The following is a 223,918-nucleotide window of genomic DNA, read 5'->3' as shown; positions in this document are numbered from 1 at the left end:
CAAACCGTAAGATAAGAAGCTAAAAGCTTCACTTGCTCAGTCCTGTGACAGATTGAACCCTCGTGCTAGTGTGACTGACAGCAAGTCTTTTTGGTTTGGTTTAATCCAGACTTCTAGGCTGTGTGTTGCTTTGTTTATATTCATACATCATATTAATTACTCCTCATGGTTCGTTAAAATGCACACACTGTTCGCTATTCAGGGAGATCAAACTCTGCACAGAACTTTTGTAGTACAAAAAGGTTAAACAAGGCAACCTGATTAATATTTATAAGACTGTATTTCACATCCTCAAAGTAATTTCCTTCGAATCATTGCTTTTTCTGCTGAGGTGTCAGATCCAAACTGGACCAAAGACAACTGCCCTTTTGCATATGAATACATTTTCTCATGTATACGTTATTCATCGTGCTGACTCGGACATTTTCTTCTTCTCTACTTACCTTCATGATTCAGAATGGTTGGTGCTGACCGTTAACACTTTTTGAACACCGTATGTTGATATTTTTGGCTAAACTTCAAGTTGTATGCATATTTTAAATTTTTTAAAAATTATGAAAGTAAGAAATAGAGCAGAAGTAAATTGAGAAAAGTTTAACAATATTTTTGTGTATTGTATTTGAAACCATTTAATCTAATGTAATTTGAGAAGGCACACAACATATGCGGTACCTTTTCAGAATTATTGGCACCCTTCAGCAAAATGATTATATAAAATGAGTATTACTCACAATAATTCACATGCCTGTGTGTAACTGCTACTAACACTGTACATGGGTCTTTTATCTGTAGGCGTAATGGGTTTACCCTCCAGGTTCATTAGGATCTCAGAGTTGCCACTCTACCCTTCTTATTTTATGTGTAGCACAAAATTATTTTGTCTGCAGCACATATGGATTATGTAAAATATGGCCATCATATGACCAAAGAAATTCAACGACGTTCACCTTTCCTATCTCTCTACATACAGTTACAGTAATATTTACCTCATGTGTCATCAGAACTCCTGCACTGAACGTCATCAGCCACATGGAGGCATCCGAGGAGTGTTGAGCAAATCATGGAAGCGGTAAAGACAGAAGTGCAGTGTGGAAGTGTGGAAGAGATCAAGGAATAACATAAATCTTATTCTCTTCATTACACTTCTATGAATGTCCCATTTAAGTAGACCTCTGTAACAGGAGGAGAGGCGGGGAAGGTGTAGGAGGTAAGGGTGTGAAGTCAGTGTGTATGTGTGTATCATAGCTAAAGTCCATAGCAGGGGTCAAAACCCTGACAGTCAGAGACATAGCCATAATCAAAACCAGGAAACACTAAACACAAAACAGGAAGTGGGAATACAAGGCTTGGAGCACCAGCCACTTGGACTTTCTTTTGTTACAGCATGGGTTAAACTGACCTGAGAATAATCTGTCATATAAATATGCTTAAAACAAAAAACAGCAACAACAAAAAAAAACATTTTATTTAATTGTCAGTGACAGGCTGGTGTGACGGGATGAGGCTAAGCGGAATTACTGTTACCATTTTCCTAAACAATACATTGAGAGGTGTTTTATTCCTCTTACACCAGAGCAATTTGCTATTATATTTTTATTTATTAAAGAATGACACTGTACGTTGTATCCATTTATAGTTACAGTAAATGTTTTAGAATGTCCATAAAACATTCCTGTTATCACTTACATTATAGCAGCTCTAAACTTTATCTGTCTTTTATAGGTTTAAAAAAAAAAACAGCTTGTCATGTTACAAAAAAAAAAAAAAACCACTTCACGTTACAGCTTTACCTCTGATAAAAATGTTCCTGAAAGAAAATGTTAAATGATAACTTATTCCAACAAGCAAATTCATGTAAACCTTGCAGCCAGAGCTGATTATGACCAATCAGAATCAAGCATTCAATGGCAATGTGGTATAAGGCATATGATTTATTATATTTAGAGAAATGTTCATCACAAATGATATCATGGAATTTATTTTCCTGAAAATGCTAGCAACGTTTTAATAGAATCATAGTATTAAAACCTAACTATGAAAATGTTTTAATTATTTATATAATGTTCACAAATTAGGGTGAGATATCGTCAGGGATTTTCATGGAATATAGCTATGGTTCACAAGTCAAACAAGTACAGCCTCTTTGTTCTGTGATCCATCCAGAGCCACTCTTTTAAAATCATGGCTTTAATGTTGCTTGAGTGCTAGGAACATGAATGACTGAGGGAAAAACCATGGCCAATTCACACAGAAAGTGTTTCTGATGTGACATTAATAGTCTGAATGAATCATGTCGCATGGAAAAGATATGCATCCATGTTAAGCACTTACAGTAATCACAGAATGATGGATGCTCTGGAAGATTGTAAAATGCTGTGGTTGGTTATCACCTATTCTGTCTTCACTGAGCCTGTTAGAATGCAAAGAGTGTGATCCTGCAGGCTGATTAAATTGTTTATTATATAATGACAGCTATAGCCAGTACAAACCCTCACCATATGTAAGGATTACTCCATATGAACTGCTTTACTCTTCTTATACCACAACATGTCATGTTTTTAAACTGTTTTTTAGTTACATGTAATGTTGTGGAACATACGTGAAACAAGTTATCCTGTTATCACTTAAGATAGCGTAGCTGGTTCAAGCTGTTAGGAAGGCTATGGTAACCACTCTATACAACTGTGGTGAACAGAAGAGCATCTCAGAAATGCACAACACATCAAACCTTGAGTTAGATGGGCTAGAACAAGAAAGATCCATATCCTGTCAGCCAAGAACAGGGATCTGGGACTAAACTGGGCACTGAAACTGGACAGCTGAAGACTGGATAAACGTCACCTGGTCTTTTTCCAATCTTCAACTGTCCAGATTTCTGTTCTACCAGAATGTGAGGAGAATTTTGCCAAATGTTATGACAAGAAGTGCTCTGAAATGAAAAATCACTTACCCTACCTCTTAATATCTATACACACCTCTCTTTGTGATGGATATGGATGGCATATGAATCTGTCTATTTGTCTATACATCCAACTTGTGTGACAAATATAGACGTCACCTTGATCTTTTTTTATAAGATCTGTAAATGGATGTTGTATTGGCATCTATAAAAAAATCAATACAAAAATATTTCCCAGAACAGAGAAACTGTATATGCCTGTTTTTCCATGTCAGTGTCTCAGATGCTATGATGCTATACAGTAGGTTTTACAAAACCTTGAGTCAGTAAATTAAGCTTGATGTCAAAAAAAACATTAGTTAAGAAGTTCAGATACAGATTTTACACTTGCAAATTCATAACTATTCTCACAACACAAGGAGTATGAACAGATGCAAAGATTAGGGTTTAGGGGGTGACGTTACCCTTCATTACATTTTCTTGTAAGTTTCTGATGATATCGGGTTGAAATAACAATGTAAAAAGATGCATGTTAGCATATGTCATAGCTTTTAGCTTTAATTAGAGGATGCAGGTAACGCCGATTCATTGATGATAATAATAATAATAATAATAATAATAATAATATGGTTTAGTACTGATAGAGATGTGTAATGAGTGAACTCTTTTGTCCTCTGCTCTGGTGATATTTTCTTACCACCATTGTTTAATTAGCTCTTATCTCTCATCATATAGTATATAATTACTTTTTTCACTAATTATATTTATTCAAAGCCTAATAGAGCAGACAAGCTCGTTCTTGATCTGTACAGATTCCTCTTTTTAAATTTTTTTCTAATGAGGGAGTTTTATTCTTTCAACTTATCTTTTATTACAAAAATCACCTCCGTTAACTCACTACATCCACTAAAGTCACTCCAGGAGGAGTTAAATTTTATACTTCAGTAAACTCTTTGCAGTTATTATGACAGTTACTGAGCTCTCTCCTTTGAGTGTCATGGTTTAAATGCCATGATTAAGAAGATATTGAAATCTATGACTGTCAGTGTTATTATTCTCCTGCTGTAATGACTTTACAGCTGGCTGGTTTAATAAATGGCTGTGTTTATCCTATCACCATAATAACACTGAGACATGTGCCTTTATTAAGTTATGATATATTGCACAGTTGTGAACATTTCAAAACATTATCTCTACCACTGTGCTTTACTGGGGAGAAGTTTACATAGAAGGACAGCAGGACAGTCAGCTTGTTAGCTTGTTCTTAGCTACAGTTGTTTAAGAAAGAAGCAGGATTTATGCAATATTGTGATGACATTGTAAATCTTTAAAAATAGGTTTCATAAATAGTCACTCATATATCTTCAGTTTAATCCTGCTTTATCCTGGTCAGGGTCATTTTGGATCCTTAGCCTATCCCGGGAACACTGGGTGAGAAGCAGGAAGACACCCTGGATGGAACGCTAGTGCATTACACTGCATCACACACACATTCACACCGAAGGGTAATAATTTACACTGCAAAAAAATTGACATCCTAACAAGTGAAAATATCTTGAATATAGTAGAACTGTATAATAGAAATCTAGTATTTCCTATTATTCAATTCAATTCAATTTTATTTTTTATTTAACAATGGACATTGTCACAAAGCAGCTTTACAGAAATAAATGGATTCATAAAAAATATATATTGTAAATATGTGAATTTATCCCTAAGATTATAATAAACCCAATATAAGATTATTTCTAGACTTTTCTACTGTTTTCAAGCTTTAAATTTTCTTATTCTATTGGCAGATCATTTTTCTTCTTTCTAGAAATAAATGCTTAAAATTAGCAAAATTATCTACCAATAGAACAAGATTATTTCAAGCTTGAAATCAGTGAAATATGTTTAAAAATAGGTGTAATAATATTGTAATAGGTTTGCTCTAATCTTATAATAGGAGAAACTAGATCAATTTTACTATATTCAAGATATTTTTACTTGGTAAGATGTCATTTTTTGCAGTATACAGCAGCCAAGCCATCTAATGGCATGTTTTGGGAGGGAGAAAACCTGAGAACCCAGAGAAACACGTGAGAGGCACGTGAGAACATGCACATAAACTCTGCACAGACAGTAACCTGAGCTGAGGATTGAACCAGAGACCCTGAAACTACGAGGCAGTAACTCTACAGCATGTTGTGTGCTAAAAAATTGCATAACATGGTGATAAAATAAAGAATGTAATTTACATTAACAAGAAATTTAGCTTGTTAGGCTTTACAGATATCCCAAATAACAAAAATGGTGTATGTTAAAGATACGAATAGTAAACAAATGAAAATCACATTAGTCGAAATGTTCTGGTCATTCAGCAACTCTCTTTCTGATTATGATATAAATATTATTTGCCTTTATAACTTCCTCTAACATCTTTTGTATCCTCTTAATAAACTCAAAACAAAAGACCAAACTTTTTCTTTTAATTTTATTTATATGGTATTGCATTAGATGTGTCAGAAAACATTGATTTATTTTTTTAACTTCTTGGAATTAATTTCATTTGTAGACAAACAGTAAAATAGAGGAACAAAACTTCCTTTTGTTCCATTTAAAAACCACAAGGAGTACTTTTGCACTTCACTGTATAATAATGTTGTATCCATACAAGCATAATTGGATCCATCTAAAAAGAATTTATTCTGTGAACAAAAGGATTCACCTGGTCTTTATGTTTGCAGCTAGCACTACTCTTTCAAGAGGCTCTAAGATTGATCCATATGTACGTTTCTATAAGCATAATCCACTGTGTGATTCACAATTTCAACCTTTTCCAAACAAAACAATATTTGCCTTTGTTATTAATCCCTTAAAATCACAGTTAATCATCATAAAGCACATTATTCTGTAAGTGCTGTGAAACTAAAAGGAAAGCTGTGTGCTTAAACGCCCACCTGTTTAGAGGTGTTGATGAAGAGGAGGACAGGGGAAGTGTAGTGTATGTGAAAGATGATTGGTTATTTGCAGAGGAGCTGGCGATGGGGGTCAAGCACACACTCCATGTCAAACATGAAAGCAATTTTTGATCCACAAAAAAAAAAACATGGATGAAACTGAAAAAAAAAACAGCAGTTTTTTTTTTTCTGTGTATGTTTGATAATGATTTCATGCCATGTTCCCCTTTATTATCTTCATTATTATGTGTGATTGTATTACAATGACTGGTTTTGCATAAGTGACCTTTACAAATTCTAATGAAAATCCATTCATTGGATGAAGATCAACAGTGTGCTAAATAGGGATGGCCGGTATAAATGGTTAGACATTAGCCGTCCCATTTAATATGATGAAAACACATTGAAAGCATCTGCAGCAGATAAATCTAATGAATTCATTCTCATAAAAACAAAAAATACAGAAAACACTCAATTGTTTCAGCAACTTTGGCCACAGCACTAATACTAATTACAGATTGTCTGATTATGCGTTTGATATGCAAATACTCTACAGCGGTGAAAATGTAGCCTGTATGAGCTTGTGTTTCTATAAACAGAGTTTCATTTACAACAGAACAGCTCAAAACAATGAACAATTCAACCTCCCTTCAAGGTGTACTCCAGAAAAAGGCCTAAACTTCACACTACACAGCATCACCATATTGTCCTACTGTGTTTCACACAATGATCCCAACACACCATTAAAATCTCATTCACTGTGTTCTTCTGAGGTGGAGAGAAACAAATAGAATAAATGATAGAGAATGTTTTTTTTTCCGTATTTGATTACCTTCTCAATAAGCCTGCAGTGGTGTAAGATTGATAATGGTGCTCTGTCTCTCTTTAATACATCATGAAGCCTGGAATAAAATGTCATGTTTGGAGTTGATGGTCTCAGGCTGTGTTGTAATATCCTTATCCAATCTATAGTACTGTTTAGCACTGGAGTTCTATCAAAACACCATCATCTGCAAAGAACTGTCATGAATTGAAACCAAGAATCTGGATTAAATTTAAGTGTCTAATGGATTTAGTAGAATTCCACTCATTCACTTTAGTATTATCATCCAGTCAGCCAATCATGTGGCATCAGTGCAATTCATAAAGTCATGCAGATTACAGGTCAAGAGCTTCAGGTAATGTTCACATCCAACATCAGAATGGGGGAAAATGAGATCTTGATGTGAATTTGACACGATTGTGGCATGATTGTTGTTATTTCAAACACACCACATATCCAGTGAGCAGCAGTTCTGCAGGCAAGAACAACAAGAACCACCTTGTTGTTAAGAGAGGTCTGAGGAGAATAGCCAGAGCTGACAGGAAGACTACAGCAACTCAATTTCAACTAAAACAACAAACACTTTTTACAGCTGTGGTGAGTTGAAAAGCATCTCTACAAACAGGAATCTGAGGCTACAGTGGACAAATCTGCAGCCATGATGTGATGCAGTCATGTCAACCAGAATCTCAAAGGAATGTTTCCAACACTTTGAGGAATCAATGTCATGAATAATTGAGGCTGTTTTGAGAGCACAGGAAAATCCTACCCACTATTAGTATGCTGTTCAATAATATCTCACTGGTGAGTATTTAAGGATTTATCTAACATTCTTTAGTTTAAAAAATGTCCATGCCACTGAATACACTGAGTACATATGTACTGTATGTGAGAAACATGACATTTCAGGCAGAAGTCCTTCCTCAGCTGTACATTATAGAAAACCAAGAGGAGATTGGTTGATTGTTTTGTTGAACACCTTCATACCTTCACACCTTCATCAGCATGAAGGATTTCTCCTTTCCAGTGGTAAGACACTTCAAGAGCAATGAACATAATGCTAATGACATCTTTGTTTATGTTGCTGTTGTTGCTATGGGAGTAAATGATGTGAGGACACCTAAGGACAAAAAAAAGGGAAATAGGCACAAGCAACAAAAATCTGTGAAGCAAAAGGTGCTTTCAGATTCAAAGAATGGAAATAAAATGAAATTAAATGAAAAGTTTCTATATGTAAAATTATTCAGTATAAATGGTATTTGCTTTGGCCACAATTTGCATTTCACCCTTTAACAGGCAGCTCAACCACACAGTATATAGTGATCATAAATTCATCTCCAACCTCTCCCTTTAAGATTTCCCTCAGGATTTATTTCCTATATTCAACAAAAAGAAAAAGCGAAAAACTAGTCAAGCTGAATAAACTGAGTGGCTATGGATTAAACGTGAGCTTTCTACTAAAATATGTAGAATAAAGTTTCCAACCATGTGTGATATATTTATATTGTTGTATTTGTTTGTGTTTATGGAAGGTGATAGTCTTATAGAAGTATTTCATTGTGTGCCTGTTTACATTATCTGTTCCTTAGTACATCGTTGTATGGTTTTATAAGGAAATATGCTACTAGGTTGAAGAAGCATCTTGAGCTTGTCGTAGTTCTTTTAAACAAATACTTGCTTGTTTCCTCAAGTCATAGCAGTCTCAATTATCTTTTCGTTTTTTAAATTAAAAAAGCTGTTTATTACTTAATATTCACTTTTCTTTGAAAAACATACAAACTCCATGTAACATTTAGGATTAGAGTGATGGGGTTGAGTTTTTGGGGTTTTTTTTTAAATACACAAAATATAATTAACTAGTATCCATGCTAACAGCATAAAGACACTTTAATGAAGGGGTCATGAAGGGCTGTTGTGACTGCAGGCTTTCATTACAACCAAGCAGGAGTCACACCTGATTCCACTTCTTTTATCAGTTCATCTTAGTCTCCTATCAACTATCCAATTAACTACCTCCTCTTTGGTGGAATGAAAGCCTGCAGCCACGCCATTGCAGATAAGATTGAGGACCCCTGCGCTAATGGGTTACATTTTTTTAAATTAATGGTTTAGTTTAAAGTTTAGCTTCAGGAAGCACCAGGCCTCTCTCTCTTTCTCTGGCATTCTACCTTGCAATGAAAAACAAGTGTGTATAAATAATCTTCTCATTAACCACACACAGGTGTATACACTCACTCATTACCCCATTCTCTGCAACTCTTCCTCCCAATCACAGATGCTGCTTCATAATGTCTTCACTGCCACTAAATATAATTAATATTTCTCTACCATAACAGGTGTTTTTTTTTTTTTTTTACAACAGAACAAATATAATTTATATTATTAAATATATATTAACTTTAAGTCATTACACGTTAAACAATCCACTTTTTTTGCATTTTAGTTACTAATACTAATTCGTCCAAACCATTCAAGTTAAGTTTTGATTTTTTATGTTTGAGGGCCTAAATAAAGAAAATATCTGTGGTTCTTTGTTCTGTGCTGTCATGTTTATTAAATATAATGTTTAATTTGTCTATAAAGTGTTAAAGGCTTCTAATACTGCGAAATACATGTAACAACTTAAAGTGGGAAATTATGTCTGAAATAACAAATTCAGACAGTGAGAAGTGGTGGATTTTGGGATTTTGTGTCCCCCAGCCTCCAAAACCCAGAACTAACCAGAGTTAATGGTGTAATGTACTACTGTATTAAAATGATTAAAATGACAAATGCTCTATAGCAAACAATACAAGAGAATAAATGATAGATATTATACCACAGCATTGCTGAATTCACTATTCTGATTGGCTGGAAGGTGTTGATTAATTTTCTATAACAGCAGTTGCAAATCATTGGTTTATATTAATGCACTCATTCTAATTCATTATCATTTCTATAGTAACAACTTACACAGGGACTTGTATGATGAACACTGCACATAAATGGATTACAAAATGCACAATTTTTAATATGGTGAAGTTTTCTGTGAGGAGACGTTTATTTGGCATTTACTGAAGGAGTCTCCAGTGTCAGCGCTTTATAACAGTCTGAGGGAAAGCTGTAACATTACCAAGCTGTAAGTTTACCGACACTGGAAAGTCTTCAGGACAGAGAATTATATACTTTGCAGTTTCTCCATTTTTTTATTTGTTTAATTAACTTCAAGAGATAAAAAAAGATGAAAAAAGAAAACAACTGCTTGTAGCTACTATATAAGTGATAACAGAAACTAACTTGTTTCACGGATGTTCCACAATATTAAGAGTAACTATAAATGGATAAAAATATGGTATATTTCTTTAATTAATAAAAAATAAATTGCCAGAATTGGAAAATTACTCTGATATACTGTATGGGGAGTAAAATTTCAGGAGATTCAGTTATAGAAAAATAATCTTTAGGGTTGTTATGTCATCACACAACCCTGTCATTGATTATTTTCCTATAACAGCACACCCTGTAGTGTTTTATTCCTTACACATGGATGGTGGCTGTTCTAGAAAGCATTGAGTGGTTTATAATTTATGATTTTGATAGGCGTTTGTGATTAGGGAAATGTCCATGGACACAAACTCCAAAGAACTTCAGGCTTCCTCATACACTCTTGGAAAAAAATGGGATCCACAAGGTTTCTTTGGAACCCTCTGTAAAAGGGAAATACTCTATTCCTGGGTTCTACTTAGTAACTTTGAGGGCTTTTTGAACCCTTTAAAGTTCTAGATTGAACCTTTTTTTTTCTAGGAGTATGTAAATGTTATGATAGCAGACCCAAAATCAGATCGCTCTCCAGTGAAAGATAGTGATGCTTTCTTTTGTTTGTTGCCTGCAGCTTTAAAGAGAAATACAAATGTGTTTGTGCACAAACACTACAAACACATTATGTAAGAAATCTTCCTCATAATTTCAGCTTGGGCAGAAAAACAATTCCTTAAAGCCAAGATAAATGTCATAATTTTTTTCTTTTTTTTTTTTCCTGATCATGTTTTTTTGTGTGCACAGAATGGTCAAAATACAAAAACTGTCACTGCCATTGCCATTGCAAAGATTTATTGGAAAATATGAGTTTTTGGCCGAAACGTTTATTGCATCACAATATACAAATGAAAGGCCATGCAACACCAGAATACCAGGGGAAGATGGTGGGGTGTGTGGATGGGGACATTTCACAAAATCTGAATTTCCGCTAAAATTTTCACCAAATCTATATAAAATTTGTTGCTCCAAAGATGTTTGGGGTCATTTTTTCAATTAATATAAGATCATTTCACTTTTTTCTTTTAACCAAATATAATTCTCTGTCCTGAAGACTTTCCAGTGTCGGTAAACTTACAGCTTGGTAATGTTACAGCTTTCCCTCAGACTGTTATAAAGCGCTGACACTGGAGACTCCTTCAGTAAATGCCAAATAAACGTCTCCTCACCGAAAACTTCACCATATTAAAAATTGTGCATTTTGTAATCCATTTATGTGCAGTGTTCATCATACAAGTCCCTGTGTAAGTTGTTTCTATAGAAATGATAATGAATTAGAATGAGTGCATTAATATAAACCAATGATTTGCAACTGCTGTTAGAGAAAATTAATCAACACCTTCCAGCCAATCAGAATAGTGAATTCAGCAATGCTGTGGTATAATATCTATCATTTATTCTCTTGTATTGTTTGCTATAGAGCATTTGTCATTTTAATCATTTTAATACAGTAGTACATTACACCATTAACTCTGGTTAGTTCTGGGTTTTGGAGGCTGGGGGACACAAAATCCCAAAATCCACCACTTCTCACTGTCTGAATTTGTTATTTCAGACATAATTTCCCCTTGACAACTATTTAATACCAATGTTATGAGAATGTATGATGAGAGTAAGAAACTTTGACCTAGCATTCAGTGCATATGATGTATAACAAATGCTACCTACGTAAATACTTCCAAAAACTGCACCCATAATTACATGCTGAACATAATTACTGGTGTTTAAACTAACTATACTTACCAAAGCAAATACGTAGAGAATGTAGGAAATGACTCATTGTTTCTTTTAATACCTAGCAATTATCCTGGGATATAAAAAGACACAGAAGATGGGTAGTTATAATACGAATAATGTAAAAAGTGTAAAGAACAGATAGAATTTTTAATGGAGTACTGTAAAATGTCTTCCACATTCAGAGACCTATTTTGCCAAACTTTATTTTTAGTATTGTTGATGTGTTGAGTACTGGTAATTTTGGCTGTTAGCATATTGTGATCTCTAGAAAATCCCAATAGATTTTGTAAACAGAGAGAATTTCAGTCAGTCCGTGTTTTCATTCTTTCCCAGAAACTTGGTCTTTTTGTATACGAGCATCTTCCGTAGACAATTATGCAAAAACGGTAGCATACAAAAATTTTGTGCCTTATAGGCAATGAAAATCCCAAATCTCAAGGAAATCAGTGCAATCCCGTTGTCCTGTGAGACAAACCAAGATGGAGCTGGACATATTGCCTTCTCATAGTTGAACAAACTTATCCTGCATCGCCACAGTCCACTGTGATCACACCTATACTCATTATTTTCCTGTTTTTATACCTGGCTCGGTCAATATGGAGAAGATCCTCTGCCAGACAGAAAAGTAATCACAAACGTGAAATGGAATAAACCCGAAAATATTGCTTTGAGTTTGTGACATGAAGAGAAGATGCCACAGTGAAAACAACCTTCATTTCTCTTCTTCAATTGCTCTTGCATCGCTTTATCATCAGTTAAACCAATCAGCAGGAGATTGCTTTTTTAAGGATTAAACTGACTTCATATCAGAAGTGAATGTAATTTCTCATTGCATTACATTTCACTTTCATCAGTGCGTTGTAGTCATGCCACACTGAAATGCAATCACTGTCCAATCACAGCCCTGAGCTGTATTTTTATTTCTCAGGCTGTAAACAGAAGACCTGAAAGAGTGATATGGAGTTCCTGTTCCATTTAAACTAACATCTTTTTTAGTGACTAGATTATTAAACCCTTAATCATCAAGCTTTTCAGTATTACTTCTAAAAATACTTACAGCTCACAGCAGGAGTTATCTAATTTCAGTACTCCATATCATCTGTGCTGACAGTCATGATCAGTTCTGATCAAGATACTAACCTTGATTCCTGAAACTAGATTCTAGAAAGGCCAAAGGCTTAAAATCTTGGTTTAAACCCTGTTTTACTCTACAAGCTTTAAACCCAGAGGGCATCCCATATTATGAGCTGATTACCAGTTGAGTCCATGGAAACCAAATGTCTACTTGTTTAGTTTCCATAGCAACTAAACTCAAAATAACTCAAGGTAATCAATAACTGCATCATTTTTGTAAAGCCAATATTATTTTTAAAAAAAACAGTATAATTATCTAATATTATGCTGCTGGTGTAACATTAGAGATGACTAAGAGTGTGTGTACTGGGAAAAAAGATGGGTAATTCAGTAGAATTTAAACGTGCTGTGATGAATTTGCACAGTTTCGAGCTTTTTTTGTTCTTGTGCTGTCATCTCTCCTACTGTGCAGACAGGATAATCTGAATATAACTCATGGTACTTTTATATGTAAATAAAGTAAGGAATAAAAAACTTGCTGTTATTGGGGGGAAAAAAATCAACTTTGGATGATAACCGTAACTGTTTTACACTGGACTACATCATACCACACCACAGCGTTGACTGTTTCCCTAAAATAACATGTGGTGAAGGGTTTTATTCCTTTAATACCCCAGCGATTGCCAGTGAATAAAATTTTTAATTAAATAACATGTTGTTGCTTGTTTTAACCATTTATAGTTACATTTAAAATTAAGGAAAGTTCTAATTAGTAGTATTTAGTAGTAAATATAGCATCTATAATCAGTTTCTCCCACATGAGCTTCTCTTTTTCAGAAGCTATCTCTTGAAGTTAATAAGACAAAAAAATGCAGCTTGTTCCAGAGAGCTGTTTCTGAATCCCCCATCCTGAAGACTTTCCAGTGTCGGAAAACTTAAAGTTACAGCTTTAAGTCTGTTACAAAGCACTGACACTGGAGACTCCTTCCATAAACGTTACATAAACATATCCTCACAAAAACTTCCCATCAACAATTGCACACTTTTTTAAAACCTGTTAATGTTGAGCATCCACCCCAAGTTGTTACTATAGTAACGATAATATATTACAATGAGTGCATTAATATACGTCTACCTTGCAGCTGGAACTGCTACTATAGAAAATTATTCAACGCCTTCTGAGCAACAATCAAGAATTCAACAAGTATATAGGTTAATATAAGACGCAAGTAGCCTTCTTGTAAACAAAAATACTTTAGATGTGTAACTTTTGGGAGCACATCCGCCTAGTTTGTGCCCGTTTGTCTTTGTTATTCTTTGGATTATCTTTGGATTTTCCTTCTCTTTTTTTCTCTCCTTCATCCTTTGCAGTCCACAGGAGTAATAATTCATGTCCCTTATGAGATCCCATTTTTCTCCACCACATGCTGTGTGTGTTCATGCATAGATAATCATGACAGACATGAAGGCTGCAGAAATGCAACGTACTATACAATAAAAAAAAAAAAAAACATTCACTGTGGAGGAATCTATTTTTGATAGTAAGGACTTTATGATAGAATATTTTTTGTTTTTATTTCTGAACCTGTATATGTCGGGTGATATCACAGTTTGTGTTAACAATCCCTGTGAATCCCTATGAATCCCTGTGAAAACCCTCTCAGGGCTCTTTAGGAGCATCTCATAATAAACCATGAAAGCACATATTGCTTTCATTCTTCTGTTCCTGGGAGCCTCATTCCTGGAAATATCCTCCTGTGTGGAAATATATCTCATTTCCAGCTGTAAATAAAGGTCAAAAACTCCCAGCATGCTCAGAACAACAAACCTTACAACATGAATGCTGTGGCAAAGGAGATAAATACAGTACAATGGCATTGTTTTCTTAGCATCAGAGCGCAGGTTTGGCCATTATACAGTGCTCCTGGTGCAAAACTGGCTTAAGGGCAAGCATAACCATGCTAGCAGCGCTAAGCCCTGTCTTTCAAAGATCAATAAAGACATCAATAAAATGCTTATTTTTTTGACATCTTCATTATTATTTGCTTTTTAAAAATATCTTAAAGCGGATTGCTTTTGGTGTGAGAAAAAAAGTAAGGCTTGCGCATAAAAGGTAACACAAAATTGAAGCAAACAGACAGCACTATTTAATTTATGGCTAGTACAGTCATATGTGAGTTTTCTGCCTTGGCTTTTATTTTATTTTCTTGACTGTTGATATAGATATGATGACCTATATGGCTCAGTAGCTTGGGTAACCAATTAAATAATCTAACTAGTTGGACGTGGGTAAATCTGACCTAGCCTGCTAGCTATCTAGTTAGATCAAAGCATAGGACGCCATTTGTTAAAAGGTATAACATTTGTTAACCAGCTAAATCAGATGTACCTAGCTTAGAGTAGTTTTGTATTAAAGGTACTAAAGTAAATATAGAGTATAGAGTTAAATTTGAGTTTGCAGCCTCTTTATAAACAAAAGGAAATGGAGAAATTGCATTAACATGGCTAACAGTAGCTAGCTAACTAGCAGTGCTAGCAGGTTCAAGGTAAAATACCTAGCTAGCTAACAGTGACAATTTAGATCAAGCCTGCAGTGTTATGTTGTATCGTCTTGTGAGTGAAAATTAAATGATGCTAAAGTAAAAATAAAAAAAAAAAAGTGCACCAGCTAGTCTGCTTTAATTGAAAGTTGATAATTTACACACTGTTCTGTAACCTGTTTCTGATAAATGGTGGGCATTTTGTGATTAATACAGTTGACAGCTTTGTTATGATTTATGTCAAGTGGTCCAATATACGATCCTGGTCATAAGAAAAAATCTTTAAATATTGATTAACATTTATATTCCAAATCAATTGGCGCAAGTGCCCAAGTATAGTATTTTGTCAGGCAGTACCCCAGATAGAATAATATGAATCCCAGGGTTTGTGTATCGGTGTTCAATATATGGGGTGTGCATGATTTTTTTAATCTGTATGTGTTATGACAAATGATCTACAGTTACAGAAAACTGGTGAAGATCCCCTCACATCCCAACAGTGCCCATAAAATGTCTGAGGAGGGAAACCCATTTGGTCTTTGTGGCACCTCAGGCTCTATAAACAGGATTCAAAACAAATGATGTAGACCACCAACATCCATCCAATCAGGACATGGAGGCACCTTTAATTGTCTGTCAATCATGTTGCCTGTCAGTTCAGAAAGCTCCTTCTCTTGTAGAGGGCACATGTTTCAGGGACATGGATACTGCACGGGAATCTCACCATCACTCATGTAAAATGTAGCATCCTTCACAACAACCTGTGTGCATATTTCAGATAAATAACTTAAAACATGCATAAAACCTCTTAGAAAAAGCACTAGTATCATTAAAGTACTTCAAAATCTGATCACTTCTGCATTCATCTATGAATCAATTCACCATCACATGTCATTATTCAACAAATCACATGTTCTACAGGAAGCTGCGTCATTTGAATTTCCTGAAGATCATGGGAAGAAGAAAAGAATTTTCTCTCATTCTTTTTTCTTTATTTTTAATGATACTGTGATATTGACTGACAAGCTCAGCGTGAAGTTACGGGAAATAAGTATTCTGACACTTTTTTAAAATTTATTTTATATACTTTCAGTGCATATGTCCACTTTATGTGCATAATCCACTTCCAGTGCATATGTCCACAAATTTACACACATAAAGTCTTTTGCCTTTGTATTTGTAATAAACAAAAGAAAGGATGCATTCATATGCATAATCAAAGATATGTTTTAAAAAAAAGAAATAAAGAGGGATAACTTTGTTACATAAAAATAAATCAAGTTCTATATATAAATGCTGCCAAAAAATGTTCTTGGGCAAATTGCACTTGGTGTCATTATAAAAGACGTTGCCATTGGTTTCACGCAACAAGTAGCAATCATGGTGATGGTGAAGGAGCTTCCTAAAGTTCTCAGAGACAAAATTATTAAACACTTGAATGGACAAAGCTGCAGAGCCATAGCGAAGACCAAACATCCCTGTCAGTACAACTGGTTTGATAATATGTAGGTGGAAAGTTCAGCTACTTCAAAACATCCCTGGACATGTGTGCCATGCAAGATTTCACAACTCAGATTAGCAATAAGGAAGGTAAGAGAGAAGCCAGTAGTCACTCAAAAAGAGTTGCAGGAAGACCTGAAAGCAGCAGGAACAGCAGCTACACAGAGAAAAAAAAAAAATCTGAATCTAGGGAGAAAATGGATGTTTCAACAAGACAATGACTCCAAACACACATTCAAAATAAATCATGAAGACCTTGCGTGGCCTGGTCAATCTCCTGACTTGAATCCTATTTTAAAATATCATCACATCCATCAGTGGGATCATCGTAACCTTGAGGAACTGAAGACAAATTGCCAAGAGGAATGGGTCAAAATTGAACATCCAGGTTGCAAAAAGCTAATTACTTCTCTTCTCTTCTCTAATTATGTCTCTAAGCAGTAACTGCAAACAGCGGCTTTGCAACAAAAGTATTAATGTTGGGAATTTGTGGTGGCCGATGATTTTTTTTTCCCTATTCATTTCATTTTTTTAAACATATCTTTGTTTATGTTTATCAATACATATTTTTTCTCTTCAGATTTTTTGAGGCCAAAGTCAAAAGGCGTTTTACATTACATTTACATTATGTGTGTAAATTTTAAGTAGACGTACACACTGGAGGTAGAGTGTATTACACAAGAAAAACAAAAGTGTCTGAATATGTATTTCCTCTCACTGTAAACCATTTGAATGTCCCTAATGTCCTCGTGTCATTAGCATGGATGCTAGTTAGTCATTTGTGTATTTGCTAATTCTGTGTTAAAGAACTCTGTTGCTCATGTAAGAGCAAAATGCAGGTTGTCAGCAAAAACAATGAGATTGTTGCATAAGATATTGTTGGATTCATTTTTGAAAAATAATTCAAAATAAATTAGTGGTTAGCATGTTTGATTCACACTTCTGGGGTTGGGGGTTCGATTCCTGCCTAAGCCCTGTGTGTGCGGCACTTGCGTGTTCTCCCCGTGCTTCAGGGGTTTCCTCCGAGTACTCCGGTTTCCTCCCCCAGTCCAAAGACATGCGCTGTAGGCTGACTGGCATCTCTAAATCATCCATAGTGTGTGAATGTGTGTGCGATTGTGCCCTGTGATGGGTTGGCACCCTGTCCAGGGTGTCTCCTGCCTTGTGCCCCGAGTCCCTGGGATAGGCTTCAGGCTCCCTGTGAAGAATAAGTGGTACAGAAAATGAATGAATGAATGAATGAATGAATGGATGGATGGATGGATGGATAATTTTTAAGAGTAACGTGGGTTAAATGGCATCACAATCATAGAATCTCCTATAATCATATGAATATATGTGCACTGCATGTGTGAATGTATTTTGTACACAGATACACAAAAAAGCAGACAGTCTTTCTCTCTGATGCGTGAAGGAGGGAGGAGGAGAGTAAGCACATGGGGAGAGAGCGTGTGGGAGTGTGTGTGTGTGTGTGTGTGTGTGTGTGTGTGTGTGAGGTTGTTGCTGGAGTAAGACTCGAACTGAAAGCATACGGTGAGGCAAGAAGCACAGGGAGGAGAAAAGTGGAATGCTCCATCCTTAAACGAGGATATTAGACATTCACCCAGACAAGGAATCCCCGCGTGGAGAGAAAGGGAGAAGCAGAAGACTGTAGGAGAAAGAAGAAAAGGACAGACAGGACTGGAGAAAGGAGAGAAAAGGGAGAGGTGGATAAGAGTGAAGGGAAGAGTTGATGGTACGGCAAAGTGATGCCTCAGTGTAGTCTGTTCCTTTCTGACACAACTTAGCACTCAAGGTAACAGCGTCTCTTTGCACATTTCATCTGTTTGCACATCAGTGTGGTGTGTGTGTGTGTATTTATGTTTGTGCTTGATAGCTGCCTGTTAATTTTTGCTGTTGCTGCATGATCAGTGTGGGCTTGTTTTTGAAAGTGAGTATGAATGTGTATGTGTGTGTGTATATTAGAGAGAGAGAGAGAGAGAGAGAGAGAGAGAGAGAGAGAGAGAGAGAGAGAGAGAGAGAGAGAGAGAGAGAGAGAGAGAGAGAGAGAGAGAACCTAACAGTGAGGACAGCATCATCAGACAGCAGAAAGTTTAATGATCCATTGCAGGATAAACATCATTGCCGAGATCATGAGATCAATTCCACGCTGTGTATTTAACCAGCTGCAGGTGATATTATGGTAATCGAGTGCCGGTGCTCACGAGTGCTTCATGTCTCTGCTGATCTGCTCGTGTCTCCAGGCTGCATTGCTGGATGTAGGTTTAAACAAGAGACTTAGGTAGAAATGTGGTCTGGATTTTTTTTTTTTTCAGACAAACAAAATCAGCAAACTATTTTCTAAAGGCATGAGATAATTCAGTCATTTAATACACCAAAGTGCTACTGAATTCAGGAATTTTCTTCCTCAGAAGGTGTGATGTTCAGTATGTGAGGTTCTCTGTGAAAGTGTCATAACTCACAGCACTCCCATATGTTTTTGTAAAAACTGAGGATATGAAACCTGTGTTGCACAAGATCTCACAATCATCTTAGAAATGCCTTGAAACCTTATGCAATATATTCGCATTCAATTTCTTCAGAAGTCAGATGTCTGGTATTGTGCAATAAATCACCACAGCGCTGTTGAATTGTTAATGAATTTTCTACAACAGTGGCCCTAACATTAATTCTGTTTGCAAAGCAAATCGCAGGTTTATATTAAAGAGCTCATTATTACATTATAGTTTCTTACAATAAACTAAGGCTAATAATAAAATGGGTTAAAAAACAGGTCATTTAACAATTAATGATGTATATGTATTGATACAGTATGTTGAAGTGTATTTTTTTTTTTTTTTTAAGAGATGTTTATGTAGCATTTTTGGAAGGAGTCTCCAGTGTTGGTGCTTTGTAAACAGTCAGAGGTAAAACTGTAACTTTAGGTTTTTCAACATGGGAAACTCTTCAGGATAGAGGAAGAGAAGAGAAAAAAGAGATGCTGGTGAGGGAACAACTGTTATAGCAGTTATAACATAAGCGATAACAGGAATTCACTTGTTTCTTGGACGTTATGCAACATTAAATGTAACTAGAAATGGATAAAAAGTACAATATGTCATTCTTTAATAAATAAAAAAATATACTTGTCAGCAAATAGCTGTGGTATAAGAGAAATAGAAACTATGGTAATGATGACTCCAATTCATGTTGGGCTGTATCACATGTTGATTATTTTCATATAATCTCTGTCTCTGTACATCTACATGCTTTATTCTGTCTTCTGTCTCTATCTGTTAGTAAGAGTTCCTTAAAAAGCAGGAAGAATATGAATGAACTCTCATTAATACTGAATCTCTAATATACAGGTCAGCTAAAACATCTCGTCCTTTGATTCAGAACAAAACACTCATGCCATGAGAACACATCAAGTATCGACTCATTTGGGGAATATTAGCTAGATTGTTTGAGCTTCCATAGAATTCGAAAACTAGCAGAACAGAGTGCTAATAAATGGCCCATTTTGTCTTAAAATCCCAGTGAAGAATGTTACTGAATTGATTCATCTTTTATAACCTCATTCATAACTCCACACCTGTCCACAGAAATAGATTTGTAAACATTTCCATCCGCTTCTTTAACGGAAATCACCAGAAGTAATGTGTTTTCTGGAATATTCCCTTGTTGCCATGCTTATTTAACCTGTCTCCTAGGTGCACCTTATAGATTACACTTCTCCATCTATAGAGATAACTGTTCAGTGGTGAAATTGTAGTGGAGGACGTATATACTCTGCTTGCCTGAAAAAATGATTGAGAGGTGTGCTGATGTGTTGACACACAGTTCCAGCATCATCGACAGCTGAACATTTCTGCTCCAGAGTTGTTAATGTATGTCCAAAGCAACTATGTTAAATTTGTAGAGACTGTAAAAAGTGATTGGATTTATTCCAAATGAAGTAAAAGCAAAGCTATGATCACTAAACACACCACTTATCCCAGATTTTACCATTTGTAATTTGGCTTGTGCAAATTTGTACTTGAGACTGTATTCATTTGTCAAATATAATGTTGATCTCGAAGGATTTCATTTTTATATGCTAGATCAACTGAGTCTAATCTTAGGATAGTTTACGTTCACATTGTTTATATCGTTTATTGGAGAACGCAAATTGGATTGGATAATAAAATACACAGAGAAGACAAACTAGGTCATAAAAAATACAACAATCTCTTCTAGCTAGCTCATTCCCACCGGCCTCAAATCTGCACAAGGCGCTAAGCAGATCATGTACATTTAAACCACAACCTTGTGCAAACCAAATGCTTAGAAGTCTTGTATCTTTTATAATTAACTAGTTAATGTTTGTTCACTAAGTAAAAGACAAGGCAGGTGCAAAACCATGATATAACTCTCTTGTTTGCTACACACAGTCACTCTCAATGTGAAACATATTGAGAGACACGATCCAGACTCATGTAATATTCATACTGGCAATGTGAGAACAGAACCGAGACCTTCTCCAATGACTTTTCGTTGTGGTTGTAAACATGATGTGCTACATCAAAAACTTCAGGAGAGGATAAGAACTCCTCAGACACCCCCACACTGGGAATTCATATACTCATTTGTTTCCCTTAGTGTGTATTAATGTAGTTAACTCGCTAATGTCCATAAGGTATTACATTATGTTACTACCTTTAAGCCTAGATTATTAGGTTTGTGTTAAACGAGAACATGGGACTGGGTAACACATCAGAGCTTTTACTTGCCCAGTGGTCTAGCGAATGAATTTATCACTTGTCCACCCTTGGAAGCGAGAGGCTTTGCTCTTTCACCTAATACATAGCAACTGTGACAGTTCTCATAAACCTACGTTTACACTAGCATGTCACAAGTGACCATTTATATTGAGATTTTTTTCAATTCTATGCATTAGGTATGACATAAGAAAGCGACAAATCCAAACAATTAGATTGAATGATTCCTCAGACTGATCATGTGGTGCATGCAGTCTGACATTTCTATTTATTTAGTTCCATTTTACAGTTTGATGCATACTTATAACCATGGTTTCATCTTAGTCTGTCTTATACAGTATGACATCTATATAAATGTATATAGAGACATCTGGAAGAATAATAAAGCTTGGGAGAAAGCAGAGATTATTGGTGCTTCTGGTGGGTGTATATAGCTAGTAGAGTTAGCTTGCTTTGCTAATCTGACAACAAAACTAGTACAAAAACGAACTAACTAAATATATATGTATATATATGTATATATATATATACATAAACATGTAACGTGAACGTAGAGTTAGATTTCTATAACAAAGAAGATAATTACAAATACTTTGTCACATGTCTCAGATCACATGATACCATAATAAATAATATGGCAGTACACCAGTGGTGTTAGTTTTTAGACATGCTATTCAGTGTGTACTTTATCATGGGATTTTAGACCAACCTTGAATTTTCCTTGAATGTGCATTGACCTGCTACTTGCAACAGTTAGATTAATCCGTAGAGATATAGCTTCTGACCCCCAAATCTCCAAATCCCACATCTAAGAGCATTAACCTGGGCCTAGATCAGATTGAGATCTAGATCTAGGTTGAGAATGTCTAGGTTCAGATGATCAGACATTGGTGATGATGATCACAATATCAGATCTAATCTATAATCGCCAAATGCCATGGCTTTGGCTTACACACATTTGGCTTACACACAGCTTTTCCTTACACACATGGTTTCATTAGCTACTGTGTTTAAATCCAAAAGAAATTGATGAAAAAAATTAATCTAATCATACAACTTTTCCGTTCACATTTTAATAGTGGAAAGAATGCACACTGATTCTGCGAAACTGCTCATTACTCGACCAACAAGGTAAAGTCAGCTCGGTTAAATTGACTCTGTTCAAAGACGTTATCGTATTTTCATTCTGACCCTTTATGTCTTCTCATTAGAGACACACAAAGCTTTTTGGGCTTTGAGAAATAATCCCAGTGGTGCTGCCATTAGTGGCCTAGTCATTAGTGTGGCTTACGTAAGTGTGAATTTCTGACACTGTTGGGATCAGTCTTTCCATGCTGTGTTTTTTTACTCAGTATTTAATAATATCAAAGCAGGAAAACAAAACTAATTTTTTTGGTGCGTGTTTGTCACTGCATCCAAGTCAACATGAATCTATGAATCTATGTTGCCATCCATTTATAATTTCTTCTACAATTATATCGAGCTGTAATTTATTCCAGCCAGTAAATGGTGATGAGGTCTGATTGCTGGCTTTGATGCATTTCTAGTGAGAGGGAAATGAATTTTGCTCTGAGTAACTGTCCAGTTACTGAGTGGATTGTTGACATTTCTAATCTCAATGTACAGACTCGATGCCAGATGTCCAGACTGAATAAACGAAACAGATACCAATTGAATAAATGATCTGTAAATGGAGAAGTCAATGGGATGTTGAAACAGGAAATTGCCAGAAATTGTGCATGTAATCACAATCAGGCTGTTAGAGAGTATTTCTTAACATGGGTCAGCTACATTGAAAATTATATAATGAACATTAAAAAACATCAACTGGAATAAAACAATCTTGTCATATTGCCAAACAATTATAACATACTGTTGCAACTTTAACCCTATCGTCAAGTTACAAGTTACTCAGATCGTTTGTAGTTTGTTTCTCGTGGGTGTGTAGCAGCCGATACTGTTTCTGTGCACATTTTAAGCCTGTGTTTTTAGCTCCAATGAGAAACAGTAGTAGTTATATACAGAACATAGCTTATAAAGCTAGAAAGTTAAGACAAATATAAATAATGCTTTAATCAGTGTGAAAATTGGATGTTTGATTTGAGTTGCGTGTTAGGCTTCGTACTAGCTTTGTTTTCAGATTAGCAAAGGGAGCTAACTGTGCTAGCTGTGTACACTCACCAGCAATGACAACAATCTCTGTGAATTCCTTTCAAGCTTTATTTTTTTTGTAGTGTTTCTATAGATATTTAATAAGAAGTCATATATGACAAGATACGATGAAATCACGGTTATTAGCTTTTCTTACATTTTGTGTGTTAAACAGTAAATGGGAACTAACTGTAGGTAGGAACTAGTTGTGTGTGGGGAAAACTCACATGTCTTATCGTATCACACACTATAGGATTGGTCTGAGGAATCATTCAAACCAGTTGTTGCATACAATTTATCAATCTAATGGTTGCTCGTGTTATGCATGTTACGCAAGTATGTAAAAAATGAAGGTTTATCCATCACGTTGTTGTTTGCTAGTGTGAACCTAAGCTAATCCTACTGAATGTCAGAGTTTGAAATGTCACCCTTTCTGAAGAACTACATACTGAAGAACAGTTCGTAATGTGGGTTGTGTTCCGTCATTCGACTGAAACCTATAAAAGTTATTGTTAGACACTCTAACAATAGAGATAACACAGGCTCAGAGATGACTATTTTAAACCCCTGAAGGGAGAAAATATTGACTTGGCACATTTGAGTGGAAGGTGAAGATATTTTCCTCTCAACTTCTGCTAGCTATTGCTATATTTGGCATCTGTCATAATCATTGTATACCAAAGCCACAGGTATCGCACACACTTGATGAGAAGGGACTTGTATTTTCACTGAGCTTTTCCTCTCTGTGATATGTGCTTATGTAGCCAGAGGGTTGAGGATGAGTGGCATCAGGTGTTCCTCCTTATTGAGAACTAGGTCTGGCTAGTGAATAAATGCTGTCCTTCACCAAGTGGGTTAGAACAGGCCAACATTACAGTGGCATGTACGAGTAAAAGACACTAACAAATCAAAAACACAACAGCAGACTGCAAAACACAACAGCAAAACTAAAAACAACAGCAAAACTAAGAGCACAACAGCAAATCAAAAGCATAACAGCAAATCCAGAAACACAACAGCAAAACTAAACACAACAGCAAAACCAGAAACACAACAGCAAACCAGAAACACAACAGAAAACCAGAAACAACAGCAAAACTAAACACATAAACCAGAAACATAACAGCAAAACTGAACACACAACAGCAAACCAGAAACACAACAGCAAACCAGAAACACAGCAGCAAAGCTAAACACAACAGCTTAACCAGAAACACAACAGCAAAACTAAACACAACAGCAAAACCAGAAACACAACAAAACTAAACACACAATAGCAAAACTGAACACACAACAGCAAACCAGAAACACAACAGCAAAGCTAAACACATAACAGCAAACCAGAAACACAACAGCAAAGCTAAACACATAACAGCAAACCAGAAACACAACAGCAAAGCTAAACACATAACAGCAAACCAGAAACACAACAGCAAAGCTAAACACATAACAGCAAAACTAAACACGCAACAGCAAAACTAAACACATAACAGCAAAACCAGAAACACAACAGCAAAGCAAACACACAACAAAAAATAAAAACACAAACCAAAACATCAACTTTACACAGCATTAAAATGAGAATTACTCCACATTAAAATAACATAAGTAACCTAATCATATGCCATGTCCAGTCAGCAGTGAGAATGTGATGATGAATTTTCCATTTTGGGGTTATGTAGCATGTCTTTCTGGATTTGCTGTTGTATTTTTGGTTTCGTTGTTGTGTTTTCTGATTTGCTGTTGAGTTTTTGATTAGTTAACATGTTTTGTACTTATGGGTCACTGTACACAAAACATGTGTTGGTATCTGATATAAGATTTGGCATTTCAGCTTCCCGGAAAGCATCAATATACTGGAACTTTCGATTAGTGATATTGGTGATTGGTCTCACGCTAGCTAAATATCCTGTAATTATGCTATTTGTCTTTGACGTTTAACTCTACCATGTTTATTTGTCTTGTTTTAATGTCAGTGCTAATTGGATATATGATGTAATATTTACCAGCACAACAGAAAGTGACATAGGATACTGTGTATTATCACTTTGACATTTTATTTATTTTTTCTTTTTATTTTATCTCTTCTTTCTCTGTCCATACTTTGTTTGGCAGGATTTCCCTCCTTTGTTCCCTCTCCATCTATCTGATACATAGTGAAGAGGCTCTATATCTCTTTCCTCATCTCATTGTTTCTCTCTCCCACTGCTTTTCCATTTCTTTCTCTCGCTCTCAGATATAGCCTCTTCCTTCCAGGTTAAGTGTATAATCTGACCCCTTCATGCCTTTCTGAGCACATGATAGAATGAGCATGCCAGGCAATTTCAGCTGGTCTCTGATCCATGTTTACCTGCTAACTGAAGACAGATTGATTACCTTTATTTATTCTCCCTCAAACCCGGTAATCTGTACTGGAACTGGTAATTGCCAGCTAGTGTCATATGTTATGTGAGAAAACTCATTTCATGATAGCCTGGGTACACACACACAGTCTGTCATTCATCTTCTGCAGCTGGCACCCTGTGAGTTCGAGTTAATAGAAATCCTTTGCATGACCGTATGAGCTACTTTAGTAATATAGTTGCATTAAGTGTTTCTAATCCTTATTTAACAACTCTTGATATTTGCATGAAGTGCAGCTGCACAGCTGTTCCTACTTCATGACTCAGTGTCTACAGCTACAGAATTTGTACTCTAAATTTCATTTACTAGATTACTTTTTTGTTAAAGAGAAAAGCTCATTAGTCTGCGTACCTGTGAAGGGGTGTAAGAGGAGTGAATGCAATCACTGCAATTGTTCTTACTCAAAAGCAGTGGATCTTAGTTCCAGGAGGTGGATCTTTGCTGAATAAAATAGGTCTAACTTGAATGCAGTGGATCAAACTCAAATGTAAAGGATGTTAGTCAAACGAAGCAGGGCTACATTGCATGCAATGGATCAAAATCAAATGCAATGGACCTCATTTAAAAATAAGTCTAACTCAAATTCAGTGACTCACTAAATGAATCAGTGATTCAGTGATTCAGTAAATGAACTTGTATAAAATTAGATCTAACTCAAATGCACAGGGTGTATGTGTAAAAACTTGGGTTTAACTCAGTTCACTGGGTTACTTGAATGCAGCTCAGGTGTAGTGGAAGTAACTCAAATACTGTAAATCTAACTGAAATATAGGAAGTCTGACTCAAAGTAACTTGAATGACATGAGTCAAACTTAAATGCCATAGGTCTAACTCAAATGCAGTGGATCAAATTAAAATGGAATGAGTCTAACACAAATGCAACAAATCTTACTTAAAATAAATGAACATGACTCAACCTAACTCAAATGCACAGGGCCTGATTTGTATGGAATTGGGTTTAACTCAATTCAGTCATTTTCATGTAACTTGAATCTCAAATAAAGTAACTGGAGCTCAGATGAAGTGGAAGTAACTGAAATACAGCAAGTCTAACTCAAATGTGGTGAATCTTACTTAAGAGAAATGAATACTTCCTGTATAAAATATACATCTAACTCAAATGCACAGGGCCTGATTTGTATGGAATTGGGTTTAACTCAATTCAGTCATTTTCATGTAACTTGAATCTCAAATAAAGTAACTTGAGCTCAGATGATGTGGAAGTAACTGAAATACAGCAAGTCTAACTCAAATGTGGTGAATCTTACATAAGAGAAATGAATACTACCTGTATAAAATATACATCTAACTCAAATGGATTTGTATGAAATTGGGTTTAGCTCAATTCAGAGGGTTTGATTAAAATTGTCATGTAATGAAATGGCTGTAACTCAAATGCTGTGAAAGTAACTCAGAATCAGTAGGTCTAACCGAAATTTGAAACGTTCAAACTTGAATGAAATGAGCCAAATTTAAACACAATAATAACGTAAAATGACAGGATCTACTGGTGTAACTCTAATGTAGTAAATGTAACTCATCAGTTAGTGCTCCATCTTACATTTGTGGGCAACTGAAACTTGGAGTTCAAACTTGCCGTAGCGTGCCATACAAAATGGAGTATGCTAAACATAGATATGTGTGTAATGTCTGCAAGTGTTATTTTGCTTGTGAAATCACTAGTGGCAAGTATTCAGTCATCGCTGGTTATTCTGATGAATAATGGCACGGTTTGGTCTGTCAGCTGCTCTGTAGGTCCTGCCGGCTTTTGGCCACAGCAGAGGCCAAGTGCCACAACATATGTGTCCTCTACCAGGGTCCTCTACTTTGCCAAGCCAGGGTGTGTACTGAGATCTGCATTTGCCAGGCATGATGTGTCACTGCCACGTGTGCTCTGAATAGTGATAAAGATCTGTGAGTGAGCATGCCAATATGTGACTCTGTGTGTTGGCCATTTTGTCAGTTTTGGTTCTGCGAAGAAATTTATCAATAGTGGGAATTGTTAGAAGTTGGTCGTGTCATTGGATGGTGCAGGCAATTTATTGTTCTCCGAAGTCCTGTCCAGAAGACTGGGAGAGCATGAAGTTCTTTTTAATTTGTTTGTTTGGTTGGTTGTGCTAAGTGTTATGTGTGATAAGAGGCAAAAATATGGAACTCACGGAGAAACAACACAAATGAATGCACAATTACAACGGATGAAAGTTTACAATGAAACAATGAAACAGGAAAGTTAAAATAGACAAACTAATCAAAAGGAAACACAGAACAGCTGAACACATTAAGGTAACAAACCAGTGACAAGACAGGAGCAGAGACAGGACTGAAACCAAAACATGGCACATGGCCATACATAAATAAAAGAACACGGAAAACAAAAAAGCAAGTTATTTGGTTGTGGAAACCGTGACTTGCATTGAGGGGGAATTCATTATTCCAAGTTGAGATTATGTCAGTGATGCAGATTTCTCTGCGTATACTCAGAAGCTACTAACTTCTCACTGTCCAGTCTCTGTGAACTCATTGTCCTGTCTCGCGTCCCTTGTATACATTGTGTCCCAGGCTTGAACAAAAGAAAGTGGGACATTCTCAGTAGAATTTCAATTCTCTTTGGCTTTTTAATAATAGATTTTTTTTTGTCTTCTCCCTTTGTGTTCTCTCTCACCCTGATGTTCAAAGAATTCTTGTCCATTTATTCAAACATTTCAGCAAGCTCTCTCTTCACTGTCATTTTTCAGTTCTAAAACATTCCACTCATGCCTGTGCAGCTGTGATCGCATGCTGTGTGATAATACGCTGGATTCCTCATGCATTGGGATTTTCTCCCATGATCAAATATGTGCTCATTTTCATTGCTGATATCAGCTTTAGCGTGCTATTTGCTTCGGATAATTGAGGAATAAAACACAACAGTGTGTGCTGTTTTAAAATAATAATCAAGCCAGGGTGACGAATTGCAGTTACTGTTACCACCCTGAAGTTGATTATTTCCCTAGAACAGCATGTCCCAATGTGTTTTATTCCTCTTGCCACCAATTACATTAAACAATTAAACAAAGACACATCATACTTTTTTTTAATCCATTTTATTCCTCTTTCCTCTTACTTTTATGGATGTGCCTTTGATGTCCATGGGATCTAATGATCCCCGCTGTAGCTGTATCATGAATCACAGATATGCCTGTGTAAAGAGACTGCATATGTAATAAGATGTTTTTAGGCGTGTCTGCGTGATTTCTATCCCTCCATCACAGTGGCACTTCGCATCTCCATTTTTTGGGCTCTGCCACCTTTTTGGAGGATGTTTGACACTGTTCATGTTACTACATACTTAATAAAGTAATGAGGTCCCCTAAAGAGGGAGGACACAAACTAAACAGGAAGTACAACAGACATAAGACACAAAAATACAAAAATAAAGTGAAATAAAATGAAAAGAAACACAAATAGAGTAATAATGATAACACTGGGAAAGTAATAGTTCTATTAATAGTATGTGTGTGTGTGTGTGTGTGTGTGTGTTTGTGTGTGTGTGGGTTGTTCTTGTTATAACAGTAAAGGTTAGAGGGTCACTGATATAAGACTCCGCCTTAAGTTAGATCGATGTAAGTCGAATGAAAGGTCTGTATCTCATTTTTTCAATCTTTCATGTTCTTGACTTCTGACATCTGAGGTTTCTTTCATATTGCTGAGACAGAATTGATTAAATCAACCTGAACAACAGCCTCACGATGCTCATTGATCTCTCAGCATACTTGATCCTCCACCTACACTATGTTTATCCTTTTAGATGATCACAACCCAGATGGGTTTATTTACCGATTTTAAAATAACAACAAAAGGAATAATGATTTTTTTAATACCACAGTGCTGTTGAATTCTTCAATCTGATTGCTCAGAAAGTGTTTCTGTAACAGCAGCTCTGACAGTAGTGCTGACTGGATTTCAAATCACAGGTCTATATTAACACACATGTTCTAGTACGTTATCATTTCTATAGAAACAACTTGTTCCACATAATCCAAGGCTAATAAGAAATGAATTTTTAAAAGTCTTGTTATTTAACAACCAAAAAGCAGAAGGAGATGTTTACTGAACGTTTATGGAAGGAGTCTGTGGTGTCAAAACATAACGCTGAGTAAATTTTCCACCACTGGACAATCTTCAGGACAGAGGACTTTACGCTTTGTGGTTTCTTTAACATGACAAGCTGAGTTTATTTCTTTTTGGCTTATTAACTGCAGGAAAGAGAAAAAAAGAGAGGCTGGTGAGACAACTGTTTATAGCTGCTGTAACATAAACGATAGCATGAACTAACTTGGCGCACAGACATCCAATACACAACATTAAATGTAACTATAAATGGATAAAAAGTATAATGAATAAGTCGTAATAAATTAAAATTGTAATCAATGGCAATCAATGGTAATCACTGTGGTATGAGGGGAATAAAATGTTTCAGGACATGCTGTTATTGGAAAACAATCAACTTTGGAGTGGTAACAATAACTTTGTTTCATGCCGGGCCTCATCACACTACTCCATTTTATTCCTTATACATTAATTGGGATATGTATACACATCATTAATAACCATTAATAAAAAAAATATGTATAATAAATAAATAATTTCCCAGCAGTTACAGAATCAAATCGAAAATGAAGTTGCACTAAATTGAAATAGTTCCACATTAGAGTCTGATATGTAATGTTATTGAGTGAGTAAACTGCATAATCTAAGGCATAAACTGGAATTATCTGAATATAAACAGAATTAGACCAGCAAATCAAATTGGGGCTCTATAAATAGAACACCATTTATTATATTAATTTGGTCACGGTGTGTGCACTGAATACTGATTAGCTCTATAATAAACTGGCTGCATGTTTTCTGAGGTTTTACCAATATTAGTGCAAGCCACAGCCTGGAGGAGATTAGTGTTAGTGGAAGCCTGCGGAGTTTCTCTTCTGTTCTTTTGCTCAGAAATAAGTCAGAGTTGCTCCCCTGTGGTCCATTAATAAAGCATTAAGTATTTGCGAAATTTCTGCATTAAGATGTTTTCCATACCTCCTGCACATTGTTTTCCTGTCATTCAAGCACTTCCTGTAATAAAGACTAAGAACAGCGTGAGGTTTGATGAGCCACTGGTTTATGCATTAGGAGACTGCTGAGTAAAATACTAAAATCAGTTTGTTTGTTTTTTAAATCAATAAAACATTCATTTTGTGTGTTTGAGAATGCTAGCTGCAAGGGATCATTCGGTATAATGGCTGTGTTGGTATCAATGTTCATTTTGTCAAACAGGTTTTAGTTTTAGTCTTTTGTCAAAACCAGGTTTTAGTCATTCTTAGTCATCTGGTTAATTAGTTTTAGTGGATGAAAAACTAAAAAATAAAAAGTTTTAGTCAACAAAATACTAAATAATTTCCTTGAGTAGGCATTATTTAGAGTTATAGCTTCAACTACTTTATTCAAGTTTAATTAGAGTAGAAGTATGAAAGTACAAGAAAGATTCACAAAAGAAAAAGACATCTTCCTCATTTTTTCTAGTTACTTATGCTAGCTAAAGGAACAAAGGAACATGGGAAAACATTAGCTAACGCCAACTAACAGTTTATTCCTAGTCTCTCGTTAGTCAAATGTTAGCTAGCTAGATAATAACTCTGACACAAACTAGCTAAATGCTAATAGCTTGTTTGATAAATACAAAGTGTATATAGCAGTACATACTGTAGACTCTCTGAAGCTGTGTAATGCTAAAAATCCACATGATAGTTGTAAAGAAATGTAGTGATGTTTTAAAGTGTAGAGAGTAGAAAGTAAAGATTTTTCTTTGGAAATGTAGTAAGGAAAGGTTAATTCCCACTTCTGGATGCAGGTACAACCTATGAGCAGCAGACATCAACAAAGCAGAGTGGGGAGAACCTGGAGAAAACAGGAAGTAAACAGGAAACAAGATTATAACGATTTGCTCCATTCAGAATCAGAAGAAGAAGCAGAGAAGCGGTGTGAAAAAGCATTCTCTCGGAAATGATTTGTGCTATTTTCTCTCATTTTGCTCAGATGCAGAGGTGTCTCAGGCTGTATCAGGATGTATTACCCCACTGACTTAAATACAGACCTGCCAAACTCATCAAAGAATAATCAGTATTTCCGGGAAGGGGTAAACATAAAAACACAGCTAACAGTAGAAAGAAAGAAAGAAAGAAAGAAGGAAAGAAAGAACAAAAGAGCAATATTTTTTCATACATTTTTCTGATTTATTGGTCACTGAAACCAAAAGCATGTTTACTTCTTATCAACAAATAAAGACAGACGTTCAGTCTTTCAGACACTGATTAAGTCAGTCCTTTTACAAATTGGTTGTCTAATGTCCCTTGTAGAAACCATGAAATGCGTCCATATGGTGGATTTTTTCACTGTTAATCTGCTGCTCAAACTGCTTGAACGCATCTGAGGACCGTTGCCTATTAATGATCTCAAACTAATTAACCTGAATTTTCCATTTAGCTTGACAGAAAGTGAGTCCATGGCATCAGTGCATCTTTCAAGAAGACATGCAAACTACATGAAAGGTTGCAGGTCTGGAGCTACTCATTTCGGCTAGCAGATTACTAATGTGAGATTGGGGTGGGATGGGGGGGTGTGGTCAGGATGGGGGATCTGGGCGGAGCTTCCAGAGGCATCAGTTAGTATCTACGCAACTGTCAGTCATTCTAGATTTATTTGTCAACCGTCTCATCTGTCATTTTTATCAGGAGGCAAAAAGAAAAAAAAGAAGACGGATCTATTAGCGTAAGTTTGAGTACCAACTTCTTCCTTTCTCCTGCACATAATGCATGAAAGTTCTCAGGTCTGGAAATACTCACTTCCTTTAACTCGATGTAGTGCGTGATATATATACCGGCTTAGATAAATCAAATAATCCGTGGGGCTTTTAAAGAAGCCATGTGGTGTTGTCAATTATGTCATCTCAGTTTACACAATATGTTCTATTAGGGTAATCTAATCTAACTAATCGAATGCTTGTTTGCTAATTATATGGTGCAACTGTCATGTCATGGAATATCACAATTTTATGAGGTTTCAGATCATTAAATTGTGCCAGTAAGCAGATGGTTTCATGTCTTGGGGGGAACAAAGAAAAACAAAACAAGCAAAACAATCAGGGTTGCTTTGTTCACACTGTATGAGATCCCAATAAAATCTTAAATTCAGACTGTGTGAAAACATGTTCTCCATGTCTGAGTATACAAAGAAATCCTCTAACGATAGACCTGTTCTGCTTATATCATCAATCTTCTGGTTATTCAACCTGAACTTGAGGTAATAAGGATATTTTTCTGTCCATTAGTGTTGCACTGAAGTTCGATATATGTAACTGTCTGAGTTTCGCCTCATTCTATACCATCCTCCTATTCGTGGCTTTTAAACGAGGACCACAGCAGTGCTCACACTTTGTGATTTTAATTAAAAGTTTTGCACACTGCCAGAACTAGTCAGCTGTCTTTGGTCACAATGGCACTAAATTGGCCGTCGGAGAGCACGTCACTTTATGTATCGGCCAACTCATGAAGAATTCTTTTACAATGTGAGTTTTTGTCTGTGACAGCAAAATTGGGCCAAAAATAGTACAGTGTAAAGCCGGCTTTACACCAGGAAAGTACGCAAATCATAGTATAAGAACAGGAGCAGGATAAAAAGGACCATCTCAACAAAAACAATACCAAATGTTTCACATATGGGTGTTAATTCCTGTTTAATATGTACATATTGGAAATGTTTTAGATGGGTTCAGTTTGACTCCACTGAATCCAAGATGCTTTTCAAATGTGGCTGGGTGCTGCTGTTTACCTGAACAAAGACTTTCACCTTTTCCTTTTTTGCTTTACAGTTTGGAAAATGGTTCTATTTTTGGTTGGCTCGGACTTTGTTAAAGTTGTCAAAGCCAGGGTTTTTTGTTATCTTCAGATAGATGACAGAGCTATTTTCCAAAGAGTGTGAAATTTCCACGTGCACCCTCATTCTCTGGACTATTTGTGTAGTGTGCTTGAGGTCACAGTCATCACCTCCATCCTCAGAAGGGACTTCGCACTCTGCAATTAGAGCATGAGAAAACAGCGCCTGGTTTCTCTAAAGCTCTGTGGCACGAATGTACACTGACCTGCCTGAGATTTCAACCTGATTTTCACATCCAGAAATGTTCCAGACCCATCAAATGAACACAGTGTGCTGGATCTAGTTACACACACGGGGCTGCGGTCGTTATGGCAGCAAGTCTCCAAGGCAGGGCATCCCTCTTTTTTTAGCTATTTGACAGTGAATCCCCAGTCAGATGATAGATGCGAGGGGGTAGGTAATGCCTGGAGAACCCATGCCGTTGTAAATTAGCTCCCTGTGGCACAGAACTGTGATTGAATATGACGAATGCTATGAGCAATGAGAAATTGCGCAATGATGGCATCAGATAAGTAGTGTTGCTGGATATCCAGTAGTGCTAGTGATTGCTCTGAGCACTTCAAAAGGAAGAATCAGAAAATTATCTTCCTCTGATATGTGACATTTGATGAATATCAGAAAAATATGTGTATGTGGTGTTAATATAGCAGTCTCCACTAGTGTCAATTCTGTTCTGCAGCTATGTCTAAGAAGCTCTAATTTCTTAAATCAGTCTCACAGTCATCACCCCAGCAACAGTCTACGTAAGCACTGGTTTCTATCTTTACTCGGTTTGTTAATCTCTCCTGAGACTGAGCAGGTGAGTTTATAAAGGCGTGCAATTACTCCACAGAGTGCTGACACTAAATCTATTGATGAGCCCCTGCTCACACACTGAAAAAAGCTCTATCCGAACTAAATGTGTGCTGGCCTGGGAAAATCATTCACATGGTAAAAATACTTTCCTTTTGCATGCACTTCAATCAGAAGTCATTTAAAGTCTGGTTACACCTAAAAGTCTCCTAAAAAGGAGAAAATTGCACATAAAGATTTCATTCCAACTTCAATAAAGGATGTTGAGGCATGGATTGTCTACAAGCAACAAATATATAATAGAGATGTAACCAAATATGAATGTATTATTCATTCATTAACAGATAAATTGTTCTGAACAGATACCGAAACAAAGAAGATGCACACTATTGTTTTATTGGGTTTTTTTTTAGAAAGCTTGCCAGGTTCACAGGGCATCTGTTTAAAAATAGATTTGTGTGTCGGAACTGAGCAAGGGGTCAGATGTGAAACTCGCAGGAAAAAGAGCATGTTCGCGGATCCTACATGAACATACAGTACAGTGTTCATTCATTCATCCATAGTAACTGCATGGTCAGGATTGGTGTGGTTTATATTAGGCTACTAGGTTGTTTATATTTTGGGAAACAGAACCAAGTAAATTGTTAGAAAATATCACAGCACAGCCATGTATGAAAAAAAATAGTATGCAGGATTAAAAAAAAAAAAAAAAAAAAAAAACAGTCCCGCACACATCTCTAGATCGATTATGATCATCTTGATTATGTACTGGAGTGATGTAGCTGAGGTTGAGGAACTGCCAGAGCCAGAATTCACACCCCGTGTGTTTCTAGGGGCATAGTGGTACGCTTTATATTTAAATAAATAAAATGAAAAGGGTTTAGCCCATGTCTATGTTGAGTTTAAATCCAAATACAGGTACAGATATGAATATTTGGAGCACTAAAAATATACAGACACAGATAGTTGCATTGCTTTACACTCCTCCTGTATATTTATTTAATTTGCATTTAACATGTAATAAACAATGCATTTAACATGTAATAAACAAAATATATAAATAAGAATTATGATCACTCCCTTTATAAGTTTATGATGGAGTAACTAATGTACCCTCACTGCACATCTTTAAACGAGTGTTAATTTGCATACCATTGATCCCCCCATGGTGTCCTCGTTATTTTATTGTTTGATGTCTTTGCTTTGTTAGATTAAGTCTTATTTGTTAAAGAAGGATTCTTTTGTGTATGTCTGTGCCGGTATGTGTTATACTGGAACGTTGTATACCGGAACTTTTGTGGCTAACCACCAGCCCTTTGTTTGTGTTGTATGTGTGTTTGTCAGTAAAAGAGCAAGTGTGTTGTTTTAACGATGCTTTGTGGACAATCTTCTACCTTGTTGATGCCAGAATAAGTATAATCCAAATCACTCTTTCTAGACTCTTCTCCATTTGACAAACATGAGTCTCATCATTGCGCTTGACTTGACTTGACGACTTGACTCTTCACACTTACGTTGCTGCTGATATAAATAATCAACACTTCACTGAATTTAGTTCTGTTGGCCAAATTTCCCATCCATGCATCCTCCATAAAGTGTATCCTACAGAGGATAGCAGGGGAGAAGTTGAGGCACAAGGCCAGGGTGCCAACCCTTCACAGGGCACAATCTCACACACACATTCACACACTACGGATAATTCGGAAATGCCAGTCAGCCTACAACGCATGTCTTTGGACTAGGTAAGAAACCAGACCACCTGGAGGAAACTCGTGAAGCACAGGGAGAACCTGCGAGCTCCATGCACACAGGGTGGAGGTCGGATTCGAACCCCCTACCCTGGAGGTGCGAGTCACTGAGCCACTGAGCCCCCTGTCAGATTTCCCTTTTTTCTAAAAAAAGAAAAAAATCATTCAAACTTTACATCGTCTGCTTCATCTCTACAGTATCAGTGACAGTGTGTGTCCATCACAGATCATTTGACAGATAGTATTAAACAGTATTTTGACTGTTTATAAAAATGAATTTATTTACGTCTGTTTCACTATGGCACATAACCAACATCTTGATCAAAGTGTGACATTCACTGTGAAACACACTTAGCTAGCAAACTAGCTATTAATGCATCTTCGGGCAAATTTTAGGCAGATGTGACTATTTTTACAGCCTTGTTTGTTAAACTGGCTCCTTATATACCCAAGCGATCAAGGAGTGAAAGCTTAGTTTGGAAAGTAAATAAAAACTTGCCATTCATGTTTATAAAAACATAATAAAAACATGGCATTTATTTCGTAAAATAAATTTATAGTTTCTGTCAAAAAACACGATTTTGTTCAAAACCAGGGTTTTTTTTTTGGCAATTTTGGCTGTTTGCCAGAATTCACCGGCATCCAGCAGGTTTTCCCAGATTGCTATACATATTGTTTATTACGTTCTTGTCTTCACACACTGGAAAGTTTTACACTTTCTTGATAACAGCTACACCTGAGAGACTTCCAAAAAGCAGTCATGCAGTAATGCTTTACTTTGCAATGTGGCTGGACTTGTTTCCTGAGAAATTGTGCAACGAACACTCTCAACCTGCTCAGCTTGATAAAAGGAGATTGAAAAATAAATAAATAAATAAATAAATAAATAAATAAATAAATAAAGCAGCTATTATAAAAAAAATAGCCAGTTCAGGAGTCCAGCGTTATATGATACATTGAAGTAGAATAGAAACAGAATGTATTTTGAGCTGGCTGTTTTCTGCAGGTGCATGCTCTAAATTTCAGGTACTATATTTAGAGAACCTGAAGCGTCTTATTGACCCAGTGAAGCAGAGAAGAGGGATTTTTATAAGATTCCTGTTTGAATGGATTATTATGAATTAGTAATAGCTTTTGAATCTGCATTGAGCAGCTCTCAATTCACAGTCATAAATCATTTCTCCACCACAATCGATCATAGGAGGAAGGTGGTGCAAGAGGAAAAGCAGAGGAAAAAGATTTAGCACAATTTTTAGATCTCTTCATTAGGCAAGGTATAATGGATAAGAATAATACCTCCAAAATTAGTGGGAATTAGTTTGTTTTAATTTAATGTATTGGTAGAAAAGCAGCTAATATTTTAATCCAGAGCTTTTGGAGGACTTGTTTGGGCTTTTTCTTTTTCTTTGACAAACCCATACACTATCCAGTGTAGCTAAAATTATTCTGGGATTAAGAAAGTGTATTTCTAGATGATGTGAATTGGGACGTGTTGAAGATCTGAGACCTAAGTACCATGAAGGTGGAATTCTGCCTTTTAAAAACCAGTCCCAAAAGAAGTCAAGGTGAACATTTTCTTTATAAATCCTGCGAATTCATTCTAAACTACCATGTCCTCTAACAGACTAATGCAAAAGTCTCTGTTTCTCAGTGGAAAGATGAAAAATGCCCTTGGCTTTCTAGCTGCTTCATCATTTTTGGTAGGCATCCAAGCTGTGGAAGACTACTGGTCATTCTGACATGTTGAATGTCCTAAACTGTCATCCTCTGTCCCAGTGCTTAGTAATGAGGACGGAAAGTGCTTTTACTGAGTAATTATTCAGAATGAGGGCTCTGTAATGGATTGGCATTCCCACCATCTGTGCATACAACCTCTAAGTAATGATAGCTGTAATGATGGTCCTGATATTTTTGGCAGTGTGAGTATGCTGGTAGTTGTAATTTAATTGTGTAGCAGAAGGGGTGTTTCTAAAAAAAAAAAAAGAAAAAAAGAAAAATATATGGTGGTGCAGTGGATTTGACACCAATGGGGGTAAATACTTACACACTCACTTTTATTATTTTCTTTATAAATAATTTTGCTAATATATTATCATATATAATATATTATAATATATATAATTAAATATATTGTGGGTTATTTTGTGTTGATTCCTGATATATGTTATCGCAATTCCAGTCCATTTCAGTCACGGGTTGCAACAATACAAAATGTGGAAAATGTCAAGGGGTGAATACTTATGCAACACACTGTACATCGCGCACTACAGGACAGCAGCAAAGAGAAAGAGAACAAACCTGCCAGTCAAAACTAGCACAGTTTCGGGCTCTTTCAAAGCTCCTCTTTTGTTTTCATTTTTTTTTCCTCATCATTTATTTCTCACTTTTCTACCGTTGTTGAAACTCATTTTGTTCTTTTATCTCAACCAACTCTCTCCTTCCCACAACACTGAATATATTAATCATAAAACTGTTTAATTTAAATGTTAGATGCCGTGACAAAAGAATAGAAATTCAAATGAGTGATTTCACACTGCCTTAACAATTGCTACCGTGCTGTAGTTACACATCCATGGCATCTTTTAAAGAGAGAAACAATCATAGATTTAGATTTTATTTCTGCTATTTTATTTGATTTTAGTTTTATCATAAAATTCCACCAATCATAAAGATTATACAACAGCCCCTCATTCCAACAATCTTCCTGTGAGCATCAGACAGTAAGTTAATGCCTTTTACAGTCTCAGTGACCTTCAGCTCCTTGAAGTTTTTCCTCACATGGCGAGGCAGCACATCATTCAGCACTTTAATTCAGTGAATCGATATCGAGTCACAGCCAGAGTGAGAGTAGCCTCACCTCCACGAAGACACTCAAACGAGGGACTAGCGCTGGTCAGTCTGTAGTTCCCCACTTTATAATCTCCAGATGGTTTGTAATTTCAGCTGCCTTACAGCAAAGATATGTATAAGATACAGTCATAAGTCTTCACCCCCTTGATCTTTTCCACATTTTGTAGTGTTACACTATGCAACTGAAATGGACTTAATTGGGATTATATGTCATGAATCTACACAAAATAGTTCATAATATAGAAGTGGGGGAAATAAATAAATAAATAAATAAATAAAAGATGTGGTTTCATAATTATTCATTCAAACCCCTGAATTAGTTCCCATCAGAAGTAACATAATTAGCTGAATGAAGTTTATGTGCATGCCATTAAAGTATCACATGATCTCACTTTTCAGTATGATAAATGAAAGCATTCAAAACCAATTCGGTTATAATGTAAAGCTTTTCTGATTGAGAATCCATTCATCAGCTTCGAAAATACATGAGCACTGTGCAAGCTGTCACCCATTGGCTGGACATGAAACTTTGTTTGGCTCGCTAGATACTATCAACTGGCACTATAATACACATTTTGTAAGGCCATCAGACACATGGAATAGATTAAAAGGGTCAAATTGGTTTTTCTCCGACTTTTATGGCTGTTTGGTTCGTCACACAGATTGCAGTTTGTCTGGCTTTATTGGTTTATCTATGTTCTCCTCCCCAGCACTGCTTGTGAATTGGACTCGAGGAGGAGAACAAAGAGAATACACCGTCTGAAAGCAATCTGTTAAATCTGTTGTCATTAAGGTGCATTTTCTCAGCGTTACAGACACAAACTTCATTTTTGCCAGCAATCATTTGATACAAGATGCCCTGGAGCGAAGCTTGAAATCTGTTCTTGTTTATTTGTTTACTGAGAATGCAGCTCATTTTGATATAAATTATTAAAACAACCATCAGGATAGCGAGTTTTATAGCCCTTTCTATGGAAGCCATTTTCTATGATGCTATGGGATACAATTCTCCTTCCTTTACTCAAAAACTTATTCTGCAAGTTCATTGCTTAATTTAATGTGCATTTTACATGTACACATTCACTCAAAACTGTTCACCCCTATGAAATATTTGGAATATTCCACAAGTCAACATGTTCAGCATGATCCAAATTTCCTGAAGATCATGGGAAGAAGAAAAATAAATTCCCTCATTCTTTTTTTTTTAATGATATTGCAATATTGACTGATGAGATGACTTTGAAAGTTTGAAAGTACTTTGAAAGTACAATTATATATTAAAAGTAATTTATTAACTAAAAATGCCATTAGAATGTCATTAGCATGAATAACCATATTTTGTGTATTTGCTAATTCTATGCTAAAACACTCAACCCTGTTACTTATTTCTAAAATCTGCCTAAAATCTGAGATCTTTTTACCTGAGAGTTTTGAATAGATGTTTTTAAAGAGATTTAAATGTATGTTTTCTTATTTGAATGCATGTAGACTGACTACAAAGAAACTTTGTATGCTTTACTGAGGATCATGTGATTATGACCTCCCTTTTCAAGTGACCATTTGTATTCTGAAAAAAAGCAGAAATTGAACTTTGTTATAGTAAAAGTTCAATAGTTTAATTTCAGTTATGTGGCCTGTGTGTGATGGCCTTAAAGGAAACTCCTCCCTGAACGACATGAATATTAATCTTTATCATTAACACATGCTCTTCAGTGGTGGCCAAGATTGATTTGCTAATGAAATTCTGAGTTAACGTTTTGAGTTTAAACCTCTTTCATCAGCATGTTGGTCTATTTTTATTTTGGTTAACAGTTTCATATAATGAAGTTGGACTACTTGCTGATAGTGGTGCAGTGAGATTTAGCCCTCGCTTCATCTCTACCATAAAGAAAGTGATGCAGCAGCGCTTTAGTCGTTTATTCTGTCCAGCTCTCTCACTTTCTTATCTGTAACACTCTGCTCAAACAGATTAGCTTCCAAAAGTTCAACTTTCATGCTAATAACTCAATGCAGTTTCATCATATAGCTGCATTGCATTCTGGGAATTTGAGTCCAAAGGTTGCACCAACATCTCCATTGGATTTCACTGATATAATTTTGAATGTCGCTGGAAAATGGGATGCAAGAAAGGAAACTCTTGCTTGTTTGTTTTAGGAGCTAATAAAGGAAAGTGCTCATTATCTGTAATGTTTGAGTTTGTTGACATTTTTTCTGCTATTAAATGGCGTTTAGGGCAGTGGTGGCTCAGTGGTTAAGGCTCTTGGTTACTGATCAGAAGGTCGGAGGCACGAGCCCCAGCACCGCCAAGCCACCACTGTTGGGCCCTTGCGCAAGGCCCTTAACCCTCTCTGCTCCAGGGGCGCCGTATCATGACGGACTTCCTAACAAGCTGGGATATGGGGAAAAAACAATTACCGTGAATTACATTACTGTGCTGTAATGTATATGTGACAAATAAAGGTTTCTTCTTCTTCTGCACTGTAACTGCACGACACTGCAATAACAATGTCCCCCTGTGACATCAGTGTGGAACTGCTAAGGTCTCACGGCAATAATAAAAATACAGCACCAACTAACAACCTGGCACCAGAATCAATAAAAACGTCATAAAAAATGTAATATAAGCATATTTAATGTGCTTGAGGAAGGAGTTTTCCTTTAAGACTGCAATATCTCTTCTTCACTCAGCCTGCTGAGATGTGCTCTGTGTATCAGGCTGCACTTGTGGACTTCCGACGGGTGTGAATCTCAGCCTGAGCATCATCTTACTGTCTCTGAAAAAAAAAAAACTCTGATTTTCTGTCTGATTGCTTTAAGTTTGGACTGCCTAATAGTCATGTTCTCTCGATTTCCACTGCTGGTGATTAGTTTCAGTGGAGTATCCATGAGAGTTTCCTGAGATTCTGAAGCACGTAAGACTGTGATTGCCTTCGTCTTTTCATCTCTGAGACCATTTAGTAGACCATTTAGTTCTAGTCAGTCTTTATCTCTCTGCTGTTCTGGCACTCATTCAGCAGCCTGCAGGGGCCGCAGGAGATCAAGAAGTGTTCTGGTTGTAAGGGAGATCATGTACAGGGTCAGAGGTGGCAACATTGCTAACACAAAAATTCCAGCAGGCAGAGAGAAAAAAACTATTTTACTGCAAAAACACGGAGGGGTCCGCTACATGCTATCGGCATAGGTGATAAAAACATGTATTGTTTAAATACATCGTAAGCACTTTCATTATTGAAAAACCTTTCCATATTTTTCATAGTAACCTTTTTAGATTTCTTCAGCTTCAGATCTAGCCAGATCACATAATGGGTGTAGTTTTAGAGAGAATGTCAAGGTAACATTAGCTAGCTAAGGTGTTTGTTTTTTTTCCGCAAAAGTTAAAAAAAAATAAATAAATAGCTAGTCAAACGTGTACTTAATAATTAGATTTTTTTTTCTCATCCAAAAGACCACTGTCCTGCCTTCTTGTTTTCTATAGGCTCTCAAGACTGAGATTTCTGAATTCACAGGTCAAAGTTCACCTAGATCAACTTGTGTAAAAATAGAAAAAGAACCACTATTGGAAACAAATGCATTCATGTACTATGTCCTTTCCCTTTCAGTGAATTTGTATGTATTTTGTATTTTATTTACATTCACTATGTTTATGACCAAAAATTTATCTCCCTAATGAGGGATCAGATATCGTAAATGCTATGGCTGTATACATCTATAGATGTCGGATGATAGTGTGTTCAGTTCTGCAGTTTAGTTCTGTTTTGTCTAATAACGGTTAAAAACATTCTTCACCTTCCTCTCTCCATCACTTCTGAAATTCTTTCTTTATTATTTCAGAAGTCTGTCTTCACTGCTCACCTTCTTCCTCCCTCCCTTGTCTCTCATTAGTTTTCTTTGCCTTTGCTTTTCATTATAGTTTTTTCCAAACTCATCAGTCTGTCAGTTCTCCTGGAGGTTTTTCCCAGTCACGCTGCTTAGTAGTGTGTAGGAGCTTTAGGCTGTAACGAGTTATACACAAAATAAGTCTGGGTGACAAAGCGATTCAAAACAAATGGGACAAGCTCATATGAACAAGCTGCTAGGATGAAGTGCACTGCAAACTATGACATCAAGTGGAAATACCTTGAATATAGTCAAATTTAACTAGTATTTCCTAATGTAAGATTACAATAAACCAAATATAAGATTAATAAACCTATTTCTGGACATTATTACTCATTTTAAGTGTAGTTTTCTTATTCTACTGGTAGATAATTTTGCTTCTTTTTAGAAATAAATGCTTAAAATTAGTAAAATTATCTGCCAATAAAACAAGACTATTTCAAACTTAGTAAGTACAAGTGGATTGAAATAGGTTTATATTTAGTTTATTGTAATCATATAATAACAGGAAATACTAGATACATTTGACTATATTCAAGATATTTTCACTTGCTAAGACGACATTTTTTTTTTTTGCAGTGTGTTCGGTGATCACTTCCTGTCTCTCAATTCTTAACTGAGGACACTGACTTGTCCTCACACTTACTGTTCATTTTATTCCTCATTCATGTCATTTACTTCTGAATTGTTGTTTTTCCACTGATATTCTTTATGATTGCATTGAATCACGGACCTTCTTCCAGTTTGGCTGTGTGCCATTTGAACGAGCTGTGAATGTGCTACTACAGTTAATATGAATCAAGCGTTAGCAAACAGATAAGCAGAGCCTGGATTACTCCCATATGGTCCAATCAGCTCATGTGTACACAGTATCACACTTTGCCTGTTTCCATGCGTGAATCCCAGAGGTGGCGCCACACCTTCAAAAGTGGCGGGGTGAGATTTGTGCATTATGTGTGTGCTAATGATGGCCTCATGAACATTATGTACAACAGGTTACATGGATATCAGTGTTTTTCATAGGCTTCAAACATGCTACTGAATCTCCTAGACTCAAAATGTAAATCAGGTCACTTTCTACACTCATTAAAAAGAAATCTCAAATTACAACTTCCATTATTGGACTCTTTTGCCATAATATTCTCTCTCCCTTCAAAATAAAATGTAATACTCTGACACTCATATACAGTCTATATTTTGAGCCATTGAGACTTTCTGTCTTAATAATAAACACGTTATAGATGTGATGGTACATTTTTAACAGAGAAAATTGTTTATATGTGAAGGTTTCGGTAAGGAGATTTAACATTTATTTAACATTTATGAAAGGAGTCTCCAGTGTCAGAGGAAAAGCTGTAAGTTGATGTTTTCTGCCATGGGAATGTCTAAGGATGGATAATGACTGATTATAGTTCCATAACATTAAACGTAACTGTAAAATGGATTGTGTGTGTGTGTGTGTGTGTGTGTGTGTGTGTGTGTGCTCTTAGATAAATAAAGATTGTAACTGTTGCCAACATGCCGTTGTATAAGAGGGATAAAACACTTCAGTTATTGGAAAATAATCAACTATGTATATATATATATATATATATATATATATATATATATATATATATATATATATATATATATATATAATCTTAGACTTTTAGTGACAAAAGCTATACTTTTGCTGAATGAATATCTTAAGCTGGGTTTAAAATGAACTCTACACAAACCATATCTGTCCAGATTAGCAAGAGTTTGGTCTGTAGTCGTTTTATGACTAAATGAATTTATGAATAAAAAAAACACATCCATTGACAATTGAACCATAGACTTTTGAATTCTAGATCCTGATTGGTCAGAAGATGTTGTTTAACTTCCTATAACAGCAGCTCTGACAGTACTTGCGGCTGCAAGGCAAATCACAGGTTTATATTAATGCACATATTCTAATACGTTATTGTCTCTATAGTAACAGCTCCTTCACAGGGGACTTGTATGGCAGATGCTCTAGATCATCTCAAACTAATAATAAACTAACCTTAAAAGGAACAAGTGAAGATTTTGTAATATAACATTTATGGAAGGAGTCTCCAGTGTCAGCTGTTTATAAAAGTCAGAGGTAAAGCTGTAACTTTTTGTCATGGCCAAGTTTAATGACGAGGATGCTGCTCTTTATTGTTTCTCTGCTAAATATTTTGTCTCAGTAACTAACTTGTTTCATGGATCTTACCCAACATTAAATGTAACTATAAATGGATAAAAAGTATGACGTCATTCTTGAATAAATACAAAATCGTAATTGCAAATTGCTGTGATATAAGATGAATAAAGCACTTTGTATGGTTTGTTTTTGTTCCATTTCTAAACCTTTGCTAGCATCAGTAAAGAGAACCTTGAAGTAGCAAGAAATAATAGAATCAAATTTTAGGATATTTCCGTTCACTTTCTAGCCTAAAACCCACAAAATTTCAAATTCACAAAAATTATTGATCTGTAGCAGCTCTCTCTGCAGCAAGCATGAATAAATAAAAATTTAAAATGAATACTTGCTTATCAGGAATCCAGTAAAGGATTAGTCATTTCTGTTATAAGAATGGTGTGTATCCTCCACTGGATTGTTTTCTCGTTGTTCATTTTGAAATAAATGTCAGTAAGCTTTGAATTTGTCATTTCGACGCCAGTGAAATGGGCTTCAGTTAGCAACAATGGCATTCATGAATAAAATATTGCCTTTAAGAATGTTTAGAAAAATGTCGAAACCCCAGTACTGTTTCTGGAGGATGGAGGATTTGTGTTTTGCTCGGCTGGATGTGTATTTATTCGCTGTGTGTGTGTGTGTGTGTGTGTGTGTGTGTGAACGAGTTGCAGTCAGGGTACATGTGATAGACACCCCAGTTTATGGGGATTCTTAAGACTGTTAATTACAGAGATTTCCTGAACTCAGTGTGTTAATGATCAGGGATATGATAATGAGGAGCTCAGGGTGCAGTGCAACTCAATTCCACTGCAGTTACACTACTATCAGTGCTGATAATTAGGAAGTGTGTGTGTGTGTGTGTGTGTGTGTGTGTATGTGTGTGTGTGTGTGGGTAAGAGTAAAATATACCTCTCTGTTACACCTGCTAAAAAGAGACACTGAGGAATGTTGGAGGAACTTTCATCAGTTTAGTTCTTCATACTGATAATAATTACCCTGCTGTCTCTCTCTCTCTCTCTCTCTCTCTCTCTCTCTCTCTGTCTCTCTCTCTGTCTCTGTTTTCCTTCTCTTCTTCTTTCCATGTCTATCCCTCCCTATCCTTACTGTCTGTCTCTTTCTCTCTCACTATGTCTCTCTATCACTCTCTTTCTTCCTCAATATTTCTCTGTCTTCATCTCTCTCTGTCGTTTACTCTGTATCTCCATCTCTGTCTCCCAGTCTGTCTCTCTTCCTCCGTCACTCTCTCTCTACCTTCCTCCATAATTGTCACTTTGTGGCTCTCTGTCACTGTCCCTTTCACTTCCTCCATTATCCGGTCTCTCTCTCCCTCCTTCACTCCATCTCTGACCCTTGGTCACTCTCTCTGTCTCCTTCTCAGGTTGTCTCTCTTCCTTCATCACTCGCTGTCCCTCTGTCCCACTCTCCCTTTTTCTCTGTCTCTCTCCTTTTTTCACTCTCACTCTCTCACTCTCTGCCTCATACTGTTTATCTCTCCCTCCATCACTCTGTCTCTCTCTCTTTCGCTCTGTGTCTTTCTCTGTCTCTCTCTTCCTCACTCTCTCCCTCCTTCACTCCTATCTCTCCTTCTCTTCTCTCTTTCTCTCTTTTACTCTGTCTCTCTCTCCATTACTCTGTCCTCCTCTCACTCTTTCCCTCTGTCACTCCCTCTGTCTCTCTTTTCCTTAGTCTGTCTCTCTCTTCCTCACTTTCTCTCCCTCTGTCATTCTGTGTCTCTCTCTCCATCACTCTGTCCCCCTCACTCTCTTTCCCTCAGTGACTCTCCCTATCTCTCTTCCTCACTCTTTCTCCCTCCTTCTCTTCTATCTCTCTCTCTTCTGTCTATCCGTCTTTGTTTTGCTCTTTCCTTGTCTCTCTTGCTCTTTTTGCTCTTTTACCAGGTGTTATTTCTATTTATTTTCAGTCTTACAGTACACAGTACACTCTCTCTCTCTCTCTCTCTCTCTCTCTCTCTCTCTCTGTTTTTCTCTCTGACTTCATCCTCCTTCGTATTAGATCCCAGCTGGTAAGATGAAGATCGCACGAGGTCGTATTATCAGCTTTTTTAAAAATATGTCATCTGTCATTAAGCTGAGCTGAACCTGCCATCGACTCCACTTTCAAACCAAAATAAACTAAGTGGAGCTGTTACCTTGGAAACTCACAATTCAAACACACACACACACACACATACGTCTGTGTAATTATTAATTCCAGCGTGACACCCCAAAAATGCAGAGTGTGAAAGAGTCCATTTAGAGTTTCTTTAGATGAGTTTCTGACTTCAGCCTCTGTGTGTGTGTGTGTGTGTGTGTGCATGTAACACATGCTATAATTACTCAGCTGTACTGTAAGAGTCAGATCTGCTTCTGTTCTTGCTCTAACAGTTGTGTGATTATGCATGCTCCACAGCTCCTACTACAGAAACTTCTTTCACTAAACTGCTATTTATACTTGGGGACTGGAAGAAGCATTCAGCTGCATAATATCACCGCACGATATCATTTGCATGAAAGTGAGACGAGAGAGGGTGGAATAAATCACTATTCAGTCGATGTGCTGTTTAGTCAGGCGCTTACCAGGCTAAACAAAATCAATTTTTCAAGCATGCACTTTATTTCCAGTGAATTGTGAACCAGTCGGTGAATGATCCCAATCAGTGTGTCTGATCCCAACCCTTACTGGGGAATTAAGTTTATATGCATTAAAAAAGTAGATACAGGCAGCAGAGCTTAACCATAAGTTCATCGTTTTCTGGTGTGAGTAAGATATAAAAAGCTAAAGTTGTGACTGATATGACATCTCTCTGAAATGCACACACTCCGTTTTCACCCGAATGACTCATTTAATAAAGCTACACAAGCTGAAAGTGAGCTGAAGAGAACACAAAATTAAAAAATATAACCAATAATTAAAAAAAAAAAGAAGCTAAATTTTCTCAGAAAACACTCTGTAACATCCCAGACCACCCCCCAGCCCACAAACACACACAAGTGCATGCACACACACACTTCTCGGAGCTTCCCACTCTTCCAACTCATCGTCTTTCTGCCTTCCTGACCAAGTGGGTAGGCCACTTCAGCATCTCTCCAGCTCATAAATCCCACACAGACTCTCTCAAGAGCTCAGACATGTAAGTAGGTGGACTGGAGACTCTAAATGGCCCCTAGGTGTGAAGGAGTGTGTTAATGTGTGTGTGTGTGTATGATGTCTTGTGATGGACTGGCTGTGTTCCAGCCTTGTTGGCAGTGTTCCCAGTGGCTCTGGATCTACAACGATCCTGACCAGGTTAAAGCACTTACTGAAGATGAATGAATGAATAGATCAATAACGTTTTATTGGTAAGACGTAGCAGTGTTGTTAATAAACACATTTAAGTAGGAATATGAAAGACCTTTCATTAAGGGGGACAGAGATGGTGCAGAAAAAAATAACTGAAATGTAATAACAATAATAATAATTATTATTACACTGTTTCTTTCTGTTTTTTCTCTCTTTTTTTCATTTAGTAACTCAGCTCAGATATACCCCGGAAATATCTCAGAACTACAACTGTTCTGCAAGAAATAGTGGTTTTAAAATGAAAATGGAAAAAAAAAACATGGTAATTGTGGCATGTGCAAAAGTTTGGACACCCTACTAAGGCAGTACTCAGTAGCACCCTCTTTTTGTGTCCAGCTAAGAGACTCTTTAATCATTTTTTTTAATTAATCAAATATAAAGTAATTGTGCATTAATATTTGCAGAAAAGTGTTTTTTTTTTTTTTTTTAAATAGTTTGCTGCAGAAGTTGTGTTTACTTCTTTTCACTTCAAAAATCAATGAACTATATAATTTGGGCAGGGGTGCCTAAACTTTTGCTGACAGCTGAATGAAGTAAAAACATTACATAAAAGCATGTTCTAGGCCTTTCTTAAGCAGAGTCTATTGGGGTTTTTTTTTTTTTTTTTTATAGACTTTCGATAAACTGCACACAGCAAAAGTATTGGTTAATTGAAATTAACCAATTTAATTTTAATATAAATGATTAAAATAATGCCAAAACACACATTTTCACTTGGCATGCTTGTATTTAAAAAATTAGATTGTGTTTTAAAAATCTAGAGCATTACAAGGAACATATTTGTGACATTTTATCATTTTTGTAAGCTCAATGTACACTATAATATTGTAATAATTTTATTTTCAGGCTATATCTACATCATAATGATATGATAAGATATCTTAAAAATTAGTAAAAATATATTTAATACATGCAAATGCAACTCTTTTTTAATTTATACTCATTTGCAGCCTAAAATTTTGTTCTCACTTGCTTATTTCAAGCATTTATTTCTAGAATAAAAGATGTTTTTCTAATGTGAATTTGTAAATATGTCTAGAAGTTGGCTTAATGGTCTGATATTTGTTGTGTAATAATCTCATAATGATAAATATTAGAATTTCAGATCATTAGAATTTTAGTTTTCCTTCATAATAGAAATTTCTTCACTTGATAAGAAATCATTTTTGAGTGCGATATACTGTATAGGTTTGCTTTTGATCCACAGTGTGTTTTTTTCTCATTAGTCAGCTTCATTTAGCTCTGACTTTGTCACCACAGGCTGTGACTAGACTAGAATTTGTGACATAAAACTTTTTGATTGCAGGTTTCACTGACTTTAATGGCAGCTCTAGCCCTTCAGTCAATAGCAGTTTGTCACAATCTAGAGGGCGGCCATCTTATTGCTCAAGCCCACACAGCAGAAAATTCAGTTTAGACTGCACAGACAACCGTGGACTTCTATCTGAATTTAGCAGCTGAAGTGCACCATAGTGTCTTCTAAACACACACACACACACACACACACACACACACAAAATGTTTAATATTCATCAATTGCCCTTTTTATTTATCTAATTGTGAGCTAATCAGCCATTTCTGAACCAAATTGATGAATTTACATAAACAGATTAGTGGAATTGTTTTCGAAATGTGCGCCTTGTTCTTCGTGAAAGCTCGTAGTGTACATCAATAAAAACTGCATGTTGTGTTACCTAATGTGTAATCCTGCATCTTTAGCACACTCACTTGTATCTATTGACGAGTTTCTATTAATTGATGCTCTACGGAATGTTAAATGTTTGGGATTTATTTTTTTTTTTAAACCAAACAAAGTGATTACTACTTTTCCAGAACTTTCTCCAGGAAAAGCTCATTGGTCTTCATGACGCTGCTTCTTTAGGTGTCTGTTCTTGTGCTGGTCTGAACAACAAAACTAAATATTGTGATATTTAGATGCCATGAATATCAAGAACATGTCTGTGTTATACATGTATACTGTATTTTTGCCATATTGCTGATGGCATGTTGGCGTTGATTTACTTATTTCACTTTTTTGTGATGGTACGCTACAGAGACATACACTGATTCACTACTACACTACTACTTTGTGTATAAGGAACAGTAATGATCAGGGTAAAGACATGGGTTTAGCTCCTATTAAAAATGTTAGAAATGCATTTATTTACACTGTATGGATTTTTAAAAGTGTTTTTAGACCAATATTAATCATATAATTTCAGAAAGTATCTTAGATATTGTCATGGAATGAATCCAGGTAGTTTCTTTGATTTCAGGCTTTTGCTGATGTGTTTCTGGCCCTGAAATTAGCTCCGCCCCCCAGTTGGAACCTGCCCAATATTTTATGAAACATAACAGAACGCTGCTTTTCACAGAAGGGACAGGACTAGTTGGGAAAGAATGAGAAAGATTATCAGCAACTGCAGTTCACCCTGAGGACTCAAAAAAATGACAAATGGCTCCTTTAACCAAAATGATTTTTAACAAATTAGAGTTTACAATGCTTTATCTTTTTATTCTAAGTATTAGAAAGACATTCAGACTACAGAAATGTCTGGAAACTGTTATTTATGGAGTCAGTCTGTGCACTGAGCAGTGCTGAGACCACTGACTGTAATGTTGTTAAAGTTTTAGACAGAATTGAAGTACAGTTCAGAGAGGTGTGAGTAGGAGTCTGACAGCGCAGGCAGCTAAATGACTGTAATCTGGACACCTGCATGCTCACTCAAAGCCTCTTACTGATTCATAGGTAATTTAAATGGGAAAGTTCAAGATTGGTATTTCAACATGTTGCGTGTTGGCTGGATAAAAAAGAAACGTCAAAAGCTCATTAAAAGCTCAGACTTGTGGACAATCGTTCAGAAATCCAGCGATCTGATGTTTTTTGATCTCACACACTTCCTTTAGCTAAAAGTAGTGTATGTTTCATTATAAATGATAAATCTGAATAGCAAATGTGTTAGCAGCTTTACTTGCATGTGTGTGTTATTCAAAGAAGAGTAATAAGACTCAAGTCCTCTGTTTACTTAAATTTCTTGCACTTAAATAAATAGAGAAGGTGACAACAGAAAGAGAGATGTTTCATTCCATTTCCTGTGTGTAAGTTCATCAAAATGACAGTAAAAATGTGGTATTGCTTGCAAATGAAGCAAATTTTAACAGTCTTATATTGTATATTGTATGGTATTATTTATCTAGATCATTTTAGTGGGAAAAGCTGCACACCTTCAGTAGCTTTAAATGTTGCTAAGCATCATCATGCAGACTTTTGCCAAAAAAAAAGGCCCTTAAATGTGGCATGAAGCATTGATTTTAACATATCGATCTTACAGACTCTTCCACCTAAAGCCATTTTTGGACTCTGCATTTCAACATAAAGATTATAATTTGTCACACTCTACGAGATTATCGCTATAATCTCATTTATATAGCTTGTGCAATAATATGTTCCCTGTGTCAGATTATAAAATGAAGATCCTCTAACGATCGACCTGTGTTTAAAGAAAATGACTACGTTCTGCTGACATCATCAGTTGGGCGTGATCCAGGCTCGTGCACAAAATAGAGTAAACGCAAACATTTTTCAATGTGAGCTTGAAGTAATAAAGATTCTGTCCATTAGCATGTTTTGTTTATGTTTCACCATCATCGTTACTGTATTTGTAGCCGTCCTGTGAGTTAGGTGTCATCCTATGCCGTCCTCCTATTGGTGGCTTTTAGTCGAGCATCATAGCAGCACTCACACTCTGAGATTTTAATCAAAAAATTCCTGATACTCGCAGAACTCTGTTGTTGACTGTCTTTGGTCGCAATCTCAACTCACGACCAAAGAATTCTGTTACAATCAGCAAAATCAGGCCAAAAAAACTGTACAATATAAAAGCAGTTTGAATGAATTTTACCAAGTGTTTCCAGAAGTTTATTAACAAACCCCACAAACTACAACCCTGTTTATGTTCATCCTGTTTTACATGTATAACCAGGATTTCAGATTTCTGAACTGATCTGACACACCTGGTTTGACTCATGAAGGTGCTGGACCTGTTTGGACTGTATTATTAATCACCAGTCGCAACTGAAGTGCTCTATAGAAATAGATTCATGCGAAGACGGCCTGCACTTGGGCTCTAGACAGGTTAAAATGTAGATAATAGATACGTTATTTCTTCAAATGCTTTGTTTTTCAAAGGCTGTGCCACTGTGTGAGATGAGCTAATGAAGTCTGTGGAGCTAACTGATCTAACCAAGGTTGTTGCACTGAACAGGTGAGCTATTGAAGAGTTTAACGCTAATTGAGGAAGCTGAGCGGAGGCTATGTCGAATCTGAGCAAGTTGAGCAAACTGAGGTTATGGGCCTAACAGAGTAAGAGGATTAAAAAAATGATATAAATGTAAAAATTTTGCAGTTGTTTTATATTTCTTTGTTTTTGGTTGTTGTTGGTGTAGCTGGTGCCCGTTACTTCAGCATTTTCCCCTTTAATCTCACCTTGTTATTATTGGTGAGGTTTTCTGTTAGGAGTTGTTTATTAGCATTCCTGGAAGGAGTCTCCAGCACTTTGTAAACAACTATTTATAGCCGTGATAACGTACGTGATAACAGGAAATATCTTGTCCTGGGATGTTCTACAACATCAGATGTAACTACAGTATAAACAGCTAAAAAGGATGCGTCATTCATTAATAAATTAAAAACTATAATTGATGTCAAATTGCACTGGGATAAAAAGTGTTATAACACTGCAGACCTGTGTATTTTATTCCTTAAATAACAGGTTGCATAAATTCTTATTCTTATCTATTTCAAATAAAATTTCTGCAAGCTTTAAGGACAGAATTCTCATGTGCACCTCTTCCAGGCCGCACGAATATTTCTCTTCATCATCATATCTTATTAATGACGTAAACCTCGTCTCCTGTGTCCTCTGTGCTCCTCCATATCTGGATTTCTTTTCATTTCTGTCTGTATACCAGTTGAATAGCTTAGTATGTGTGTGTAATGGAGCAAAGCTGGTATGCTTGTGATTTGTGTGTTATGCTTGTGTATATGTAGTGGTGTGTGTTTGTGTACCAGGCAGGATGCCATGACTGAGAGAAAGAGGACCACACAGATTCTTTTAGCTTAAGGACATGCTCTGAGGACATGCAGCAGTTACATCCTGTGTCAACATCACACTATGTGGAGTGGTTTACAAAGTATTCATTACCATCAGCTTCTCTTAAACCTCAGCTGTGGAAGCATTAATCACTTAGTACTGGACAGTATTTTTAGAATCACAAATACTTAGATTTCTCATTCTTAGATTTCTGCTTTAGCTTATGGTCGGCTTTGTACTTGAGCTACCAGACTGAGAACATGAAATAGTGTGAGTATGTACTGTTTGATTCGGGGTTGTCTGATCTGCCTGAAAAAGCCTGAAACACAAAACCCATCCCTATACGAAAACTTCAAATCTGCCCTTCTAAACTATATACATTTTAAAACGCAACATCATGACTATCATTCGGATCTTATTTCAGGAAGCAGGAATACACTCGCCAAGTCTATCTGGGGAATACCCTCATGCAGGCAATCCTACACACAATCATTCACACTTATGGACAGTTTAGCCTCGCCAATCCACCTATGGATGATATTGGGAGGTAGGAGGAACCCAGAGAACCCAAACAAAATCCACATGTGGAGAACATGAGAAGCTCAGACAGTAACTTGAGCTCAGGACTGAACTGGGGACCCTGGAGTTAATAGGCGGCAACATGCCAACATGCCGCCCCAGTTATTTCACCAAGGTTCTAAACTTTTTTTTATTATTGCAGATGTCATCATAAATAAAAAAATTGGGACGAAAATGAATAAACCAATTCACTGACACAACATAATACACAACTTAAGGTTGAGAATGGGATCAAGAAGTATGTGTGTTAGAGGAAAGCTGAGAGGTTTAGGTGTGAATTCAGCACTTTCATGGCAACGTGGATCCATGCTGAGCTTGGGTTTGGTTTTGAATTTAGATATTGAATTTGGATATAAGTAAATAATATTATTTTTAATGTAGATTTTATTATGCATGCAAAACACGGACAAATTCCATTGCACTGATTCAAATTAATTTGTGGTCATTCTTACTATTACTACTGGAATTGGGGTTAGTTTAAAGAGTCTGGCATACACAATATATTAGTTATTTATGCTTACTATCAATATAATATTCATAAATGCATGTAGCATATAACAGGCCTTACATTCTATAACAGCCATTAGTGTACAGTATTTAATCAGCCATATTTCAAACAACAGGTTAATATCAGTATTGGGTGCCTATATGTGTATCCTTTAGCATTTCTTTGGATATTTCCTATCCAGAAATATTTTAACTAATAATAGCACATAAAAAATGCACTTTCTGTTGAATACACTAGGTGAATTCCCTCATGATAAAAAAGAAAATTGCCTAATTAACCTGAGTTTCATTCATCATGTCCTTGATCACCCCCGTTGGGGAACTTTAATTAATGCACAAGGTCATTTTCCATCTCGAAGTGCTTAAGACTTGGTCCCTCGAATAAAGGAAGCTGGCCAGTAGGTACAGTGGATCAGTAATCGGTATTCAACCTGCAGATTCACGAGGCCTGGTGCTAATGATCTAATAAATCTTTATACACAGCTTCCACTGTACTACATACACACACTAGCAGTAGTGTAGCAATAGGGTCAGTTTTGTTCTGATATATGTAAATCTACATCTACACATATTCTTCTATAAAGTAATAATTCTGTACTTGAGGAATTAGATACTAGATTTGAATGAAGCCTGGCTCTGAATTCATTTTTATTCAAGTTACACTTTGGCTAAAAGTTTGTGGACACCTGACCATCACATCAATATGTGCTTGTTGAAAATCCCATTCCAGATTTAGTGCCCTTATGCTGTTATAATACGCTCCACTCTTCTGGGAAGGTTTTCCACTAGATTTTGGAGCGTGGCTGTGGGGATTTGTGTAGTATTCACTGTATGTGTACACACACACGCACACACACACACACACATATGTATATATATATATATATATATATACACACACATATAGGTCTGTACTAATGACCTATGGACTGATACTTGTTGTTTCAAGTATCACACATATAATACATTTATTTATAAAGCACTTTACATTTTAAAGAAAATCTCAAAGTGCTACAAACAACAGCAATTAAAACCAGCTGCCAACTGAGATTAGCACAGAAATTTAAACTATATTAAAACACTTTTTAAAAAGGTTTGTTTACATATGCATTAAGCACAGAATAAAACACTTGTGGGCATGCTGATGCGGACTGACAAGAAGCAGAGCTACTTGTACCACACTGAAGTTGATTATTTTCCTTTAACAGAATGTCCTGAAGTGTTTAAGTCCTCTTACCATACAGCCGTTTGCAAAACAATTCCAATTTTTTATTTATCATAGAAAATCTGCCATACATTTTATCCAATTATAGTTACCTTTAATGTTGTAGAACGTCCGAGAAACAAGTTAGTTTTGTTATCACTTACATTATAGCAGCTATAAACAGTAGTTCCCTCACTGACACAGCTTAACTGCATCTCGTTGGCTTTGCCCTTGTACTGTAAAACTGAATCGAATCAAGTTACGAGAAACTGGAACGCGCAAACCAGAGATTTCTGAAGGCTTTTCTGTGTCTGAAGTTACTGACTGTTACAGAGCCTTCATACCTGAATACATACAATTTACTCCTTTTTCACTCGAGGGGGTAACCTGATTTTAAAACGCTAGAACTTTACTTGTGAAACGCTAGAACTTTATTTGCACCACTGTCACTAGGTTCACTTTAAACAGAACTGTGTCCTGGTCGGTGCTGTACTGGGACTTACTATGCTCATCGTCTGTCCCAGTAGTCACTGTACTGTCTTGTACTGTTTTGTACTGTTTTGTGCTGTCTGTACATTTTGTGCTGTCTGTACATACTTTATTGTATAATTTATGTAGTCCCTTGTAGTTCTGTGTTGTTCTGTGTTTCTTATGTAGCACCTTGGTCCTGGAGAAACGTTGTTTCGTTTCACTATGTACTTGAATATGGCTAAAATGACAATAAACTCCACTTGACTTGACTTGTGATTGAGACACATGCAGAAGAGAAACATATTTCAATTCAGGAAAACGTGTAGTTTCCAGAAGTGTGTATATATATGAAAATATCAGAATGTAATCGTGTGAACATAGGAGACTTCTTCCACTGGATTTGCATCACAGCCCTCAGCAGGCAGAACGTTAACGGCCGGAAGCAGCTGCGCTGTTTTGGTCAGCACGCGCTCCTATCCGATTGGACGCGATGCGGTGGTCTGCTCTCTCGCGCTGACACTGATTGGATGCAACGGCACTGTTTGCTTTTGACTCCTCCTTCAAGGCGCTCTGATTGGTCCGACGGGGTGCGCGTGCAAGCTTACGAGTCAGCGATTGGTCGGGTGCCGCGTCACTCAAAAAAAAACAAAAAACCGAAAGGACACTCCGAATAAACGGGCGCATAAATCTTTAAATGGCATACTAAAAAGTATGTAATGTAGTACGCAAACATTTTAGGAGTCTCACTGAAAACTAAGTGCTACTAAACTACTTAGTATGTACTAGTACTATTAATAGTGCGCTATACAACTGAAATAGCATACTAGCGTACTAAGTAGGGATCTATTTCATGCATACTATGTTGATATACTAGTTAGTATGGTAGTGCGGATTTAGACAGATCGGCATGTACGATGCTGCTTCGCAAAGCCGGGGCTTAAAATGACGCAGTGGAAACAGCAAAGTTAAAGCAGTGTGTTTAATGACAGCATGTCGGAGGCTTTATTTCAGGCTAGACTACTCTGTTGTGTTGGTTTAATCGCTTGTTTCAGAGCTCAGAGCTGGGATTTCCATGCACACTCTGAGAGCGAGGGTGTGACGTCACGGGGTTTATTGTAAATACATGCAGCGAGTTTGACTCGGCCAGCAGAAAGCCTGGACTCTGCAGCAGGTAAACACTTCAGCATGGTTTCATCTGTATTTCTGCCTTTTAGTGATGGCTTTAAAGGTCTTCAGACATCATCAGATGATTTTTATTATTTTTTTTTCTTTCATCAGCTGTGCTTTCAGCTTGTGCTCTAGTTTCTTATCTCTGGCTTCAGGCAAGACTACAGGTGAATAGAGCCACTTTTATTACACTATTAAATTTAATTAATTTAATTATAAAAAAATATATCACAATCAAGCTTTGCTTAGTTGATTGCTGATATATTTTTATATATATATATATATTTTTTTGACTGGAACTTTACTCAAATATTTAAAATTTTTTTATAAATTTGTTTATGCAAACAAAGGCTAATTAAATATGCATATATTTGTATACATTTGTAATGCAACCAAAAATCTAATATGATGTTGATGTTGTTAGAATTAAAATATTTATTTCAATGTGAAGACACTTTTAAGAGGAAATATTTTTATTAACGGAAATGGAAAATTGGTTGGAAAATTATTCCTTTATTGTTTAATCAAGAAAAGTCTACACACTATTATGTTAAAATATTTTATGACAGTTTTTATTTTCAGTTTAAAATGGAAAATAGACTCCACCATCTTGGAAATTACTACGTAATATCCTTCTAATTAGGGATAGGAATAGGAATGAGCATGAAAAATGTCATGAGTGCAGTCCTGAAACTGAGATTATTCTTCCGAATATAGAAAAAAAAATAGGATTTTAAGGAGAACAGTTTAAATACAGTTGTTTCCAGTCTAGTAAGTGTGGTATATGAGGTTTATAAAGGACAATGACATGTAGATCGTAATGAATTTTTGTCATAATGACGTGTAGATCGTAATGACGTGTAGATCATAATGACGTGTAGATCTTAATGACGTGTAGATCATAATGACGTGTAGATCGTAATGACTTTTTGTCATAATGACGTGTAGATCGTAATGACGTGTAGATCGTAATGACGTGTAGATCTTAATGACGTGTAGATCATAATGACGTGTAGATCGTAATGACTTTTTGTCATAATGACGTGTAGATCTTAATGACGTGTAGATCATAATGACGTGTAGATCATAATGACGTGTAGATCATAATGACATGTAGATCATAATGACGTGTAGATCATAATGACGTGTAGATCTTAATGACGTGTAGATCATAATGACGTGTAGATCATAATGACAAGCTTATCAGGCATACATGACATGGAGTGACTGCGAAGTGGGCGGAGCTTAAGCATTCTTCGAAGTTGCTAAGTTTTAGATAGTACAGTTCTCATGAGTGGAAAAAAACAGTGAAATAAAAACATTTTTCTTCTCATATGTACAGAAGATGTTATAAATTTCATAAACTGTAAAAAGTGCTCCATTTCTACCTGTATTGTCTTGCCTTTCTTTTCGTTTCTATACGTAAGTATGGCGGACGCTCCACATGTTCAGATTTTAACAAGCGTGTAATTATTAATATGGTGAACTTTCTGGAAGGAGATGTTTATTTAGCATTTATGGAAGGAGTCTCCAGTATCAGCGTTTTGTAACAGTCAGACGTAAAGTTGTAACTATGTTTTTCGACACGGACATGCGCTTTGCGGTCTCTCTGTAACACGATAAACTGCATTTTTGTCGTCTTATTAACTTTAAGAGAGAGAAAAAAGAGAAGCTGGGGTGGGAATGACTGTTTATAGCTGCTATAACGTAAGTGAGAAGAGGAACTAACTTGTTTCAAGGAATGTTTCACAACATAACTAAATGAAACGTAACTATAAAAGGATAAAAAGTATGATGTCATCAAAAGTATGATATATGACTCCTTTAATTCCTCTCTGCGGCGTGTGATCATCATCTCAATGCTACATAATGTTCCTCTTCATCTTGTTGACTTGTAAAAGTTTTCAGGTTGTTTAGTGCCTGGAGTGTAATGCTGTGTGTTGTGGTTGTTTAAGGGTGTCAGTACAATTTCACTCGTATTTTCTTAGCCCACATACACAGCCAAACACACACACACACACACACACACACATCCACACACACACACACACACACACACACACACTTTCACAAATACACATATACATAAACACAGATTTTCCACTGGATCCACACTGTTGGTTTTGTAACTTGAGCTACTGGGAGACACGAGGTCTCTCCTTGAGTTGACATCTGTCACTGTGTGTGTGTGTGTGTGTGTGCACGCACATGTGTTTGCACATGTGGATAAACAGGTGTTCAACAGCCTAGAGAGACACTGTCCTTTTACTTAACGCAAAAACTGACCTCCGTGACGAAGACTGTGGAACACATTGGCTCAGTAGATGTTACATTAGATGTTATGAAAGCTTATAATGTGTTATAACACAGTGCTGTTGATTAATTTTCTACAGCAGCACAGCTTGGACAGTAGTGCTGGCTGTACATTTTACGTTTTAATATGTTATCATTTTTATAGTAACAACTTACACAGCGACTTGTACAACAGACGCTTCACATGAATGGATTAAAAAATGTATGTAATCCTTGATATGATTTTACGAATTTTAAGTTTGCAACGTGGTACATTCTTCAGAACAGAGAAGTTTCCAGAGTCTCATAAACATGGCAGAATTTCTGCCTTATAAAGTTCAAGGGACAGAAAAAAAGATCTGGTTAATAACTGTTTGGAGCTGCTATAAGTGATAACAGGAACTAACTTCTTTCATGGATGTTCCACAACGTTAAATGTAACTATAAATGGATAAAAAAATATGACATGTCATTTTTTAATGAATACAAAATTGTAATTGTTGTCAATGTGCTGCGGTATAAGAGGAATAAAACGCTTCAGGTTATGCCGTTATTGGAAAATAACCAACTCTGGATTGGTAATAGTAACTCTGCTTTGCATCTGGCCCAGTTGTTGATTATTTCCCTATAATAGCATGCTCCTGAGAGTTCATTACGAGAAAGTTGTTATAAGTCTGAAGCGATCCACTAATTAGTCAAAAATCATCACACTGGAGCTCACTCACAAATCTATTATTATTAAAATGTAAACTAAAGTGGGCAAACCTTCAGACACGTTTTCTAGAGCGCTTGAGTGTGTGGGAATCGTACCATGTCAAGCCCACAGGAAGTGTTTGTGGGTGGCCTGTCTGTTACTCTGACACCAAAGTAGACTGCTTTATGCCTTGATTTTCACACAGCGCACTGTTTTGAAAAACCGCAGAAGATTACCAAAGTGTCTTAGGGTGTTGTTTTTCTGAGCTGGCGTATTAGTCAGGACTTTATCTCAACCAACCTGTATTAATCTCTTTCAGTTTGGCTTCTGTAATCTGATTAGGAGTGTGTTTTGGTGGCAGCGAGAGCATCCGAGTTGTGATGAATAAAAATAGTCTTGTGCATCTGCATGATCTGAACAAAATGCTGTGTTACAGTTAGAGATCGGCGCACGATGCGATTAGGGGAGGATGATGGGACAGAAATATCATATCAGGATATTCGAAGACATTTCTACGATCCACAATATGTATCGTGGTATACTGTATATGTAGGTTTGCTAAAAAACTGCCAGTTAAACAGCAGTGTTAATGTAACACTGGAAAGAAAAATAATTTAACACTGGAAAGAAGGTTATAATTGAACAATTTTTAAAAAATTCAATCAGCAGAAAACTTATTTTAAAAAGAAATTTACAAAAAATATATCGAGATACTCACAATATATCAGAAAAATGTATTGTGACAATATTTATCACCACATTATATCGTCCTATCTCCCAGCCCTAGATGTGATTGCTGTATACCTTGTGATACATTTCAACACACTGATGAAGTCTTACTTTGATTACTGTGTATCTCTTTTTTTTTCTTTTAACAAAATTAGTTTCTATTTGTTGCATCTTGTGATGACTGTGATTCATTGAAACGCTGACAGAAACTCATCTTGTGCTAGATTACCCAATAAAACATTTAGCAATCAGTTATAGAGAGTTTGTCTACATATTTCAGGTTTTGGAGATATTCAAGTATTGCGATAATGATTAACAAATGTTAGCATGTTCAGCTTTACTGTAAGGGTTTGTCAGGAAGAATGGCATGCAGGAAGATCCGAGGAAGAAAAAGACCTGCTTTATCTGTGATAGAAAGCATATGGCAAAGAAGACTAGGATATAAATGTGTGGCGGTCTGGGAAAGCCCATCGGATGTACGTCGTGGCGGCTGAATTCTGGCGAGCAATAATGACCAAGATAGATACATGGGCAGACAGATAGATAGATAGATAGATAGATAGACAGACAGACAGACAGTTTTTCTACCTATAACATACTTCAACAGTTCCTCTTTAAGGAGAAAGTTTAACAAACATGGCTGTGAAAAGGCCAGTCAGGTTCAAAAACATGTTTTAAATGCTAGCTAGTTTGCTAGCTAAGAGCGCTTTCCTCATGCGCTGAATGTCACGCTTTGATCAAGTTGTTGTTTTATGTGCTGTAGTGAACTGATGTGTTTAGATTTAGATTGTAAACAGAATAAACACCAGCCGACAAATTATCCCTGATGCACACATGGCATCGCTGATACTGTAAAGATGCTGTGGATGAAGTTGTAATGTTTGAGTGCCAACAGAACTAAACTCACTGAATGACTCAGTGATTATTTCCACGCCGACATCCGTGTGAACAGAGATCAGTCGAGTCTAAAGAGATACGATGCTTGTGGTTATCAAATGCTGTGACTAACTTTTACCTCAGAGGAAGAGACTGATGTAGATGATACTGATAATCAGACTGACTACACATTTTCCGTTGTAATCTTTGATAAACTGAGTGGTTGTTTTTCTTATGAAATCAATAAACCGGAGTTGATTTCAGACAGGCAATGTGTTGGCGTCGTTCAGTGGAATTGGAATGAAATCTTGAAATGCGGTTTTATTAGCATCTTTGGAGGAAATCAGATTTTAAAATGCTTAGGTCTTTCTTCTGGTTGAGCTACCTACCAAAGAGACACACATTTCACTTTAAAGCCTGCAGTTTCCAGAACTATATATAGTTGCAAAGTCAATATTTCACTATGTGAAGGGTCTTCCTAGGCCACCACACACATACACTCACAAGCCTGAAGACAAGCCTTCACTAATCCACAGTACAGAACACAAAAAAAAAGGATGGATGACAGTGATGGATGAGTAGAGCTGGATCTAAAACGATCTCGCAGATGGAGGCTAATTGTATGTTAAGGATGTGGGTTTATGACTGTAATTGGGATGAAGTGATTGTAGCTATTAGCTGTGCTTAGTGGAGATTGTAGGTCTCGATGAGGGCCACAGGAGGGTTCATGATTCATCAACTTCCTATTCTTCAGAGGTCCACTTTCTGCAAATTTTGGTGAAATTTCTTTTCTGCGTATGTGTGTGTGTGTGTGTGTGTGTATACCATGGCAGTCTCATGATATCAGTTTCATAAGAATTTGCATGACTCATTTCATATGAAGTGTTCTAGATAGTCAGGAATAGGGAAAAGGGGCGGGGTTAGAGGTTGAATTCATTTATTCAATCCAGCAAAATAATTAACTGATTCTATGCTATTACTGCTGCACTATGCCAAAAGATTTTGTTATAATGTTACAATTTCACTGATTTTCCTTGTTAAATATTAATCTTTACAAAAACGTTTCATTAAAAATCTCTGAACTTTGCTAGCAAATACTTAAATACTCAAATACTCAAAATCATATCTTTGTTGTTGTTGTCTAACTTCTAACCCCGCCCCTTACCCTTTTACCCTATATGCACATTCTTACGAATATTTTGAAGAAGAAGAATCAGAAGCTGATAAATCATCAGCTTTCCTGTGTCCCTCCTCTAGACCTACAATCTCTGCTTGCACAACTAATATTGTGAAGTAACAATAAAAGTTTTTGTTAGCAATGTTCAGAAATTAAGAAATAAGATAAGAATAAAAATAAAGAAAAAATAAATATAATAAAGCTAAAAATAAAAAATGTTTGGATCCAAATATTCTAAGATTATTTGAATAGTATATATACAATAATCTGATGTCCTTTAGACTTTAGAACTGAAACTTTGCCATCTAAAAAATGTATTTAATTATATTTTATGTTAACCATCTTATTGTCGCACCTACTACTGCTGTTTCTAGAGCTTCACTGAGCTTAAAAATGAAAATAAAAATTAAAATCGCTCATACATTTTGCCTTCATCCTCAGTTTTTTATTGTATTTTGCTGTACATATTGTGATATCATCTATTTTTGTTTATTTTTTTTGTCTTTATATATCTTTAATTTATCTTTTTTCTTCTTATGTTATTATTTTAATGTTTAGAAAAAAGTTTTTAAAAACTTAGTAAAAGTTACCTCAAAAATATAACCAAAGACTAAAAAATATGTACATTAAGGTGTTGAAATAAATAAAATAAGGTGTTGGAATTGAAAAAAATTGTCTGATTTAGTTAAATTGTAGATACCTGACATATTTTCCTGAGAAATTATCAGATTATTTTTGCCACTTTTTTATTTTTAGTACTGTAGGTATGAGACACAAGGACTAAGAAAAAAATATTGGACACAAAATGACCTGATATCAGTTTAGGCAATTGTCAGATAGAAAAATTGTCATGAATTTCTTTTTTTTTTTTCTTCCCTTTACAGACAGAGGTCAGAGAATAAACATTAATCTTTTAAAGTGGCAGCTTACTACACAGTTATTCTTCATAAAGCATATTATTCAGCGACAACTATAAATTATTCAGTAGTTATGAGAGTGAAGAATGTAAGGCTGAGTCTCTGCCTGGAGTTTAGGGGAGTTTAACGTGTGCAGTTTCATTTGCAGCAATTTCTGCTCTCGACAGTATCAGGACAGGACAGTTCAGTAGAGTTCCAGCACTTTCTGAGTATATTGGAGTAATATCTGTCCTGTCATGCTTGTCAATGTTTCTGTACTGGTAATGTCTCAGCCCATTTCTCCTCAAAGCTCTGTATCCAGACAGTGTTATTTACAGCCTCGTGTGTGACGTGGTTAGTGGTTTAGATTAGGATATTGTTGTCTGGATGTAGTGAAAGTGACTTTATTCATCCGCCCGTCTGACTCCACGGGGAGTTTCCGCTGCCTCTGAAACAAAGCTGACCTGAATAGAGGAGGAGATGAAACAGCGGCGTGTCAGACGTGCATGTTCCTCGAACGGCTGCGGAAAAGAGATTTTACTCGACTGAACGCTGTTCAACTCTCTTCGGTAACAAACTCGATTCATTCATGTCTGTTTATTTTAAAAGTCTTTGAGTCTAATAAAGCTTTTTTTTTCCTGTGTATGTCCAGGAAAGATATGTCACTGAAGACATAAGCAACATAATCCAGGCAGGGGAAGTGAAAAGTCATAACCTTTAACACATGGAAACACTCGACAATAACGTCACATGATAAACTCTGGTTTTGAGCACTAAATCCATAAAGTTGTGTTGATGTTTAGTTGGTCAGCTAAACAAAGTGTACATTGTGCATTTATTTGCCGCAGTGTAATCTTAACTAATTCATAAATTCTTTAGCTAGTCAAGTCATAGCTCCAATGATGTCCAATTAACTAGGCTATAAAGCTTAATATAATTTCAGTAGAAACTATGACAAGCTAATTATGTGCGTTTATACAGAGTGAGTACTCGAATCCCTCGGAGAGGCGTCTCCTGATGAATGAATGTCTCTGGTGATGAAGCATTGGGTTCGTGTCCTCGACAAAATTGCAGGAAGACCTTAACATTTCAGCTGTGATCTGTTATGATCCGTTGCTTGATTTAGTGTTTAAATGTAAGGCAATGTGTGTATTGTGCAAGCTCAGTTTATTCACTGTTTCCCCTCATCTCTGAAAAGATCTCATGTCTGTGAGAATAATATATATATATATATATATATATCCAGCAAAGTCACTGCACCTGAAAAGACCAAAGTATGGAGAGAAATTATGGAGGTACATTTGGTGTCGTCCATCCAGCGTAATATAAGTGAGGTCAGAAGAAAAGGGTTTGACACAAAAACTGAGTTAAAAAAAATGTATAACTGCTGATTGACGGAGTTTCTCTGCTACCTGGGGAGGCCAAACCATGATAAAGCTGACCAGATGCCATGGCACAATCACACACACTCACACACCCATTCACACACTACAGACAATTTGGAAATGCCAGTCAGCCTACAACGCATGTCTCTGGACGGGGGAGGAAACCGGAGTACCCAGGGGAAAACCCCTGAAACATGGGGAGAACATGCAAACTCCGTGCACACAAGGCGGAGGCGGGATTTAAATCCCCAGCCCCGGAGGTGCGAGGCAACAGTGCTAACCACTAAGCCACTGCGCCCCACACGTGTTAACTCTTCCAGTAATATCAATTTTGGCATTTGCATCACCATCTGCACAGGCCAGCACACCCTCCAATACGGCGGCATTTTTATTGTTCTTAATTGAACAACTTGCTTTATTTGTCTTAAAATGGATTTGGGTCGACTTGCTGTCTTTTTTTTTTCACATATATACACACACGCGCACACACACACACATATATATATAATTTTAAAAAAGATTTTGTGTGTGTATTTGAAATAAATAAGCGATTTAAATTTGACAGCCTAATTCATATATTAAAATGCAGCAGTTAATTGCAAAGATTCAAAGTTGATCAGTTAGTCTTCTTATGTGTAAATCCACACACACTCAGGAGTAGGATACGAACGTTTTCCCAAATTCATGAGATTTTCATGAATACCAGTTTTTTTGATGATTTATGCATAAATCCGTTAGTATCCAGCTTGATAAATGAGGCCCAGTGTCTCTGGTGATGTAGCATCATGTTTGCCTCCTCGACAAAATGGCAGAAAGACCTTAACATTTCAGCTGCAATCTGTGATGATGTGTTGTGGCAGAATATTTTTACATGTAAAATATTTTTATTTCAGTCTGGCTAGCATGTTCCTTTTCGCCTGATGAAGTGTTTAAAAAGCGAGGCGATTGTGTATTGTGCTAGCTCGGTTTATTCACTGTTTCCCTTCATATTCCTGATACTGGAAAGATTGTCTAGCAGTCGTACAAGCTAATTAATATGACTAGTTCCTAAAATTAAATCCTACCATCAGCCAGACCGCTTGGAGTGTGCTGCGTTTGAACAAACATATCCAATGGGAAGGTTTCTTTTTGTGAAAGTAAGAAGTAGAGTTCTTTTTTCTCTGGTTGTTGGATGAGTGAAGTGGGAAACAGATCACTGGGAGTCTGAACCTGATTGTCCAGCGGGCAGCTGTAATGAAAAACTGATGGTCTGGATACATATTCTGCTTGTTGTGGTCACCTGGGCTTCAGTACGGTGTTGTTGCTGTGAATTACTGTAAATAACATTTGCTATTTTTACACTTTCTGTGGCTTTCAGTGTGTCTGGTTTGACCTATTTTTCGTACCTACCACTTCTAGCTACCTAGTAGAAACCTTTGGCTTTACAAGTACATGACAGGCTTCATTTAATCACAGAACAGAAAAAAGTCACTCACTTTTCTAAATAGATCAGTGATTTTACAGGATAAACTTTTTTTTTTTGGTGTATATACATGTTGGTCTGGGAAAACCAGTTGGATATCACGCTGGCTGAATTCTGGCAAACATACCGATTGTTTTTGGCAAACAAAATTGTTTTTTTCCTGCCAGTAGTGTAGGTTAACACCTCTGCTTTATGAAACCATAAATATATTTCCTCAAAATGATGTAGAAGTGTTGATGTAAAACTGTCTAGGCATTCTGCAGAGATCATGTTAGATAGATAAGGAAGTAGTGCAGCAAACATGTTTACATCTGTGAACGAAGGTGGTTAGACATAGTTTGCATAATGATACTTATTTATTTATTTATTTGTGTGTGTTATTTATTAAATCTGAAATGAAATGCAAATGAGTTCAATATAAACGTATAGCAGTTGCCTTTAGACAATCAGTGTGTTCAATGGAGTCTGAATTAAATCATTAACTGCAATTATCTCCTTCGTTACTTCTGATGGAGATAGATTCTGGAAAGTGTGTAGTTTTCAGAAGTCCATATAGAAGAAAATGTCAACATTTCACCAGGTGAAGGGTTTTCCCAGGCCATCACACATTTTTCATTCCGTGGTGTCAAAACATCCTTATGTGAACTGAAAAAAAAGGACACATTTCATTAGAGCAGTGTTTCTTAATCCTGGTCCATGCTAACAACTCACGCGGTTTAACCTTTATTTGTGTTTAGGTGTGTTAATTACCTGATGAGCTGAAGTACCAGAAGAGAAAACACCAATAGCAGGATTGAGAAACATTACATTAGAGTGTAGCAAATCCATGTTCCACTTTTTCCCCAGTGTGATTAAAATCAGAGCAATCCAGCAGCACTGCTATTGGCAGGACGATGATGTAGTTCCTCCTGTTCCACTTACAGTGTGCAGAATGAATGCAAATCTGCACTTCCACGTCTCATCGAGTGTGCTGCCAAATTACACACTCAAACATATTTATTCATTCACATCCACGTTTATTGACACTCATCTGAGAGAAGCGTTTATCCGAAGCGAGGCAGACTGCACTCCAAGCAGAGATGAGCAGTTGATAGTTAAGGGTCTTGTTTAGGTTTTAAACTTTCCTGATTTAAACTTTCAGGTCACTAGAAGTGTCTACACAATTTCATATTACAAATGATACAAAATGATATGAAATTACAGGATACAAAACGACAAGCTGGATTAAACAGCCTGGTTATTTTAAGTTATGTAAATATGAATACAAAATTATATGAGTAGAGAAAGTTACTACATAAAGTTCTCGGAAGCACAGGTCGGAATAACTGCACTCGTACCTGAGCAAGAGAAAGAGCCAAAATCTGCAGAAGAACAGTGTCAAGTTCTCCAAGATGCTTGGAGCAACCTTTCATCTTTTTCCTTATTAAACTGCATGACTATATTCCTGAGAAAATTAATGCAGTTGTATAATATTTGTTTACATTTTGCTGCTCGTTATAGTGATATCTGCATATTTACAATATGTACATTTATTTTAGTATTTGCATGTTATAAATTTGTTTATGCCTCCGCCACTGAGTGGTAGAGGCATTATGTTTTCGGGCTGTCCGTCCATCCATCCATCCGAGATACGCTTTAGTGCGATATCTCAAGAGCGAGTGGTTGAATGTTTGTAGGATTTATATGGAATTATCACTGTAACCAGCACATCAAGGTCACAGCAAGGCCAAATGTCTAACATTGTTTTTCTGAAATTTTCATCCATATCTGGGAACGCATATCAGATCAGTTTATTTTGGGATACAGAAATACACAGATTCTGTTTTAGATTTTTAGATTCCGTATGATGTATGAGGTGAACTGCATTGCTCAAATTATTATTATTATATTATTATTATTATAATACATATCTATATGTCAATAAAAATGTATATTTACTGTAGTAGCCTTATTTAATTTCTGCAGCTTATTTCACTTTTTAATTCATTACATTATGTTTTATTCCTATTTAAAATAGAAGAATATTAATATAATTAATCTAAAGTACTCCAAACACCTAATCTCCAACCCACAGACAACTGCAAAAGTAGCCTAACCTTTTCTGTAAAAAAATGAGGACCTGGCAACCCACTCACATTTCTAAATGGATCAGTGATTTTGCTGGGTAAAAAACTTTTTTATTTAAAAATTTTTTTTTTGGTGTTTATGTATGTTGGGCTGGGAAAACCAGTTGGAAGCTGACTGGTTGGAGATAGTCCTTTCTGCAGAACCCAAAGTCCAGGGGGTGGAGCTGAACCTGATCCAGTTCCTCCTATAACCCCTAACCGCTAATGCACAAGACACTCTACAACACAAACAACACACTAATCCAGCCTGAAACACACTGAGTTGTCTTCACCCCCTGGATTTTGGTTCGACTTCGCCCATGTAGGAGGAGCTGGATCAGGTCTGACTCCACCCTCTGGACCTCGTTGTACTTGCTCAGAGTAATTTAGGTGTTAGTAAAGTTGCATTACATCCTGATTGGCTGATTGCCTGATGCAGGCCAAGTGGAAAAAACATTCGTAGATTGTATGTACAAATGTATGCAGGTGGTTTAAAAACCTGCCACATGATACATAAATGATAAAGTTCTCAATTCAGCTGATTCCACAGATAAGTGAAAGACGAGCATGTTTGTGCATTCCAGATGTATTTGTGAACCATTTTTTAAATTTCTGAAATACAGTATATTTGTGCATCTCATTTTATTTAATTGTGGACCTCATTTTATTTTTGTGGCCTTCGTGTTATTTAGTTTCAGGTTATGCATCCGAATTACCTCCATAGTATTCTGTGCCATCTAAATTACAACATTGCCCCATTACAATTCTAATAAGTCTAAAATAAGTTAATATTAATGTTATACTTTTTTAATTTTCTTGCACTTGTGAAATCTCATTTTGTCTTTAACCCAGGTATTTACAGGGGAAACCCCTCAGTAGGCCGTACACAGATCAATCCAATATTAGAGATTTTTTTTCTTCCAGTTACCATGGGCAGCCCATTCAGATAGTCAGATCACTGTTTAAATATTATATGATGTTTGATGAATCAACATCGTTGTCAAATCTGGAGGCCAGAGGTGCAGCTGTTTGGCTTTAGACTCTCTGGATGATCCCGACTGATTTGTTTACACTGTCGGCCTTGTGTTTGCTCAGGCTGCGTGTTTGGGGTTTCCCCATTCACTATTGGTGCGCTGGCTCAATGTTCTCCTGCTGCTGGATAAAGATATAAATGACTTACTATCGAGCTACAGTGTGACTACATTTCCTTTTCCATTTATTTACTTTGCAGATGTTTTTATTCAAATACAACTGAGGCAGAATTTAATCCGAGCATCTAGCTGTTTGAGGACAGAACAACTATACAATTGCTGAGGAAAGACGTTTTCACCAGTTGACCAGGAGAAAGAATGGTTATCGGAACAACAGAATAAAAAGTAGCTATGCACAGTATTTCGAGATTGGGTTATATGTATGTTCACCATTCATAACCAATAGGCTAAACAAAGCAAAACAAAACTGCTGGTACAGATGACAGACTTTACACACCACCTACTCCCAGCCAATTGGGTGACTGCCAATGAGTACATATTTCTGTAAAACCTGCAAACTGGACATTGTATAAAGTATTATTACTGAAAAACAAGCAAAAAATAAAGAATAAACAAGAAAGCTAACAGTGAACAACCAAAATTTGATGATGCAGATGATTCCTGATCTCAAGAGCACAGTAAATTTATTGTATTTATGTATTTATTTTGAAGTCCAAGACCCACGGTATAATTATGAGGTTTTTTTGTTGTTGTTGTTTTGTATAGTCCTGTTTGGTTTGGAGCCTTTACAGTGAGATTTAAAAAAAAAAAAAAAAAAAAAAAAGGGCACTAATGTGCATTTTACAATAGCACCACAGTTTTTACCTCTGTGCATGTTAGCTTATTTTAATACATTTACATTTACAGCAGTTGGCAGATGTTTTGTAGCTTCCATCAGAATGACGAACATTGCTATGGATCCAGAATATCACTGTGGTGAAATGATTTCTAACATCCTCTACCATGAAAGAGAATCTTAGAGCAGTGTGTTCAGAGTGAGTTGGTGGTAGTGTAAGCTGAGAACAGTGAGATTCAGTTCACAGGCCAGGCCAGCACAGCTAAAGTATGAATGTGAAGTGTGTGTGTGTGTGTGCTTTTTTCTTTGTGGTTATATACGTGAATGTGTGAATTTGCAAGTGTCCTCTTGTCTGTGTGTTAGTGTGAATGCATGTTTGATAATGCCTTTATATTAGTGATGGGCATTTTGAGTCATTTCGTAGTCATAAAATAAGTGGCCAGACATGGTCTAGGTTAGAAATGATTTGCTTTACTTAATAGCACTGATTTATTAGCAAAAATAAATAAATAAAAATTATGGCTAAGTGGGAAAGAAACTAGGCAGCGGAATAAATTTGAATGAATTCCATTACTAATGAGCCTCTGGTTTTTTTTTTTACATCTTCAGACAAATTAAACATTAGCAGTAACACTACACTATGCTTTTTTATTGCATAAACTGACAGAAGCTGAAAATTGTGCTGGTTTCAGTTAGACTGATTCCTGAATGACTTCCTATACAATATATACTCACTATATGCTCACTACATGTAGCATAGCATATTGTCATTGCAGAACCTATGTAGTACAATACAGACCCAGTAGAACACTATTTATTAGGCTTGCATAAACATAAACAAGCTAGTATGTCTTAAGAGACAGTGGCATTCCATGGAGCCACTTCAGTATTTTAAGGGGAAACAAGATTAAGGCCTGTTTTTATGTTGCTTTGTGTCAGGTCAAAGAAAGCAATTTGTGAATTTAGGGTAGTAATGACTAATCAATTAGGTGTGGCATAACAATACATAACCATTAGCTGACTACTTTGTGCCCATCACTACTTTATACACCTCCTTATCCATAATTGTTCAGCTGTTGGTGTCTTGGATACCTGGCAAACCCTATCACTTTACTCTAACCTGTAGGCAGGGACAGCTGCTTGGGCCAGAAATTTAAGAAGAGGAGCATTGAGAAGAAAAGCCTCAGGGATTTACCCAAAGACACACACACACAAATAACACACCACTTAACCTTGCACCCATGTCATTTGGCTGACTCCTCTAGAGGGACAAGCATCAGACATACACACCACCAACACAAAGTCTGTATACCATGTACCCGGTGATGAGGTAACTCAGGTTAAATGCCACTCAAGGACTTAACCTACACTTAAGGACACCAGAAGTTCAGTCTTGTCCTTCTCAAGTCACCACGTGGCCTGGAATTTGAGTCCATCACTGCAGAGTTTCTGGAGGGTGCAAGAGCGGAAGCTAGGATCTCTATGTTATGTTATTGGGATTCCTGAGCGAGTGTGAATGTCTCCGACTCAGTCACTGACATTCAGGGAGGCCTGGAGTACTATTACACGGTCAGCTAGTGCTTATGCATGTTTTATCTGCTGTGAGGTGAAACAAGAGTCCTGCTGTGTCACCTGATACATTTGCTCCATTGCTCGAGCCCTGACAGCAAGCCTCCTGTGGCTCGCACGCACTATCCGTCCGTTCATCTATCTATCAAGTCCTCCATCAAAAAAGGGACAATTCTGGGACAAATCAAAAGACTTAAGGTGATATGTGACTCTTGATCAATTGCCACCTTCAGCAGAGGTTACAGTCAAGGGATCATCTTAGAGAGAGGAGAACTTTGGTAGGAGCTGTGCTGATAAGATGGTGAGGATTTCATAGTGTCTAGCAGCAACAACGGGATCAATCAACAGGGAGTCATCTAGATACACATTTTGTTGGAATCAACCAGCTTGGCAGAGACACTTCTCTGAAAAGGATCATCTGGATCTACAATAACGCTTGTGTTCCTTTGTTACCCAGCCAGCTTATTAGCAAGTATACCATCAGTAGCAACTCTGACGTCAACACCATTGTTGAGCATGACAGACACTCTGCGGCCACCATCTCTCCGGGTGCAGGTCCCAAGGGATGATCCCAGCTCAGCTTGGTCCAGCTCCTCCACGCCCACCTTGAGGCGGCGCCGACTGAAGATGCGGCGAACAAAGAAGGCTCCAAGTGAGTGCCTGGAGAATGGATCCCTGAGGCATTCAGGCTCTCGCTTAGCCTCCAAGGAGTATCTACAACTTCCCGCCATTGAGATCACGCCATCCAGTGATGAGGACGCTCCATGGTCCAACTGTTCCACGCCCAGCGCCTCGCCACGACGCAAACGCTTTCTGATACGCAAGTGGCTGAAGGTGCGAGAGAAGAAGGAGCCAGACAACGAAAGCAGGTTGGTCTTAGAGTGACATCCTAGTGGACATACAAGCTCTATTTTTCAACCTTTCTTCTTTGAGTAAAGTGAATACTGGTGTCATTTTATCAGTACTTCCCTTGATCTCTTAAAATTCTAATAAAATTAATTATATTAAAAAAGTTAAATATTGCTTAAACTGTCATATGGTATGCTTCCGTACAAAAAGTTTATGTGAATTTCCAAAGGTTGGATAACATGTTACAATCATGCTTACAAATGTTCAAAATATATATACTACCATGACACCCTATTTTGACATTCAGTATGGTATACAGTTCGGGGCGTAGCTTGGGAATATGTATGTACTTCCTCATCATTTATTCAGAGATCATATTGCAATTACTCTATTATTTAATGGTGCATCAACTTTTCCTCATTAACTGCTTCATCCAAGCGTAAAGTCTTTTATGACATGCAGACAGTTTTATGTTAAAATTTTTGGTGAGCCAGTTTAGGTCCTCAAGAGTAATTTCATAACTGGCACAATAAAAAAGTAGTAGGAAATGCCACCATAGTGATTTCAGATAGTGGACTGTATGAATCTGTTTGCTGAGAAAGCTGGCTTAATGCATTAAAATGGCCATAATGCGTAGCGATGCCACCTCACAGCTACAGGGTCCCTGACTCATTCCTCAGATTGGGTTGCTGTCTATATGGGGATATGTCCAGGTTCTTTGGTTTCCTCCCAAAAGCGTGATAGTGGGTGAAATGACTATGCTGAATTTGCCCCTTGCTATTAATGATTGTGTGAATGTGCATTGTAATGGACTGACATCCCAACCAGGTTGTATTCCCACCTCACACCCAGTGTTTAATTGCATTTATTTGGGCTCCATGATGTTTCAGTTAGTGTGAACAGCTACAGATCCTACAATCAGTGATCCTACAATCACTTGCAGTGGGACTCTAATATGAAACCAGATTAGCAGATGAAGAGATCAGTTGAATGCTGAGTTTTGAATGTAGGAAAACGTAGGAAGTTGAATTTGAAGGTAGGTCTATTTTCTTGGAAACCCCTTGGGAAAACTGTACATGTATTCCTCAGTTTGATGAATGAATGAGACAGAATCTTGTTTTTTATCATAGTGGCAGAGTAGCTGAACACTCAGAGGAGTGCTCAAGTGCTAACTGCCCTCTTTTGCATACATGAGCTCACAGATGCTCACAATTGGCTAGTGTGGCTTTCACTGAGAAAATCTGCAGTTATAAAAGTGTAGAAGTAACTATTGGCAATACATAAACGTTAGAAACATGGGCGGCATGGTGGTACTGTGGGTAGCACTGTTGCCTCAGAGCTTCAAGGTCACTGGTTCAATCAAGGTCACTGGTTACTTTCTTCGTGGAGTTTGGGTTTTCTCCGGATTCTGTGGTTTCCTCCCACCTTCCAAAAACATGCTAGTAGTTGGATTGGTGACCTTAAATGGCACCTAGGTGTGAATGAGTATGTGAATGTCTATGCTCCTGTTGCCATGTATTCCCTTGCTCCTGGGAGATGCTCTGGATCCACCATCATCCTGATCAGGAAAGGATGAAAAAAATTACAAAGTTAAGGGTAGAGTTAGCTTTCTTACCTTTTATTACAACTTCATTAATATGGTATTGAACAAAAGTCATAATTTGTTCAAATTTATCAGGGTCTTCACTCTTAGAACAAAAGGCTAAATCTTTGACCTCAAATGGTTCTTCATATTTTTCCTGTCTAGGAGAACTCATTGAAGGATCCCTACACCTGAGTTTGCCAGAGATGTTCATAGTAGAACAATTTTAGAGAACTATATAAAAAGAACCCTCAGGTAAACCATTTTTTGACAAAGATATCGGTCCTGCCTGTTGTTGATAAATGCCAGTGGTGACGTTTTTCAAAGCGAGTAGGTAGTCAGTTGAGTCATCAGTGTCCCAATGTGTAGTGAGCCAGGGTCCTTACCAGTGCCCGAACTAGTGTAAACGATATACTGATTCACGCCCTAGGGAGCTAGGGAGCTGATTGAGATGCGCCCATTGTCATTAGATCTTAGTCACGTCTTGGTTTGATCATAGCTCCACCCTATCACCAGTAGGTCTTTAGTTACCCCGACTTTTCATTAGTAATCCCAGATGTTCTTTGTTTAACTGCGTGTATAAATAGCCCTTGTCTGCCCTATTCCTTTGTGTGGTTTTGCTCATAAGTTGTTGGATCTCAGGTTTTCTGCTTGTTAGTCTGTTTCCCATGTTTTTGTTTTGTTTTGTTTTGTTTTGTTTATACCACACCTCTTATACCACAGCAATTTTCCAATTTTTTTTATTTAAAAATGACATGTCGTACCTTTTATCTGTTGGTCAGTTTTGGGCAAAGAACAACAATACAACACAACAATTATTCCAAATGTATCTTTTTCCAGAGTTATACCAGGATTGTGTTAACTCATCTTCGGTCTCGGCCAAATCTTTATCTGGAGCAGGAAAGCTGACCCTTTACTCACCCCATCCTCTCGTATTTCTTGTTCCTGATGGTTAAAATTTAAAGCCTGTGTTTCGTCCATCCCCATGAAGCATGACTTCAGGTTACGGATGACTGGAGAGTCATGACTCCGTGACTGTAGTGTACATATACAAAGTCAGCAAAGAGTGTTCACCTCGAGCCCTGAGGAAGCATGTGTCAGCCACAATATACAGTAAGTGTTTTGTAGAGTGCGAGGCATTTAACCAGGTTACAGTTTAACTCCTGTAGGCATCTGGTACAGAGCTCTGTCCCAGTGGCTCAGTGCTAATAAACACTTAGCCACGATTAGAGGTTAGTAACGGGAATCTTGAATTAGGAACTTTACAGTATTCAGAAGAACTCTTCACTCTTCAAATCCTCCATTATGCTGTATAATGTGGGTGTCATACACAAAGGTGTGTCGGGAGATATTTATGAGTGAATAAAATATTTAAGATTTGAATTTGAATTTAAAATGTCATTGTATAAGGTCATGGAAAGTTTGCATGGCCATGAACTTTCCATAACTGCATACATAAATGTGCACATGCAAATTGTATAATACAGGATAATAGTTTGTTACGGATTCCCCCTTTGCCTCATGGTTGCCATAGCGACTAGCGTCATGTGTTCACGTTTCTGTTATGATCCTGTCTCCGCCCCCTTCTTGTCATTGGTGTATTACCTGATGGTGTGCACCTGTTTCGTATTAGTTCATGATTAGTTTGCCTATTTATACCCTGTCATGTCTGCGAGACTTTGCAATGTCTTATCGTCCGATTCTTTGGTTCCATGTCTTAGTTCTGTGTACTTCCTGCTTTTAATCTCTGCTTGTTTATTTGTTTTAAAATTATGGATTGCCCTATGTTGAGCCTGTCTACCCTTGTTTTGTCTCTATCTTACTATTTTTACTGGAATATAGTAAGATAGAGACAAAACAAGGGTAGACAGGCTCAACATAGGGCCTATGGGGCCTAACTCTGAGTTTCTGCACTTGTGTCCTGCCTCCATGAGCCACATGTTTATTATTGCACATTTAGGCTATATACTATATCAGTTGCTATTAACCTGTTGTATATTGATTATGGAAGGAATAAATCATGACAGGGTGTGCTGTTACAGGAAAATAATTAACAACAGGTGTGGTGTGGTGTGGTGTGGCCCAGCGTCAAGCCGAGTTACTGTTACCACCACAAAGCTGATTATTTTCCAATAATAGCAAGTCCTGAAGTGTTTTCTTGCTCTTATGCCACAGCAATTTGCCAACTGTTGCATGTAATTATTAAAGAACAACATATCATACTTTTTATTTATTTATAGTTACATTTAATGTTGTGGAACATCCTCAGAACAAATTAGTTCCTGTTATCATTTGCATTATAACAGCTATAAACAGTAACTCCCTCACCAGCCTTTTTCTCTCTTTCTCTTTATGTTCTCTCTCTCTCTTTCTTTTTCTCTTTCTGTTACTTTAGAAATGACAACGTATTCAAACAAGCATATTAGAGAAAATTAATCAACACCTTCTGATCAGTCAGAATCTGCAGTAGAGAAAAATGATGTATAAATGTTGTTAATATTATATAAACTTGGTCAGATTCATTTCAGATAGATAATACATGTCTTATTCTACACACATGCACTCTACTGTTTTTCTTTTCGGGTTCTGCAGGGTCTCCAGTGAGCTATCACTCATAAGGCGTGTGTGTGCGTGCGTGTGTGTGTAAGTGTGAAGGTCTGACTGATTGATTGCAAGACAACAGCTGGTTTACATAACAGGCCAGTGAGCTCTATTAATCTCTCCTGTCAATTATTGATGAGATGGAGCAAGAGATATTAATCAGAGAGAGAAAAAAAAGAGAAGGGGGGGGGGGGGGGGGGGGGGGGACTATTTTTGCTTATGTCAGAGTGATGTAACGAAAGCACACTTTTTAAGTCCCAGTGATTTATTAAATATTAATAACATACCCTCTGACAACTGGGTCATAAATCATTTATGTTGAGTTCCACACGTATGGTGACTTCTTATATCCAGCATTTATACAGTGCACTCCAGAAGTATTGGCACCCTCCATGGAAATTGGTTGTATAAAATAAACACAAAATATTGAAAATTTCAGCAAAACAATATTTAAAAAAATCTAAATTGTTCTCATCAGAACTATGTTTTCCAAGTTTGCATTATCAATGCAAACAAATTGTGATTCTTGAAAAATATAAATTTAATTTGTTCCCAAGGAACTGTATTGTTCACCTTCATCCATGTACTGTTTCCCTGAGGTATGAATATAAGGTTGCACACATGTAAAATCTTTTTGTCGTCTATAATCAAAGACATTTTCAAAGCAAATGAGACATTTGTTCAGCTCACCTCAACAGCCCGTTTGTATGAAGGGTGCCAATAATTCTGGAGCACTGTGTATAAGTGCTGGATATAAAAACTCACCACAAGGGTATTGATTATTTCTCTAGTGGTATCATTAATACCTTCTTATTCAAGTTTAAAGTCTCTGGTATCATACTGTTGCACTAAATTTAGATACTGCATTATGTGCACTTTGTTTTATAGGAGTATATATATATATTATGGCTGATTCGTAGTGTGTGGTATGTGGATAAGGAGCAGGACTGTCTCTTATCTCTGGAACCTGCAGTGTCTGCTCAAATAGGTTACACTTCTACTCGCACTGCCATCGTCCCAGACGCTCAGGAGTCTGCCTCTCTTTGATAAGAGAGAGTTGTTAGGCTATTTTTGAGATCAGGGAGAGGTTTGTCTGTCAGTGCTGTGGTGTACTAGATCCAGTCTTGTGAATATTCTCGATACAGACACCCTTGTTGCAGCTTGAGTGGTGTTATACTGTGGCATAGTTCAAGAAAGATACTGGCAGATTTGTCCTAGCCATTCTGAAAGCTAATCTGCAGATTATTGTATATCTAAATAGACATCACTAAATTTAAAGGTGCTGTTGAATGGTTAATGATTTGTGTGGGTTTATGGTGATCAAACTCAGATCGTTCTTTTAGTGATTAACAGCTTTTGGACTGAAACTGCAGTGTATAAGCAGATTTAAGGACACACTGAGGAGGGTCGGACCATGTACTGAAGTTTACAGATGGAAATGGAATCTAGTCCAAGTCTAGAGCTGGTGAAGGAGCCAATTCAAGGTTCAAGGTTTATTGTCATTGTCAAGGACAAAGAAATTGTAAATTGCGATTATACAGATCGTCTCCAGTCATCATGTGATCAGATATCTTGCTGGTGAAAATGTGCTTGCGTGTATGGATGAGCCAATCCAGTACTGAGAACCCTGGATACACTGGCCTAAAATGGTGGATTGGTATTGAATCAGAGCTGACATGTTTTCCAATTCAATCCAATCCACTGATGTATGGATGAAGGCAGATTTATAGCTCAGCAGTGCATTGCGTGAGGCCTAAAAGCACCTTTTTTTGGAAGACACAACATTTGGAAGAACATTTTACCACACTTCCTCAACATATATATATATATATATATATATATATATATATATATATATATATGTATATATATATATATAAATAAGTATATATATATATATATATATATATATATATATATATATATATATATATATATATATATACTATATATATGTGTATGTATGTATGTGTGTATGTGTGTGTATATATATATATATATATATATATATATATATATATATATATTATAATCAATTATAAATGATTTATGATTGTTGACCTCGATTTATTTGGATCATCCAATCATTACACCCCTGCCCAATACCATCCCTACTCCATCCCTCATTTTATAAATTATTTCCATATTCTTCAAAAATGTGTGCCAGTATTTAAAGTGATTTGTTTCTCATTACTGTGCAAAATGTATTTGACAATATTTTTGTAGTACCTTCACAAAGTTTTATTAAATTTTAATTCAGGTGAGACTGAAATATATCCATGCACTCTATAGATTATGGGCACTCACTATATACTATGGCAAATATATTGTAATTTGTGTTTCTAGTGTGAAATCATGTATGTGATGTCATAAACATAAGTCTTTATATTAACATTAATGTTATTACTGTCCTCTGGGAATACTGCAAAGTAAAAATGTTAATGCAATACCAAGTCCACTCCTTCGTTTAGTCTTCTGTTGTGTCTGATGCATAATTAACACAAGTTTCTTAAACCTGAATGGCCAGTCAGGTCAAACTGCTAAGGGTTAAAGCCTCTGTCGCCTCAACATCCTGGAAAAAAAACAAGTGTGACATTAAAGAAGCCTAAACTATGAATAATTCACCGTCTTCACACTGTGTCGACTCTCTGACTGTTTTGTTGCGCAGAGCCTTGTATATACACTCACACTCTTTCTCTCACTTGCACCATCCATACTAAATCACTTTCAGATAAACAGATGGAGAAATGCAGGGATACAACATTCGCTCAGAAATTCTTATACAGTTGTGTTCTTGCAAAGCTCAGACCTCCGCACCGTCATGTTAGCATTCATGAGTATTAATGATCTTCGACATCAGTGGGAAGTCCTTAAAGTTGCACCTGCCAAAACCTGAGCTTTGCTAAGCCATTGCTAGACTGTTGTGTTGGAAATTGTGTACGTTTAAAGAAATTGATTGCCATGCCACTAATTTCAGCTGCTTGAAGACCTGAGAATCAGTGACACCCCAAATTCTCAACCACAGACTTTCCTGAGCAGAAATATGTTTCCTTTTTGCATGTATCTTCAGTTCTAGCATTCTAAATAAGGGAGAAAATCGCATTTAAACATTTAATTTAAATTCCACTGAAAGATACCTCACCTTCTTCTACATTTATAACCTAAATTACTGCAAAAACAACACTACTGCTGTAATGTTAAAGGATTATAAGTTAATAATGGCAGATATCACTCTGATTATCAGCATCATCTACATCACTCTCTGTGTCAACAGCTGAAGAAAAGTCACTCACGACGTTTAAACGCAAGCCTCATCGTCGTCTCTTCGCTCGACTGATCACTGTTCACGCTAACATCGACGAGGAAATAATCGCTGATTCATTCCCTCACTTCTGTCCTGTTGGCTGAAGTCGTTGTTATTAATGTTTTTTATTAGGATATTATAAGTCTTTGTCTGCTGTCATCTGTACAGAGAGAGAGTGTGTGTTGGCACTTTTCTTTGTTTTGATGATGACGTGACAGCACAGGAGCATCGCAGACATTTTGACTAAATCGATGTCTGTTCTAATAACTTGATCTAGTAGTAGTGTAGTATTGGAATTTATTTTGAATCAACATTCACTGTGAGAGGAAATCACACTTAGCGTAGAATGTAACTTAATTAAAAACATTTCCACACTTTCTCGGTAAAATATATTTATGTTTTCTTCAAGTAGAGATGTCAGTGAATGTTGTAGGTCCTATTTTTTGTCATTTTTGGCTGTTTGCTAGAATTCAGTGCAACATCTGGTGGGTTTTCCCAGACCACCACATCCATATACAAGAGATCTCATTACATAGAAGTCATGTTTCACCAACTTTCCCTTTTGATGTGAATCCGGAATAATGGTGATAATCCAAGCACAGCTGATAAAGTGTCTTATAGAGGAAGAGGCTTTGAGCATAAGATCTTTGTGTAATTTTTGTGTGAGCCTAATCACCTGTTCTTTATTGCATGATTTCTGTAATCTCAGTAATAAACAGTAAGTAATAAACTCATACTGACTCAAATGACGTCCTCACACGTTGTTGTTTTAACAGTCGGTTATTGGCAGGTTGTGCTAGAGTGACAGCTGGGGAGCTTATTATTATTCAGTGGATCGTAAGTTTAGGAAATATGAACACAACTTCAGCATGTAGTGTGCATTGTAATGTTATTGAGCAATCCACAATCACTTGTCCCTTTAAGTGCAATGTGTTTCTATTTTAAATTTACATTTGTAAATATGGACTGCAATTTTATCACCGCTATTTAACAGAAATGTTTAGATAAAAATGAGAGTACATAGATTAATGATGCTATTTGAATCATATGAATATTCATGAAATGATTCTGGGTGAGACAGACTTCCATCCATACAAGCAAAAGAGAACAGTCCTTTTCTCCCCAATTAAATTAATATGAACCAATCGACATGTGAATCTGGAATGATTGACAGTTGTGTAGGTGTTTTGAACTCACTGATGTTAACTGACCCCTCTGCAAACCCCGCCCTCTTACCCCCCTTTCACATTAATAATCTTCTGGCTGGTGCTCTTGTCTCGACTTAAATTTTTTAAAAATTCAGGCAAATTGTGACCAAATAACAATAATAATAATAATAACAATAATAATAATAATAAAATGATTAAATAGGCCAATGACAAAGTGGCATATGTAAGCCTTTACAAATGTCATTATATTTTACTTTTATATTTTATTTGATATTATATTTTACTTTAATATATACTAGTTATAATTGACTTTTATAACTATAGTACTTATATACTTATATAGTAGTTAGACATATTTTACTTATAAATTAGTGTAGTCGTATACTAAATACTTCTGTAGTTATACTAATATTTTTGACTGTATATTGATGAAAAATGACAGATATTAATTAATTTTTTTTTTTTTGAGAAATACGTGACCATTTTCAGTATTTTTTTTTTTTCTAAAGAGTGTCCAGCTTTGTGGACATTTGAAATACAACCTGAACTCGGATGCTGAGTAATACATGTAGGAGTGTGACAGCGCCCTCTGGTGACCAATTAATGTGACACACACCCACACACACACACACACACACACACACACACAGGACACAACTTTTTTTCCTGCAAACATCTGCCCTTCCTCTTATTTGCATTGATGAAATGAGATATGAATGATCTAATGTTGTTAACATGTTTAAGCTGCATAACTGAAGGTGCACATTATTACCACTGTTAAAAATTGATCATCATGGTGATAATATGATTGACAGGTGTGTGTTTCTCTGTCACAGCAGTCAGCCGAGCAGCCAGCAGAGCAGCCATGATGACGACTCCTCTCGCTTCCTGACTCCGTTTATGCGCAGGTAGAGGTAAACCTTCTGCCTGAGTGTGTGTGTGTGAGAGTGTGTGTGCGAGAGAGCCTACGAGAAAGTGAAAGAAAGAGAAAGAAACAGATTGAGAAAACTTTCAATGAAAGTGTTTTAGTAGTCAGAGCTGTTGTTCAATAAATTTTTGCTGGACTGTCTTTCTTATACAGCTCTGCTGTGTACATGAAAGACGTTATAACATTTTAACTGTACATATAGTGTACAGGATGGCGGCCATGACGGTGGTCATTTTAAGACGAGATGTGAACAGAGCATCATTAGGCTGCTCAAGTATGTTTGCCTGAATAGTTATAGCTGTGAAATTGCTACCATTTTGAAGGAAAGATGCTGGTCAGGGGTATTTCAGCTCTGACCTGCCCTCTAGTGGACATCCATATTAATATGAAGAAGTGCAGGTAAGTGTGTGAGCAGTGTTGCTCGTATAGGGATGTCTTTATCCTATAATTTCCATTATCAGTACAATATCATTAGTATGAGAGCCATTTTAGTGTCTGAGTTATGAGACACTTCAGAAGCATGATGGCTGGGTGCTTTAAATCAAGTTATGTCTTTATGTTATATTTACTAGGAATGTGCATTTTTGGTCATTTTGTCATCTTGAGCTCTAGTCAGAGGAAATGAGTAAGTTCTCTAATAACCATAGGTGGTGGAATGATTTATTCTGCCCTCAATAAAAGTTTAATGATTTTCCTCCTCAATAAAACCTAATGGTGTTCAGTCGTTGGCAGATAGACGTGTTGTCTGGTTAGCGTCTCGGTGATGGAACACTGTAATTCGCAGTTGCAGTAACAACGCCATTCTTATGTTAACCAGCATTTTATGTAAAATGGCTTCACTGGGATCACATGAACTGAGTATATTTTGCTGGGCTAATAAACATTGTTTGACTGTACAGACTAGTAGCATATGTTTATACTAATCCGCTGGTCAATGCAGACTTTTGTGTAAGGAATAAAACACTTAGAGTGTGCTGTTGTAAGAAAATAATCAGCGGTAGAGTGGTGTGATGCGGCCTGATGTGAAACTGAGTTACTGTTACCACCCTGAAGTTGAACCTTTTAGTATAACAGCACATCCTGATGAGTTTTATTCATATTAGAGCAGAATAATTTCGCAGCAAATATTCATTAAAGAATGCCATGTTGTATTTATATTCAATATAATATTGTGGAGCATCTGCAAAACGAGTTTCTGTTATCATTTACATTATACCAGCTATAAACAGGCTCCCTACTGAAGTTAATAAGGGAAAAAAAACATATTTGTCATGTTACCAGGGGAAAAAAAAAATCAGAAGCACAAAGTTCTTTGTCGTGAAGAATTTCAGTATTTCAGTAACAATGGAGACTCCTTCTAAATAAGATAAAGAAATATCTCATCTCTTAGACCTTTTACTTCATTAAATATCAACAGGGTTCTTGATAAGATAATGATAATGATACTGGAGACTCCTTCCAAACATGCTAAATAAATGTCTCCTAACCGAAAACATCACCTTATTCTGCTCTTTGAGTCCCTGTGAAAGAACAAGTGCTAATATGTTATACTTTCTATAGTAATGACTTTCATGTGAATAATAATAATATTATAATAATGTCTCTTCAACATATGTATCAATGATTATACCTTTCTCTTCATTAAATAACAACATGTTTTTTAATCTGTTTAACATTGAGCTTAGATAATGAACTGACACTGGAGACTCCTTACAAAAATGCTAAATAAACATCTAACAGAAAGCTTCACCATATCAACAGTCTATTAGAACAAGTGCTTTAATAAAACCTGTGATTTGAATTAAAGCAAATTATTAAATTAGAGCTGCTGTTGTAGATGAACACCTTCTGACCAATCAGAATCACGAATTCAACAGCACCGTGGTGTAAATTTACTTATGTCATGCTGAGAAAGCACAGAAATGAAGCTGACACGTGTCACATGTGTAATACGTTATAAATGAAATAAATGAACATTGATTTATGAACACATTGGTTATATCGTAATACTCCTGCATTTGTGTGCAAGGTGTACGTCGTGGCAGTTTTACACGATTAGATGCAGTGTCTCAGGCCAGTTTCAGCACCGATACAGATACTGAGTGTCGCCTCTGGACGTTCCTATACTCGTGTAGTAGCTGTGTGCACAAAATAAAGTCAACTCCGTGGTAGTGGATGGTGTTTTCCCAGGCAACTTTCCTTCCAGCTTTTCAGCTCCAGAGCTTTAGGCTAACCCGCACCCTGAGTGAACTTGTACTGGGGCTGAGTGTGCTTTTACAGTGGAAAGCTGCCATTAACCTGCAGTTTAGTTTAAAAATAAACTGTTTCTCTGTGTGGAAAACCTACAATTATGGTTGAACATTTAACTCAGCTTCTTGTGACTAATGTAAGACCTGATGTGCCTTAGTTTGAAACAATTTGACCACAACATCTGTTTTAGGTTAGGAATAAAAGACGATGGGACATGATCTTATAGGGAAAAAAATCAGCAGTGGGGTGGTGTGTTGATTATTGTTCCTACAACACTTAACGTAGTGTTTCATTACTCTTATAGCACGGCAATTTGTCGGTTTTTATTTTTTTTTAATATCTTCCAGAACGACATGGATACTTTGTGACCGTTTACAGTTACATTTAATGTTGTGGATTTAATGTCTGTGAAGTTAGTTCCTGTTATGATCTGTTATAAGATATAAACAGTTACTTCCTCACCAGTATCACTTTTTTCTTTCTCATTATAACATAGAATACTCTACAGGAGTTTTAGGTACGGTGTTCTGGAGGTTTATTTTCTTAAAACACAATCCAAAATCCAATAAAAACAGATTATCCACCAGGGCAATCAGAACAAGGGGTACAACTAAAGAGTAATCAGGAATCAGGAAACAACGCCAGCATCATACACAAGAAACACTGATCAGAATACAACGACTCAGAAAATCCGCAGCAGTATCATCAGCGAGACCTCGCGCTGTGACCATGGAGGAATGACTGGACACGGAAATTATAACTTGTAATTTTCAACCTAGGAAAAGAAACCCAAGAAAATGTTCCCTCAACTCGGAATTCCAACACAGGAACTCGGGACGGTCTCCTCAACCCTGAGTTCAGCAAGTGACATCAATTCAACATGGCTGCTCACAGAAATAACGCTAAACAAAGTAGCACCTTGTATCTGTAAATGAGTTATACTGTATATACAAGTGTTTGCTTTAGATCAAGTAACATACAGATCTGTATATTCAGTTATATACGGTTCACTGTTTTAAGGAGGAAAATATACATTTCTCATATCTCATATCATATTTGAGCATTTTGCTGGCCAGCTTGAACAAGCTGTACATAGAGAACATAGAGTGTCTATTTTTTCCTAATTTGTAGTTTCAATGCACAGAGGTCGAAAATGACATAATTTTGAGTTCAGACTCCATACTTCCAATGCAAGTCGAAAAAGGAAATGGCTAGCAAGCAGGAAGTGTGTGTGTGTGTGTGTGTGTGTGTGTGTGCGCGCATGTGTGTAGCAGCTCAAACCTCAGGGGAGGGAGACCTCTGCTGATGTGGAGGTGTCATGACGTGAGTTGGTGTTACACTCATAAAGCTAAGACAAAAATAATTCAGCTTGTCCTGTTACTGAAACCTCAAATTCCTTCCATCCTGAGGATTTTCCCGAAAATTTACAGCGTCACCACTGACTGTTACAAAGCACTGGCACTGAAGACTCCTTTCCATAAAAGCTAAATTAAATAAACATCTCCTCACAGAAAATCCCACCATATAAACAATTACACACACTTTTTATTTACACTTTATATATTTTTTTTGCAGCTGAAATGATTGTCAGAGCTGCTGTTATAGAAAATGAATCACCTTTTCACCAAAGAATGAATTAGTCACTAAACCATTAACAGAATCTGCTTCACCTCTATTCAGATGCTGATCTATTCATTTGGGAGAAAATAGCTTTTTTTGTCAGCGTAAAATGGCTGATGTATTTCTCTGGCTTCTTTTTTTTTTTATTTATTTTTTTTTATCATAGGACTGACAGTGGATCAGACAAGTTCAGGTAAGGCTTAGATACAAACCTTATGTCATATCACTCAGTGCATCATGGAGCAGTTTGTGTGTGTACATCATGGTGTAGTGTTCAGTCTTGGCTCACATGTTTACCAGCACCATCACGTGATCATTCTGTGTTTGTCTCTGGTAAAGTATCTGAAAGCCTGCAGCACTTTTGTGAAGTCGATCCCTCAATGCAGTTGCAATGTCATGTGGAATGTCATTGTTTGGCTTTGGACCATAGTGAGTGAGGACAGATAAATCAGTGTGTTCAGGCTGGACAGTGAGCTGAACTTCAAAAGAACTCTGCAGAAGCTGTTAAAGAAATAAAGGTGGAGGTGAGTTTGGTGTTGCATGATGATGATAATGATGATGATGATGGAGTGACTGTATGGATGGTTTGTGTTTTTTGTTATTAAAGAGGTCAAGTCAAGTGAGTTTTATTGCCATTCTACCTTATAACTGGAACAAAATGTTGTATCAGGACAACAGAATGATACTGTATGGACAAGGGTATGTGAATAATAAATTCATTATCAAGACCACCGGGAAAGTAAAAAAAGCTCAAGTGTGCTGCCCAGTCACATGTTTCATTGACTGTAAATGTAACTGACGAGGCTAAAAACTGATGATATAACAGCGTATGGTGAGCTAGTTAGCTAGTTAAGTGCATTAATACTGAATCTCAACTGATTAATCTCAACTGAACATCACCGCATCCTCTTTACAATTTCTGGACATCTCCGTATTCAATTTCTGCTGCTACAAATATTTATTATATACTGTATATAATCTTTATACGCCGTGGCTACCTGGCTGCTACTCTTTATGTATACATTTACAGCAACTTATATTGTTACTCTTTTGCATTACTGTCATCTGATTCACTTTCTACTAGACCTGTGTACTAGTCAGTGCTGCACTGTAACTTACTGTGCCATTGTCTTGTTTTGGTAGTTTTGTACTGTCTTGTGCTGTCACATGTTTGCACTGTACACTTTATGTAAATATATGTAGTCTTCTGTAGTTCTGTGTTTGTTTTATGTAGCACCTTGGTCCTGGAGGAACGTTGTTTCATTTCACTGTGTACTAACTAGCTGTATATGGTTGAAATGACAATAAAGCCACTTGACTTGACTTGACTAATACAGACTAAGAGAAATGAATCAGGATATAATCACGTAGCACATCATGACAAAAATGCAAGACTCAACAAGTGGTCAGCCAACGTTTCGTAAAAGATATCATTAGAGTGTTGTACTTTATTTTCTCTTCATACATTTAACTATGAGGTGACTGTTTGTAGTACATATACGGTATAATATATATGATATAATATATGATGGCATTCCATTCTCGTTAACTAATCCGCCTAGTAAAAATCGTTCTTGTAATAAGCAGTGTGTGCTATAGTTACAGCATCGAGGTGAAGTACTTATTTACTTAAACATGGCTACTAGGGGTGTAACGATACACAAATTTCAAATATGATACAATATGATGCGGTGCTGTCTCAATATGATACATTTTTGTAAGCCACTTCTTTTTCAGAAGGAGTGTGGGCCGGATTATGTTTAGATGTTTATTACACCTCACGTACTACAAGCAGTATTTTATGATGAATACCTTTTGAGATCCTTGTATTGAAAAAAAATTATACAATATGCCATATCGTTCCAGCGCTAATAGCTATTTATCGGAAGAAAATGTTTGTTTTGCGAAAATGACTAAGCAGTAGGGTTTTTTTTCTTTTTTTTTTTTAATGGTTGTTGAACCTACTCGTTGCTGGACAGTTATGAAAAACAGCATGGACATGAAATCCGCTGCTCCCAGGTGCCTACTGGTTTGTTTAGTCTGGATGGATTATATGGCATGGCTGAGAAAGAGCTAAAAATGTCTGTGCGCTACACTAACAAGCAATTTAAATGGAAAAGCTGTCCTAGTAGCAGAAGGATGGAGACAGATGTAACAGCGAGATTGTGAAACATGTAGCAGCATCATAATACAGTCCATGAGATAGATTCTGATTTTAAAATTAGATGTCTGAGTTGTGTTTGAGGTTAGTGAAAATTAGGAAGAGTGTTTGATACGATCTTGTTATTAATGATGCATAAAATTATTTTATTCTGTAATGTTTTATGAATGGTGTGGCTTTGTGAAATGTACTCTAAAGCATCAGGGTGTAGGACATCAGAAGTGTTGTGGAGTTCTGTAATCACCAGAGTGCAGATTTGTGGCTTTGTGGTTGAAAATGAGCACATGAGGTTGGGTTTAAGCCACTCTGCTGGAGCTCTGCTTTATGCACCTTTTGTTCAGTAAAAGCGTGTGGGCTGTGGGGTGTAGCGTGATTCAGACCTGTTGCTTCACTCAAAATCTGAATCATTCCAACTACTATAATTTCCAAACCAGGCTACATTTAGAAGTCTAGTTTATGAATTTTTAAACATTTTTAAATCGAATACATGACAATGTGGGAATATACTGCCAGTAAAACTTTTCAACAAATTAGATTGAACAGTTTTTTTTAGGCTGGATGTCAACTTATGGCTGAAATTTTGTTCTAAGAGAAATTGAGAGTTTAGTATTATGCAGTTGTATCCGGATTGAGAATGAATTCGGATTGAGATAGAAACTTAATACTATAAGTAGGAATGGGAGATAATATTGATATCATGATAAATTATATGCTTTTTCTGAGATACTGTGGATTTTGAGATGTCTTTTTTTTTATCATTTTTAAGATTATTTTTAAAGGTAATGCAGTGTTGTTGTTTTTTTTAATATTTAGAATCACACTTAATAACAGAAATGGAAATGCACAAACAGGCATGATCATAGCAAATGTTTTTAAAGTATTAATTATTATAAATTATACCCCAGTGTGGTTGAATTCATGGATTTGATTGGTCAGGAGGTGTGTTTGTTATTTTTGTATAACAACACGGCTCGGAGCGTAGATCTGCCTGTAGCATGAACAATAAGTTTGTAATAATTTGCTCGTTCTAACACATCATTGTTACTATAGAAACAGCTGATATACAGGGAATCATCTGGAAGACGCTCCACATAATCTAAGAGTAATACTAAGCAGATTTAAAAAAAAATTAAAAAAATAGAACTGTTGATATGGTGAAGTTTTTTGTTAGTAGACATTTATTTAAAATTTATGGAAGGAGGTTTGGGTGTCAGCGCTTTTTAATAGTCATGGTGCTTTGTAAAGTTTCCCGGAATTGTCAGAGGAGTTTATGCTTTTTGAGAGAGAGAGAGAGAGAGGGAGAGAGAAAGAGAGGTGAACTGGTGAGGTAACACTTGTTTATCACTGCGATAATGTAGGTAATAACAGGAACTAACTTGTCTCACGAATATTCCAGATCATTAAATCTGACTGTAAACCATTAAAATGTGCGACGTTGTTCATTAATAAATTAAACATTGTAGTCGTTGGCAAATGGCTGTTTTTTTAGGCAGAATGTCACACTCCAGACCAGACGGTTATACAAAAATAATACAATCTGCTTTGCGTCGTGCTGAATTACACCACCCTGGATTATTTTTGTATAACCGCATGGTCTGCCATGTTATTCCTTACTTATTTTATTCCTCTGACTTAAAGTTTTGAAGAGATTTATTTATTTGTTTGTTTATTTATTATTCTGAAATGAAATTGCATCTGTCACAATGATTTCTGAGCAACTTCTGCTCCTGAAGTTTGCATTTTTATTGACTCAGTGTGTCACACCTCCACTGTGTCATGTACCAAACTTCACCTACGCTAATACAGTAATAAATTTATAATTGTAACAATAGAAAAATATATATAATTGTAATAATAAAATTGTCAACGCACATTTTCAGTGTGTTTGTTTTCATTAACAGCTGATAGCAGTGAGTGACCTGTCAGTAGGCGCATCTCCATTACATAATCGTTACTGTAAACAAAGAGCTGTGTGTGTGTGTATGTGCGCATTAACATATATATGTCCCTCATAACCATAGTCATTAGGTAATACATACATGCTCCTAATAAACTGGTGTGTGAATTCAAACTAATCTGTGACTTAAGTTTTAATTGCTCAGTGTGTGTGTGTGTGTGTGTGTGTGTGTGTGTGTGTGTGCATGCATTAGCATATATGTCCCTCATAACATTAGTCATTAGGTAATACATACATGCTCCTAATAAACTGGTGTGTGAATTCAAACTAATCTGTGACTTAAGTTTTAATTGCTCTGTGTGTGTGTGTGTGTGTGTGTGTGTGTGTGTGTGTGCATGCATTAGAATATATGTCCCTCATAACCTTAGTCATTAGGTAATACATACATGCTCCTAATAAACTGGTGTGTGAATTCAAACTAATCTGTGACTTAAGTTTTAATTGCTCTGTGTGTGTGTGTGTGTGTGTGTGTATTTGTGTGTGGGTATGTTTTGGGTGACTCCTTGTCACCATGGGAACAGATGTCCCTGCATGTGTCCTTGGAACAGTTAAAAGATTGCTTTAACTCTGATAATAATCGCTCGTCTCCGTGGTAACTAATCAGCCAATCAGAGAGAAGTAATGTGACTCAAACTGTATGTGATGTGAAGCCATTTACAGTAATTTATCAACTTTTATCTGTGAACATGACACAGCCAGACCTTGTGAAGACGTAGGTCTGAACTTGTTTTTTCTTATGCAGTTTTTAATGTGACCTTTCGGAGACATCATTAGCTGGTGTATAAAAAGTTTAGGTGTAGGTGTAGGCATGACGTGGCATTATTTGGCTACAGTATTACACAAGTCCTAGATAAACAGCAGAACTAGCAGCATGCATATAAAACCTGGCACTTGATGAAATTAAATGTTTACTACATAAAAATCTATTATAAAGAGAAATAAACAGTAATAAACTAAACAAAGTTAATATTTGGCAACTCGTGAGAACCCTTTGTTTTTAAAAAAAAAAAAAAAAAAGGATCAGTAGTTTCAGGTACACTTTTACAGTTTTACTGTTTAAGGGAATTTTTGCTGAGAATCTTGGAGAATATGCAACAGTGCTTCGAGCGTCTCTGTCTGTCCCACTTGCTTCTGTTTTTGTTTTAACCCCTGACATTCAGCATTCATTATAATGCAGAAGTACTACATATACACTTTTTGGCCAAAAGAATGTGGACACCTGACCATCATACCCCTATGTGCTTGTTGAAAATCCCATTCCAGATTTGGTTTCCCCCTTTAGTGTTATAGTAAGCTCCACTCTTCTGGGAAGGCTTTCCACTGGATTTTGGAGCGTGGCTGTGGGGATTTGTGTTCATTCAGCTACAAGAGCATTAGTGAGATCAGGCGCTGATGTTGGGTGAGGAGGTCTGGGGTTCAGTCGGTGTTCCAGTTCATCCCAAAGGTGTTCAGTGGGGTTGAGGTCAGGGCTCTGTGCAGGACACTCGAGTTCTTCCACTCCAACCTTCACACACACACCATGTCTTCATGGAGCTCGCTTTGTGCACAGCAGCATTGTCATGTTGGAACAGGTTTGGGCCTCTTAGTTCCAGTGAAAGAAAATTGCAATGCTACAACATACAAAGCCAATTTAGTGCTTTTTATCTTTTCAACTTTTTACAGTTTGGGAAAGAACTACATATGAGTGTGTTGTTCAGGTTTCCACATACTGTTGGCTATATAGTGTATATTTCTAATATTATTTTAAAACAAGTCAAGAAATGTACAGTCCACTTGTGTTTCCAGAAATTAAAGTTTTGAATTCTAACAATGTCACAGATATCTTTATAGAATGACTGCTTGTTACAAATGAACTGCATACACACACAAATTGTTTTCTGTGCATGATCAGCACCCACTAGTGCTCTACGGTGTGTTTGTTCAAAACATCAGTTTCATGAGTTCAACCTGGAAAAACCACGATATAAAGACCACAGTGCTGTTGAATTCTCAAATCTGATTGGTCAGAAGGTATTGATTAATGGCTGCAAGGCAAATCACAAGTTTATATTAATGCACTTGTTCTAATACATTATCGTTTCTATAGTAACAGCTTGCATGGGACTTGTATGGCAGACACCCCATATAATCTAAGACAAATTTTAAAAAAAGTGTTGTTATATAAGAAAGCAAAATATATCATTATTGATATGGAGATAATAAGGAGATGTTTATTTAACATTTATGGAAGGAGTCTCCAGTGTCAGCACTTTGTAAGAGGAAAGTATAGAGAAGAGTTTGCATTTTGGGGTTTAACTATAAGATGACATCCTTGATATTTTTTAAACTTTATTTTATTAACTTCAAATAAAAGAGAACCAAACAGAGGCTGTTTACAGCTGTTTTAATGTAAGCTGTTTTGTGAATATTCCACAACATTAAATGTAACTGTATATGGATAAAAAATTATGTCATTCTTTAATTAATAAAAATTATAATCCTTGGCAGATTGCTTTGGTAATAGAGTTATAAAACATTTCTGGATATGCAGTTATAAGCAAGTAATTAACTTTGGAGTGGTAACAGTAACTCGGCTTCATCACACCACCCCATTGTTGATTATTTTCCATGTCCTGTCATTGTTAATTTCTTACTTATTTTTACCCAAGAATCTTACAGTGAGCCAAATTTATCAGCCAGAGGAACTGTACTCTATATAATCCATCAAATATACAATGCTGTTTAGTATTAGACCGTCTCATCTTTCACCAGCCTTGTCCTCCTACTCAGTTTACTCTCTCTCTCTCCATTTTTCTTTCTTTCTCTCTCTCATTTTCTCTGTTTGTGTTAAATGTTAGATCTATTTTTGGAAAGCCTGCAACAAAACAGGACCCTAGCTGAGTTTTTAATGAGAGCCATGCTGATGTGAACACATGCTCCATCCTCACTTATGGGCCCCAGTGTGTGTGTGTGTGTGTGTGTGTGTGTGTGTGTGTGTGTGTGCGTGTGTGTGTGTCACTTTCTTTGTGTATATTCCTGTAGCTCTAAGAGCAAGTCTGACACATTATTCTCTGTCTCGTTAAGCACTAAGCACTAACTGCACTTTATTTTACTTTGTAATTAGCTTTTGTTTTGTTTTGTTTTTTTTTTTTGTTTTTTTTTTCCTCTTTTTTGCTGGTGCCAGATGCTGAAATGTCACACAGCTGTTGCTGAAGGGCAGAGAGAGTGATCATGTTTAGCCTTCATGTTGAATGCACTGACCACATCATCTTGTGACCTTGGTATTATAAGGTTCTATTTGAGGCATCAAAAACAAAGTTTTGACATTCCAGCTAGCAAAACTCTGGTAACTATGGTTACAAGGTACTGTAATCTGTTTACAGCTCTTCAAAATCTGCACTTTACAGTTACTTCAAATTTATTATTGTATAAAAAGTATCAGTGCTTTGAAAAAATTAGTAGGTTTTCCGACATGGGAGAGTGTTTCAGGACTTTCCGGCTTCTCAGTAAACTGACTTGCTGGTTGTCCGTGCGTCCATTCCAGATCTCAAGAACGAGTGTTCAAACATTTGTAGGATTTTTTATAGAATTATCATTTTAACCAGCAGATGAACTGATTCAATTTTCAAATTGATCCAAATACAGTCAAGGTCACAGTAAGGTCAAAGGTCTGAAAAGGCTGGACTTGTTGATGGCACAGGCATCCCTGTTGATGCTGTTGGTGTTGGAGAACTATTTGTTTGTCCTATTAACTTCAATAGAAAGAAAGAAAGGCTGGTGAGGGAACAGCTGTTTATAGATGCTATAAGTTAATGATAACTAACTTGTTTCCAAGATATTCCACAACATTTAATGTAACTATAAAGAAACAAAAAAAGTATGATGTTTCATCCTTTAATAAATTAAATTTAATAAATTAGCAAATCACTGTACTATGAGAGGAACAAAAACACTTTGGCACATGCCGTTATTGGAAAATAATCTTTGGAGTGGTAAAAGTAACTCTGCCAACCAGTGCATTATTAACAACATTTTATATACAGTAAACTACATGTTAGAAATATAGCACCAAAAATAAAGTATTCCCTAGTGATGAAGTTGAAGTTCTTTCTTCATTTCTGACCAAGAATGAGTTCATAAACTTCTTTCTTTCTTTCTTTCTTTCTTTCTTTCTTTTTCTTTCTTTCTCTCCTATTCATCATGCTTTGACGCAAAATCAAGTTGAGTGCTTTTTTTTGTTGCAGCTGTGTATACAACACTCACAGGAGTGAGGATTTTCAATATGGGTTAGAGATCACTGGCTATTCATATATTTATGTAGGTGTGTATGCGTGTGTTTGTTCGTGTACATCAACCCGTTAACTGAACGGCAATGTCGATTATTTTGTAGCTGCGATCAACCTACGGTTGACTGTACTGTGGTAGATGACTCATGTACGTATAGTTGACTCATTGGTTGTTTTATCAGTGCACTTACCATATAGGGCACTTTATGCATGTATAATTACTGACTGTACTCATCTTTTATTTTGCTCTGTGTTGCTTCCCATGGAAGGGACCACTGTAGGACCACCGTTGACCTCTGGGTGTTTCTTCCACTCATCTCATAGATATAGATATTTATGAGTGTTTTTTTTTGTTTGTTTTTTTTTTTGTTTTTTTGAGGACATGATGGAGTTGTCAATATCCATGACTCTCAAATTGGGGTCTGTGAATCATAGCTATGGCCCAGTGATTTTTAAAAATTTTGTTAAAGCAGCAAAAAAATGTTTCCCGTGCCACTAGCTGCCACACAACTCCAAAGCTTAATAGATCCACCCTCAGGCTTAACAGTTGGCAAGGTGTTCTTTTCATCAAATGCTTCTCTTTTTTCTCCAAAACATACCTTTGGTGATTGTGGCCAAAGAGTTAAATAGCACTCATTTCCAAAATGCCTCTTTCTTATCTAGATATTGTTTTGCATACTTCAGACATTGACTTTTTTGATGATGTTGCAGGTAAGGTTTCCTTCTGATGACTCTTCCATGCAGTACAGGCAACTCTGCAGAGCATTCCTGGATTAACTAAACCTTCCTGCAGATCCTTAGTGTCATTTAGGGATTTTGCTTTGCCTTTCTGCCCAGCATACAGGCAGTTCTATCTGAGAGTTTTCTTGGTCTTCCAGATCGTGCCTTGATATTCACAGTTCCCCTTAACTGCCATTTCATAATGACATTTCAGAAAGTGGAAACTGCGAGCTGGAAGTGCTTTGATATCTTTTTATAGCCTTCCCCTGGTTTCTATAATTAATTCATAATGCTCTGGAATTGTCATCAGATCACAATTCCTAATGACAATTCTCGACCTGAGTAACGAGTCTTAATGAGTCAGTTAAGGCCTAACAAGCTCTGGAAGGGTGTTTGAACTTTTATATTTTATATTTTTATATTTCTTTAAATCAATGAAATATAAAGTAACTGTGCGTTCACATTTGCAGAAAAAGATATCTTCTTAAATAGTTAAAATTAGCTGCAGCTATTGTGTTTACTACAGTATAATATGTGATTTGGACAGGGGTGCCTAAACTTTTGCATACAACTGTATATGAGCAGGGCAGAAAGGAGCTGTCCATTCAGCACCACACACTCTCCTGCTCTATTCACACTACAGACAGGACGCTGAAGAACACTTCTTGTTTTGACCAGTAGATGTACTTCGTGTTACTGGCATAAGTTGTGTTAATGCTGAAATGGTATTCAAGATTATTTTTTCCCAATATTAACATTTATATGATTATTTATCCAACTTAGAGTAAGTGTGTTTTATAGCCCTTAATTAGATACATTTATCATTTTAAATCAACAGCCCAGAGCCTTTTCTTACACGTTGTTCATTAAATGTGTATACTTCTTTAACTGTGTACCTCTCTGACCCACAAAAAAGAGATCTTTTAAAATTTGAATATAAACAGTTTGGTTTTAGTTGAGTACAAAAGTTTTTATTCCAATAGGGCAAAATGAAGAAGCATAAGAAGTGTAATTTGTAGTAACAGGACTTTGTTCCTGCCTTGTGCCCACTGTTCCAAGATAGAACCCTGTCCAAGATAAAGCAGTTTCAGGGCCAGAAAATTGCAACCAGTTAAGATGCAGGAACTACTGAAGTAGCGATACAGGTATTACCTGAACACTTTCAGATAAAGCCACAGTAAGAAGAATAAAATCTTCATGAGTAATATTCACCTGGTGGAAAAAACGATTCACAGAAGGGGAAAGGACGTGTGAGATAAAAGGTGCATGTTTGCTCCAAGTAGCAGTTATTTTCCTTCACGCTATCTTTATCTATGAGAATTTTGACCTGTAAATTCACAAGCCACCGTTTCATGAGCCAGTAGAAGGTAAAAAAATTAAGTAGCGTTAACACCATAGTTTTGTGCCTCTAAAACTAGGTCTGAGATTCGCCCCTTCGAGATTCTCAATCATTATTGCGATATCTCAAGAGCAAGTGGTTGAATGTTTGTAGAATGTATGTGGAATTATTACTGTAAGCAGCAAATGAACTGATTAGATTTTTAAATTAATCCAAACATGATCAAGGTCAAAGCAAGGTCAAATGTCTGAAATAGCTCTTTGTTTATGACTTTTCTCTTTTCTCGAGATTCTCAATCATTATTGCAATATCTCAAGAGCAAGTGGTTGAATGTTTGTAGAATGTATGTGGAATTATCATTGGTTTGAAGATGTTCTTTTATTATCATGAATAACAAAGAGGGTCAAATATTGTATATTAAGATATTAACATAATATTAAAGTAATATAAAGTAACCTAAACATTCTCAAAATAAAGTTTAAGCGTATACTTTGCCTTTTTACCTGGTGTTTGCATCTTCTTGATGCTCTCAGCTGTAGTTTTTGTTTTAACACCTTGGAAGTAGAATAGATTCTATAGAGCTACATACAATAGAGGGTGAAAATTTTTTGCTCTTGATTGTAAGCTGACCATCATCCAGTTGATGTTGATGTTTTATGTAACTGCTGCTTTAATCATAAAAACTGTCCTGTGCTCATCCCAGAACTCACAGATTATCCTCATAAGATTCCGTCTCAGGAAGTTTTTCCTCACCACGGTCGCCTCTGGCTTGCTAATTAGGGCTCTAGATATATATCTGGATTTCTGTGAAGCTCTCTATCGTTAAAAATTGTATACAAATAAATTAGGATTGATCTGAATTTTATTTACCACATCAAAGATCATGATCAGAGTTAAAATATATTAAGTCGTGGAGTGATTGCTAATAAACATATAGGCATCAAAAAGACATTTGGTACACAGTTATACAGTTATATAGTTATACAGTATATATGGGCTGAGATTATAAAAAGAGCGATGTAAAGCCTGTTATTATCCATATTTATCCAGTGTTTGTATCTCAGAGTGACACGAGACTGCACAGGCATCTTCACTGAGTTGGTCTATAATTTACAGCCTCTAAAATACCGGTTGTCTCTTTCTGTCTTTTCCCCGTCTGAGCTCTCTCACCTTCACAGTCGTGTGCTTTCCCAGGATCCTGAGTGTTGTTGTGGTTTCTGCAGCTGTCTCTGCTCCGTGGTGGCCATGTCAATGAGTGTATCTTGTGCGTGTGTGTGTGTGTGTGTGTGTGGTGTTTATGGAACTTCTCAGCACAGGCTGTTTTCTGCAGGTCATATGAGGCGTTTGGTCGTGCTGCGTGTCAGCTCGAGCTGCTTGTTCCCACTGTTTAATCCCTCTACATCAGCGTAGTTAAGAAACAGCACAGAATGCCCACTTTCACAATACAGCTCTGGCAGCTCTTGGGAGTTTTTATGTAAGCCAAGCTCTGAGACGGAAGTGCGGAAATAACAACCCTTGTTTTGCATTTCAAACTTTTTTTTTTTACAGGGTTTAATTTAGGGTTTCAGAATGATCTAACAAATCCCAGGCAGTATTTGTTTAAAAGTGTTTTTTCTTTAGCTCTTACTGAGATGCTCACAGTTTATTAGAGAGCCATAAAAAGAAAGGAAAAAGAAGGAAATTTGAAAAGTGAAGTTTGGTAGTTTGCAAGTAAATCTAGATTTGTAATAATGACTTAATGTCAAATGTTTTGCTTAGAAGAATTATTTTGTAATTTGCAAATATTGGTATGGTTAGTTTCATTATTGAGGTCATTCAATAGGACAGACATTCACAGGACTGGTGCGCTGTAATTAGCTTACCTTTGTGGCACAAGTACTTGCACTAAAAACATCACAAAAAATGCATGTCTCATGCCAACCTACATGAATAAAAAATTCTACACAATGGCATGTTTGTACACAGCGGCATGTTTCTACACAACAGCATGTTTCTGCACAATAGCATGTTTCTACACAATGGGACATTTCTTCACAACAGCAGATTTCTACACAACAGCATGTTTCTACACAGCGGCATGTTTCTACACAACAGCATGTTTCTACACAACAGCAGGTTTCTACACATCAGGATTATTCTACACACTGGCATGCCATGTATCCAAAACCACTGTTTTTCACTGGATTTAACTTTTTTTAATAGTGTAGTAACTCTTCGATGAACTGGCATCCCATCCAGGTTTTATTCCTGCCTTGTGCCCACTGTTCCCAGATAGAACCAGATATGTCTAAGATAAAGCAGTTTCAGGGCCAGAAAATTGCAACCAGTTAAGGAACTATGCAGGAACTATTGAAGTAGCGATACAGGCATTACCTGAACACTTTCAGATAAAGCCACAGTAAGAAGAATAAAATCATCATGAGTAATATTCACCTGGTGGAAAAGCCAATTCACAGAAGGGGAAAGGACGTGTGAGATAAAAGGTGCACGTTTGCTCCATGTAGCAGTTATTTTCCTTCACGCTATCTTTATCTATGAGAATTTTGACCTGTAAATTCACGAGCAACCGTTTCATGAGCCAGTAGAAGGTAAAAAAATTATTAAGTAGCGTTAACACCATAGTTTTGTGCCTCTAAAACTAGGTCTGAGATTCGCCCCTTCGAGATTCTCAATCATTATTGCGATATCTCAGGAGCAAGTGGTTGAATGTTTGTAGAATGTATGTGGAATTATTACTGTAAGCAGCAAATGAACTGATTAGATTTTTAAATTAATCCAAACATGATCAAGGTCACAGCAAGGTCAAATGTCTGAAATAGCTCTTTGTTTATGACTTTTCTCTATAATAGGAATAACCATTAATATAATCTGATTACTGAATCAAACACAGTGATGAGATGAAAGGAAAATGACCTCCACTTAAAGTCTATAATGAGCATGTTTACTGAGTGTGTGTGTGTGTGTGTGTGTGTGTGTATTAAAAGATTAGCAGAGAGCTGATTGAGGCTGACAGGAGGGAGTGACAACAGTTCACCATAATCCCTCAACACACCATCGCTTCTGTCCTGCACTGTGAAGACTTGAGAAAGAAAACCAAACCACCACAAGAGAATAAACACTCAGATAACTAAACATCAATCCAACTTACAGCAGAGAGAGCGGAGATCACGGCATGAGCATGCTCAGTAGGTGCTTTTGGCTCAGCAAGTCCGCTTTTCAGCTGCAGTGAGAGCAGAGAGAGAGATAACGACAGAGGGAGGGAGGGAGAGAGGGAATTAAACCCACTGACAGAGCAGGAGAGAGAGAGAGAGAGAGGGGGATAAATGTACTGATTGTGTGAACATTGTGAAATACACAGACATTACAGCTCGCTTCGTTTTTCTTCCATTTTATCTTGTGCTCGTTTTATGTCCGCACTCTTGCTCTCGCACACGCTGTTAGTTAAAGCACTACCTGATAGCATCGAGGGACCATCTGGCGCAGTAGGGAGCCTGTTAGCGTCAGCATCAGAGCTTGAAGCAGCTCTCGAATGGGACAGCACAGCAGGACGCAATCTTTCCTCTCCGGCTGCTCACTGCTGACATGCAGCCTGACGAGAGGCAGCCGCTCGCCAGCATGTCCAGGACCACACGTTCTGCGCCGCACTCATGAGAGGCTTCAAACTCGCCTGGTAAGAACACATGTGCTTGGGGTGAATTTTTAATCTAACAACCTGTCAGTTGTATCCTTATTGAGGTCAGTGTATGGATTGGAATAGGTGAAGCTAATGGACTGGAAGCAGTTTTTTCTAGGTGTGTGTGTGTGTGTGTGTACCCTATCTTGTAAAATGAAAGTCAGATATTTGATTGTTGTGAATAGACACACTTGACTATGGCTTTAGTCCAAATCAGCAAAAAAGTTCTGGTTCTGATGATGCTGGAGACATTATTTCCATTTCCAATGTCTATTAAATACATCTTGCTGTGAAAGTAGGCTGTTCTTAGCCACATTTAGTAAGTAGGTTCTGTAGCAAAGGCTAGAAATCTGGCAGTTTGCCAAGCCGAAGCTAGTCACGAGACCTTATAATTGTGATTTTCGGCCTTTTTTTGGATCTAAGCTGACAACTGCAATTATGTTGTCCATTATCTCGCTTAACACTGATGTAAATGACAGAAGTCTGGCCCCAGACCACGTCCTATTGGCTTGTGCATGTCATAGTGTGTTCTATCAAAATTTAATTCTGGGGAACTTTTTAACATAAAAAAAAAATTTCAAATGTAGCACGTGTCGAACACAACACACTGTTCTCACTAGTCCATTTTCAGATCCTTAGCTTATGGGTTATGGAGCATCTCATGTCTTTCACACACTCATTAACAAATCTTTGGATACAACAAATCTGACTGACTGTCGCACTTCCGTGAAGCGGAAAACAAGCTTTCAAACATCTCAAAGTTGTTTGGAGCAACATGTAGTCAATTAAAAGTTATTAAAATTGCTGTTTGAAGCAGTTAGGAGTAAGTACATGAGATAACCTTGTGTATTTGTCAACAGGCTATCTGCCTTCGTAGTCAAATTACATCATTCGGTAAAAGGAGGTGGTTCTTGGTGACATTTTTCTCCCCAATTTAGTCATCTGCCAATTCCCACCCACAAGCCAGATCTCCCCAATCAATTGACAGCTAACAACTGGGGAGGGTGAAGGCTAACGTTCTTCTTTCAAGACATGTGAAACCAGCCAATCGCATCTTTGGCTTGCAGTCATGGATGGACCATTGCAAGTCCATTGCTGCATTTTTGACCCCTAGGCTACTAAAATGAAAGCCACCTAAGAAAAAATGCAGCAAGGTGAAGTTAAAATAGCAATAAACTAGCCACCTCAATAATCCGTAAAGAACTATATGCCTACAGACTATTTGCCTTTGGGGCAATTGATTTCAATCCTAAGCTCGGGTAAGTATCTGTTGGGATTTTCCATGTTCACCCCACAGGGGTTTCCTCCACGTTCTCCGGTTTCCTCCCACCTCCCAAAAGCATGCCATAGACGAATTGGAGACTGAAATTGTCCCTAGGTGTGAATGTGTGTCTGCGTGGTATCCTATGATAGACTGACATTCCATCCGGGGTGTATTCCCACCTCTCGCTCAGTATTCCTGGGATAGACCCCTGATAGACCAGGATAAAGTGCTTACTGAAGATGAATGAACTACTTGCTGGCTTTTTATACTGCAGATATTGAAATTGTGAAATCTGGTTGTCCCTAGAGGGTCACCCACCATCACCTGGAATATATCAGGCTCTCCGCAGTGTCCCTTTCCTCTTCCCTCGCTTTCCTTTTTTGGCGCACTTGCTTTATCTCTGGCTGTCTCATTAGCCCTCAATCTCTCACTCAAGCTCTTATCTCTCTGGCCCCGTGTGGGATATTTTTAGTGGTGAATAGCAGGACGACTCAGAGACAAGCACGCAGCTTGATTTCTCAGCTTTGTTTTCCTTCTCCATCTGTCTCACCTTTTACAGTCACCCATCCTCCTCAGTGCTTTTGTGAGCGTACTGAACAGTAGCGCCCTTAAGGTTCAGAACGTTTAACTCTTTGTCACCATCAGATATTATGTGTCAGAGTTCGTTCTGCAGCTGTTTGAAAGCTCATTACTCAGCGGTATCGAAACCCCTGAGGTTGGAGGCTGATGAGTGAGATGTAGCTGTAGATGTTGGCTTCAGGCACAGGGTTTACACCCAGCGCTCCTGGTCCTGTGCATGTTGATCAAGAAAAATGTTCAGAGTTCAAGAACCCACTCGGGTAATGAGTGTCTTGAGAGCTTAGATGCATGAAACTATAAATTACTATAAATATCTTCACTGGTTTGTGCATGTTGCAACAGGAGGCAAATTGCCTGGTGCGGAAATGTTTATTTATGATACAAATCTTATGTCTTTAAAAGGAGTGGCCGATTATTGCACTGTTGAATTCTCCATTCTGATTGGTCAGAAGGTGTTGCTTCATTTTCTATAACAGCAGCTCTGACAGTAGTTCCAGCTGTAATTGAAATCACAGGTTTATATTAATGCGCTTGTTCTAATACAGTATCGTTGCTATATGAAGCTTTCTGTAAGTAGATGTTTATTTAACATGAGTGTTGTAAGACCCCTGAGGTAAAGCTGTTTCTTTGAGTTATTGAGTACAAAAAAAAACTCCAGAAAGACCAGAGAACTTTACTTGTGTTTTAAGACTTAAGTTAAAGTGAGACTTTTGAGCGAGTGACTGTTTAGAGCTGCTATAACATAATTGACAACAGGAACTAACCTCTTTTGTGGATGTTGATTTAATGTAACTATAGATGGATAAAAAGTATGTCATTCTTTGATTAATGTAAAAATGTAATCATTGGCAAACTGCTGTGGTATAAGAGGAATAAACCTCCTCTTAGACTTCAGGATGTGCTGTTATTGGAAAATAATCAACTAATTAACAATTTCCCTAGTGGGATCAGTAAAGTCTGTCTATCTATCTATCTATCTATCTATCTAATAATGCAAGGATATTCTGGTATCTGCCAAGAAAGCAGTACTTGCCATTGATTTAAACAAGAACAATGTGTTGATGAATGATACATACAATAATTGTGCCCCATTTTTATTTTAAAAATATCTTGTAACATCCCATGACATAACCATGTGCCAACCAAAAGGAGACAATCTGAGGCGGGGCTTCAGTCATTCACAAGGATTTTAAGCATGATGCTGGAGCAACTAATTCATTTATGAATGATAGCCAGTCAGATTCCAAACTTCATGATTCAGACTCGCATAGTAAAACGTCGCTCACTTTAAACTCACACTTATTGTGCATTTAAATGCTTGACCCTTTGTGTTTTTGTCATGTTATAACATGGTATTGAATTTCCAGTAATATTTTAGCCCTCTGGCTGTCATTAATCAGCACCTGACAACCTCCATAAACCTCCTCCTACTTCCATGAGGTGTGTTATAAGTGTGATGGAAAACTGACACACACCCACACAGTCCCGGATGTGATAGTCCTGGGTCAGAATTGTTACTGAGTTGTTTGGCGAAAAAGCTCTGTTCTGATTTTTCTGCTTTTCTTTTGCCGTTAGGATTTAGTTTCCGAGTCTCAGAGCTCTTTACACATGAGAAGGCACACAAAATGTGTGGATATTAGAATTGTTGCAATCCAGCAACGAGAATTTTTAAGGGAAATGCACATATTGTCAAACACCCCCGGAATATGACATAATCATTCACGCTCTGGTGGCCTTGTTAAATCATATTATCACCTCCATCTGTCCTCCCTCGTTTATCTCAATTAATATCCCCATGAGTCTCTCTCTCTCTCTCTCTCTCTCTCTCTCTCTCTCTCGCTCTCTTCTATCTCTCTCTTCATTGTCCCACATTATCCCTGGCCCAGCAGGAAGCTCTGATTGAAGACAGCAGGATTACTCTCTACGGACTTTTCTGTCCTTTTTTGGTCTCTCTCTCTCTCTCTCTCTCCTTTCATCGCCTGTCCCTCTAATCATCACTTGTACTTGAAGGCTCTTTTTGTCACATTAATTTCCCATGGGATGCCACTCTTCTTCATTCTTTCTTTCTCTCCCCTGCTCTTTTCTCTCTCACTCATGTGCACCTGTGCATCTAAAATGCACCTAGGCTGTTGTCTCCAGCTGCCCGTGTTGTGTCGAGTGAATTTCTTGTGTTTTGCTGAAGTAAATGAGTTACATATTAAACAGAGACTAGGGCTGAGTGCACTAATGGCCCGTGTGCGTGTCTGTGTGTGAATTACAATGAGTCAGCTGTATTGCTCACAACAGTCCTGGCCTTTCATTACATACATTCATTAATGGAGGAACAGTTAGGCATTCGTTTTACAGAAACAAAAAGCCTGTATCTATTTTTGCAGACTTTAACCTGAGTGCTTTTAAGCAGGCACGCAGAGGGTTCTCGTCTGACTCACTTGAGCTGGTGAGCCGCTGAGGCTGATGTGTGATTGACGGGTGGTGAAGTTGTGTAGGTGAGCAAACGCTATAGAACATAAACCACAGAAGGGGATAATTATGTCACAAGGATGCCTTTTTTTTTTAAATAATACACTTCAGTTTCAGATTTATTTTATTTCAGACTTATTTACCCACAGTCATGTTATCTGGTGATATTTAGCTTGATCTTTTACTCTAACTGGCACTATGTATCCTCATTACACAGGATATAATGTAACATAATATATTTGTAGAACCTACAAAGTGCCCTTTATGCCTTCTGAGATACAGCCACATATAAATAATGAATGAATGAATAAATAAATAAATAAATAAATAAGTAAATAAGTAAATAAGCAAGCTTCATTTCTGTTGATAATTATTATTTAAAAGGACAGACTTAAAAAAACATTAGTACATGATTTAGAAAAAATAAAATATGTAAATAAATATTTTAAAATATTTAACAATTATAACTTCTTTTTTAACAACAACATAAGTAATTTTAGGAAACATTTTAAAGCAAAAAGTAAAATCCCATTATGTGATACAACATGGTTAGGGTTTGATTTAACAAACTTTAACTATAAACTTTATAGTTTGGGGAAAGCAAACAAATGCCCTGTGTTAGGTTCTTATTGATCATTTATTTAAAACACTGACTGAATGTCCATATTTCTTTTGGTACTAGATCTCACTTGATCACGTTAAGTAAGAATTAACAGACTCTGGGTGTGCTGTTCTAGGAAAATAATCAACAACATGGTGGAATGATGCAGCTAACACAAAGCAGAGTTACAGTTACCAAGTTGATTATTTTCCAGTAAAACCACGCGCCAAAGTGTTTTATTCCTTTTACACCACATTGATTACAATTTTTTTTTTACAACATGTACTTTTTATCCCGTTATAGCTGCATTAAAGCAAGTTGGTTTCTGTCATCAGTTATATTATAGCAGCCTCATCAGTCTCTCTTATTTCCTCCATGTTATAAAGTGCTGGCCCCAGAAACCCCTTCCATAAATGTAAAATAAACATCTCCTAACATCTCCTTACAGAAAACTTTAATCAGTTATTAGAAATTGTCTATTTTTAAATAACATTTTAAAATTTGTTTATTATTAGCTTTGATTATTTTTTATGTAAAAATGAAAAATCTAATGAGAATTTAAATATGTTGGAACAGTAAAATGAGTTCAGCCTGCTGCAGCGAGTACAAAGGTCTCCTCTGCAGTTGAATACACACAGGAAGCTTTACAAAAGCTACTGAATCCAGTTTATTGAAGCAGAAACCCTTTTGCAAACATGCTTGACTTTTCGATTTTATTCTGTTGTTATTGTGGAGGTTCATATTTGAGCGAGATGCATGTGCTAACCTCCCACCATCAGACGTTAAGAACACATGAACATTTTGTAGCGCGAGGTCATGTTGGCCATGTGCTGTGCTTTCTGATCAATCGTCAGTCAATGCTCAGTCTTTGCAGAAGCAGGGTTAACCTATAGAGAGGCCTGTGATAATGACAGCTGGAAAACATTTACATTTAGGTCGCTCACACAATAGGGTCCAGCGTCACATTAAATGATCATCAAAACTCAACAAATTATTTTGTTGCATTTCCATTAACTAAATAGATCCTAAGAGCTGGATTTACTGCAGCCATTAGCGGATAGCACACTCATGTTTTTCAGGATTGTGGTCTAGCAGGAAGCCGTGCATTCACAGCTTAACCTACTGGCTGTTATTGTCTTTACTGAAGCAGAAATTCTCTTATGTAAAAGGACTTATTAAATCTTACCTTGACTTGTGGTTAGGCTTCATCGCTCACATTAAACTCACACTTATTGTGCATGAACACTATTGTTCTCTCGGTATCTCTGTCTTTCTTTTTCTGTCTTATGAATAAAAATGTACCTGACTCACTGCCACTTTTAGTCAGTATAGTTATTTTTGTCTAAAAGTTTTTTTTTTTTTTTTTGTACCACTGATTTCAATTCAGTTATATTTTAGAGTGTTTTTTAACAATAGACATCGTCACGAAGCGGCTTTACAGAAATCTAGATGCAGATTTATTCAGAAGCCACAGTGGCATGAAGAATCTTCTTTACAGGGTTTCTTCCTCGAGATAACACGAGGAAGGAACCTTGAGAGGAACCAGACCATAATGAATGCTGTAGATTTGTACCTAAGAGTAGAAGAGTACTAAGAGTACTAAGAGTTAGTGTTTGACTTTACTCTTCTACACCTGTACACCTGAGGAGCCAGATTCAAAGGGTTTGTTCATTGTGTCGTCTCAGGAAGAGTCTGACACCTCTGACTAAATCTAGCTTTCTCTAACAGCTGCTTTGAGACTGATGTCTATTCTTAAAATCGCTATACAAAATGTAGTTAATAAAATTGAATTGTACCATTTTTTTGGGCTAAATAATGAACAGGAAGCCATCGCCAAATGGCTTCCTGTTCATTATTTATAATTTCTACATAGGGAATTACTTAATAGCATTATGTACCCAATTGAGTGTGCAATATAACTTCCAGAACAACGATTCAGGATTCTACCAGAAAAACAGCTGAATATAATGTGTTATACCACAGTGTAGTTGAATTCTGATCAGTACATTTGTAATATGAGCGAAAGGTTTATATTAATGCGCTCATTCTAATACATTATTGTTTCTATAAGAACAGCTCATACACAGGGACTTGTACAGCAGAAGCTCCTCACAATCTAAGATTAATAATAAATGGATTTATAAAACATGTTGCTGTTTATTCAAAATAAACATATAATTGTTGATATGGTGAAGTTTTTTGTTAGGAGACATTTGGTTAATATTTATGGAAGGAGGCCTGAGTGTCAGCGCTCTCTAAGTTTCCCAGCACAGGAAAGTCTTCAGGATAGAGGAGTTTGCGCTTTCCAGGTTCTCGGTAAAATGGCAAGTTGTGTGTGTGTTTGTGTGTGTGTGTGAGAGAGAGAGAGAGAGAGAGAGAGAGAGAGAAGGAGATGCTGGTGAGGGACCAACGTAACTGATAAGAGGAACTTTTCTGTCAGATATTCCCCAACATTAGGCTAAATCTAACTAATAACCGTTAAAATGTGTGATGTGTCACTCATTAACAAATGAAAAATTTCATTCACTGGCAGATCACTGTAGTATCAGCATTATAACACACTCCAGACTGTGCGGTTATATAAAAATAATCCGCTTTGCCTCATGCCACAGCACAGCACCCCGACGTGGATTATTTTCGCATAAACGAATGATCTGTCGTGTGTTATTCCTCACATAAAAGTGCATTCTTTTCTTTATGTGTTTAAGATTTCAGTAGGATTGAAATGTATCCCTGTTAAAACTACTACAAATTTATGTACAGACTATACAGTAGATATGCTGATGCTTGACATGTTTTACATGAAATAGGATTGTTTAAAAATTTTCTCAAAGTATAGATGAGCCTTTGCTTTTCACTGCCAAGTTCTCATCACTTTTACTTGTAGTGTTCATATTTTTCCTAATTTCGAACTATTGTGTCTTTGGCAGTTCATGCATGTTTGTTGCTCTCTGTCTTTCATAGGTCATGCTTTAATGACCACCCGCACACACACACACACACGCACACACACACACACACATGGACAAAGGTACAGCAGGACGGGGTTGACTAATCCTCTAATTGCACACCTTCACAATGTGTTTATTGTGAAAACTGAGATCCCTATAAAAATAAAAATAGCAGCTTTTCGCCTCCAAATCAGTCCCTTGTGCCCTCAGTTAAACTAAACCTATTGGACTTCCAGTGGCTTTACACTGCCATGAAGATGAATGCAGTTTCGCTGTGTGTCTGTGCTGATCGATGATCTTGGCTGACCCTGATGGCCCTTCGCCCACGCTGAGGCCAACTCTCGTCAGGACGTGCTGGAACAGGGTGGAAGGGATAGAAGGATGGAAAAAAGCTGAACCGGAAGCGTAACATTGGCAGTAGAAATGGAGGGATGGATTGAGGGGAAATGCAGGGGGGAAGGGTTTGTTCCGCTCTGTCCAGCAGGAGGGTGGAGAATAAACGGACGGTTGGCATAAGGACGGGCATAAGGGGTTGGCTGTGCTCCCGTATCCCAGCTCCCTCTGGGCACTCGTACAGCATTCACATTGCCTGAGGCAGGGATTTCACTACACACACACACACACACACACACACACACACACACACACACTGAATATTTAAACTCCCCCTTTTACCAGCATATTGTAGTTTAATTGCCGCTCCAGTGAACTGCGTGTGTAGGTGTGTGTGCGTGTGTGCATGTGTATGTATGTTTTAAGAGCAAATTCCCAAATAACTCTTCTAGAAAGCATGTGACATTTTTAAACATGTGAAATATACTATATACAGTAAATGATGCATATTATTCATTAACCAGTTCATTCACCTTCAGTAAATTTTTTTATTTAGTAATAATAAGTAGTAATAATAGTAGTAATAATTAATTAATTAATTAGCACTACTAATAATAGTAGTAGTAATAGTATTAGTTATAGTAGTAGTAGTACATATAGCAGTAGTTGCAGCAGTAATAATAATAATAATAATAATAATAATAATGTAGTGGCAGGAGTAGGAATAGTAGTAATAGTATTAGTTGTACTAGTTCACATATGAATTATGTTATATAAATAAAGTATAGAATTCATTCATTCATTCATTCATCTACAGGAGATACTGTTTTTATTAGTAGCGGTAATAGTAGTAGGAGTAGCAGCTAGCAGTGAAACCTGCTCGTCATCACTTATCTTTGAGATCATTGAAACTTTTTGTCCCATTAAACGCCATTGTAAGTGTACTAGCAGTGTCCCCCCGTGTGACCATCCATGCGACAGTCGGATGCTTAACTCTCACAGGAATAATGAAAATCTATCACCAACTAACACATTAGCACCAAAATCATTAAGCAGTTCAATACAAGCAAAAGGAATGTGTTTGAGCATAGACTTTTCCTTTAAATAGCCACGGTTTGAATGTGAGTGTGTGAAAGAAGAAAAGAGGAAAAAGAGATGAGACTTCATGCTGCTTTATTACCATCATGATGTCAGACCGGCTGTCTGTTCTCTCAGCCTGTGCTGGGTGACGTTGTGATGTTTGTGCATCTGTGCATGAGTGTGTGTGTGTGTGTGTGTGTGTGTTCATTCTCACCACCTCCTCTCTCGACTCCTGTCATTCAGAACTACGGCACAGTGTGTGTGTGTGTGTGTGTGTGTGTGTGTGTGTGTGTGTGAGGGACAGCCTGTGTTGCTATGGATACAGCATAGCCACCGTAACACTGCTTTGCTGTAACATTGCGTACTTCCAATTCATTCCCAAGCCAGGTTGTCATGGCAACATGGTAAACAACCTCAAAGACGAAGTATCTTACAATCAGCGAATGGGAAGAGAAGCCTGGAACAAGGCCACAGTGTCACCACACACACATTTGATTCTGGGCTCATCCATGCACTGTGAAGAGAGGTGTGGAAGAACATCACTAGACCAACTAAGAGAGCGAGTGAGGAGATGATTGTCACTCCAACTTCATGGTAGTAGATTTAGATGTATAGATCTGCACTGGCCGTGCTGGGAATCTGTATGACTGGCTAAGCAGAGAGTGCTTTGACTCTGCCATTTGATTTATCTGTTGATTTAAGCTTTAATGAAATTGCTACTTGAAACCAGTCCAACAAAGACATCTGAGAGCTTAAATCACGCTGAGTGATGAGTGTGTTATGAGGGATTGCTCGGATTCTACAGGGCAACACAGCTTGATGTGATAACTCATAGACTGAATGGTGTGTGGGTATGTGTGTGGGGTGTGTGTGTGTGGGGTTGTTTTTACACTCACAACCCAGGAACATTATCAGCATACATTTACCACTGCATTCTCAGAGAGAGAATTTCCTTCTCTGAATTAAGACTCGTGGTTAATACTCATTAATGACATCCCGGACTGTACCATTGATCTGGTGAAAAATTGAATCCTCACAACAACCAACCAACAGTTCCTTCATTTCTGAACCATTCCAGATCAATTTCTAGAAATTTCTCCACTTCTTCTTCTTCTTCTTCTTCATTGACTTAAGGTGTTTCCTCAGGTTGTTGCCTTAGTGTGCTTTTAGCAGTGACTAAACCAGTTACCTGTGTAATTGTTGACATGGCAACGTTTTCTGTAAGGAGATATTTATTTAACATTTTTGGAAGGAGTCTACAGTGTCAGTGCTTTGTAACTTTCAGAGGTACAACTAATTTCATGGAACTTTAAGCTTTTCGCAAAAAGGTTTTCAGGTCAGAGAGCTTCACGGTTTCTTGGTAACATGACAAGCTGCATTTTTTTTGTCTTATTAATGTATAAAGATTATACAGAGGCTGGTGAGGGAACGGCTGTTTATAGCTGCTGTAACGTAAGAGAAAACAAGAGCAATTTACTGATGAATAAACTGTTGTGAATGGATGGACAAGCAAATATTTGGAGAGACAGACATGAGTCTATATGGATAAATGGATGGATAAATGGATGGATGGATGAATGGATGCATGTACAGCTAGGTAGATGACAGATTTGTGTACAGATGGACTGTTCAGTGACTGGATGGAGGGAAAGATGGAGAGTAAAATGAATTGATGATAGACATACAATTGTATGGGATGTATTTATAGATGGATGGATGGATGGATGGATACACAGATGGACCGATGGATGGCTGGATGGATGGAGGGAGGGAGGGATAGATGGATACACAGATGGACTGATGGATGGATGGACGGGTGGACGGATGGATAAATGCATGAATGGTTGGATAAATGTGTCAATGGACAGTCAAATGGATGGATTTGTGGATGGATGGATGGATGGATGGGAGGATGTCTGCATGGATGGAGGTTAGATGAATGGTTTGGATGGATGAATGGATGAATTGGATGGATAGGTGAATTATTAACATTATGAGAGAGACGTTCACAGACGTTCCACAACAATAAATGTAACTATAAATGGATAAAAGGTACGTCATGTCATTCTTTAATTAGGTTTACTGTAAAATGTATTTGCTAAAAATGTAATTGCTGTGGTGTAAGAGGAATAAAACACTTCTGGATATGTTATTGGATAGTAATCAGCTTCAGGGTGGTAACTAACTACCCTGTTGTTGATTATTTTCATATAACAGCACGACTCCAAGTGTTTTATTCCTTGCTTAAATTTCCAGCTGATATGTCTATTAGAAAAGCACTTACACTGTACTGCATGTTACTGTAAATCCCACACAGAAAATGAATTGCCTACTCTCATTAATTAAAGTGCCAATCATTAATGTGTGTGTGTGTGTGTGTGTGTGTGTTTAGGTTGTTGGTTTGGCCACTAGACTGTAAAGTGAACTGAAAGTGAATGATGTCAGACCAGCTCCTTTCATCAACTTTAAATTATTAACGAGCCAGCGGGCACTTTGCGCCAGCCAGATCTCCCTCTTTTTCTCTCTCGTTCCTCTCTTTGTCTTTGTCCTCTTCATGCTTTCGCTTTTCGGCTCGTCCTTAGAGCACGTTCTGCACCATCGAGGGTCCATCGCTCTCCGTTACGCACCATTTCTCTCCCACACACACATGCACACATACACAGACACGCAAGTGTACGCGGAGATGCAGAGCGATAGAGAGAGGGAGGCAGAGAGACGAGAGTGAGAGGGAGAGAGCAGCCATTACCATGAGGACTGATAGAGAGACTCCGGCACAAATGCAGCAGCGCTGAGAGCTTTTCTTTAGCACCTCCGTCTTCCTGTTGTGGAATGCTTCCTCTCTCTTTCATCCTCTCTTCCTGTTCTCTGTCCGTCAGCCGCTCCTTCTTGCTAAGAGATGGCGAGCACAATAGCGCCGTGATACATGGCGGCCAGGTTAGTGTGGAACGCGAGGGTTTGTGTTTAGGGCTGTGTGTTGGTTTGATGCATCTAAATGATGTGCGTGTTTGTGTGTGTGTGTGTGTGTGTGTGTGTGTGTGTATGATATATGAGAGAAAGATAGGAAAGGGTGCATGGTTATTTTGGTGCTAAGATCTTAGGGCAATGAATGTATCTGTGTGTGTGTGTGTGTGTGTATGCGTGTGTGTGTGTGTATGTGTATGTTTGGGGATAAGTATGTGCCACACCCATGCTGTACTTTGGGATAACACAGACACAACCCACAATTGGATCTACTGTTTTTCATATCTTTAGCCCCTCCCACAGTAAACATCAAGGATCTGTCTTCCGCAATGTGTGTGTGTGTGTGTGTGTGTGTGTACATGGATGTGTGTATGTGTTTGTGTGTGTATTTGTTTACCTGGTGTTAGTTTGTCAGGTATAATGACAGCAAGTGGAATCAGTAAACATGCAGATCGGTGTGTTGGTGGATGGTAAGAATGTGTTGAAAAAGACACACAAATGCATATATAATAGGGTTTTGTTTGTTGTTCATGTATAAATAATGAGGATTCTCCTGATGTTGGTACTTATGTAATGAGGACTTACCTGTTGTTAATGCAGATGTTTTGCAGATGTGTATATAGTCTCATACACAAAGCTCTTTGAACTGTGTATATAGCCATACGATGTGGGTGAGTGTTTATGTGGCTTTATTTGTCTATGTGTGTGTGTCTGTGTGTGTGAGTGTGTGAGAAAGGGAGACAGACCCTGGCAGATGGTCATGATTCAGGCTTCTTGTCACAGAAACGTTAATGGGCCGAAGCTACATAGACAGAAAGTTTGGAAGTTCCGAGCAGCAGCGTAAAGCGCAGCAGTGTTACAGTTGTGCAGAGTTACTATAATATAAAATATAAAAATAAGAATATTAATGTTACGGCAGGTCATAAGTACGACATTGCGGTAATGGACAGATGGATGGATGGATGGAAGCATAGGTGGATGAGTGTAAGATGAACACAGATGAATATATGAATCGATTGACTGTTGGATCAATGGATAAACAAATTAATAAATGGATGGATGAATAGATTGATGAAAAGATAAAAGGATGGATGGATAGATAAATGCAAGGATGGACAAGAAAATGGATTGCTGGATGTATGAATGGATGTCTAGCTGGATAGATTGTCTGAAGTATAGATTGTTGGGTGAATGGATGGATGGATGGATGGATGAAAAGGTAAATGGATGAATGGGTAGATAAATGTTTTGATGAACAAGTGGATTGCTGGATAGACGGCTGGATGGATGAAAGGATCAACAAGTAAATGGTGAATGAATGACTAAAAGATAAACGGATATGTGGAGAGACAGTCATGAGTTTGGATGGATGGATGGATGGAAGGCTGGATGGAAATGGATGGATGGATGGATGGTTAGATGATAGATGGAGATGAATCGAGTGATGTATACAGAAGATCTGTATGCTCCTCATTTGCTGCTCTGATGCTTCATTACATCTTCAAGAAGAGCAGCTCATGTGCCGGCCCACACACCCACACTTGCTATCATTTCTGTGTGTGTGTGTGTGTGTGTGTGTGTGTGTGCGTGTTTGTGTGTGTGTGTATGTTCTCTGTGCTCATCCCTGTCTTGCACTCTTCAGCCGAAACTCCACTAAACCCACCCAGTTCTTCTGTCTGTTACCATGGAAACAGCCTCACTTTTCAACTACACCTTACTACAGTGTGTGTGTGTGTGTGTGCGTGTGTGATCCTTACTACTGTACATTTTGTGGCTTTATTGTGTAACATTGTGTAACTCTTCTTCACACACTGCAGTACTGAGCCTCTTTCACATTAGATAAGAGCCATTTCTTTTCTGCTGTATGAAATTGTTTGTTATGGAAGCAGTTATGTAAGAAGGTGGTCTTAGTGTAATGCATTTTGTAGCTAATATTTATCACCTTTCTCTATGTGAGCTGTCCTGCAGTCTGTGGGTGACAAAAAAGATGCTTGAGGAGCAAACGTGTGTGTGTGTGTGTGTGTGTGTGTGTGTGTGTGTATGCGAGAGAGAGAGAGAGAGAGAGAGTGATATCTGTGCTCCAGACAGACCTCGTGCAGCAGGAATATCAATGCATTCTGTTCTGTCTCTCACTATTCCACATGCTTACAAAACAGAGAGTTCACAGCTCTTACACACACACACACACACACACACACACACACACACACACACACGCACACCTTCCTTTGGGCCCTTGTAGTATTATATATGTGAACTACTTTCTACTTTTATTGAAGTTCTATTTCAGTCATTCTCATCATTTTCTTGTAACCAGGGACCCCTTTGACTGTAAAGTAATTTCCACAATCCCCCTCTGTATGGATTTATTTCATGGACATTATTTAAATTTGTTAAATAATACTTTTTGGAACCACAGAGCTTTCTATTCCCGAACTTTCCACTGAAAGAACACATTAGGTTTAAGTTAACTTGGGTGCTTGGACCCCTAATTATAACAACATTGATAAAGTTGGTTGTGACTGATTTCTATTGTTGTAGCAAAATTAAAAAGAAATCATGGATTATGGCTATGCATCCTGGACCCCTGGAGAACCCCTGTTCTAGATTATCTAAATTTCTTTTATTCTCCAGCTCCAGAATTATTGGTACCCTTGCTAAAAATGGGTTTAACACAATTACAGGTGCCACTAACACAATTACAGGTGCCACTAATTGTGTCACATATATTTTAAATGTTATTTTATGTCTTAGAATAAATGACCTTCAAATAAAAGTTTGACTTCTAGGTTTCTAGTCCTGTATGAAATCAGATTTATGTATTTTGCTTAAAATGAAAGAATGGGATGAGTCGACATGGAGCAGCTGGTGGTGATCTTGATGATTGGTACACACGTGTGTGTGCCTGTCAATGTCAGTGTGTGCCTGTCTGTCTGTGTACTGGTGAAATACTAGAGAGTTTTAGCAATCATGTGATTGGCTGGTTGTGATGTAAGCAGTTACGTAAGGTGTACTGTGTGGCTGATTCAGCTCTGAATGAAACTGCAGTAGGTGTTTACCATCTGTTGTGTTTGGGAGGGTTAGAATGAGCAACAGGGTTACAAAGCAGGCATGGGGTGTGTGGCTGTGTGTGTGTGTGTGTGTGTGTGCTTACATTGTGGTGTAAATGAGGAACCCAGAATGTGGAAGAAAAATTCAAGTAAAAGTATTTTCCTTTAATAAATGCTTAGGAGACAGGGGACAGACACAGTACTATGTCTTTGGCTAATATGCATACGACTGTTTCTCCCTTGACATAATTTAATACAGTTAAGTGCAAAAGTTTGCGCACCATTAGAATAAAATGAAGACAAATCAATAAATGTATGTATAGTGTTGGCAAATGTTCCTTCATTATCATTAATAACAAAGATGCTTATCTTGTACACGCGTCAAATTGACCAACCTTCTTACCGGATCTGTTTGCCTTCTTCAATTTAAGTCTTGAGGTTGAGAGAGTCTGAGCAAAACTTTCACATTTTTTGATATTAGATTGTTGTCTTCTTATAGGATTCAGCCACATATTCCGTTTTCCTTTTAATAAAATGGGGATGGGGTGAAAACTTTTGCACATAACTGTATAATACAGCTTGTTAATGAGTATGTGGACAGTGAACTAATTCTTGTTTATTTGGCTTTTTGTGAGAAAAAAATTTATGGATGAAGAATTGATAAATTCATTAGTTAGCTCACTGGAAAAACTCCAGCTTCTCAGAAAACAAGTTAATGAGGCCAAAAAGTGGTAGCTAATGTAATATAATAATATATGTCAAGCTAGTTAGCTAATTAAGTGCATTAATGCGGACTAAAGAAAAGGAACGAGGATACGGTCATGTCGCACATCGTGTCTGTGACCTCAGTAAAACCTTAGCAACACTTTGGCCAGTGTTTCAGCTATGAGCTGTAGTGTCATGTCCTCACATTGCACGTTAAAGTTATTATTCGATTCTGGCTAGTGTCTTTATTTTCTCTCGAAGTCTTTAAAACTGCAAGGTCACGGATGCGCTTGCAGCTTTGGCCACCTGGCTACTACCAATAAAAAGCTAATATCCCAGACATGACTCTACTTGACCCGAGCTACTGATTTGTCCACCCTTGATATTGGATTAGAAATGAAACAACTTTCACTACAAGTCTCACCACTTTGTGTGTGTGTGTGTGTGTGTGTGTGAGAGAGACTACTGTTAGTGTTCTGTATATTTTGTAAAGCAGCCTTGAATTTGGCAAAGTTGCTATGTTCAGCAAACTGATTACTGTAACACATTTTTTTAAAAAAAAACATTAGAGCTTTTCGCATTCATGATATTTAATGTATACATAATACATAAAATTTGCATTCATAATATTTAAGAATCACAAATTTTATGTCTTCAAAAATAATTAAAAATAATAATATACTTGCAAGAATATATATTTTAAATACATATATTCCATATGTTATACATATAGTATATGGTATGATGCAGTACATGTATTTAAATAAAGTTTTGTGAAATTTGTTAATAGTCCCGCCTCTCTTTCTCTCTCTCTCTTTCTCTCTCTCTGTCTCTCTCTACATCTCTCTCACTTTTGTTCTCACTCTCTGCAGCACTGCCAGTAATTCGACCCGGAGCAGTCCGGCTTGCTCTCCGGTGTTGCGGAAGCGCTGTCGCTCGCCCACGGTGCCGAGTCTGGAGGGAGAAAACATGGTGGAGAAGGGCTCCGAACACTCCGACACCTCCAAGTCGCCCTCTACCCCAGAGCAGCTGGTCACCCGCACATACTCGGCTCAGTCCACACGCAGCAGCTCTAAAAACTCCAAGGTGAGGAGGTGTGCTTGTGCAGCCAGTCCACTTAGATCCTCTCCTCCATAGCAGTGTAGAAGCTTCATCTAACAACAACAAAAAAAACGAAAAAAAACACCTAGTGTACTTGGTGTGTGTCTGCATTCTGTTTAAATTGTTCCTTTTTTGACGCATATATGTGTTGTTTTTATTTGTGCTACTGTTCATTGTGGTATTTGTTACACAAATATTTGCTGTCCTTATTAGTACGACCTGGAAATGAGATTTTGAGATTTCTTTGAGTTTTTCTTTCTATCCATCCATCCATCCATCCATCCAATAATTAGTGTGTATAATGTCTACACACCCAGACACCTGGCCTTTCTGTGTGTATCAATTAATCCATTTTCTGCCTTTATATCCAGTCTGTGACAGAGCGTAAAGTGTAAACACCTCTGTCCTGAAAACTTTCCCATGTCAGCAAACCTCCATTCATAACTTCCAAAGTTCTTTACTTCTGAGTGTTATGAAGCACTGACACTGGAGACTCCTTTCAAAAATAAACAATCTCACCATATCGCATACAATTACACACAACTGTATCCATTTGGTAAGTCGTGTAAGCTGTTATTATATAAACGATAACAAATTAGAATGAGCAAATTAATATAAACCTTGCAGCTGGAACTACTGAAAATTAATCAACACTTTCTGGCTGATCCGACAAGAATTCAACAGCACTGTGGTATAAATATAAATCAACTTTATTTCCAGCATTACATCTATGCTTACATAAGTCTTTCATAAAATTTGTTCAGATTAAAAATATGCTTATATGTGACACAAATTGTGTAACCATATAACCTACACTGTGTTTTGCTCATTGTGGTGCAGAGCTATTGGTCTCTATATACTTATATATCTATATATCTCTATGGGTTACACAGATTGGGACCTCTGCTGTTCAAACAGTACAACTGCATTAGATGCAGAAATAATAGGATGCCGAGTTGTACGTCACATTCTTGCATCACGGCACATTGTGTCAAGAAGCATTGTTACACCCTTAGTAAGGTCCAGTACTGAATTTACTCTTATCCTGATCATTTGTGTCCAGCTGAACTGAAATGACATTCAGCACTGGATATTTTACTGTGTGCACCCTATAATAGGCAAGCAGAGTGCAGGACTGAAACGGCTGCTGATTGCATGGGACTGCCAGGTGAAGCAATCAGTCCGAGTGGCCTGTTGTAATCAGTGTCATATAAAATCTCACCCACTAACCCAGTTACACTCTTGACCTCCAGAACACAGTGAACACCTTCCATGTCATTCAGACCCTTCAAACAAAATAGTGCTAGTTTTAATGTTAACATAACACCAGATGAGCTTATCACTATGACTGAATAAAACAAAAGTGGAAATAAATAGATGGACAGAAGAATTGGGGGCTGAGTGGATGGATGGATGGATGGATGCATGGATGGATGGAATGCTAGCTAAAGAGATAAATAGGTAGATGGATGTATAGAATGTATAAATAGACAGATAGAAGACAGAATAGAGGACGGATGGATGGATGGATGGGTGGATGGATGGGTGGATAGTTTGAAGACTGGCTAATTGGATTAACAGGTGGGTGGATAGATAAATAAACAGACAAGAGCATGGATGGATGGATGGATGGATGGATGGATGGATTGAATGCTAGCTAAAGAGATAAATAGGTAGATGGATGTATAGAATGTATAGACAGACAGATAGATAGATGAATGAATTAATAAACAGACAGAAAAGAGGATGGATGGATGGGTGGATAGTTTGAAGACTGGCTAATTGGATTAACAGGTGGGTGGATAGATAAATAAACAGACAAGAGCATGGATAGATGGATGGATGGATGGATGGAAGGCTGGCTAATTGGATGAACAGGTGAATCCATGGATAAATAGTCTGATGGAGGAAAGCATGGATGTATTAATTGCTGGCTCAAAAGATAAACAGGTAGATGGATGCAGACAGACTGATGGATGGATGTTTTAATTAATAAATAGACAGAGAAGAGCATGATTGGATGGATGGATGGAACCATTAGATGGATGGAGAGCTGGGTGGAGGAAGAGATGGATAGAAGGATGAGAGATGACCAGGTAGATGGATAATAGATAGAGGGTTAGATGGCTTGATCTATGAATGAAAGTCTGCCTATGTGTACTGGACAGATGGATGGATGGATGGATGGATGAATGGATGGAGAACTGGGTGGAGGGACAGTTGGGTGGAAGGATGGATGTTAAGTGCAATAAACCGATGCTGTCATTTTCCATGCTTGGCTTTCTTTAAATCTTTATTTCTTTCTTCTTTTTTCATTTAATTTCCTTTCCTTTTTTTCCTTTTGCCTCTTCATTCAGTGTCAGGCTTTGATAGAAAAATCTCTGTGATATAAAAGTGACTCTTTGCTTTCTCTTGCACTTTGTCTTGTTGTCATTCTATTTTTCTGTTGCATTTTTTCTGATTTCTTTCTTCTTCTCCTCGCTGCATGCTAGTCTCACAAGCGACTGTCCAAAGTAAGCATTTCTCTTTTCCATTGTTTGTTTATGTGTCCTTCATTACACGCTTGTGTGCTTGCACACAAATGGCTGCTCGTCGAATTTGTTGCATTACACCACACACACACACACACACAAACACACTTGTATGTACTCACGTCTATGTAAATGTGTATCCTGTGTTTTGTTTTTGGTGTGTGTGTGTGTGTGTTGCCTTTCTGTCATATAATTAATTTCTCCCCTGTGATTAAAAGTTTTATTTATTAAAGAATGACACATTGTACTTTTTATCCATTTATAGTTTTTTTTAAACTTTTTGTGAAGTTAATAACACAAAAGAAAATGCAGGTTGTCATTTTACAGAGAACCTGCAAAGCACAATGTCTTCTGTCCTGAAGACTTTCTAAAGATACAAAGCTCTGACACTGGAGACTCCTTCCATAAATGTTAAAAAAAAAATTCCTTCCAGAAAACATCAGCATATCGATAATTATGAGCTTTCCTTGTTAAATACCAACACATTTTCTAATCTGTTTATGTGGAGCCTTATACATAAGTCAGAATGTATGCTGTTGCTATAGAAACTATTACATATTTAGCGCTATTGCATTGATATAAAAGGTGATTTGAATTACAACCAGCAGAGCTGCTGTTATAGAAAGTTAATCAATCCCATCTGATCAGCCAGAATTGAGAAATCAGCAGCACTGTGGTATAAACACAGATTATTATCATGTTCAGTAGTGAGTGGGCTTCTCCTCATTCTAGCATTTTCTCAGTGTTCAGTAGAACTTGGATGTTTTAGAAGCGTGTTGAAGCACAGTGCGGTTCGCTTCAGTGGACTTCCACCATTACGTCAACACGCAGAGCTGCCGCCCACCCACTGCTACAGCCTTCCAGCTCTCTACTTCAACGCAACACACCATTCACTCACACACTCGCTTCATACCTCTCTTTCATTCTTATATACTTCTATCCGTCTGTGCTGTCTGTCTCTCTTGTTCCTTTCTTTATGTAACACGATCGCAGTGATGCACACATCGTGTTCCATATGTGTTCGCAAATCAAATGCCTGTCACTATCCACTGCACTGTCACTGCTTTTAACAGCCACTCTTTCTCTTTTCTGCTGTGTCTCTTGACTTCATCCTGTCTTCACTTCATCTTCGCAGTATGACAGACTAAACCTGATCAAAGTAAGCATTGCTTTCGAATCATTTCAACTCTGATCCCTACGCTGCCACTCCACTATCCTACAATAGAGCTAAACAGTGAGGAAATTAAAATTCATTCATGCTGCAGGTTTGTCTGATCAGCAGTGAAGGAGTCTGAATTGAAACACAGCACCAGACCAGGAGAATTAGCCACGTTAAAACCACTCAAAGGGAAGAACATCTAAGCTAGAACAATATAATATGAAGCACAAAATTGCTTGTACACTAGGGGTGTAATGCAGTGACACTGTATCTGTATCTGTTTAGCTCTTCAAATGGTCTTTTTATGTGTATTAGGATAAAAACGTGAAGTGGGCATGGCCTAAACAGTATTTTTAATTATTTTTTTTTATTTTATTACTTAACTACACCCCCGGAAACACTGGAAAAACACTGGTTAGCACATTTGCCTCGCACGTCCGGGGCTGGAGGTTTGATTCGCCTCCACCCTGTGTGAGTTTTCACGTTCACCCCGTGCTTTGGAGGTTTCCTCTGGGTTCTCCGGTTTCCTCCCCCAGTCCAAAGACGTGTTGCATTTCCAAATTGTCCATACTGTGTGAATGTGTGCGCAATTCTGCCCTGCGATGGGCTGGCACCCTGTCCAGGGTGTCCCCCGCCCTGTGCCCTGAGTCCCATGGGATAGGCTCCAGGTTACTCCGCAACCCTGTGTAGGATAAGTGCTACAGAAAATAGATGGATGGATGGATTTAGTTGATTCTAAAGAATAAAAAAAATAGTAGCTTAATTTAAAGTACCACGACCCTGACCAGGCATTTACTAAGGATGAATGAATTGCATTGCACAACGCCGCACATTCATGTTAATGAACACATCACATCTTTCGCGAGGAGATCCATAAAAGACAATAAGTACACAGTCTTGTGTCGTTCCTTTTTTTGATTAGAAATAATGGTTCTAAGGGAATACCTGGTTGATTTGATTTAAAGATTAAAAGTGTAATATACTTTGTTGAAAAAGTGGACTGTCACTGTTGAGCTCTATAGAACCCTTCCTGAACACCAGTATAACTTCCTTCCCAATCATTGTCTCTGTCGGTGTTTCTCTGTCCTCCTGTGCGTCTCTCATAAACATAGGCACATTCGCATTGTCTCTCTCTGCATCAATCAGCAGGCCTGCTTCCTCGCTCATCCCCTCTCTCTGTTTCTCACCTCGTTTCCACCGACACGGTGCCAGAGCTCCTGCCAGAGGAAACCAGCCCACGTTTCCACCGCTTTAGGAGCCAAACCATTACACAGTGTGAGTTTACACTGAGCTCCAGTGCTGTAATCTTCAGGAGTTCAAAAGTTTCAGAAGTTTCACTTCTGGCTCTGAGAATATATTTTACCATCCAGTGTAAAGTCAGAAGCTTCAGCATTAGAGCTGGGCGATATGAGAATATGATTTCAGTAGTGTGAGAAATTACTCCTCTTTTACACTTTTGTGAGTTTTGTCAGTTTGTCAGTTTTTTGCGATTTTTGTCAGTACTTATAGTTTTAATTAACTACTCTACTTTTAGTGGCAGTTTGAGTTGTCGTTGAAAATTGAGTTGTTGTCATGGCAACATAATGAAGCCACTCCCAAGTCCTTGATATCCTGCTTCTTGGTTCCAGACAAGCAGCGTTTTGGTGCACAAGCCCGACTGATTTCGGTCGCTGAGAACCGATTAATACACACTATGATGGCACCATGTTCATGGAAAAGTTCCCTCTCTCTCTGTTTCCATCTCTCACTTTTTCTCTCAGCCTACATCATAGCGCATTCTAATAATGCTCCTCATTTCCTCATTATCCTACTTCTCCTCCTTCTCCTCATTTATTTCCACCTTTATTTAAGATTTATGGAAGAAGCCTCCAGTGTCAGCCCTTTGTACTCTTTCTGACACAGGAGAACTTTGTGCTTTCCAGTTTTCTCAATAACATTATTAGTCGCATTTTTTTGTCTTAGAGAGAGAAGAAAGAGAGACTATTGAGGTTTATAGCTGATATAATATCTGTATTATCTGGAACTAACGTGTTTCATGGACGTTATATGTAATGTTTCACATCATTATATGTAATTATAAACTGATAAAAAGTGTGACAGGCCTTTTTTTAAATAAAAAATTGTAATAAAACTCTTTGGAGCATGCTGTTGTAGGAAAATATTCATCTTCAGGGCAATGACAGTAGCTCCGGTTTGTGTTGAGCCACATCACACTACCCTGTCTTTGCTTATTTTCCTATAACAGCATGCCCCCGTGTGTTTTATTCCTTGCTTAAGACACAAAATATCCACTTATGTACTCATTGTATTTTAGTTCCATTTTTATTATGCTGATGGATGTAGTTGGTTTTCTCTGTGTCTTACTCAGAAGAAATCAACACTGTGCAACAGACTTTCTTTTTGTTTAGTGCTGCTGTTATGGTGCCCTCTAGCGACACCACTATTCAAGAAAAATGTGTGTGTATGTTTGTGTGTGTGTGTGAGAGAGAGAGAGAGAGAGAGAGAGAGGAGAGAGAGAGAGAATGTTTGTGAATGAGAACTCAGTCACATAAAAGCAAAGATAGAAAAAAAATCAAACATGTCACATGTGACTTTACAGTGCTGACCTTTACACTATGTAAATGCACTGTGTGTGTGTGTGTGTGTGTGTGTGCTTTTTATAGCAGCTGCGTCACTCTCACACTTGTTTTTCTCTCTGTCTCTTTCACAGAAAAGTCAGAGCTGGTACAATGTAAGTAACTCTTCTTGCTTTTTAAATGTGTGTGTGTGTGTGTGTGTGTGATAGACTGCCTCGGGTTTTCTCATAACATTGGCACAATAGTGGTATAAAATGAAATAACTGAATATATTTTCAAATTGCCTGACCTGGATTCACTTCTGTGCAAAGTGTTTGCTGTGCAGGATGTTTGTCTTACACAGAATGCGCTTTTATTGCACACGTGCATGTACACACGATGAAGTTTCACCAAAGCTGTTTACCACAGCACTGTTGAATTCTCACATTTTATGAGTTAACCTTAGAAATGGACAAGAAATGTGTGTGTGTGTGTGTGTGCAGACTTTATGAGCCAAATGCCACTAGGTGGAGCAGCTGTACTGCACATGTTCATGTGCAAGTTCTCATATTAACGCTTTATTTCCTATAATCCTCTCCATCATCTTCCACTTTCCTCATTTTCCTGGTAACACTTAACATTAAGGTTCCCTTAACTGACATTATTTAACACATTAATTAACATATACAAATGACCATTAGCATTAATACATCATCAGTAACATTAACAAAGTAACATTAACATATATGGGGGCACGGTGGCTTAGTGGTTCTCCCTGTGCTTCGGGGGTTTCTTCCGGGTACTCCGGTTTCCTCCCCCAGTCCGAAGACATGTGTTGTAGGCTGATTGGCATCTCTAAATTGTCCATAGTGAGTGAATGGTGTGTGAGTGTGTGTGATTGTGTGATTGTGCCCTGAGATGGGTTGGCACTCCGTCCTGGGTGTCCCCCGCCTTGTGCCCCGAGACTCCTGGGATAGGCTCCAGGCTTCCCGTGACCCTGTGTAGGATAAGCGGTACAGAAGATGGATTTATGGATGGATGGATGGACACTAACACATATTCATTTTTTTTTTTTTTTTTTTTAATGATAATCCAAAGACTCCAATTAATCAACATCTGATTTTCCACATTAACCAGTGAGCATACAATTGAGTAAAATTAAGTTCACGGTGACCAACATGAGGCTGAAAGACAAGTTTCAATGAAAAACAAGTTCCAAACAATATCCTGAATATCATTATCAGTATCAGTAAATTATCAACATTAGGGAACATGTTGTAATTAAATTTTTGCTCATTTACATGAATTCTTAGTCATGAACATTACTCAGCGTAAGTCTATTCTGTTAATGTTTAAACAAATGTAAATTACCATGCTGCATTTGACTTACCTCGGAAGTGGGAAGTCCTAACTTGTAATTTGGTACAACATTATTTTCGACCTCCATGTGTCCAAGCTACAATGTGGGAAAAACCACAGACACCTCCATGTGTGACTTTTGTTAGCACCAAGCTAGCCAGCTATATACATTTCCCTCAGTGTTATAGACATAATATGTCTGTGTTTTGATTGGTCTAAAGCAAATATTTGTATATACACTGTAACTCATTTAAAGGTAAGAAGTGCTGCTTTGTTTACTGTTGACACTGTGAGCAGCCATGTTGATTACACATCGTTTGCTGAACTCAGAGTTGAAAAGACTGTCCCAAATTTCCAAGTAGGAATTCCAAGTTGAGGGGCGTTTTCTTTGGTTCTTCCTAGTCAGTGGTGAGAATTTACGAGTTAGCCGAATGCAGCGTTAATACAGTGTTACTCACTATTAAAATTACTTACGTTATACTAATGCAAAGTTTAACATTTGTTAGTGTTACTTAATGCAATAAATAATGTTAGATAAGCGATTCTTAATGTAAATTGTTACATCTTTTCCTCTGTGTGTATGTGAGTGTTTGTGTGTGTGTGTGTGTGTGTGTGTGTGTGTGTGGTTATGGGCGATGATGAGCTTCCATGGCACTGAATGTTTCTGTGATTACAGCTCAACCGTCCACAAATGAGTTCTGAGCCCATAACCATGAGACCGCAGGCTACTATATTTTCTAAAAGCCGAGCATTGTAGCTGGAAAAACTAATATATGTCACTTTATATTAAATTTATTTATTTTTTTTTTTTTTGGATAGCTGACATATTAACATATATTTTATATCTATAAATACATATATATTTTACATATATAAAAAATATATATTTTTTATATATCTATATAAAATATATAGATATATTTTATTTGTATAGCTGAGATGATAATATTGAAGGCTAATTTTAGATCTCTTCTTCCCAAAAGTACAGATCATAACAGTTATTGAAACACATGATTTCACTTCATGTATCACTTGGTTATAGTGTATATTTGTGTTATGTATGCTAATGCAAAAAGAAACAGATCCCAAACCACCTTATTTTCTTGCACAGCAGACACACCAGTGTTTCCATGGTCATATTTTTTAAATTAAAAACATCAGATTTTATCATTGCACATTTTTGTAGGTCTTGTAAAAGAAAAACCCGATACCTTAGCAGTAGAGGATGCTATTTTCAACACATTTCCACAGCTAAAAACTATAAATAATAATTTGCAAAATAATAAACAATACATATGAAAATAGTCTTGTAAAAATGTATATCCTTAAAGCCCTAAATATAGCTAAAGTTAACTCCTTGAATGGATTGTTAGCTAAGACTAACTTTTAAGAATGCTTAATTAAAGATTTAAGAATAATAATTTAAGAATAATAATTTAGGAATGCACATTAGCTATGTAGTAACTATTAGATTATTCCAGTTCAAGCTAAGAACAGTAGCATGTGGCCTCAGGGTTTTTTCCATTTTGTATTGTCATCATACATTTGTTGAAGGTGTAATGTTCTTTATGTGTATTGTTGCCTGCTTTTACCAGAAACCTTTAGCAATCCTTAAACCTGATCTGTTAAGTCTTGTGGTACCTGCACTGATTAACTTAGTAAGTCCTTAAGGCTGAATTATACTTGTCAAGATTTATTATGCGTAGTCAAGATGGCTGCGGTGTGTATCCTGCGGTCGTTTGAAGTGTCGTATGTGGACGTCCTCAGAAATGAACGCTGCGTCTCCGTGTAAATGTAAATAGTTGGGCGATGCACAGCACCATGTTACACAGTGTCCACAACTGACTAAAAAACTAGTATTGTCTTAAATCGCATACTCATCGACTGTTCTAGACGGTTAGTGAGTACTAATACTAACCAGTTTTCTTATCATGTTTAGTATTTGATTTTAAAAACCTCTTGCATAGTCTTTAAACCTACCTGTTTTGCATCTTGTGGATTTTCTAGATTGTCTAGTTATAGTCTAGTTTCCGATTTGAGACGCAGCTCATGACAACAGTCACGATGACTGTGCAAAGAGCGGCAGAGCGGCAGAGCTTGTCAGTCTATTTAACATCACTGTGCAGGAAATTGCTAAACATTTTACAGTTCGATTTGCAAACCTGACGACCAGGGACGTTTTGGCTCTGAGGCTTTTAATTCTTCAGATGTACCTAAATACATAAATACACAGGCGAGTGTGTGAACAATGCTGCTGTTCTCCATGTTCCCCAAGTCTTGCGTCAAGTATAAACCAGCTTTTGTAGTCCAGAAAATATAGCAAATCAATGGCCCTGGTGACTGTGTGTAGTTTTATATTTGTTTTTGGTTTTGTTTTGTTTTTCTATTTGTCACAGTATTTTCGCTTTTACTGGCAAGTATTATTTTGCTAACAACCCCAGCATACTCCATTTATTGTATTATCCAGTTGTGAGTTTAGACATTCTTAAAGACGGATGTACATAATTATTTTGTGGGTGTAAAAAATATTAGGAGATAGACAAAGGTGTGTATTGGTGTGTAAGTACAGTAGATATACTGTATCTATCTATCTATCTATCTATATATAGATATATATATATATAGAGAGAGAGAGAGAGAGAGAGACAGAGAGACAGAGAGATATCATACCACATAAAAAAAAACTGTGAGTGGGGAAGACCTCATCTCTCCATGTGTTTGTGTGTGTGAACGCGGATGTTATGTGAGTAAGACAAATGACTTTATTGGAGTGTCACGCTGGCTACTCCTGGTACCAGCCACGGACAGCTCTTTTTGTTTGTCCTCAGAGTTAATGGGTAACTAACTTTACACATTTGTCTCCTGGCACACGGTGCATACTCCCACACAGAGCATCACCAAGATATATCCGGACTTGTGGATGAACCATTAGTATTCGCTTTAGAGTTTGGTTTTGTATGAGCTGGGTTTTTTCTGAAGAGCCAGTCGAACCATGGAATGATGATCACAGGAATTTTAACACCACCAGAGAAGACCATTCACTGCTAGACATTAGGACTACTACTTGGTCCACTCCTTGCAAAGAGAGAAAGCAACGAAAAGATTTAAATTTCCTTTAAAGTGTCAGGTTTTAATTTGCATAGTAGGAATCGTCCTTGCAGGGAGTAGTAGAGGTCGCATGGCTCATAGTGTGATCGGATATCTTTAGCTTACAACCAGAGAGAGTGTGGATATAGACGTTTAAACTGGTGTGAAGAAGCAGGTGAAGAAAGTACGATCGGATGTTGCAACACCTGAGCACTTCTGGGGACGGGTGTTGGAATTCAGAGCTGATGAATGCGGTAGAACGTGTTTCATTCTTTGAGAACCAGCAGTATCAGTATCAGTGCTTTTGAAGGCTTGTGAGAACTGAAAGGTACCACAACCTGAAGTTGCAGAAGATTACCCCGTGTAACTTGAGAAAGACAGGACAAGCGACTAAGAGAAGAGACCAGACTTGAAAGACGAACTATAAATGGTTTCTGCCAGGTCAAGGAGGAGATGAATGATTGAGACTTGATGCTTCAGGGCACTCACATGCTCGCCCAGTGAGAAGAAAAACAAACAAGCATAATAACAGATCTGTCTGCTGGGGTTACTGTAGGCCATTGGCCACCGTTTATGTTTGTGTGTGACAAACACTGGAATCATGTGGCACTAGTCAGCACAGACTAGTACATTTGCTCCCAGATGAGGATCCTCCAGACAAGACTGTAAGATCAGGTAGATCTCAGCTCTTCTCTGTACACTCCACACTGTATGTGGGACTTGGACTAATCAGAAGACATTCTAGCATTTTGAACCCGGGTTACATGTTCAGTGCATCCTGAAAGATATCTTGACCTGCTGTTGTGAAGTGACTGGCCAGTGCCGCTGGTGCTTGTGGGTGATGGAGTTTATGATGGAGGACTCTCAGAGGGACTGGGAAACCTTACTGGAGCTGGAGGAAACTCTTGCCAGGTGGCTGCTGCAGGGCTCAGCTTTGGCTTATGGCCTGCCTTGGAGCTCCATGGAAACCCAGTCAGAGGAGGAGGAAGAGGAAGACGAGGACATCCCGGCTGTGAGTTACCAAATTGTTGAGGTTTGGAATGAAGGTGTTGAAGGTGGAGGAATTACTGCAATATAGATTAAGTATTGAACGATCACTGCTACTAATTTTGTGATTTGGAAGGCTAAATTGAATGAGTTTGGGGGATGGAATGGACAGTTTGTTGCCCAGTGTTTTAAGTCATGGAGGGGTCAGTGTACCATCAGAAGTTTTAATGGAGGTGCTGTGCAGGATTTAGTTGGTGTTTTGCAGTGAAAAGGACACCATCAAGGACAGGTCATGTAGAGGTGTGGGGTCACAGTGTGACCACAAGCAAGGAGTATAAAATCTTTGAGAACCCATTTCACTATTTGAATTATGTATCAAAATGTAAAGGAAACCCAGCATTTTGCAATCTAATATCTATCTAACATTTACATGTCCTGAGAAACGAACTTAAAATCCACTTAATCCACGGAGTCTAGTAGAATTAGTCAATAAACATTTATGTGAAACATGAAAATATCCTGAATTTTTCAGTCAAATCCTATTTCTAAATTTAAGTCTGTATAATTCATCCTTTTAATTCAGTACTTTCGGGAGTACTTTTTTCAAGAAGTACATTTGTGGTTACACATTACCATCATAATTAGTTTCTCATTGTTTTATTGTGCAAAAACACCACAAAACCTTCCGGAAAGTTGAACCAACTGGAATTAGTTTTTAATGTATTGCTCAAACAACACCCTAAGAACAGCTTTGGTAGGACTTTATCTCATGTCATTCTCATCCTAAGACTTATATTGTTTGAGTGTCACAGGACGGGTTGTGATTAAAAAGCTTTAATATAACTTTAAATAGAATGCTATAACTTATTAGTGAGTTATGAGGTATACAGTTTTCTGTTTGCTGGTGTTTCCCTGTAATGTGTAACATTCTTATCACTCTTGTCTGTTACAGAGTTAGTGACTATTGATTAGATTGAAGGTGAAATGTTTAATTATTTATAAAAGAGTTCAAAATAAGAGCGACAGCCAAGCATATTGATTTTCTGTTCTATGAGAGGATTCACATAGTTGTAGATAAGATTACACAGGAGTTTGCTGTTCAAATGTTCCACCAGTTGATGCGCCCACAGATGTTATCTCAGTCGTGAGTCCTCATGACATTTCCAAAGGGCAGACCAGTGATAACCCTTATGGACATGTGTTTCCATTTTCTGTGTGCTGTAGACAACTTCTTGACACTGACTTCTCATTCAACTTAAAGATGATGTTTTATGTAATGAATAAAACACTTGGGGGCATGCTGTTGTAGGAAAATAATCAGCAACTGGGTGGTGTAATGTGGCCTGACATGAAGCGGAGTTACTCTTACCACTCCGAAGTTGATTATTTTCCTATAAAAGCATGCCCCGAAGTGTTGTATTCCTGTTACCATAGCAATGTGCCAATGAAAACAATTGTTTTATTAATGAATGACGTGTCTTACTTTTCATCCATTTATAGTTACATTTACATATTGTGGAACTTCCGTGAAACAGGTTAGTTCCTGTTATCACATACGTTATAGCTGCTATAAACATCATATCAACAATTACTCGTTTTTTTTTTTTATCTGATTAAGTGGAGAGTCTGCCATTGAAGTTGTTATTGTATTAGAACAAGCGTATTAATATAAACCTGTAATTTTTCACCTTATGACCTTATGACCAATCAGATGTGAGAATTCAACAGCGCTGTCGTGTAATGTAGAATAACGTAAACAGATATTTTATGATGGGGTTCAAATTCAAAAAAGGGTTTGGAGTTGGGAAACTCAAAAGCAGTCTGCTTATTTTCCTAACTTTTGAATTTCGCTTAAAGAGACAGGTGTGAGATTAGTGCATGAGTGTCATTAGTGTCTTTGACCGTATGCCTTCTCTTGTCTTCGTTCGTGTCTCGTGCAGGTTCTCAGTCCCACCTACAAGCAGCGAAATGAAGACTTCAGGAAGCTCTTCAAACAGCTCCCAGATACGGAGCGCCTCATTGTGGGTATGTCCTGTAGAGACACAGTCAGAGGAATACTTTTAACATACTGTACATAACTGTACATGACTAATTAATATATTGTCTATAAACCTGACAATAAGTGTTAAGATTTGACCTTTGACCTTTTTAGACTACTCCTGTGCTCTGCAGAGGGACATCCTCCTGCAGGGCAGACTCTACCTCTCAGAAAACTGGATCTGTTTCTATAGCAACATCTTTCGCTGGGAGACACTAGTACGAGTTTTTCTCATTAAATCTAAAATGGATTTTGGTTACGTAACGAGTTAATAATGCAGTAAATTGTCCCAGAGTGTTTGACATTAGTGTGTTTGTGTGTGTAGCTGACGGTGCGTCTGAAGGATATTTGCTCCATGACAAAAGAAAAGACAGCACGTCTCATTCCCAATGCCATCCAAGTGTGCACAGACACTGAGAAGGTAACACGAGCACTTCGAACTATAATCACTAGCAAACAGCAGGGTTAGAGAGGATGAGACGAGCTATCTGTCGGTTAACGGCTCACTTTCATTGTTTTATAATAATCTTTAAAGGTTTAATTTATGCAAATTTCTGTTATTGAATATTTTATTCTGCCTGGGAGAAAGTACAAACCACAATAATAGCATTTACAGCCATTAAAAGATAAAAGCAGCACTTCTAAAGCAGTGTGTAACGCTGTGATCCGTCACTCTTCACTCTGTCTCTACTCCAGCACTTTTTCACATCGTTCGGGGCGAGGGACAGGACATACATGATGATGTTCCGGCTCTGGCAGAATGCTCTGCTGGATAAGGTAAGGGCAGATGGCATTCACACGTCCCCTAACGTATTGTACTTTACCAAAAGAACAGTTTATCCAGAAATTAAATTATGTCTAAATTATTAAGTTAAATTATGTGTCTAAATTATTAAATTAAAAAGTGTCTAAATATTAAAGGTTACTTTTGTACTTTTTGTACTCAAGGAAAGCTTATAGCTACCAGTTCAGCACTGTCTAAGGGTGACTTTACATGTTTGCTTGTTTCACACTTACAATGTAAAATTCCACCTACATACTTTGATCTAAAACACTGCTTGTAATGAGTGCTACCAAACTATATGCTAAGGAAGGAAGTGATTCTAGCTTCAAGATGGCTACTGCCACCGTATTTAGCTTTACTGTGTGAGGAATAAAACACTTGGGGACATGCTGTTATAGGAAAATGATCAATGATGAGGTGTTGTGACGCAACCCAATGTGAAGCAGAGTTACTGTTACTACCCCAGAGTTGATTATTTTACAATAACAGCACATCTTGAAGTATATTATTATGCTTATCCCACAATTTGCCAACAATTTTTTAAAAAACTTATTAAATAATGACACATCATACATTTGATCAGTTTATAGTTACATTAATGTTGTCGAACATGCACACGTTACTATTACATTATAGCAACTGTAAACAGTCATCATTTTTCTCTCTATTTTGAAGCTAATAATACTCAAAATGCAGCTTGTTATGTTACAGAGAAACTGGAAAGCCTGCATCCTGAAGGCTTTCCCTAAGCAGCTTTACCTCTGACTGTTACAAAGCTCTGACATAAACATCTCCTTACAGAAAACATCAGTATCAACAGTTATACATTTTTCTTGTTTTTTAAATGTGGTTATAGATTATAAACCTGTGATTTGGATTATAGCTGGAACTACTATCGGGGCTGCTGTGGTAATCGACAGCCCTGTGGTATAAATCAACTTCTATTAACTTTTTTCTCAAAGCAAAGCTGGGAACTTTGAAAACTTTCCTTGCTTGATAGCTATATTAAATTTAGACACCAAACATGATTTGGCTAATAATCTACGACAGTTTTTTTTTTACTCCTTACAAACAATAAACTGCACATTACATTTATGGCATTTGGCAGATGCCCTTCTCTGGAATGACGTACGGAAGTGAAAGGACATTACATTTTACATTTATCTCATTTATGCAACAGCACTTGAGGTTTTAGGGCCTTGCTCAATATAATTTAGTGTTAGGCAACAATACTTTAGTGTTAGGCAACAAAATACAGACAATTTGCAAAGCAAATGTGTGGGATGTGTGTGCTGTGATCTGATGGTTCTTCTCCCTGTCTCCAGCCCCTGTGTCCTAAGGAACTGTGGCACTTTGTCCATCAGTGCTATGGTAATGAGCTCGGGCTGACCAGTGACGATGAGGACTACGTCCCCCCGGACGATGACTTTAACACTATGGGGTAAACATACGTAACACATAATACACAGGATTCACAAAACTCACTTGTGCATTCATATATAATCTTATAGATTCAAATGTAAATGTCCTGCTTTTCAGACGTTAACATCCTAGTGTCCTGACATTCCACCCTGTGTGTGTGTGTGTGTGCGTGTGTGTGTGTGTGTGTGTGTGTGTGCGTGTGTGTGTTATAGTTACTCTGAAGAGATCCCCACTGAAGAAAACGAGGTCAGTAATGATAACTCATCTAAGAGCAGCATAGAGAATAAGCAGGACAGCAGCCCTCAATCACACAAGAGATCAATCACCCACTCCACTATCACGTCCACGCCCAGCAGCACAGATCTGCCTCTGTCTGTGAGTACACACACACACTTCCACTACTTTTCTGCATGCTGAAACCTAACACATTGCAGTTTGTGTGTTAAGTAGCGCTCTCTGCTGGTTGCAGTTTGGCATTGCTCCTGAGGAGTACACAGACTGTCTGCCGGACCCGGAGCTCTTGACGTTGCCTCTGCTGGCTGTTGAGAGGAGCTGCGAGTCTGCAGAGGGACAGCTGGGTCCAGTGTCCTCACCCTCTCTCGACTTCAACGATAATGAAGACATACCGACTGAGCTCAGCGACTCTTCTGACACACACGATGAAGGTACACACACTAGACACACAGGAGATATAACCTAATATGAATACATTATTTGGAAAGAACAACTAATGTATTCTAAACAGATACAGATATGAATAGGAGTTGCTTTTTAATTTTTTTTAATTTAGAAGTCTTGACAGAAGGGTTCACAGGTTGAGCGTAAAGGTACACATTGACACTGGGATCCCATGGGACACAACAAAAACATTGCGTATGCTGGAGGTTTTGCACAATGCTTTTCCAGTGTTCATTGATTCATCCTTAGTAACTGCCTGGTCAGGGATGTTGTGGTTTAAATTAGGATTTATATTTTTTTATTTTGTTTATATTTTGGGAAATAGAAACAAGTAAATTTGTTAGAAAATATTGTGGGCAGGTACAATTAAAAGTAACAAATCATAGTGTTTCTAGGAAGTGTAATGGTAGGGTTCATAGTTCATTAAAGAAAAAACACTCCTAATACGCACAAAGCACACCAATTCAAACTCATGCACACTTAGCATTCTCTTAGCTTTTATTACCAGCAGTGTGTTTCTTCAACAATGTGTAGTATACAGTGCTAAGAGAATATATATGTATATATATATGTGTGTGTGTGTGTATGTGTGTGCTCAGAAGTGGAGGTGCAGGCATTCCACGATGACCTTAACGGGCGTCAGTACATTAACGAGGTGTATAAGTTCAGCGTGGATAAGATGTACTCGTTCCTCTTCACCGAGTCGCAGTTCATGGCTGACTTCATGGAGCAGCGCAGATTCACAGGTTTGTTCATTTAGCTCACTATAGTCAGTGTGTTCATACTGAAATACAAGTTTTTTGTCTTTATTTATAAGCTGCTCTGTATTTCTGCCCTCCTACTCACACACACACACACACACACACACACACAGATGTAGTGTTTCAGCCATGGAGGAAAGAGGAAGCAGGGAACCAGAGGAGAGAGATCATGTACACCATCTCACTCTCCAACCCACTAGCTCCCAAAACAGCCAACGTCAGTGAGACTCAGGTCAGCTTTACACACGCACACACACAAACACACACACAAGAAGACATCTCACAGTATATATAATATATGTACATATATATTCATTCCATATGGGTTGGTTGTCATGCTGTATCTTGTTAATGGTTTGATGTTTCTCTCTCTCTCTCTCTCTCTCTCTCTCTCGCTCTCTCTCTCGCTCTCAATCTCACCCTCTCTCTCTCTCTGATAATTAGACTCTGTACAAAGCCAGCCAGGAGAACGTGTGTTACATCATCGATGCGGAAGTTGTCACTCATGATGTTCCTTATCATGACTATTTCTACACACTCAACCGCTACACACTCACCCGTGTGGCCAAGAACAAGTGTCGGCTCAGGTGCATAATACTGAACTAACACTGTTTTCTACTTCTTTCTAAAATAACTTCACAATCAATCGACTGCTACTGTTGGTAATAATTTATCTTGACAAGAAAAGTTTACTAGATTCTCAGTAGCATGTCAGGCTTCAATTTTTGTCTTATTAACTGCAAAACAGAGAAAAAGAGAGGCTTTTATAACGTAAGTGAGAACAGGAACTAACTTGTTTTATGGATGTTCTAATCTAATTGGATAAAAGTATGACGTCATTCTATAATAAATAAAAAATATATTTAAGCTATATTTAACTCATTACGTTATTAAATTTTTATGTCATTCTTATGCGAGGCGCTAAAGAATTAGATGAATGTCTCTTGGATTTTGTAGACATGTAAGAATCAAGCTTTAAGGTGACTGCATTCTTTGCCGCAGGGTTTCTACAGAGCTGCGCTACAGGAAGCAGCCATGGGGACTGGTGAAAGGTTTCATCGAGAAGAACTTCTGGAGTGGACTGGAGGAGAACTTCAGGAGCCTCGGTGAGCAGAACACTCAGATATCAGACATGAAATAGCACAGGTTTTATTAATAATCATACAGCTCAGCTTAAAGGAGATGACAGGAACGATGCAACTTTCTTTCTTTCTTTCTTTCAATGATGATGCGATGATTAATAAATGTGTCAGATTTAGCCAAAGGGCGAAAGCTGCATTCAACTTAACTTGGAAGTGGGAAGTCTGAACTCGGAATTACGCAGTTTTCAAGTTTAGTGTTAGCTAGCCAGCTAAAATTAGTGATCATGAGTTTATGATATATTTACTTCCTCAGCAAAAGCAAATCGTTTGGACAGTTTTATAGATTGAACAAATGAACGTGCCTGTGTTGACTGATCTAAAGTAGTGAAGCGATATTTTATTTCCTGTTGACGGTGTGAGTGACCATGTTAACATGATGCCGTATGCTGAACTCTGGATTGAGGAGACCTTTCTGACTTTCTGAGTAGGAATTCCAAGTTGAGGTGGCTTTTTCTTTTGGTTTTTCCTAGCTGGAGGTCGGAAATTCAGAGTTATGAGCTTTAGTTGAATGCAGTATAATTTTCATCTGCTGTCCCTTGACAGGTTAAACACTTTGTTAAAAAAAAAAAAAAAACTTTGGTTAAAAAGAACAAATAGAGAAAGCAACAAAAGAATGTGGTTACATAACACATAAAACTAACACATAAACACCAGACTCACTAAAAACACACAACACAACCCATGATGAAATCCCAGCACTAATTTATGTGAGAATTATATAATTATTGGGTTCTTTTAGAATAAGCCAATGGTTTCAAATCTTTTAAATCATCAGGAAGTTCACACAATCAAGTGATGTGCAGAAAAAAAAGAAGTGTGACCAACAGCAACACTTACGTAATGGTATTGCACAATCACCTCTTAACGGCCCCAGTCGAACTGTTTGTGATTCTACTTACAAATGCTGCAAGTGCTAGAGGATCAAGCCCATTTAAATGCTTAAAAACTGTGCTGTGTAAGTGATCGTGAATATCCGTTCATGTAGAACTTGAGCTGACGAAAGCTGAGGACCTCCTGTTAGAAGCACATGGGCCATCTCCGAAAACCAAAGCCCTGAAAAACTCCACCCTGAGGCGGAGAAAAAGGCCCCTCCCACACTTGCGCACACCTCACTTGGAGGAAACCCTTAGCCCTGTGACCACACCCACTGATGAGGAGGTCATTCATAGAATCAAACATGTATCAGGTGCGATGTTTCACACACACACACACACACACACACACACATGCTCTGTAACACACTGCAACACTGCATGTTACTGATGTAACTCGTCTCGGCTTTGCTAGCAGGCTCCACACAAACAAGACACATTCCTGAACACACCCTCGGGGGCGGAGCCTTCTGTAAAATCTCCAAATTGCTGCTTATTATCAGTTTCGTGTAAGTATGTTTATTTTTCCCTCTGTATATGTCCCCGCTCTCTATTCCATCCTTTTCTGCTGCACACATTTATTGTAATCTTTTGCTTAGATTTATATTTATGTGATTCTTTTTTGTGTGTATTATTTTTCTTTGCTCCTCCTTTGGCTGCCTTTAGGATCTGCATAAGGTACATATTTACTGCATACATAAAACCACTTTCAGTATATTTTATTAAATTATTAAACCTCTAAAGACATATTGATAAGTGAGCTGACTCCTGACCCTGGCTTTTGCATTGAGTGTGTTTACATGCAAAAAATAAAAATCTGATTTCTTCATGCATTTAAGTAAACTGATAATGGGAAAACTCCTGGTCTGGAAAAGCTACTAGATATCATGAAATTCAATAAACATTGCTACCTGAAACAGGAATTTATTGAAATCTCATAATCCAATTTAAGATGTCATAGTAATATTAATAGTATATGGCCACTTGATCTGATAACTAGCCAAATCAGATAATGCTCTGATTATTAATGTACATGTAAACACTCTCACTGATGACCCTGATTTTTTCTCTGACTCTTCATTCCCACCCTAAAATTGCTTTATTTATCTTATTTTATTTTATTTTTTTTTTACTTTGTTTGTGCACTTGTGTGACCTGCTTTTGTGTGTGTGTGTGTGTGTGCTCTCTCCAGCCTGGTGCTGCTGGTTTTCCTGAACATGATGCTCTTCTATAAGCTGTGGATGCTGGAGTACTCCGCTCAGAGCCTAATGACCTGGCAAGGCCTACGTTTGGATGAGAGGTACGAGCAAACTGTGTGTAATGATACACGAACACTCCACTCCAGTGTGTGCAGTGACACACAAACACCAACATCTCCACTCCTCTTGCTCATACACCAACAAGATGAATCACCACTGAGTTGTGTTTGATAAAGTGTGGGTGTGTGTGTGTGTATGTGTGTGTGTAGTAAATTACCACAGACGCAGGTGGAGTGGGCTCAACTTCTAGAGTCTCAGCAGCGCTTCCATGAAGCCGAACTACAGAAATGGAGAGAGATCATCAAATCATCAGTTCTGCTGCTAGACCAGGTAGAGAGGATGCACGCATACACACACACACACACACACACATGCATACATATACAATGTTGAAGCCAATGTAGTGCCAAACAAGACCTCCCAGTGCCTCTTGTCTTCTGTGAAAAGAAATGTAAACATTAAAGCAGACACATGAATGACACAAAAAAAAAAAGAAAAGCAAAAAATTCAAAAATGGCTAAAAATTGTCGCTAGGTTATGGTATTCTTTGATTGGTTTAATTGGCAAATATAGAGGTGCTTGTATTATATAATTAGAAGGAAATTGATCCATATTTACCATGGAGTGCACTATTTAGGCTGCAGCCATTTTGTGCACAAATTATATTTCATGAATACTGAGCTACATTATTACACATAGTGCACTATAAATCTGTTGTACAACCGATACACTACTTCCACACTAAGGACAGTTTGACAGGATTAATACCATAACAGTCAACTTCAGATTCTTAAATGTAAAAATGTAAGTTGTGGGTCACAATAACATGTTTCCTGTAGAGGTGTACACAGGACTGTTTTATTTAATCCCACTCCCGCCCTCTCCCGAAGGAATTGTGAACATTCACATCTGCTCTTACAGTTATTATATTTGTTTGTACCTGTTCACAGTGTTTTCTGATGAACTTAGTTGGTTCTTTCCCCCAGAAATTAGCAGTTTAATCCACAGCAAAGCTAACCTGGATAAAGCAGTAAATAAATGCTCGAAACACATCACAGCACAAGCACCCCGTACACTCCCAGGTTAATGAATGTGGCCTATCATTGTCCCATGAGCTTCTTATCTGACCACCCAGGCCTGCCTGAATGAAATTAAAAAAAAACAGCCTATATAGTAAATAGTGAACAAGTGAGCAGGGAAGCCATTTCAGACACAGCGCCAGTGTTTTCAGTTTTCCCGTTATCAGATTACTGAAGTACATGTAAATGGCAAAATCTGATTTTTTTAGTTATCAAATTTGGTGTCAAATGTACTCACTGCATAACATCTGTATATATTAATTCTGTTTACTGAAATAATTCTTTGTTCTATGTGTGCGTGTGTGTATGTGTGTGATCTCTCAGATGAAGGACTCGTTACTGAGTCTGCAGAGAGGTGTAACTTTTAGAGACTATGGCTCAGACTCAGAAGAAAAGCGGACTCATTACCATTGACACGTCCCCTGTAGAGCCACCAGGTGTCACCGGGCAGCGTAGAGCCACATCTGTGTGTGAGAGTGTGTACCAGCGCGAAACAGGCAGAACCCGCCTGTGCACTGCTGTTACACGAAGGACGGAGAGAGAATGCAGAGAAAGAGATGGGGAGCGTTCACGGAGAGTCAAAACCTAGGATATCTCACCTCCGTCTGCTCTGTGGAATCATGGGAATGCGACGTTCTGCAGTCTCCCCTCTTTTTCTCTGCCTTTCATTTACTGATGATATGATGCTGATAGCAGTCGCTATAGAGAGACAAAAGCCGTGGATTGAAGAAGTGAAACGGAGGCAAAATCACAAGGTTGTTTTTTTTTATAGTTTCATCTTAAATCCTCCAGTCCTTGAAGTGGTGTGAACCCTTTTCTGTTAAAAGAAGAAAAGTGATGTGATCATTTCAGCCTTCAGGAGACTCTCTGGCATGTCATTTCACTGTAAGGCTGCAGTGTCCCTTTGCCAGGATACACATGGCCATGAAGACACTCCACACTTTTCCTAGATGCACCTATTAGACATGAAAACCTAATTGGTTACTGATATTGTGGGGTTTTTTTTGTCAATATTTGGACTGTTATCATGGTATTTTAAAGTATTACAGAAGCCACATCAAAGTAGTAAAGTGCCTTTAAAAATTAAAGGAGCACTTTTTTAATTTTTAGAGACTTCTGCTGTCTGTGAGCTGAATCAGAGCACAAAGTCAGCACTTTGGTTCCAACTCGAGAGGGTTCAGGACTGTAGTTAAGGGCAAGGCAGTGGCAGTGATAGCCTTCTGGCTGTACACTCACTCCCATCAGCTTCTGCCAGTCTCAGGTGCGTCCACGGCCATTTTGGTTATTCAAATTCAGTCATTTTACTGCTAATTCATTTGGCTGACATTTATTATGTAAAGGATAACCCAACAAAAAGGATGTCATTGATTAGAATGTAATGGCCACTTATCCTATTTATACCACAGCACCATTGAAATCTCGATTCTGATTGGTTAGATAGTTTTGATTCATTTTCTATAACAGCAGCTTTGACAGTAGTTCCAGCTATAATTCAAATCCCAGGTTTATACTATCTATAGCAACAACTTACACAGCTACTTGTATGCCAGGCGCTCTACATAAATAAACGAAAGACATGGTGATTATTGATATGGAGAGGTTTTCTGTAAGGAGACATTAACTTAGCCTTTTTTTTTTTTGGAAAGGAGTCTCCAGTGTCAGTGCTTTGTAACAGTCAGAGGTAAAGCTGTAGGTTTTCAGACATAGGAAAGAGTCTTCAGAGATCTTTGCGGTTTCTCAGTAACATGACATGCTGCATGATATTTTTTTTGTCTTATTAACTTCAAGAGAGAGAGAAAAAAGAGAGGTGGGTCAGGGAACAATGCTTATAGCTGCTATAATGTAAGTGATAACAGGAACTAACTTGTTTCACAGACATGAAACTTAACTATAAATTGATTTTAAAAAAGTATGACGTGTCGTTCTTCAATAAAAAAAATTGCTACCATTGGCAAATGGTATAAGAGAACTCCACATCCCATTGTGTTGTATTTATTACGTGTCACATGGCCAAATGTGAAATAAGGGACACTGCAGCCAGACGTCCAAGACGACCTGTATTTTTATTACAGTGTTTGGTTACTAAACTGTGATCTCCTAAAAATGTTGATAAATGATATGGATGAATAAGATATATAGTATATTTGGAAATAGAATTATATATATTTAATTTATCTATGTGAGGATCCTAAATCTAGACAGGATAAAAAATTTCTATCTATTAAATAGCGTTTACTTCAGTGTTGCACCGGCACACGTCTGTGACGTGTGTGTGGGTGTGTGTGAGAAACTTGTACTGTAATAAGTAGCGTCTATGTGTTCCGTGTTTCCGTGTGTTAGTACAAGTGGACAAGTGTCTAGCAAGTATGAGGTTTCAGACCATTCCACTCCACGTGTTGTGTTCTTCATGTCTGGTGTACAAAGCCAAGCTGCCTTTCTCTTGCCCAGCAGTTATCGAGCAGTAAACCCCCAGAGCCGCCATCTCGGCTCAGCTCCCATCCCCCCACACGGATTGTGCACTCACATTGTTTCCCCATTGTTTAGGGTAAACGTCTGGATCACCATTCTCCTGAGGTAAAGACACTGCCTGATGAACGCTATGTGAATTTTCAAAGCACTGAATGTCCTTTATTTTCTTGTCAATATATTTGGTCAAGAAAATGTTTGCACAGAAGAGACAGAGAAGGGAAATAGCTTAGCTTGAACCAAATATAGTATTGAATTATGTATAAGGTGTATATAATTATATAAGACCCATTTTCATTCATTTTCCCACTGTTGTGAGTCTATGGCTGTGCTCCAATACTGTCTACCATCTTTAGGGTTCTTCCGTTACTTTATTTGACCAAGTGAAGGTTAGATGAGGGCTGAGAAATTGAGACGCTGTCATTACAGACTAAAGAGATAAAATGCTTTATATTTTAAACTCATTTTCTTCTTTCAAAGTGGGTTTTTTATAGCCGACTTCTCAATTTATGCATCACAGGAGTAGAGGTGGGAAGTAACACAGTACAATTATTTTATTACTGTATTTAAGTCTGTTTTTTAAGTATTTGTAATTTACTTGAGTTTTTCATTGAGCAAATACTTTTGGCTTTTACTTTTCTATACTAGAAAATGAATTTTCAAACACTACATCACTACCTTTCTCTATAATCATATTTGAAAAGTCATAAGGTAACTTTTTTTAGCATTGAAATGTGTAGTTTGTAATGTCAGAGCTAGTCTCATGCAAGCTAACATTTGAGAGATTAGAAATAAAGCTGTTGTTAGTTAGCCTTGGCTAATGTTTTCCCATATTTCATACTTTAGCTAACTTTAAAGAGTTAACACTATTCTAGTTTAACTTGAACATAGAATTTGATGCTGTTTACCAGATTATTTATTTAGATGAGTAATGAATGAGTAAAGACTTTGGGTAATTTTACCAGCTAAAATTACAATGGTCTAGCTAGTTAACAGCCTAGCTAATTAGCACCCTAGCTCAGGGGTGTCAAACTCAAGTCCTGGAGGGGCACAACCCTACAGAGATTTGTGTTTTCTCTTTTATAAAACAACAAATTCAGGCCATGAATCTTTTGGGAATTAGCTAAAGATTTGTGTTGTGCTGGTGTGTTGAATGAAGTAGAATATTAAACTCTGCAGTGCTGCAGGCCTCCATGACTAGAATCTGAGCAAACCAACTAATTAGCACTTTACACACTCTAGGTAAGAAAAAATAGCCACTCTGACTCTGCTTTATGCAAAGAAAATAGGCTGTACGAATGGAAAAGAAAATGGCTTCCAATAAAAAAAAATCTGCTTCCTGTTCTGCCATGACAGAGAGTCATCAAGGGTTTATAAAAACAGTATTGGAACACAGCCTAGGGACGTGTGTGTAAATTGAAGGGAAGAGATAAAGCACTTTATGTACTGTTGAAAGCACGAGGCAGAAGAGTGTGTTGATGAGAGAGAGGGTGTTTATGTGCTTTTAATGTCACATGCTGGGATTGTTGTTAATTTTATTGACTAAATTGTGTCATTTGAATCAGGTGCTTTGCTAAATCACTCCAACTGCAAATCAAAGTTGCACAGTTACTGAACTTTCTAGAATGTTGCTTTTATTCCAGTAGTGTGCTTTGCTCTGATGTTATTTGATTTCTTTTTTTTTTTTTTCTTTTCTACTTCTTTATGAGTTTGAGGTTTGAATGTTTTCTCTGCTGTAGCTTGCTGTGTTTTCTTGGTTTAAGATGCTGTTTAAAATATTGCTAGAAATGAGTGTTACAAGTCGACTGCCTGCTGTCTATATACACTGATTTTTTTTTTTTTTTTTTGGTATGGCATTATCTCCTTTTCTTCCAGGTTCAAAAGTTTCACTAATATTACAGTCATTACAGAAGAAATCATTTCCTAATTTTTTTAGATAATTGTTTCTGTGCTGAGTTGGTGACTTAAGTCCAAAAGTCAATGTTTATGTGGGGAAGGTTATGCATATTCAGAGTTTGCTTAAGCAGCTCGATTTTCTGACCCATTCAGATTTTATGCAAAATTATTTTAGCTAGTATAGTACTTGCCTCTGTGGTTGCCAGATTTTTCTTGAGCAGAAGTGTCCAATATGAGTTTTTTCAATAGTTTCTAGACCACTGGATAAGATAGATAGATTCCATAGATTTTTAAATGTATTTACAGCCTAAATTTCAGTGTGACACACTGTGGTTACATCAAACTGTCAGACTATGGCTCTGGCTCCTCACTTGAGCCAATATCACCCAAGAAAAAATGCTTAACTTCAAATTCTGAATTGCACGTAACTGAGATGTAACATTTACTCAAACTCCACCGCACATGCAAACTCTAGTGTATCTTCTGAATAGTGCTTAAGTCCAGAGTTACATCTGAGGTCTAAATACCAATGTGTGCAATTTCACTATTAAATCCTCCCTCTGTGTGCTTAACTCAACTCTGAATATGGCACTCTCTCTCTTTCTCACTCTCTCTCTCTCTCTCTCTCTCTCTATGTGTGTGTGCATGTTTGTGTGCACCTGCATTCCATTCATGAAATTTTATAGATGATTATGATTTGTTTCTTATGGACCATTCATCGTCTTGAAGATCTAAGATGATATTTTATGAGGTTTGATTTCTGCAGATGTCAGTGAAATGTACTGGCAGTCGCCGTTACTGTATTTCTTCATCATTTAAATGTCTCTCTTGTTTATTGTGATCACTCCTGCTGGTGTGTTTGACCAAAACTACTTTGAGTGTGTGATCTGAAGCTGAACGACTTGAATGATTCAGTTACAGTTGCTCTGTTATTGAATCACTTATTAAAGTCAGGATTGTGTAAACATGCACGCTGCAGGTGAAATAGACTGCAGTTTCTTGTAAATCAGCACATTAATGCTAGTAGATGATGATGATGATGATGATGATGTGACGAGTCTCCATGGTAACACACAAACATCACTTCCTCTATACAGCTGTAGTGGTGTGATGGACAGTCGCACATAAATCCAAGTAACAATCTTACATAGCAAAAGCATTTTCTTTTTCTTGTCCATGTACTAGATTTCTGAACTTTTTTTTTTTTTTTAACACCATATGATTTAACCCGTGTAGCAAAGGTCAGCACATTTGGTTTTTAATGTACATGTTTCTTTTCCTTTTTCACTTTATTTTTAGAGCAGTTCTGATCTCTAGGACAGAAGGATAGATTTATAATATACGAGTACATATGCACTGTATGTAAATGTAGTGTATATCTGCAGTGTACACTGATACAGAGAGCGAGTCTGCGCTGTGCGCCGGCCTCCTCTCGACCCCAACACACTTTGCCTCATAGAGACTGAGTGGCTTTCTGATCTATGTGAATTAGGAAAGGTTGAATAAAACACTGGAGAAATTAAAAGATGTGTCTGTGCAGTTGGTTTTATACACAACTAGTAGTAGCTCAATCAGTTGAAGCTCAATCAGTTGCTTGGAGTAAAAAGTGACCTGTTAAAGTTAACCACGACTTCTGAAGACTATACAGTGTTTTCTTTATTAAACGAGGCCACAGCCATCTTTGGCTGGGAGTCTAGGGAGCAAATTGGCCGTGCTCTCTGGGTGGGAGGTGCATACTCTCTGTCCCCTGTCAATCACTGTGATAACCAAGATTAGGTGTCTGTGACCTCATGTATTTGGAAGAGGGCAGACAGCGCTTTCTTCTGAGTGTGTTACACTACCCTGTGACAAAGCATGAGCAGCAGTTCAAAAAACAATGTGATTAGCTTGCTTCATATGTCTTGCAAGAAGCACCTATTAGCCTTCACCCTCCCTGGTTGGTAGGCATATGATAAGGGAGAGCTGGCTGGTGGGAGGGAAGTGGCAGGTGACTAAATTGGGGAGAAAATACATAAAAACACACACACACACACACACACACACACACACACAGAAGCACCTAAACTACACACAGTCAAGCAATTCTGCATTCTTGATTCCCAGTGTTGATTAATTTTCTATGACAGCAGCTCTGACGGTAGTTTGGCTGTAATTCAGATCACAGGTTAATATTAATATAGTCATAATACATTATCGTTTCTATAGTAACAGCTTCCACCAAAACTTTCCACATGTAAATGTTCCACATATAATATACATTTTTAAAAATGTATATTTGTTGATATGGTGTTGATATATTTGCTCTGAGGAGATGCTTATTTAGCATTTATGGAAGGAGTCTCCAGTGTGAATGCTTTGTAACAGAAATAATGCTGTAACTTTAAGTTTTCCGACATGGAAAATGTTTCTTGGTAACAAGACAAGCTGCAATTTTTGTCTTATTAACTACAAGAGAGAGTCATGTCAGTAATCTATAAACAGATTACAAATATCCACCAGGCCATGATATATAAAGGGCTATAACTTTTTCCCAAAGTTGTATTTAAGTATATAAGAACTATTAAATTATTCATTATTCATTACATAAATCTGTGTATACCTTTAAGGAAATATATTATCGTTAAGGGTATTAACTTATCTAAAAAGGGAATGGAGTGGTGGACAACAAGCAGGGAAAAGAAGCAAATAAACAATAAATACATTATTAGAATAAGTTTATAAAAAGCTTTTCAGTAAATCTACAGAAATGCTGGGCACATAAAGGATATGTGTGCTTATTCAAACACAAAACAGTCCTTTATCTCTTAATTTATTAATTAATCTAGAAAGTTTATCCTTTTCCAACTGTCTCTGATTGATGAATAATTCACAATGAATATTTAGATTGAAATGTATGTAATCATTTCATATTTAATCTATTTATAATGTTATTTATATAATAGTGTATATGCAGTCCTCGTTCATTCATGCGCGTGGTGGGAAAACCTTGGAGTTTGACGCGCTGTATGCAAATTTGAACGCTGCATCAGCCAATAGGAATCAGTCGCGCTGGATTGTTATACATATTCATGACTGCAGCAGGAGTTCACATCCAATAGCAGGCGACCTGAGATGAATATTCAACAGATCCGTCGACGGAGAGCGTCGGCTTCAGTGTGCATCTGGATGAGAGGCGTGAGAGCGGCGTTAAGTGCGAGCTCACGTGGAGAAACGCTGCTGAAACTAAACAGCACGCTTTGGGTGGTCGGTTTAGAGGAGGAGAAATGCGAGGATAAGGAGCGGAATGCGCTTTTCTGGCGTTTTGCTGAGGCGTTTCACACGAGCCGGCTGATTTACAGCGTTCTGTTGAGTGAGGAAAGCACTCCCGTCTCCTCATCCTCATGCACCGCGGAATTTCTCTCCACATGACAAGCCGCAGTAAGGGGCTCCTGGAGGACATCGTGTCCAGCCTGTGGGAGCTGGAGAGCGCCAGACAGAGGCAGGAGAGACTCGTGCTGGGCGTCCTGGCAGCCGGAGACACCGAGAAGGAGCACGAGACTCTGAAATGGCAGCAGGTCAGTATAGCAACATCTGCATCCGGTTTCATGCACAGTGTCTAAATAAATAACAGATGGAATAAAGCATAAAGCAGTCATAATGAATGAATGCATTAGGAGCACATGGTGCGTAATGTGGATAAACTGCAGCCGTGCGTAAAGGCTGCTTGCGCATTTTGGACAGGTGCTGAAGCTAATTAAAATGCATTTAAATTTGACAGTGCATGAATCTCAGAGGGGTTTAAACTTGATCTTTTCTCTCTTGATCGCAGTTGAAACGCATCGCATCCCTTTCCTCTTTGTAATGTGTGAGGTTTTTAATTTGACAGCTGAAATTGATGTATCTTTGGGATGGGGGTGGAGTTTGGACCCATTTTAATGGTCCATTGTTCCTTTGGTGAGATCATCACAACTTACAGAAGTCCAAGCAGGTCCCTAAACACGCACTATACCAATAACAAAAAAAAAAAAAAAAAACTTTGCACGACATTGTTTTTTTTTTCTCTTTTGCAATGCATTTACAAAGATTTGCACTAAGCTGTAAACACTTGGAATCACCTGCATGCAACATAGATGTACAAAGACCTCTATGCATCTGTGACCAGCAGCAGAACAAATTTTCAAGCAGTCTTACTTGAAAAAAAAAAAAAAAAAAACTAAACAAAAAAAAATTTCATAAAACCCTTACAAAACCAAAGAGCAAAATCAAGAGGTTTGGCAAAAAAAAAAAAAAAAAAAAAAGCCTGCAGATAAACAAGCACGTGCGACACTGACGTCACTCGCAAACACTTCACTGTGCAAGCCCTTTGAGAGAAATTAAATAATGAAATAATCAAATAAAAACAACCCACGCCCTGTTTCCCCCGAGGCTCCGCCCACCTTTCGGCGGATCAAACAAAAGGCGCGTGGAGTGGAATACTAATGAGCTGCACTCTCTCTCTCGTGGGAATGCGCGCGCCTCGGAGTCAAGAGACCTTTGATCCTGAGCCAGCCAAGCTCGAGACACGTCACTCAAATTAGTTGTCAGAGGCACGCGCCACAAGAAAACTCATCACACACACACACACACACACACACACACACAGTTAGATAACTCTGAGTTATTGCCCCACGAGAAAGGCTGAAATGATGCTATTATTTACCACAATTATTCATTTGGGAAGAAAAATCTAACAAAATCTGAAGACCCGCCTCTTCACCAAGCTCAGATAAACACTTCAAAAAAGGAGGAAAATCTTATTTTTTCATGATAATTTTTAATATTTATGGCATTTGCCAGACTCCCTTATCCAGAGTGACTTACAGAAACGCTTTGAAATCAATAAATCCATCTTGATACTGGTTCACTAGGTCATGGATTAAGAACATCATCAGTATAAAAGCTCTGTTGGGGAGGTAATATAGTAAGAAAAGCACACAGGCAACACATTTTTTAATTAAAGTGCTAATTTAAGTACTTCTGGAAGAGGTAGGTCTTTAGACATCGTTTGAAGACTGCCAGTGACTCAGCTCTTCAGACGACTAGGGGAAGTTCGTTCCACCACCTTGGTGCCAGAACAGAGAAGAGTCTCGCTGCATGCCTTGCTCGTACCCTGAGAGATGGTAGGATCAGTCGAGCAGTGCCCGAGGATCAGAGGGAGCGTGGTGCAGTGCAGGGTGGAATTTTTCCACATGTATGGAATATTTACTATTTTTCAGATGCCATCCTCGATTTATTTATTTTTTACATGTACAGTACTGTGCAAAAGTCTTAGGCACCCTATTTTTTTTTAGTACAAACCTTGTTATAGATTTTTATTTTATGACTTCTACATTATTGATTCAGTACAAAAACATTTTAGATTCCAAACATTAGTTTTCCAGCACAAAATTAAATGTTACAGAAAAATGTTTGTATGTCAGTAAAGAAAGCAGCAGATTACATAAGAGACACTTTTCAGATAAAAAAATAATGAAGGCTGCTGGGTTTCGCTGCAAAAATAAGAAGCGAGTCGACAGTCAAAGTCTCCAGAAGAACTGTGGCTGCTTCTGCAAGATGCTCAGTAAAACTTACAGCTCATTTCCTTATAAAACTGGACACATTGTACCTGAGACTACTATTTTTTTTTTTAAAGCAAAGGATCGTCACACCAAATATTGACTTTGTTTCATTTATTACTGTTTACTGCTCTTTATAGTATTTTTTTAAATGTAGAAACATTTAATTTCATTATTTTCGAAGGCATCTTTGCTCTACAGCATTCCTTTGCATGTGCCTAAGACTTTTGCACAGCACTGTACAGTTATCCACATGTGGGGCACATTTTAAAATATTTGTTAATTGATTTTTTTTTATGTGATTCATTTTTTCATATTTTCATTTTTCACATTTTTTTATGTGATTTGTTTAAATTCTTTTCCCACACATGATCACATGATGTCACGTGTTTTCTTCAAGTGCACTTTTAGTGCATAACACAATGAAATGCACCTTCACATGTTTTCCACATAGGATCCATATGTATTCACATAATGACATGAATACTTGAGATATGAAATGCATAGGTGTGTGTTTTTCTCTCTAACAAGGTTTTATTTTGATATTACTCTTAGAGTCTGACCCCTTTAAAACTTAATAATAATAATGAAAAACCTGCTCCTTTTTCACATTGCATCAGAGGGTTAAAACAATACATGCACTTTGCAGATATTACTGAGTTGCTATCTACTGTTTGTCAGCCACACACACCCCATTCTCATCCATCAGCGGAAAGACACCAGCTCTAACCAGGAATTATTCAGGTGGTGGCTCATTCTCAGCACAGCAGTAACACTGATACAGGAGTGTGTGTCTCGCTGCATCTGACACCACTATTTCACTAGTTCACTATTTTTGCAGTTTTCAAATAATTTTAATCCCATGGTCACTTTCGCACACAAAAAGGATAAATCTAAAATCCTAAAATCTTAAAAATGCTTTTTGGCTTAGATGTACTATGTAGAACAAAAGAGCCTTCCAGTGAACTACTGCCGAGTGAATATTTGCCTCAGGCAAGCATGGAGATTACTGTTGAAAAATGCATTATGGCACCTACAACATTGCAGTGTCATGTAATCCTGCATAATTAATTTAATTAGCTCATTAGCACAGTATGTGCTGGGCGTCAGTGTATGTGCTGAGCCTCAGTGTGCCGTAGGATCTCAGGGCTGATTCAGAAATGTACATTTTTACATTTAGTCATTTGCAGATCTTTTTATCCAGAGCAACTTACAATTCAGCTAAGAAGATGAAGTAGATGAGAGAGTTAAGTAGATACTCAATGTCTTAAAATGTTGGCAGTCTTGAATCTTCTGATCAGCAGCCCAGAGCCTTAATAACTGATTCACCAGCAGGATATAATTAAATGAATGCAGGCGAGGCAGCGTTAGAGGCTGAACTTATCTCAGTGCACAGAGGACTAGACTATTTATTATACTAGCATCTGACAAAACATGGCACAGTGACCTCAGTGTGTGCTACTTATATATATATATATATATATATATATATATATATATATATATATATATATATATGTATGTGTGTGTGTGTGTGTGTGTGTGTGTGTGTGTGTGCATTGACACACCATATGAAGATTAATTATGGATAAGTCCTAAGGGGTCTCCAAGGGAACAGAGGGTAGCTCTGAGCTGCAGGCTGTTTGCTTCTGATTGCAACATCATCAAGATTGAATTTCACTTTCACTGGAGCTCAGTATTAGTTTAAATTGTTCACTTTAATTGTACAAGCCTTCATTTAGTGGATCGACTGATGGATTTCTGAAAAGATAAAAGCCTGGAAAAAGCGAGTAACACAAAACAAACCATTAACACACAAAGACCTGGTCTCACTCTTGCTTCTCATTCCTCAGGCTCTTTCTCTTTGTCTTCCTCTTTCATTCTCCGCCATCCATCACTTAAACACGTTGCCATGGTTGCAAGTCAGCATTAATACAGTCATGGTCACGTTTAATTTTAGACACTGCTCAATTCGAACTGAACAAGACGACACAAAAGTATGACAAACTTCTCTAAGCTCAGTGAAGTTAGAAGTTAGTTTAGGGCAGAGAGATTGTGTGTTCATGACTGTAAGGATTAAACGCAAGGATTTATGTATATAAAGCCTGTTTCAGACAGATAGTGGGCTCAGGGAACAAATCTGTTTTCATATCATTCTGTAGACTGTAGATTTTTAATTATTTGTCATTCTCACACAGCCTTTATTTCTGTTTATTCTGCTTTTAGATAGCAAATTGAAACTCAGTGTCTAAGACTCGAACAGTTTTCAAACTGTGAGATATGTGTATCATATACACTTGAATTTACAGTAAACATGAAATTACACTAGTCTTAGCAACGGCTCTGAATAGACACTAAAACACCGGCAAGTGAATTTAATCCAGTGTGACTGTATCATGTTACAAATTATACATATATATATATATATATATATACAGTATATAAATTACTTGGACTTGTATATAAATTACTTGTAAATATAAAATCTTAAGGTACTTGAGATAAAACAAATTACAAGCAGCTGGTAACTAAAAAATAAATTATTGGAAATTGTTTACATGTTACATTACATGTTACATTCACATTATTTTAAGCTATATCATGCTTTTTATAAAAATAAAAAAAAAAAGAAAGAAAGAAAGTAAAAAGGCTTTTTTGTTTGTTAGTTTGTTTCATCTGCTGTCCTCTCTTCTAAGGACTAGGCCACTTTTAAAGAGTTAAATCACAGAAGCACCTTGCTGAGGAACAGCATACACAATTTGGCGTTACCAGAATTATTGCTTTCAATATCCTGTTCTCATCCAGCCAAATGATCTCCACTAATTAGCCAGTTTTGGATTGAGTGCATTAATAAATAATGCATCGCTTTATTGAGGTTGCATAGCAACATTTGATTTTCTGTCTCCCAAAGACGGAGGATTCTCAGGATGGATTTTTCTCTGATAGTGTTCACTAACTCAGTAATGATAAGGTGTATAATAAGAGACAGAATAAGAGAGTGTGTGTGCTAAATGTGCTAAATGTGTATATGTGTGCACATGTTAAATAGATGGAGAATGCTCAGAGCCTTTTTTAGGAAGCCTTTGTTAGGAAAAATCAGATCAGATATGTTCATGTAGGGGAACACACAGACTGGAACTAGGATTGCAGACCCTGACACTAATGTACACCCTGACCCTGACACTAATCTGCTTTCATGACGATGTGTGTTGCAGAAGCAGCTCCTGGATGCCCCTGGTGGTCTGATGGTGGTACTGCAGCAGCAGCTCAGCGAGTTGACGGTGGACTCTAACACAGAAGACAACCTGGACAGTGTGTCTAGCTCAGGTACTCCCTCCAGAGGCACGAACATGCATTGTGTATTGTGTATTATGACAGTGACTCAAAAAAATATCTTTTTATCCTTTCGTTTGACTTTTTTGTTAGGGAATTTTGATAATATTTGAGAAGATTAATGCCATGTTGTCCTACATAAGTGCAAACATGTTTATGAGGTTGCGATAACATCTAAATGTGTTTTTTGATTAGGAACAATAGTTGCCTGGAGTGAATTTTGTACTGATATGAAAAAATAATACAAAAGAAACAGATAAGCTGTAACAACACTGCTAGATAGCTAATAATGGCTTCTAAACAGCAAGGAATAAAACATGAAGTGTTAACATAAAATTATCAATGCTGGGGCGGTGTGTTTTATTCCTCTTGTCAAAGATTACAATTTTTATTTATTAAAAAAAGACATATTGTAAGCTTTATCCATTTATAGTTCAGTTTAATGTTGTGGGGCATCCACGAAACAAGTTTCCTGTAATCACTTACATTACATATTCTCCTGAACCTAATAAGACAAAATAAATGTGGCATGTTACAGAGAAACCGCAAAGTATAAACTCATCTATCCTGAAGGTTTTTGCATTGTAGAAAATTTTAAGTTACAACTTTAGCTCTAACTGTTGAAAAGCAGTGACACTGGAGACTCCTTCCATCACTGCTAAATAAACATCTTACAGAAAAACCTTTTCAGCCATTTACTATGAGGCTTAGATTTTGTGGATCATCTACCATATAAGTCCCTGTGAATGAGATGTTACTATAGAAATATTATGGAAAGGAAAGTTGCTATAGAAATGATAATGTATCATTAATATTTAATCATTAATATGCGATTATTAAATACAAGGCTTACTAGATACACACAATAATTACACAGACCCAAACTGCTCCTTTGTGTTTGGCATTGCAGTATTAAAATCTTTAACGAGACTGATTTTTCCTCTGGCACTCTAGCTTGTATCTTTGTTATGTTCACTTGCTTTTTTTTTAACTCGTCAGAGGATAAAAAAAAAACATTGAGGAAAACATGCTTAAAGTGAACACAGCTTTAGTCACTATTTTCCTCTGAAATGTTTCTCTGCTGCACTATATACTACACCTGCATGCTTTTTATTGTCATTGTGCATTGTGGAATTGTTTGACATTGGATGTGTGATTGTGTGTGTCCTCAGGTTTTTACGAGCAGAGTGAGATTCAGTCCCCTTTAAGACACTCAAGATCTTCTCCCAGTCTTTCTTTCTACAGCCGCAGAGGCAGACCAGTGGGTCAGTCCATACTCCAGATATTCACTCATCCATCCTTTAAACACGATTGTCTCAATGACAACTCATTGATTATGATTATTTTAAAAGCATCTGCTATTCTCTTTGGTAATAATCTGTTTAATCTGTTAGTAAAAATAAAAAAAAACTCCAACACATATGTTTATCAGTCTTTAATAATGTTTAAGAAAAGAATAAAACACTTCAGGACATGGACATGCTATTATAGGAAAATAATCAGTTATGGGTTGGTATGAAGTAGATTATTTTCCTATAATAGCATGTCCTGAAGTGTTTTATTCCGCTAATACTACAGCAATTTGCCAACTATTATTTTTGTTTTTTATTATTTTAAACAAATCATACTTTTTTATTCATTTAATTATAAATGGATAAAAAAGTATGATAAAAGTATGATATTTTTAATGCTGTTGAATGTCTGTGAAACAAACTAGTTCTTGTTTTAGCAGCTATAAACAGCCACCCTCTCACCAGCCTCTCTTTTTCTGTCTCCTAAATTTAAGACTTAAACCACAGAGTGAGAAACCACAAAGTCTTTTGTCCTGAAGACTTCCCCTGAGCAGAAAACTGACTATTACATTACATTACATTACATAGTGCTGACACTGGAGACTCCTTCCATAAATGTTATATAAATGTGTCCTAGCAGAAAAGTTCCCCATATCAATGATTATACATTTTTCTTTGTTCAGTAACAGCATATTTTTAATCCACTGATGTGGAGTGTCCTTTTGAATTATCTCTTTAAAAAAAACTATGCATTAGAGTGAACACATTAATATAAACCTGTGATTTACCTTGCAGCTGGCAATATTGTCAGAGCTGCTCTTATAGAAAATTATTCAAAACCTCCTACATCAGATTTAAAAGAGCATGCATTATATGGTGGTGTTCAAATGTGTATACTGATAAGTTTAGTGGAGTTGCATGATCTATCATTTGTTTATTTTTATCATATCACAGAAGACCTTAATATGCCTTCAAAATTAAACCTCTAAAAAAAGGTTTTGATGAATCACAACATTCATACGATCTGACAAGTGTAAATAATTTTGGTCAGAATAATGCAGACTAGTTTCTTAACAATATCACCTCAAAAATTTTCTTTCTAATACCTTGTAAGGCATATTAAAATTGCAGTGTGTACCAATATATCAAAAATGTCAGTTTTTCAACTTGATGGTCATATGTGTGTAGTGATACCGAATTTGCTTCCCCCTTTCCCAGAAGATGCCTACATGCTGGACTGGGAGGGTCAGAGGGCACGACCCTTGCGTGCTTTTCTGCCTCGTTCATTCTCTGCCCCCTACCCCCCTTTAGAGGGCATTGCAGAAGGAATTGAGGATGCCGAGGATGATGACAATGGAACTCTGTGGTCAAAAGGCCAAACTCCAAATGGAGAGGACGTGAATGGAACTGATATGGGTACCATTACGAATTTAAATGAGGATGGTGGCCACACTGGGATCCATTGTGATTATCAAGGTCCCACTGTGGAGGTGGATGAGGGCCCCACAGCAGAGGACATTCAGCAAGCAATGCGTGTGGAGACCTATATTTTGGGTCTTCTACAACGCTATTGCCTCAACCAAACTCCAACCTCTACAGAAGTCCTCAGTTCTACTCCTGATTGCTGGCAAGAACTGCATGCTTTCCCCCCCAACTACTGTGAACAACCTGAAAATTCAGAGTGGCAGCAATGGGAACTCATCAATGATGAAAAAGCATCGCAAGATAGATACTATCTGGGAAGTGAGGCTAATCGATTCTCACAGGCTTGTAAAGATCCAGGCTCCTCCATAGAGTCATCCACTATCATTGCTGATATAGAGTCACATTGTCTTCATCATCCCTGTGTTTCTCCATCTTTAACCTCTGAATCTCCCAAACAAGACTGGGAGCCTACATCTCTGGAACTGGCACATCAACTGCCCTTAGCCAGACTGTATCAGGAGGAAAGCTGGTCATCAGTTAGGCAGAGGCATGTAAAGACAACCAGCCAGTCACTATCAGAAGGAAACTTTCAATCCCAAGGTTTTACCACCAAACCAGAGCATGGGTACCATTCACTGGGGCGGGATATGGATATGCACTGCTTCAATGAAGATTATATGTCCAGTCAGAGACTCTGGAGCTCCACGGCAGACCTCAATCAAGAAGAGAAGGTGACGTTGCTCAGAGCAGAGGAACGACTGTTGAGAGACACACACCTACCATTTCACATCAGCCCACAGTCTTGTACTAAGTACACTGAGCAGGGCCATCACATTGGGAATGAGACGAATACTAGAGGAACTCAAGGAGATGGATCTGACTCCAGTCTGAGTGAGACATGCTCTCCAGGGTCCAGCTCAAGGTCAAGTGACTCAGATGAAAGTGGGGGCCTTGTCTGGCCACAGCAAGTGCCCCCATGTGTGCCTTCTTTCTCCCAGAATACACCTACTGCCATGGTCAGGATAAAAGCCTCGCATGCACTAAAGAGGAAGATCCTGCGTTTCCGGTCAGGCTCGCTAAAGGTCATGACCACAGTCTAGTCTTGGATTTGGCATTTGAGATTAATTTGGTATATGCTGTGCTTCCAGCCTTTGATGGTGTATGGTGTTAGTAAGTGGAATCCATGCACCCAAAGTTGGATTCAATATATGTCCAAATTCAGTATGACCTAGTTGAATGTTATGGAATCCTCTGTACAATTTACAAAGCTGGCTATGTATGTATGTATGTATGTATACACCTTTGGTTCTCTGGGTGAGAGATTTGAATACTGTTCTCAACATGCTTTTAACCTTTGCCTTTTGTTCTCAGTGATCAAGACCAATCTGATATTCCTGATTTGTGGATTTCGCTGTCCTGGGTATCACTATACAGCAGCAGATATTTTGCCACTATGTCATGTCTGAATGCATTTCCTATGGATATTCCAGTTTTCTTTTCCCTTCTAAAACATGCTGGTTGGTGGATTGTCTCTTTGCCATGGACTAGCATACCATCTAGGGTGTATTCTTACCTTGTGCCCAGTGTTCTTGGGATATGAGCTACACTAACCACAACCCTGTCCAGGATAAAGTGACTGAAGACAAATGAATAAGAATCACCAATCCTAAGATGGGCTTGACATTGATAGATACCACATTGCACCTTAGAAACATTTCTCTTGATAGTGCTGACCTGTGATGGTTGCTAACGACACAGTGCCTCTCTTTGGTGCATATCCTGGATATAATAACTGCAGGAAGCAAGAAGGATTTTATGTCTTCTAGAAAGTTCTTTAGACTCAGACTTACTTTCACGCATTTCCTATGAAGTGCCTGAAGTGGGCTATAGCAGGTGATTAACCACCCGCTCTACTTTTCCCCCCAAGTTGTCTTTTTTTGTGCTGTTCAACTTTGTAACACTAAGTCAAGTTAATTAAGAATGTTTCTTCTTATAATCTACTTTTTACAGAATGTAATGACGATCCTTTGACAAGCCATATGCAGTTTATTATAATAAGTGAGATCTCCTAACAAAAATATCAAGTAGGTTTATTGTGAATCTCACACAGACATGGATTTACTTGCTGAATTTGTTTTAAATCTTACAACCTTCCAACACATCTGTATAGGTGTCTTGTGGTTTCAAAAGAGCAATGCCAGAAGCCTTTTTTTCCTGTTGTCATGCCCTGTGTTGAAACACCATCTGAACACCCTGATATAATCACAATCTGCAGGATCCAGGTCAAGGTCATGTGACTCAGATGAAAGTGAGAGTCTTGTCTGGCCTCAGCAAGTACCCCATGTTTGCTTTCTTTCTCACAGAATGCAAATTTATTATTTTTGTGCTCTTGACAAAACTTGACAGCAGAAAGTCTTTGTGGTATAAACACCAGTGAGAAATCATGCTTTTATGAAATTAGCTGGAGTTGCTCTTTAAGTATGAGTTCGATGCCACCCAGTGTACCAGTTGAATGTGAGTTGTTTCTGACTTGTGATAGCACTGCCAACCTCGATGTGAGAAATAGCCATTCCGACAGCTGTAAAAATCTGTACATTAATGAATGCTTAAATAACTATTTCTGTGAATGCACGCTTTTGCAAAGTCTTGTACATAATGAAGTATTATCTTGCCTGCTGTTTTTACGCCAGCGTCTTTGCGTTTAGACGCACCTTTTTTAGTATTTGGAAAAACTTTCTTTTCTGATTCCCTTTTACTGCATGATGATAATAAACCTTTTATATTAACAGCTCTTTTCATTGCATATCTTGCTTATGAATAGCACACAGTAATTTATACTTGTCTTAGTCTAATTCTTGTATAATTCCTATATAATGTCATTAGAATTTTCATTATTTTCTAACCTGAAATCTGAAATCTTCTGTTTACTGACTTACTCACAGTAAAGACTTGTGCTGAAACATTCACACGGAAAATCTACACAGTAAATAGAATTAGGTTAAGCCAAAATGCGAAAAAATAGCAAATTGCCCCTTTTCTAATGAAACTCATCTGAATGTTTAACAGTTCTGTCTTTACTAGAACATTCATTTTTTTCTGAAAAAAAAAAAAAATCAAATCTCTATGCTACAAAGAATCTTCTCCTTAGAGGGACAAACCAAAGAATCCTGATGGGTGTAGAGTTATATTGAATAAAAAAAACAAAAATGCAGAATATAGTAAAAGAAAATGGTGTAGGTTAATGGAAAGATAAATTAAAGAATAAATAAAATCATGAAAAACATTTTAGTATTTAAAAATATATAAAATGGTTTGACTATAAACTAAATGTACAAAAAATTAAACGTAGAATATGTGCAAAAACTAAATGTACATAATTTTCTTTTCGCCCAGCTTTAGTCAATTATTCAAAACTTAAATTACTACAAAGCTAATGTAGCAAACAAGGAAGAGAAGATTTTAGCCACCATTTTAACTTCAAACTACATTCTTGAGCTTAAATTATCTCATACTCCCCTCAAAAATGTTATAAATGTTTTTACTTTCAACCACTGCTGGAAATGGACCGATATACTCACCACATTTTTATGTTTTGCACTTTTGAATAGCATATTTTTTCTCTCATAAGCTCCTGGAATGCAGCTCTACCCATGTCTAGAATTCTCACTGAATAAAATGGACTATCTGGCTAATAATAACAGTGTTTCTTAGTTACACCTCCAAGCTCACAATGTACAGAAAGTGGGATTGTGTGAAATTTTTTTTTGTGCAAATACAAAATGCAAATGGTGTGAATGCATAAATATTCAACCCCCTTTTCTGTGAAACCCTTAAACTATTCACGGTGCAACCACTCGCCATTAGAAGTCATAATTATTTGAATGGAGTTCACCTGTGTGCAGTTAAAGTGTCATGTGATCTCTGTATAAATACATCTGCTCCAGGAAGCTATCAAACCAAGCCCAGGACAAAGTTCTGGAAAAATAACAATCTGGATTTGGTTGTAAAAATATCCCAAGTTTTGAACATCCAGCAGATTACCATTAAATCCATTATTAAAAAATGGATTCTGCCTAGTCGAGGCTGGTCCCTAAAAGTCAGTGTGTGGGTAAAGAGGGGATTAGTCAGAGAAGAACCAGAACTAATTTAGAGGTTTCTCATCAAAAAGGTGAATATCTACGCAATTATGTAATTATATATTTTTTTATTTGTAAATAATTTTGCAACCTATGTGTATTAATATTTTCATCTCACTTTAAAATTATGGGCTATTTGGTGTAGATTTGTGACGTATATTCCCACTTAAATGCATTTCAGTTCCATGTTCAGTTTCAGTTCCGCTACAAAGTATGGAAAAGAGTCGAGATGTGTAGACGAATACTTATGCAAACCACTTTGACAGCTGGATGTATGAGAGGCATACAAGTACTCTCTTTCAGCCCATATATTGATACTTTTGTATGGTAATTATTGGCATACTGTATAAATGACACAAATAATCATATATAAATCCATAAGCATATAAATATATTTATTTTTATTAGTTTGAGTGCTTAAAAAAAGTATTTGTACAAAAGAAATGTGCAGTTGAGGAACATACATCCACAACAGAAATGCTGACAAAAAGAATATTTCCTTCCACATTTCAAGTTTCAGATCCATATAACATTCAGATAAGCATATAATACCGAAGGAACAAGTTGCATAACAAGCAAAAGAAAGAAATATTTTCTTTTTCAAAATATGTTCTGTTAGCTGTTAAGTTCTTAACTTGTTATAAGCTCAAGTACAAAAGACCAGGTCAATAACTGATAACTGAATTTTATGTTAATTTACATTTTCCCAGGTTGTCCAAGGACCTTATTTTGAACTAAATTCACACACACACACACACACACACACATATTTATATACATATATATATATATATATATATATATATATATATATATATATATATATATATATATATATATATATATATATATGCTCATCTATGAACAGAGGTCACACAAATGAACATTTTTGTCCTTTAAAATGTTCAAAAATTCTAATATAATATTTGATTTTTAAAAATTATTATTATTATTATTATTATTATTATTATTATTATTATTATTATTGATGTTGTTGTTGTCGTCTTTTTTTCATAACAACTGAGTGTTGAACAAACTGTTAGTTTTAGGCTCTTGATGGGTAAACTCTTTTGAAAAAAGAAAAACAACTTTTGTCATTTGTACAGAATGTGTGAATTTCAAAACTGTTGCGTAACTTCACACATTTATTTCCACATTCAGTGAAGCTGCTGCACCAGGCACTGTTTTTTTTCTATAGCTGGGTGCTAGTCAGTAGTACTACATATAATTCTCTACTTATCACAAAACACTCATTTTTTGAAATTTGTGATTTTACTTCATGTGCTGAGAGCTTTGATTTTGTTTAGATTTTTTGATTTAGGTTTAGAAAACTTGAACTTAGACTATGTTTTTGTGTAGAAGAAGTGGCCGGGATCTAAGCAGTTGCCTGACACTTAATTTGCTCAACATCCTGTGCACTGTGTTGACGTTTTGTGATTCTAATGTAAGTGTAAAATATATTTTTTCTTCTTTTAAAGCAGTAAAGAGGTTAAGAAATCCTGCTCAAACCAGTCTGAGAGGTGAAACTCGGCCAGATTAAGCCCTGAGATGTAAATTCCTGAACTGTGTAACTACTATTAAATACACTGTAGCTGAACAAATCATACTTGTTACTGAGTAATATACTTTAAGCAGAAAGACTGAATAATAAGCTGTGAAAGTGAGGGGTTATTGTGTGAAACACAATATTGTGTACAGCAGAACTATTGTGTACAGCAGAACTAAGCTATAACAATACAAACTCTCAGTAGTTTGTGTCGGTGGTACTCTTGGTGTTCATTGTCAGAGTGGGTGCTCGGGTCGGCTCTTCAGAAGCAAAGTTGAGTACACTCTTCAGCGTCTTGGTCAAGCTCTCCCTAAAGCCACGGCCCAGGCAAACATAGAGCAGTGGGTTCAAGCAGCTGTTGAAGTAGGCTAGGCAGAGAGCTAATACATGAGCCAGTTGAAGATTTACCCTTGTGTTATCCACTGCCTTGTGCCAGATCAGAATAACAGTGTCCATGATATGCAAGGGAATCCAGCACAGGAAGAAGGTGATCACTACAGCTAGGATGACACGCAAGGTCCGTGATGACCTCTCGCTTTGCCTCCTCGCTGACCTTTGGTGTGCCCTCTGGTACACTGTCCAGTGGCTGTAAGAGATTATCAGGAACGGCAGCAGAAAACCAAGCAGGAAGCGTGTCACAACCAAGGCCCAGGCATGCAGCAGGCTGGAGTAATGGCCGTGACACTGTTTCTTCGTCCCCTGCTTCTCTTCTTCCATGTGAATGAACTGGGGAATGGTGCCAATGAGTGCCAGCACCCAGGTACCCAGACAGACCCAGCGAGCCAAGTTCGGCTGCCTCCAGTTCTGGCACCAAGCAGGCCGAGTCACTAGGAGCCAGCGGTCCACACTGATGACCGTTAATATCAGCACGCTGCAGTACATGAGCATATACAGTAGGCCATGCAGTATTTTGCAGGCTAATGGTCCAAAGGGCCAGTGCATATCTTGAGCCAATGGTACCATGAGCAGGGGTAGGGATAAACAGCACAGCAGGTCAGCCAAGGCCAGGTTCAGAAACCACTGGGCATTAACTGAACGGGGCATCCTGAATGCTGTCACCCAGACAACCAGACCGTTGCCAGGGACACCCAACAAGAAGACGACTGCATAGCAGATCAGCGCAAACCAGTGACGCCAGCCAATCACGGATGGATCAGTCTTGTCAAAGAGCGTACAGTTTTCTGCATTGGCACATGGGTTTGTTGTGTCGTTGAAATTAAATGGTTCGTAATAATCGTCGTCACTCATTTTAACTGTGAGGAGAAGGCAAAGAGCAGGAAGCAAGCAAAATTAAGAAAATTTTCAAAAGAATTTGACAAAAATGACCAGAAAGAGGTATTTTGTTATTTTTATCTATCTTATTGACAAAGTCTGGTGTAAATGTCAATATTTTCTTCATCTTTTGAACCCTCTCATAAGAAATGGTAATAAACTAACAATTTTACAATTGTTTTTTACAAGGTACAAATGATTTTTACAGAGCCTTCAAAGAAAAAAACAAAAATATACCTGGAGACTACTACTTTTATGGACAGTGTAATGCATTAGCCACAGACATAAGAGGTAGAATATGATATGTAGAATATAGAAAGTGTAAAATCTGTAGCACATATACTTTAAATGCATACACTTTAAATACATAATGCCTTATGCTTTTGAATGGTCCTTCACACTTTCACATTAATGACAATATTCTATTAGCACAAACTGTGGATCAGCCAAAATAAATGACCACTTACTAACCCCACCCACCCACAAACAAACAAACAAACAAACAAATGCACAAATAAATAAAAATAAAAATAATTTAAAAAATTTTAAAAAATCTTTTCCTTTTCTGCTGCCTTTACTGCTCTTTACAGGTCTCCTTCTATCTAGATCATTTTCTTGTCCAAAATCAAGACAGTAATGATGCATTTGGCAAAGGAACATGACAAATCTTGAGGAAAAATCAGTTACTCACTTTTAGTTGAACCACAGAATGATGAATTGTGTAGATCGTGAGGCTTTACCACGCTCAGGCTCTTGGGTGTGATCTGCTGTCAGTCTTGTGCAGTTGGTATATACTAACCTGGAAAGGATGTGGCTTGTGCAAACTATGTACTTAACAATTTCCTACCTAAGCAGAGAACTGAATATTATGAATGTATAATTTATGATCTGTTACATACATTTTAACCCTAACTCCATTTTTAATCAGCAGACCCAAAGCTTTACGAATTTTTCAATCCACATTGGTCTATATTTAGTTTCTCTCAGAGAAACATAGTTTTCTATATATAAAAATCCATAGTATATGAAAGATGTACTATATATATATATATATATATATATATATATATATATCTGCATTATAATAATGACTGATTTAAAAAGGTGTTTTAAAAAAGGAAAAACAATCACCTGTTATTTGTTTGTTTGTTTACAATACATTATGATACCTTAGCAAGTAGAAGTATCGTACCAGTATAGACATATTGGTCTAGTAATTTCTATAAAATAAATTACAATACTAGAAATACTACAAATGAATGACAGGATATTGTAAAGTATTGTAAAGTGTAAAGTTTAATTCATAGTGAATAAACTGTATATAGTTGTCTGATTGTGGCTTCATTAAACAAAGAACAAGACTTTACTTAACCCCTAATATGTTTTTCATAAAATAAATTATATAAAAGATTTATTCAACATGTATTAAAGCAGTTATGACAATTTCTCTAACATTTCTCTGGTTGTAGCAAAGTAACTTAGGTCTGTTTCCTGGGCTTGTATTGCAAAGCTGTTAGTATTAATATTCTGTAGCTGGTAACCATTACGGCTTACACAGCATGCTTGCACCATGGCACACATTTCTCAATAACCACTTTTAGCAGTTTTGATGCATTGCTTTGGTTGAAGCACAGCTGACAGTTGAGGCTATTTTATGTGTAAAGAATAAAATTAACAGGGTGTACTCGCATGTTTTATTCCTCTTATACCACAGGAATTTGCCAACAATTATATCTTTTTTTATCCATTTATAGTTACATTTAATGTTGTGGAATGTGACAAGTTATTTCCTATTATCATTTCCATTATAGCAGTTATAAACAGTCATTCATTTACCAACTATTTCTCTCTCCCTCTCTCTTTCTCCTTCTCTCACTCTCTCTAAAAATTATTAAGACAAAAAACCAGCTTGTCATGTTACTGTGGAAATGAGGAAAGCAAACAGTCCTGAAGACTCTCCCATGGCAAACAACTTACTGACTGTTTCAAAGCACTGACACTGGAGACTCCTTCCAAAACTGTTAAATAAAGGTCCCGTGACAGAGATCAACAATAGCAATAATCATATGTTTTTCTTTGTTACATAACAGCACGTTTTATTCATTTAGTATTAGTCTTAGTTTAAGATGGAGATGGAGCATCCATTATATTAAGTCCCTGTGAATGAGCTGTTACTGTAGAAACAATGATGTATTGGAATGAGTGCATTAATATAAACCTGAGTTTTGATCTGGAACTACTGTCTAAAAAAAAAAAACAAACAAAAAAAAAAGATTCAACACCTTATGACCAATCAGAATGCTGACAACAGACAACAGCGGTGTGATTCAAGGTAAATTATGCCAGGAGATCATGAAATATGTGTTTTGAGGCTGCACATTGTGTATAGTGTTCTGTAAAAAGGGTGTATTGAGTTTGTAATAAGACTGAATGCCTTTAAAATGTGATGTTCACATTTTTGCAGTAGTGGCTTAGAGAGCTGATCTACAGTTATTGAGCAACATGCCAGTGGGTTAAAAATATACAATTTGTACACTGTGCACATATATTTGCTGACTTTGTGGTTTGTCACAAGATGATGACAAATCGTGAGAAGAAAGTCACAAATGAGAGTGAACCAAATGAGGACCAGAATTTTGCTAGCAGTTATGTTCTAACTGCTAAATAAATAATACATGAAACTGAAATTAAACATCATCAGCAGGATGATAAAATCATGTGACTATATTGGATTCCAGTTTTTCACATTTGTTTAGGCATCATTACTGTAACACTGGCCCATGTTTCTCAATAACCAAAGCTCAGCTGTCGAAGCCAACGTCAAAGTCAACTTTATTATCATTTTGAGTACGACACGAAAAAAATTAAAGTATTGAACCCCTTCAGTGCTGTGTTACACACTTTAAACCAAAAAAAATACTTAATTTGGCTCATGAAAAACTTACAAACACAACATAATACCCCAAATACACACATTAAAAGAACCAGTATATGTTAAAATGTTTTTAAATGCAGAAAGTGATTCTGTGGTGCGAATGTGCAAAGACGTGTCTTGCTAGGAGCTGGTATACGAGCTAATATATTGTACGAGTTTTTGCGTGGAAAAGTGCTGAGTTCACCATGGTCATAACTTTAGGGAAGAAGCTGTTTGGTAATCTGCTAGTCTAAGCCACAGGAGTAAATATTTAAACATATTCTATTGCAGTTCATTTATATTATAAACTCCTCACACACTTTTTGGAAAACATTCCACACAAGGCTTTACCTCTATGCAGTTAAAAAATATATAATAATAACAACAACATGAATATTTCAGTAAATTGTGAAAGAACACAGACCCTACAGGAAAAACTGTAGTACTTTTTACCGAATCAGCATAATGTCAAAATAACATTTCATACAGGCAATATGATGCAATATAGCAAACACACTGTAAATTATAGAGACACTATATAGACACTATAAATTCATGGATTTTTATTTTTGTTATGCAAAAACCCATATGTTTTGAACACACATCTTGCAATACACCTGGACACATCATCAGTGATATTATGTGACGTACTCAGGTGTTTCAGGTCTTTCAAAATCACACACCCTCGCCAAGGCAACACACCCAGGGCTGATCAAGGGAAGGTCAGTGCCAACTAAATGACCTGTTTGGTGGTTTCATACAACAGCGCCCATGCCAATTGATCATGATGTTGATCCTACATGTCCATGTGGTTTCCTCTGGGTTCTACACTTTCCTCCCAAAACATGCGGTAGTGGATTAGTGACTCTAAAGTGCCCCTGAGTGTGATGAGTGTGTGAACGTATATGTGCATGGTGACCTGTCATCAACTCGCATCCCATTCATGATGTATTCCCACCTCAAACCCAGTGTTCCTGGAATTGACTCCAGATCCAACACAACCCTGTCCAGGATGAAGAGCTTGTTGAAAATGAACAAAAGAATGAATAAAAATAATAAGTACAAGCTTAAATATTAGGCCAGTGTTTTGAGGTTGAAATTCTGTAAACACCCATCTTACAGTAGATATAAAAAGTCTACACACCCCTGTTAAAACGGCAGGTTTTTGTGATGAAAAAAATTAAACCAAGATAAATCATGTCAGGACTTATTCCATCCTCAATGTGAAATTACAACGTATAAAAATTAAGTGAAAAACAATCAGAACCATTTTAGGGGAAAATAGGTAAAAATAAGTTACAATAACCTAGTTGCATAAGTGTGTACACCCCTAAACTAATACTTTGTTAAAGCACCTTTTGATTTTATTCCACCGCTCAGTCTTTTTGGCTAAGAGTCTATCAGCATGGCAGATCTTGACTTGGCAATATTTCCCATTCTTTCTTTCAAAAGCATCCTAGATCCATCAAATTGTCAGAGCGTCTCCTGTGCACAGGCCGCTTCAGGTCACCCCACAGATTTTTTGTAAAAAAAAATTGTAAAATGTGTGTATAATTTAAAGAAACAGCATTTTAACAGTATTTCAGCAAATGAGGAAAAATTGAAGAAAAAAATGCTTGTCTGTATTGTGTTTTACTGGTTTATTAATGTTAATTGTAATAATTATAATACTATAATAATTAATAGTGTTCTCTTTAAAAAAAAAAAAAAAAGATACATTTTACAGACTCTTTTTTTTCTGATAGTAGCAAAGGGATAAAACAGGAACCAAGGAACCCAAGTGTAACTACAGCTGAGAGGAAGCTCAACCATGCTAGTAATAGCTACCTAGCAATCTTCTGGCAAGCTAATAGCAAGTTAACTAGCTATTTTTTAAAAGTTAACTACAAAAGTAATCTAAACTACATGATTTGACTTGTGTCAGATGGTAGCTAACACAATTACCACAGATAATTGTTAAGGTTAGCTAGCTAACTGACACAGACATTATGCCTAGCTACTTAGATATTTATCTAGGTTTCCTTTTCGCAATGTATTCAAATATTATTTATTTACTTTTTTAATGAGGCTAAAGGCTCTAATGAGGCTAATTAGGGGTGTCAGTTCCCTGAAACATCAATGTAATTTTTCTTTTTATTCTGTGAATCATGTCATTCACAGAAACAGCTAGTCAATAATTGCTAGCTAGCTACCACTAGCATGGTTGAGCTCCCTCTTAATTGTAACTAAGCTACACTTGTGTTCCTTTTGTGACAGTTATTTTACCATGTTTTGCTACTATCTGGAAAAAAAAAGTTATTTTTATCATATTTACTAAGACAATTAGGTAACTAAGTGTTTTAATATGTCAAAAATTACAGATAAAAGGTCAGTGAAAGAGGAACAGTAAATGCAAGCTAATGCTCATAACAATGAAAACAGTTGCCTAAACAGAACAAGTTAAAAAAAGAAATTGCCACAGAACGTAAACTTTACTGACACACTAACAGGCTGATTGGTGTCACTGATGGAATGCAATGCTGAAGCCTGAAAAAAACATTGTTCATTGCATAGTATGGTACATATTGAGTTCACCATTCAAAAATTCAAGAAAAAGTTCTTTAATTGGATCAAACCCACTCTCTTAATCAGAGACTGCACCAAGGGCTGGATTGTGATGTGGTTGTTCAGTTTAGTGCAGGACCATTTTCAGAAGGAAGAGTCGGGGTTTCATCTCTGAAACCATCTGACTGAAGCTCTATTGACAGAAGTAAAGAAGTAAACAACAGAGGTCAAAAGATATCAAAAGAAAAGGAGATGAAGAGAGAATATATATTTTTTTTTTGCAATTTTACAGCGTAACTGTAATTAACCCAAGCCATCTTTTACTTTTCTAATTTACCCAATAACTGTAATTATTACAATAATTAATATTTGTAGAAACCCTGCCCATGCTTGGGGATAGTAGTTGTTTGCAGTAGTAATCTAAAGCTCTCAAACACACCCAACAGTGAGGGTCTTGGCTGAGTGCTGCTGATGATGGACTCCTCTTCATCTTCCTCTCCCCAGTCGGCAATGTTAGCTGGTGGGATGCATTGCTCCAAAAACAGGTCATCATCCTCGGAGTCTTCATGCTCTGGAGGCCAGCGCAGCTCGCCACTCTCCACCTCGCTAATGTCTGTTGGTTCCACCACGATGGAGGGCAGACGCTCCTTCCCCTGCGGGACGCATCCCAGAGTTCCCTCCGGACCCAGCACCACTTCCACTGGATCTGGAAAGATCTGCAGAGAAAAAACAGAGAGTGGAAAAGAGAGAGAGAGAGAGAGAGAGATGGGGGGTGGAGAAACTGATGGTATGGAAGAAGGTGCCAAGAGATAGCTTGATTATTCTTTTTAGAATCCTAACATAGATAGATAGATAGATAGATAGATAGATAGATAGGTAGATAGAAGGATTGTTGGATGGATGGATGGCCCTGGAAGGGCAAGACCAGGGGTAGGGCACCATGCAAGAGTCCCAAAAAAATTAGGTTCATATAAAATCACCTGGATCTCATTAGAAATTTGTAGGAAATGAAATGAACCAAGGTATTTTATCATATTCAACCCCCGCCTTCGAATTTGTTCCATTCCAGAAAAATATAGTCACATCCCTAAACCTAACCCTAAAAAATACGTGATCAATAGAAATTGTTCTGAATTTAGGTGTGAGGTCATGTTAGTAAAATTAGTAATCTAATCAAAATGATCATTTGCAAATTGCATGCGATATGCACGCCTCACAGCTCTACTGTCTGTGGTTCGAGTGTGCGCTCGGGTTCCTGTCCATGTGGGGTTCCTCTGGGTTCTCCGGTTTCCTCCAACCTTCCAAAAACAAGCTGGTAGATGGACTGGCAACTCTAAATTGCATCTAGGTGTGAATGTGTGTGTAAAAGTGTGTGTGATGCCTTGCAAATCACTGGTGTAATAGACTAGGTAATAGACTGAAATAAAATAAAACATACACACTACCATATAGGTCAGAGCTGCAAGGAGGGTGCTTGATTATTTGGAGGATGTAAAATAAAAATTTTGCCTAAGTGTCTAAATACAGTTGAAGACAAAAGTTTGCACACCCCATTGACATAGTTATTAAAAAGAAAAAAAGAAAGATATACTACTTATTTTACTTTTTAATTTTAAATGATCCAAAATGTTAAAGTGTGTGTATACATATATCCCACAACAACACAACAATCTTTAAAATAGGTTTTGTCATGAACCTCTTGGTCTCCAGACCTGATTGAAGAAGGCATGATGTAACATCTGGTGCAGTTGTAACAGATTATATCAGAAGGAATGAGCAGGGGCATGGAAAGGCTACTGTGGGCAATATTACAGCTGAGGGAATCCAAAAAAATTGTTGAGGGGATACAAATAAGTTTGGATGCAAGAGTGAGCATACAGGTTATTATTATAATATTATAAGAATATTCATATCATATTCAAAGAGGTAGTAGCAAATTGTTGAACGGATATATTTTCCCCCTATTAATATCTTAATAAACACTGCACTGGATTGGTATCACATCGAGGGTGTATTCCCACTCTGTTTTCCTGGGATAGACTTTGGATTCACCACAACCTGACCAGGATAAAGCAGTTACTGATGATGAATGAATGAATAAGTCTTAACAGTATTTGCCCATGTTTATTACCTGTAAATACGACGGAACATAAAACCCAAAACACTAAATGTTCTTTACACTGGCGTAAAGGTATGAAAACTTTTGCACTTTTGTGGTATGTTTTAGTGTTTGTACCCCATGCTGAAATATTTACCTGAAAAGGCAGTCTGTCCCTTTTTTTCTGCAATGGAATTTCATACATGACTGAATCCTGGGGTCTTACATCCTCCACACATCTGCTTTAAAAAAAAAAAAGGAGGGATTTTGGGAGAGAATGAGGACTGAGTGAATACAAATATAAAAAAATATATGAAAACTCACACACAGCGGTTACGTGCTCACTTACGCACAAAAGTCTTTCACAACTCAGAACTATCCTACATTGCACAGTTATGACTTGCTTCCTTTCTGGCAATGAGAATACAGAACATCCAGTCACTGTTCAAGGAAGCTGGCCCATGTTTCCGTGAACTTTACACCCTTAAACTAAACAGACAGAGCTAAACTGTCCACAGCAGATGCACTCTATCATTACTTTTCTTATGTGGAAAATATTCTCACCTCAGCCTCTAACTGGCTACACTGTCTATCCATCAAACTCAGCCACGAATCAGAGCCTTCACTGGTCAAAGATGATGAAGCTGATACATTAATCTCTCTACAGTCCCAGTCGACCTGGGTATAATCTTTTTGTTCATGTGCCTGTTCTGTGCAGGCAGGATTACACTACTTAGATTACTTATTCAGGGCTTGATCATATCAGAATGGATTACACTCTCCCAGTCATTTTTTTTTAGCAGCGCTGGACTATAGTTCTCTCCTCCCCCAGTCCAAAGACATGCGCTGTAGGCTGACTGGCATTTCTAAATTATCCATAGTGTGTGAATGTGAGTGTGTGTGCGACTGGCACCCTGCCTTCTGCCCCAAGTCCCCTGGGATAGGCTCCAGGCTCCCTGCAACCCTTTGTAGGATAAGCGGTACAGAAAATGGATGGATGGATGGATGGATGGATGGCCTACAGTTCATTTCCACTAAGAGACCAGTTACATAAAATCTGATGCTTACAAAGTTCCAGATAAGCAACTAAAATGACTGAATGCCACCAACTGTTACCTTTTAATAAATATAACCATTAATGTTTAGTTTATGGATGAATAAATGAATATAACAATTCAAATTGATTTTGTTTTGTAATGCCGCTGAACAGATGTGACACATCTATTTTGGGAGGGCAGAATAAACACATAATTCTCTGTCCAGTCGTCTTTAAGTGTTATAATTTCATTGTTGGGTCACTAACCATAAGGGAGAGGGTATAAAAATAAAAAGTCTATTAAAGCCTGTGAAAACTCTTCCTTTTCTGAGGTAATGTCTCTAGCCCTGTAGCTAGGCTCTGGTCTGATGAGCTGCCTTTAGCTAAATAATTTACATAAATGAATGTATGTAATTGAATAAGAGGATCTGCTACAGAAGCTGAGCTTGTTCATGTTTAGAAAACTGGAGTCACTGAACTACCAGTGTTTTCATAGGTTAACTGGTTCTAGAAAAGTGTCCGTTCTAGAAAAGTGTCTGGATCATGGATCACCAGTTGACGGTCCCTCTAACAGAGATTTGGACGCACATAATTTTCCATCTTTTTCAGATCATAAATCATAGTGGGGGAAGAAATACAAACCAGGATTTTGTTCTTTCTCTTCTTTTCCTCCAATTTTCTCTTGCTAATTCCCACCCACTATCAAACAACAGCTGCCAACCAGGGAGTTTGAAGGCTAGCACATCCTTCCTCCGAGACATGTGAAGCATCCTTTCAAATTGCTACTCGTGCTGCATCACTGGGCAGCGTAACACACTTGGGGGAAAACTCTATCTGCCCTCTTCCTCATACATTTGCTCTCATACATGCTAGCATCACTGTGAGTGACAGGGGAGAGATTGATGACATCCCTCCCACGCGGAGACCATGGCCAATCATGGTCTCTTGACTCCAAGCCACAGACGGCTGTGGCATGGATTGAAACTTGCACTCTCCCATGATAAGTAAGCAAATGCTTTTCTCTCGTAACACTTGGGAGCAGGAGTTTGTTTCTTGTTCCATTTTGTTATACCTTTTTCCTGATGACTTTCAAGATGAGCTTATATCTCAAATGTGAACATCATATTTGTATATTTATTTCCTAAAATAAAATCTTTAAATTAACAAGCAGTGAAAATACCTAATTTGGCACAACCTTTGTCGTAGCATTTGCTTGCATACTGTATGTCAGCCATCTAACTACCATTACATACGCACCCAAACTGCTGAAGCTTCCTGTGACCTTTTGACATCCCATGGTAATTTTCTAGATCTCCCACCTAACCACTGCATAAGTGGAAACTTCAATTTTAATCACTAGATGATTTTTAAGTGCAAAGGTGTTAAAAGATTAGCATATGCAGAATATTCCAGTGAACTGATGTTATCATTTTACATGAGTATGGTAAATAAACTCAGAGAAACCTTAACCACAGTGGTGAGGAATCCAAATTACAAATGGAAAAGGACTGACACTATTACTGACACTGTTATTAATGAGAAGTATTATTAATATTGCAAGTTAGCCTTCTGTTTCCCCTCTTCTTCTCAACACTTTAATTCATTACTGGTCAGTTGAGTACTTTTATCACTGCTGGCTTTATTCATGGTGAAATCCTTAATTTACATTAGCTTATATATTTTTGGGCACAACTGCCTGACTGCATGGTTTTAAAATGTGGAAAGGCAGAAGAGATGTCTAATGTCAAGTGGTCCAGACCAAACAAAACAGGCTAGTGGACCAAAAACACATCAACAACAACATTTAAATGTGTTTATTTATCTGTATGTATCTGAAAGGTAAATTCTGACTGCAAATAGACTGAAGAAGACAAAAGAAAACAAATGATCCAAATTTTGGTTTTACCATACAGCGTATTTCATAAGTATTCACCCCTTTTTGAACTTTTCCTCATTTTGTAGTCTTATAGGCCAGAACTGAAATGGACTTAATTTGCATTTTATGTGACATTTAAGCTTGGTAAAAAGAATTGCATATGATTAGCACATTTTGCCAGTTATGGACTGTATTGCTCTATTTTTTCCTCTTGTGAAATAAAAAAAAAAAAAGACCAGATCTTTTTTTTTTAATTTTTCAATGCAATTACAGTTCACAAGACAGCTGTATGATCCTGAGCAGAGTTCCTCCCTGTGTTCCCACATGGGTTTCCTCTGGGTTCTTCTCACCACTGTCCAAGAACATACAAGTAGGTGAATTTGCCATGGTAAATCAGGCTTAGTGTGTGAATGCATGTGCATGGTGCCCTGTGATGGACCTTGGGAGTGTGGTGTGGGGAAAATCAGTTAAATGATAAACAGATATTGATTCATCATGTGAATGGAAAAAACGACTTCCCACAGAAAACATGATTAAGACCTTCTTAGAGTTGGGAGCTGAATCAACAACCACATACTACTGGGGTACCTTTCCTGTTTTTCTTCCTGTGTTAAGAAAAGGCTCTATATATCACCCTAGAACATTCTTCACTTTTGACTTTTTTGTAGAACCCTTAAAGACTATGTGGGAGTTTCAACCCTAACTATGAAGGTATTTTTGAAAAGAGACAGCAGTGAAATTAAAGATTAACTCTTTGAAAACTCACAGGATTTGACCAGCCCATGTAAGAACAACATTTCATGGCATTCAGGAAGTTTCCTTTAAGCTTACAGAGAAACCATGATTTTTTTTTTTTAAATAGATGTCTTTGCAGTGTGGATCTCATTACAGAACTGCACTTTATAAATATGGGCAAAATTTAACAAAGTCATATAGAATGTAAAAAGGAAGAAGGCATGTTATCAATATGTGCAATCTAAAGGAACTCCAGCAGCTCCGCCTATAACCATAGTGTGAAAGGAAACTTCTATTTATATCATCAGATGAACTGCAAAGTGGATAGTAACTAGTTAAGCATATGCAGACAAATTTGCAAAAAATTGCTAGTGCAATTCTAACATTTTAAAAATTGTTTGAACAGTAATTGTTTAACTGTGCTTATTCTGTCTCACTTGTCTCAGAGCAGCAACTTCTAAAGTATATTAATTTAATTTGCATTTCATTTATCCTAAAGAAAATTAAACTTTAAAATGAGTAATCACTGATCATAAGGATCAGTGAAGGAGTAGAATACATCAGTCTTTCTACTCTCTTCTCCTGAGGGAAATCTGGCAGCTGGTATTTATACAGTTTACTAACTGAATCTATTTATGTCTGTTTCACTATGGCACGTGATCAAGATGATGTTCCCTCCATGACGAAAGCACACTTTGCTAGCAACTAAAGCATCTTTAACCTGACTAATGGTTTTACAGCCATGTTTGTTAAACTGGTTTCTTATTTATCTAATATGATATCTGCACCTTTTTAGGGGGTGGATACTAATGTTTTCTTAAAATTGAGGTGTCAAAGTATGTTATAGACAGATAAAATGCTGGTCAAAGCCTGATTTGTGTAACAGTGACATCTGATGTGTTTTCCCACACCACCACTTGTACCACATGTTTTGTAGGACAGCAGAAACTAGGGCTTGATGTAGGACAGTAGGACATCAGGTCATCTGCCAATTCCCACCTGCCAGCCAGCTCTCCCCTACTGTACAACTGCTACCTACTCAGGAGGACAAAGGCTAACCCGTGGTTCCTCTGAGAAGGAAAATGCTGTCTACTGTCTTTCGCATACATGAGCTGACAGATGCACACAACTGACTAGTGTCACTGTGATTGACAGGGGAGAGAGAGAGAGAGCATGTGTAATCCCTCCCACCCAGACTGCAGGACCCACATTGTTCCCATAGCTTCCAGGTGCAGATAGGTGTGGCATTGTTGACCCTTTTTTTAATTTTAGCATACTCTACATAATTTTAATGTTACTGGAAATATGTGTTGGAGGATGGGTTGCAGCCAGAAAAAAACTTCTTCAGGCTTCCATTCACTGATCCCAAGTTATTATCATAGATAATATACAATTATTATATATACAATATACAATAGATATAGACATACAATTATTAATCTTGGATTAATCTGGATATTTTTACTCATTTAGTTACACTTTGTCTAAAAAGAAGCTATATTTTCTCCCAAGCTTAAAATGAGTAAACGTGTTTACGGGCTTAATTTGCTTTATCAATAATCTCACAATGACAAATATAAGATAAAGTCAGCAATATTCAAGATGTTGTACTTGATTTTTTTTTTTTTTTTTTGCAGTATATAGATTTTTTTTTCATCAAAACAAAAAATACACTGTTGTTTCCCAGATTAATAACTTTAAACATATCATAAGGCAACCCAGCATGTCCTTGGTATGTCACATGTATCACATGACTCTCTGACATCAGAGCTGGAGTGCAGAGCTGGGTTTAATCCTGCCTTGTCCTCCTGCTGTTACTGCCAAAGTCATTTATGAGCTCAAGCATCACACACACACACACACACACACACACAAAACACACCCATGAATAACCTACTTACAACATCAGACCTCCTACACACACCCATGAACACACCACACACAACCATGAGCACATAGCCTGCATAGCCATGTTGGGTCAGTAGCCACACAAAGTGCAAAAGTTTAGGCATCCTCTATATTAACCTTATAAGTTTTGTCATGAATGTTGATACTGCAATAGTGTCTGTAAAAAAAATTGATTCCCAAAAAATAAAAATTATGTTACAGAGGTCTGCCTATTTGCCCATTTTGGGTACCCAGGTATAAGTGTCAATAAAATGCCACCATTTCAAATAAATATATGTGGTGTTTAATTTTTTTTTTTTTTACTACAAACTGCTGAAATAAACACTAAACTGTTGCTGAGTGAACCAAGACTTATAATTGGTTTAGGGACTGAATAACAAAATGTATGATTGGTCAAAAGGTTGTTTGAAAGCTGTTTATTGTGCTAACTAACCTCTGCCTTAAAAAAAAACACCGAATAAATAAAAATACAATACCTTTTTGAAAGTGCTGGTTTATAATGCAAAAAAAAAACTATGAAGAATTTGCAATTGTGATTTTTTTTCCTGTTAAGCTGTGTATCTTTGCAACAAGATGTAATTTAAGTCTTAATTCAATCTACCAAATCTTTTACGCAATATATAAGATTCCCTCTTTCTTTATCTCTCTCACTCTCCTGAAGCACAGTGGTGTCCTACCCTTGCGTGGAGAGACAGGCGTCCTCTGCACTGCTGCTGTGCTCCGTGCAGGGTCTGTTCATCGTAGTAAGAAGGTGTCGGTTTTCACAGATCTCCAGGACCCACTGAGGAGCTCAAACTCCAAGAAGCTGCTCGGTTCAAGACCTGAGATGATCTGTGCAGGTGGAAAATGGAGCTGAGATGTGTGAATCAGCAGGGTCTTGAGATATGACCTGCAGGCAATATTTTCACAATATTCCTATAGTCTCTTCCCAAAGAGAATAGCAGTCTGCTCATCTTCAAATGTACAAACTCTGACACTTTTTTCCGTTCATCTGTCTCTCTTGAGTCCTCTCCCTCTCCCTGTTCTGTCTATCTCTCTCTACCCCAGCAGAAGGATGTTGTAAAGGAGCGGGATTAGGAGCAGAGCTGATTAGAGATGTGAATAGCTGATTAAAGTAGCTGTGCCGCCCTGCTGGTGGTGTACGGTTCTGCCTGCTGTACTAACTTCTGCAGTAACTTCATCTGTGAGTCTACCTTTTACTCCAACAAGTTACTCATTTATCAAACTGGATACAAATAAATTTATTCGTAATTTCGTTCACAGGAGCATTTACACAAGAAATGTGGTATTCATGACAATCCAGTTAGTTTGGAAAAATCGTTCGTATCCTACAAGCTCCTGAATTTGTGCAAATTTACGTAAAGAATCTCACTATTATGAGCCTCGATTAATCTTCAAATCGTACAATTGGTGATGATTTACTGAAATTATATATAAAGATTACACTGTTATGTTTAAATCACTTATTTATTTCTCTTACACACATGAATTTAGTGAAAATTTGTGAAACCCAGTCTTTTTTACATTAAATACTTGAAAGAACGCAATCCAAAACACATCCATAAGTTAAAACAAATCAGACTAGATATTTAATTAGGACAAAAGTAATGGCACTGAGTTAGTTTGTGTTTATTGGAGATGACACACTGCAGTGGCTGAGCTGCATTACTGGAAGATTTATCATGCTGCATTTAGGAGGCGCTTTTCATTATTTAGTCATTGTTTTGTCACTTTGCCTTTAATGGAGATTTAAATGAAAATCAGCTGTACCATGAATGCATTTGGTAATTTACAGCAATGAATAATGAATGAGTGCGAAGAAAATCAGTGTTACAGAAGCTTTCATAAATCTAGTGGAAATTTACACCAAACTTTACTACAAGACTGATGAATGAAACCCACTGACTCTAACTTTTTAAATAACAGTGACTCCTGTGACTCGACTGCATTCTATAATCACAAAATTAAATACCAGACTGAACTCTAGGTGAACAAAAACACACATACAATACACTTGTATAGTGATTTTGTTGGCTTTGTGCTAGTCTCACTGATGGCTTGTTGTGATCTTAGAGGGAAAGCTAATATCTAATATCTGTCCAAAGATAGATTAGATCTGTCAACAGTCAAACGTAGTGTTGAACAATGTATTATATCAAGAGGTATCATCACTGGTATACTAAGAATGATGTGAGACAGATATACAGCTGCATTAGTGATTTATATAGGTGTGTGTGTGTGTGTGTGTGAAAGAACACCCTGAAAATAATGATGTGCATGGCAACCATTCTTATATTGAGTTCTTTTTATTTTTAAAGACAGGGATGGGGAAGCTTAGCCCTGCTAGCACATTTATACCGGCTGTCCCTGGCTCTTCTGAGAATGAGCCAATAGAGAAGTGTGAGTCTGTGCTAGGAAATATAAAGCAGAGTGCTTGGTCCTACACTAACCGTGAAGTAGCTTTAGCTGGCATGCTTTAAATCCTAAACGTCCTTTAGTTGTTGTCCTGCAAGCACTCACGTGCCAGATTCACACTAGGAAAGTGTGTCAGGGCTTGTGAGAGGAAGAACACTGATCAGGGCTCCTACGCTAAACAGATTGCAGGATTTAAAGCTGAAATGAACCACTTGGTTCTACGTGCCATGGAAAGTAATACCATGTAACCCAAATGTATCAAACTCAAGGCCATATATAAGCAAATTTACCACATTTGAGCAACACTTGAGCATAGGCTATATGTCAGTTAAGCATAGGCTATAAATTACACATATGCAAGGGAATAGAACTTCATTACAATACTCACACCATTACTACCACCATCTTCTGGCAACTATGAACTGCTTTCCAACTCTAAACAGACTATAGCATTTAAAGCTGTAATGAACGACTCCATGAACACACCACAGAACATTTAATAACATTTATACCACCTTGTCCAAATGCGTCAATGTCAGTGCCATTTATAATTTACTATGTGTTCCAGTTAAACACACTTGACCTGGGTATGGCAATATATAGATTCAAGATTCAAAGCGTTTATTGTCATGTGCGTTTATTGTCCAGTGAGGAAACCAAGTTTCCCTGTACAATGAAATTCTTTCTTTGCTGTCCACATTGAACGGCAAGATAAACACAAACTATGTAGAAAATTAAAACAGACATACACATACATACAAACAAACATAATAAAGTGTAGCTATGTTGCAGAAGTAGAAATATAGATTATGTATATAGAAATATAGACTATGTACATCTGTATGTGTGAGTGTGCAATGTTGACTTGTGCAAAACAATAGTACAGTAACGTGCAATACTGACTTGTGCAAAACAATATTACAGTACATGTAGTAACAGTAATGTGTTCACATGTAGCAGTAACATGAAGTATGTCTCTATGTGCAATATTGACTTATGTACAAAACAATAACAATACAAATACAAAAACAAAAACAATAGTACAGTTGCCTGTAGCAAATTGAGTGCAACTACACAATAACAATAGCAGCTGTCACATTTGACAAAGAGCAAATCGAAATGAAGCTTCTCGATAAGAATAGCAGCAGTAACATTTACAAATGTGCAGATTGAGCTGTAGCAGTTCAGTCCACCTAATCTATGAGATATGTGAGACTAGTCTGTGTCCACTGGCTACCCATTTAAAAGTCTAATGGCTGAGGGGAAGAAGGAGTTCCTTAGTCTGGAAGTCCTGCATTTCATACTCCTGTACCTCCATCCTGAGGGCAGGAGTGTGAACAGTCCGTATTGTGGGTGGGTTGGGTCTTTAAGGATGGAGGCAGCTCTCCTGTGGACTCTGCGGTGGTAAATATTCTGCAGAGAAGGCAGTGGAGTCCTGATGATCTTCTCAGCAGTCCTCACCACTCTCTGCAGACGTAACACAATAATGTCACAAACTTTCCCCTCATTAGCTGGAATACACATATGTGTGTTTTGAGTGGTTTTATTTTGTTTGTTTGTTTGTTTTTTTTTGTTCACAACCCAGATGCAAACTTTGTCAAAATTTCTTACAATCTCTGCACCATTACTACCACCATCTGGCAACTATGAACTGCTTTCAGAGCCATGAAAAGGTCCTCTCCTACATTAGATCAGTTGGTTTGAAATGGCATGTATGTATAAAGAAATACAGGATGTATTCCCTCCTCACACCCAGTGTTCCTGGGCTAAGCTCCAGATCCACTATAACCAGGATAAAGCACTTACTGAAGATGAATGAATAAATTAATCAGCAGATAATCTTTAAAGGCAAATATGTTGATAACTAATTGAACATAATCAGAACATAATCTCTGAGGTTCATCCTGAGTTAAATATCACATGAAACTGGGTTCCTACAGCCACAGAAGCACTTGCAAAGCTGATAGAGGATTTTTGTCCAAAATGTCCTGTTCACTCCACCAGTGCATTGGCATTGTCTTCACCGGTCACACCTCCTGGTGAGCTTTCAATCCTGATCTCCCTAAAATATATTAACAGCATGTAAAAGTCAATTCTATTTCATTTTAATTCAGCTTAATTCTTAACTTTGGTTAGCTTGGCTTGTGTGTGAGAAAAGGGGTCCTGTATTATGCACCTGTTGCTAACTGCAAAACCGTGAATGGCCACACGGGGGCGTGTGGAGTCCAGCTCATAGACACTGCAAGGAAAACTTAGAAAAGAAAAAAGGTTTTAGAAAAGAAAAAACTTCCTTTTAATATAAAAGCTGTTACCTGCTGTGGTGATGAATCACCTGTGTTTCTCACAAATGCATGGATATCTTTAATATTGTTATTACAGTGTATTAGTAATATTACCCTAACTTACATTAATAAGTATTCAGTATATTATCTTATATGAAGAAATAAGCTTTCCACTGAGCTGCACATCTCTCAGTTTTTTCATTAATGCTGCATGAACTAGTTTCTGGATGACTGAAGGAAACGTGCAGCCCTTCATTATAATTATCATTATTATTTACTTTAAAATCTCTGTTTTTACATGGGATAATTATAAGTCACTTTGGATAAAAGTGTTTAACAAATGACTCTAAACAAAAAGGTTTTTATTAAGTTTCATGTCCCCCAAATCTCCCCTAACCCTGAATACAGGCCTATGAAGCACAGTTTCTGCACTCCAGTAAACAACAGACGCCCCTGTTATGCTGGCTTCAGTCACCTTGAGAGCAGTTTTATTTGATTTTAATGATGGAGGGATTCATGTATGAAGAAGGAAGAGTTTCATCTTTCAGGTTTTTATTGGCATGTGCATACAGGATGCTGTAAGCCTCCATATCCAGTGAAATTCTTGTGCTACAGTTGCACACTCCTGCAAAGACACAGTGCAAAAAATTATAAATAAAGTCTATACTAGTACAAAAAAACAACATTGTAAACAGTGCACACAGACAAAATTATAATAATAAACAAAAAAGACAAAAAAATAATAAACTGTAAACATTATAAACATTATACACAGTCAAGAAGCGACACAGTGGAGGATATTGCACATATAAGGACAAGGACATTGCAAATAAACACACAAATTTCAACATAACATATATGAAAGTATGAACTATCTGAAAAGACTGGTGATCGAGTGGTGAATGAGAGCTGTAGCGTTCTGGATATGATATAATAAAGTGCAGTATGGTAGTGGAGAGAGATGGCATGGAGATGGCTGTTATTCTCGGCTGTCTGCCTGCAGGATAAAGCTGTTTTTGAGGCGAGTGGTGTTTGCCTTGATGCTGCAGAAGCGTCTGCCAGAGGGGAGAGGGGAGAACAGAGCATGAGCCAGGTGCACGGCATCCAAGATGATGGACTGTGCCCTTGTACGGCATCTGGTGGTGTAGATGAGCTGGAGTATTGGAAGCTTAGCACCAGTGGTTTTGGAAGCTGTTTTACCTGTCTTTTATAGAAGCCTGAGGTCTTGCACAGTCAGAGCGCTCTTTAACATCACATTCACACTGACAATAAACAGTGAGAGTTGCACTGTGTGGGCTGAAGGTATCTTTCTGTATGAAGAAAAACATCTTCAGATGAAGAAAAGGATTGCAGGATGCTAAATGATTACTGGATTAGGAGTCCAGCTAATCCTGTCATTGACCTTTGACCTCTGCTGCTCTGTATATCCCTCTAGTCATTAGCCTTATGACCCATGTTCAGGGATAATGTAGGATAACAACAGCAACAGACAAATAGATATATTATATGGCCAAAAGTTTGTGCACCTGACCATCACACCCTTATGTGCTTGTTGAAAATCCCATTCCAGATTTATTCTCTGTTATTACTGTTATAATAAGCTCCAATCTTCTCTTCTGGGAAGGCTTTGCACTAGATTTTGGAGCGTGGCTGTGGGGATTTGTGTTTATTCAGCCATAAGAGCATTAGTGAGATCAGACACTGATGTTGGGATGTTGAGGAGGACTGGTGCACAGTCGGTGTTCCAGTTCATCCCAAAGGTGTTCAGTGGGGTTGAGGTCAGGGCTCTGTGCAGGACCCTCGAGTTCTTCATGGAGCTCGCTTTGTGCACAGACGCACTGTCATGCTGGAAAAGGTTTGGGTTTCTTAGCTCCAGTGAAGGGAATTTGTTAAAAATGCTACAGCATACAGAGACATTCTATACAATTGTGTGCTTTCAACTTTGTGGTAACAGTTTGGGGAAGAATCACATATGGGTGTGATGGTCAGGTGTCCACATACTTTTGGTCATGTAGGATAGATAGATAGATAGATGGATAGAGTCCCTCTTCCGTTTTTTTCCAAAATGGTTATGATAGTTTATGATAGAGAGAGAGGGAGAGAGGGAGAGAGAGAGAGAGAGATGAATAAAGATGGCCGCGCTCGCGCCAGCCCCGCTGAGCTGCTGTGTGAGTTGTGTGTTTTGGTGGTGCATGTTGTTGGCTGTCAGTGTTCCGAGCAAGCTGAGCCGGATCGCTTGTTCCACAGAAGAGCAGTTTTTCCTCCACACCGGGTTTCTCATTAGTCGGGATCAGAGGAGGGAGAGTCGCGCGTGTCCCAGGTAGCGGAGCGCAGGGCGGGGAGGCGCGCGCGGGAGCTCCGGTGGCCGCAGAGGGACTCGGTTCAGTTCTCACAGGAACACGCTCATCTCCGCGCTTTGTGGAATAAATAAACCAGAGAAACCGCAACTACTAATCAGGACAGAAGGGAATTTACCATCACATCTGCTTCCTGCTTTCCCGGAAGCCGGTTACGCGAGGCGTCGATCCCGGACAGCGCGCGCACCAGCTCGAGCCCGCAGCCCGGCATTCACACCTCTCAGGTAAAGCTGTGTGTTTCTGCAGCAGGAATGATGATGTCACAAGTCTCCTCATCTATACTGAGACTTTATTATAAGCTTTATTATAAGCCCTGACATAGTCGGTTTGTTCATTCCTCTTAGCATATAACCTGCTCATCTCAGCCCTCATAGTTCTAACAGACTTTAATAATGCAAACCTGAGAAACACACAAAACACGTGGGTTAAGGTTCAGCTGGGCAGAAGCACAGCAGAGCTCAAACATCTCATGCTTTCTATCACAGGTTCCCCGTCGTGGTCCTGAAGAACCTCCTGTCCTGCACATCTTAGGCTTTTCCCTGCATTGATGTGGGAGTGTTAGAGCAGGGAAACCACTCAAATTCTGCAGTTTCCCTCAGGATCAAGAAAGTTTCTATCTATCTATCTATCTATCTATCTGTCTGTCTGTCTGTCTAAAATGTGCAGGACAGGAGTTTTCTCCAGGATCGAGGTTGTGCTCCTGTATAATTTAATGGAAACGCATAACTTTTCTAATCCAATACAATATCTGTGAAAGCCATTTTGGATGTGATGAATCCAAATGCATGCGATTCTTAATAAAGTTTCGCTCACATCGAAAGCATTTCAGAAGCACTTTTAATAAGCCACACCTCTCAGAGATCAGATACAATCCCATTTTAATAAAAGTTACAGTCCAGATTAACTTCATGTGATGCTCCATTCAGGCACCTGAAAAGACTATTAAAGGAAAACCCCAGCCTGAAACACATTAAATATGTTTTATACTGAAAAATTTGCAATTTGCATAGAGATTTTGTTTCTCATTTCTTAGTTAGTGCTGTATTCTTGTTATTCCTGTGAGAAGTTAGTGGGTATGTGTGGCGATGACATCACAGGGGGGCATTGCTAGCATAGTTACAATGGAATTTAATAGGAGAACTATTTCAACCATCTCAAAGACTCAGATTTTGCTGTAAGCTTTTAACAACAAAAGAATGAGAGCTTCTTTTCTCACTGACCATATCATCATATCAAAGAGAAATCCAATGTAGAAGTAATAGAGAAATTGGTGCAAATGTTGGATTCAAAGTCCCAGAATGCAGTGCAGCTATACAATGCAGTTGAGTGGAGTTATAGCAGAGACTCGGCTCAGCTAGTTAGCAGTCTACAAACTGATGAGCGTGATGGTGTTGATATTAGCATATTAGCATGAAAGCTGGAGCTTTGCAGTGTACAGATGAAGAGGCGAGAGAGCTGGACAGACTACAACATTAAAGCGTTGCTGCATTGCTCTCTTTCCGTAGAGATGAGAGGACTAAATCCCACTGCACCACTAATATTAGGTAGTCGAATGGCATTGTGGGTAATGTAGGATACGGTTAACTAAAGTGAAAATAGACCAACATGTTAATGAAAGAAGTTTAAGCTAAAAAAAAAATGTTTCATTACAAAATAAATCCTGGACATTATTAAAGTCCACATGTTGATTAAAAAGTCATTCAGGATGATTGACTCAGCTGCATGATTTTTCCTCAGTTGCAGGCCACTGCAGAAAAAAGGCTACATGATTGGTTGCTACAGCTTGACATATTACTTTAGCCAATAAAAGTAGGCTACTATTTTTGTTCTTCTTCTTCTTTCAGCTGCTCCCATTAGGGGTCACCACAGCGGATCATTGGTCCGCATATCTGATTTGGCATAATTTTTACGCCAGATGCCCTTCCTGATGCAACCCCTCCCCTATTGTATCTGGGCTTGGGACTGACACTGGCAGTATACTCTCTCATGCAACCCCAGTGGCTGGGTATGTTCCCTGGCCAGGAATCGAACCTAGGCCATGGCACTGAGAGCGCAGAGGCCTAACCTCTAGTCCTTCAGGGACCCAATAACAGCAGGCTACTAATTCACATAATCAAGTCCTCCTTATTTCTAGAACCAGCACTGAACAAATTCTAGCAATGTGAAGCTCTCTGGGTTTTTTTTTTTAGATTAGCTGTCTCCCATAGGTGTTCAGTTGGGCCAAGGTCTGGTGAGCACTGAGTACAGCGCTTTGGATCAGCAGATGGCACTGTGTCTGGAAAACAGAGGGAGAAAAAGAGGTCAGGTTTCCTTCTTTTTCATCTCCTCCTGTGCAGGACTCTTAAAACTGTAACTCAAAATGAGGATGTGAGCAGCAGGTGCAGGATTTTGATCAACGGAGGTGCTGTATCACACTGAACATAATTATTGTAATTTATTACAGTAATATAGAGGAAAATATGTCTCGTAAAGGATTTATGTCTATTTACACAGGAAGCACCAAAAAGATGGTGGTTATATCTATATATAGCCTGTGCTGTACTTCTGCTTATGCCACAGTTAATTCTTAATTCTGATTGGTCAGAAAGACCGATTCTGATTGTAAGATTAATTTTCTGAAACAGCAGCTCTGACACTAGTGCCGCTGTACGACAAACCACAGGTTTATATTAATGCACTTATTCTAATATTCTTTCTATAGTAACAACTTACACAAGGACTTGTACGGTAGATGCTCCACATTAATGGATAAAAAAACAATCATGTGATTGCTGATATGGTGAAGCTTTTGTGAGGAGAGAAGTTTTCTTTGAGTCAAGCTGCATTTTGTAGGCTAATAATTTTAAGAGAGACAAAAAAGAGACTTAAATATATTTAATATATAATAATATATAATATATCAATATTATAATAATAATATATAATATATCAATATTTATGAGTGATAACAGAAACTTGTCTCGTGGATGTTCCGCAACATTAAATGTAACTATAAATGAATAAAAAAGTATTTCAGAAGTCATTCATTAATGAATAGAAATGTTAGCATTGACAGATTGCTGTGGTAAAAGAGAAATAAAACACTTGTGTACAATAAAAGATGTGCTTTTATTGGAAAATAATCAACTTCAGGGCTGAAAATAATTAACTTCAGGGTGGTAACACCACCCAGTCATGTTTTCGTCCTTATTTAATTAATCTGCCTCATTAGGTAATAGGTGTCATTAATTATACCCCTTTTATTGTTTGGAATTTTAATTAGAAACTGAAACTAAAAATGTATATTAATGGCCCTAAATAAGTCAAAATGACAAAAAAAATAAACTTTATTTTTAACTAAATGCAATGATTAATGACACAGTTTTGAAGGATTAAAGCAAAAAAAGAAGAATATCAGAGCAAAAACACCAACTACTTAACTATGTACTACAAATTCTAAACAGGGACAGATTTAATAATGTGATTTTAAAATACTTTAATAGATTTTCTAGCAGCAATTCTTTCAGACATTAATGATACTCAAAATATCTGTTCCCATGAAGGGAAAAAATTGGGAGATGCTGAAGGTAACAGTATGTTTATTTAATCAGTTTTACACATTTTCACGCTGTAGTGATATTGTACAAGTGAGAGTGAACAAAGCTGGAGGTAATGTGATGTTTATTTAATGAGTTTTACTATTTAATTAGTAGGCTACTTTAATTAGCAGCAATCTTGATTCCCTCAGGCTCAGTGCTGGTGTGATCAGACAAATAGCTCCTGGGTTCCTCACAAACAAACAGCACAAGCATTAACATCGAAAACAGTTCTTCCCTCACCACTGCATGTGGTTTTTTTAAACAAAAATTATGACACAAGTCTGTAAGTGGGCGCACTAAAGCAGTAGGAATGGCAGATTTTACTCTTTGTATTATATACAGTATGCAGTACAGTATATATTGTCACAGAGGAAAGGAGGCCACTCACACAAAGCTTCATGTCACTGGAATATAAAAGCAATACGGATTAGCCAGCTGAGGGTTCTTTCTCACACACAGCTGAGTGAAAAACCCCGAATTCATTCTGTCAACATGTGCAATGACAAGGATGTTCTGACAAAGAGTCAGGATAGTTCAAGATAGAAGCAGCAGTAGCTCAAATTCAGGAGTCCTGGTTCCTGGTTTAATGCGGGCAGCAGGAGATCACTGGTTAGGAGGCTGTGCTGGTGACTGAATTCCCAGAACCATAAAAGAGCCACCTGTAGGTTCTGTTACCGCTCAGATACTCAGCTCTGTGTTCCAGATTCTGAATCTGTAATCATTACCAAATAAAGAAAGGGAAAGTTTCTGTTTTTTAATGCCCTTAAACATGTCTTAGATAAGACTTAATCTTTATATAGAGATAGGAAAAAACATGAAGTTGCATGCCGTTATAGCAAAGTGGGCCCAACACAACATGAAGCAAATTTAACAACAACAACAAAAAAAAACACAGCTGATCATGTTACTCAGAAACTGCATTTTTTTAAAACTCTTAAAGTTAATATGTCAAAAATTGCAGCATGTTGTATTAATAAGAAAAACCACATTAAAGTTTCAGCTTTACCTCTGACTGATACAAAGCACTGACACTGGAGACTCCTTCCAAAAAGTGTTAATAAACATCTCCCCATAGAAAACCTCAGCATACCAATGACATGTGTTTAATCTATTTATGTAGAGCATCTATTATACAAGTCCCTGTGAAAGTTGTTACTATAGAAATGATAACATATTGGAACGCGCATATTAATGGAAAAGTTGATAGGTTTCTCAGTGTTGTCATGCCCCAGCCAAGGTCTGTTTCAGCAGAAGCCTATATTATACAAAAGAGTTGTTTGTACATCCTAATTATAGAGGCTGATAATGTAAAAACTGTCCATCAGAATGATTTTGGTGGCCAGCAGGGAACATATGTAACTAAATGGTGCATAAATGGACGTCTGCTAAGAAAAGGGTTAGTGTGTGTATGGCTCCTATTTTGAGGAAAAGTTGAAGACTAACCTTCATCATTGTAAACGTGCAAATAATATTAGTGTTGTCATGGTTACACTTAGTTATAGTCCTACTGATATCTCTGTTCTAAATGACTACTTAGAGTTTCCTATTTTAACTGGGTTTATACAACAATGTACACTTAGAGCACAAAGTCTTACCTCAGTTAGTCGACAGCTTTGACCATGTGCCCAAATTTTTAAGGGTGTTCCACACTCAGGAACAATTCTGAGCTTATTTGGTGGAAGGGATGAAAATCACGGGTTGGCTTTCGCCTAGAAAAATACCTTCTGAACTGTGGATTGATTACACAATTCGATCTGTCACTATTGAGCAAGCAGGTTTACAAAATGGTAAGAACTGGGTTGACCAGTTTGCTTTTTTTTTATAATTTTCCTTTGGTACCAACACTTGGAGGTGCAGTGGTGCAGCAAGTAGCATTGGCACCTCACAGCCCCAGTGTCCCTTGTTCGATCCTGAGCTCGGGTTACTGTCTGTACAGAGTTTCTGTGCATGTTCTCCCCATGTCAACTTAGACGTCTTCTGGGTTTTCTGGTTTCCTCCCATATACCAAGGACATGCCAGTAGGTGGATTGGCTAAGATAAATTGCACCTATGAGTAAATGTGTGTGTATGTTGCCCTGCGATCGACTGGTGTCCCATCCAAGGTGTACTCCCCTCTCATGCCCAGTGTTCCTGCGATAGGCTCCAGATACACTGTGACTCTGACCATGCTGGTGCAGTTACTGAAAGAGAGTGGGTACCAACACTCAACCAATGAAGTCCACTGCTTCTTGGATGCTTTGTACAGGAAGACTTGCTATCCTTATATAAGGACACTTTTATCCATGCAGGCTGATACAAGACATACATTTTTCCACCACAAAGGTGTAAGGGGACAGCTGGCGCGGCCTCGTGCCATCACCAGAGGGAGGCAGAGAGCACATTCTTAATTATAATCAGTGGAAATTGGCTCCACCTGTGCCTGGATCTATTTAAGGAGAGCTCTCGGCTCACTCAGTGCTCAGTCTTGCTTCAGCCTTGCTACATCGTGGTGGCTCAATTCTCAGCTGCTAGTAGGCTCCTGGGTACGGCATGATCATTTTTTTGGCTTCTCTAGCCAACTCATTGAGCTCCCTGAAGCGCTCATTGTAAATCTGTTTATTTGTTTTTGAAAAAGTAATCTTGTATTACAAAAGGTGAGCTAATTAGTGCTCAGTGAAACTCAGTGGCTTTATATATCAGTAAGATGTATAAAGTAACTATTTACCTGCCATCACAGACATTGAAACAGGAGGTACTGTGACAAGTTGAGCCGTACGGTGCTGAGAGAAGATAACTTCCACACGGGCTACGGATCGCACCACGGTTCAGTGGATGCGATCCGCAGACCACAGTTTTCAGGAAGACTAGGGAACAGTTCTCTGAACCATGCACAGGCTCGAAAACAGCTTTCATATTTCACCAAATGTACCAAACGCTAAACCACAAGTGACCTAAGATTGTGGTTAAGGTATTCCTTAAACCACATCTTAACCAATCTGATCTCTCCAACTACCTGCCAAACCCCAACATGCCTTTTCTATTTAAGATTTTGGAACAATGTTGTTGCCCATCAGCTTTGTTCTTTTCTGTGTAGTAGTATTGAGCAGGATGTATTTCAGTCTGGTTTTCAGAAGCAGAACTGAATCGGTGCTGGCTGAAGTGCTCAGTGATCGAGTGTTTGCCTCAGATTGTGGCTATTTTTCTTGGACATCATGGACCAAGTTTTACAGGACATGCTGGAAAACACAGCTGGGTTAGACAGACAGGGTCTTGGTTTAGATCACATTTGACAGAGCATTTCCTGTTTGTTAGCATGACCGACATGCAGGTTAATAGGGTCCAATGAGGAACAGGCCATTGCTGTCATCTGGCTTCTAGTCAAGACCATTTCTATCATCAAGCACTACTACAGCTTTACCCCAATGACATAAAACATGAAAAAATCTATATTGTTTTATATTGCCTTTGCATTATCTTTGTAGAGCATCTGAAATCTACCCCTGTGCACGTGTGTGTTTATAACCCATATAGAAAAATGAGAAACAGATCTGTGAAGCATCTCTTCACACACACACGCACTCTCAACATGTCCTTGAGACGATGTGATGACATTTTCTGAGAAATGCTCAGCTGGATATAACACACGCAAAAAAAAAAGTCCCTTGAGCTGCCTGCACCTGGCAACCGAGAGCGAAGTGACAGTGACATCCCTGTGAATGCTAAATCAAAGGCACTGCGCTTGGTTAGGCATGCTAATGCAGACTAGACGTAACCTCGCAGGCTTAGATGTTTTATTAATGCCGTGCTGGTTAGCATGCTGTCTGTATATTATACACAGTATATATTTACATGTATTTTCACAAAATATAGAATATACAGACCACAGGACATGCAGTTAGTGCACAGTTAGCTGTGTGATATAAGTGATAAGAAAGCTTATCGAGTGCATTCAGAGGAAGAGAATGCAGTGTAAAATGCAAAAAGCTGCAGCTTGGGCTCAAGTTATCTTGGTATTAGCCAGATCTTTTGTTCAAACCACACACAACTTACGGTTCTGCCATTTGTCCCTTTGCATGATTTGTACTTAGAGCTGATGGTGTTTGCTTAGGCTCTTTACTTCTAGTATCCTCCAAATACAATTCGAAGAAAAGAAAATAACTCAACCTTGTTCATGTTTATTACACTTTTTATAATATTTCACGTTTAAATAATTTAGCCTAAATGGAGGCTAAGTGTAAGCATTCGACATAGCAGTCAACTATGCTATGGTTATGAGTTTACAGTTTGGGCTTGACAGAAATCAACCTCAGCATCTACTTTATATCTTGTTTTGCTGTTGTTTTTGGTTCCACCAAAGTAAAAAAGCCATTTATTAACCATGAGATTTATTAAGAGAGGGCGTCTCCCTGTGCCATTTATACCAGTCAGTTGGCTAAATCTTACTATCACTGGCAGACTATTGATAAAGACAAGGATTGTTTCTAAGCAAATCATATCTGACATTAGCTATATCTTCTGATAACACTAGCTAGATAAGATGGCTAACTGTCTTTAATGCTAATTCAACTTCAGCAATTCAAGTTTTCATCAATTCCAGTTATTACAGTCTTGATGATTCATACTTATGCTGTTGATCAATCAAATGGATGTCTTATACCATTAAAGTGGATAAATTGGTTACATCTAGAGCTCACTGATGAAAACTGACCAAAAACCTTGGCAGCAAAACACTACAGTAGTTTTTCTTCCCATACTTCCCATATTATATTCCTCCTAATCTCAGTGAGTGTGTGGACATTGTGTCTGATCTGTGAAGACAAAAGTATAAGTATATATTGCCATGTTCAGTGTGGGTATTTGGGACGAAAAGACAATATGGCGATGTTTTTCTTGTAAGTGTGTATACGCAGAGTAGAGGTGTGTATAAAGGTGTGTGTGTGTGTGTATCTTTTATATTTGGATTTATGTATAAGTGCCATCATAGCTGTAGGCAGGGTGGAGTGAGAAAGAGCTGCATGTGATTTTTCATTATTATTTCATAAATTCCTAAAAAGGCTCAGGGCTACTTGGGGGTCAGTGCTGAAGGAGAAGAAAGAACCATCTCTGCTTTTGCTTGCCTTCTCCTGCGTGATCTCTCACTAGCTCCCTTCCCCGCTTCACCCTCTCTCCCTTTCCAAGTAAACACACTTTCAACTGTCTCCATTCAAATCAGTGCGTTTCTGCCATTCTGCCAACTTTTTATTATATGCATAGAGCAGCTGAGTTCCACATGCCTAGAGCAGCCTGTAACCTCAAATAAATGTGCGATTTAATTTGATTCTATTAGTGTAAATAAAGAGCAGAGGTGTGTCGCTCATACCATTTTCTCTGCACGTGTTGAATGATGGGAATTATGAGTTTGAACTTATGATTACTGGTCCAAGCCCTGAAAGTGCAGGCAGCCAAAATTAAAATCATTTATTCTCCTTCAGTAGCTACTTTATCCTGGTCAGGGTCACTGTGGATCCAAAGCTGATCTCAGGAACACTGGGTGTGGTCTTCTTATAATTACAAATGGCAGTGGAATCTATGGTAGCACATTGACATAGTTTTGATGAAATTTGGCACACTGGTTTACGATGGTCCAAAAATTCTTTTCACTCATTATTGGTTGAAGATGTCACAGGCGGCAAGGCTATATTTCAGCAGTGCTTTGTTAGGTACTTTTTAATTTCATGCCCTAATACCATTACAAAATTTGCATGATTTCACCACTGGGGGGAGGGTGTGTGTGTGTGATATAATTAAAATTAACTTCATAACATTTGGACTGTTTGAACAACTGTGGACTTTACTGTTCATCGCTAAAAAGAGGCACTGCTGGAAACAGGATATAAGTCCATGTCTCAGCAAAAATTTTAGGTATTGACAATTTGTATATACAGTATGTTTGGTAACATACACTGACATTAACAAACATCTTTCTTGTTCTTGGGTTGCTTAATTTCCTCATTGCACCATCCATTGCAAAATGGTTAGACCCCTTACTCACTGCTTTCAGCTATATTTTTTGTTCCTTTTGCTCATGTGCTATACAAGGGCAATATAGAATGTAGTATGTGTTACATTCTACATTCTGCACACAACTGTAGATTTGTGGCTCTGTAGTATTTTATTTTTTCAAAAAGTAGGGTATTTGGCACAAGCCCACATTGTTTTTGCTTCTTAAATACCAAATACAATCTGTCTTTTCAGGCCTCTGATTTGTTGCCCTTTTCTTGCATCTCTTGTGACACACTGCTTTTCTCCTACTTACAATTTTCTACAGATACATTTCTTGCATGTCTGCACACAAAAATTTGCTCAGTCACTATCAGAATTCAGGAATTCATCTACAGACTGGAAATCACTCTTTGAAAATCACACAACATTAAAGTGCAGCAGAGGGAACATGATTAAGACACAAGATGAAAGGGGAATGGTAGCAAAGGTGATCAGAACTGAGTGCCAAAGGAGTGAGAACATTTTTCACATTTTGTTTACAATAATCTCTGCCAAAGTTGTTGATATGTCCGGTATGATTTGACTAGCACAGATGATAATTTCCCTAAAGGTAAGCAGACAGTGTCACTGGTTTCACTGCAGAGGCATAAACAGTGTAGCAAATGTGAGCCACAGTGAGTGTTTTTTCATAGGACACATCTGGATCATTGTCCAATTGTCCAATTTCTTATGTCTAATCTGTCCCTATAGTTCAATATAGAGGTGACGGGATCTAAAACCAGAGCACAGAGGAGACATGGAGAAAACTAAGATACAGCTAGGAGACAGTCAAACTAAGTGTGCGTACAAAAGGGAGCTCTACTCCATGTTGGCTAAAAACTGCAAAGTGTATTGTATGTGTTCTGCATACATAAGCCACATTGTTTGAACACCAACCTATTTCTGTGCATTATGGGATTTGGGATGCTGGGGATGTTCTACACTGTGCTTTAAGACATGATTAAAAAATCGCAAAACTCTAAAACTTGCACTCTGTACTGTATGGTGAATAGATGTGGATTTGGGCATCTGGGCACCTCGTTTATAAAACCTCATACATATTTAAATGTGGGGTGTCCCATTCATGTTTGAATGAGAGTGTTGGAGAGAAAAGCAAAAAGAGGAATGTTGAGAATATGAATGCGAAGTTGTCAGAAATCGAGACAAAAGGGCACAGTTACCTCTATCTAAAACTTGATAAATAAAAGAAATAAAAGGGATTATGTCTGAAATACCAATGACATAAAAAAGCTCGGTAAACATATACCTTTTCACTGGCCTCAGCTATTCACATTCAACGCATGATGTCCTCGCATACGTAGTCTCACAGTGTGAAGATTACACTCATCTGGTGGGTAGATGTGAACGAGTTGTTGGTTAGGGGGAGATAAGGACTGGGAGCCCATTCTGCTATGCCATGCTGTGGAGCACAGTATATGCCCTTGCAATCCAGCAGACTGTTTCTGGTTGGTGTAGGAGTCTCTCACCTGAAGCAGTGTCCCACCTGAAGCGGTCTCCCACTGTCACATCCACACAATGCCATCGCACTTTAAGCAGGCCAGTAGTGCAGTCTGAATGCGTGAGAGAGTGCACATCTTTGTAGTGTCTCTCCTCTGTTCTGTGTGGGTTTGGGAATAAAAGTGTCTTATTCGTTTTTTGAATTACATTGCTTTTAATTGACGAAATTCTGACTAGGCTCCCCTATAGCAACATGAGTTCAGTCATTTGCTCAGATTACATTTGGGAAACGACATAACTGCAAATTGCGCTTTGATGTTGGCCTTCACTCACCATGTAAAGAACCTCTGATGTGCTGACTTGTCAGTTTAATTATGCCAACCAATATGGCTGACATGATAGAGCTTAAAGATGGCTGGGATATTCCTGACTCATCCAAGGGCTGCTAAGATCTGTAAGTGGACAGTTATTGCGCATTAGTCTCTCTGAACCTGGGCCCTACTCAGCACATAGTTCCAAGAGAAAGGCTCTAGGATATTTAAATCAGCTCATTAGCCAGCCATCATGGCAAGGAAATCTTTGTGGTGTCTAAAAAACCTGTTCTTGCCTTATTGTTCAGTTGACGTGGTCTTCTAACAATACCAAAAACGCCATTGTGGTATAGTCATCTTTCTATAGTCTATTTACATCATTATTTAGCCTATTAATAGATCTGTAAATATATGCAATTATTTCACAGCTGTTTGCAGCCTGCAATTACCCACAATTAATACCAATACATAACAATACATACTGTTTTTTTCGGATAAGAGTTAATTGGAGCAATAAATATCAATACGTATAAACAGACTAATTACGCAATCTACACAAATAAACTCATAAAAATGCTAAGCTTTATTTATTATGTTGTGCTTTTATTATGATGTTATGCTTCTCATGTCCATGTAGTCTGTATGCTGTTATTATGGAGCGGCATAATTTGATATGAAGTGTAACGTATGAGAGTGGTGATCTACACATTTAGCTGTAATTCTCTGCGTATCCACAGGGTGTCACACAGACAGCTAATTCCTGCTGTTTCTAAAATGTTGTGGGTGGCTCTACGCATGGGTCAAAGCTAAAGTAAATATATACGCTCAATTTCTCTCCAGGTATTTCTTTATAAGTCCCGGTTTCTGCGTAGGAGGTTGCGTACGCACATTTCAGCCATATTTTTGTGTATACGCACTCTTTATAAATGAGGCCCCAGATAATAAAACAAGGAAATAGGCAACTACACAAAATTCACGACAGTAGGAAGATGCTCTACAAACAGAAGTGTGTACAAAGGTTAGCCAGATACAGAGTAATTATGATGGAAAGGTGTGAATGACGGTCAGGGAAGCTTTTTGGGTGAACCTGAAAAAGCAAGAAACAGGAAGTATCCATGACACAAAGATTGTCATTGTCTAATTAATTACTGTTGCACTATACTGTATATACATGTCATGACATCATACAGTGATCTATATCTAGTGATGTATAGATATAAATCCAAGTAAATAAAGTAAAAAATACTCTATTTAGTCTTCCTTTACATTTAACAACAAACCTCACCTCATCTCAAGCTGATTTTAGACTATGCAATTCCAGCTGTGTTTTATAATCATTACCTATCAACTGTACGAGATGATCCCAATAAGAATTCTGCAACCGACAGTGTGATAACCTGTTCTTCATGACTGATTAAATGATGAAGATAGCTACTATGTTCTGCCATACTGGCGTGCACAGCAGCTCAGCACAGGTTTGTAGCTCTTCAACTGGAAAGCATCAAAATAGTTTCACGTTGTCGTAACTCAAAGAACGGGGCATCTGCATGCTAATTAGCTAGCTACACACCTGGAAGCTGTAATTCATCCTCTATTTCTTTCCATGTTGTGTACCTGTATGTCCTGTCATGAGATATCCGTGATGAGACATTATAGAGACATTCTGTTTGCTGCTGCAATTATGTAACAAATATAAAATTTTTGCATTTTGCTATTGCCACTCCCATGTTTGTAGCTGTCCCGTGAGTTTTGTGTAATCATATGATGTCCTCCTATTGGTAGATTTTAGACGAGTGTTGTAGCAGCGCTCACAGTCTGAGATGTTAAGTAAAATTTTCTGGCACTGCCAGAACTTTAGTCACAGCTGCACTAAATCGCCCAATAATCAACATGTGACATGCATTCTAGGACCACCAATCTCTACACATGAACAAAGATTATACTTTACAACATGCGATTGTGCCTGCTACAGCTAAATCGGGCTGGATATCGTACAGTGTTCAGCCGTCTTCACAGGATCCTATTTTCAGTGCTACTGAGCCTCTGACCCTGTTTTGATCTCCAAATATCAGGGCAGTGCAGCAATAACGCTGGTGTCACCTATTGTTCCTTTGAATAAGCGGAGCAGGAAAACATTGGCCATGTCCAATAAAGCCTTGTCTGAAGGAAAATAACATGGCTGTGTCTCAGATTCCAACGGAAATCTGCTTTGAGAGCATAAACCTGAGCCACGTGATGTGATGTCTGTTGGCTTCAGGTTGCATAAGCTTTAATATTTTGATAGTCAGGGCTCACATGAAAGTGACTTTCTCAGGGAGGAAAAGTGTTCAGTTTGGGTGCTTGAGGTGCTGTGTAAAAGTGCTGTCACACAGGAGCATTTGATTCGAAGCTTATTAAAGGAGGCATCATGAGCTCTTTGGAGTTTGAACTAATTTTTTGTTAATAAATATAGAAAACAAATAAATACTCTACCTTGAATTTGGTCATTGCAGAAATGATAGACAACTTAAACTCCTGAGTTTGAGAGCATTAATTGTATTTCTAGATTGAGCAAGTCCAATATTCATGCTGTTGGCCTGGATCATTATTTTGTGCAAACTGATGGCATGTAAATCCCAATTAAGTCCATTTCAGTTCCAGGTTGTAGCACTACAGAATGTAGCATTACAACCTGAACATTTCTTCCTCACGTTGTCTCAGGGATGTTTTCCTTCCCTCTGCCGCACTTGTCACACTGTCGCAGTGTTGAGTAATGTGTGTGTTCATCCAGGTGTGATGATTACTGAATTATTCTGCATCCTGCATCTCTAAAGATGTTCACTTAAACACAGTTTTAGATCACGGCAGGAGTCAGAAGCGCCTGTGCCAACAGAGAATGAATTACATTCATCAGATTAAAAGCAGTAATTGCAGTGGTGAACATAATAATCTAAATTGTAATGTAATAAATGTAACAGCAGGTTTCTCCCATGAGTGTCGTATTCAATCAGACTGGAAAGTGAAATACTCAAAAGTGAGTGAGTGAGTGTTACACATAAACACACAGTGAAATCACAAGGGTATTGCTTAGACAGGGGTAACAAGTAACAGGTTCGATTCATAATAACCCTGACAACAGTTACAGGAAACAATAAACATATAAGGTACATGTTATAAGGAACAAACCGGAACAGAGTAGGTCTGATGAGTGGAAACTAAAGTGAAACAAGAACTTATTAATTGCTCTTTCACTCTGTTCAGAGAGTTTTATAGAGAGATGTGAGGTGTATATTCCCCTTGAAACTTTGCACAGTCCATTTCATATAATTGTTTTGCAGCATTTCAATTATTTTAATTTCTCTCTTAAATTTAATTCGATTTTCACATTCTGATGCCCTCATGGGACAGACTGGTGTGTGTGTGTGTGTGTTGTGTGTGTGTGTGTGTGTGTGTGTGTGTGTGTGTGTGTGTGTGTGTTGCAGCACTATTAAAATGGATTAATGTGAGAGATGCAGACAAAGTCCGCCTCAATTAAACAATCAATGGCCCGTCTGCCTGGAGAGGAACGGGCTTATGTATCGCTTTCATCTACACACATACACACACTCACACAGGCCTGGTTGGGCAATTACAGCATCTCTGAATTGCCAAAATGTAAATTGAGTACAGGTGGGACCTCAGCATCCACTTCCAAGTAAATCATTTTTGAAGCACTAGCTGTCAGTCCAAAATGATTGACAGTCCAGTTTTCTCAATGGCTCATTCAGACTCACCTGAGTGTATTCATGGACGTCCTGAAAATCAGGGAGTCTAACATTCAGGGAGATGCAGGACAGTAATGTCAAACATCAGCCATAATGTTCTCATGCAGTCACCTCCTGTTTATATCGAACACTTTTCCTTGCTGCTTTTCCTAAAAGGGTGCTTCATCACAGTGTACTACTTAAATCCAGTCCAGGGATTAGGAGCCTGGGTGGAATGGGAGCAATAAGGTAGATGTTTTTCTAAGATTTTCTGTGATTTAAACCTGCTCAAACACACTCACCAAAGCTGGTCTTGAACTAACGGCCAAATTTCCCAAAAGCACAAATATCATCGTTAAATGGTAGAGCAAGCATGACACTTAATACTCTCCCTCTGTTAACATCAGTTCTGTAAATAGTGCACTTTAATCATCTTTAATATTAACACTGGTGTTTATCTCACTTATTTCCTATCATAATTTTGCCAGCTGTAATATTTGTGTCAAGACCAATTCCTCTGATTCATTTCTTAGACAGACTGTCAGCTAATGTTTACATGTCAGTAATATTACAACTCACATGGTCAAGTTTTTCAGTCTAACTGTATAAACAGAGCCTTGGTGTTACATACACGCTCTGTGCGTGTGTGTGTGTGAGCTCACTCAGTATGATTATAGTCTCCAATCTCTAATCTATAGTCTCTAATACAGTTCATATTCAGTGATCATATTCAGCTGGTCTCAGGCCAACAGCAACAGCAAAATAGAGATAATTTTTTCTAAAATGTTTTGAGTAACAAGCCGCCTGACCGTTAAACTCCCTGCAGGCCATTAGCTGATTGACTGGATGCCCCATAATGTCTACATTACACACAACATTGCCAATATTCATGCCACTCAAGCATGAGGCAGATTAGCAAACTCACAATACAGCAGGAGGCAATGGGACAATTTCTTTTTACTTTTTTACCACGGATGGTGGAATGATTTCTTTTTGTTACCCCTGCAGTCAGGATTGTAGGGAAATTGCACAAAGCGGTACTGATTTCCACATTCTCCACAGAGCACTGGCTGGCTGTGTTGAACATTTTCTCTTTAAGAAATAATAGAGATAAGTGAAGCTGTGGGTCTGTTTCTCATGATGAGAATCTGCTTTTAGTGTGGAAAGAGATCAGAGCTCTTGAACTGCATCACTGCTGAGTTCACAGTGAATAATAATAAAATAATAAAATAACTAAACAAATACAATAATAATAATAATAATAATAATAATAACTTTAAATGTTAAATTACCTTTATGTTAAAGTTAAATTTTACTAATATTACTTTGTTTAGACTTTATGAAGTTAAAATCCCTCAAGACATCACCATCAGATAAGAACTTTCAACACCATTCGTTTAATGGCTTTCTTTCCTTCTCTCTTTATACCTGCCCCCACCTCTCCATTCTCTCTCTCTCTCTTTCTCTCTCAGTGCGTAGTGAAATGCTGTGGCCAGACTGTAAAGTTCTGGAGGCTGTAAAAGGAAGGCGAAGGTCAAGGCGGGGGTCCATGCGTGGGTCACGGCTGAAGCTCTCTTGCTCCTTCTGGTTTGTGCTGTTGTTCGGGGCTGGAGGTTTGATACTCTTCATCCACCTTCAGGACCTGTCAGACATGGTGCAGCAGCAGGGACCAGGTCAGACATTGCGTTCTAACACCACTCACACACACACACATACACAGGACCAATGATTGAATCAAAATCAATCTGATGCAGACGTTCAATGAGAAACTAATTAGACAGAGAGGGGGAGTGTGACTATGTTGTACTGCTGTGGTCTGGATGAGCTGTTTAAGGCACGTCCCCTCTCCTGTTCTCCCTATATTATAAAATCTTCTTCACCCATATTGGTCTGGTCAAACTCATTTCTACAGCGCATGTTTTGCTGTTAGTTTTGAAGGGCATTTTAAGGGCTGTCTCAATCGCAAAATGTGTAGTCATGTCGCCCCGGAAATTGAGTCATCAGTTTCCCAATGTGTAGTGAGCCAGGTTCCTTATCAGTGCCCAAACTCAAGTACACAATGTACTGATTCACGACCTAGGGAGCTAGGGAGCTGATGGAGACGCACCACGTGTGATGGGATGCCAGTGCAATACTGTCACTCATCTTCGTCTGAGCTTTCTGTCGTTCCCCTTGATGGAATCCTGCAGAATGAACACACATCATATGTTTCAAGCACTCCCTTGCTCTCACTGTCACAATTAGTGTCTCCCTACAGATGAAAGAAAGACCCAGAAGAAAAAAAGAAAAGTAGTCTGTGATGGTGTTATATGTGTGGCAGCCAGGAAAAACTCTTCACCTGGTATATATGTGTATATATGTGTGTATATATATATATATATATATATACACACACACACACATTTTCCTGAACTGAAATACGTTACTGTTTTGCATCTATCTCCAGAGTCTAGCAGCATCACAGACATTTTGACAGCAGATGTCTGATTACAAACTGAATTGATTGGACCTTTGTGGGTTTTGCTGCAGCACATAGCTATCCAGCAACTTGATCAAAGCATGACATTCACTGTGTGAGGAAATCACACTGTCCGTTTTTAATGCTGCGTTTGTTAAACTGGCTCCTTCCACAACATGATCATTTCAGAAAGCATAAGTAAGACTCCACAACATTTTTTCTTAAAGATGAGGTGTCAAAGTATGTTATAAGCAGAAAAAAAGTTGTCTAGAACCAGATTTTTTATCTTTTTGCCAGAATTCAGCCTATTTTCCTAGACTGCATCATATGTAAGGCATCTTCTCTCTAAGGCAAGCAGACGAGAAACTGAGTGAGAAGAAGTGAAAGAAGATGCAACACATGCAAATCCCATTTGTCAGCACAGCAGGGAGAAAAGTCAACTCCCTTAATCCCTAACACACCTTCACACAGCAAAGCCTGAGGAAATTAACGGGATGCTCTGATTCTATGCACTAATTCTATTTGTTTAATAGATTGTTGCTATGTACTCATGCAGAGTCTGTGTGTGTGTGTGTGTGTGTGTGTGTGTGTGTGTGTGGAGTCAGCAGGTGGATGGGATGGCCTTGTTTTGTTTTTTTTTTAATTATTAGTTTTTTAACCAGACCTCATTGATGTCCTTTGGTTATGTGGAAATGTGAATGGCATCCAGAGGGAGAGACTACTGCGAGTCTCACAGTAAGATAAGAAAAGAGATTACAATGAAACGTGTGGGAAAACATTTTGCCATGACAAGTAACATCAAAAGGTGAAGAATAATCCAATCGGCTTAGTCTGTCTGACAACTTCCAAGGCTTTTGGGGTTTAGACATATGAAAGAGTTGTGATGAAATATTACTAAATTCAAAGCAATGAAATGTTGAATGATGGCACAAGGCTTCATTTTAAGCCCAGTGTTCATATGGCAAAGTGTCTCAGAGCTGTGTGTGAAGGTTTCCTGAAGCCTGAAACTCCTCCTCCAAGAGAAAGTGACACTCGACTGAGGAGAATAGAGTGGAGGAGTGGATGAATCCTGTCTCTCTGGCCATCACTGAGGTGTGTGTGTGTGTGGGTCAGGTCTCATCTGGAGGGACAAAAGATGAAGCCATAACAAGCTGTCAGCTGGTGAAATGTTCCTCTGCTGACAGGAGGATGAGGAGACGCAGCGCTGCAGTGACTCACTGATGCTCAACTGATAAATGATAAATTAGGTGACGGGTATGGAGGAGAGTGTGTAATAGCTGTTACTGGAGACACACACACACATATACACACATGCACAGAGTGTGACAAGCTGACCAAGGCCAGCAAGGCCTTATGGCTGAACATGGATTCACAAAATATTCACTGGAATTCAAAAGGAAGTCGTGTGAATGATGACTTGTCATATAAACTGACTGTTTAACTGACTGTTAAAGCGCTAAATATTAACCGTTAATATTGTGGAGTCTGCAATTTTATTATTTTTATTTATAATTTTTACAGAATACAACACAATGGGACATGTCGGTGTAGAAAAGTACTAAACATCGCCACCTGTCACCACCCCAAAGTAGATTATTTTCCAATAACAGCACATCCCGAAGTGTTTTATTCCTTTTATACTACCGTGATTTGCAAAAGATTATACTTTTTTATTTGTTAATTAACAACATGCCACACTTTTATCTGTTTATAGTTTAACATTTCATATTGTGAAACAGGTTAGTTCCTTTTATCACTAACGTTATAGCAGCTATAAAGTCATTTCCTCATCAAGCTCACTTTTCCCTCTTCAATTTAATAAAACAAAACAAAAAAAACACAACTTGTCGTATTATGAAGACACCAGAAAACACTAACTCCTCTGTCCTGAAGAGTCTTCCATTGCAGAAAACTCTGTGTGCGTGTGTGTGTGTGTGTGTGTGTGTGTTTAAATTCTATAGCTGAGGCTTTCCCCCAAGGCCATGTGTTATGAAACTAATACTTGCACATTAGTTTAGATGATCTTAGGTTTCCAGGTTTTATGACGTTACCAAGCCGTGATGAACTGCGTTGTTGTGCATTCAGGATGCAGAGTCACGCACAGAAATGAGCCAAAGAAAAATAAATGAGCAGCACTAAATGCTCACTAAAACTTCAGGAGTTTGCCTGGCAAATCCATCTTCACTAAACATGTCAAGCTTCAGAGATGCAGGCTGCTCAGTGTTTTTTTTTCTGAGGCTGTTTAGGCCTATTTCGCTCTTCTGGGTATTCACGCTCTATCCCTTCATCTGTCCAGTGAAATCTGTTTTCTGAGATTTCATTCTACGATAAAACCTCACCGAATTGATGTGAACCTCCTCAGGTCTTCTGCAAGACGTCTAGAACTCAGAAAAAAAATACGTGATAAAGTGCAGAAACACAACATTTTCTAAAACACTTACATTTTGTGTGTGTGTGTGTGTGTGTGTGTGTGTGTGGTAAGTGAGGTTATGGGATTGGAAGATTTAAGATGTTATAATAAACCTGTTCTTGCTGTTTCTGAACTTCTGGGTGTTATTGTGTCAGCACTTACACCAGTTCATTTATTCTTCTATCTTCAGTAAGTGCTCACACACACATTCACACACTCATTCACCACTAGGGGCAATTTAGCATTGCCAATCCACCTACTGGAAGGTGAGAGGAAACCAGAGATTCCAGAGGAAAACTACAGACATGGGGAAAACATGTGTAACTCCACACAGACCCAAGCCCAAGTGTCTATTTATATCTCCACCATGTATAAACATTTCAGCAACAGAAATCTTTCTCATAAAAGCATAAATAGTCATATTTTATTACAGTTCCCAAGTTCAGGTCCTTCTTAGACGTCTATATGCATTTTATAGGTTTTTGATCTCAGCCATTAGTCACCAGAGCTTTGGTCATTTCAGCTGCTCAGAATCAGGCTGGCTAGCTTCTGATAGTCTTTCATCTTAGAAATGGAAGATTTGTGATGGCCGAAGCTCTCAAGGTGGAGAAACTCTGTGCTTTTCAGAGTAAGAGGATTTCAGACTCCTGCATTAAACCCAACACAATGGAGGGATTTGTCAAGTCTCCTCATAGGTGGAAGCGAAATTTCCAAATTTCTAACATGTCAGTGAAATACAGTACAGCTCTGAAGTAGGTCTGCCTTTGCGCTTAACACTTTCAGTTCCGACTCACTACAATTCAGTTCAGGCTCAGAGTATATCTTTCTTGTCTGTTTTTGGTGATTTGTAAGTACATAATTGTTGTCTCCCATTGTGCAACAGAAGTGTACACAAATCACTGATCCACTCAGAGCTTCATACATAACTCCTGCCTTAAATTTACTTTGTGATCACTTGCTGTTATACAGTACATGGCCTCACACAGTATTCAGTATTCACGATTTATGTAACACAGACCCAGGACATTTCCCCTCCCCACCAGAAGAGGCTGCATACCAGGAACAATAGCATGACCTCTGGCAAGTACTTCCTGGTTACTTCCTGGATTTGAACTATTTAAACAATCCAAGGTTTTTCTTTTTTTTTTTTTTTCTTGGTTGGTTGGGGTTTGTGTTTGTTTGTTTGTTTGATTTGTCTCTTGTTTTTTAATTGCTTTTGGTTCAGTGATGCAATAAGCATATCAAACTATGCATATATAAATGGCTATTTTTAGACAAGTACAAGGGGAAAAAGAAAGGAGACACATAAAACAAACTTAGATAATCCCTCAGATGAAAATAGCTTAATTTTCTTATCTTTTGAAATTCCCAATGATCTTATCTAAGAGAAGAAATGTCTTTGCAGCTTTCTTGTTGGATTTGAGGCTATGCAATGATTCATGAAGGCGTTTTACATAAGTCTGCCATAAATAAGCTAAGATTAGGTTTGAAGGAGGTTTTTCTTGCTTTGTGTAAATTAAATTCCCCCAACAGCACTAGAAGCCTTATGGAATCATCTAGGAAACCCAAATCTTGTGAACCCTTTTACATTGTGTAAGTTCTGAGGCTTTGTTCTAAGCTTATTGTTCATTGCACATTCGCTTCGTTATTTGGATTAACCCATGTTGTGTACATGCATTGACTAGACAATGAATGACCATCACCTGCATTTTGGCCTTGCTTTCGAATTACATTTTCACTTTGTTTGCTATAATTTCTATTACAGCTCATTCTGCATCTCATATATTATAAATAAATAACATTCCTGCAATGTTCTAAAGCATTTGCTGTAATAACAGTTTGCTTCATAATGCTACGAGAAGCTATGTTGAATGTTGTGTAGCATTGCTCACACAACATTCCCAGTTCGACAAAAAAAAAGCAAACAAAAAGTAAAATAATGCAAACACTTATTTTAACATTCCGAAATAAAACAAACTGAAATGTTGCAGAAGGGTTTTAGGAGTAATAAAAACTCTCTCAAAAACACGTAAACGTATAGATTGAATTTTAAAAAAGTTCTTAGAGGTCAAGATGATGAGCTGCGGGTAACATTGCCATCTCACAGCTCTGTGCTTCCTGGTTTGATCCTGAGCTTGGGTTACTGTCTGTGTGGAGTTTCACTTATTGTCCCCTTGTCTGTGTGGGTTTCCTCTGGGTTCTCCACTTCTCCCACCTCCCAAAAACATTTCAGTCAGTGCACTGGCTATGCTTTAGTTCCTGAAGGTGTGAATGAGTGTGTGCATGGTGCCCTGTGTCGGACAGGCGTTCCATCCAGGGTGTATTCCCGGATCACGCCCAGTGTTCCTGGGATAGACTCTGGAATCACCGCTCTACCCAGGATAAAGCACTTACTGAAGATAAATGAATAAAGTTCCCAGAACTGTAACATTCAAAAAACCTTCTGCTAACCTATAATGGTTAGTCATTACACCATATTTATTAATTACCAGTAAATTATCTAGTGCTAGCATTGTCCAATATTGTTCCACTCTCATACTTTTCCTTTTCTTTAACATTACCTTAATTCCCCTCTTTCATCACTTTAGTCTTAGCATGTGAAAAAGTCCAAGAAATTCAAGCTGAAAGTGCAGTGCTACATTGAATCGCACACTCTCATCGACATGTAGCCGCTTGGTAAATGACATTTCGGTCAATGTCCTGTCAGAGCTGAAGACAGCAGAGGAGTGAGTGTGCATTCATTATGCTAACAGCAAGAGATAATCTCCACTGTTTCCTCTCCTGGAGACATTTGGGAAAAGCAGCCAGTTTAGAGACAGGTCAAAGCTCTTGACTCTCACTCGGTCATGCAAAAAGAACTGGAAACACACACACACACACACATACACAAAGATGAAGATGTGAATTCTGGGCAGACTGTTCATTGAGCTGTGATCTGATATGTCCTTACGAGCGTTGTATTTAGACGTTAGCAAAATGAATACTGGCTTTAACTAACAGCTGACCATGTTCCAATATTATATTTACGTATCATGTTCATTACCAAATACTTGATCACAGTGTATAATATTACAATAATAATGTCTCTATTTAGGATGGAATTTTTATTGAAAACAAAAGCATGGTGTCCTGACCACCATGTAACTGACCTGGGAACTTCTTCAAGACAGAAGTTTGTGCTTTGGTGAAGGAACGGCCATTTATAGGTGATAACAGGATCTGTTATAGTCTCACCGACATTTCACAACAATAAACATAACTATAAATGAATAATATGTATGACTCTTTCATAAATAAATAACAGTTAGCTATGGTAAATCGCTGTGATATAAGCAGAATAAAAAAACCCCAAGACATGCTTTTATAGGAAATTAATCAACTTTTGGGTAGTCCGCTTTGCATCCCACTGACCTGTTGATTATTTTCCTATAACAGCACACCCTCACATGTTTTACTCCTTACATGACTACTGACTCTTGCTAATTTGACATAGTACTTACTGTATGTTAATCTAACACTTAAACAAATGAAGCTTGGTGAAACTGAACATCTAACATGGTATTTGCAGGTGTATCATTGACTGTATGTGTTCTTGTGTGGCTCTGAAATCTTTCTAAACAAATAAATGTGAATGTACAGTCAATGACAGAAATATTGGCACCATTCATGAAAAAATGAGACAGAATGATTCAAAATTTCCACTCACACAATAGGATAAATTACTTACTTAATTATTCACTTACTTTTATTTACTTATTCTCATACAATTTTTTTAAATGGTAGCAATTTCACTTAAAGTATATGTGATGAAATTACTGACACCCCAAAAAGATAAATTGAATGCAAATAATTGTCAATTTTGAAAGAATTCTATTAGTTTTGGATATTTATTTTAGATTTGCATTAAAGACAATAATCCATGTGCATAAATCTAGGAATATAACAAAGTTTAAAATGTTCTATGTATGGCAGAGCCCAAGATCCTCTGCAACCGTCTCAAACCTTGTTAAATGCTACAGGAACAAGCTCCAAATAAAACTTCAACCGATATTAATTATGGGGTGCCATTAATTTTGAAAAAACCATGTTTTTTGCAAAGAAAAGACTAAGTATTGTTTATGCACTATGTATGAATCAATCTTGTATGTGAAAAAGTATTGGTACTATAGACCGTTATATAACTATAGACTGTTTCAATGAGAAAAATAATACTTTGTTGAAGGAGCATGTGCTTTTCTAAAACATTTCCGGTTGCGCCATTTTTAAATACAAAGCTATCAAAAAAATGATTAGCATGCAGTTAATGAATCTCCAGAGAAATGAACAAACGAGATATGTGTACATATATAAATGAATAAACAATGGCTTGTGATTACTAGATCCTTTAAACAAGGAACAGTTTTTTTTTTCCTACGGACGTAAAACTTATGACTTACCCTGGTGTGTATCATTACTTTGTTGATAAGGAGTGTGTTTACACCAGAGAAGTGCTGACACTGTATCATAGTTTGGAAGCTTACAACTACATTCTTAGAGGAAAGGTGTGAAATATCTGTTTCTATAATGAGGATGGCATCTGTTTTGTGTATTGGATAGTTGGAACAAGTCAAACGCTGTCTGAAACATACTCGGCATGGTTTATTGATAGAAGAATGGGGAAATTGCAAGCAGACCCTGTACATGTACGGCTGGGTAAGTTAGATAGCTAATTGGTTAGCTTTCTTGTTTGGCAAATGAATGCATTACACAGTTCAGTATTCATCTGTTTAGGATACAACATGCAGTTCGTATTGGCCTCTGGTTTTAAATATCTCTGATTATCAGATTAGGCTTGGTTTGTAGTTATGTTGCTGTAATTCTTGCGGCTGTGGAACAATATGAAAGGGAAGGCTTAAATGCCTCATCAGTGACCTGACAAAATATCTGACAACAGAACAGCTAGTCCTAATTTTAATTTTGGATTTAAATCAACCTACCAGATGTAAATTATGGTCCTTCACTATTGTTTTGAATGCTGTTTACTGCCAGATATGTCCTAGGAACAGCAACATCACTTCCTGCACTCATGAATATTCATTTGTAACGGTCTATATATCATCCTCTTACACTTAAGCTGAGTGGCATTGCATGTTTTATTCTATTTTATATATTTATCTTTGCTAAAGAGTCCCTGGTGGTCTAGCAGCTAAGGATCCTGTGCTGTCAGTGCCGCAGTCCAGGTTCAATTCCTGGGCAGGGAATCAACCCGGCCGCTGGGAATGTCCTCTCAGTGCTGGTCCCAAGCCTGCATAAAATGGGAGGGTTGTGTCAGGAAGTGCATCTGGTGTAAAACCTGTGCCAAATCAAACATGCGGGCCAGTGAGCCACTGTGGCAACCCCTAACAGGAGCAGCTGAAAGAACAGCGACATATTTATCTTTGCTAAATTTTAGGAAGGGTGGCAATAATTCTGGAGTGTGCAATTCCATTATCCCACCACTGTGTATGCTTTGAGAGAGTGAATTGCATCATACGACAAATCACGAGAGGCACAACACACTGTTATAGCAGATGGGAGACAAAAAGAGCTAAATAAACAGCTTATACGGGATAATAGCTGATCTGTGCGCCCATTAAGACTGATTGGATTTGCAGTCATCTTTTCAGAACTACATTTTTTATTGAGGCACACAGTGTAAAAACTCAATTTAGGTTTGTAAAATGAACGGCTGTATGGAAATGATACTCGCAGCATCAAGTTTTCGCTCATGTTTGGGTTATTTTAGTGCATTACTGCAGTAGAGATTACTGAGGTTTTGAGGAGAAGGTTTGGGGTAAAAGATGGTGTTGGTCAGCTGAAGAGTTTAAGAGCAAGAAAATGAGACACACAAACGAGAGACAGAGAGAAAGAGCTGCTCTCAGACATCTGCTTATCCAGCAGAGAAAAGCTGGATGTCCTCCTCAGTTCACCTGACTGGAGATGTGATGAGTTTTGTCATGGCAGATATTAATGAAATGTACTTTTAAACCTGGTACTGAGTGTTTAGTGTCTTAGTCTCTCGCTCTCTCTCTCTCACACACACACACAGACAAACTCAGGCCATCTGCTTCTGAGTGGATATAAGAGGACGAGGGCTAAAGTTTTTGTTCATTATTGATGGAATTTTAGAAAAAATGACTTGAAGTTAATATATATTTTCTTCACAAGGGCTTTATTATTATATCGTATGATTATATGGTATGGTTTTTATATTATATGATCACCTGAGAACTGCTGCTGTAATTATAAAGACTGTCATGTTCTCATTATTCTCTTATTCTCTTAGTCACAATCTGCTCATACTGAATATACTGTACAGTATACAGAAGAGTAATTACTTATAATCTTACTATCTGCTGTCACACAAAAGAGGACAGGTTCCCTTTTGAATCTGGTTCTTCTCAAGGTTTCCTCCTCCTGTCATTTCTCAGGGAGTTTTTCCTTATCATTGTTGCCTCTGGCTTCTTCATTAGAGGTCTAAATTTATGTCTGGGTTTATTTAAAACTTCTTTGTGACAGCTTTTTTTTTTTTTTAAACAATTTTAACAATGTCTATACACATAAAAGTGAATCTACATGGAAGATGTGACATAAAGTTCGTACAGTGTACAAGTAAGATTTACCCCAAAAACAATAACCACAGAAAGTCATCAATAATTCATCAGTAATTAACCTGATCAGTAATTAAAATTTCATTTTGGAAGTTGTCTATAAAATGATGAAATATCATATCAATGTTTCTGCTTTCTGGCAAGCTTTCTAGTGGAAAAAAAAAAAAAAGAATAGTGCCTGTATTTGTATCTATTTAGAACACATTACCTGTTACCTGAATAGTGAATCTGATGGGGTTACATCCCTATTATACACACATTCACACACTCATCCTTGCTAAGTAACACTTCGTTTAGCTTCATTAGCTCTCATGGATTCTCTTCCATTAATCCTGACAGTGAATGACTTTCAGCTTCTCTGGTGTTCAGACAGATTGGAACACACACCATGTTCCCTGAAAGAGACGATTTTTTTTTTCTGTAACAGCTCAATCCAGTGAGCGGCCACCCTGAGAATTGATCTGCAATTACTGACAGGCCGCCTGCAGTTTCTCTGAGAAAACACTCCTCATGCTGAGCGTGTGAGTGAAAGAGAGAGAGCATGGGATTTAGAGAAGGAAAGGGAGCCAGATACAGAAGGAAAGTGGCACACAAAGAAGGATAAGAGAAGCTGAGACATGGTTAAAAAAAAGAGCTCCTGTTTCACACGAAATCCTGAGGGAAGTGGTGTTTCAGTGGTTAAAGGCTACTAATAAGAAGGTTTTGAGTTCACATCCCAGCATTCCCAGGTTGCTATTACAAGTTATTATCTGTTTCTTCACCACTTTTGTGCTTTTAATCATTGCCCACAGCAGCCATATGAGGACTTGCAGTTGTTAAAGTGTTTGTTCCTTCCTTCCTTCCTTCCTTCCTTCATTCATTCATTCATTCATTCATTCATTCATTCATTCATCTTCAGTAGCTTAATCCAGTTCAGGGTATGGATGGATTCAGATCCTAAGAGCCTATCCTGGGAACGCATTGGGTAGGAATACATCATGGATGAGATGCTTGTGCACACATACCTGGGGGTAATTTAGCATAGCCAATCCACATACAACCATCTTTTAAAGTATTAGGAGGAAACCGGAGGAAACCGGAAACCAAAACGGACACAGGTAGAACATGGAAAACTCCACACAGACAGTACCCTCAGCTCAGGATCAAATCCTGGTTGCTCCTCGCACCATCATGCAGCCCCTGCTAATGAAAAATGAAAACGCATTTAAAAATGATATGTATTCAAAGCTGTTTTCATTTACATTTACAACATTTTGCACACACCCTTATGCAGAGCGACTTACAGAAGTGCTTTTTGGTCTCCATGGAAACTATCCTCATGCTAGTACAAATAGGTCAGGGTGTTACAATACCTGCAAGCCGAAACCTCTTAGAGAGGGGTTAGTGTGACCCAAAAGCACAACTATATAAAAAAACACACTTCTTTCCTTCCTTCCTGAAAATTCAGTGTAGGTTTAAGGCTCATTTAAGTGTTTGGTGAAGAAGTAGGTCTTCAGGTTCTTAGCTGACTTAGCTGTCGTGCAGAAGTTCATTCACCAGCTGAGTGCCAGGACAGAGAAGTCTCTGCATGGTGTCTCTGTCTGCTTAGAGACAAGCAGAAAAATATTCTGGACTAATTTACAGTACAGATTAATATCTAATAGTATTTCTGAATTTTTAAATTGGATCAGCAATATAAAATGTCATGATCATATTATGATCATGTATAAGCTAATCATAATCATCTCACTATTAGGAAAGCAATCCAACACACTCACGTTTATTACACCTGTGACAGCGACATGGACTTAAATAAAAGTAGCCTTGACTCGACTGTCAGTTATAGCCTGTGTGAATTTACAGTCTGTGGCTAGAAAGAAATTTTTTTGGTTGCACAAAAGTAAAAAAAATCCACTTTAAACCATTTGTTAGCAGCAAGTAAGACAATGCCAGAAATTGAGCCTTATTTTTATGTATTTTTTTACTTGTAATACAGGCTAGCCCTTTTGTACCTCAGCAGGAAATAATTGTATTTTAAATCTCATAGATTGGCAAGTGTTAATTCACTTTGTTTTTAAGTTTCTTAAGTTCGATCGTCATGTGACCAAAACTGACTAATATTTTTTTTTAATCAGTGAGAGAACTCACGAAGATGATGCCTATGATAAAGGATCATGATGTCTCATTAAGCTCTGAGCTTTTGCCCTGAGTCAGACCTCATAGTTTATATGTTACAGTGTAATGTCTCTGCTCTCTTTCTCTCACTCTGTGTGTGTGTGTGTGTGTGTGTGTGTGTGTGTGTGTGTCCAGCTTCACTAATGAGTCCCCGACGCCCCTGAAAAGCCTGTGGTAAAACTCCAGAATAAATGAAAATCCTTTCTCCATTTTAAAAACAGCCTCCTTAATGGCGTCTCTTTGTTTTCCCCAGGCTTGCAAGGCGAAAAATCATTCAACATTAAAGGAGACTATAATGAGAGCGATTCGGAGGTGACGGGACTTTCGGTGCTCAGCATTTTAATAAGTAGACAATTGGTAGGGAAAATATCAATGACCTCACAGGTGACACTCAGACTTTGTGAAGGATTAATTACCCAGAATGCATTATGATGGCGGGCTTGTTAGCAGGATGGGCGTGGCAGGATACAGGTCTGTGATTATATCAATATTACTGCTCCGTTTTTTCACCACTTCTGTCAAATAAGTGTCCTACGAATTAAGCGAGAGCTAATGAGATTTCTGGAGGTTCTGTTAAACAGCAAAGTACAGCGTCATTAAGAGAGACAGCTCATCCTGTCTCATCCTGCAGGGGACATCCAGAGCAATGCATTATGGGTTTATTCAGAGGTGGGCAACTAGATCAGACTTATTAATGCAATTTGGTTTTGCGATTTAAAGGAAACACATTAAATAATATTTATATTGAAATATTTATGATGTGTTTAGTGGAGAAGTGGAGTAGTGGAGGCAGTAAATGGAGCAAATCCTGGACTCAAAGTACCAGAATGCAATCCAGCTACTGTATACGACACAGTTACACTGAGTTATGGCAGAGATTCAGCTCACTAGTTAGCGATCTACAGGATGCCGAGCATGATGACATTGACAGCAGTATTAGCATTATAGTTGAGGATTTGATCCGTTTAAGCAGAGTGTACAGGTGAGGTGAGAGAGCTGGACAGACAAAAGGAAAATGAATATAGACCAACTTGTCGATGAACAAAGTTTAAACAAAAAAGCTCAGAATTTCATTATAATAATAAATCTTGGATGCCATTGAAGATCACCTGTTAATGCTAATGAAAATAAGCTTTAAAGAGAAACAGTGATCTGTAACAGCCAGTTAGATTTGCTTAAATGTTTACACTTCAGAGATTTTCTCTTGAGATTAGGATTAGGATTAGAATCACACCTAGAGGGTTAGGTTTATTTTAAACTAAAAGAAACGTAGTTGTATATGAGAAACCCTTGGATTGCAGTAATGTAGAGCAGGTTCACACGGCACACTCACACAGGAAGTGACAAATTGCAAATTACAGCCTTAAAACACACACACACACATACACCGGCATGCCCTCACACAGTAACTGACCCACATACACACTGCAGTGTGCGGTTATTATAAGCGTTGCATGGACTTAATTACACAATATAATAATTAAGAAACATTACCTAAGCTAACTGGCTGCCCAAAAACAGCACTGTGTTAATATTAGCATAAAGTAACTACAATACAGCTTAGCAAATGTTAATGTTCCCTCTCTAGAAGTATCTTTTAAGTAGCTAGTTAAATGTGTGTGTGTGTGTGTACATGATTTTGATGTACATTTGATGAAAATAATAATGTAAGTTTACATTAGATACACTAGCTAGCCAATGTTAAACAATCTAGCCACCTATCTCTGTCTTTCCTTGTCTCCCCCCCCCTCTCTCTCTGTATATCTGTGTCCCTCTCTCTTTCTGTGTCACTTTCTCTTTCTCTCTTTCTTTCTCTCTCTCTCTGTCTGTCTATCTATCTGTCCCTTTCTCTCTCTCTCTCTCTGTGTCTTTCTTGTTTTCTGCTTCTCTCTCTCTCTCTCTTTCTGTCTCTCTCTCTCTCTATCTTTCTATCTGTCCTTCTCTCTATCTCTGTCTCTCTCACTTTCTGTCGCTCTCTCTCTTGTGTAACAACAGGTGGCAGCTGAAAGCCAGGCATCTTACCATTCATGAGCTACTGATTGAATTAGCTATTTCATATTAATTATTTTGCACACACACATAGGAATCATGCAAATGCAGACACACACACACACACACACACACACACATACACACGCACATCAGATGAGCAGATGGAAAAGAAAAATGTGACTCATTGAATCGGGTCTCTCTGTGGTCAGTTGGCACCGTGCCTGCTAGCCGAGGCACAATTAATACCAACTAACAAACAAAGTAAACTCATCTAATGCACCAGGCTTTGCAACATATCAGCCAAAGTAGTGCTGTCGTTTCCTATAGTACTTTTAGTTTCTCTGTTTTAGCAAGTTTCTTCACACACAAGGGTGAGGATTTTATTTCTCTAACTTTCTCAAGCTACTGCTTTAATGAGGCTGTCAGTGAACTTTGGGTCCAAAAGTAACAGATCTGGAATCTGCAGGTCTGTTCATTCAGCCTACACACTCCAGAGAGGTTTTTTCTGCAGTTTTGCTTTTGTCCAAATCTGGTTCTGATTTTCTTCTAACTTTCTTCTAACTGTGACGTTTCACACACTCTGCTCTACAGGGACTGAGTCAGACTGTGTCACACAGTGAACTGGATATTGAATTGAATTTTATTGAATTAGTGTTCCCAGGTTAGTCCTTGCAATGAATTAATATATGAATTAATTACTTGAAGATGAAAATGAAGATGAAGAAGCCTTTATTTGTCACATATACATTACAGCACAGTGAAATTCTTTTTGTGCATTGAAAGTCTGACTATTCAGAAGACAGCTGTCCTCTGAGGTCCAATGTTTTGGCTTAAACCGATCATGTATAATTTTTTTGAAATAGGAAATCCCATGATTCTGTTCACTGGAACAGAGTTCTTTGGAGACCAGTTGCTATTGTTGCGACCAATGAGTATGTTTACAAATCCCTCATATTCAATTCAATTCATTCAATTAAATTTTATTGGTATAATAGACATTGTCACAAAGTAGCTATACAGAGGTCTTAATGTAGAATTCAATCCTTAATGAGCAAACCAGAGGCGGCAGTAGTGAGGGAAAACTACCTAAGACGACATGAGGAAGATATCTTAAGAGGAAACCAACTCAAAAGGGAGCCAATCCTCTTCTGACGCTGGATAGTGGGAATATAAATTATAAGAGTTATAACTCGTATTATAATATAAGAGTTCTGGGATGGGCACAGGACAGTGTTTCTGATTACAGCAGCAGTTCTGAGGTACAAATCTACAGTATCCAGGTGAGATTATACACTGAAGCAAGGGTGAGATCAATGACTGCTTTAGATAAACATTTTTAAACAACGAATATGTCAAATTGTGGATGTAAATTAAATTATGAAATGAAGAGAAACCTATCAATGAAGAATGTTTTTGTGTTTAATTGCTTGAATTTTTATTGTTGCATCGAAAAGGGTGAAGGCTTTCAATTTGATTCAATTCAATTTTATTTGCATAGCACTTTTAACAATGGACATTGTCACAAAGCAGCTTTACAGAAATAAATACGTTCAGCGTATAAATTTTAAATATATGAATTTATCTGTAATGAGCAAGCCAGAGGCGACGGTGGCAGGAAAAACTCCCTGAGATGATATGAGGAAGAAACCTTTAGAGGAACCAGACTCAAAAGGGAACCCAAACTCATCTGGGTCTAGTGCAATTATAAATAAATCCCTCTATAACTGTGTACTACATGGTTAAGCTTTCAGGGATTTATTATGCAAGTGAAGTAAAACCTGCACCTGTTAGTCCCGGCCTCATTTAGATCAACACAGATCCAGAGTCTGGCAGTGGAGACAGAGAGACCTGTGTGTAATAAAGAAAGCAAGAGAAAGCTGTCTGTAATAGAATGAGAGAGAGAGAGAGAGAGAGAGAGAGAGAGAGAGAGATACACCTGTCTCTTGATCCAGTCTCTCTCCGTCTCAATTTCAGCCTTTAATTGGCCGTCACAAGCTAAACCCCTTTTTCATTCATCTAAAAACTGCTACACACAATAAATTAAACCGTCAATCACCCAGCAAAGCTCTCGCTTTCTTTCGTTTCTCTGTGCATAATGTTAACTACAGGGCGCCATCTTTAACATTTCACACAGAGATTAAATTCATTCATTTTGTACTTTGTTTAAAAAACCAATTATTGTCTTGCTCAATGTGTGTGCACTGAATTAACAGAAAAAATGTGGATAAAAGGGTGAATATAATTCTCTAAAATTTGAGTTAGTGTGTCATAAAGAGTTATATCTTAAGAGCGAGTGGTTGAATGTTTGTAGGATTTATATGGCATTATCACTGTAACTAGCAGATGAAGTTATTAGATTTGGGGTGAAGGTCACGGCAAGGTCAAATGTCTGAAATAGTTTTTCAGTTGATAGCTTTTTCCTGTTTTGAAGTATATTTTTAGGGAATTTCATGCATACAAATTAGTAACAAGAAGGATTAGACATGTTGATGGCAGAGACATCCCTGTCAACACCTTTAGCATCGAGCATCGAGCTCTGTTAATACTACCACAACATGTCATCCATGTCATGACTGTAAATACACTGAAAACTGACAAACAGGTACATGTTGAGGCCAATATTAAATACATAAATATGACAATATTAATTACTTACCTATAGTTTCATGGCTTTGAAGTCCACATAGGGTTTTTTTTAACACTGAGGACATCAGAGGAGACGGCATTTTAATCTGAGACACTGTTAATCTCAAAGACCTAAGATACACTTAACAAATAAAGTAAATGCAGCAGATAAGTGCTTGGTCAGCTTATCCTTCAAAACACAGGCAAGTTTCCTGTACAGGCGAGACCACTGAACTAACCAAAACACTTGTTCTTCATTAACCTCATTATCCTGATCCGGGCTGGGCATGGAGCAGGAATATACTCTGGATGGAAAGTTGTCGCAGGGCACGGTGCACACATCCACACACTCATTCACACCTAGGGGCAATTTAGAGTTGCCCCAGTCCACATACCAGCATTTTTTCGGAGGTGGACGGAAACTGTGAAGTGGCAACGCTACTTGTGATGCCACCGTGCCACCCTTAAGAAAAACAGTTTTTTAATTTTGGCAACTCAGAATTGTGAATTAAAAGTCCAGTCATTTGACTAATGTTGATCTTAAATCACAATGAGACAGAGTTTCTGTCATTCCCGATTCCATTCCAGTTTCTGTCAAATCCAGAGTTTCTGTCATTTCTAGCGTTTGTCACTTTGGGCGAGCGTTTCATAAATGCCACATCAAACAGCAGTGAGCATCTGGATTGTAACACACATAACCCAGACCGTCTCCTGGCACTTCTGATTGTCTGTTTCCACCCCAGAATTAACCATTCACCATTCAGGCTCAAATCCCATTCAGCGCTCAGGTTTATGAGAGACTTTTCCTGTCCCATAAATCCCTTCGGCCTCCTGTTTATATGGAAGCTGAGACTGAGACAGTCTGGTCCTCTCGTAGCAGCCAAGTCCGTAGGAATGACACTTTAATAGCAGATTGCACTGATATTAGAGAGATTGCACTATTAGATGTTAGAGAGAGGAATATCAGTGTGTGTGTGTGGGTGTGTGTGTGGGTGTGTGTGTGTGTGTGTGTGTGTGTGCGCATAAGTTTTGGTGTTGGTTTTTAAAACATAATTAGCCTGTTCATTAAGTATTCCAAAGGCTCTAAGAAGGTCTGTAACAATCCAGAAATAATGTTTCTGCAATACTCTAAAACCATTTCAGTAATGAATGTTTGCTTGACAATGCTTTTTATTAAATTGTTGCTCTCTTAACATTTCATTGAGACAAAAGTCATTTGTACACACATTTTTTTGCCTCGAGAGATAATAACGCAAATTTATTTTATTAGGAGTGAACCATTCTATATATTTTCTTTTGGTTATGTGCAGCAGGGTTGTTGTTGTTTTGGTGTTTTTTTTTTTTTTGTTTTTTTTTTTTTTTGCAATTTAGCATTTTTATCTAATCAGTTCTTTAGCACTGGCTCTGTGTTCTTTATGCTTGGGTGATTTTTATTTGTGGCAAATTTTGTTTATCTTTTTTCATTGCCATATTTCTGAATCAATGAATTTGTTTTAAAATAAATCAAAAGTATCAATTTCTGACTGAATAGGTGTGAAAATGCTATAATACTAATATTATGAAAACGTTAGTGTTTACATTCCTACAAATATGGAATGTTGTTGCAGGAATGCTGTAGGAACTATAACTTTGAAATAGAAAATGTTCTTTGAACACCCGGAAAACTTATGCAACTTATTACGCATTGAACATAATGTGAACCAAAACTGCCTAGAAGCATAACATTCATGAGCAGATTGTCTGCTGTACTGGTCTGCTGTACTGGTAGCTCCGTCAGGAGTCACACATGATAAACTTTAAACTAAAGTAATGATTTTTTCAGAGTAAGTGATTTTTATTTCATTGTTCATCTTCAGTAAGTGCTTTATCCTGGTCAGGGTTGTGGTGGATCCAGAAACTATCCCAGGAACACTGGACATCCCAGAGGAAACCCACACATACACAGAGACAACAGCATGTGATTTTATTTTCTTAGATTGGTCATTAACGTTTAATTAACACACAATATCTTACAGAAATATCATATTTATTTCTTTTTTTTAAATGCTGTGGTTTCATACATGATGTAAAAACATGACTAGTGTGTATCAGTCACTCAGAGTCAAGGTATGGACTTGAAATGGATGTCTGGGACACAACAAAGAAATAGGGGTGAGGGATTGGGAATAAAAATATGTTAAAAAAAAAAAAAAAACACACACACAAGTGGAAACTGCAGAGAAACATGCGGGGGGAAAAAAACAACAAAACAAAACCAGAGTGGGAAAAAGGAAAACCAATTACATTTTCCTTCTAGGCTGCTGTTGTGGGAACTTTTTGGCATGTAACAAGGTTTTAAACAGTAGGAGACAGACAGCGTACCCCAGGCCACAGCCAGCGAGTGTGACTTTTTAAAGTTGTAATATCTCCGGCTCAAGTGTTTCTTTTTTCAGCTCCCGGGTGCCGAAGTAGTGCTCTTAGTGGAGGTGGAAGTGACTTTAGTCTTGACATGACTGACAGATCCTTTCTTCAGAGCAGACCTTTTGTCTCGCTTTTTGGAAAGATTTGACAGCTTCCTCAACATCACTACAATAAACACACAGCGCAAAACTCAGAGTGATTCCAACAGTACAATAATAACACACTAGATTTAAAAAAAAAAAACACTATCATAGGTTTTCAGCCAGTTTAGCAGATTAAATGCAAAAATATTAATTATTTATTATAATTTAATTATATCGTAGTTTTGATTACAGATTAAAATTTTAATATAGTCTATTATTAGTTTATCGCTTGATAAAGAATTGCCTACTGGTCTTAATTACACAAAGTTAGATGAAATATTTAATGTAAAGCAAGTCTGCTGGAGAGGTAACATTAGCTAACTACTTGGCTGGCTGAATATTAGCAAGTGGGTGGCTGGGTAAACTAGCTAATTCTGGGCTGCTGTTCGACCTCACATCAAGTTTGGGCGCTCTCTAAGAGTTCGCTATCCAAATACAGAAGAAAAGCAATTGGCAACATGCCATGAGTCCAAGGAATGACATTATATTATGGAAATAGGAATTTCATTAATTATATTTCAGTGTGTAATGAATTACTGTCGAGGCATTGCAAAATCTGCTTCAGGAAGAGATACTATTAATGTGATCGCAGTTACATGCTAATGCTGGCTATTTTTTTAACCTAGGAAATGAGGAGACGATACATCACAGAAAGTTTAAAGCTAAATTCTCTCACGTGACATGAACATGGCAAGTGGAAGAAGTGTGATATCTAGTGTGCACTTGCATATCAAGCTTAAACGTCGTGAATCCATATCCAGCACACAGAAGCTTCATTACCTTCTACCTCTGGATGACTTTTCCTTAAATCCCCATCATGCACTGCAGAATACTGAAGCTCCTCGCTGCCCTCAGAGCCTGTGTTAAAAACAACCTGCTCATCTTATTTTCCACAGACCTTAATCAAAAATCACTTCAACTAAGAAGTAAGACGCACGCACGTGACACACTCAATACGATGTAGCTCTGTCGGCCTTTCAGCAAAGTGCTGACGAGATCCACACTGTGCTCCATCTCCATCAAGTGCACTATCTCTCCAGTTCGGTCCAGCAAGTCCACTTGTACTAAAGCAAAGACAGTAGTTTACTCTCATATACTCTGCTGCTGTGAAGCTCCAGACGCATTATTTTGTATTTTATTGCCTCCATTTCTGTATAGAGACAGGATCTTAATCTTTTAATTAAAGATTAGAGTTATATAGGAAGAGCTTTAAAATGAGAACCTTGTGGATCCAGTTTGCACTTCTCTTTGAGACAGTGGATAAAATTTACAATGCGGCAGTTGAGGTTGAGCAGCTCAGCTCTTTTCTCTGAAGGAAGGAAATAAATAAATAAATAAATAACTTAATTAATTAATCGAATAACAATGATAACAATAATAATAATTATTATTATTATTATTATTATTATTATTATTATTATTATTATTACAAACATCTCTAAATTAATTAAAAAACAAGTGATTAATAAAATGTAAAATCGTCATGTGATTTCTAAACCTATCAGATGGGAATGAACATTTTCTGTGAAAAATAACTAAAATGTTAATTGTAAGGTAATTATAAATACATTCAGAGTGTGTCCAATGACATGCTCCTAAATGAAGTCCTCATTACAATGCCTCCATATTTAACATCAATGAATACACTCCTTAGGTTGTTTAATTAAATTCTTTTGATTAATTTATTAGTATCATCTTATTAACTGTCATAAATGTATTTTATTGTAACCTTAATAATATGGCGACATCGGATTGAATGTAGTTCATGCCTTAATTTATTAGCAAGTAGCAAATTTGTGTCCTCACTACTCCTACTGCTGTCGTCTACTACTAACATCCACCCACAATGCATGAGCATGTCAGGTTTATAATATAATTGTAGAGATTACGATTTGATTTGAAATTCATTTCTATACGCTACTGTTCACAATATTTTCTCTAATACTGAAGGTTCAGAAAATTGCTGACCAGGTTCCTGAACTCACCTCCAAGTATCACAGTCACAAACATGTCTAATGGAGTTTGATGAGAGAAACCTCGCTTCTTCGAGTTGATCTCATAGCTGGAGTGTTTGTCTCCTGTTCAGATGTTCAGTAGTAAGACAAACTCACATGGTGCTACAGTGAGAGGTTAATGTTGTTAACTACAGACTTACATAGTGACAAAAGCCAACAGAGGACGTCCTACAAGTGTGTACAACTCTCTCTCTGTCTGTCTGTGTGTGTGCGCGTGTGTGTCTTTACCTTTATTTGTCTCCATGGAGTCAGTACACAGAAAGACAGTGCTGAGATTGTAACTGGTTTGTAAGGACAGAGACGTTTGCCTGCACAGGTGAAGTCCCTGATTATAAAACCCTTAGCTTTATACAGTATCTGGTTTCTTGTGTAAACATTTCGGTTGAAATAACTTTGTGTAATAATGAATCACTCTAAAACTAGACTTTGGTAATTGCAGAAACACAATCCTGATTTTTGATTTCAGAATAAATGTGTGGTGGCTACAGTGGGTGTCGATGTGACTTAATTCTGGTAAAGTTAAAAAAAAAAAGTTGAAAAATCAGGTCTTCACCTCAACCTCAACATCTCAACTTTATGAAACACTGTATATTTCACCAGATTATGTTTCTATTTACTTCAAAATCATCTTTACAAAGATCATCTGAATAAAGATGACTTGGGGTGGCCCCCCTGTCTTTCAAAGATCCAATATAAGGTTTAATTTTTGGCGTTCACTTCATCCTATTTGTGGTGAACTAATGTTAGAATTATTTTGGATTTTTTTGAAACACACACAGAATTGGGTGAAGCGAGGCTGTGCTGTAGGCTGACTGTAACAAGCCCAGTGTTGTGGATACAGCAAGCCTATCAATGAATGTCGTGTCACGTGATTATACAGAGTGACACGCCCCCTACATTTAGCTCCATTAGGGCTAATATCTCTTAGCTTGTTTTGGTAACGTTTGCGTAATACTTCATCAGTAGGCAGGTCACGGACTCAGTGGCAGGTGTAATGAATGTGAACGAAGTGGATTATCATCCTTTTCACAAAATGTGTTTGGAGGAGAAACTAAAAGTTGATAGACTGAGCACACATCATCTAATCAAAGTTCAAATTACACAGAAGTGTTTTTTGGTTTGAACGAAAGGGTTACAACTGTATAGCATGTTTGTTATTCAGAGGAAATGCAGCATGAACCCAGTCGAGCATAAGGGGTTTGAAACAAATTATTATATTTTTAGATTTATCATAATTTTATATTTAAAGTATTATATTAGATTTATACTATAAATCAGTAATGCAGCCCCTGGTCTCCTTCAAGTTTGTGTGTGTGTGTGTGTGTGTGTGTGTAATAATTTGCTCCAATATTATTTATATTTACAGCATTTAACAAACTCCCTAATCTAGAGCAATTCACTTATTATTATTATTATTATTATTATGAAGATATAAGTATTGGTCATTGGTATTTTGCCCTTCCATTTGATATCACCACCAGCTGCGAATGAAGATGACTAAAACTCAGTCTGAATTTCTCCCACATTGAATGTCACGCTTTGATCAAGTTGTTCCATAGCTACCTGCCAGAGTGAAATGGATCAGTGAAGCCTAATCAGCTCAGCTTTTATTCAGATACTTTTAAAATGTGATACTGATGCACTGCAGTCAGAATGAAATCTTTAAATGCAGTTTTCTCTTTTTCCTTTTCACTTTTGAGGGTAATCTAATTTTAAAATGCTAGTACTTTACTGATTCAGATACATGTAAAAGAGAAACATATTTCAGTTCAGCACAGGCAGTTTTTAGAATTATATATAGTAGAATGTGCTAGAAATTCACCATTTGAGGGGAGATTTCTGATCTCTGACAAAAAAATGGCTTTTTGGCTTGATATTTGTATAGACGTCATTGACATATGGACATCTTTTAATATCATCTATACAAATAGTTCCCATTAACTTGTGAGACAGCTCAATTAGTCAATCAATCAATCAATCAATCAATCTGTTCCCAAATGGTTGTATTCATTTATTCATTTATTCATTCATTCATTCATTCACTACTTTATCCTGGTCTGGGTTGCAGTGGATCTGGTTGGGATTCCAGTCCATCTCAGGGCACCATGAAAAAAACATACACTCATTCACACCTATGGGACATTTATCATAGACAATTCTCACATCGGCATGTTTTTGGGAGGTGGGAGGAAACTGGAAACCCCAGAGGAAACAGGAAGAACAGTGAGATTCTGAACAATCATTTAACCTCACGATCGAAGAGAGGACCCAGGAGCTGTGAGGCAGCAATGCAAGATACTGGGCCACTGTGCCCTCAAATGGTTGTAGTACCTCAAAATTATCAGCACTGACACTCTAGAAGCACTTGATGCGTATTGGATGAATTTGTGGATGATATGAATCGTAATATGTGCTAAACTTTTGTACACAACAAGTGTAAACTAGTGTCTTTTTCATTGGGCATGCTGTTGAGCAGAAATAAATGCAGACTTGTGCAGATGTATTAAGTGGCGTAAATGGTTTGTGTTTGTGTTAATTCATGTACTCCTGTGTGTGTGTGTGTGTGTGTGTGTGTGTGTGGTCCCTAGATCAGTCATCACTGTAGAAAGAAAAACTAGGATGATTACATCAACCCTTTCAGCCCTCACTTTCATATGAATTAGAAACTACTTTTGGAACTTTGATTAGTTAATTATTTCAGATGAATATTAAAATCTAAATATGTGCTCAGTGTTACACATCTGTGGATGATCAGTGCTGCGGTTTGTCCACCAATCTGGAATGTTCTTTCAGCAGAGTTTTATGGTGGCATACAAATT

General features: G+C 37.6%; 6 protein-coding genes across 16 annotated transcripts in view; 3 read left to right on the top strand and 3 right to left on the bottom strand.

Moving 5' to 3' along the window:
* The first annotated feature begins 57,420 nt into the window (after positions 1–57,420).
* Positions 57,421–146,480, top strand: gramd1bb (GRAM domain containing 1Bb). Of its 11 annotated transcripts, none has more exons than XM_053234801.1 (22): positions 57,421–57,876; positions 57,984–58,039; positions 83,226–83,297; positions 118,159–118,372; positions 120,880–120,900; positions 124,788–124,808; positions 132,006–132,090; positions 132,218–132,321; positions 132,429–132,524; positions 132,800–132,880; positions 134,213–134,328; positions 134,522–134,684; positions 134,779–134,974; positions 135,587–135,733; positions 135,862–135,980; positions 136,193–136,335; positions 136,751–136,854; positions 137,876–138,076; positions 138,178–138,271; positions 138,955–139,062; positions 139,231–139,351; positions 140,425–146,477. In XM_053234801.1, the coding sequence occupies exons 3-22, from the start codon at positions 83,290–83,292 to the stop codon at positions 140,512–140,514; spliced, it is 2,232 nt and encodes a 743-aa protein (XP_053090776.1). In that variant the 5' UTR covers positions 57,421–57,876; positions 57,984–58,039; positions 83,226–83,289; the 3' UTR covers positions 140,515–146,477. The 11 variants fall into 11 exon arrangements, with proteins under 11 accessions (XP_053090776.1, XP_053090775.1, XP_053090780.1 ...); XM_053234805.1 differs by having other exon boundaries at positions 57,423–57,876; positions 83,226–83,303; positions 140,425–146,476; XM_053234800.1 differs by lacking the exon at positions 57,984–58,039.
* Positions 146,481–147,236: 756 nt separating this feature from the next.
* On the top strand, positions 147,237–158,877 carry LOC113534754 (uncharacterized). The gene is made up of 4 exons (XM_026927705.3): positions 147,237–148,016; positions 153,251–153,362; positions 154,541–154,633; positions 155,879–158,877. Exons 1-4 carry the CDS (start codon positions 147,843–147,845, stop codon positions 157,183–157,185), a joined length of 1,686 nt encoding a protein of 561 aa, XP_026783506.3. The 5' UTR covers positions 147,237–147,842; the 3' UTR covers positions 157,186–158,877.
* Positions 158,878–160,591: 1,714 nt separating this feature from the next.
* Positions 160,592–163,866, bottom strand: c5ar1 (complement C5a receptor 1). The gene is made up of 2 exons (XM_026927707.3): positions 163,731–163,866; positions 160,592–163,020 (listed from the first exon to the last, which is right to left on the bottom strand). The coding sequence occupies exon 2, from the start codon at positions 163,013–163,015 to the stop codon at positions 161,966–161,968; it is 1,050 nt and encodes a 349-aa protein (XP_026783508.1). The 5' UTR covers positions 163,016–163,020; positions 163,731–163,866; the 3' UTR covers positions 160,592–161,965.
* A 2,434-nt stretch (positions 163,867–166,300) lies between these two features.
* Positions 166,301–177,181, bottom strand: lbhl (LBH regulator of WNT signaling pathway, like). The gene is made up of 4 exons (XM_034305450.2): positions 176,828–177,181; positions 170,753–170,834; positions 168,937–169,213; positions 166,301–168,690 (listed from the first exon to the last, which is right to left on the bottom strand). The coding sequence occupies exons 1-4, from the start codon at positions 176,887–176,889 to the stop codon at positions 168,620–168,622; spliced, it is 492 nt and encodes a 163-aa protein (XP_034161341.2). The 5' UTR covers positions 176,890–177,181; the 3' UTR covers positions 166,301–168,619.
* Positions 177,182–182,989: 5,808 nt separating this feature from the next.
* The window catches only part of chst8 (carbohydrate (N-acetylgalactosamine 4-0) sulfotransferase 8), an 88,847-nt gene continuing 47,918 nt past the window's right edge, over positions 182,990–223,918 (top strand). The window contains exons 1-2 of the mRNA XM_026927349.3: positions 182,990–183,428; positions 199,746–199,946. Coding sequence (XP_026783150.2) covers positions 199,757–199,946 — 190 coding nt within the window. The 5' untranslated portion in view covers positions 182,990–183,428; positions 199,746–199,756. The remainder of the gene's footprint in view (positions 183,429–199,745; positions 199,947–223,918) is intronic.
* On the bottom strand, positions 218,380–221,514 carry LOC117597593 (uncharacterized). Its single transcript, XM_034305481.2, has 5 exons — positions 221,070–221,514; positions 220,307–220,393; positions 220,026–220,148; positions 219,865–219,942; positions 218,380–219,106 (listed from the first exon to the last, which is right to left on the bottom strand). Exons 1-5 carry the CDS (start codon positions 221,092–221,094, stop codon positions 218,970–218,972), a joined length of 450 nt encoding a protein of 149 aa, XP_034161372.1. The 5' UTR covers positions 221,095–221,514; the 3' UTR covers positions 218,380–218,969.

Source organism: Pangasianodon hypophthalmus, chromosome 6 (assembly GCF_027358585.1).
Source record: "Pangasianodon hypophthalmus isolate fPanHyp1 chromosome 6, fPanHyp1.pri, whole genome shotgun sequence".
Lineage (NCBI taxonomy): Eukaryota > Metazoa > Chordata > Actinopteri > Siluriformes > Pangasiidae > Pangasianodon > Pangasianodon hypophthalmus.
This window is presented reverse-complemented; position numbering and strand designations above follow the sequence as displayed.

Bases quoted from the DNA above. Each gene is read 5' to 3' on its own strand.
- gramd1bb (XM_053234796.1), top strand. From the start codon at position 73,401: ATGACAGACACTCTGCGGCCACCATCTCTCCGGGTGCAGGTCCCAAGG. The intron at 132,322-132,428 runs GTACGAGTTTTT...TTGTGTGTGTAG, and splicing joins TCTTTCGCTGGGAGACACTA to CTGACGGTGCGTCTGAAGGA. The intron at 134,975-135,586 runs GTACACACACTA...GTGTGTGCTCAG, and splicing joins TTCTGACACACACGATGAAG to AAGTGGAGGTGCAGGCATTC.
- LOC113534754 (XM_026927705.3), top strand. From the start codon at position 147,843: ATGCACCGCGGAATTTCTCTCCACATGACAAGCCGCAGTAAGGGGCTC. The intron at 153,363-154,540 runs GTACTCCCTCCA...GTGTGTCCTCAG, and splicing joins GGACAGTGTGTCTAGCTCAG to GTTTTTACGAGCAGAGTGAG. The intron at 154,634-155,878 runs GTCAGTCCATAC...CCCCTTTCCCAG, and splicing joins CCGCAGAGGCAGACCAGTGG to AAGATGCCTACATGCTGGAC.
- c5ar1 (XM_026927707.3), bottom strand. From the start codon at position 163,015: ATGAGTGACGACGATTATTACGAACCATTTAATTTCAACGACACAACA.
- lbhl (XM_034305450.2), bottom strand. From the start codon at position 176,889: ATGAACAGACCCTGCACGGAGCACAGCAGCAGTGCAGAGGACGCCTGT. The intron at 169,214-170,752 runs GTAAATATTTCA...TTTTCTCTGCAG, and splicing joins GGGACAGACTGCCTTTTCAG to ATCTTTCCAGATCCAGTGGA. The intron at 168,691-168,936 runs GTGTGTTTGAGA...TTCTGTCAATAG, and splicing joins GCCAAGACCCTCACTGTTGG to AGCTTCAGTCAGATGGTTTC.
- LOC117597593 (XM_034305481.2), bottom strand. From the start codon at position 221,094: ATGTTTGTGACTGTGATACTTGGAG. The intron at 220,394-221,069 runs GTGAGTTCAGGA...TCCTTCCTTCAG, and splicing joins TGTGACTGTGATACTTGGAG to AGAAAAGAGCTGAGCTGCTC. The intron at 220,149-220,306 runs GTTCTCATTTTA...TCTTTGCTTTAG, and splicing joins GTGCAAACTGGATCCACAAG to TACAAGTGGACTTGCTGGAC.